This window comes from Phyllostomus hastatus, unplaced genomic scaffold, assembly GCF_019186645.2.
Source record: "Phyllostomus hastatus isolate PE091 unplaced genomic scaffold, TTU_PhHast_1.1 phas_scaffold_1674, whole genome shotgun sequence".
NCBI classification, from domain to species: domain Eukaryota; kingdom Metazoa; phylum Chordata; class Mammalia; order Chiroptera; family Phyllostomidae; genus Phyllostomus; species Phyllostomus hastatus.
In genome coordinates this window covers 4532324-4755733 of record NW_025334011.1, presented here as the reverse complement: position 1 = coordinate 4755733, position 223410 = coordinate 4532324, and the positions used below count along the sequence as shown (strand labels likewise).

At 39.6% G+C, this 223410-nt stretch overlaps 5 protein-coding genes and 1 pseudogene across 11 annotated transcripts; 5 read left to right on the top strand and 1 right to left on the bottom strand.

Moving 5' to 3' along the window:
- Nucleotides 1–254: 254 nt before the first annotated feature.
- On the top strand, nt 255–59442 carry SCARB2 (scavenger receptor class B member 2). Of its 2 annotated transcripts, none has more exons than XM_045857953.1 (12): nt 255–671; nt 19047–19204; nt 32090–32234; nt 33399–33587; nt 37967–38058; nt 40535–40654; nt 44912–45081; nt 50824–50942; nt 52257–52330; nt 53758–53809; nt 56663–56821; nt 58472–59442. In XM_045857953.1, exons 1-12 carry the CDS (start codon nt 555–557, stop codon nt 58514–58516), a joined length of 1440 nt encoding a protein of 479 aa, XP_045713909.1. In that variant the 5' UTR covers nt 255–554; the 3' UTR covers nt 58517–59442. The 2 variants fall into 2 exon arrangements, with proteins under 2 accessions (XP_045713909.1, XP_045713910.1); XM_045857954.1 differs by having other exon boundaries at nt 256–671; nt 58478–59442.
- Nucleotides 59443–62985: 3543 nt separating this feature from the next.
- NUP54 (nucleoporin 54) lies at nt 62986–87991 on the top strand. Its single transcript, XM_045857871.1, has 12 exons — nt 62986–63131; nt 66950–67033; nt 67130–67285; nt 69448–69674; nt 71093–71280; nt 72319–72515; nt 73133–73187; nt 73622–73715; nt 78891–78998; nt 83468–83587; nt 83854–83964; nt 87383–87991. Exons 1-12 carry the CDS (start codon nt 63065–63067, stop codon nt 87509–87511), a joined length of 1536 nt encoding a protein of 511 aa, XP_045713827.1. The 5' UTR covers nt 62986–63064; the 3' UTR covers nt 87512–87991.
- LOC123831152 lies at nt 86253–86987 on the top strand (annotated as a pseudogene).
- Nucleotides 87992–90269: 2278 nt separating the features above from the next.
- ART3 (ADP-ribosyltransferase 3 (inactive)) lies at nt 90270–122506 on the bottom strand. Of its 6 annotated transcripts, XM_045858233.1 has the most exons (11): nt 122354–122506; nt 121090–121167; nt 115997–116714; nt 106066–106098; nt 105120–105152; nt 104107–104136; nt 101342–101374; nt 100480–100512; nt 99832–99864; nt 94052–94084; nt 90270–90666 (listed from the first exon to the last, which is right to left on the bottom strand). In XM_045858233.1, the coding sequence occupies exons 2-11, from the start codon at nt 121156–121158 to the stop codon at nt 90515–90517; spliced, it is 1167 nt and encodes a 388-aa protein (XP_045714189.1). In that variant the 5' UTR covers nt 121159–121167; nt 122354–122506; the 3' UTR covers nt 90270–90514. The 6 variants fall into 6 exon arrangements, with proteins under 6 accessions (XP_045714189.1, XP_045714191.1, XP_045714190.1 ...); XM_045858235.1 differs by lacking the exon at nt 99832–99864; XM_045858234.1 differs by lacking the exon at nt 104107–104136.
- A 10825-nt stretch (nt 122507–133331) lies between these two features.
- On the top strand, nt 133332–167339 carry CXCL11 (C-X-C motif chemokine ligand 11). Its single transcript, XM_045858092.1, has 6 exons — nt 133332–133421; nt 163595–163746; nt 165447–165579; nt 166087–166213; nt 166324–166396; nt 166624–167339. Exons 2-6 carry the CDS (start codon nt 163678–163680, stop codon nt 166663–166665), a joined length of 444 nt encoding a protein of 147 aa, XP_045714048.1. The 5' UTR covers nt 133332–133421; nt 163595–163677; the 3' UTR covers nt 166666–167339.
- Nucleotides 167340–189248: 21909 nt separating this feature from the next.
- On the top strand, nt 189249–191638 carry CXCL10 (C-X-C motif chemokine ligand 10). The gene is made up of 4 exons (XM_045858022.1): nt 189249–189406; nt 189918–190044; nt 190279–190368; nt 190834–191638. Exons 1-4 carry the CDS (start codon nt 189346–189348, stop codon nt 190862–190864), a joined length of 309 nt encoding a protein of 102 aa, XP_045713978.1. The 5' UTR covers nt 189249–189345; the 3' UTR covers nt 190865–191638.
- Nucleotides 191639–223410: the final 31772 nt, after the last annotated feature.

Here is a 223410-nt window from a genome sequence, read left to right as displayed (position 1 = left end):
AATGAGCCACGGAAGACCAACGATTTGCGGGGCGACAGCGGGGCTCGCGGTGAGAGGGCGAGGTAGCGGCGGGGTTTGGCCGAGGTAGGGGAGCCACAGGCGCGGGGACCAGGCGGGGTGGGGGGGCGGGGTGGCAGTCGGGGACGGGTGCGGCTCTCACGGGCCGAATCGCCGCCTCCGCCTCGGGGCACATGACTGCCGGCTCGGCCTCCGCCCCGCCCGCCCGCCTCCCCGCGCAGCTGCTGGCGGTGGCCTCCGGAGTTTGCGGCGAGCGGGGTGGAGAACGTCACGGCCTGCGCGATCCGTTTCTGGCTCCGGAGCTGCGCCAGGCGGGCGCCGCGGGTGCCCTAGCGAGAGAAACCGAAACCAAAGCGTCTCGTACCAGTCCCCGGCCGGCCAGGTGTCCCGAGAGCCCTCGCGCCCCCCTGCGGATCACGGAGCTCAGCGCATCGACCGGCCCGCGGGCGTCCGAGGGTCGTGGCCGCACCGGCGGCCTCTCCCCCTTCCTGTTGGGTCGCCGGCGTTCGTCGCCTTGCCGGTGAGCCGCGCGCATAATGGCCAGGTGCTGCTTCTACGCGGTAGGGACCCTGTCCCTGCTCCTGCTGGTGACCAGCGTCACTCTGCTAGTGGCCAGGGTCTTCCAGAAGGCCGTGGACCAGACGATTGAGAAGGTGAGGCGGAGGGGGGTGTGTGTGTCCGCGCGCCCTGGGAGACCACGCGGGCGGCGGGGTGTGGGGTGTAGGTGGGGAGCACTTCCAGTCCCCCCTCCCACTGCTGAACCCTGTGCAGGGAAGACCTGCACCTCTGCAAACTCTCGATGTTAGAGCTCTCCTTTCTTCCCCGGGTTAGTAGGCAAGGGTTAAAGAAGGATGGAAAGGAATGGCAGGACTACGGTATGTTCCCTTTCTAACAATAAGACTGTGGATCTCGACTTTTTAAAAAGGCCTGCCCTTCTGTTCTATCATTTGTATCTCCACTCCCATCTCCACCCCATCCCTCCCGACACCCAGATCTCTGTTGGGCCCAAACTCATTTCCCTCCCACTTCATGAAAAAACAAAAGTAAATGAACACAACAAAAGAGGCAAGTTTGTTGGCTGCTGGCCGTGGCCTTTGAAGTGGTGTGTGTGGGGGTGGGGTGGGGGTGAGAAGCAGGTGTGTGGTTATTGTGTTCTGGCCTTCCTGGGTTGGGCAGGGCAGTGGGTAGCCAGGGCAGTGGGTAGCCAGGCCAGGCCTCAGGGCTGGGTGACATTTCAGTCCATTCAAGTCTGTGCCTATTCGCCTCCTTAGCAGCGTGCTATTCTTGTACCAACAGTGTGTGGCTTTGTCTCATCATCCATCCTTGCTCTTCTCAAACAGCTATAAGCTTCACACAAAGATGCATTATACTGATTCTTTGAAGAATAGGAATCTGTCACTTCTCCTTTAGTGAGAGGGCTGGAGAGCTAGCTAGTCCTTTTGGAAGGCTTCTCCATCATTTGACTTCATGGGTGATCATTTCTTCTGCTCTTTCTCCCAGAACCACCAATCTGTGTGGAAAGAGCAACAAGAGAGAGTTTTACTCGATCACTTTTTCCTTAAAACACACACATACACACACACACACACACACACACACACACACACAACACTGGAGCAGCCTGACTTCTCCCTCTGGTTTGCACTTGCTGCAGGCCAGATCAAACATCTCAGGGCTTGTCCAGTTTGATCACCGCACCCACTCCCTGCCAGTACAGTTGTCTCATTCTGGGTGGCAACAGACATATTCCTTTAATAGAGGTTTCCCAAACCTCTTGGGAATATTGAGCCATCAATTACTTCAAATCTGGCAGTTAAAGGCAACTTAAAAAAACAAACAAACACTGCCGAGGGAAGGCATAATTTAATTTTTTTAAGTTCACATTGCCAAGGGGAAATAAAGCCCATTGTCTGAGCTTCTTACCATTGTTTTCCCTGAACACCCATGTTCAAGGAAAAAACTGAACTGAATCTTCTTCACTCCCTCCCACCTGAAAATTCATGGCAAAATTGTTTAAGGATGTAAACTCTTGCTTGGGTGACTAGAGTTAACCCAATTATAGTCAATATATGAGTTTTCTTACCTGGCTTTGAAAGGCTGTTTCAGGAGAGCCCTGTGAGATGATGAGCTCCCCAGCGCCTAGGTATTACTGCCTCTCAGATGCTCTGCGGGTCCTAACTTCATAGGGGAGGGGTAGCTGTACAGCATCTAGGCTGGGGCTTGAGTTTGCACTGAGATTTGGTGATAAGCTTTTCAGGTGGTTTTCTCAATGGGGATTGGGCTTTGTGCCAAGTAATAAATTTTAGCACAGGACAAGTGGGCTTTCAGAATTGTCCAACCCCACCAGGAACACTACGTAATGTGGTGCGTGAAACCAAACAGCAGGGCTAGCTTCAGTGGAAAGATATGGGACTATCGTAAGTCAACCAGAGGTTATGTGTCCCCATCATTACCATTCTGCTCTCCTGGATCACCTGTAGCATTGTGGGATAGTGGGAAAGAGTGAGGGTTCGGCAGATCAACCCTCCTGGGCATGAAACCTGGCTCCACCAGTGCAGAAGCTGGCTGACCTTCTGCTAGATAGGTGCTTAACTTTTCCTGATCCTTGATTTCCCCATCTGTAAATAGAAGGGTTATAAGAATTCCTAAGGAAAATGGGTATTTTCAAGGGATATAGTTAGTGCTTTGTAAATGGTAACAGTTTCATATTTTGTGAGAAGTCACATAAGCAAAGAAAAAATACATGAGATTTCAAGTCAGACACCCGTGTTGAAATCCTAGCCTTGCGATCTATATGCTTTTTGATTTTCAGCAAGTTACTTAACTTCTCTGAGCCTTGATTTCACTACTTGGAAAAGCGAGGATGTTAGCTGTCTTGGGCACCATGCTGCATTTATGATAAGACTCACAAAGCTTAAGCTTCTGGCCCCTTACTTGCACAAGTCCTTCCAAAGCTCTGTACCTAATTCTGCATCCAGAATTTTCTTTTTCTTGGGGAGGGCCTCCTCACACTGTGTCAGCTATACACAAACCGTGGACCTGCCTCTGTGTGTGTGTGCTGTCGTGAGACTGAGTATAGCATCTGTGTAGAGCACTCAGCACAGCATCAGGCACTGAATAGGTGATGAATTGTGGCCACTGTCATTATTTCCAATAGTATTATGAACAATTCATTCGCAACTTGCCTTCAATATAGTTGTAATATAATCCACCCTTTTACTCCCTGTTCTTAGTTGTTTCATCTGAAGATTGCCCATGCCCTGGCTTGTCTACATCAAAAGTGGAAGAGAGAAAAGGGATGACATTCTGATGAACTGGTTTGACTAATTGCAAGAAACTTAGTAATATAATTCCTATCAGAAGAATTTGCCTCAAGTGATAATTGCCCTTGAGTCCTGCAACGACCAGAGGTGGTTGAAAGGAGATGTTAATTTGGGCCAGTGCACATAGTGGAAGGAACCAGGACTAGTTGGCCTCACCCTGGGCAAACCCTGTAGTTATTTCTGCTTCACTTTTCTCAAGTGCAATAGAGGCAAAGAGATGCCTCCCTCCTTTACGCCCCCACTCACTTCCTGGGGGATATTCTGAGCCGTGAGCAGGCCTTCTCTATCAAGTGTGTTGATCTCCTTGAAGACAGAGCTTTGCACAGACCCAGCAATCTCTTTTCTTCTGTAGAGCGCAGAAGGACAGGGTTTTATGTTACATTTCATTTCATTTGGCGAGCCCACCGATTGTCCCGGCACCAGTGCAGGGCCCGGTACGTGGCAGGGGCATAACGAATGCCCACGGCCTCTTTGTAGATCATTTTGGTTGAAAGAACAGTGTTCTGAGAATCAGCAGAATGTGTTTAAAATTCCTGTTGCTCTCACTAACAAAGACTTGTATTAAATGGAACAAAACACGTAACAAGTTACTGAACCCCTCAAAACCTGTTTCCTTATTTTGAAATTGGGGGTAGTAAGAAGAGCTTCTTTAGGGTTGCTGCAAGAAGGAAATAAAGTGATTGGTGTAAAGCATCTAGCAAAGTCTCTTGCACAACACCTGGACATTAACAATTGTGTTATTGTTTCTGCTTATTCTTTTCTCATCTAGAAACTGAAGCTTATATTGTCATTAGGGTTCCTTCTAGCTCCCAAATCCTGGGATTCTGTTAATGGTCACGTGACCTGTGCTTGAGAGCAACATTGCAGCCCAGAATATTAATTTTGGCCTTAGATTTGAATTTGAACATATCCCAGAAATGGGGATGCAGAGCTGGCCCAAGCCAGGGCTGGCCAGTAAGAGATGGGCTGGCAAGGGAACCAGTGAGAGGGAAAGAGATGGTTCCCATTCTGCTTCCTATCTGCTTCCCACAGGCCAAGGAAGAACAATAGCATTAGGTCTCAGGGATAAGATGAACAGGACAAACACACTTACCCTTTGCCAAGAACCCGAGCCTCCGGGCAAGGGAGTCCCTGCTGGCCTCTTCTGGGAACCATAGCAACTGTGGAGCTGTTGTGCTGATGCCTCGAGAAACATAATCACTGGTAATTTAACCAGATAGCGTTGATGGGTGAAGATGTACAGGTTTTGTTTTTAAAAGTCAAATTAGTAAAATATTCTTGTTGTTTATGTAAAGATGATCAACTCTATATAATCCTAAAGGGCTCCTTCTTACACATCTGCCTCCTCTCCCGAGTTGCCTTTTTTTCAGAGTTGTGAAGACTTAGATAGAATCTGAGAGTAGGGAAAAACTTTAGCCATCACTTAATCTGATATTTTATAGTCAAGGATACTGCAACTAGGTTCATTTTTAAGTGCATGATGGTAGGCATCAAATTGCCTTTATATTTATATGGCTCTAGGAACACAGATAGGTGACTTATGGAAGGCCGAATGGAAAGGAAGGGGTGGGCGTAGGTGTCAGCTGGGTCTCCTAACTCAGGTTTTCCTCCGAGGAGGACCGTACATCTGGTCGGCAGCGACAGTCCTGGTTTATTTACACTGTTGTCCTGGTGTAATTACCAGCACCCTCTTTCCTTTCAAAAGATTCCTGGTTTGGACAATACATTCTGTCCTCACACATCACACTGTCCTCTACCTCTTGGCATTAAAGGGGGACAATTCTCTCTAAGGAGCTGAGGCCCGCTCAAGCTGGCTCATGAAAGATAGGATTTTTTCTTTTTCTAAAGCTGCAAAAGGAAGCTCATAGAAACTGAAGCATGAGAACCACAGCACAGTAAGGCCTCCTAGAGTGCAGTGGAAACTGGAGAGTCAGTGGGCAGACTGTGCGTCTGCCTGTCTGGCCCCCGGTTCCCCGCCAGCCTGCTTCCTCTGTGTACTTGCCAGCCCGGGCGGCTTTCTCATCCGGGGCTCCCTCAGCCACGGCTCCTCATGACCTTCCAGCTGCTGAGCCTCCCTCAATGAACAGGTTCCATTTCTTAGTTTCTTTTTTCCAAATTTGTCACAGAGCAACATGGCTGGCTTAGCACAAGCAGGAATCATAGATTTATAAACAGTGGCAATAACCTTGCAAGATTCTTTAATACCTAAGCAAAAGTATGCACCTCCTCCCTGGCGTTCAGAAATGTGATCTTGTGATATCAAAATCATATTATGTTTCTTTCAACATCTTACTCATTTGTGGTGACCATGAGTGCATTCAATATTCATGATTAAGGTGAAGAGTAAGCCTATACTCCTCAGTATAGTTCCTTCACTCTAAGAACTGCATCCAAATCACTTAAGGAGGTTTTAAAAACACAGGCCCCACCAGCCCTGTGGAATCAGACTCCTGAGGAGCGGCACCCGGGGTGCAGAGCTGACCGTGAAGTCCACGGCTGGTCTGGGCGGTGATTGTCTTAGCCAACCATGTCTTCCCTCCTTACGATGGCAAGTCCTTTTTTGTACCTTTGTATTTTATTCTTTACGTTTGCTTATTTTTCTGGTAAGGAAAAAAGTGCATGCCATTATAAAAAGTCAGATACAACAAGAATTAATACAGCAGAGATGACTACTGTTAACATGTTGTTGATTATTCTACCTTTCTGTTGATCTGTGTATAGTAAACACATTATTCTACCTTTCTGTTGATCTGTATATAGTGAACACATTACTTCACAAAAGTGGGGTGCTTCTGTTCCCACTCTTTATTTATAATTTCAGCTTTGTTGAGGTATAACTGACATATAAAAGAAATGGCAATGCTAGTTGAGGATATTACTGCTAATACTTGCTATTATTCTGCAAGCTTAAAAGAAAGAAAGAGGGGGTGGGGGAGGGGAAGGCTCTTGCCTGTGGAAACTGTTTTTGCTCTCTTGTTTAATCCAGTGCAAGATTTCGTTCTGTCAGGCCATGGCAAAGAGGCCATCTGTTCTTCTAGCCGTCTGCTTGTTCCTAGGGAAGAATCAGCAGGTGGGATTACAAGATCATTAATGAAAACACAAGATGTTGCCAAGTGGCTGGTCATTTGTGGCCTATCTCACCAAGCTATATACAATATGTACACATCATATACCAGTGAAGGGACTCCTCTTCAGCAGAGCTGGTAGCTAGTCAAAAGCAACTGAGGGAAATAAAGACAATTGTCAGAGTTTTGCTCTCTGTATCTCAAAGCACCCTCAGATGTATAGTCATTCGTTTATTTAGCAAATATTCCCCGAGTGTGGACTCTGTGAGGCAGTGTGCTGAGAGCTGTGGATGCAATACTACACTGGACATGCTCCCTACGCTTACAGATGTCCTAATGTAATTCAGTTTTCTTGGCCTCAGGCCCCATTACACTCTTAAAAATTATTGAGGACCCCAAAGAACTTATGTCTCTCTGGGTTTTATCTCTTTATATTTACAATATTAGAAATTAAAACTGATAAATTTTTGAGACGCAAGACGAGACAAGTACATTTGTGATCAGGGCAATGACATCATTACATACAGGCCATACAGCCTCTGGAAAGCTCTGTTCTGCACTCATGAGAGGAAGGGAGCAAGGCCACTGATGGCTCAGTGTTGTTATGGAAACAGTTTTGACCTTGTGGAGCCCCTGAGAGGACCTTCAGGACCCCCAGGGATCCTCGGACCATACTTGGAGAACTGCTGATCTAGTTTTCATTTCATTAATTATGGTGGTTTTTAGAATAATTTTTAAAAAATAACAAAATATCCTTGTTATATTTCTGCAAGGCCAGTTTGGAGACTATTATTAATGTTTTCACATCAGCAGGATTTTGATTGGTGGGTTGAATATTAAATGTCAAAGGGAGTGGTTTGGGATATCCCTGATTTGGCTCCCTCTTCCAGCTCTCTGTCACACCCCAACGGCTTCCCACTCCCAGGCTCAGTGAAGTGTCCTTTGCCATTGTGTTTGTTCTGTGGCCTTTCTTAGAGCAGAGACATATCTGTTGTATCTGACCCTCTTTAGCAAACAAACCTCTCAGGCTATCACCTCAGGTGTTTTGTTAAGCACTTCAGGTGTTGAAAGCAAATGAGGTGTGTGGAAGTGAATACCATTGCTGTGGTTTCACATGCAAACACACCTACGAGCTCACACCCACTTGACTCATTTACACTGCCCACCCGGCCCCTCCAGCCTCTGAGCTTTATACCCTGTTGAGAGAGACAGACAGAGAGGCAGAATGCCATTGTCTGAGTAATGTACTCATTCTTGCCAGTCCCATTTAAGGCTTTTTGCTTTAAACACTGTACTTTTGGTAATCAAGAGTAATGGAAGGAAGGGGATGTGCAGATAAGCAATCAGTGAAAACATCACTTATTTCATCTTTGAGAGATGTAATTAATCACAATCACACAGGCTGGAAAACAAGACTGGCCCCACCCGTTACACACAGCACCCGGGCATTGCTTTCGTGGCCATGCTTCTTACTTGCTCACATCTTAAAATCCTCTTTCTCTTCCGCTCCTTCGGCCCCTATCCTCACACACACATGTGTTTCCCCAGTTTGCACCTGGTTCTTTTGGTTAAGGATCCAACTGGTAGCTGCTTTTTCCCCCTTCAGGCTGGCCATTCTCAGCCTTGATTTCACATTTGTAATTACCTAGAAGCTTTTCAAAAGTATCCTAGTGGGTGTTTTGTAGCAGGAGCTTTTTCCGGAATAGCTATTTCATCACATTGTCCTGTATATAATTTATAGAGTAGCAGATTACACATGAACTAACATTTGAACCTCGACTGTCAGATCAAATTAGCTGAGATTCTTACAGTTGCAATTAAAGCAAAATGAGTTCAACAACAGTGACATTTAAAAAAAAAGAATGCCAGTGCGTCTGTTCCCAAGTTAAAATAAGGTCAGAGAATAAGGGTAGACTGTTAATGGCAGTTTATTTCTTTTATTTCACTAGAGAATAAAAAATGGTAAGTAGTGCAAATTACTTATATTGCTACAAGAGTCTACATTGGGTTTGCTTAGTGTCAGGGAGAAATTTTTAAAAACAAAGCAAACCAACTGGTGTTGTGATACCTGGTGAGTTTCATTAACCTGGAGCCCAATGAGAATCATGCACTCACTCTGAGGCCAGGTTCTCGAGGTTGTTCTACATTCTCTCTGGGTGAATTTAGACCATGTAGATGGCAGCGTGGATACTGAAAGCGTATTTAATTATTAAGTAGCACTTTGCTGAACTAAAAGAACAATCAGCAGTACTCTTAAGTCCTGGAAGTTTTCCTAAAAGTCCAGAAAAGTCCAATGCAATCCCCTGAGTGCTTCTTTTATCATTTGGAAGTGGCTTTTACCGGGACAGCTGGTTCAACAACCTGCCTGATGTTGCCTTCCCGAACTAGTCAGCCCGGTTAACTTGGATGTTATTGTATCTTGTGACTGTATCAAATCCTGTCAGCTCTTGGCAGAAGCAGCAAATCCAGCCTGCACCTGGGGAACAGTGGTCGGCTGAGTGTTGCTAGTGCATAAAGTATCTACTGGAAGTGACAGATGATGACAGGTGACAGGCTGCATCAAGTCATGGCAGGGCTTAGCACTGCAGGCCAGGGGCCCCGGGTTTTATCCTGTGAACCTTGGAGAGTGTCTGTTCAGATAGGCACTTTTGATAGAACTCTCTGGAGGCTGAGATAGATAATGGATTTGAAAGGAACAAAGCTGGAGAGAAGGAGACCAGTTAGGGGGCCACTCACCATTTTGCCACAGTCCAAGCTGGTGATGCCGTGGACACAAGGATAGAAATGGAGGAGGGGAGGACGAATCAGTAGGACTTAGTGACCGATCAGAGGGGAAAATCATGAGTCCAGTTTTGTTCCCGCTGACTTTGAGTAGTCTGTGAGATGACCAGGTGGGGATTTTACAATGGATCCATACAGTTGAAATGATCTGAGTAATTTCAGACATAAACCTTTCTTGGGGCTGAATTACTGGGACTTGCACATAATTGTTCACTGTTACATGCATGTCCGTTTTGTGCGCTTGACTAAGTATCTTCTTGAGAACATGGCCTGTGCCTGGTGGGCATATAGAAAGAGTGCGCTCTCTCTCTATATATATACACATATATGGTCAGGCACAAATAATGCCCCTCTTTACTACAAAATCTTTTATTATAAAACCATAAGCATGTAATTCTGTAACATAACAATATCACACTCAAGCACACCATATGACATTTTAGGTGAAATGTTCAAATTAAAACTATAAATTATTACACCCCTATTATTACGCTAACAACCACACTCAAGCAGGTGTTACTTCTGCCGGACCCTGTATCTTGGCTAATTAACTGAAAAGTAAGTTTTTCAGTCCAAATGATTGTTTTGGCTGTTGACACTGCAGATTCGCCACATAACTTGATAATCTTTCCAATATTTCTTTTGGTGGTATTGCCCACAGTATTACACCTGGAAAGAACCATCTTGTTCTGCTTGGCTGAAATTAATAAGCAATATCCAAAATCACATTGTAAAACTGACTTAGGACCTTACGCTGATTTTCAATTTAGTGTAACTAGAAAACTCGGCGGATTACAGGGTTTGCGTGGTGGCTGTCCCCAGCGCAGTGGGGTCCTCAGTGAGGAGCATTGGTGGTTTGCAAGCCGCAGCCCTATGTCCTGACTGAGCAAAGGGCCCCTTGTGAACCAGGGGAACTGGCTCGTTCTGTCCTGTGGGATGAATGACTTCTGTGCCAAACATTCTTGGGCTTGGGGTTAGGTTATCACTTGTTGGTTTTCTGAGTCCTTCCTTTGCAGAGCAAGCCCCTGGGAGTATATATAATTGAAAGTCCTCAGGATCTGGGGGCAGGAATGAGAAGTTGAAGGTAAAATGCAGCCGTTTTCTGGACCATCCCACCACAGGATTTGGACAGCACCTCACAACAACAACATGGACAGGGCAGCCACCTGAAACCCTGAGAGCTCAGTTCTTCCTTTCTCACTACCCTGTGTCAGTTCCAGCAGGGAGTTGACCATGACCTCACACAGCTGCCCTAGTTTCTTTTCCTCTAGACGGAAGGGCTGACTCCCCCAGAAGGCCCCAGAGTCCAAGGTACGACTCCACAGCTACAGGGACTCTCTGAGGTAGGGTTGTCAGATAAAACACAGGATGCCTAGTTAAGTTTGAATTTCAGATAAATAATACTGTTTTAGTGAGTCTGTCTCATGCAGTGTTTTGATTCACTTCAGTGTATCAGTTTGTAACATCCTGCCACATTTATTCCATCTCTCACTGATGTATACTTTTTCTTGAATTGTTTGAATGCAAGTTGCAGAGATTGTAAACACTCTGCCCCATATCCTTCCACATGCATCTCCTAAGAAGGAAAGTATTTCTGACATAGCCAGAAGTTTGTGTTTGGGAGATACCTGGGCATCCCATACCTTTATTAGCTGAATCTGGCAGCTCTACCCTGTGGGTGCAGTGGACCAGAAGCTGTGGGAGTGGGCAGACATGGGCTTTGCAAGCCCACAGACCTGCACTTGGTCAGCTTCAACATGGCCTGCTGGCTCTGTGAGCTCAAGAAAGCCAGTGCCACCATTTCCTCGTCTGCAAAATGAGCCTTTGCAGGGCCAGTGTAAGGCTGTGAGGCCACAAAACCCCAGCACAGCACCTGACAACTGGAGACTCCCCGTGAGTAGCAGCTGGCCGTGGTAATAGTGACAGTTGTCCTTCTCTGAGCGAAACGGCAGGGGAAAGAGATAAAAATAAGAAGCAACCGTTTTAGAAATGTTAGCAGCTGTATTCATGCACTTCCCTCTGTCCTCTCCTTTCCTACATGTACACACACACATGCTGACTCCTCAGAAGGTTTGCAGTGGGTTCCATGACAGATGTCCAGCCTTAGGGAGTGGAGGAAAAGAGACGCATTAAAGGTGCAGGAAAAGCCAGCGCTCTTGAGGGCAAGATGCAAATGGAATAAAAAGTGGTGTGAGACTTGTGTGGGCCTCACCTCAGCTAAGGGCGGCCAGGGAAAGGCGAGTGACGGTGGTGGAAACAGACAGCATAGACAACCCCAGCTTGTAAGGACATCTGTCAGTGTGACTCTGGCAAGCTGTCAAACATCGTTTTTTTTGTTAGGATTTTCTTTTTTTTTTTTTCTTTAAGTTAAGGAATCAGGTCTACTTAATATTTATTTCCATCCTGAAACTTCCTGAATCAACTTAGAGGAGAAGGTTCGTGTTGGACTGTCCTAAGAACAGCCTCCCTCTGGACCAGATTTTGCCTTCCTCCTTCTTCCCAGAAACTCTGCCCTTTGTCTTTGGACTTTCTCGGTTGCCCAAGAGCTGGATACAGACCAGGCAAGGTACCCTCGGGCAGTTTACCATCTGTTCATTCACATTTACGGCTCTTTCGAGGTTTGTAATTCTGAGCTGCTTTTTTTTTTTTACTTTAATAAACAAATGAAACTGCAAATCTCTTCTCACTCTGGAATTCTCCACACACGATGATGCCTGTCAGGAAAAGCTGGTGAGGGATACAGAATGCTAAATCAATCATCCAGAGAATGATCGGAAATGAAATACCGTAGAGCCTGCTGTGGGGGATGGGGGCTCTTGGAGCTTTTGTGGGAGAGCTGACCACAGCTGAGGAGGCATCGCCCTCGCCTTTGTTTTGCAAAAACGGAGGGAAAGCTTAGATGACGTTGGTTCTCTTTGTCTCCACTCCTCCATTCCCTTAGGGACTATTAATAACATTTTCTAGAATCTGAGTTTTCTTCTTACATTTTCACTTAAAAAATTATAAGGGAACAATTATGTTTTCCCTGCTTATAGAAGTCACTTCTTTCTGTTATAAGACATCCAAACAATGTAGAAAAGCTTAATGGAGAGAATGGATGACTCCTCGTGATTCTGTCCCACAGAGATCAGTACTTTCAGTCATTTCGTGTGGAGGCTCAGAGATGCTGAGGGTAACTTACAGTATCTCACCTCCATGTTTTCATGTTTGCATTTCATTGTCTTGTCCACACACACACAGTTCACATTGTCAGCTTTTCCATTTGACACAGACCACAAGCATGTTTCTTATTTCTGTGCAGTGTTTATAACTGTGATTGCTTACATCCGCTCCAACCTGTGAATTACTGTAATTTACTAAGCCATTCTTTTCCTGTTCAACATTTTGCTTATTTCTAATTTAATGCTAATTCCTGGTTGTTTCAACGTAAACTGAATTATATATAGGGCTGGAAGAGAGGATCATGACTACAGACTTTCTGTTTGTTTTTTGTTTTTCTCTTATTGTTTAACATTTGCTGGGTTGTCTATATTTGAGAAGACTAATGAGAGTGACAAGATTCCTTCTGTAATTCAAGCCAAGTCCTAGAACCCTGTCTCTCTGATCCCCAACTTGAAGGTGGTAGTGATCGACACCGCCCTTTATTGAACACTTTTTTATAAAAAGATTTTATTTATTTATTTTTAGAGAAAGGGGAAGGAAGGGGGAAAGAGAGGAACATTAACAACAATGTGTGGTTGCCTCTCATATACCTGCTATTGGAGACCTGGCCCACAACCCGGGCATGTGCCCTGACTGGGAATAGAACCTGTTACCCTTTGATTCACAGGCCCGAGCTCAATCCACTGAGCCACATCAGCCAGGTTATTGAGCATTTTGGGTGCAGGCTGAGATAGGCTGTCTGCTGAGAGCTCATTTCCTCCTTACAGTAATTCTGGTCAGGCCCCCTTTTCCACTGTGTCCGTGGCACCTTCTTAACACTTCTCTCTTGTGTCAGTTCAAACAAGGCAGTGTTGCACAATAAAACAACATAGGCCAAGAGAGAGTAACTGAAAGGATTCTTGCACGAGGGAAAGGACTATTGCAGTGGGAGGAGGAGGGGAGAACCTCTGACTGTATGATGTGTGGGAGACTCCAGGGCTTTTCTTGTTCTGGGAGATGCAAACAGGTCTAGAAGGAGGGAAACTCAACCAAAGCCTGGCTAACAAGCATTTTTCCCCCAGCTTTTTTGTAGTGTGACTGACAAATAAAAATCGTAGATGTTTAAGGTGTGCAACAGGGTGTTTGATAAGCATATACATTGTGAGGTGATGATCACAATCAAGCTAGTGACCGTATCCACCCCCTCACAGAGTGTGGCGTTGTGATGCTCTCTCAGTAGCGTTCAGGTGTGCAGGACAGCACTGTCAGCTATAGTCACCGTGCTGCAGGTACCAGGCAGTTTGTTCCCACTGATTTGTGGGAGCAACTGCTGATCAGTTATGGGGCAAAGAACGGAGGGGGCGCCTGAAGGTGTGTTTAGGTAACAACGGGGGATGTCTGGGAACCTTACCTAAGGTGTATGGGAAACGGCGTTTCTTTGCAGTAAGCCATTTCCTCGAACACAAAAGGAGGGTCCCTGACCCAGGGTTGGTTCCCAGGACCATGGGCTCTGGTGAAATTCACCTCCTCCAGGTTTGCAGTGAGTCTGGGGCTGGGAGGCTAGCTCCACCCCCTGTTCGCAGACTTCAGGCATTCTCCTAACCCTTTTGAGCTTCACTCTTCTGAAGTGTAAAATTGGGAAGATGAGTGTCACCTTTTATACCATCAGGGCGTTTAGCTGAGATAAAGAGACAACAAACAAAGTGCCCAGCTCTTCATAATGTTCTGCAGCTCAAAAACCTTCCACAGCTCCCGGTGGTGACATCAGATAAAGTCTAGACTCCTGTCGCCTCCTCAGCCCATCTCTCTAAATGACTCTCCCTACTCCCTGTAAAACTCACAGTCACACCTAATACCATCCATCTCTGTATCTTTGATTGTCTCCTTTTCCACAGCCACTGTCTTTCTGATTTAGCAGAGGGCTCCAGGAAAGACGGCCATGGAGCAGGCGGGAGGAAGGGCTTGCTCTGTCCAGCCAGACGGAAGAGTTGATTCAACCCTGGTTGTCAGGCACCCACCCCGTGACCTCCTTTTACTTTCCAAATGTTTATTCCTTCTTCCTGGTTCACCTTAAGCACCACCTTTCTCCCCCTTGGTTCAGAAAGTCCATTGTCTGAACACTACAGAGACCACTAGAGTCCTTGGCCATTCACCACCTGCTGCTTTATATGGTTGACGATATGCATGTGTGTGTTGATATTCCCTTAAACAGAGGGCAAGCTCCGGGAACACAGAAGCCATACCTATGTTGCTGGGTGTCTCCTACAGTGTTTTCACGATTCACATCAGAGTTCTATACTTTGCCAGAAAACCATGGGTATAGCGCGCCTCTAAACAGCTGTTAGTAAAAGGGGTCATGAAGGGACACAGATTTTTCTTTCCACCCACAAAAGGACCTGGCTACTCTTAGCTCTTGAGGGTGCTGGATTACCGATAAGATGCACACGCTGATAGGCGTTAGAGCTGCGTGTTTCGGTGATTCTAATGAAGCTATTGCTTTCTCCGTGTCTGAGTGTGACTTCAATGGCCAGTGAACAGCCGCTTCCTCTGGGTGCACTTCCAAGGCTCCCGCAAAGGCGTGTAGCTGCCCCCCTGTGCTGCCAGGCCTGGGCCTGCAGCTTTGCGTTTGACCCTTCATGGCTTTCTCCTGCTTCTCTCTCTCTCAATGTCTCTGGCCGTTTTTCTCTCATAGCATCTTCTGAGCAAAGTCAGTGGAAGCTAGTGTGTAAATGTTCTAGTACTGTATTCTGTTGATTGAACAGATATTTCCCCGGCAACTGCATTGTTTTAGACACTGTGGGAAGGATTAAAGGGAAAAAAAGCCCTCTGTATTTGTAGGTCAACACCTTTTGGGCTTATAGGAAAAATCTTTTTTCTAATTTTAGGTAGAGAGAAGAAGGGAGAGAGAGAAACATCGACTGTGTTGTTGTACTTATTAATGCATTCATTGGTTGTTTCCTGTATGTGCCCCAGCTGGGGACTGAACCTATAACCCTGGTGTGTCAGGACGACGCTCCAGCCAACTGACCTACCTGGCCAGCACAGCGCCTTCTATTTTGAGAAGCCAACAGCTAACCTAATATGTTACCATATTGAGTCGCTGTCCTTTCCTTTTCCTTTTCCGTTGCTAGTGTCACCTGCTTCATGGTGATTACTGTTAACTTGTATTTTGAGAAGATATTTTCTATTTGACACTATTTCCCTAAGAAGTTCTCATAGATATAATGTGTTATGTGGTCGAAAAGAGCCATCCAGTTGAAGGGAACTACTGAAGGAGTTCATGGAAGAGGGACAATTATTTCCTTACCCTTTTCTGGAGATTTATAGACAAGAAAAAGAGGTTCTTATTTTAATGAAATCAGACATCTTTTAAAATATCTATGGGTCTTCAAAATCCTCTAGGAGACAAGTTATTATTTACATGTTATCTTTCTCAGAGTTAACATGTTAGTTTCAGGAAGGTCAAATTCACATTACTGAGTTGTTTCTAGGTCTTATACGTATGTACTTGTGGCAGAGAAACTCTACCATATAAATTCTATAATGAAAACGTGTGATGCATTTATACCCATTTTATTGCAACGTCCTGAGGTCGAGTAGGAGAGGAGAGGAAAGACGCGCTGGGTTCCAGACCCAGCTCCAACATGAAGTTGCTGTATGACCTTCCCCCAGGGGCCTCCGAATGACATCCAACCCGCCGAGGGCTTCCTCAGTTCCAGGTTCCCTCACTCTCTGCCTGACTTGCTCCCTTGCTCCTCCTCGGATAGCCCAGACTGTTTAGGAAATAAGATAAAAGACCATGAAGCTCTTAAAAAACAAACAAACAAAAAAAAAAGCACAACTGCCTAAAATGACTGACGAGGCTCCCGGGTGACTGGGGCAGGGAGAGTCAGTGAGTGAGGGGTCGGGGCAGGGAGGGCTCCCCAGGGGGAGAGTCGGAGCCTGGTCTGAGCCCCATCCTGAGGCTGGAGGAAACAGGTTTCAAGGCTTGTCTGGAAACTTTTCTGTTTCATCAGTCTGATCTCAAATCAGTAAATCAGCTCTGATAGTCAAGGCCAGGAATATTTTAATAGTGTGCTGTTTGGATAGAAATCTGATGAGCAGACATTCCGAACTGACGCCAAACCGCAAGTAATCCCCAAGGCTGGGACAGGGTCGGCGGGCCGGCCGGGCCTCGAGTTTGCCCCCGGCCCCTCCAGATGGCCGCGGGCTTTGCTTTGAAGAGCTTCAAGCTTCCGGTTTCTGCGTCCGCATTCCAGGGCCACTTTGTTTGTCCTGCAGAGATGCTTGGGATAGTTTCTGTTTAATAACAGAGCCGTGGCATTAAGGTTCCTGGCAGCATGGCTTCTATTAAATCGGAGGCCTGGCCTGCTAAAGTTTGACATCCTGTTGTGTGCTGCGTCACCGGACCTTTTAGCATGTGGTTCCCAACGGGGTTGGAAGCCAGTCTTTCTGTTGGTTGCCACTCAGACCCCCCTCCCCGCAGAGGAATGGCAGGCGACGTCAGGGGGCACTTCTCTGGGCGTCTCTGGTTTCACTGGCGGCCTTTCCTGGTCTGTGTTGGTCGATTCCATTTTCCTCTTTTCATTTTCTTTTTAATAATTTTCTCAGTGTTAATTTTTTTTACTCAGTGTACAAATTTGGGAAATACAAAAATCTCACCAAGGAGAAAATAACAATGATCTGGATTTCCAACATGGAGAATTAATCACTGTTCATATTCTGGTTTGTTTATTTGCAGTCTATGCTTCTCTCTTTCTTGTGTACTTCAATAATTTATACTATAAAAATGTAGTGTTCCTCCATGAACAATTGAGGACCATTAGGACTACTAGATATTAGGTTTCTGTCTATTAACCTTGGGCAAGGCATTAATTAGGCTTCTACTACAATGCTGGGTAAATAACAAACAACCCCCTAAACACAGTGGCTTGTAACAATGACATTTAGTTCATACTTGGATGTGTGGGCTGGCTGCAGTTGGAGCCTGGCTGGCTCTGCTGAACTGGCCTGGAGTTAGGCTTCATGTCTGGTTCCCATATCACCATTTTGGGGCCGTAGCTGAAGGCACAGTAGCCACCTGGGCATGCTCTTCTTTTGGCAGAGCGTGGCTGGTGGAAACGTGCTGTGCCACTGAAGACCTTAGCTTAAAATCGGGGCATCGCAGTTCGCCCACATTCTGTTAATTAAATCAAGTCACTTGGCCAAGCCTGACGTCAGTAAGGTGAAAAGGTGGGGGCAGGGTGTATTAGTTTGGGTTTGCTGGGCCTGCCTTGACAAATAGCACGGACTGGGCGGATTGAACAGCTGAAGTTTATTGGGTCATAGTTCTGGTTGCTAGAAGTCTAAGGTCAAGGTGTCAGCAAGGTTGATTCCTTCTGAGGCCTCTCTGTCTTTGGCTTGTAGACAGCTGTCTTCTCCCTGCGTCTTCGCATGCTCTTTCCTTTGTGTCTATTTGCTCTGTTATCCTTTACTTATAAGGACTTAATCATATTGGATTACAGCCCTGACCTCACTTAACCTCACATTTCTCTTTGAATGTTTCCAAATAGACTCACATTCTGAGGTTAGGACTTCAATAGATGAATTTTGGGGTGTGTGTGGGGGTGGGGCACACAGTTCAGTTTATAACACATGGTAAGAGTGGAAAACAAAGGCAGGATTGTAGACAAAGAGCACCCTGTGCACTTCACCTCAAGTGAGGCTCAGCTTCCTCATCTGTGAGACAGGGGTAAGCATCTCTGTGTTATGGGTTTGTTGGGGATTGAATGAAGAAATGCAATTCAGGACCCTGGTGGTGGATACATAGAGATGGGTGTGGTTCTTCCTTGAATGTAGGGATTAAAGCTAGCCTTCCTGGGCCTCTTTCACTGTTCTTGTCCTCCCAAACTGGGAGTGTGTGGTGCATCTCAGAATGGCCCCATCTTCCACAGCAACTTATGATAGTGGAATCTCTGTGACAAAGCCAGTGGAACCTTTTAGGTAGTTTCTTTTTGGTTGTTGTTATTTTATTTTTTAAAGATTTTTATTTATTCATTTTTAGAGAGAGGGGAAGAGAAGGAGAAAGACAGGGAGAGAACTATAAATGTGTGGTTGCCTCTTGCATGCCCTGTACCGGGGACCTGGCCTGCAACCCAGGCATGTGCCCTGACTGGGAATTGAACTGGCGATCCTTTGGTTTGCAGCTTGCACTCCATCCACTGAGCTACACCAGCCAGGGCTGGGTTCTTTCTTTAACAAAGTTTAAGCTAGTATTAATTAATTAAAAAGAGAAATTGTTTGTCTGTCCACTTCAGGTTTGTTTTAGCCCCATTTCATATTGTCTGTGTTGTAATTCATATTTTGATACCATTTCCAATGTATAAAATTGGTTGTCTTATAAATATCTTTCATGAAGAGTTCAATTATAAATAAACTACTATAGCTGTTGAAAACCCCCTATGGCCTTAATAACACCATGTTTCTGAGGACCCATGAGCTATGCCTCCAGCATCCTTCCTTTACCACAAGTATTTATGAAGACCTTTTATATTTTAACAGAGCTGTGAGCTTCATACTGGCAGAAGGCATGGCCCTCCTCTCCGGGGACTGCTCTGAATGTCAGTAAGAACAATAAGCAGGTCAGGAGGTCAGAGGAAGGAGTGCCTCTCACTCTGCCCCTGTGTTGAAAGCCAGTGGCCTTACACTTTGTCAATCTCCTTTTGGTCTTCTCCCCTAGAATATTGTGCTAAGGAACGGTTCCGAGACCTTTGACTCCTGGAAGAAGCCCCCTCTGCCCGTGTACTCCCAGTTCTATTTCTTCAATGTCACCAACCCAGAGGAGATCCTCAGAGGGGAGATCCCTCGGTTAGAAGAAGTGGGGCCATACACCTACAGGTGAGTCCTGACCGCGTCCGCCCCCCCCCACGCCCCCAGCCTTTCCCACCAGCATCCTCTGGGCACACTGGAAGCACAGCCTTGGTCGCGTCTGGGAGAGAATGGCTCTGCGGCCTGCAGCTGAGTCTCAGCCTGTTCTGTTTATTTCTTATCTTATTATTTTTGTAAAGATTTCATTTATCTATTTTTAGAGAGAGGGGAAGAGAGGGAGAAGGAGAGGAAGAGAAACATGGACTGGCCACCTCTCTCACGTGCCCCAGCCGGGGACCTCGCTGGGCCAGCGTGTTCTGTCTTGTTCAGAAATGCAGCTGCTGCTTCCCGAGTTGTTGGCAGCACATGGTTATTGAGCCATGAAGAGTGACTCCTCATCCCAACCCCTTTACTGTCACCCTGTGATTTTCTTTGGTGACTTCTGCAGCCTTCCTCAATTTTCCTCCCCCACTAATTTTAGACCAGTTCCTAAAATTCACCGTTGGTCCACAGAAAGGCCTTCTTGTCTCTTACTTGCGTCTCTCCCCGCCCTCCTGGGAACGGAAGACAACCGGTGGCAGTGTGGGTTGCTCTCTGGCCGTGATCCCCAAGTCCACATGCTGGGGAGTTAGAAGAATTGCTCTAGTGGTTTTTTCAAAGAAGAGTGGAGGGAGGCACTTGAGGAGCTCAGGGTCACAGTGTTCCCCCCACTCCGCCCCCAACAGTGTTCCCTCTCCCACTCTGCCAGCAGCCCCCCCCCCATCACCCACCCCGCAGTAATCTTTACTGTAAACTTGCTCCTTAACAAGTTAAAAAAAATGGTAGAGGCAAGCAGACGGCAAGATCTTCCTTCTCCTGCAATATGGTAACAGTTTCCCACAATTCTGTTGTAATTGATTGCTCAATAACTTGTTGCTGATGGACTCACCCAGTGTGTATGAGTCAATAGGGTTCTCAAGTGCTGGAGCTTAGAAATGAAAGTCCTGGTCCCTGCCACAGGTGGAATTGCCTGTTTTGACTCCGGACTTTGCCATTTACTAGTTCTTTGTGCCAGGGCTTCCTTATCTATAAAGTGGAGATAAAAATAGGACCGGCACCACAGGATGGTTGGGGTGCAATGAGACAATGAGTCAGAGTTATGAAGCGTTTAGACTAGTGTGAGCCCTTAATTAGTGTGATTGTTTGCTATTGTTATTAGTCTTAGTGGATTGCCTTAGTCTGTATAAATCAGTATACAGAATTGCAAAGATGAGCTCTGTTGTTATATAAAAGAATGTTTAAAAAACACTTAGGTCTTCATTCTAAAAAGTATTTTTTTTTGTATATGTTTTTTATGCATAAAGAAACTGTATGTGCAGGGTCAAGCAGGTCTGTTCCACTCAGGAATGAGAGGAGTTAAACTGGGATCTGAGTGTCCTATTTGCTTGGTTTGCAATTTTAACTATTCTTTATTGTGATAAAAATTCACAGCATGAAATGTACAACCTTCACCGTTCTGAAGTGCACAGTCCAGTGCTGTTGGTTATAGTGGCATCGTTGTGGGACAGCTCCAGGACTGCTTTACCTCGCAGATCTGAAATTCCACATTGTTAAATTGTTGCTAGTGGAAGTGGGGTTCTTGCCATTTTGCAAGAGAAAGCATTTTCAGGGACCCACAAAAGAGGATGAGGTCTATTGGTAAGGTTTACTCCGGAAGCAAAGTCAAAAGGATGCCCCTCCAATAAATGAATGAATGCATGAATGAATGAATGCCCCTCCAGTGTCCCATCTCTGTCCATCTTGTCATGGAAAATCAGGGCCAGAAATGGAGTTGGTATCCAGAGATCATTTGCCATATTAAGGCTTAATCCAGCTCAGCATCCTGCTGGTTTAGCTTGTGTTCCCAGCTGCAGTCTGATGCAGTGCTGAGGTATTCAGGCTCCCACCGGGACCTGGGTGTGGAGTCCGTGTGGCCATTGGCCCCATGGCTGCTAAGGCTGCCTGGCTATGGAGAGAAGATGTGTGAGTGCATGAGGCGATTGCAAGTTACAGCGAGAGAGGGGGAGAGCGCTTCTCTGTCCTCCTGGGGTTATAACCAAGAGGGGTTTTTTTTTGTTGTTTTGTTTTGTTTTGTTCCAAAATAATCAGTCAACTTCCCAAGCTTTCATGGGCTTTTTGATGGGTCCACCCCTAGTTAGGCTGACACGCCTCGATGGTCAAGCTGTGACCCCCAAAACCCTGGTACCAAGGGGGGAAGGGAGGAGTGTTAATCTCCTTGGAGGAGCAGTGCTGAGATTGCCCTGTGGTATGTGAAGCTACAGCTTCCTGGTGGAGCAGATAGGCTCATGCTCCCCACTTCATTGAGCTCACTGTCTGACTCCCTTTGTCCTCTTTCTTATTAATAACTATTTAACTAGCTACAGGAGCAAAATCACTCTCCCATTCCATCTTCCCCAGCTGCCAGGGACCACTGCTATAGACAGCTTGTGTAAGTGCCATCATATAATATAGGTCTTTTTGCTGTTTTCTGTGTGTTTTTTTAACTGAATTCCTTTGAGTGACTGAGAACTAAAGAGCAAACAACCCTTCACAGTCTTCCTCTGGGTCTCCTGGGCCTGTTCCTGTGGTCAGGACCCTCGTTTCCTGAGAAAAAGACATGGCTTCTAGTCAGACCTCAGAGAACCCTGCAGGCTTCCATAAAGCACAGGCCATTGTGCTCTCGGGCTGAGCTTGTCGTTGTGGATGTGGCCACGGGAGCAAAGGGATCCTAGAAGTAAACCGTCGTCCGACTCCTAGCACACACCCTGCATGTTCCCATTCTGGAGGGACTCCCGTTTACTGGTGCGGAGAGCCCAGGCATATCTGACAGGGGTTCCCGAGGATCCACTGACCCCTCAGGGGTCCACGGATAGAACTGAAGGTGCTCTGTGACTTGGGTGGGAAGACAATTACATTTCATTTTCACTAACCACTCGCTAAAATTTAGCATTTTCTTTGAGTGTGAAGGTAGGCAACCAGCCACAGGGGTGTCGGCAGTCCCCGCAGCTCCACCTCTCATGGAAGCACGGGCACTGCTGTGGATCGTGGTGGCTGTTGCTCGACACGCTCGTGTTCGTGGGCGCTTCGTCCTTACAGCGATCGTTGGACTCCTGCTCCATCTTGTTTAGAACGTCAGCAAAGATGCACCCATGTTGCTATGTCAGAGATTTCTAGGTGACGCCTGTGGTTCGGTCATTGCTCACCGTCGCAGCCCTAGGCACTTCATTTCCCGTGTGTGAGAACCGCCGTCTGAGTGAGGGCCCGTAGGCTTCACCACACCTGGGGACTGGGCGCCACCATCACAGGAGGGTTCAGGGCCACTGCAGGAGGCTGGAGGCAGGCCCGTCACTCTTGGCTGGTTCGCTTTTGCCTGCAAGGGTTCTCCTGCCTCTGCTTTCTCTCCTTGTTCTGGTCTCTCTTCCACTCCACTGCCAGAGCGACTCTCCAAAGGGAACACCCGACATTCCCTTCCCCGCCCTGCGCGGGGCGCTGGTGACCCCTGTGTGATGTCCAAGACCTGAACGACCTGGCTCCTGCTGTGCACTGAGCCCCTTTATTTTGTTATTTGTAGTAATAATTATAATTCATTTTTTGGCACTTGCAACCTAGAATTTTATGCTCTAACCAAAACTACTCAACAGAAATTTAATGTTCACCACATATATAAGTGAACACTTTCTAGTAGCCACACTTTAAAAAGTGAAAAGAAACAGAAGGAATTAATTTTAATGGTCTATTTACTCCAATACCATCCAAAATGGTATCATTTCAACATGTAATCAATATTCAGAATTATGAATACACTTTTACATGCTTTTTTCACACTAAGTCTTTGAAAGCCCATGTGCATTTTACATTTATAGCGCTCCTACCGGATTTCGGATTAGCTTCATTCCAGTTCACGGCAGCCGCCTGTGGCGTGGGGCTACTGTGCTGGACTCCACGGTTCCAACTGTACTCCGTTTACTGGTGGAGTTCTCGCCATCAAGAATGAGCTCATCACTGCCACCTCTCTCCGCTTAGCTGCTGCTTCCTCCTGAGACTTTCCCTGACTTTGGATGCACTCTCCCCAGGGTGTGGGTCTTTTATGACCCTGACTAGGTGCATTATAACCACCAGTTTGCATATCTCTTTCTTCCCAATGTGCTTGAAGCTCCGTGAGGGGTGGGAACCAAGTCCTTTCATCTCTGAACATCCAGCATTTAGTGAATATTCATGGAGCACTAAATGAAATATCCTCAGCCGTGGTTTAACTCCATAAGACATACAAGAGGAGAGATTGTTTAGATCCACGGGACACAGATAGTTCAGCTGGAACCACAGGACTTCAGCGGGGAGCCCAGGAGCCACGGGTAGGTCTGGGAAAGGGGGAGCGGGGTCCTGAAACTGAGTGGCTTGCTTTAGGAACAGACAGGCAGTCACAGGGACTGTTCCATAGGCTCCAGTGGGTTGTGAGATCTGGGGTTGGTAGGAAAAGGTGGCTTTTCAGGGAAACTTACAGCCCCTCTGGCAGGCCTCTTGCAGCCATGAAGTGGATCAGATCTCTGTCACTCATGACTTAATTATACTATTGCTCAGCTAGTTAACATGCAAAATATTGCAGGAGCTCGTGCCCCAGGGTTTGATGGTCCCGTGGCTTCCCTCCTACCCGAGGCAGCTGGTCTGTCCACTGTGCACAGAGTCCAGGGGTGCAAAAGAGGAGGCAAGGCATGCAGGCCCCTGGCCGGTTCACATGGACTGGCCGGGGGGTGGGGGGTCTCTGCAGGGGGAGGCGGTGGAGGGCCTGGTTCATGTGACACGCAACTTACAGTAGCACGTTTTCCAAACTTTTCCCATGTGGATGAGTTCAGGATATTAATGTTTCTGCAAAAAGGACAGTGGCACTTCCCCATGCAGGTAAAAACCAATCAATCTGGTTTAAGTAATGTAGTATGTAGCAATGCTTTTTAAAAAATGTTTTTGATTAAACTATAGTTGGCATATAATATTAACTTGTTCACATGTACAGCATAGTGATTTGACATTTATATACCTTATGATGCTATCGGATGAAGTCTAGATACCATCTGTCACGGCGCAGTTATTACAAATTATTAACCACGTTCCCTGTGGTGAGCATTATATCCCCGTGCCTTACTTATCTCATAACTGGAACTTTGTACCTCCCATTCTCCTTCGCCTTTCCCGCCATCCTCCCACCCCACCCCTCTGGCAACCATCAATTTATCCTCTGTTTCCGAGTCTGTTTTTGTTTTGTTTTGTTTATTTTTTACTTTATTTTTTTAGATTCCACATAACAAATGAAACCATGTGGTATTTGTTTTTCTCTGTCTGACTTATTTCACTTAGCAGGATGCCCTCTTGGTCCATCTGTGCTGACATGAATGACAGTGCTTCATTCTTTTCACAGCTGAGAGGTATTCCATTGTGCATGTGCATGTATCTCATTCTCCTTATCCACTCGTCTGTCAACGGACAGTTAGGCTGCTTCCTTATCTTGGCTATTGTAAATAATGCTGCAGTGAACATTAAGGGGCACCTGTCTTTTCAATTTAGTGTTTTTGTTTTCTTCAGAGAAATATGCAAAGGTGGAATTGCTGGGTTGGATGAAAGCTGTGGATTGAGCAGTCCTGAAACAGGCCTGTTGCATAGTGACATGTCTACCAAAAATGTGTATCCAGCGTATGATGTTACGTGGCTTCTGGTTTCTCTTCCTATTTTGCCCACTATTTAACATTTTAAGAATTTTTTAGAAATCAATCTAAGGGCTCTTTCAACACGCTTTCATATTTTTGAGACATATTTGCTGAATTCACAATGTCCCACTAAACCTCTCCTTTTTTTGAGTTTCTGAGTTTTGCTGTTTGGGTTGTTCATTTCTCTTGTAGGCTCCTTTTACTGCTTTGATAGAAAGGAAAAAGATATAAGGTATAACTATCTCATAAGTTTTTTTTTAATTATTCATGAGCATTAAGTAATACTGGATTATGAAATAATCAACATATACAATATCATATGTAGCATTATCTTAAAAGTATAAACTACATTTCTGTTATAAAGATGATATATATATGCAGTAAAACTAAGTTTGAAAATATAGTAAATAAGAAAAACTACTACAATCCATGATTTTACTGTCTCCAGGATAACCAATGCTAGTATTTTAGTGAATATCTTCTGAGCCATTTTTTTCATGGGTGAGTTTTGCTTTCCCATGGCTGTCATACTATCTGTATATATGCTATATACACATGTACACAATATGTATGTTCTGTTCCCTTAATATTATATTGTGGGGGGCTCCACCCACAGAGCTCCCCTGCTGCCTCAGATGAGAATAAGTCTACCAAGACATGATGTGCTTGGGGGGAAAGGTGACCCGTCCCTCAGAGGAGAAGGGTCCTGCACACCCTGTGTCTTTACTGAGTTCATCTCACACAGAGATACATAGTGTGCATGTAAAGCTCAGCAACCAATGCTCAAAAAGCCCCAGTCATGAGAAACTGACATTATTTACAGATAATAGTTGAAGAAACACAGGGATTGTCTCTGGTCAGTGTTGGATTTTAGCTTAAGTATCTGATTCATACCAACAGGGCAGGGCAAACCTCAAGGTAAACAATGTATATTCTTTCTCTGGCCAGATTCGCCCCTGGGAGCTGTCTGTTCAGTACAAGACATCAGCTGCCTCTGGCCTTGTTTTCAGGCTGAGTCAGGTGGGGAGAGCAAAGCAGTCACGAGACTAGGAAACTTTTACAGAAAGACTGAGGACTCAGACTATGACAAAGCTGAGGGGTGAGGGTCTTTCTGCCCCTTCTCTATAGACCCCTAAGTCCTTCCCTGATGGCCCTTCATGACTGTGCCTGTCTTAGGTTGTTCCTCCCTTGAGGAATCTCACCCATCATTGGCTGACCAGTCATCTGCCCCCGCCAAGCAGGGGGATATGAGGGAGGCAGGGGCTGCACTCCTGCCAGCAGGAAATGTTTTGTCTCCTTAGTGGCTCATGGCCCCAAGGCCTTCTCACTCAGCCCTGGCCCTGGGACTCTTCTGTTGATGAGGCTGCAGTCCCTGAAACCAGGCAGGATGGCTCCCAACATTATATTTTAGGAATTTTCCCATATATGTCTTGGTTTTATACTAATATATGTTAATGATGATAATATTTTAAGAGGTAGTGGGAATATTATTAATACATTTTATTTAACCATTCCCTTCTTGGACATGTAGACCAGTTCTCATTTCATCATTTGATTACCATGGGGATTGAATGTTCTCGTGTTTGCCAACCGATCATATTTCCACACTCTCAGTTCTTGTCCTTTGCCTGTGTGCCTGTCTGGGTGCTCATGCGACTCTGTAAACCTCTGTGTACAACAGCTAACCCTCTGTCACATTTGTGGCAATGGTTTTCCTGTTACTTGCCTTTTCTATTTTTAAAATTTACATATAGTCAAATCTGTTCTTTTATCAACTTTCCTATCTTTTCTGAGCTTGAAAAGTCCTATTTCCTTCAAAGGTTTGATATTCAAGTCTATTTTCTTAAAGTTCTATTGTTTTACATTAATTTCGTAAGGATCTAATTGCCTCCTTGCAGTTTAGCAAAGGTAGGAACTTTATTGAAACTTTCAAATTCTGTCCCTGTTAGCCCTTCGATCCTTCACTCATCTCTAAGCCAAGCCAAATAAAATTTCTTAATATTAAAGAGAGATAAAATTTAGAAATTCCATGGTTATTGTTTCCATTATTATATTCTCTTTTTTGGCCTTTTATGACTGGCTTCTTTTATTCAGTATGATGTTTCCGAGGTTCACCTATGTTGTAGTATACAACACTACTTCATTCCCTTTCTTTTATCTTCACCCAAGGACACTTTTTTTCTTTTCTTTAAGTATATTTTACTGATTATGCTATTACAGTTGTCCCATTTTTTCTCCCCCTTATCTCCCTCCACCCTGCATGCCCCCTCCTTCCAGCATTCCCCCCCACCCTTAGTTCATGTCCATGGGTTGTCCATATAAGGTCTTTGGCTTCTCCATTTCCCATACTATTCTTAACCTCCCCTGTCTGTTTTGTACCTACCATTTATGCTTCTTATTCCCTATACCATTCCCCTCCATTCTCCCTCTCCCCTCCACCACTGATAACCTTCCATGTGATCTCCATTTCTGTGATTCTGCTCCTGTTCTAGTTGTTTGTGGAATTCCCATAAAACTTATGAGCTGATTTCTCAAAAGAAATCTTACAGGCAAGAAGGGGCTGGAAAGAAGTATTTGAAGTCATGAAAGGCAAGGACCTACATCCAAGATTACTCTTACCTAGCAAAACTATCATTTAGAATAGAAGGACAAAGTGTTTCCCAGATAAGGTCAAGTTAAAGGAGTTCATCATCACCAAGCCCTTATTATATGAAATGTTAAAGGGACTTATCTAAGAAAAAGATGAAAACTATGAACAATAAAATGACAACAAACTCACAACTATCAACATCTGGACCTAAAAAACAAAAACAGCCCATTATTATATTATCTAAACCTGACTCACTCTTCTCTGATATCACTTTTTTCTCAAAATAGAAAGAGTGCCTTTAGATAAAAATTTTTTAAATCTTTGAACTACTCAAAAGTAAGAAAATAAATAAAGATCCCCCCCACCACTTCCCATTCTATACAAAAAGTGATGACCAGGTACTTGTGAGGTGCGAATGCACATGGTAGTCCTGAGTGACTTGCCTGTACTAGCCAGGTGGGCCAGGGTAATGCTTCAAGGACATGGGGACCATGTCCAGCTTCAGGAGTGAAGTTGTTTCTCAGGGTCCTGCTTTGGGCTCTCGGTGTTCAGTCCCTCATGTAGCTGGCCAGGCAGTGGTGATGGACAGCTAAAAACTGGTGCTCCTCCGCTCCCTCCCAGTGGCCTGCTTCCCTTGTGCTGACCTTTCATCTACCCTGTGAATTCACTTCTCTGTTGACCTGGTCAGCCCGCCTCCGCCTGGGCTGCAGGCTGCTCTTTCTAAACCACCTCTGCAGTGCGTCTCCTCACCCCTTTACTTCGGAAACACATCCTGTGCTCTCGTGCTGTGCTGCCTGCCCTGGGTGCTGTCCCCCCCCCCCGCCCCCGCCCCCCTCCTCAATCCGGGGAAACCTGCTCCATCTAGAACCAACCCAACTATGTTCCTAGGAGCCTTCCTCAGGGCTCCTGTTCCAGTGGCCACTCCTCTCTCTTCTGGAGTTCAGCCTTGGAGCACTTCCCAGTTGTGAGGCAGCCACTTAGATGCAAGTCTCCTTGCTGTACCTGGATGCTTTCAGGACAGGAACCAGGTGTTAACATCTCTCCATCGAGAGAGCGGAGCACATAATTTTAGTAGCTAAGTTCTTAGTATGTGCTGGGCAGAGTTTTAAATGGATGACAAGCTTATGCAAATTTAATTCTCACAACAACACTACAAGGACACTATGCTATTGTCTCCACTTTACAGATGAGGAAACTGAGGCACAGAAGCAATGAGTAACTTACCCTTAGTCACAGAGCTAGCAATGGATGAAGCTGAATTGAATGCAAAGCCTGGCAGTCAGATCTTACCCGCACTCTGCCCAGTGGGCTCGTCGCTTCTGATAGTGGTTCCAGCAAAGAGCATGAATGAAGAACTAAAAAGATCAAAGATAAGGATTATATGATAGTATTGTGCACATTTAATTTACCCAAAATCTCTGAGGTATTGCACAGATAGAGGTTAATTTTTCAACTATTTAAAATGATTCCTTTTGGCCTGGCTGATGTGGCTCAGTGGATTGAGTGCCAGCCTGTGGACCAAAAGGTTGCTGGTTTGATTGCCAGTCAGGGCACCTGCCTGGGTTGTGTTCTGGGTCCCCAGTTGGGGGCATGCAAGAGGCAACCAACAGATGTTTTTCTCCTTCTCTTTCTCCCTCCTTTCCCCTCTCTCTAAAAATAAATTAAAAAAATAAAAAAATATTTTTCCCCCTGGCTGGCATAGCTCAGTGGATTGAGCTCGGGCTGCGAACCAAAGTGTCGCAGGTTCGATTCCCAGTCAGGGTACATGCCTGGGTTGCAGGCCATGACCCCCAGCAACCACACATTGATGTTTCTCTCTCTTTCTCTATCTCCCTCTCTTCCCTCTCTAAAAATAAATAAATAAAATCTTTATAAAAATATTTTCCCCCTCTCTAAAATTAAATAAATAAAATCTTTAAAAAAAAAAAAAAAACACCCTGGCTGGTGTGGCTCAGTGTATTGAGTGTTGGCCTGAGAATCAAAGGGTTGTTGGTTCAGTTCCCAGAGCACATCCCTGGGTTTCCGGCCAGACAAGAGGCACCCACACATTGATGTTTATCTCCCTCTCTTTCTCCCTCCCTTCCCTTCTAAAAGTAAATAAATAAAATCTTTAAAATTATTCCTTTTGGTTTTTTTTTTCCCAGGCTATTGTTTGCTTTCTGTAAGGGTGAGATTTTATTTAAGCATTCAGGAGTTTAAATTTTTTTTCTTTTAAAAAGTAAGAACTTTGAAAATTACTTAAAATGAAACATCTCTAAAATCAACCAGGTATTTTCCTGCCTAATGAAATACTTCATGGATCATAACTCAATGCTTTCTCAATGACTAGGGCCACACTGTGAACAACAGATACTAAGCTGTAGTCTGAGCCTGTGGCGTCCTGGCGCCTTCAGCATCTGCAGGATTTATGAGCATCTCCCATGTACCAGGGAACATACCCGGCACTTTCAAATGCGGTTCCTGAATTGAGTATCTAGACCTAAGATTTGTTTTGCCTTTAAAAAAACCAAAAACAATAAAAAAAAAACTTTGTTTCTATTTCTAGAAACTTCTTTGGTCTCACCAGATACTGCAAAGCAGTGACTGATTACTTCTTGCTGTCAGTCTGCTGTTCTCCAGGCGGCCGCCCTGCTTCTGGTTGACTGTGGTTGACCAGCTGTGGGGGAGATTTGGGTACCAGACTCGCTGGTGTTGCAGCCTCCCTAGGGTTGCCAGGGGGACCGAAACGCTTGGAAGGAGAAACATTTTGGGTTTCCTCTGACTATAGGTTCCCCTGACTATATGACTCTATGCTGTTCTGAGAGGGAGGGCCCTCGCCACCTCTCTCCTTGGTTTTCTTGGCCTGTGTAGAGGGGGGACCATTTCTGACAGCCTAGTGGCACTGTCTTCCTTCAGTGACTGCTCTGCAAAGGCCAGGTGTCAGTCATGCCTCAGAGCAGCTGATGGCCAAGGGGAAGTCATGTGGTTAGCTCTGAGTGACCTATCATGGTCCCTTGGTACCTGCCAAGTGAGTTAATATTTTAGTGGTTTGGGAAGCCAGGGCTTTGACATACTGAGATTTATTGAGAAACCCAATCAAGTTACAAGGCTCAAAATGATCGGACCCCTCATGCTCAGTTTCCCTTTAAAACATCAAGCTCTTACCGGGTGAGCCATAAAGAAAGCATTTTAAAAGTCATCTCCAAAGTCAGTACACATAAATAAACGTAAATGATGCAGGCTCTAGGGTTGGAATTATTCAGGCCTCCAGGTTCATGCCCCAGGGCTCAGTGAAAAATAAATTTTAAAAAAGCCGTAACAAGGTCATCGGTTTTCGTCATGAATCAGAAAACTTGGCAGAGTCTCTCCCTGAGTTGCTGGACTGACGATGAATCCCAGCTGTTTGCTCCTTGGCCCGGCTTTCCTTGCGTGCAAGCTGGTATTCACCCTGGGGTTACTCTTCCTACTTCTAGTTCCTTAGTGGTCAGCTACGCCAGCGTGGGGTCCCCGCCCTGGTTCTAAATGGGTGCATCTAGAAAAGTCTTTCCCTCCTCAGCTTGGCTGCAGGGAGGCTCCGGGAATGGAAGTGAGGAGGAATGCCTCTCTATGCACCAGCCTTGGCAGAGGCAGGGATTTACCTTTGAAATTTACTCTTCCCCCAAGAGTTTCTAACCAATCAATCACTTTGCATTAACTTCTCTGTAGAGTCGAGGAAAACATTTAGCTTGAAATCAGGGGGCCAAGATTCCAAACCCTGCTCTGCCACCTCCTGGTTAGTCTTGGGCTAGCTACTTTACCTGAATGTGCCTTGCCTCATCTATAAAAAGACCAGGTCATGCTTTCTATATGAGGGGGCTTTCGTTGCAAGTGGGGGAAACTTCCTCTGTCCAATTTAAAGAAAAAGATAATTTATGTGAAGGCTATAAATTGGGTTACAGATCCCAAGTTGCGGCCCGGAAGAAAAAGGCAGGGTCCAGGGCAGCTTTAAGGACCCGCATCTCTGGAGCACTGGTATCCTCGCCTCGTGTGTGCCCCCTGGAGGAAACCGGTATTTCGACCGTGTTTTCTGTCCAGAGGCTCTGGGCTCAGGAGTCAGAAGCCCAGGTATAAAGTATTGGTGGAGCTGAGCCTGGGTCCCACACCGCTGCCTGGTGCAGGAGAGGAAAGGAAATCAGGGCTCTGACCGGGAAAAGAGGGGTAGTGGGGGGCGATGTCTAACAACCAAAAGTCTATCGCAGATACTCCCTAACTGCAAATTACACAGGCGTTTTAACAGGATGGCAATCAGATTTTGTATGTATTCCTCGTGACTATGTTTTGGGACCAAACCATAACCCATGAGAGAGTTCATTGACTTTGGTTTTCTGGTCAAGGAGACCTTGACCAATGCATTTTCCAAATTGTGGAGTAAAGAATGAAAACGACAGTTTCTTGAGAAGACTCTATCCTGGGGCTCGTTTCCTTCTCACATAGTTTTAACCTCCAGTTTTTACAGGTCAGCATCTGCAGTCTCTCTTTCTAGTGGTTAGATTGGCAATAGTATATTGAAAATAGCCTTGATACTGGAAGAAGGGGAAAATACTGCTATTTAAAGTAGGGACCATCCAAACAAAATCTATTTCTTTCTTTTAGGGAAATCAGAGACAAAGCAGAGATTCAGTTTGGAGACAATGGAACAATATCTGCTGTCAGCAACAAGGCCTATGTTTTCGTGCGAGACCAGTCTGTTGGGGACGCCAGAACGGACCTGATCAGAACAGTGAACATCCCTGCGGTGGTCAGTGCACATTTTATGTGCCATTACTGTGGGATTTAGAGGAAAGGGAAAAGCTGACTTAAGGTTGTTGTGGCTCTACATTTAGGACTAAGTTATGTTAAAAATATATATGTATATATATACATGTATATATGTATGCACATATATACATATATGTATATATGTATATATGTATATACATATACATATATACATATATATACAAATATATATGTATATATATATACATATATAAGAAGAAAATTATAATTTTTCCCTTCCCTTCTTTAAAGGTTATTTTACAGGTATTTCTGAGGCCTTTCAAACAAGGTCTTTTCAAATGGTGATAAATGCTAATTTTAAGATTATTTTTTCACAATTTCTTGCTGTGTGCTCAGGATCAGCACTTGTGCAAATAAATATATCTAGGATTTTTGAATAGCTAACAATTTTTAAAATATTTATTTGCCCCTTGTTTTGGTTCAGAAACTGTAGCAATAGAATTTACATACCACTTCTTAATTTAGATTTCTACTTTATATTTTTAGTTCTCAAAATATATGTTGACTGTTTGTCTCCATTCCAAATGATAAAAACTGGGCTGTTGATTACAGACGGCATAGAGTGATTCCATTGGGCTCTGATCATAATGGCAATTCCATCTAATAAGAACACATTTGTCGGTCAGGAACTTTCCTGTTCCCGTACACCAGCCCCCTCTGAGGCCTCCATTCTAAGTCCTAGTTGACCCCTCCATTTGCAGCTGGACACTCATGGTGGGTCCAGGACGTAGAAGACTTTAGATCCCAGATCTGGCCCTGGCCTACTCCCTAGTGGTGCAGGGTTTGTGAGGGCCCCAGCTGCTGGCCTTGATCAGGAGGGATTTGGGCGCCAGCTTCTGGCCAAAGATGCCAATGTAATTACAAGAGCTTTTTCCCTTCCTTCCTGCTTTGGGGGGCTAACGGGGCAAGTTGAGGATACTAAGCTCACAGTTAAAAATGTAATACTGAGAAAGGATAGTAATGGAGGAGCTTTATTCTTGTACATGCAGCCAGAGAGGAGCTTGCTGGCCATTTTTTCAGCTACTTAATCTCAACATTTAAGTTTGCAGCTCCTTTGGTCAAAGGCTCAGTGGGAGAGTGGGGTGGGTACACTGCCATCTGAATTTGCCTGTGCTTTTTCCAGACCGCCATGGAATGGGCCCACCAGGGCTTCATCCAGATGCTCATCCGGGCGCTGTTAAAGGCGTACCAGCAGAACTTCTTTGTGACACACACAGTCCACGACTTGCTCTGGGGCTACAAAGATGAGCTCCTGGCCCTCATCCACCCGTTCAAACCTGACGTCTCGCCCTCTTTTGGCTTGTACTATGGGGTAAGTAGGTTTTGTCCTTCAGAGCCTCTTTGTTCATCTCAGGGGGCACCCGAGCCAGATTCATGTTCACTTTGGCTTTCTTTTATGAGAAGACGAAAACTGCCTAGAATTCTAGGTGTCTTGTACAGTATGTGGAAAATAAGTGTTTTGGCATGTGGGGTGGGGGAGGGGACTTCTCCCTCAATAGGCTGCCAGCACTGACTGGGAATGAGTGTAGCTGTGAAAACGCATAGTGTGGCTATGCCATTAATCAGCACTGATCTTTCAAAGTATCACACATTTCAGTCAGTGTTCAGTGCCAAGTCTCATTTTGATGATTTGAGGACCACTCTGTCTCTACAAGGCCCCATTAGCGGAAAGGCCTGTACCATCGCTCAGTTAAATTAGTGCCTTCAGTGGATTTCCCACATCCAGGGGGAAAAAACATGAAACTTACTAGAATCAGAGAGCCTAGACTGACTTTTTACTTCTTCATTTAATAATATTAATAAATGAAGGTTCAGAGACTTTTTTGAGCCTCAGTTTCATGGTTTCTAATGTGAGACTAGAAGTACCTGCACTTCAAAGCCTGTTTTGAAGAGGCTAAGTAAGAAATCCATTAAAATGATTTTCAAACCATGAGTGAGTTGCAATACACATTTCAGGGACCATTATTCTTTTTCCCCTGTATGACTGGCTCAAAAACTGACCATGAATTAATATGAATGACTGGTATGTGTTTTCATCTTGGAGCCAAGTAAGTTCTCTGTAGTGTTGTTGGGGGCGTGGGGTGGCGAATGGCAATGTTTTTGTTCAGGTTTTCATCTGCTTTGGCCAAATACTCTTTAGCCAGTAGCGCAGCAGCTCACTCAGGGAGCAGGACAGGCTGTGAGGGTTGAGCATCGTGAGTGGTACCCACTGTTCTGCACCCACCCAATCCTGGCCTCAAATTTTTCCTTAGTCCTAGTGGGTTCTGCCAGGCTTCCCCAGGGGTACACTAGTCCTGTGTGCCTGTCCCACCAGCTCAGCCTTAGTGAACACCATCAAACACTTTTCCTTCAGAGACTTAAATGACAAAACAACCAAACAGTGGGGAGGACAGGGTGTGAGAATGAATAGGGTGAGGTGAATTCACATAGCTCTTGAGAAAAGGGGAACTTTTTCTGACACAGAGGTTAAGTGTCAGATACTATTATTTGCTTGTTTCGAGGCCAATCAGCATATCTGTACCTGCTGATTTTAGGGTACCTCTGTTCTCCTTGATATAAGAGAGTTCAAGCCCCTCCCACAGAGTGTGGGTTCTCTGATGTGTAAGATTCTAGTTGTTGGAAAGTGTCTTTGAGAAGTCAGCCAATGTAGCCAATTCTTCCCGGAGGATGGATGTTGTTTCTGTTTCGCCCGCCAGTGTGAATGTTGTAGTGACATCCTGAGAACATTTCCCGGCCTCCTGCAGCAATGTGTCCCCTGCAGCAACTCACAGCCCCACAGCAGTAACACAAAACCTGTTTATCACTGCTGGTCCTCAAGAAACAGAAGTGCTCTCAAGAGATGGAGAAGCATCACATCCAGTGTCTGATTCTAGGGCAGATAAGAGCTAGGGAGAACCCTTTTTGAGTTATTCTGAAACATTTAATTCTTAGCCACATCTGAGTGAAGGGAAGACTTCAAGAAGCAACACACATGCAACATGCATTTTTAAAATTGGCCATTCAGCAATTTTTCATGTGGGGCATTTGAATTTTCAACCAAGTTGTTATGTTCACATCGCTGCTCTTAGAGAAGAGTCCTATCTCATGACCCCTGTGTATGTGGACCATGTCGATATATTGATGTAGTTGGCAAAATAATGTTAAGTGACAAAAAGAAGAACCCAAATAATTTGGCAAAAAGCATGAAAAGAGAATTCACCAAGGGTGTCGTGTTTTTTTAAGGTATAGCTGAGTGATATGAAATAGTTCAACCTCAGTGAACACAGAAACACAAAAAGACACAAGAAACAGTTTTTTTGTTTCGCCAGTTAGCAAAGTTTCACAAAAGTCATCTGGGAAATGTAAACTGATTTGTGCTGCTATTTCCACCACTTTCCAGCTGGGTGACCTTGAGCAACTTGATATGTATCAAAAGGTTTAAAAATGTTCATTTCTTCTATCTAGTAATTTCACTTCTAGTGGTCTGTGTAGGAAACAAAAGTACCAGAAAGGTTTTTAGGAATAAAGCTATTCATACAACATTATTTATAGTAGCAAAACCCCTTCAAAACTAAATACCCAATAATAAGAGAATGGTTAAGTAAATTATTTTCATGTAATATCATGGAGTCATTAAATTAGACCTATGAAGAACTTCTCTGTTTTATGCTTAAGTAAAAAAATTGTATGTATATATATACATATATATAAACATATATATATGTTTACATGTATAAAATTGTGTGTATATATATATCTGTACCTATAACCTACATGTTCCATGTAAATATATCTTAGTTCTAAAACACATTTTAAAATGTACAGTTTAGTGGTTTTTAGTATGTTCACAAGGTTTTGCAACCACCTCCACTTTCTAATTATAGAGCATTTTCACCATCCTCTCCCCAAAACCACATACCCATGTGTAGTCACTTCTGTCCCTTCCTACCAGCCCCTGGCAACCACTTTCTGTCGTTAGGGATTTGCCTATGAATCTATACATTTTTAAAAAGATTTCATTTATTTATTTTTAGAGAGAGGGGAGGGGAGGGAGAAAGAGGAGAGAAACATCACTGTGTGGTTGCTTCTCTCCCACTCCCTACTAGGGACCTGGCCTGCAACCCAGGCATATGCCCTGACTGGGAATTGAACTGGCGACCTTTTGGTTTGCAGGCCACCACTCAGTCCACTGAGCCATACCAGTCAGGGCTATAGATTTTTTCCAATAAGTTCAAAGGAAAGTATCTTTTTTGGTTTCCTTTTTTGCTTTTGTAAAGACAAATAAGGTTGTTTTTTTTGGGAGGGGATGGGACAACTGTAATAGCATAAACAATAAAACATTTTTTAAAAAAGCAAAGCACAAAAAAAAGAAAAAATCTAAAGCTTATAAACATTTTATTTGTTCCCAAATAACATAAAGACTTTATCAAATGTAAATTCTATTTACACTTTCCTGAATTCTGTTATAATAGTGTGGTATTTCAATATTAAATTTTATGTTTGACCTGTCTAAAAGAATAAAAGGTTGGGTTTTTTGTTCGAAACAAAGAGTAAGGAAGCCCCCTCCCGCGCAGCCAGTCTCCTGCCCCTGTGGGGTGCTGGACGGGCTGGTCCTGGGCAGAAGAGGCCAGCCTGGCTTGGGCCACAAGATGAGAGGAGAGAAGCCAGGCCCCCTCTATGTGGGAGCTTCCCCAGTGCCACAGAGGAAGGACATTTGGGACTATAGTGTGGCTTTGTCAGGCAAAAAATAAACTTAAAAAACAACACAAATGCACACTCTACAAATGAGGGCCAAAAGGCACCACCCCTGAGCAGGAACCATTTTTGGCAGTTGGACATTCATATAAATGAAATCATACACTATATAATCTTTGCTCTGTTTTCTTTTATTTAGAATAAAGTTTACAAGGTCCATCTGTATTATAGCATGTATTAGCACTTCCTTTTTATGGCCAAGTAATATTCCATTGCATGGATATACCACCCTTTGTTCATCTATTCAGAAGTTGATAGATATTTAGGTTGCTTTTACTTTTTGGCTCATATGAATAATGCTGCTGTGAACATTTGTGTATAGACTTTTGTATGAACTTTAGATATGTACCTTGGAATGGAAATCTCTTGGGTAGACACACAGGAGTGGGATTTTCGGGTCACATGGTAATTCTGTGTTTGGCAGTTCTCACTGTGTTCTGGCTTAGTCCCAGGTAGCAGTTAGGCCCAGCTAGGACAGATTCACGAAGATTAAATCTGTCAGGTACTGTATAAGTTAGGGTTCTCCAGAGAAACAGAATCAATGGGAGATATGTGCCTATATCTCTATCTATCTGATGTCCAAGAGATTTGTATTAAGGAATTGGCTTAGGCGGTGGAGGGGGCTGGGGCGTGGCAAGTCTGAAATCCCAGGACCAACTGGCAGGCTGGAAACGCAGGCAGGATTTCTGTGTTGCAGTCTGAAGAATTCCTTTTTCCTGCAGGAAACCTCCGATTTTCTTTTTAAGCCTTCAGCTGATTGAATGAGTACACCCATATTATCCACAGTAATCTCTTTTACTTAAAATCAACTGATTGGATGTGTTAATCACATCTACGAAATGCAGCAAAACCCATACTGGTGTTTACCCAAGCAACTGGCACCATAGTCCTTCCAAGTTGACACATAAAATTAACCATCATGTTATTTTAAATGTTTGAATTCACTTTTTTTTTCAGAGAAATGGGACTAATGATGGAGACTATGTTTTTCTAACTGGAGAAGACAATTACCTTAACTTCTCGAAGATTGTGGAATGGAATGGAAAAACGTAAGTCTCATCACTCATCAGTGTAATTCCATGTCAATTTTCATTTAAACCTAAAGTCCACTTACATGTTACTTCAAAAAATTTTTTATCATTGTCATTTTTGGGTAAAACAATCTATAAATATGTAAAATATATTTAGAATTCCTATTTTATAATCAAAGTCGGGATAACGCACTTGGCGAAGTGAGTGTTAATGGTCTGTGGGTGTGTCACAGCTGGCTGTGAACTTGCTGCCAGTGAAAAGTCTCGCTCTCCCACTCGGAGGTCGTTGCAGGCCATGTGGCTGCTGCACTGGTCCCTTCTGAAGACACTGCTTGCTTTGAGGGAAGGAGGAGGTTCTCTTTTTAATTTAATTTGGTGATTGTGGATTGTTTGTGTTCTTTTTTTAAAGAATAGTATTTCAAAAATATTTTGTGTTTTATTATTTATAATGTAAACACATTACTTCCAAAAAGGCAGCTGAGTCAACTTTCAGTAAAGCTACCTATGAAACAAGATACTTTTTTAAAGTTAGAGAGATTAGAAACCTTGGGGAGAAAATGGGGATCATTCTTCAGGTACAGAAGTGGGTGGAGTTCTGTTCTTGAACATTAAATTTACTTCTAAGCTTACCAGGAAATGGGCCAAAGACTAGTGTGGAATATAGGGGAACTCTATGTTATCTTCACAACCTTTCTGTAAATGTCCTATTATCTTTAAATAAAACATTTATTTAACTTTTAAAAAGCATGTACATAAGCATATTTGTAAGCACGCACACACAAATATAAGATCCCTGAATGAATATATAATCAACTGGCAACGGTGTTACTTCTTGAGGGGGAACTAGATGCCTGGGGTACTGGGCTGGAAGAGAAATTTACCCGTAAATAGGATGTAGCTGGATATTTTTTTAAACCCATGCAATTATTTTTTTTTCAGTCTTTCAATAGGAATTTAATTCTTTAATATATGTGTTAAAATTTCTGATACATTTATGGTATAATGATATATTATTTAATATATTTAGACTTCTTTTTTTCTGGTTTATATCTATTCTATCTTAGTTTTTTATGATTTATATGTAATAATATTCTAAAAAAATCTATGACTATTGTCTCTGTTCTCCTGCCAATAATTTTATTCATTTTTAAAGTATATTTTATTGGTTATGCTATTACTGTTGTCCCCTTTTTCTCCCCTTTATTCTCCTCTGCCCTGCACCCCCTCTCACTAGCATCCCCCACTCCCTTAGTTCATGTTCATGGGTCATACATACGAATTTTTTTGCTTCTCTATTTCCTATGAATAGTATAGGAAATGGAGAAGCCATTTCCTATGTCTATTTTATGCCTACCAATTATGCTTCTTATTCCTTGTACCTTTCTCCTCCATTCTTCCCCCACCTCCTTCCCGCTGATAACTCTCCATGTGATCTCCATTTCTGTGATTCTGTTCCTATTCTAGTTGTTTGCTTATTTGGTTTTGGTTTTTGTTTTTTAGGTTCAGTTGTTGATAGTTGTGAGTTTCCTGTCATTTTGCTGTTAATAGTTTTTTCTTAGATAAGTCCCTTTAACATTTCATATAATAAGAGCTTGGTGATGATGAACTCCTTTAACTTTACCTTCTCTGGGAAGCACTTTATCTGCCCTTCCATTCTAAATGATAGCTTTGCCGGATAGAGTAATGTGGCGTTATTTTGCTGGAACTGAACCAGCAACCTTTTGGTTCTCAGGCCGTCACTTAATCCTCTGAACCACACCAGCCAGGGCTCTTTCCTTTTTATTTTTAAAATAATTTATCATTCATTTCTAAGGATGTTATTGTTTCATTCTTTCACTTATCTCTTTGAGACACTAAACATATTTATTTAAGATAATTGCCAAATTGTTTGATTATTTTAGTTTCTTCTAAAGTGTATTCATCTTTTCATTGTTAATTTTGTTACCTATCTCTTAGTGTAAGTTTCTTTCATTTAAAAATATGTTGATTTGCAGAATTAGCTTAGTTGGGAAGCCCACTAGCTCAACTGTGCTTTTAGTGAGTATGAAATCACTTCAGTATTAAGCTTTCTTGATATCCAAGAGAAGACTCTGTTAATTTTGAAACAGGGAGCTGTTCCAAGGGGAGACAGAATTAACACTCTGTCGTGAATATTGAAGAGATGAACGTATCTCTCCAGAACTTGTCCGTCAGGGAGTTATTAATGCTGAAGTGGGTAATTATTGTAAGTAAATGGGTATTTCTAAATTTCTGTGTAGGGCACACTTTTTCAAGGTAGGATAAAGGGATTTTTTACTATTGCCTGTATCAGAGGGGTCAGGAGCCTACTTTTCCCCATCTTAATTGAATCCCTAACTAATATCTCCCTTCTGTCTGCAAATGAATGAGATTCTGTGGGTAGACAGCTCCTAGTTAAGTCTTAAAAAGTCCTGACCATTTGAAAAAAATCTAAAGTTTTATCATCTCAACTCTTTCTTGTTGTTATCGATTACAGGTCCCTTGACTGGTGGGCAACAGACAAGTGCAACATGATTAATGGAACGGATGGCGACACTTTTCACCCGCTCATCACCAAGGATGAGACCCTGTATGTCTTTCCATCTGACTTTTGCAGGTAAGAACTCTAAAAATATCTCTGACTGCAGGACCACCAAAAGTGTGAGGAATACATGTAGCTTCACTAATTAGACTGGATATTCACATTGAATCAATGATAAATGATGGTGGTGTGTTGAGAGACAATGGAGGGCAGTGGTTTACCGCATGGACTCCAAAGCCTGACTGCATTGGTTGGAATACCGGCTCTACTACCGTGTTTTGCTGTGTATAATGTGCTCCCGTGTGTAATGTGCACCCACGTTTCTGGACCAAACTTTCAGGGAAAAAATCTTTCATTTTAATTTTTTAATCCAATTATTTATTTATTTATATTTAGAAACAAAGCCGATTCTCATATTCCAGGGTATTATTTTGCATACAGATATCATTATTGCTTTCTAGAGTTATATTTTTAATGCATAAGCATAAATAAAAGAATTAAAAACATTTATATAGATACAGAACTAGTACGACCCATGTATATGTGCATCCTTATTTTTCCCTCGAAAATCTGGGCAAAAAACATGTGCATTATACATGGCAAAATACGGTGCATACAGCTGTGTGATGTTGGGAAAGTTATTTAACCACTCATTTTCTTCATTTGTAAAATAAAGGTAAACATAGTTGCCTACCTTGATAGTTGTTCTGAGGACAAATGCATGACTGTTAGTGAAATATTTAGCTCAGGGCCTGTCACACAGTAAATAAAATTAAGTGTTGGCTGGTAGTTAATATGATGTGCTTCCCCAAGTGTGAAATTTGACCTGGCCTTTTTCCAGTGAACAGGTAGTGTCCACACAGAAGATAAGTACTGTTGCCCATAATTCAGAGTTTATAGGTATTTGCTCAGCTATAACCTTGCCATTGATCAGGTCTAGCCTCACTTGCCCTGTAATCTCTCCCTCTTTACTGCCCGCTCCTTCTACAAACGAACATGATTGTGTCTTTGTGGGAAGGAGGCAGCCTGCTCTACACGTTGGTTTCCACCTCCCCATCGTCCACTGCGCCTTTTCCTTCCCATCCCCCTTGAGCTGCTTGAATGAGTAGCTGACTCTTGCAGCCTGCACATCCTCTCCTATTCACTCTTTCAAGGCTTTCTATGAAACTACAAAATCAGAAATGATCTGGCCTTATTTGACACTGTGGATTTAACATTCTCAAGAATTGCTGTTCTTTGGGTGTTTCATGTCTCACATAATTGCACCACCTACTCAGTCAGCCTTGCCAGAAACATTGGTGACACTGTAAATGTCCCTCCTCTCTTGCATTTACGTGTTCACCGAGTACTATCTGTTTCTCCTCAGAACAGCTCTTGCATTCCTCCTCACCCTCCATGCCCGCTATCTGTGCCATGGTTTAGACAGCGATTTTCAACCTTTTTTCATCACATGGCACACTTAAACTAACTACTAAAATTCTGCGGCACACCAAAAAATATGTTTTTTGCTGATCTGATAAAACATAGGTATAATTTTGATTCATTCACACCAGATGGCTACTGTCATGTTGGCTGTTGTCATTTTATTTGGCAGTCTAAGGAGAAGAGGCCAGTGCCCCTCACTGAAGAGTCAGGTGCTACATGTTTTAAACATTCTTGTGGCACAGCGGTTGAAAACAGCTGGTTTAGACCCTTTAAACTCTCCTACAGAATAGCACAGTCACCTTTTAGCTGGCTGCTCCATTCAGTGAATATTTGTGGAAGGACTGCAGGACTGAAAATGCATTGGAGTGCAGTGAGTGAAACAAGGGGACCTAGAAGGGCAGTGGGAGGTTTCTTTGAAAAGGTGTGGCACAGGGGAAACACATTCTCATCTGGTACACACACTTTGAAGAGCCACTTGGCGACGTTCAGTAAGGCCAAAGACATGCTGACTCCAAGATTCTGCGCTTCTGGCCCAGAGTGCCGGCCTGAAGAACTCTTGCACATGCATGCAAGGAGACGGAGACAGAAATGTTCATTGCAACACTGTAGTAGTGAAAAATTGGAAACAATCTAAGTGCTTATAAAAATAAAAATATGAATAAATTCTAATATATATATTATATATATGATGGAATACCATATAGGATTTTAAATGTAATAACCAGAGCTATGTACATTAATGTAAAAAATCTTAAAAGTATAGTGTTGAATGAAGAAGCAAATTATAGAAAGAGAATGTGGTATACTGTACATAATATGTTAAACTAGCCAACAGTGCCACATACTGTTTGTGAACATGTGCACATGTAAAATATAAAGACCTGCATGGGAATAATAAACCGCCAGTTCAGGACAGTGGTTTCTTCTGGGGCCACAGAGAAGGACTAGAACCAGGAGTGTTATACGGAGAGCTACAATCATATCTATATTTTTATTTATCTGATTAATATTTGTTATAAGAGGTATTTATTGTAATATTTTCTCTATTTTTCTTTTTGCCTAAAACATTTCATTTAAAAAATGCTGTAGGGGTGGGATGTGAGTGGAAGGCCTCTCCATGTTATTCACAACCTTGCCAAAGAGGGATCTCACCTCCAGTTCAAAGATGCAGAAGTGAGGCCAGAGCGTCCTTCCTCTCAGCCCTCAAGCTAAAGGATAGGTTAGGACCAGGTGCTAACCTATCTGCTCCAGGTTTTCCCCAGCCATCCAAAAGTAGACAGTTCCTATGAGACCTTCTGTAAGCTGATTTGGTGTAAAGCACAGAAGGACCTATTAATCTATATGGAAAATTTTTTGAGCACTCCAAGACATAAAAAATAACCCACTAAATCATATCAAATATGTCCAGTTTTATACTAAGCATAACCCCCTTGCCAGCTCTCTTAGGCATTTCTGATACCTTAAGACACATCTGGCTAACAGATGCACGAAATGAGTTGCGATGAAGCACAGATGCTCTCAGACACAGTTCAAAGCTCTGGGGCTTGATGCTGAGCTGCCGAGAGCAGCTCCAGGGAAGGAGCTAGGTGGGGCCGCTCCTATTGCCCAGAGTGCTTGCTGCCTCTGAAATGTATGCCTTGTTGCAAAACAAACACTATTTTCGCTTCTCACCTTTTCCCATAAGAGCAAAAATCCTCTTCAAATTTCTTTGGGTTAGCAAAAACAGGTGCTAATGTAGGCCTTTAGTAGAAGGGTTATTGGGGAGACCCTGGACGGGGGGGCTTCCCCACATCATCAGTTCTTGCCTCACAAGAGAAGAATTCAAGTGAGAGACAGCATGTAGATTGAAAATGAAATAGCAGGTTTATTTATACAGTTGAGCAGAAAGGCTACAAGTGAGCACTCAGCCAGTCTGAGCGCCCTGACTATTTGGGGTTCAGGGGTTATACTTTAGCTAGCTTCTAGGTACACCTCCTCCTCACCTTTCTAGACCTTGGGATCAATATCCAGTTACAAAGGCCTTCCTTCTCTGCTAGTAAAGGCTTTCTGTCTTAGTGAAATTGCTACAGAGGCTCCCTTTCCCAGCACACAGTCTCAGAGGCTCCCCTCCTCCTGTGCTTCCTTTACCTGTGATGTTGGAACCCCCAGCAATCTTATCCAACCAGGCTCAGGACTGCTGAACTAGTGGGTGAGACGTGTCTCCCTCCCCCTTCCTGCCTTGGTTTACTATCTGTCCTGCCTAACAGAAGTAAAGTAGCATAAAGCAAACTTTTGAAAAGCAGGGGATACCTGTACTCAGGTGCTGTGCAAACATGAGGGAGGTCAGTATTTCAGCATACCACTGTTCGAAACGCCATTGGCAGTCAAAGGCAGAAATATGCCAGCCCCCACTGAAATCAAAGATGGGTGAAAGAGGGACACTTTTTGTTTTGGGGGAAGTGTGTATCAAAGCGTGTATCCTCATCAGGTACCTGTCCAGGGGGCACTATTCCAGGCCGAGGGTGGGCTTTGCCTTGGCCGCACCCTGGTTCCCTTTTCTTTGCTTCTGCTTCACCCACGCTGGCATGTGTCCCTTAGGGTCGAGGTGACTGTGTCTTTCAATGTGAGTCTCCATTTCAAATGTCATCTTCTTCATTTTTGACCACAGATTATATATTTTTTCTTGGCCTTGTTTGAATATTACCACAATTGCTACCTCTTAAGCATCTTTCATTACAGTTCACGTCCTATTTTATTACACACTGAGTAGGTGGAGTTCCTTTCGAGCTTTCTTTTGTGTCCTCATTTCTCACTCACCCTCTCAGCTCTTAGCTGTGTTGTACCTGAGCACTGTTGTTAACTTCCTGATTCAGGCCAGACTGTGCTGACTGGAGCCCACACTGATGTTTTGTTCCTACTTCCTAACAGGTCATTGTATATAACTTTCAGTAACTTTGAGAGCGTACAGGGACTGCCTGCCTTTCGGTTTAAGGTGCCCGAAGAAATATTAGCCAACACCTCAGACAACGCCGGCTTCTGTACACCTGCAGGAAACTGCCTGGGCTCGGGAGTCCTGAATGTCAGTGTCTGCAAGAATGGTAAGACATGACGTGATTCTGGGGGTCTGGGATGCAGGGCTGGTGTGCGACAGAGACGGCTGTCAGCCCAGCAGAAAGAATGATTCTGATCTTTTAAGAGCAAGGTTTTATAACATGGCTGTAGAATGGTAAAAGAAATAAAGAAAAATACTGGCTTTCCTATTATGGTTTTTATTGCTGGAATGCCGTGTTGTGTTTTTTGTGGGCAGTAGTTTTTTTAAAAATACATTTTATTGATTACAGTTGTCCCAATTTTCTCTCTTTGCCCCCCTCCACTCGGTACCCATAATTCCCTCCAGCAATCCCCCCCATTAGTTCATGTCCATGGATCATGCATGTAAGTTCTTCAGGTACTCCATTTCCTATACTGTTTTTAACATCTCCCTGTCTATTTCAAAACTACCAATTTGTGCATCTTAATCCCTGCACCTTTTCTCCGATTATCCCCCTCTCCCTCTCAACTGATAACCCTCCATGTGATTTCCGTATTTATAATTCTGTTTCTGTTCACCTTGTTTGCTTAATTTGTTTTGTAGATTCAATTATTGATAGTTGTGAATTTATTGCCATCTTAATGTTCATAGTTTTGATTTTCTTTTTCTTAAATAAGTCCCTTTAACATTTCATACAATAATGGCTTGGTGATGGTGAACTCCTTTAGCTTTACCTCGTCTGGGAAGCACTTTATCTGCCCTTGCATTCTAAATGACAGCTTTGCCGGATAGAGTAATCTAGGTGGTAGGTCCTCGCCTTTCATGACTTTGAATACTTCTTTCCAGTCCCTTCTTGCTTGTAAGGTTTATTTTGAGAAATCAGATGACAGTCTTGGGGGACTCCTTTGTAGGTAACTCTGCTTTTCTCTTGCTGCTTTTAAGATATTCTCTTTATCTTTAACCTTTGGCTTCTTAGTTATGATGTGCTTTGGTGTGGTCTTCTTTGGGTCCAACTTGTTTGGGATGCTCTGTGCTTCCTGGATTTGTATGTCTATTTCCTTCACTAAATTAGGGAAGTTTTCTTTCATTATTTTTTCAAATAAGTTTTAAACTTTTTGCTCTTTCTCTTCCCCACCTGGCACCCCTATGAATCGAATGTTGGTACATTTGATGTTGTCCCAGAGGCTCCTTACCCTATTTTCATTTTTTTGGATTCTTTTTTCCCTCTTGTTGTTGATTAAATGTTTTTTTTTCTTCCCTATGTTCCAAATCATTGATTTGAATCCCAGCTTCCTTTCCTTTACTGCTGGTTCCCTATAGATTTTTCTTTATTTCACTTAGTGCACAGGTGGCAAACACAAGGCCCACGGGCCGAATACACCCCTCTACCTTGTTTTATCTGGCCTGGCACCTTGTTTCTACCTGACGGCAGCACCAAGCTCCTTGCCCCTAGTTAAGGAGTAGTTACATTTATACACTTCTAAAATTACCTTCGGCCCTGTGAGGCTGATGTGGCTACTGGTGAAAATGAGTTCGACACCCCTGATTAGTGTAGCCTTCATTTTTGCCTGGCTCTTTTTTATGCTGTTGCAGGACCCAATGAGTTCCTTCAGCATCCTAATAACCAGTGTTTTGAACTCTGTATCTGATAGATTGCTTATCCCCATTTTTTTAGTTCTTTTTCTGGAGTTCTATTCTGTTCTTTCATTTGGGCCATATTTCTTTTTCTTCTTGTTTTGGCAGCCCCCCTGTGTTTGTTTCCATGTATTAGGTAGCTGCTTTGACTCCATCTTAGTAGCATGGCCTATTGTAGGAAAGCACACCGTAAGTTGGATGGGGTGAAGCCTTAGGTAATTGCCTGGGCAGGGCAACCCATGTGAACCAGGTTGATGGAGTCTCAGATGTGGTGTCGCCACTTTGTGGCTCTGTGTGGGGGAAGGCTCAGAAAAGGGGTAATGGTTGCAGCCTGGCCTCTGGAGTTTTTTTCTGGGAGGAAGCTGTCCACTGGTACTTGCCCTGATGCCAGATACTTTTTTCCCCCATATGCCCCTGGTTCCCCTCCAACTGCTGCTGCCCCAGTGCTGAAGCCCAGGGGGAGTGAGTCTCTGTAAGTCCTAAGACCATTGCAGGCCCTTTAAGAGAAGACATCTGACAATCCCAGTTTCTTCTGCCACCCCACTGGTTTTTACAGCCAGAAGTTAAGGGGACTTATCTTCCTGGCACTGGCATCCTGTGCTGGGTGGTCTGGTGTGGAGCTGAGATCTCTCACTCCTGAGGTATCCCTCCCAATTTTTATCCACCACATGGATGCGGGACAGCCTGTTCTGCATCTGTGCATCTCCACGTGTCTGACCCTCCTATCCGTCTGAATGAATGTGACTTCTGTACTCCTTGGTTGTCGGACTTCCATACAGCATGACTTTTTGACAATTCTGGGTGATAGTTGTATTGTAGTTTAGTTGTAATTTTTGCTGTGGTCATGTGAGGAAATAGGTCATGGTTACCTACGTCTCCATCTTGACTGGACCAGTTTAGAAGTGTTAACAGTAATAATTGCTGATGTTTACTACACTTACGTGTACCAGCCACGTAAGTGTTTTAAGTGCTTTACATATTTACACATAGTTAATGCATGTGAAGCATTATCTGATTTAGTGTTTGAAACAAAGCTGAAAGACAAAGTGCAGAACTTAGTCATGAGAATGTGCAGATCTTGGTAAAGAGTCTCACTGATTTCAAAGCTGTTGAAAACCCTAACTGTGAATTTCTCCATTTTCTTAATGTCTTACCTGCCTCACCTTTTTCTGTAAACGAGGCAGAATTATCAGTGGTACAACTGATAAAATAATGTTCTTCATCCTAAAGACTAGTTTTAACAATCATATGCTGCATAAGTATTCACAATACCTTTGCTAGAGAGATATCCAGTGGCCCCTTTTTACAAATGTGGAAATCAAGGATCAGAGAAAGAACATGAACATGATTTTTATCAAATCCTCATCTTTTAGCAAGTCCTTGTTACAACTAGGGTCTTATACTCATTCCATGACTCTTCTTAGGCTACAACTCCCCTTTACAGTTTCTCCTGAGACACGTTGTACCCCCTTTCTCCTGAATAAAATTGCCTTTTTCTGCCGAATAAAGTAAGTCCTAACTTTTGCCCTTCTGTCTGATTAGTTTGCAAATCTCATTTGGGGGTTAGTCTGAGGTCAGCAGTGTCCTCCCTGTCCTGGTCTGATGGGACAGTGCCTCCCAGACCTGGCCTTGCATCAGGGTTACCGGGAGAATCATTAAAAACATCTGGCCTAGGGCCCAAATACCAGGGCCCCAGAATCTATATTTTTAACATGAGCTCCAGGTGATTCTCACGAGGATGATGCCTACGTGTTTGGGGAGCACTGTGCCAGGGAGCGTGGCACCCCTTACCTGGAGATAAGACCGAAGGTGAATGGGAACAAGTTTCTGCTTCCGATCTCCCCTACTGTCTTTCTGGGTGAATGTTTCTGAAGCAGTGCCCTGCCCACTTGGCCCACGAGCCTCTGGCTCCAGGCATAAATGGGGGTACAGGTTTTGTTTTGTTAACATTCTGCTACCTCAAGACATTAATGTTAGAATCAACAGGAAGATTCTTCTTTGCAGCAGTCAAGCTTCTTGCTACGATTGTTTTCCTCTTGCCTCCTGTGTGTTCCCAAATGTGGACTGAAATGTGCGCTCTCCAGGATTATCCTCAGGGGTTATGAATCCCCCAGTGCAATATTTGGATGGTGGAACGAGGAAGTGTTCTGGACTCAAAGAGATGTGGGTTTGAGTCCTTCTCTATTTGTTAGCAAGCTGGCCAACTTGAAGAAGGAGTTTTCTCATTCATAAAAATGGGGGCGATTGTAACTTGGAAGCTTGTGAAGGTTAGAGATACTGAGTGTAAAATACTCAGGGCAGTGTCTGGCCCTTATTAAACCCTCAGTAGAGTTTTAAAATATATTTTAAAGGTGACTATAGGTCACAAAGAGGGAAACTACGGCTTTGTGAAACTATTTAGGAGTAAAGAGCAAAACACCCGTGTGTATAACAGGTGGTGTGTGCAGAGAGCCCTGGGACTGGCGGGAATGTGGCCAGAATGAAATTTCTCGCCAGTAAACTAATTTCTTCAAAAATATATTTTCCTGGCAGTGATTATTGGGTCCTTCTCTTTCAGTATCAAAATCTAGAATACATTTTCTTTTATAGTTTGTTTCCTTATTTGTTCCTTAATATGAATAGGAAAGGCAAAACAAAAACACAAACAAACAAATAAACAAAAACCCCAGTCTTCACATGGGCAAACCTTCATCTGGTCAGAGGCTAGGCAGATATCATAACCAGACACAGTCTTACAAAATTCTACATCAGCATGGACAGGAGAACAAAGCCTATCTTAGATAAAATAAAAACAGAAAAGCAAGCAAAAAAAAAAAAAAGGCCACTTCCTGGTAGAGAATTGAAGTTGAAACAAGTGCTTCAAGTTCTTTGAGATAAATCATCTATTCATTTAGCATTCTGCCTCTATCACCTGATAGCTGGATGTCCCTGGATAAATGTTGTTGCTTCTCCGAACCACACTTTACTCAAATGCAAAATGAAGATAATAGTTATAATGTCACAGGGCTGCTGGGAATGTTACCTGGGAGACCCAAGTTCGGGTGCTGCCCCTCCTCGGTTCTTGTCTTGCGAATTCAGGTGAGAGACAAACATGTATAGAGGAATAAGATAGCAAGTTTGTTTATGAAATAGACACTTGAGCACGAAATGACAGGCAGGCACCCAGCTAGTCTGCATGCCCCATGTGTAGAGGAAATAAAGTTGTTTGTAAGGTTATTAATACATTTGTTAGAAAGTTCTGTTCACTTGAGCAGAGGCTACGAGTGGGCTCAGCTAATGTGAGAACACCAACTTCTGAAACTCCAGGAGTCACATACTTGAGTCAGTTTCTTGGTTCCCCTTCTGCCCCCTTTCAGACCCTGGGATTAACATACAGTTATAAAGGCTTCCGTTTTCAGCTAGTGAAATTGCTCCAGAGGCTTCTTTGCCCAGCTGGGACACAGGTGGCAAACATGAGGCCTGAGGGCCAAATCCAGGGCTCCACCCTGTTTTATGCAGCCCAGCACCTTGTTTCTACCCGGTGGCAGCACTGAGCTCTCACTTAACTGCTAAGGAGTAGTTACATTTATACAGTCCTAAATTACATTCGGCCCTTTGAAGGCAACCAAGAGGCTGATGTGACCCCCGGTGAAAATGAGTTTGACACCCCTGAGCTCGGGAAATCATTACAAAGGCTTTCTTTTGCATGGAAGGGATACAAACAAAATTTCAAGGTCTCCCCTCCTCCAGTGCTACCTTAGGATAGCTCTGCTTGGGATTCTCAGAATGCCTGGCGATCTTGTCGGACCAGGCTCAGGACCGCTGAGTGCACAGGTGAGACGTGTCTCCCTCCTCCGCCCTGCCTCTCTGTCCTACCTAACGGGAATATTAATTAAAATAATGTGTGTAAAGTGTTTACTTTTATGCATTGAGTAAATGTTTGTTGAAGAATAAATAATTTTGCTAGAAATTCAGTATATATTGTGAAATAAAACAAAGAGATGCCAGAAAATGAAGTATAAATCCTGAACTAAGAGGTGTAGGATGGAAGTTTAGCCTGTCCTCTCCAGCCCAAGTTTACTTATGTATAGCTTTTTCTCGCCTTCTTAGGAACCAGATTTGTGGTCAGGAACTTTATATTTATTTTAGACTTTTCAGAACCAGACCATTAACTTCTGTTTTCCTTAAAACACAGGTGCACCTATTATTTTGTCTTTCCCACACTTCTACCAAGCAGATGAGAAGTTTGTTTCTGCCATAGAAGGCATGCATCCAAACAAGGAATATCATGAGACGTTTGTGGACATTAATCCTGTGAGTACCCACCTCCTTCTGGTAAAAGACATGCACTTCATTCTGTCTATTCAGTGTTTGTGGTTTAGTCCTTAGCTCTCTTAAATCTACTGTCTTCATTTCATATACAACCAAGTGCAGGAATCTCAGCTCAGGGAGATGTAATGCATAGTCCCCTAGTCTCCCACTTAGAAGGCTGAATTCTGTGGATCTAATCAACAGAAATACCAGCAAACCTGCTTTAACAAAAAGGCAACAGTGAAATTTCCATCACTGAAAACCACTGAGATTGGACCCAGGCAACCTGGTCAATCTTCTGTCACCAGCCTTGAACCTGAACATACATACATTTCTCCCACGAGGGCACGGACCAGCCAGGTTGAAGACATTCCTGTATACTGCCAGGAGTGTTTTGGTTAAAATGTAAATATATAGAGATTAGCTTCAGTCGCTTTTGGCAAACCTCTTTTTACAGGTGCTTTTGAGAGTTTATTATATATTACTCACTTAAAAGGCATCAGCTATACATATACTGTAATTCTATATTCATAGAGGAGAAAAACAAAAACCACATTAAAAGGATGTGAGTGTCATTTCAAAATGTGACAGCTTCTCACTGTAGGAACTGAACTCGAGGTCAGATATCTTCATTCTTGGGCTTTTGAACACGTGGCACAATAAGAGAAAAGCAAAACATGCTTTTCATACAACAGTTCAGGGAGACTTCACTCTTAGCTACATGCAGTGCACTTGTATCTGAGAAATCAGTGGTCTTATCTTTCTGTGAACAAGATCAGGTGTGGTTTCTCCCTTTTCTCTCTTAGCCACCAGTAAGTTCCTTTTCATCAGCCGAACGGTCAGCAGGTGCTTGTTACCAAGGGCTAGGCACAGTCCCGTAACCTTACATGACAGCAGCAGCCACTCCTTCTGGGTGGCCCTGACCGTACTTGGGCTCTGTTCCCTGGCAGTGACAGCCATCCTTCCGACAGGGTGTCTGCTGGAGCTCCCTTCGCCGGGGTCCCGAGGGCTTCGCTGTTCAAAGTGGCCGCATCCTGGAAGCTTGTTAGAAATGCCCAGTCTGAGGCCCCGCCCCAGACCTGCTCAATCAAACCTCACGGGCATATTAAAGCATGAGAAACACTGGTTTTCCAGGCACCTGAAAAGGACCCACATCTGTCATTTTGTTCTGAGGTCAGCGCTTTCCTGGTCCCACTGCACCTGTCAAACATGGTGGTGGTCACCGGGCTTACCAGAAGCACACGGAAATGCTGCTGCATTGGAAAGAATGGCGTTCATGGTTCTAATGTGTTTTCTTTCCACTTCTCTGATTTGCAGTTGACTGGAATTATCCTAAGAGCAGCCAAGAGGTTCCAAGTCAATGTTTACGTCCAAAAACTAGATGGCTTTATGTAAGTTTTCTTTCTTTCTACAGAGGCAAAGGGTAGTTTTCCTACATTGACTTTCTGTTGAGGTTGATGTTGGGAGAGATACAGCCCACTTCTAAGTCTACTGACTCTTATTCCCCACCTGGAATAAGGCATGGCCGGCATTGTCTTTGGCTGCCGTGCTCCTAGAATTTACTTATTTTATTTAACCAAATACATATAGAGCACCTTCCACGGATCACACATTGTTCTAAGTACTGTACATATGTTAACACATTTATTCCTCATAATAACCCTGTGTTATCTCATTTCATAGGTGAGGAAAACAAGGCATAGAGAAGTTAAATAACTTGCTAGAGCTCACACAGCTAGTGAGGCTGCAGAGTTGGTCCTTCCCCACTCCTAAGCAGTTCCCTCACCATGACTCTGGTTGCCTCCTTCCTTGCCCTCTGCTCCCACCCAGGGCCAGCCCCAGGCTGCATTTGGATAGTGACAGTTGTCCCCTGAGTCCAGCCTTTCCTCCCCACACTCCACCTAAAATCACTTTAATTAGCATTCCTAAGTAGAGTCTTCTACTCAGACTTTGCGGTGGGAATTTTTTGCATATGAGAAAATACTTACAATTTAATGTTGAATGGAAAAAAACAAGGTACAAAACTATACATAGTGTCATATATCTATCCTTTCCATCTATATCCTACGTATATATCTATCTGCCTGCCTATCTATCTATCTATCATTCAAACTTGGTTGGCTCCCCATCAGCTTTGCCAGGTTTACCCCTATAATCATGGCTCTTTCTAGGAAGCAGATGTGGGTTGCCACCTGTGTGTATTTCTGAGGCAGTATAATTTAATAGTTAAGGTGTTGCAGTGCTTTAGAATCAAAATGGAATTACCAACCTGGCTCTGCCATTTACTCTGGTGGTCCTAGAAAAATTACTCTGAGCCATAATTACCTTCTTAAACCTGTGACAGTAGTACCTACTGCGTGGGACTCCTGTGAGAATTAAATGGGCTCATGCCCCCAAAACACTGGGTCAGGGCTGGTGCATGGTAAGTGCTCAGTAAGGGACCACCCTGGGCTCTTGTGAACATACCTCGTAGCCAGGTTACAAAACATTCTGAGGACCAGCAGCATTGTTCTGCCTGCTGAAGCCTCCCCTCTGATTCTGGGGAGAATTGGAATCATTTTGATGAATTCATTTCAGCATCTTGTGTTTTGGTAAAAAGTTTACATACATCCACAACACTTGGAATTGCTAGACTAAGAGGTTGGACTCTAACTTCTGACTGATATGTGTTTCCTAAGATAACAAAGAAGTCTCTTTAAATTCTGAATAATTTAACGAAATAAGCATGCTGGAATTTTCATATAAATGCGTCTCTCTGGGCCAGTGTGCCATCACAGTGAGGATGTCTGTGTGATGACCTCATCTTCTGTCTTTGCAGTGAGACAGGAGACGTGAGAACCATGGTTTTCCCAGTGATGCATGTCAATGAGGTGAGTCCCGGGACAGCCGCGGTGCGTTTGACCTGGGGAAGCTCGGAAACCTTCCACTATGGTATCTACTGCTGTGGCTGTGTGTCATTTCAAACGTGGGGTGGGGGGGAGGCGATTTTTAAAAACCTGTTTGTCCTCAGAAAATTTGTTTATGTGTTAATATGAAGTCACTTATGTCTGTGATTTGAAAATGACAGAAAGAAGTTTCCTTTCTCAAGAACATTGTTTGGGGGAACCTTCCTTCTGGGAAGCTGGTTGTGTAAGAAACAAAATGCAGAGGTGGATGAAGCAACGTCAGACACTGTTGAAGTGGAGTAGCCAGCACTCAGGTGGCAAATTACACCTTCGAAACTCCGTCAGTTCGAAAGAATGTCATCTGTGTACTGTTCATTAGTTGAGGAGGAGGAAAAGAGTAAAATTAAAGTGATTAGCAACATTAATAAAAAGTTAGTATAAGGTGGTTAAGGAAATAGTTAAATGAAATGTGATACATGTGCCCTGGCCAGTGTGGCCCAGTTGGCTGGGGCGTCGCCCTGTGGACCAAAAGTTTGCAGGTTCGATTACCGGTCAGAGCACATATAGGAGGCAACCAGTTGATGTTTCTTTCTCACACCAATGTCCCCCCGCCCCCGGCCTCAATTCAATAAACATACATGCCCATTAATTTCCATGATACATGGTTTGCCTCAGCATAGAGTTGTTCCTACTTTCTGGTGAACAAACGTGTCAGGAATTATAGGAAACAGATCCTATCCTAGTTCAAACAAAAAAAGTTTCCCTGAAGAAATACTCATTTGTAGTGTACCCACAGAAATTTTATCTCTAAAGGTTAGGGATAAGTTGAACTTTTGTTAATATTCTGAAAGCTTAAAAAACACCTACTATTTAAGACACCTATGATAAATTTTTTTCTGAATCACACATCACATTCCTATAGTTCTTTCTTCCCAGTTTCTGGCTCCCTTCTACCCAGTTTCAAGGAGAAAATCGTAGGTTTTTTTCTCCTCAATAAATCTCAGTTGACTGGCTTTTGTTGTTAGCATCAACATTTTTAAAGTTTTTATTATTTTTCTCTCTTCCCTAAAAATACTTATTCTTTGTAGAAAATTTAGTAACACAGATTACCAAGAAAAGGGAAAAACATTAAAATTGCTTTTCACAAAACATGAGCCAGACTGACACACTGTTTTTAACTTGCTTTCTTTTCCTCATCAATGTATTGTAAATTGTTTTCCAATAACAACTTTGTAACAGATAACTTAGTGGTTTACATTTTGTAAAACTAATATGTGTTCTTTATACAACTCCAGGGAAATTTTTAAAAATATTTAAAAGATGGCCCTGGCTGGTGTGGCTCAGTAAATTGAGTGCCAGCCTGTGAACCAAAGGGTGGCCAGTTTGATTCCCAGTCAGGGCACATGCCTGGATTGCAGGCCCGGTCCCCAGTAGGGGGCTCTCAAGAGGCAACCACACATTAATATTTTTCTCCCTTTCCCTCTCTAAAAATAAAGAAATAAAATCTTTATATATATATATATATATATATTTTTTTTTAAGTGAACCACTGATAAGCCTGGCCCTCAGAGAAATGTGCAATTGGCATCAGTTCACATTGCCTCAGTATTGTTCTGACTTTGATATTACATAGTTGAGACCATACTGTAGACACAGTTTTACATCCTTTTTAAATTTAGTGTCATGTAGGAAGCCACATTTATAAACTTTTGATGGATTTTTGATTACAGTGCTAAGACAAGGCTTTTCTTTTCTTCATAGGGAAAATGCAGGCAATAGTTACCTGAGTATTTGTGAGGAAGAGCATGAAAGTGGGGATTTTGAAAAGGCGGAATGCTGCTATTCTACAAGCTTCTGTTTGTAGTTGCGGCACATTTGAAGTCTCCACCACTCAAACTTGTGCTTTGATTTTTCTTTTGTGCAAGACCAGATTGAATCCAGGGAGACTTGGAGGTGACTGTGGAGGCTGCACCCTCACTCCCCTTTCCAAAGGAGGAGGCTGACCCTGACAGGCCTTGGCCAGTTATTGAAAAACCAGCCCTAGATCCCCAGCCTCTGCTTCCATCTAAATTGAACCTAAATTAATCCCAAAGTCCTATTTGTTTCAAATAAATGTTATGAAATTAAGTGTTTCAGATACCTCACCATGGCAGTTTAAGGTGATTAATTCCTTTGCTCTCCATTCAGAAAGGGTTATCCTAGAACACTTCCTTAGAATACCCACTGGAGTTCTGGTTAGCTTCAGGACTTCCCTGGAACACTTTCTCTCGAGACCTCTGGTCCTGATTAGCACAGACCTAACCAAGGGAGAAATAATACTTTCCCTATACCACTGCTGTAATGTTTCATTCATTCTACCAACATTAAATGAACACCTACTGTATGCAGGGTGCTATGCCCATTTGCCTTTGGGACCTCACAGTCACAAAGAAACTGACAAGGAATACCACAGACAATTACAACACAGAGCGCAAAGACAGTGATGGAGGATTTTAGAGACTGAGCTGGAAATGCAGAAAAGGAGGCTTTAAGCAGGACTGAGGTGGCCAGAGAAAACCTCTGGAAGGAAGTTATGCTGAGATGGATTCTGAAGGATGAACTGGAGTTGTCTGACACAAAACAAAAGATGATATTATCTCAAATTTTTAAATACGTTTTCCCTCCTCCTTCCAACCTATTTTGAGAGTAAAACATGTCTTTAAAAGAAAAGGGGAGGTGTTAATAAATAAATGGTGGTTATTCCAGTTTATAATTGGATTTTCAGTATCATATAGCAAAAGAAGTTACACTCTGGTTACTTAGTAATCAAGGCAATATTATTTTTTTTTGCCCCCCTAGAGTGTTCTCATTGATAAGGAGACGGCAAGTCGACTGAAGTCTGTGGTTAACACTACTCTGATTGTCACCAACATACCCTACATTGTCATGGCGCTGGGCGTGTTCTTTGGTTTGATCTTCACCTGGCTTGTGTGCCGAGGCCAGGGATCCATGGACGAGGTGAGTGGTGGCTGGAGGAACTTCTTTCCTGCTGGGTAACTTTACCTGGCAAATTCTATTGGGCTTCTGTGAAGGGCTGTCAGCTGGCTCATTAGGGTGGATTTTGAGGTTTTATGCTGGGTATAGTGATTTCATGGTTATATTACTGCTGGGCAAAATGAGAAGCAAGAAGAGGGGTGATAGAATGGTATTTTCCCGTGTTTGGGGCTCTTGTAGCGGGAATGGAATTCCTGGGAGTAAGCTTTATGTCTTTAAAAATAACCTGAAAGAAAAGGAAGAATATTTATCAGCTAAGCACCTGGCATTTGGTGTCAGACTGCCTAAGTTCAAATCTCAGTGCTGCTACTTGATAGCTGTGTGACCCTAGAAACTGTGCCTCGGTTTCTTCTTCTGTAAAATAGGATAATACTCGAGCTTCCCTTAGCAGTTTTTCAAGAGGATTAGGTGATGTAGCAAAATAAAGCACATGGCCCAGTGTTAGCATTTAGTAAAAACCCAATATAACATTAGTTCTGTAAAACAGCTCCAAGATTAGGGGGCAAGGCAACCATGACCTGCTTGGAAAGAATCTGTGATATATCGTCAACATACCTACCACTGAGTCGTCAGTTCCTCATAAATGATTAGCACAGGGGTTGGAAACAACCCCAAACAGGTGGGATAGACAGAGTTGGGGGTCCTCCTAAGTGACCAGCCGGCCAGCCTAGGGGTCTAAATATCTTCAGTGAGTCTTCTCTGTAGGAGCCTTTCTTAAATTCTCAGCAGCTTCCGTTTTTGCAACAAAGGCTGCTTATTTTTTTCTTAGCTGCCTCAACTACTTGTCTGAGGCACAAGTGAAGCAGGAAATGAATGGGTTGAAACCACCTGAAAAATATTAGCCCGGGTTTCCCCATTTTCCACATTCTTTCATTGTTTCTCAACCCATGCCCATGATGCTACAGTGAATTAGGTGTGAGGCAACTATCTTGCCATTTCTTCTTTTACGTTTTTTAAAAATTTATTTTTCAATTATAGTTCATAATCAATATTATTTTATATTAGTTTCAGTTGTACAGCATATTGGTTAGACAATCATATGCAATGTGTTCTCCACAGTATTTCCAGTGCCCACCTGGCACCATACATAGTTATCACAATATTGACTGTATTCACTATGCTGTATTTTATTTACATCCCCATATTTTGCCATTTCCATTGATCTCACTTCCAGTCTGACATTGTACAGTCCCTGAGATTTTCATAAGCCCATATGAAAGCCCATGTAAATGTTATTACTGCTCCTACAATTAATTGTCTACATGTGTTCAACGAGCAAGCAATTACCAAGCACCCACCAGTACCCCCAAGACATTGTTCTTTGCTAGGTTTCCAACCGGGAAAGAGGCAAATTCAGTTGAGTGTGATGAGGGATATAGTCCAGGTCAGTGTAGGGGAGAGAACTGCTCTGGGATCAGAACAGGCCTCCCGCTGAGGGTTCGGGCTGAGTGTTAAAGGCAGAGCAAGAAGCAGCTGGCCCAGAGAAGAGAGAGGTGAGTGGGACAGCTGCCTTCCTGCCTCCTTACCACCCCCACCCCACTCCCAAGCTTTGCACACGGAGAGAAGTTTCTGACGTGTTCACCAACCTAACTTCGCTGTCCTGTCTCTCCTGAGTCACAGGGAACTGCAGATGAAAGAGCGCCCCTCATACGAACCTAGCTGTGGCCTGAGCATGATGAAGGCACCGTGCTGAGCTGTCCTGACACGGATCAGATGTGGGCAAACCGTTGCATCCTCACTGGCTCGATGTCTGTTGTGAGAGGAGGGAGGAGACCTAGAGCTAGCAAGTGATGATGAGAGCCTCCGGCCGGAGCCTAAAGAACAGGCTGATTCGTTGGCCATTAGGCTTTATCAGATCCTGTGGTCCCTGACCAAGTGTTTTGTTTTTCATGTGTCTAGCAAGTATTTAATAAACTCTTGTACAGTAATTTTTTTGCGGGTGGGTGCTGGTAGCTCCAGAATTTTGTGACCACTGTTGTGGTTATAATGTCTCTGCATCAGTCGTTAATGCTACTTGGTCTAACCTTATTCAGTACGCTTCATTCACCAAACTGTGTACTCAGAATACATAAATACCATTTGTTCGTTGTATTTCTCCATTCACATCACCCCCAAACCAGAAGTAAATAAAGGTTCGGAACCCAGGGTAAAATGGTAGCCTCGTTCAGTGCATCATTCAAGTGCATCTAATTTCCTTGTTTAAAAAGTTGTATATTGCATTTCATGCTAATTGTCAGTGCACAATTCCTCCAGGAACATGATGTGGTCCTCTGACCACTTTCATACTGGTAGGAATCAAGTGGTGAGAGGTTTGATGGAGTGAGGCACCTGTAAGTTGGTAGCTATAAACACCTGAGGATTTTTTACTTGCACTTTTGGGTGAAAGAAATGCATAGATAATGCTGGTGAGGACAGTGCAGATATTCCATACAGAGCAGAACTAAATGCTAGTTCTGAGATTTGTGGATAGTTTGTTATTTTTCTAATTGAAATGATCTTGATGTGGAAAGGTACTCCTGGGAGAATGTAATCAATAACTGATCCCCTGCCCAATCACCCTTACTAAATATACTATATTACCACAATACTATTGAGTGATTATTTGTGAAATTATTTATGCATATAGGAAATCCATGCATCCACAGCCTAAGTTGCTTAGAAGTTTCAGGAAGTCTCCCTACACTAAAGAGACATTTCTTTGGGGACAGTCTTTTTGGTAACTTTGAAATTGTTTTTATAAGTTTCCTTCTTTCCTCAGATTCAGTTCCTTTTGATGTTTTGTGGCTCACTGTCAGTTGTTCAACAGAGAAAAATGTGCCCTACGCTTCTGTGACAATCATCTTCCTGACAGAAAAACAGTGTCTTTAAAATATTGCTCAGAAAGGTGCTTCAAGGTCCCTTGGGACCAGAAGCAGAGTCATCTGTGCTCAGAAAACCTCTTGTTTTTCAGTGTAAGCTAAGTCAGGGGAATGAACCATCATATGTCACAGGATTCAAGCAGAGTGAAAGACACTTTAATTCTCAAGGGTCATAATTCAATTTTGATTGAGAAACCTATACAGTTGTCTGGCAAAGTGCACACAGAATATCTTAACTGAATGATTCTACAGGATTTTTTGTTTAAAACTGAATTTCAGCATAAGCAAATAAAGAAAAAATGCCATGGATTTTACAAATACAGCTTCTGATCCCTGTATGGGGATGATAAATTGCTTTAGTTTATTTGCCCCAATTTTCCCTCTCGCTCTACACTGCAGGTATATACTTAATAAAGGCAATTCATTAAAATCTCAACATCTCTGTAAATTAAGATAAAACCTATAGTTACCCCAAATCAACAAAATGTGAAAAACTAAATTTTGTCTTCAATAATGCCAGATATCTAGATTTTTTAATTTATCAATATTTAACTAGATAATTGGCATATATTATTTTTTATGCATCCACTCAGCCATACTACTAAAACCGATAAGCCAGTGCATACTCACTAGTTCATGCTATCATCAGGGTATAATCATCTGTGAGAAGGAAATTTTTAAGTACTATGAAGGATAATCGATGATATAGACCTCGAGACTAAATCCCACCCACACAGATGGGGAGACCAAAAACATACTCTTCCCATAGAATTCTTAATTAGTTACTGGGCTTAAAATCACATTTGGTATTTCCCTTCAGAGAAGTCTGTAGCAAACCTATACACTGCTGTCAAGATTGTAGACTGGTTAAGAAAGACTGTACTACCTATTTGATTTTAGATTGAAAATAACACACTATTCCTCATGTTCACTCTCTTGGAGCCATTTTCCTGGAAAGGCCCCCAAAGTCTTTGCAATTGTCACTAAATCACAGAACACCCATGTCCTGTAGTATGATACTCAACTTAGGGAGAAACCAGAGAGGTTACCTCACTTCTCAGGGAAAACAGAGTTGAACACGGGACAGGAAGTAGGTGTGGCCACTTTTGGCTCCAGGCTTTATTTCCTCACTAATGGTCAACTGGAGCAAGTACTGCATAACCCCTATTGTAATTTTTACTTAAGGGAGGCTAATTTTTTATTTACATTGCTGGAGATAAGGAGTTCTGCAACGTCGACCTTCATACTTGGCCGTCTGAGTGTTATTACTGGAGTTAATTGCGTGTGGCTATTAAAAGAGAATACTGACCTGAATGTTCTTAATGTAGCTTGTGTAGCTGGTTCATTTCATGTGACTCTTGACATGTTTATTTCTACCCTTAATTCAATGAAGTATTTCACTAATAAAAAAACATTTATATGAAATTGCACTGTAAATTATGTTATGTCATCAGACCTCCAGTTGTCTATGGATTTTATTTGAAAGAGGTTCTTTGCCCTCTTGTTGGGTGCAGGCCAGTCACACCCTTTGGGTCACCTCTGATTTCAGTTCAATTGTCGTGGGCAGCTATAGGCAGCCAGACAAGTCGTACTTCAAGCTGGTTCCATGTTGTGCTTTTCTGCCTCAGGACTTTCTCCAGAGTGCTGGAAGCCCCTCAGGAGCATGGGGAGCTAAAACCCCCAGGGACATGCTGAAACCAAAGGAGGCAGGAGTGAGTTGATAAATGTTCCAGTTCTCAGAGGGACAGTGCTCAGACTCATTCTACAGGGGTTCTCATTAGGATTGTCCATGGTGGGAATTGGTTCTTGTTATCATTTCTTCATTCCTGTCTCACATTCCTTACCCAGTCCCTGCTGTTTCCTCCCTAATAATCTACCTGCACTAACAGCCTTATGCAGGCCTGCTTCCAGGTAGTTTCTGTGATTCTATTCTCTGCTTCTTCTCTTATCTCTGGCCACTTCTTGTTGATAGTGATGTTCAGCTGCAACCTATTCAGACTTGATACTCCCTCCCTGACAACAGTACTGAATTGCTCTGTTCAACATCAACCTCACATACCCAGCCCACCTGAGGGATATCCTCAGCCCGGCTGTCCTCACATCCAGCAAGTGAAGAAAGGAATTCACTTTTTTCTTGTCTTCCCAAATTCCCATGACTGGGGAATGGCATGACAAGTTACCCAGCTGCACCAGCCAGAAACCAGGCACTCTTGCTAGCTCTTCCCTTCCCTTCCCTCCACATCCAGTCACTCTTCAAGGGCTTCATCTGCTTCCCAGTCTCTGCTCTTGCTGTCCTGACCCGACTGTCAGAGCTCACTGGGACTCCTGCAATCACACCACTATGAGCATTATTTAATTTTTTGAATAGCTAAACAATTTACATTTTCAAAAGGCATGAAAGGAGTTTACAATGAAAAGTCTTCCTCCATCTATCTCCTAGCCATTCAATTCATCTTCCCAGAGGCAAGAGTCAGTTTTCAAAATGAATATTTCCAAGAAATACATATTCAAGTATTGTATTATATATTCTAGCCCTCTTCTTTTTACCTAGATTGTAGCATACCATGAGATGTTCTAAATTGTTTTTCCTGTAATTTACAGTTCCTGTTTCATGTCTTAATAGTGTCCCTCTGCATACATTTAGGCAAACCCCTCTGTTTTCAATAATTTGTTTTTATAAACAATGCTGTGATGAATAGCCTTGTATTCCATAATCTTGCCAAGTCATTTACAAGATAGCGTTTTGAGGTCTAAGGACATTTGTAATTTTGACAGATACAATGGATTTTTTATATTAAAGTTATACAAGCACATAGATTTAAGAATCAAGTAATTCTACAAGGTTTGTTATATTAAAAAACATAGAGATACCATTTTCAGAGGCACCACTTCTGCCCCTCACTTTTTAAAAATTTTACTTCCATGACTACATAACACACTGCTTCCTGAATTTCCAGTTTTACCATTATCCATTGGCCCCCTACTATGGAAGATAAGAATTTGGTTCTTATCCTGTCTTCATTACACAGACTGATCTGCATATTTTTTCCAAGGGACATCCCTAAGGTAGTTTTTAAGGGCCCTCATGCGGCATCTCGTCTACATTTCCAGCATTTCACCTGGGTAGTGACGCTCTACGTCCCAATGAAGCCACAAAGCCGCCGGAACTAGTCGGACCGCGAGCGTCCGGTCTCCCTCCTCCACCTTCGTGTCTTTCCGGCATTCCGACCTCACAGGCTAGGCCAGAAAAGAGGCGGAACTGCGCAATCGGGCGGATTTTCCGCCGGACCAAAAAGCGGAGTGCACCGACTGTCGCGGGAGCAGCTTCTCCGTTTCTTGCTCCCGCGACATGGCTTTCAACTTCGGGGCTCCCTCGGGCACTTCGGGCACCGCTGCGGCCACTGCAGCCCCCGCGGGTGAGTGATCCCTCCGGACCTTCTCTCGGGGACGAGGGGAGGTCTCTGTTCCGACTCGGTTCAGAGTCTCCTGCTTGGGATTACTGGGGTTCCCTGCCGGCGCGGAGACTTTAGGGCTTAGGAAAAGGGCGGGCGGCAGCAGAACCGGCCGAGGCGGCTCCTGATGAGGCCGCGAGGGGACTCGGGCCCCACCCCGGAGCTCGCTCGCTGCGCTCGGGTTCCCGCCGGGCCCTGACCTCCTAGGGTTCGCTTCCCGCCGCCCGGGGGGTCGGAGAGACCACCTGTCTTCCTTTCCCGAGACCAGCCCTCCCCTCCGCACCTAAGCTTCCAGTAGTGGCGGGAACGCTCGCGTGGCCCCTGCTGCTGGCCCCGGAGAGGATAGGGCTGGGGGACCCCGGCTCTGCCCTGCGGCTCTTTCGTTCCCAGCCCCCAAGGCATTCCCCTAGGAAACTTCACGCTCCTGGCTCCTTCCTCCTGTCCCCACCTCCGCTTTCTTAACTTGTTTGGAACAAAGTCAAGGTTTGTCTTTTGTTCACGCCTGTAAAACTTCCTGCATACTCTTCTAATCCTATCTTGCTTTTTTCTTCCCCCTTTTATTTATTTATATTTTTTGCCTACATGCCTACCAGGATTTGGTGGGCTTGAGACTGCCAACTCCACCGCCAGTGGGTTTAATTTTGGGGGTTTCGGATTAACTGCTAATCCTGCAGTGAACTTTAATATTGGGAATTTCGGTGTTCCTACTACCTCGGCGACTCCGTTCAATTTTGGTAACAGTCTGGCAAGTGCAGGTAGATACTGCGGGTCTTATGTGTAACGAATGTTGGGAGCTGGAGTCCAAGAATATTTTGTGATTCCCAGAGTTTGGGAAAGAACAGCAACTTGTCTAATAAGGAAAGGATATTTATCTTTTAATAACACTTAAAGCATGTTATCTTTTAGTATCATGTTATTATCAATATCTTTTAATTATCTTTTAATAACATGTCAAATCAATAGCATTTTATCAAGTTTTGACTGCCATAAAAGATTTGGTTTTGGGAAATCTTGCAAGTTGTAATGTTCTTTTTTTAAAATTTGTTTTGAATTGAACAGGATATAACTTTTCAAGTGGTAAGAATTTGAAATGGATTACTGTTTTTAAGTAGAATATATCTTCCAAATTACTAGGTATCTCTTCCAAAGTAAAAACTCAGCAGTCAGGCCCATTTTCCTGGGATTCTTGGACTCCTGCAGTCACTTTTGTTTTTTCATTTTTCCTGCATCTTTCATTGGAATTTCATTTGATTGTCCTTGTGTTCCCCAAGAGAACAAGTCTTATACGAACAGCAGTAACCTGTCTTGTTTTTTTAACCCATATAATAATAATAATGCATTTCTTTTTCAACTCAGCAGATTAGTATACATTTTTATAGTATATGTACAGTAATTATAGAAAGAATCCCCAATTCTTTTCCTGGAAAAATTACAAAATGATCAGAGCGCAGTTTATTTTCAGCATTGACTTCTGAAAGATAGGCCAGACATCTTTGTAATCAAAACTATAATTATGAAGATTTTACTCTCTAGGTGGATTGTTTGAAGTTCATTGGAAAATTTGTGAAACAAACTATAATATGTGTATATGTTTAAATTTAAAATAGGTCTATGTATACTTTATATACAGCGACCCTATAGAAAAGTCTTGTCCCTCAGCTGCTCGTATATGAATTTATTGTCCATATTTTCTTACATTATGCCACTTATGCCCATGCCAATTATATGCATTTGGTAAATTTTATTCCCTAAAACTTATTTACTCTCTAAAACCTACTTGAGAAGTCTAGTATTTTGTGCAGTCATTTGTTACTATAATGTGAGTACCACTTTGGCATCTGATTGAAAACATTTTGAAGAATACTTGAAAATTCCAAAGATAAAATAATCCATTATAATTAAGATATGTTTAAAGAAATCACAATTACTGTCATTTGGTATGTTTACTTTTCCCTGTTTGCTTAAAATTGGCACTGGGTAAAACAGAAACATTATTTTCAAATTTGTGTTTCCAGATAAAGCCACCCAGTTGTAATTCACCAACAGTAAGTCTGTTGGTATTTCCTTGATTTCATGTTCATTTGGAATTATCACTGTTAAGTTTTGAATTGTGATAACATAATTTGCTCTACTTTTATATACATACATTCATTAACTTTGTCTTCAGCAGAGGGCTGATAGAAATTTTTGTCTGTTTTTTAATTTTATGCCCTTGCAGATGCACTATTAATAATGAACACTTTTGGTATTAAGGCGCATGATAAGATCCTGACTGATGTTTTTATCATGTAGCCAATTCAGAATATATCTGATGGTTTTTCTATGAAATTGAGGAGAAATGAAAATGATTAAGAACAGTATTCAGTACTTAGGTGATTTTTATCAAAAAATGTTTACAGTCTGCAGTGCTGCACTAGAACATACAAGTGAACACAGTCGTGGTGACTGCATGCAATGTGCAATCTGTTCTTGAGTAATTTTCCATATCAGACTTGTATATAAATATCAGAGGATTGGGTTTTTTTCTTCTTATATTTTTGATGTTACAGTGTTGAAGAATCTGTCTCTTATACCAGAAATATTTGGAATTAAAAGACTCCCAGGAAACCTGCGGCAGAGCTCAGAGAGCACTAATGGTTCAAACAAAAAAGTCTTTTTGACACCACATTGGTAATCAGGGAAAGACTGACAATAAGGAAAAGCATGAAATAATTTTAGATTGGCTGATGTTCCATTCTATTCATATGTCAAGTTAGATATAGTTAAGAGTAATTTTGTTTCTAGACTTACCCAAAAGTGGAATTTGTATATGTCAGAGTTGCCAAACAGTGATAAATATCACATAGAGGCTTGTGACAGGTCTGTCTACTTCCCTGGTCACTGCCTTCCACTTGGGTTTTCGTCTTTTATGCCTTCTTCAAGAAACACATTCTTGTTGTACAGAGGTCAGTGTATTAATATGTTTTCTTTGAAGAGTTGCCTAGTCTCTGTGGAGACTAAGTTGAAATAAAAACTAAAGTAGAATATAAATTAATTGATCAAAGCCAAGGTTGCAAACTAACAACACACTCTGCCAAGGTTGCAAACTAACAACACACTCTGCCATTATGATCTTTTGGCACACTACTTAAAAAATGTTAATTAGTTGGGGGGAAAAAACAGACAATTCAATTTAAGTTTAAATTTCTGTATTTTGTGAAGAAAATCTAGACCTATTTCTTTTGGAAAAGATTAGAATATGTAACACTGCTAAACTACCATTCTCCTATAGCAGTGGTCTGCTGGAATTTAGGAACTGCTGCCATTTAGAAAAACTGTTCACATCCAACAATTCCACCCCTCATTAGTGTTAGCAGCCTAAATCTTGTAGGCATTTCAGGTTGCAATCCCTACTCTAAAAGTACATGCATGGCCATTTTAGAGTTTGTTAAACATAATGGCAATAGACTTAACATGTTTTCTCAGCTGTAACTGTTAATCACTTCTTTAGTTGAAGGGTATATATTGCATTGTGGTATTCTAGTTTAAATACTTAGTCACTTATTTCTTGTAACATGTACATTTAGATTAGTACAATAGAATAGGTTTTTTTTTAATACTGATGTTGAAATTGAACAACAATAAAGTAATTTATGGAAAAAATAATGATGTTGAAAGTAGAGAAATTAAAATTAGATCAGTATATATTGATATGTAGCAATTATAAAATAATTTGGAAAAGAAATCACCTCATGTATACAAAAGATTCTTCCTTTCTATTTTATTTATCCGCTTATAATTAGGTGGGTTCGGAGGATTTGGGACAACAACTACAACAGCAGGTTCTGCATTCAGCTTTTCTGCTCCAACTAACACAGGCACTACAGGTAAAAGGACGATCTAAGTCATTTGTAGCAGTAAATGGGGTCAGCAGTAGAGGTCAGATTTTTTTTTCTTATGCAATTTCAATTTTTCATTTAAAGGACTCTTTGGTGGTACTCAGAACAAAGGTTTTGGATTTGGTACTGGTTTTGGCACAACAACTGGAACTAGTACTGGTTTAGGTACTGGTTTGGGAACTGGACTGGGATTTGGAGGATTTAATACGCAGCAGCAGCAGCAGCAGCAACAACAAACCAGTAAGTGTGAGGTTTTCATTTTACTTCCAATATAAAATTATAACAATGTAGTAACATTATTGAGTGCACTGTTCAGAACACTGTAGTAGATAACTAATTTATTTTCAATTTTTATTTTTTCATTTTTTAATTGATTTTAGAAAGAGAAACATTGATTTGTTGTTTCACTTATTTATGCATTCATTGGTTGCTTCTTGTATATGCCTTGACTAGGGATTGAACCCACAACCTTGGAGTATCAGGACAATGCTCTAATCAACTGAATTACCCAGCCAAGGCTGGATAACTTTTTAAAAAGAATTATAAATATTATATTCCACAGGATTCGAAAAGCTACTTCTCATGTATATGATGATAACAGCTGGGGAGAAGACTGATGACATGATCAGGATTAGTATTGTTCCATTTAAATTTGTTGTTGTTGCTAAAAAAAAAAAAAAAGAACTACACAAAAGTACAGCTTGATAAATTATGTATAAGGCGAACATCCCTGCCTAGTCAGGAGGTGGATCCTGGCCAGCCAGTTCCCAAGCCCTCCACATTGCCCTCCTAATCACTTCCTTTTATAATTTTGTCACTAAGAGTGTAAGTAGTATTGTTTTATTTGTCTTAAATCTCTCTAAGTTCCTCTTTTAGCTCTTTCTTTTCTATTCAATTTGTTGAAGAAATAAGCTTATTTGTCCAATAGAGTTTTTTATTCAAGGCTTGACTAATTGCATTCCTGTGGTATAATTTAACATATTCCTTTGTCTCCTGTATTTCTTGATATATGTGGAAAACCAGTATCATTTGCTTTGAAGTAAAAATAATTAAAACTGAAGTACAAAGAGCTCTGGCCAGGTGGCTCAGTTGGTTGGAGCATTATCCCATACACTCAAGGTTGCAGGTTCGATCCCCAGTCGGGGTACATATTGAAGACAACCAATTAATGTTTCCCTCTCCATTCCTTTCTTTAAAATCCATATTTAAAAAGTAAGTACAGAGAAAATATAATAGTGTTAATAAATTCTAGCCAGATGTTTTTGCCTAAAGCTCTGAGCCTTAGATTTGTTCAGCCCTTTGTTGAATAGTGAGGTGGGCAGGTGTCATGAAACAAGAGAGGCATACTGGCACCAAACTGAGACTTTTTAGAAAACATAGCTACATATTTAAAGGAATTTTTTGTTATGTGAATGGTTCATTTAGTAACTCAGCTATTGGTTGACAGCCATATCATATACCAGGGGTACTTACTTGTCTTACACTTAGGAAATATTGATCTGATATAACTTCACCCTTCCTTCTGTTGGAGAAATTGTAGCACAGAGAGGTTAAGCAGTTTGCCCAAAGTTACAAAGCCAGCTAAGGTTTTATCCTAGAATCCTGATGGTTAGTCCATTTGTTCTTTTCACTATATATTTCTTTGTAATAAGAGAAGGAAAAGCGTTTATTAAGCTGATACTGATAAACATTCATATAATTATTATTATGTATCCAATTTGTATTTATCATATAAATATAATAGCAATAGAAGTTGTTTAAAAGGTAATTTTGCAACTTCACAAAATTTACTTTTTCATATCCTTGTGCTTTTTAATTTTTTTGGTGTGGCTCTAATAGCATGCATCCTAATTTGAGTCCTGATAATGGAGTTAATTGTGTTAAGATAATATCATTAGAAAAGCAAGTTTAACATTATAAGGATTGTCCTATATATGCGTTTCTTAGTGTTGACAAAATAAAGTGTCACAAATTTAGTGGGTTAAAACAATGAAGATTGTATGAGTTTACGGTTCTGTAGATCTGAAATCCAGAAACAGGCTTCACAGGGTTAAAATCAGTGTCGGCAGGGCTGTGTGACTTCTGGAGGTTCTAGAGGAGACTCTATTCCTTTGCCTTGTCCAGCTTCTAGAGTCCGTGGATTTCTTGGTTTGTAGCTCCTTCTTCCATCTTCAGATTTCACTTTGATGCTGACTTCCCTATTAACGACCCTTATGGTTATGTTGAGTCCCCTGTGATAATCCAGGATAATCCCCACAATAGTCCCTTTTGCTGTGTATCATACCATTTACAGGTTCTGAGGATTAGGATGTGGACATCTTTTTCTGGGGGAATCAGTGTTCTGCCTACCATACCTAGGATCTGAATTGATTTTTTTATACTAATTTGGGCTATATTTTTAGCATTAGGTGGTCTCTTCAGTCAGCCTACACAAGCTCCTGCCCAGTCCAACCAACTCATAAACACTGCGAGTGCTCTTTCTGCTCCAACGCTGTTAGGAGACGAGAGAGATGCTATTTTAGCGAAATGGAATCAACTGCAGGCCTTTTGGGGAACAGGAAAAGGCTATTTCAACAATAATATTCCACCAGTGGAATTCACACAAGAAAATCCCTTTTGTCGATTTAAGGTACTTGTACTGCTTTTGATCTTCACTTGAAGAATGTGTATAAGAGAGAGTATGATATTTGGATTAAAGCAATAATAAGAAAATAATTGCTTGGTTATTCAGTATTCCTTGAACATGGTACAATATGCTTTTGTTTTAAAAATACAAAAATTATAAAATTGAAGTGATCGTACATATGTGAGATTGAAAGTGACCAGAATATGACTGAAAGAAGGTGTGACTAGAATGTAATTTATAACTGGGGAAAAAATGTTAACAAAAGGGGAAAATATGCTTGGCATCCAGGATTAATGGGAGACTTAAAACTAGAATTTAGTGGTATTTGTCTAACACTGTCCAGGAAAGTACACCCTAACCAGCATACGGGAGTGTGTGCTCTGCTCGGCGTGTAGATTCCTCCTGTCACTGTTACAGCTCAGCACCAGAGCTGTTAAAACAATGTAGTCCGTTTTCTTTGTTCGGATCGTGTGGCTACCAAACAACCTTCTCATTTGAATCTGACTTCTCAGATTCTGTTCCTCAGCCCATGAGAGTATTTAGGTCAACTTTTGGTATGTTTTTATAACAAATTAATTCATTGCAGTCCAGTTTGCTTCAGCCTCTTTTGAGTTTTGTTGGCCTATGTCAGTCTTTTAAACCTAATCAATGTGTACATAAGCCTGTGTTTGGAGCTACAAAGCCTAGAATCAGCCCTGTGAACATGGGTAAACAACAGAAGTTACCAGCTGATCTTGTTAAAGAACATCTCTTTATCTTATCGCTCTTGACAAAATGAAGGATTTTTTAAATGTGTGTTTGGAAATTTAAAACCTTTTTTTAGTGACTAAGACATATATAGTAGACATAGGTTGAATATAACAATATTTTCCTTTTTTTAAAGTTGATAAACAACATGCATATGGTAAAATGCATAATGAACTAACCTAGAATAAATTTAAATTATTTTTACAAACTTGAATTTTAAGTGGTGACTAAAGTAAAAAAGGCTTCTGTCTAAAAGTAATTCTCTAGAAGAATAATTTGTCATACCTAAAACTCAGATTCCATGAGTCTAATGTATAGTAAAATAACTTGCTTTGGTCTGTGACTTTCACATTCACTTTATGTGACAGTAGGAGTGGTTTGAACAGCGTGCAGGAGCTCCCAGCAACTGCAGGTATCAATGTTTTTCAGAGGCAAAAGCTGCTTAGTTACTCAGTTGAGGAATTTTTAATTTCACTCTTTATGTTATTCTGGGCTAAAAGAATTTCTCTTTATAATTAATTGCATAACCTCCTAGGATGTAAGAATCATTATTTCCCTCATTACCAGACATGAAACTGTTTTCCCCATTTTAGCAGATATGAAGCTATTGATATTAAATAGTTGATTTAAGATCTGTACATATTATTGATGTCATTTATTTTGTCATCCCACAGGCAGTAGGTTATAGTTGTATGCCCAATAATAAAGATGAAGATGGGCTAGTGGTGTTAGTTTTCAACAAAAAAGAAACAGATATTCGAAGCCAGCAACAGCAATTGGTAGAATCGTTGCATAAAGTTTTGGGAGGAAACCAGACCCTTACAGTAAATGTAGAGGGTATTAAAACATTGCCAGATGATCAGTAAGTATACAGTAAACATACTGTTTATTTCAGTGCGTTGTGGGCCCAAGAGTGATCAAGTGTTTTCGTTGCTAAAGCCCCAATTAAATTTCAGAGCAGAAAATTTGTTTCTTAGCTAGTGACTTTTCAGTATTTATGCAGAAACGTTTAAAAGCTTTTTTTTTTAATCTTGGATTTTATAACTTATTAGATGCTAATAATTTATATTTTTCTCTTAGAAATATGAAGAGATATTAGTCATGGCTATGTGCATATTGAGGGCCACAAAAACAGTAATGTAAAGTTTTGGGGTTTTTTTTTTTGTTTTTTTTTTTTGCCCCTTTAGGTGTTTATTCCAGAGATATGAAAACTTATATTTCTACAAAAACCTGTACAATGTTCACAACAGCCTTTTTAAAGTTTTTATTGTACTTTTTCTATTACTATTTAGCTCCCTTATAACACCCTGCCATCGCAGTCCCCACACTGTTGTTCGTGTGCCCTTTTTTCCCTTTTGCTCCGTCCCTCTACCTTCTAACTACCCCACCCCCAGCTATAACTGTTATCCTGTATCTGTCTGCAAGGGAAGGTTTTAACTGATTACTATTCATGTTTATTCATGGGTAAATATGATTGATTAACTTTCCTCGTCTATAATTTTCATATTTAGTGGCAAGACATTTACTTTAGGATACAACTGAAAGCAGACTTCTTAGTTTTAACTCATAGTAAAGCAGCTCATGAGCTTCAAGAGAATCTCCAAAGTACTTCTCAAATCTAGAATAAATAATAAATGATGTTTACTTAGAACTTTGTAGCTAAGCAAACCTTTTACAAATAACTTGTCTCTTTAACTTTATCATTTAGGTTGATTTTTAAGTGAACAGAACATTAAGTAAGAGTTTATTTTTCAAGATTAAAGAAAAAAATTGTAATTCCCTTCTAAACCAGCCATTTTTTAGTTCAGCTAATGTGCTTTTAAAATCATGTGCTGTGCTGATAATTGTGACTATAAGTTATATGCTCCATATTTTATAACTTGGTTATTTTTTTCCCCAGGACAGAAGTTGTCATTTATGTTATTGAGCGTTCTCCAAATGGTACTTCAAGAAGAGTTCCAGCTACCACACTGTATACCCATTTTGAACAAACCAATATAAAAACCCAGCTGCAGCAACTTGGTGTAACCCTCTCGATGACTAGAACAGAACTTTCTCCTGCACAGATCAAACAGCTTTTACAGAATCCTCCTGCTGGTATGCTTCTATACTCACAGGGCTGAGGAAATGAAAGACTTGGAGGTGTTTATTGATGTTAATAAAACCAGTGTCGGCTTATCACATGTCTGCTTATTTGGGACATAGTTTTAATTTTTTTAATTCATCTATTTTTTATTATTATTACATAGCTAATATGTCACTAGAAATTTTGGGAAATGACAAACTAAAGAAAAATAGTCTATAATTCACCTACCCAAAGGTAATTTACTCTTCATATATTTTGATTTTTTCTTCTAGTTTATCTCTTGTTTTAACTGAGTCTTCAAGTAAAACTTGAATGTGTTCTCATCATGAAAGATTTTTTCGTGTCCTTTCCCTGTTTTCTTTCTGTTGTGTTTTTGTCTTCCTTTCTGATTTATAGGAGCTCTTTCTATATTTTGAAGGTTAATCTATTTTATAGGTTATATTAATTTCTTACCTATTTACACCTTTTTTAGCTTTATCTTACAAAACTTTTTATTTTTGTAGTGATCATATTTGACAGTCATTTTTCATTACAGCTTATGAGTTTTGCATCTTACTTTGGGAATGCCCTTCATACAGATATAAAATTGGAAAATAGTTCAGAAAAAAATATTTCTTCTTTGTGGTAGGTGTTGATCCTATTATCTGGGAGCAAGCCAAGGTGGATAACCCTGATCCTGAAAAGTAAGTATATCTTCATCTTGTTTTCATATAAGAACTTATATTTGCTGCTAGGAAAGCAAGCAAATGCAAGCTGTTAATTAGAATTCTTACATTTTAGGTGAGTTCATTTTTATTTCTGTTGCTTTTTTTAAAATGTTGACTATGGTAAGGCAGCATAATGTGAAAACATTGAAATCTGACTACTAGTATCCTAATTATATTTGCATTTAATAATGTAGCTTTTTACTAAACTATATTTCCTCATTTGTAAAATAGGGAGGTTGAATAAAATCTTCATGGTGAGACATTGTTGATTTTATAGTCACAGATCTACCATTAAACTCTACAAATTTAATGTGAAGTTATATGAATGTTATTATAAAAACTTTATTAACTTCTTACATTTTATTATATTAGATGTAAGGTCTGAAAATTGACCACTTGAATTTCTTCAGGTTAATTCCTGTACCAATGGTGGGTTTCAAAGAACTTCTTCGAAGACTAAAGGTTCAAGATCAGATGACTAAGCAGCATCAGACCAGATTAGATGTAAGCATTTACTTTTCCTTCTCTGGCCCTGGGAGGAGCAAAAGGGACCACAGACATTTTTTTTTACCATGTGTGTTATTATTTTGTCCTAGAGGGAACAATATAGTGTGTGCTGTGAATTAACAATTACAGTATTATACAACTGCCTTTAATGTAAAGTTTCCAAAATCATGTAAATCTGATTTGTTATATTTCATTGATGAATTTTAAAATGTTGGCTTACCAAGTTAGACTTTCATTTCTAATTCCAGCCAGAGAATGTATATTATTTGTTTAATAAAAAAGTTGTGGGACCTTATAAATATAAAGGCTATAATTGTGATTATATTATTATAATTATAGGTTAATGGAGCAGATTTAAATTACTGAATGCATAAATCTAGGTAATATTTTATAAAGTAGACTTTTGTAATCAAATATCTGAAGGTTCTTAAAGGTCACCTCCAAATTCTTTACATTGAATTCCTGCTGAGGTCGATCATGTGGCTTCTGTTTGAGTAATGAAAAGCTTCCTGTTTATGAAGCAGCCCATTTCACTGTCAGCTAACTCTAGTTGATTCAAGTTCCCTTTCTTACATTGATCCTGTATCTGCCTTGTTGTACTTCGCAGGCATTTGCTCTGGCGTTTCTTTGTAGGTGATCGCTGTGCTTCCTATGACAGCTCTGCAGATAATTGAACATCATAGTCACTCATCCTTTTTATTAGTATTCCCATTACTGGCTGGAAATTCCAGCATGGTTTTGCATGTGACGTTATTTCTGGACCTTTCATTGTCTTACGTTTTCATTGAGTTCTCTAGTTTTGTTTAAAATTTTATTAATTTCTGCCCTTAACCATTTCCTTTATTCTGCTTGCTTTTGGCTTTTTTTCTCTATTTTAAAAATTCTTGAGATAGCAACAAGTTATTAGTTTGAGGTCTTTTGTCTTTTCTAATATAAGCATTTTATGCTTTTCATTTCCTTCCAAGCACTTGCTTTACCTGTGTCCCACAAATTTTGATGATGTTATACTTTCATTGTGATCCTGTCAAACTGTTTTCTAATTTTCCCTGAGAGTTCTATATGATTGTTGGGTTTTTGGACTAATAGATTATTTAAAAGTATTTTCATTTCAGAGTGTTTGGAAAATTTCCTGTTATTCTGTTGTGGATTTCTAGTCTAATTCTGGTATGGTCAGAAAACTTTGTATGATTTTAATTCTTTGAACTTTGTTAAGGTTTTTAACGCACATGCCTTTGAAAAAGATGTGTGTTCTGCTGTTCATGGGTGGTGTTTTCTGTTAACATGAGTGAAATCCAGTTGGTAGGCAATTCAGTTCTTCTGTATTCGTGTTGATTTTTCTGTTTAGTCGTTCTGTCATGATCGGAGAGTTGAAGTTTCTAACTGTAACTGTTGATTTGCTTTTTTCTCCTTTTCATTTTATCAGTTTTTGATTCATGTATTTTGAAGGTCTGTTGTTAGGTACATATGTACATAGGATTGTTACATTCACTTGGCATATCTACCTTTAATTATTATGTAATGTCCCTTTTTGTCCCTGGTAATTGTCTTTGCTCTGAAGTCTGCTTTCTCTGATATTAACATAAGGCCACTCTAGCTTTGTTTTGTATGGTGTCTCTTTTGCCTTCCTTTTATTTTTAACCTACCTAGCCATGTGCCACTGAGAAATGTGTCCACAGGCAATTTCAGCTTTATGTGAATGCCATAGAGTGTACTTACACAAACATAGGTAGTATAGTATAACCTGCTACACACCTAGTCTACATTTGTCTGGTGCAGCCTATTGCTTCTAGGCTACAAGCCTGTATAGTAGTTACTGTGCAGGAGGGATGTGAGATTAAATCAAGCACAGGAGAAAAAGGTGGTCAGCAAATGATGTGGTAAGCATGAGACATGAGGCTGCTTCCAGTGTAATGCAGCATATTGTTGTGTTTTTTCCAATTACATTTTACATTCAGTATTATTTTGTATTACTTCCAGTCAGAAACTTTAGAAAGTGGTTCTCCCAATGTTTCAAGTACCCACCTTGCACCATACATAGTTAATACAATATTATTGACTGTATTCCCTATGCTGTACTTTACATCCCTGTGACAATTTTGTGACTGCAAATTTGTATTTGTTAATTCCCTCACCTTTTTCACCCAGTCCCCAAACCCCCTACTCTCTGGCAACCATCAGTCCTACCTCTGTATGAGTTTGTTTCTTTTTCTTTCTTTCTTTTTTTTTTTTTGTTCATTTATTTTGCTCTTTAGATTCCACATATAAGTGACTCACATGGCATTTGTCTTTTTCTAACTTGCTCCACTTATGATACCTTTTGGGTCCATCCAAGCTGTCACAAATGGTGATTTCATTTTTTTTTTATTATGGCTGAGTAATATTCCATTGTATATATGTATCACTGCTTTTTTATCCACTTATTAATTGATGGGCCCTTGGGCTGCTTTTCTTTCTCAGCTGTTGTAAATAGCACTGCAGTAAACATAGGGATGCATATATGTTTTCTAACTGGTGGTGTCAGTTTCTAAATATATATACCCAAAAGTGGAATTACTGGGTCATAAGCCAGTTGCATTTTTAATTTCTTGAGGAACCTCCATACTATTTTCCGCAGTGGCTGCACTAATCAGTATTCCCACCGCCAGCACACAAGGGTTCTCTTTTCTCCACACCTTTGCCCACACTTGTTTGTTGATTTATTGATGATAGCCATCCTGACAAGTGTGATGTGATATCTCATTGTTTTAATTCGCACTTCTCTGGTTATTAGTGATATGGAACATCTTTTCATATATCTATGGGCCATCCATATGTTCTTTTTGGAGAAGTGTCTATTCAGGTCCTCTGCCCATTTTTTAAAATATTGTTGTTCAAGTATAGTTGTCTGCATTTTCCTACCCCCCCCCATTTTTTAATTTGTATGTTTTGAGTAGTATTGTGTTCTTTATAAATTTTAGAAATTAGCCCCTTATCAGATGTATCATTTGGTGAATATGTTCTCCCTTTCAGTGGGTTGTCTTTTTGTTGATGGTTTCCTTTGCTGTGCAAAACTTTTTAGTTTGTTGTAGTCCCATTTGTTTATTTTTTTTCTTTTTTCCCCCTTGCCTGGGAAGATATATCCAATAAAAAATTGCTACAAGCAATGTCTGAGATTTTTCTGCCTGTGTTTTCTTCTAGGATTTTTATGGTTTGGGGTCTAACATTTAAGTCTTTGATCCATTTTGAATTTATTCTTGTGTGTGGTATAAGAAGGTGGTCTAGTTTCATTTTTCTGCACGTATCTATCCACTTTTCCCAACACCATTTATTTATTGAATAAACTACCTTTAGCCCATTGTATGTGCTTGCTTCCTTTGTCGGATATTAATTGACTGTAACGGTGTGGGTTTATTTCTGGGCTCTCTATGCTGTTCCATTGATCTATATGTCTGTTTTTATGCCAGTACCATGCTATTTTGATTACTGTGGCCTTATAGTATAGTTTGATATTAGGTAGTGTGATTCCTGCAACTTTGTTCTTTCTCAAGATTGCTGTTGTTATGCAGAGCTTTTTGTGGTTCCATATACATTTTTGAAATCTTTGTTCTAATTCTGTGAAATACGTCTTTGGAATCTTGATAGGAGTTGCATTGAATCTATAGATTGCTTTAAGTAGTATAGATATTTTAATGATGTTAACTCTTCCTACCTGTAAACAAGGTATGTGCTTCCACTTACTTATTTCTTCTTCATTTTCTTCCTCTCAGTGTCTTATAATTTTCTGAGCACAGGTCTTTAATATCCTTGATTAGGTTTATTCCTAGGTACTTTATTCTTTTTGAAGCAATTATGAATGGGGTTTTCTTAATTTCCCTTTCTGTTAGTTCATTATTGGCATATAAAAATGCAACTGATTTCTGGATATTAATTTTGTATCCTGCTACTTTGCTGAATTCATGTATCAGTTCTAGTAGTATTTTGGTGGAATCTTTGGGATTCTCTGTATACAGTATCATGTCATCTGCAAATAAAGACAGTTTTATTCTTCCTTTCCAATATGGATGCCTTTTATTTCTTCTTGTCTGATTGCTATGGCTAGGACTTCAAGTTTTTGAAACAGTTTTAAAACATTCTCTTTAAAAATCCCATGCATTCTTTCTTGGGTTAATTCCTAGGTTGTTTTGGTGTTTGTCAGTAAATACTGGGAATGGTAACATTTCTGTTTCTTCTTAGGTATTGCTAGTATAGAAGGATGCTATACTCTTGTGTCGGAAGCCTTCATAACTTTTTTAACTGGGAGGGTGCATAGGTTACATAATACAAAATATGACCACCTAATTTTATCCCTTCATTATGGCCTACCATGGAAAAGTTTCCTTAAAAGGTGACATGCAGGTGAACATGCTAAAATAGATCTTGCACAATCTACTAAATCTTCTTTTAATGTTTCAGTGTAAGTCAATAACATAGAATGATTAATTATGATAGAAGGAATTATGGGATTAATTCTGATTGGGGAGCTTTAAGGAAATAGGATTTTAACTCATTTCATAAAGTTAATACTTCATCAGGCAGAGGGGTGGAATTTTAACCAAGCAAATAGCAAATCAGATACATGGAGGCATAAAAATGTATTTGGTTATCTGATTTATATTCTTCATTTCTGAAGAATATGTTCTGTTTTTCTACATACTTTACCTCATCAATAAATTTCCTGGAGCTCCAAAGAAATTTTTGAATGGTGCTTTCTATTTATTTTATTTTTTAAATTGTATTATTATTTTTAATCCTCACCTAAGGACATGCCTATTGATTTTAGAGATGGGGGAGGGAGGTAGAGAGGGTGGGAGAGAAACATTGATATGAGAGAGACAGACTGGTTGCCTCTCACCCTGACTAGGGATCAAACCCACAGCCTAGGTGTGTGCTCTGACAGGGAATCGAACCCATGACCTTTTGGTTTACAGACAACATCCAACCAACTGAGCTACACTAGAAAGGGCAGATGGTACTTTTTTTTAAGTTTCAGATGTCCAAAGGAGAAGTAGAAAGACAGATATAAACAGAAAGAGTTTGTATTTTGAGAGATGAATCTCAGGCTTATCTTACAAATTAGACTTTGTATATAGGTGAACCTGATAAATAGTTGTGATATTTATACTTGACTTACCTTAAAAAAGTTTTTTAACACAGATTATATCTGAAGATATTGGTGAATTACAGAAGAATCAAACTACAACTATGGCCAAAATTGCACAGTACAAGAGGAAACTCATGGACCTTTCCCATAGAACCTTACAGGTAGTAATCTGGATGTTTTTTTCAACATTTATAAGACTATATATGTGATAGAAGTGCTGAATATGGATTTCTTGCAATAGAAAAAAACAGACTAAAAGGTAATAATAATAGACCAAAACTGAAAGTAGCAAACTTTCTCAGTAAAACCTGGAAGTTTGAGGAACGGTCTCACAGGATTGGGTAAAGAAAGTCAAAAATAATTCTAAAATTTATCTTATTAGAGACAGTGGGGAAAGCAGTAAAGAAGTAAATCATGCTTGCTATAAGTAAATTATGCTTGCTATAAGCATGCATCAGAGCCTTAATACTTGTTTTTCATAAAAATAGAAAAATACATTTTTTATTTCAAGTGCTAGAAAAGGGAGTGCAATCATTAATAGATGGAAGAAAGCAATAGAATATCCAGATTAACAAGACAAAATGAAAGAATGAATACCAACAAAAACGGAAATTATGAACTATTGTGAAAACAGGAACATACCAGGATCATTGGGATACAGCAAAAGCTATACCCAGAGGAAAATTTATAGCCTTAAAAAGTCTTCATTTTTAAAATACAAAAACAAAAGGTAAGGAACTTAGTACCCATCTTAAGCCAAAAGAAAGCAGTGAGAAATAAATATGTAAAGTGAGTGAAAGAAAAAATTTAATCATAAAAGAAGGAATAAATTGAAAGGCTATTTATTTGAAAAGACCATTAAAATGGCTAAACATTTTATGAGTATGAAAAACATGAAAAAATTATCTCGTGAATCTGAAGAAGGGAAAAAATTAGCGAGAAAGGAGACGTTATCACAGATATACAGAACAGTAATAATTGTGTTAAGTTCAGGGCAACAAATTTGGACAGCAGAGGAAACAGATGAGTTTCAGCAAAATTGAAATTACCAAAATTAATCTACAGAGAGGTGACAAACACCATAGAAGCAATTGAGAAAGTTATTAATTGGGAAAAAACACCAGGGCCTGATAGTTTTCATTGCTGATTTTTGTCTAGTCCCTGAAGAGGGAATTCCAAAGTTATTTTAATTATTCTAGACAAAAGGAAAAATATAGACAGCTTCTCCGTTTTCTTAAACAGCTTTATTGAAATATAATTTACATACTATACAACATATCCACTTAAAGTATACAGCTCAGTGGTTTTTAGTATATTCGCAGTCTTATGTAACCATTACCACAATTTTAGAACATTTTCATCACCCTAATAAGAAACCCCACACTCATTAGCAGTCAGTCCCCATTCTAAGCTGAACCCTGCCCCCCCAACACACACATACACCAGTTCCTTGTCTCTCTGGATTTGCCTATTCAGGACACTTCATGTAAATGGAATCATGTAATATGTGGGGGGAAGTTGTGATTGGTTTCTTTTACATGGCATGTTTTCAAGGTTTATCTGTGTTATATATATAAGAGGGCTTTGTTCCTTTTTTATTGATAAGTAATATTCCATTGTATGATTTTTTTTTTTTTTTTTACCACATTTTATGTATGTTTGTCAATTGATGAACATTTTGGTTGTTTCCACTTTGTGCCTGTTACAAATGTTATTTTTAACAACTTGTGTACAAGCGTTTGCATGGACATAGGCTTTCATTTCTTGTGGGCACACAAACCTAGGATTGGAATTGATTGTACGGTAACCCTCCCTTTAACTTTTTGAAGAACTGCCAAAGGGTTTTCCAAATCAACTGCATCTTGTTATATCTGTTTTTAGTGCTCCATAATAAAAAGCTAATAACAGTTCTCTAGAGATGCAAATTATGCTAAGTGAAAGAAGCCAGACGTAAAGGCTACAGTGGTATGATTCTATTCACAGTGACATAGGAGCTAAAGGCACAACTAGAGACTGACAACAGGTCAGCAGTTGCTGGGGGCAGGAGGTGTGGGTGGAGTGGTGGCTGTCAGGGCAGAAGGGGACTTTCTGGGGTGATGGGAGTTCCCTTCTGTATCTTTGTTGTGGTGATGGCAGCGTGTTGTCAAAATTCACAGAACTGCACATTTAAAAAGGGAGAATTTGTTGTATGTGTTATACCTCAATAAATCTGACCAAGAAAAATGCAGAAGTTCTGAATGAAATATAAGCAAAAAGAATCAGCTATTTATCAAATTCTAAAGACACATACTGTAGCTAAGTTAGGATTGCTTCAGGAATGCAGGATTGGTTCCGTAACAGGAAATCTATCTGTATAATTCATATCAAAACATTAAAGGAAAAATATGTAATACCATAAGTGAGCAGTAAATATTCTAAGAAACAAAGCATTAAATCACATTCGGAAACTAAACATTGATATCCAGAATTATTAGTGTTTTCTTGGATGTTTCCATTAATATAATGAAAAGGGCAATTAAGTAACTAATATAAACATTGGAAAAGAGAGCAGATTAATCTCTTTGCTGATGACCTGATTGTATATCTAGAATAAATGATAGAATGTCTAGAATCATATACAAGATAAATATACAAAATCAATGTTTTTTTAATAACATTAATAGGAACAGGAAACTACTCTTCATTAGGATGAAAAAAAACTAAAATACTTACGAATAAATTCATGAGGAAAGTATAAAATCTGAATTAATGTCTGCCAGTAGGAAGACAGGTAAAATGTGACACAAGTGGGAGTTTAGTTCGGTGGGTGGATGGATCGATGGATCGATGAAGATTTTATTTACTTTTAGAAGCAGGGGGAGGGAGAAAACAGAAACATTGACTGGTTGCCTCCTGCACTCCCCCAGCCAGAATCTGGCCCGTAACCCAGGCACATGCTCTGACTGGCTTCACACTGGTGACCCTTTGGTTCACAGGCCAAGGCTCAATCCACTGAGTCTCACCAGCAAAGGGGATGGTGGGTCTATTTAATAAATAATGGAGTAGCTGGCCGTTTATCTGGAAAAAAACAAAATTGGACCACTGTATCACACCATTACACAAAAATAAGGTGGATTAAAGACTTAATTCTAAGAAATGTATAAGGCTAGGAATTGGAGAGACTTTTGGTCAGAGCGCCAGAAAAGATAAAACAAAATTTACTATATGAGAATTATAAAATTTTGTATAGCAAAAGGTACCAGAAAGGAGCCATTTGTCAGTGAGTAAGTGATAGATTTCCGAAAAACCAAATTTGAATTTAGAAACAGCATAGACTTTAGCTGTAGTGTAAATAGTCACATTATACAAAGACCTCCTATAATTTGACAAAAGTAACAGTTGAAATATAGGTAAAGAATGTTGTAAAGGCAGTTCATAATGTGGAAATGAGGATTAAAGAAAAATATGAGCCCCCTTTACACTCATCAGGTTGGGAAAAATTTAACCACTACTACCGATTGGTGACAGGAGTGTGGGGAAAAGTGTGCTCATGTGGCTTGTGAATTTAAATTTTTAGGACCTTTTGAGAAAGCAATCAAGCAGCTCCTGTTAGAGTGAAAACACATACTTTTAAACCCAGCAGTCTCATTCTTGGGGTCTATATCAGTAAATAAAAATGAACAAGGTTTGTCCAGACGGTATCCAGCCATATAGTATGAAAAATAGAGACATTTACTGAAGAAGGTACAAGAAACATTGTATGTAGGACAGTAACACCTCAGTCCCCTTCAAAGTAGGCACCTTGGGCCTCACACAGTTCTCCCAATCGCCATCACCTGCCCCATTATATTTTCCTGAATCTTACTGATGGTCTGAAATCTCTTCCCTTTCAAAGGTGATTTTAGTTTTGGAAAAAAACAGAAGTTGCAGGGCGCTCAATCTGGGCTATAACGGGGCTGAGTCACCTAAGTGATTTGATGTTTTGCCAAAAAACTGCATGGATGCGATGCATTAGTGCACATGTTGTCATGATGAAGCTGCCAATCACTAGTTGCCCATAGCTGCAGCCTTCTGGATCATCTGAATAGTTTCCACAGAGGAATGTTTAAGCTTGATGCAAAATTTGATGCAGATTCATTGTTGTACTTAGTCATTTTGAAATCAGTGGCTGCATAGTACACCTGCTCACTCAACAGTGTCTACCACCCCGACTGACTAGTACAGTGAAGTCATCATCATTCACACATGTGCATTCCAGTCCACTCTCCTTGGCTGCCAGGTTACATTGATGTCTTGCAAACTGTTCTCATTATGTTAACAATGGCTGAACTTTTTCCAAACAGACCTCATATGTACAAAAATGTTTAGTACAGCATTGTTGGTAGTGTCAAAACTAGAAACAAAATATATGCCCCTCAATGGGGAATTGACTAGATTATTGGTTAATCATGAAAAATTATGACCACTGAAAATATCAGTGTACTAATATAACTTGCCTAATAAAAACAGACAAACATAATTCAAATCTTAAGATTCACAATGTATTGTGAGTGTACCATTCATTTGATTTCTTTCAACAACTGATTATAAAATTACTTGCCTAACTAAAAAGAGATGATTCTATGGTTACTGGTGGGTATTTTTTGTATAGGTCCTCATCAAACAGGAAATTCAGAGGAAGAGTGGGTATGCCATCCAAGCTGATGAAGAGCAGTTGCGAGTTCAGCTAGATACAATTCAGTGTGAACTAAATGCACCTACTCAGTTTAAGGTAAGCACTTAAGCGACCATAAATGTAGAATTTGTTTCAGGTGGGTCTGCAGAAAAATGTCACTTGGTCTCCAAAATGAAGAATTTTGTACACTTTGGTTTTTTAAGTATTCTCTTTAATAAAAACTTCCTTTCTAAAGTAGACTCTTAATCATGATGTGAATTAGACACCTTTAACAGAGTAATAAGTGTCCTTTTAAAAGAAGACATTCTCTTTGTAAAGTGGCTGCTGTTAGCAGTTGTAATTTGACTCAGTCTTATTTTTAGGGCCGACTTAATGAACTGATGTCCCAAATCAGGATGCAGAATCATTTTGGAGCAGTCAAATCTGAAGAAAGATACTACATAGATGCAGATCTGTTACGAGAAATTAAGCAGGTAGGTCTTGCACTAGGGGGCACTTTTTAAAAAGGTGAACTCATCACTTCACAATCCATTGTGGTGGCTATTATTATAAAAAAAAAAAAAGGTCCCATAAAATAGTAAGTGCTGACAAGGATGCGAAGAAAATGGAACACTTGTGGATTGCTGGAAGAAGTGTAAAATGATGAAAAGGATGCAGTCAGTGTGGAAAGGAGTTCCTTTAAAAAGTAAACAAGGTGCCCTGCCTGGTGTGGTTTAGTGATTAACCACTGGACTGCGAACCAAAGAGCACATGCCTGGGTTGCGGGCTAGGTTCCCTGGTGTGTGAGAGGGAACCACACATGGATGTTTCTCTCCCTCTCTTCCCCTCTGTTTAAAAATAAATAAATAAAATCTTTTTAAAAATTAAACCAGAAATTACCATATGATGCAGCAATTCAACTTCTGGGCATATACCTAAAAGAACTGAAACCAGGAACTCAAAATATTTGCACACCCACATTCATAGCACCAGCATTCTCTATAGCCAGAAGGTGGAAGCAATCTGAGAGTCCGTAGATGGATAAATAGGTCAGTAAAGTGCGGTATGTCAGTCACAGTGGGATAGTCAACCTTTAAAAAGGAAGGACATTCTGGCACACTATAACATGGATGAACCTTGAAGACATTATGCCAAGTGAAATAGCCAGTTTAAAAGGATAAATATGTTTTGTTTCTGCCTCTGTGAGGTATCTAGAGTAGTTCAATTCATAGAGAGTAGAATGGTGGTTCAGTATTTTATAGGTATGGAATTTCAGTTTGGAAAAAAGGAAAACGTTCTAGAGGTAGATGGTAGTGATTGTTTCATATGTAAATGTAAATGCTACTGAATTGTATATGTAAAATGGTTTTTACAGTGGGTATTTTTGTTGCATATATTTTACCATAATAAAAAAATAAGTAAATAATTCTTTCTCCCCCCCAAAAATGAATGAAGAGGTAATAGAGGCACCAGAGTTTTCCCGAGACCCTGTTACTCAATGAATAGGTGGCAGCAGCACCTGGAAGGTCATTAGAAAAACAGAATCTGTCCTTAATGACTTAATGACCTGTCAGAATGACTTAATTTTATCCAAGTCATGGAGTGATTTGTATGCACATTGAAGTTTAAGAAGTAACTGCTCTATATCATATTTTCCCAACCTGCATGCCACATATAAATTACAAATATGTGGAGTTATTGATCCCCTCAGCCCTCGGGGGTCCTGGATAAAGGTTGGGGTGGCCAAGAACCTCCAGCTACTTGTCTAAGGCTCACATTGCATGAACAAAGTGAGAAGTACTGCTCTAGCTCATTTTCCTTAGTGTAAACACAGATTGGTTTAATGAAAGCTGTCCAACCATTGACTGAGTCTAAAGAAAATGTAGTAAATCCCATGGAATGTATTAGGTAAGACTGGTAGCATGACTCTGAGGATTTTAGATGCTTTTAAATGTCATCAACAGTTCTGATTTTATTGTGTGCTTTAGAATGGATATTTCCATTTTACGTAATTAAAATTGCATAGGTTTATTGCATAGTTTGGCTCCTAGGTTCTTGGAAACTATACATACAATCAATTATATTCCATTGTAAATATTTGCAATAAAATTAACTGAGAAAATTCCAGCATATTGGAATAAAGAACTACAGGGTTCAGCAGGAGTAACGTCTGCTTGAGTGTGGTTGATAGGGTAATAATAAGGATGTAATTAATTTGAGCATTTCACCTAAAATAGCATATGGTGTGCTTGAGTATGATGTATTACAGAATTACGTGCTTTTATAATTAAAAAAAGGGGCATTATTTGTGCTGGACCCTGTATATTAAAGAGTGTGTGACTGCAGTGAAGTGGGGAGTAATATGAACACCTACCTAAAATGATGGAAAGCAGTATATTGTTTTGGGATTGAATCATGACTAATCACCTAGTTTATGACCTTGAGCAGGTTATTTCCTGCATCTCAGGTTATATGTAGAGAAGAAATAATAATGGTTCCCAGAAAAGCTGTTCAAAAGGATTTCAAATGAGTTAAAACCTATGAAGCTCTTCAAATTGCCATAACACCTGAGGACGACACTACCAATGTTAGCAACTGGACAGTCTTCCCTGAGAGATGCCATGGTTTCCTGCTTCAGCAGCACTTGAACGGAACCCGGCGCTCAACCTGTCCCAGCCGGCCACTCAGATCCATCCTTCTGCCACCTCTTCACAGCACCTTCACCCCAAGGTCCCGGACAACGCTCCAGTGCCTCAAAGCCACCTGTCCTCCGCCGCCTGTCATGATGATCACGTCCACCTCACAGGTGCACCAGAACTACCACGAGGACTCAGAGGCCGCCATCAACCACCAGATCAATCTGGAGCTGTACACTTCCTACATCTACCTGTCCTTGTCTTACTACTTTGACCACGATAATGTGGCTTGGAAGAACTTCGCCAAGTATTTTCTCACCAGTCTCATGAGGAGAAGGAACATGCTGAGAAACTGATGAAGGTGCAGAACCAGCGAGGTGGCCAAATCTTCCTCCAGGATATCAAAACACCAGAACACGATGACTGGGAAAGTGGGCTGAATGCAATGGAGTGTGCATCGCACTTGGAAAAAACGTGAACCAGTCAATACTGGACTTGCACAAACTGGCCACTGAAAAAAATGACCCTTATTTGTGAGACTTCATTGAGACTCATTTCTTAGATGATCAAGTGAAATCCATCAAAGAATTAGGTGACCATGTAACCAACTTGGGCAGGTTGGCAGCCCCCAAAACTTGCATGGCAGAGTGTCTTTTTGACAAGCACATCTTGGGAGACAGTGGAGAGACCTAAGCCTTAGGCTGGCTTCCCACAGCCATGGGGGACTCCCTGGTCACCAAAGCAGTGTGTGCATGTTGAGTTACCTTTACCTTTTCTATAACTTGTACCAAATCATCCACTCATGTCTACTTGTACCGTTCCTTTAAGTAATTTGGTACCCCTCTCCCCAAAAATGTTAGCGATTGTAGTTATCACCATTATCATCACTATATACTTTGTACTCCAAAACATGAAAATTTTACGTTTTCAGAATGGTTATTTTACTAGTCATCTATATTTGAGTACCTTGTTGCATTGTTTTAATGGACCTTTTGGTTATCAAAGATTGTTGATAAAAAGACTCTAAAAAACATGCATCCTCTGTAAAATTTCTGTTGAAGATATTGTTCATTTGATTTTAGTGCTTTTTACAGTATGTATTTTACTGTAGATTGTATAAAAAGTATTAGCAAAAGAAAAATGTGCATGCCCACTATATTTAGGGCATCTACTGAGCTGTATTGCTAGTAAAATAGTGAAAAAAGTGCTTTTTCCAGGGGGTATGCTTACAGTTATTAGAGTAATATATTAATATATATTTTTTAATTCCTTCCAGCATTTGAAACAACAACAGGAAGGCCTCAGCCATTTGATCAGCATCATAAAAGATGACCTAGAAGATATAAAATTGGTAGAGCATGGATTGAATGAAACCATCCACATCAGAGGTGGTGTCTTTAGTTGACAGATCATAAACTTGTGTTCAAGGTTTGTGAAATGTATCTTCTTGCTACATGGGACCTTCTGTAAGAACGAAACTGACCACATGGAGAAAAAAAGAAAATCCTTTCCTGGCTTGGTTTTTGAGAAGGTAACTGACAAACTGTTTTGCAGATTTTAAATGTCACTTCACAGCTCTTCAAAGTTAGCCTTTGAAAGATTTCTACCTAAAAGCTGTTATTTACTTGAGAAGTATATAATTACCAACAATGTACTATGGTACATTTTTGAAAAGCATTTTTCTGAAAAATAATCAGTGTTTAATGATTATTCTCCACTGAGCCCGTATTCTGCTTTCCATAGCAAGTTAATATGCAATATCTACTTTGCACATAAAATGTATTACTACTTGGCTGTTGGAGATTTGTACTTTAGAATATGAATGTACATCGGTTTTTATATTTGTGAATTCATCTGTGGGAGGAGTAAAGAGAATCCAAGAGTATTTAATGATTAATGTGGTTTTCTTTTCATTCTATAAAGATTTGAGATTATATTTTTATATTATTTTACTTATTTGGAATTTACAGAACACACCTAAGCAATTAGGATATAACAAAATTACATTTTATCATTTTGCCAACTTTTGTTTTTTAAACCTTTTTATTTCTAAAAAAAAGATGAAAACAAATAAATTCTTGAGTGTAATTACTTTTATAAAATTCTGTCTGGTGCTTTATTTGGCTCTGGGAGAATGACCTTTCATGCCTACCACAATTCAAGAATTTTATTCTTCCCTGGTTTTAAAGTCTAATTTTTCCCTCCTAAGGAAAATATATCAGTGCTGTTTATTTGACTTGGCAAAAAAACCCCTCAGATATCATTTAGGATGGAGAACTTCCTAATATATCATTAGTATCTAAAAACACTAGAAAACCTGAATTAGACATTGTAATGTGAAATAGTCTTTCACAAACAGATAATTGTAAACAATTTTTTTTTTTACTACAAATTCCATACCTGGGCTGCATCATGTTTGTCCCTTTTGGAAATGCTTTAACGTTGCATTTCTATGTGATATGTGATGCTTTGGAGACTGTCTTCTGAGATCCCTCTGAAGGAATTCCTGTCCAGCTGCAGACGAGGTAACAGTTATGTAGGAGACTAGGACTTTAAAACTGATTGTTTTATTTTCAAAATAGCTGCTAGAAGTCTGCAGCCACTTTTGCCAAGTTTATGGCATGCAAACTTGTTACACTATTCTATATACTATCCTTTTTCGCCGTACTTTGCTACCCATTGTTACAATTCCAACAGTGCTAGGAGATAAATTTCTTTTTCTCCTTGGGCCAGAAAAAAGCACTTCCATCTTCCTCATCCACATAGCCAGCAGTGGAAGGTGTCTGTCCCTCTGAACCCCCTCTTACTGTAGGGAGAGTTGTTGATCTAGCTGGTAAGAATTGTTATTCACTGAGCCACGTTCCCTGAGGAATAAATCACTACTCACACACACTGTGGTCACTCTAACCTTTCATTTTTTGTGTTCTGATATTGTTAGGTTCCTAATTTCACAAGATAAATACCCCCCCCGATAGAGCCCAGTTGGCCTCCCAAGTTTTGACCCCACTGGTGACTTACTGCACATGGAAGGCAGACCTGTGGTCTTGTTCATATAGCTGGTTAGCAGGACTGATCTCTGCTACAAATGTGGTCCCAGCAAGTGATAACCAGGTTCTAGGTTTGGGTGAGTAGGAAGGGACAAGACCCACTTCAGCCTCAGCATGAAGTTGTTTTCTCCAGCACAACTTACTGAAGTTCTGTGTTTACTCTTCAACTGGCTAATGGTTCTTGTGGATAGTCCACTCAAATAAAGAGAAGTAAATGGTGGAATGAAAGCACCCTGAACCCCTAATACTTAGATGTAGATTTTCTGTAGCTTTGAAAGTGACCTTAAATCCTTTTTAAAACATTGGCGAAGTGTAAACAACTGTCAGTTTACCAAAGTCCCAGGGATATATCAGTCTCTATTCAACCACCACATTACAGTACCTTGGGGAAAATGGTACTATACTGTATAACCTCATTTTCCATTGCTTACTTAGCCTATGTGTACTCTACCTTCCTGGATTAACATGAAATTCGAGTTAGAAATTAAGTGTGTCAAACACTTGATAAACTTGTGTTTACAAAAATATAAAGTGTTCATATATTGTGAGATAACTATTTGAAGTCAAAGTCTATTCCTTCAAAGATGAGCAGAACAACTTTAAAATTCTAATTCAGTCTTGCAACAGCATGGTATACCTAGAGGGTATTATGTCAAGTGAAATAAGTCAGACAGAAAGATATACCATGTGATTTCACTTATATGTGGAATCTGAAGAACAAAATAAAAACAGACTTATAGCTACAGAGAACAGACTACTGATTACCAGAGGAGAGGGGGTTTGGGGGAGTGGGTAGAAAAGGTGATAGGATTAAGAAGTAACTAGTTGGTGGGTACAGAATAGTCACAGGGATGTAAATTACAGCATAGAGAATATAGTCAATAATTTATTAACCAGGGGGGTACTTGAAACATGAGAGGGGCCACAAGTATACAAGTGTTTAACCATTATGCTGTACAGTTGTACACCGGAAACTAATATACAGAATAATATTGAATGTACTTGTAAACTGTAATTGAAAAAAAAATCCCCTCAAAAATTGCAATTCAGGAATTCAATTCATGTTAACTACTAACACTGGATATTTTAGTGTTGGTATTCTACTGAAACATCTAATAATCTTAAAGTCTTTTATTGAATTCAATCAGAAATAGAGTTTTTGCAGTTGTAAGATTAATACACAAATAAGTGAAAATGATTCTGTAACATAACTGGATAGACTTTCTGAATTTTCAAAGTAAATAACATACACAGTTCTCATTTTATCAACTGACTTTAGCCAACAAGTGAAAAATATAACAGTTCTTTTGATTATTTCCTGTGGGATCCATGTAATGTACTTCAACTGTCAAGGTATCAGACTACAGAGCAACGAAGAGATTTATAGTAGAAGCACTGATTAAAATAACAAATGTCTCAAACAGTGGAAGGAGCATTTTGCCAGAGGATGCAGAGGGATGAGTTTTGGGACTAGGAACTGGAACTGCAGCCGGAGCTGGAGCTGGAGCTGGAGCTGTTAATGAGAACACATAGTCATTGACATGTGTCGTTTTTAACATCAAGTTCATCTACCTATATACCATATACACTGACTATGTAAACATTCAAGTTGAGTTAGAACTTACCTGAAATACTTCTAACCAGGAACAATTTTCAAATAAACATCACTCATTATGGATCTCGGCCATATTTTCATATACAGGATGGAGCAAAAGTGGGTTTACAGTTGTACATATGGAAAACAATACAGTAATTAGCAATATAAGAATAAACTGTTGTGTACTCAGCTGTAAACCTACTTCTGCCCCATCCTGTATATCATTAGAGCGTGCTGATCCAGGTTTTTATCTAGGGTTCCACAGGCTTTTTAATACCCATGTAGACAAGATAGTTTTTTTGTTCTTCAAGTTCTCTAAAATTCTAGGCAATTTTCTATTTTCATGTTTTGCATATATATATGCAAGCTAGGGTAAATTTTGTATCTGTTCTATTTTAAGTAAAGTATATTTCATATACGTATACTCACAGCTAACTATACAAGTGAATATAGCTGCATTTTTAAACACTTAAACCCTGCAAGCTTATTAAAAGTTTTAATTTTTTCAAGTTCCAGCCAAGAAGAAGGTATAGGTAGATATACTTCACAACCAAAAAAAGGATAACCAAGTTAAAAACAAAAACTAGAACTGCCAGAAAATTGAACTGTATGGAAGTCCAACAACCAAGGAGTTAAAGAAGAAACATTCATTCAGACCAACAGGAGGAGGGCAGATTGGCACCCAAGCAGAGAGAACATGCTTTGAAGTGGCGGCTGGCGGACTGGGTAGTCCCACAATCACATGCGGATAAAAGCTGGGAGGAATAAGTGGGAAGCGAGATAGACCACACAACCCAGAGTTCCAGCGCCAGGTAAATGAAGTCTCAGAAACCCTGGTGGTGGTAACCTGTGGGAGTTGCGACAGCAGAAGAAACTGCCAGCCCCACAGGAGAGTCCATTGGAGCAGCCAATGGGATCCTAGACCATACATGAGCCCACCCATGCAGGAACCAGCACCAGGGCAGCACCTGGAAGGGTGCCAATCATTTGTGGGAAATGGGGAAAGTGAAAGTGGGTAAGAGCCGAGCAAGTGGCATTGTTCCCTCTCTGACACCTCATAACCTTTGGCTGTAACAACCTGTAGTGGTTGCAGTGGTGGAAGAAACTGCTGGTCTCTCAGGAAAGTCCACTTGAGGGGTCCCCGGGGTCCTAGAACATACATAAGCCCACCCACTCGGGGAATCAGCACCAGGACATCAACTGGAAGGGCACCAGTTACTTGCAGGAAGTGGGAGAAGTGACTGAAAGCAGGACAAGTGCTGAGCAAGGGGCATTTTTCCCTCTCTGACACACCCCCACCTCACATACAGTGCCACAATGCAATGAAGTGGGTTGCCCTGCTATGGCAAATACCTAAGGCTCTGCCCCTTACAGTGTAAGAGGTATACCAAAGCAAAGAAATATGGCCCAAATGAAAAAAAAAAAGATCAAAACCCTAGACAAAGAACTAAGTGATGAGGAGATAGCCAACCTATCAGATGCAGAGTTCAAAACACTAGTAACTAGGGTGGCTCACAGAAATGACTGAGTATATACACAATAAAAGGAGCAGTGAAGGCTATGCAAAGTGAAATAAAAAATATCCAGGGAACCAACAGGAAGGGAAGGAAATGGACTCAAATAAATGATTTGGAACAAAAGGAAGGCATAAACATTCAACCAGAACAGAATGAAGAAACAAGAATTTTTAAAAAATGAGAAGCTTAGGAACCTCTGGGACAACTTTAAACATTCAGCATCTGAATTATAGTGGTGCCAGTAGGAGAAGAGGAAGATCAAGAAATTGAAACTTACTAGGAAAAAATAATGAAAGATGATTTCCCCAATCTACAAAGGAAATAGATATACAAGTCTTAGAAGCTCAGAGAGTCCCAAAGAAGTTGGACCTGAAGAGGACTACACCAAGACACATCATAATTAAAATCCCAAAGGTTAAAGATAAGGAGAGAATCTTAAAAGCAGCAAGAGAAAAGCGGAGTTACCTACAAAGGTGTTCCCATAAGACCCAGCTGATTTCTCAAACTTTACAAACAAGAAGGGGCTGGAAAGAAGTATTCAAAGTCATGAAAAGCAAGGACCTACATCCAAGATTACTCTATCCAGCAAAGCTACCATTTAGAATGGAAGGGCAACGTGCTTCCCAGACAAGGTCAAATTAAAGGAATTCATCATCACCAAGCCATTATTACATGAAATGTTAAAGGGACTTATCTAAGAGAACGATCAAAACTTTGAACAGTAAAATGACAACAAACTCACAACTATCAAAACTGAACCTAAAAATAAAAAATAGAAACAAAGTAAGCAAACAACTAGAACAGGAACAGAATCACAGAAATGTAGATCACATGGAGGGTTATCAGCTAGGTGGGGGAGGGAGGAGGAGGGAGGAGAATGAGGGAAAAGGTACAAGGAATAAGAAGCATAATTGGTAAATACAAAATAAAGGGAGGTTAAGAATAGTATAGGAAATGGAGAAGCCAAAGCACTTATGTGTATGACCCATGGACATGAACTGAGGGAGAAGAATGCTAGAGGGAATGAGAGTACTGTGCAGAGGAGGATAAAGGGGAGAAAACAATGGGACAACTCTAATAGCATATTCAATAAAATATACTTAAAAAAAAATTTTAGGGTGATTTGTGACATGGGTGGGGTGGAAGTAGAGGACTAGTTTAGCACCATGAAAAATCAACCGGCTTCCACACAAATTTCAAATGCACTGCAAGACATAAACATAAAAACCTATTTATAATGTGCAATCTAGAACTTAAATCAGTTTTATATATATACAAAATATTTTTGGATAGTTCTAATAAACATTAGTACTATCTGGTACCCACTGTATTCACTCCCATTTTCTTATACTCACATAGAGTAGCTTCCAGTCTTAAGTCTTTGCATAAGTAAATGCAATCACTGTCTACTACATTGTCTTCTAGTATAATCTAGACATTTATATATTAGAATGTATGTAATTTTGTTATAATTAGGATATTATATTTTTTTAAGGGTACAGGAAGTCTCCTTATCTAAGAATCTTATTTCAGGATAGTATACAGGCTTTATAAAATAATTGCTGTAAACATAATCTCTACACACAGTAGAAGAAAACTATGCAGGAACAGTCAAGTTGCCCCCACCATATACATACATACAAACATTTGGATATGATATTATATTCTGTTAGGATGCCTTAAATACTTGCACCTTTGTTCCTTTAAGAAAAAATAAATTTCTCACTTTTTCTGTATTGCAGATCAAGCACTTATCAGCTAAAAGAAAATGAGATATTTCTTACTCAGACTGTTGATATCTTCTTGACTTTTATATTCTAGAATATAAATAGATTTTGAGTTAGTTGCATTATACACCTATTTATCCAGAAGAGAAAAATATTAGATGATTAAACAAACTTGGTTATTTCTGGGAGTGGGCCTGAGGGTAGGGTATTAGGTTTAGAGGTATGTGTTAGGTTGGGGGAAGGGCTTAATTGTTACTCAATTGCACTCCTTGGATTTTTGTTTTTAATTTTCTTTAATCCTCACCTGAGGACGTGCTTATTGATTTTAGAGAGAGAGAGAAAAGGAGGTGGGAAACACACAGAGAGAGAAACATCAATCAGTTGCTCCTGTATGTGCCCCTACCAGGGAGCAAGCCCACAACGTAGGTATGTGCCCTGACCATGTGCCCTGACCAGGGATCGAACTTGCAATCATTTGGTGTACTGGATGACACTCCAACCAACTGAGCTACCCAGCCAGGGCTTCACTCTTTGGATTTATTTTTTTATAATGTATATTTCCATTAAAAGAATGATTAAAATTTTGATTACAAAAAAGTGTTCTTTTTACATGTTGAATTTAGATTCCCAAATACAATATTAATACTTACCATTTATTGAGTGCTTACTATGTGCCACTCATTATGCAAATGTTTTATGCACATTGTAACCTTTATTTCTTACAGACCTAGAAGGTAGGTATAGTTACCCATATTATACAGATGCTCCTCAAAACTCACATAAAGATCAGAGGTGATCAGTGATAGCAATGTCTGATTTCAAGGCCTCTGTTCCCATTTACTATGCTATACTACCTCCAAGTGTGTGCCTAGCATTGAAATATTAATATTTCCATATTTTGATGGCTTTGAAGCCAAATGCCAATTCTAGTAGCACAGGATAGATGAATATTTTTTTAACTAAATCTGGGTGAAAAGCAAATATGTGACAAAGAGTGAACAAAACTTGAAAAATTTGAGTCCTGGCTGTCTCTTTCTAGCCTTTTACAGGTTCCTTAACCTTCCCATGTTCCGTGTCCTCATTGCCAAAATGGCAAAAAGCAGTTATTTATCTTGTATTAAATGAGATTTAGTTAATGGTTTTGAGGGAAAAAAAAAAAAAAAGAAAAGAAAAAGAGCATGCACTACACACAACTTTCCAGGAGAGGGCACAATACAAAATAGTCCTCACAAAACCTATTTGTTGGAGGACCAGGACAGCTAGTGAGAAGCATGGAATGGCTAGTCCCATGCTGTGCAGTTCTCATATGCGCCTCTTTGATGATGCTATTTCTGTGACTGCAGATTCCCTCACAGTAGCCAGCTCAGCCTGGGAAGCCTCCTGCCCTGTTCTGAAATAGGCGCAGCTGGAAGCCAACTGTTCCAGTTTAGGCCAAGCATCTTTTCCTCTGCTTGGCCCAGACAGCCATGATAGCAGCTCACATGGAAAGCTCTCAACATTCCCCCCTGCCGGCTTGCAGACTGGGATGTCAAAAACTTTGCAGCCCAGGTGTCCTCCCCAGACTCCTTAAGACTGAGCTGACTGGTTACGGTAAAGGACTCAGAACCCCATGCCTCCACCCCAGATAAAAAATTTATCACCAGGTTTTTCATCCAGTTGTACCACTTTTATTCCTAAATGAGAAAAGATTTTCAGATGATAATAAAGACAGCTACCACTTACTACTATTTTAAACTATTCTTCATTTGTCAGAACTTTATCTCATTAGGACTTTAACATTCCTGAGAGACAGAAGTTTTTGTCATTGTACAGATGTCGGAGAAGAGGTGCAGAAAAGTGAAATAACTTATAAAAAGTTACCCAGAAGAGATTTCTGGTCAAGGTGGTGGCATAGGTTAAATGTGGTACTCAAAATTCTCCCACAACCACATCAGAATTGCAGCTAAACTACAGAATAACCATCATTCATAACCACCTGAAATCTAGCTGCCTAGAAGTCCCACAACTAGAGATTTAAAGAAGGCACATCAAGACTGGTAGAAAGGGCAGAGACATGGAATGGGCTGGTACCACACCCGCGTGTGGCAGTTTAAAATCGGGAGGGATATCTTGGCTGCTCATGTCCCTCCATAAGGAGCAAAGGATCCCAACCTTACTCCTGGCCTCCCAGGCCAGGGTTTCAGAGCCAGGAAGAGAGGTCACCGTAAGGTCAATCTGTAAAAACCAGCAGAATTATGGCTGAGTGAGAAGGAGGGCTTCTGGAGTCTCAGGTGTTCCTCTTAAAGGGCCCATGCCCTTTAAGGTACTTACTCTGACTCACTCCCTCTGAGCCTCACTGCTGGAGCAGCAGTTTGAAAGGAACCAGGGACATAGGGGAAGGACCTGAATTGTCTGGCATCAAGGTAAAAGCTGGGGAGGGAGCTTTCTGTAAGAGAGTAGTGCTGGTAGACGCCATTGTTCCTCTTCTGAGACCATCTACCCTACAGAGCCAATAGGCAGGCACCATATCTAAGTCTCCATCAACCTGGCTATCACTGTCCACCCTACCCTGGTGATTTCCTGAGACCCTACCCCACCCCACCCCACCCAAGCCATTTTCACTGGCTTTTCCATACAACTGGCCTCTCTTGTCTCATGCTTTGAGCTTTTCTAAAACCTCTCAAACAAGCAGCAGCTGCCTCTCCATACCCCTTACCTCTTTCTAAGTAGCCCCAGGCCCAGCAGTAGCAGCAGCTGACCTTGGTTCACAGCATGGCCTCCCCTGGCACCTCCAAGCGCAGCACAATTAGCAGCCATCTACAGATCACTTGGTAGCTCATGTTGCGTAGCCCAGGCCAGGGCACAGGTGGTGGCTGACCTTGCAACTTTTGGGAGGCCCCAGAACCAGTGCACCCAATGGACAGCTCCAGACCATGCCAGATTACAACCCTACTACCTCCATGAGTGACACACTCAAGTGGTGGACTTGGTAAACACCAGAGCCCCACTGAACTAAGTCCTAATCTGTAGGGTTGACTCCTGCACAGCAGCTCCTCCACTGTAGTTACAGCCTGTCCTTGGAGCTGGATTGGCCTGCAGGTCAATCCCTCCCAACAGCAATCAAGGCTCAACTACAACAGGACAGTGGCACACCTACAGCACCCAGCTTGGGACACTGGGGAGGCTGTACCACAGGCCCTATGGGATACCTACTAAACAGGCCTACTCTACTAAGTCTGGGAAACATAGCAGCTCTACCTAATACATAGAAAGAAGCATAGAGAAGCAGTCAAAATGCTAAGACAAAGAAACAGGTCCCAAATGAAAGAGGAGAAACCTCCAGAAAAACAAAATGTAGGCAAACATACTACCAGATACAGAGTTCAAAACAATGGTAATAAGGATGCTCAAGGAACTTAGAACTTCAACAACATGAAAAAGAACATAGAAACAGTAAAAAAGGACCAGTTGGAAATAAAAGATACACTAACTGAAATGAAGAATAATTACAGGGAATCAACAGTAGAGTAGGTGATGACAAGAATCGAATCAGCTATTTGGAATTTAAGGAAGCAAAAAGCACCCAATTAGAACAGCAAAAAGAAAAAAAAAAAAGAATCCCCCAAAATGAGGACAGTGTAAGGAGCCTCTGGAACAACTTAAGTGTACCAACATTCACATCATGGTGGGGTCAGAAGGAGAAGAGAGAGAACAAGAAATTGAAAACCTATTTGAAAAAATAATGACAGAAAACTTTCTTACCTTGGTGAAGGAAATACACATATAAGTCTGAGAAGCACAGAGTCCCAAATGAGATGAACCCAAAGAGACCCTTACTAAGACACTATCCTAATTAAAATGCCAAAGGTTAAAGACAAAGAGAGAATAATGAAAGCAGCAAGGAAAACATAGTTACCTATAAGGGAGCCCCCATAAGACTGTCAGCTGATATATCAACAGAAATTTTACAGGCCAGAAAAGTGTGGCAAGAAGTATTCAAAGTGATGAAAAGCAAGGACATACAACCAAGATTACTTTACCCAGCAAAGCCATCATTTAGAATGGAAGGACATATAAAGATCTGCCCAGATAAGAAAAGATAACGGAGTTCATCACCAGTAAACCAGTGTTATATAAACTATGCAAGGGTCTTTAAGAAGAAGAAAAAAGATTAAAAAAGTATGAACAATAAGATGGCAATAAATACATTTCTATCAAAAACTGAACCTAAAAATCAAAATAAACAAACAAGCAGAACAGAAACAGACTCATAGATACAGAGAACATTTTGACAGTTGCCAGAATTGGGAGGTGGGTTTGGGGAAGCTAGGCGAAAAAGGTAAAGGGGTTAAGAAGCACAAAGTGGCCCTGGCTAGCATGGCTCAGTGGATTGAGCACTGGCCTACGAACCAAAGAGTCACTGGTTCAATTCCCAGTCAGAGCATATGCCTGGCTTGTGGGGCAGGTTCCCAGTAGGGGGTGTGTGAGAGGCAACCACACATTGATGTTTCTCTCCCTCTTTTTCTCTCCCTTCCCCTCTCTCTAAAAATAAAATAAATAAAATTGGGGAAAAAAGTACAAATTGGTTGTTACAAAATAGCCATAGGGTTGTAAAGTACAGCATAGGGAATTTATAGTCAATAATATTTTAATAACTGGATGGTGCCAGGTGGGTATGAGATTTATGGGGATGATCACCTTGTAAGTTATATCTAAACATTGGGGTGTAATATAACATTGTATATTAACTATGATTGAAAAATAAAAAGTGATTTAAATAAGCAAACAAACACCACAAAGTTACCCAAAAGGAAATGACAGAGGAGAGACTTCATGAAGCTGGGTCTCTGTCTACACAGTTCATGTCCATCCCCACACCTGCTTGGAAGCTGTGCCTCTGAGAGTACTGTGCTCCTCGGGTCCAGTGAGCTAAGGATGTGTGTACACACACAAGGTGCTTCATCAGTGTCATTAGAGATTCACTTTTGAATTGTGGCCACATTAGTCCGACAGGGTAACGAGCAGCTGGACGCTCTCTCAGGGCCTCTGTTTGTGCTTTGGGTAATTAACTGTGAATGTGCTGCTTCTGTACACAGCAGGAAGTGTCCACAGACAGCAGTGTTAGGAAAGGCAGAGCACTATGTGGACGGACGCAGTTTAGTGAATGCCAAAAATCTATTTTTTCAACATATAATCATGCCTAAATAATAAAACCTACCAAAAATTATTTTCAAACACTATATGAACTCAGGAGAAAAAGTTTAAGTGCTGGATAGCGGCTTGTACCCTGAGAGTTTGTGTTTTTACAGTCCTTACTGACGTCCCCAGAGCCAGACATGACAAGCGTTAGCCACGTTTGAAAGATGACGACTCTGAGTCATAGAGAAGTGTTATTACTGTCCACAGCTCTCTGGCTGTGTTGTGCCCACTTAGTTTATTTACCTCTTGTCTCAAGAAAAATTAAGTTTGAGAGCTTTTATTCTTCCCTCCACTGTGAGCCTAAGTTCTGAGGAACTTGACAGGAGTCACTGTTCCTTTTCTTTGGCCACAGACGCTCAAGGCCCCTGATGGCCTTGCCCTCAGAGACAGCCTCATACTTGTTAAATAACCATGGAATAGCTCTGTTGTAAAGGTAGGTTAAATCTGCCACAGTAAATCTACTGAAAAAATACACCTGAGGAACTGCAACTCCTAAGGAATGGGCACTTGGATGCAAGCTAAGAGACTTGGGTCCTCACTCACTTATGTGATCTTTTGCGAAGTACCTGGGCTCCCCTGCATGTCTGATGCTGAGAGGTATGTCCATGCCCTGTCCCCAAACTGGCACCTTCCTCTCTGGCATGCCTACCACTGCTTACCAGGTAATGGGAAAGGTTCTGGAATTTTCATTCCTAAATGAGAAAGACGTTTTCAATGACTAGCAGTTTGCTCCAGCGAATACAATTTCCAAACTCCTGTTTGATGAGATCAAGTGATACAAGTGCCAAAGTTTCCACTAATTGTAGTTCCTGGCTTTTTATTTAAAAATTCTGGCTACATGAACCCTCACAGTGCAAAGCCACTGCAAATGTAGAGGAGGCTTCTACCACGGAACCTCACTAAGTGTATCTCTATGCCAGAAGAATATTACGTTTTGTTACCTAGAGATCCTAGATACTGTGATGTTAGCCAAAAGCTAACAGACAGCTTTTGCATGAAGCTGAAGTTTCTACTGGAGTACCTTTAGCTATAGAGCCTGAAAGGTGCTAGACTGCATGCAGTCAGGTCCCAGCAGCCTGGCCCTCCAGCAATGCCCCCCAACAGCTAACTTCCCTGCTCCAGAAACAGGAGTAAAGGCACTTTCTCTACTCTCTTCCCCAGCTAAATCTTTGTGAATGATGGGCAGGCAGTTGTAGAGGAAATATTAATAAACAACAATTATCTCATGACAATACTGTTTTTAATGCCAAGGGGAATCCTTCTCACCTCATACTTGGGCCCAAAGAGTGAACAGAAATCTGTCTTACCAGGTATTTGGATGGGCTCATGGCTCTTCATACCTAAAGACAGAAATGACTATTGGTTAGTATTAATGATCTTGCATTGTTAATGCTTCCATTTGTCTGTACCTCCCCCATCACCAACCCTTAAAAAAAGGGAAAAGAAAAGAGTAACAACAGCCTGGCCAGTGTGGCTCAGTTGGTTGGGCATCGTACTGCAAACCAAGAGGTTGAGAATTCAATTACCAGTCAGGTCACATGCTTTGGTTGCTGGTTAGGTCCCCAGTCAAGGTGTGTACAAGAGGCAACTGATTGATCAATTAGGTTTCTCTCTCAAATCAATGTTTCTTTCCCTCTCTTTCTCCCTCCCTTCCCCTTTCTCTGGAGTCAATGAAAGAAAAAAAATTAAAAAGCAGTAACAACAAAAACACTTTTTGATGGCTCTTCATTCTCTAGCTGGACAAACCCAAACTCCTTAGCCTGGACTTCAAGAACTTCCATGATCTGGCCAGTATATCACCAAGTTCACTCACTGGCTTTTAAATGAAATTGTACTGGGTATGAGACTCTGCTTGGTTTGGTTCTATTATCATTATAGTAATTAGCTCTATGATTACACAGTCGTCTTAATCCCTCTGACTTTCACTTCCTTATTTATGCAGAAGAAATACCTTGCAGGTTGGTAGGAAGTGATGATTAAAGGAGATACATCCTAGAAGTGCTTAGTATACTGCATGAAACATAATAAGCACTCAAAAATGAAATCCGTCTGTTCTGGCTTAACCCATTCCTCAAACTCTCCACATCCACCAATGCCCTTAGTCCAAGGAGTCCTCATGTCTCCCAACCGTGCAGCTAGTCTCAAGGAGTAAGTAAAAAGATTACTTACCAGGTAAGACTGGGGACTCCTGGCTTTTCACTCCTAAAGGTGAGAACAGGAATTACTTAGTGAAAAATGCACTTGGCTTGAAAATTAATTTAACCTCACATTTATGTGGCTATTTATACAGTGGAAAACTCTAAAAGCTTTGAGAGACCACAGTGGACAGAGTGAGAGAGAGATCTAAGCCATTGGAGCCTGCCTGATTTCTGGTGAGAACACTGGCCAGTGGCTCAGGATCTCTCCTAGGTTAAGCAGAACAGCTCCATTGATTTTTTTTAAATATTCAGTCCAAGGACTCTGATCTACATTTGTCATCTGTCATGATGTATTTTTTTAAATAAAATGTCTTGATTATATAAGTTATATATTATAATTACAGATAATTTGGAAAAACACAGGAAATTATTAAAAATTACTCTTAATCCCAAATCTCAGTTACTCTTTCTTAACAATTTTGCTATATTTCCTACCAATCTCTTTATTATGTATAATACATGTGCATATACATTTTTAGCATATTTTCCAGTGTTACTGAGATGTAATTGACATGTAGCATCAGATTAGGTTTAAGGTGTACAGCATAATGACTTAACTTACATAGATTTTTCAATGATTACCACAATAAGTTTATTTAAAATCTGTCATCTCATATCAATACAAAAAAAAAAGGAAGGGAAAGAAAACTCTTTTCTCCTTGTGATGAGAACTTAGGATCTACTCTTAGGGACTTTCAAATACATCATACAGCAGTGTTAACTACAGTCGCCATGTTGTACATCAAATCCCCAGTACTTATTTCTCTTCTATCTAGAAGTTTGGACTTTTTACATTTTGAAATAAAATTGGTATTATATTCTACATGTTATTTTTTATCCTATTTTATTTGCCACTGTATATACGAGGTCTGTCCGGAAAAAGTCCAACCATTGTTAATATAACGAGAATGGTTTGCACAACAGTGATGTAACCTGGCACCCAAGGAGAGTGGACTGGAATGCACATGTGTGAACAATGACGACTTCACTGTACTAGTCAGTGGGGACAGTAGATGCCATTGAGTGAGCATGTGTACTGTGTGGCTGTTGCATTCAAAATGACTGAGCAAGTAGAGCAATGAATCTACATCAAATTTTGCATTAAGTTTGAACATTTCTCTGCAGAAGCTATTAGGATGAGTTCAGAAGGCTATGGGCAACTAGTGATTGGCAGCCTCATCACAAAAACACACCCTTTCGTGTATTACATCTCATGCAGTATTTTGGCAAAACATCGAATCACCCAGGTAACTCAGCCTTCCAACAGCCCAGATTTGGCACCCTGAGACTTCTGGCTTTTCCTAAAATCACCTTTATAAGGGAAGAGATTTCAGACCATCAGTGAAATTCAGGAAAATATGACAGGGCAGCTGATGGTGACTGGGAGAACTGTGTGAGGTTCCAAGGTGCCTGCTTGAAGGGGACTGAAGCATCATTGTCTTATGTACAATGTTTCTTGTATCTTGTATCTTCTTCAAGAAATGTCTTTTTTTAAATATTACATGGCTAGATCTCTTCTAGACAGACCTCATAAGTACTTTCTCATATGCTTAAATATTTTTCAAAAATGATTTTTAAGTGTATTGTTTCATACTATGGAATAATTTTATTTAATACCCACCTGTTGAACACTAAGGTTATTTATAAATTTTGGCTACCACAGCACTATGTAGATATTTTTTGTACACATTTTATACACAAATCTTTACCATTACTTCCTTAGGACAAATATCTAAAAGTGTTATAACTAGGTTAAAAGGTATGAACAATTTTAAAAGCTAGTAATACATATTAGCAAAATGTCTTCCAGAAAGGTTCCAGTTTATAATCTCATGGTAATTTAAGGGAGTGTTCCTATCCTAGCACCCTTGAGGACATCTGAATAACATTATTTAAAAAAAAGACAAAAACTTGGGAATATACTAAATAATCAAATGGGTATAGCTAACAGCATCTGTTAGATGGCTGGAAGCAGAAATAAATATAAAAAATCCTAATTTTTAATTTAGAAGAAATCATGCTGATATTTAATGCCCCTGCCCAACACCCGAGGTCACAACATTGTGTGGAATAATTAGCCACACCTTTCTCCATCCACATAACTGCTAGTGTAGAGCAGAAAGTACTATATTCTCTACAACTAGTTCCTCAACTTCCCTCCGGGGTGACCTGAAGATTGCTAGATAATAAACACAGAGACAGCTGCTGTGTCATCTTTATAAAGAAGTCTATCCAACAAAAACATACTAAGCAAACACCTAGAACAGGAACAGAACCACAGAAATGGAGATCACATGGAGAGTTAGCAACAGGGGGGTGGGAGGAGGAGAGAGGGGGAAAAGGTACAGAGAATAAGTAGCATAGATGGTAGGTAGCAAATAGACAGGGGGAGGGCAAGATAGTATGGGAAATGTAGAAGCTAAAGAACTTGTAAGTATGACACATGGACATGACTAAAGGGGGGATATGGATGGGAAAGGGTGTGCAGGGAAGAGGGGAATGAAGGGGGTGTAATGGGACAACTGTAGTAGCATAATCAAGAAAATATATTTTTAAAAAAAGAGAGAAAAAAAGAAGTCTATCCAAAACTCAGGAGGGTCTCTGCTATACCAAACTAGTAAGCTAAAGTAGTTCTTCCCTCTTCCCACTGTTCCTTACCATGCCACGCCCACCTGGTCCCACCCTAAAGGAACTGTCTTGCAAATATAAGGCCCAGAGTTTATGAAAACGTCTTACCAGGGTCTTCAAGCTTCTGGTTTTTATCACCTAAGTTACAAAAAGAAACTTTCCATTTTAACAATAGAATAAAATCATGGGAAGTTACTATAGTTACAGCAAAACTCTTTTCAGGTAATAGGACCATAAAGAACCACTTGGTACATCCAGTAAAGTCATGCCACTAAATTTAAATGTCGGCCAGAGTCTAAATGCACCTTGGCTAATTAGGCTGGAAACTTCCTTGGGCAGCTCAAGAAAAACCATCCCACATAACAAGTTTGGGGGATCTCAGTGAGCTAGAAAAATGTCTGTCTTAAAGAGTTAGCTGAGATCCCTGGGAAGTAACCAGTAAAACTTCTGCCTGCAATGAGCCAATAAGAAGTGTTGCCAAGCAAGTCCCCCGCAGTATGAAATGCTTCACATAAGGACAGGAAATTATCTTTCAAACATCAAGTAAATTACATACTTAGGGAAAGGCCAAATACCTCTGTCTTTAACAAAGTAAATCTTGCTGTAGCGACATGGGCCAAATACGTAATGAGGAACTGAAATGCACAGAAGTGATTTCGGCCATATCACCATAATTGGAAGCAGGCAGGGGGCAGGGCATCTAATCACCCAGGTATTCTAGTTGAATGATACCAAACTTTAGCATATTTGAGAGGTGCAAGTGACTAATGCAAATGACTAACTTCTACTTTCATCTGAATGGTGTCACACAGGTTCATCTCGATGACTGGATGTAGAGCCCTCAGACCTCTCAAGAGAGACTAGCTTTTCAGGTCCCACCAACCTTATTCCCTAGAATGTTTCCACCTTGTTCAGCTCTCCAGAGTGCTAACCCTCTCATTTATAAAGAAGCAAATTTCCCCAGAATAGATTCTATCTTCTCCCTGCCTCATATCTGCCAAGTTATTCCTTCATATCTGCAAGATCCTCTTTTTCTTCAGCTAAGAAATGAACTTGTTAAATAAGAAAAAACTACTAAACATCCATATAAGGATTACTTTTAAATATGAGAGCATACTTACCAGGGCTGGAGACATGGATGGGTTGGAAATAGTCTGAAATACAAAAATGTTTTCATTATGTAGTACTATGCTCAGACGTGAATATCAGGTTGAGTCTATTTTTAAACATTCATTAATGACAAAAACTCGAGTTGGCTTACGTTTAAGATACACATGAAATATGGTGAGATGAGAGATACAAAAATTTCAATCTCAAAAACGAATGGATATGGATTCATTTTAATTACATGAAGAATTCACAGAACACTAGCCAGGAAGACAGCTAAAAATGGACGCTTATTTTCAAACTTTTAAATAAGGAATTCTTTAAAAAATCCACCCAAAGCATTCATCAGCCCAAGGTATTTCCTGACAACTTTGGTCCAAATCTGTTGGGCCTACAAGTAATGCTATTCTTGAATACTCTTAGAATTCCTGCTTATCTACCCAAAGCTTTCTCATGAATCCTCTAAGGAAGATGATCTCTGTCACATCCCCCTGTGCTTCCTACGGAAGTGGAGATGGACTGTATTACCATTCTGTCCCTCCAGGCTGCCCTTGAGGCACATTCGCTTTAGTCCTTCATTAGTTTCCCACATGGTATCTCCTGAAACGTCAAACACAGGGGTATGAGTCTGGCTCTGTGTACGGGAATCATGTGGGGACACTCAGGAGTACTGACACTCCTGTAAGGATGGGCTAGGGAGAGTGGAATGGTACTACATGCCCAAGATAAATGCAGTGTCTGAGAGAACCAGCAGGGCTGGGGTGAGCATGGGGGAGGCGTGCAACAGCGGATGCTCCTGGGCCCTCCCCCTGAGAAGGGGCAGCAGAGGCACAACCCTGCCTGGAGAAAATGGTGGCGGACAGTACGACAGTACAGTTGGATGGCTGCCACCCCAACCTGTGAGAAATCACATGGAAGAATTCCCATTACAGAGAATTCTAAATTTAAAGCATATCTTACCCATGTTCTCAACACAGTTTGCAGTTTTTAGTCCTGAAACATAAAGATAAAGCTTTATTAGTTAGATACAATCTACCCTAGGAAAGATTTCAGGCCTGTCTGTGGCTATTAGTAATTGATCTATCAGCTTCTAGTCTATCAGGCCCATAACTTAGTGGGATGCAAATGGCAGAAGAACTACATGTTTGTATCCATATTACAGTCATCAAACAGCAGTCCCATCTTTGATAATACATCTAACATTTCTAGAATTCAGCTTCCTTATCTGTATCTTTTAGTGGTGGATTGCTTCAAATGACCTCCAGAGGCCCATCCAAAGCTAAAGTTAGAAGATTTACCTATCCAACAATCCTCTCTTCAGACACTAAATGTCATCAACAGCAAACCTATTCCTTTACTGTGACAATTCCTATCCACTGGAGAAAAAGAATCTCTAACAGAGCTTCAAGATCCTTGAATATTGGAACAAAGATCCTTCACATGCATATGGAGAAACTGACCTGTGTGTAAGGAGACCCCACAGTTTTTGGGGAACAGGAACATAGCATCTAATAGCATACTTTTATGGGGTCCTAGGGCCTTCTTGCTGGTGAAAAAAATCATCAGTGCAGCAGCGATTGCCCTGAGACTTGACATAGAGGGGAATCTGCTAGCCTGCCCAACTGCAGTTAAGGCAAGAAGGTCGGTGAGAGGGTATTTAGGTCTGGTGCCACCTTAAGCCATGGAGGGCTTCCCAGAATGCTCTAGAAGATCTAGGTGCCCTACGATCTCTTCTCCATGGCTGGATAACTCACTGATCTAATCAAGTTCAGTTACCTGCAGATAAACTTATCCATCAAAGATGGGAGCATTCCTGAGGGGCCTGTGGAGTATGAACCAAGAATCCAGGTGACTTGGTCCAGTTTCTACAGGTCCAGGAACTGGTACAGATCTGTGAGAGTCTGGTGGTGCCCTGAGGCTAACCTCAGGTGTTTGGCTAGACCTCACATTTAACAAACAGTTCTAGAGACAATTACAAAATGTTGCCCTGGCAGAAGATGAGGGGCAGGTGCAAGCCTTACCCAGAGGGCTTGGTTGAGGGGAAGGGGACGGTGAGGGGAGGTGGGAATGAGAAAGCCAAGGATGTAACAGATTCAACCTGTGGACTAGACACTGGGGAATTTAAAAAGCCTTTATCTTTGGTCTGTAACACAAATTAGAACATTTTTCTCAAAGTGTAGTCTTTCAATCACGTATTTCAGAATGACCTGGATGCTTATTAAAATGGAAAACGCCAGGACTCTAGCCAGGACTACTGACATAGAACTCCTGGGGGTGAAACCTTGTAATTTGCACTTTAAACAAGCACTCCCAAGTGATTTTTATGAACAAAATTTTTGACAGCCTCCTCAGTAGTAAAGGATGGGTAGCTTTTTTAATGCTTATGTATTTTGTTGAAATTTCTGATAACTGATTTTTTAAAAGTTTGAGGCATACAGCATGGTGGCTGGGTTCACACATCCCGTGGAACGACCGCCACGTGGGCCTGGCTGACACCTGCAGAGGCGCCTTTTAACGTTCAACACAGTTCCGCCCTCCAGCGCGGCGCATGTCCTCCTGTTTGACTCCGGGCTTAATTTTTCACTAGGGTTTTCACCACAGGAAAGTAATCAAACTATTCCAGGTTTCTAAAGAACTAACAGGGTTAAAAATGGATAAGAGATTGATCCAGAAGTAAACATGAAAAGGCACAAATATTTTTATAAGGAATAATAAAGAGAATATAACCACAGACTCAACAGGTGTGAAAAAAACATGAGATACTGTGAATAAATTTGAAATACAAGACAAATGGACAAATTTCTAGAAAATATATCAAAAATAATTCAAGAATAAATAGAGAAATCAAGTCCTATTATAACTATTAAGTGTTTAAATTTTTTCCACAAAGAAAATGCAAAAAAATGCAAAGAAAAACTTGGTTATTACACAGTACTGAAGAGAAGGGAAGCACACAGGCAGAGAGCCCTGAGATCATCAAAGTGCGGCAGGAGACAGCAGAGGTCAAGCTCAGAGACTGCACTGCCGTTGCTGGCCAGCACCTGGCATCCCGGTTGCCAGGATTTAGCATTTAGGTAGAATGAATAGCAAACCAAGGCTGGGAGGAGGAGGAGACATCTCACCCACTAACTCAGCAGTCCTGAGCCGGGTCTGATAAAATTGCCAGGTGTTCCAACATCACATGAAATGCAATGTTAGCATGGGAGAAGTCCTTGAACTCTGGGAATCGTCTCCACTATCTGGAAAAGAAAGCCTTGAAACTGTGCTTTCATCCCAAGGCCTGGAAGGTGGGAGAGGGTCCCCAATGCCCAAAGAAGAAGCCCATAAACCAACTTAGGTTCATTGCCTACCTCTGGTCACTATCTATTTTATGAGGGAGTCCCTAATGCTTAAAGAAAGAGCCCATAAATAACTTTGGGAAACTGCCCCAACTTTAATGAACTGCCTCCTGTCACATATCTGTTTTATAAGATGAAAAAAAATGGAGTTTAGGACAAGATAAGGACTTGGGCTAACAGACTCCCACACCTACCTAAGTTTGGGTAGTCACATCCCCCTGGGAAAGCTGGTACCACCTTTACCTGTCAATCAAAATATAACTTCTTCACCCTCATCCTGCCCACTATGTAAGTCCTCAGAACAAAGGACTCCCGCTCTTGCTGCTCTTGGTTCTCTAGCCACCCCAGCCTTCAGCCACCCTTACTTTTGCTGCCCTGAACCTGAACCTTTTACACTGCCTCTCCTCCATCCCCTTAGCTAGGCCTGTTCTCTTCCATGGGAACGGATCACTAATAAATCCGGACTGCATGCTGAGAGATTTGCTGATCTGTAATTCTTTACATGCATCAGCAAGAAGAACCAGGTTTCTCCCGTTAACAAAAGGATTTCCCTTGAGTATTCAGCAAAGTACTGATCAGCTCATATGTGTGAGGAGACTAGCAGAGGCCAGGGAAAGAACCCACAGGATCAGGAATAGTGCCTATTTCCATAAAACACACTGGAACACGTGAGTTGTCATTTTACCAGGGAACGCTATAGTAAGAGGCCTGAAGAGCACTCCAGACAATGGTAAGTTAAGCCCTCCCAGGGGTTCCCTATTTCCTTCAGATCCCAAGACATCACAGACATCTGTGGCCTAACTCATGGCTGACTGGAATCTCTGGTAACAAGACTGCAGCAGCGTTTGTCGGCCACTGGGCTTTTGGACACAAGGACTTCCTCCCTTTGTAGAGCTGCTACTGCCAGCCTGTTATGGGCCTATCTGAGACAGAATTTCTCACTAAATAAAAGGCATAACTCTCCAACCCAATGTCCTAACACACAATGGATTCTCTCTGAACTAGAGCCCCATAAGAGAGGAAAAACTCCCAAAAGGTTCACTGTCACACAAAAATTTCACCTCCAGTTAAGGGGCAAACCTGGCTCCTAAAGGCCTGAGCCCCTTTCACACACAGGCAGCTGCCCATCCCTCAGACCTGCAGTTTCCCAGTGTTAGCAAAGGTGTGCTGAATCCTACAGCAAATTCACAGGGGTACCAAGGGACACTTAAAGTTTCAAGATAAACAACAGCCATAGTTGATATCTGTCAGACACCGCCTGAACTGCTAGCTCAAGGTAGAATGCAGTTGCAAAGCTATGTTATGTTCTGTTTGGTGATATCATACGGTGGCAAAGCCGAGTTTTCAGCAATTGTGATAAAAACCAAATATATGTGAAAATCAACGTGGATCGGGAAATAAGGTGGTGTCTAATTTAACTCCAAAGTTTAAGAAGCTGTGCACTGTCCAATAGGCATATACATAGTACTTTTTAAAAAGTTTCTGTGTATTATTTTTTCAAGTAGCTACTAAGGTGTTAGGAAATAAATGCTTACCCGGTTGTTTGACTTGACCTAATAAGTAGGATTTGGGGCTATTTCTTTAAGCCTAGGAACAGTGAAAATAATTACGATAACACTAAGGAAAGGACCATAAACTGAGAGAGTCTAAAAACCTCTGTATTAGACATTACAAAAGCCTTACCTACTATTTTACCCAAACTACTGGCTCAGTGGGGGCCTTCCCTACAAGACTTCACACCTGAACAGAAATCCAGTTCTCCAGCAAAACAGCCTGCCCCCAGGTTGGGCAAACCCAATAGAAGGCTGCATCCATTCACTGTAATGATGATAACATGTTCGTTGCCTCGGATGCTATATATGAAGAGCTGAACTTCAAAAGGATGATCCTGGCAAGGAGCATGCACATCTATGTTTCTGTACTCTCGTGTGCCAACACTACTGCCCTAGCAGTATGATCAGGTCACTGAGACACCAGAACTGGATTACTAAAGAAAAACTCAGTGCAGTCCCTCTCGATGGAAATAAATGCAGCAAATGCAACTCATGAAATCAATCTTTATGTTAAAGATTCACATGCCTGCTCATATGAAGCGACTGTGTCTGAAGAAAAGCCTCTGGAGACTGACAAAGTAAATCGTGTATGTGCAGCTATGGTCTGCAGTACAGCTCCTGACTCCATAGTCTACCACAGCAAGGAAATCATTATGAAGCTCTGGCCCCTCAAATGAACATTCTACCAGCCTCCCCACTGAAGATCTCTACAGGACTGTCTGGTCTGGCTGTCTTCAACTACCTACACGTTGCCCATAATCATGCTGACTTCTGCTTTGACTGAGCTCCCAAGCACCAAGGAATTAGCAGTTGGAGAGCGAGGGGAACTGGAGGAAGAATATATTCCTCCCCTTTTTGTGTGGGTGTGCTCGCCCTGGCCTCTGTGGGTGGGTGGACAATCCTGTAACACCTGCTTTCACTTCAGTAAATGAATATAAATTCCATACGACCTCGGTAAACAGATAAAAAATACCAGTATACGAAACTGGTTGCTGACTTTGCTCCCCATGGTTCTGTGGCTGCTCTCCTCTGCCTGCAGAAGTTGCAATGGAGCTCATCATTACGGAAAATGGGCAGCCAATGTGGATCATCCCCAAGGGGAGGCAACAGACTATAATGGATTAGGATTATGGTAAGCAGACACTAATGTGGCTCCCAAAGATCCTGCCTCCTGGTATTCACACCCTTGGTAATCCTCTCCTCTTCAGTGTGGACTGGACCTAGTGACTTGCTTCTAGCAAATGGAATACAGCCAAAAGGATGAGATGTCACTGCCGTGATTAGGGTGCAAAAGACTGACATGCTGGCACTGCTTCTTGCTCTCTCTCTCACTCGGTCTGGCTGCATCTTGTTTAACAATAAGCAGTGTAGCCTATTGTACAGCTGACATTGCACCTTTATCAGTTTGTCTGGGAAAACAGTATAGCAGATTAACCTGTGGTGATTCTCCCATGAGAAGGAATAAAGAGTTTCCTTACCATTTATGCACAGTTCACTCCCATAGTTTTGAATTAATACTAAGTTTACACCTTGACCACCGGGAATTACATTATCAAATGGGACGCTGGAACTCTCTCCATGCCCTAACAAGCAGAATTACTTTATTTTTTTTTTAGCTAACTAGTTTTTGTAAGGCCCACAACACTTTTTTATTTTGGAAATTTTAAGTGCAAAACAATAACACAGGACTGTGTTAGTACTAAATTTAGGTGCAGTGTAACTTTTAAAAAATTTTTATTTTATTTTTTCCATTGCCATTTATCCCCCTTATACCTCATTCCCCCAGTCACCACACATGAGCCCTTTTTCCTTTTTGCTCAATCCTTCCACCCCTCACCTCCACCACCCCCTCTTAGCTGTCAGCCTGCTCTCCATCTGTCAGTCTCTCTATTTTGCTTCTTGGTTCACTTCGTTCATTAGACTCTACATATGAGTGAAATCATATGGTATTTGTCTTTCTCTGACTGGCTTACTTAACGTAGCATGATGTTCTCCAGGTCCATCCATTCTGCTGCAAAGGGTAAAATTTTCTTTTTTCACAGCTGAGTCTTTTTTCATCCAAAATTATCATTAGTCACAATAGAACAAGGTTCTAATTGTATCCTCCTAGCTTTTATTTATTTAATCCTCACCTGAGGACACTTTTTCATTGGTGTTGGAGAGAGAGGAAGGCATTGGGTGGGCGAGGAGGGTGATAGACAGAGAGACAGAGAGAAATCAATTTGTTGCCTTTTGCATGCACCCCGACCAGAGATCAAATCTACAGTCTGGGTATGTGCCCTGGCCAAGAATCAAACCCACAACCTACCGTTCCTTATATAGGATGATGCTCCAACCAACTTAACCACACCGGTCAAGCCCTGGTTTGCTTTGAAAAGCTCTGGCTGTTGTCCTTCATAGCATTTCAAACAACCCAGCTTTAATGATCCAGTTTTTGACCCTAGGTTCCCTTTAGTTGTCGCTAGATGGCAGCAGAGGACGTTGGTTAGACCAGTTTGGCGGTAAATCAACACAAGTGCAGGGGACTGACTTTGTCAGAGCTCTCCAAATAGTACATGCGAGCCTCCACAGCAGTCTCCCCTAGTGGCTGGTTTGAACATTAACCTGCCGTGCAGCCTCTGCCTGACCTTGTGGGCAGGCCCACAGGGTGTGCTCATTCCCCTTTCCCCTCCCTCACAATGGGCTCATAACGCACTTGTCTATGCAGGTCTAAGCCACCCTCGCCAACATGCCGCCCCCCCCAATGGCCCCCACCCCCGCATTCTGAATCAACCCAATGTCCACCCCTTTTTGTTCACCACAATTCTACTCACAAACATGAATCTGCGGGCTTCATTGCATGCCTCTGTCTGCCAACCGGCCTGATGCCAGTGACTGATGTGGCCAGTAGCTACTGCAGCCAGGGTTTGTGTATAACCACAGCCTCCACAAATGGCATTTGGCTAAATGCATCAGAAGTGTCATTTTGTCAATCCAGATGCAAATGGGTTTCTGGCTGTAATGTGCTGGTAAAGTTGAACAAGTCCTATGGTGGGAGTTGGGGGTCCTGATGTGTACTGTTTGCTGGTTCCTGTGGTATAACTCTCAACCATGGCCAATTTCAAGCCACTGTGATGTACGAGGAGCTGGGAAGAGATACATGCCCACAGTCAGTTCCCATAAGCTGGTATGAGCTGGCTCCAACTGGCCTGGGTTTTGGTTAAGTCTGATGTATTGTTGGTGAGGGGCATGGGCACCTTTCCTCTCTACACAAGTTTACTCTCTGTAGCCATCTCCCCTCAAGGTGAACAGTTATTCTCACTTCCTTGCAATTTAGGACCAGGACTAGGGTAAGGTAAATGAAGTGCTGAATGCAAACTTTAAGGAGACACTCTTAGGATCAGGCAAGAGCAACCTTATGCACCCAAGCACCTCAAAGGTTACATAGCTTCTGCCATTAATTCATAAGTGGATCAGCTCCCACACAGCTGTGATGTCTCATCAGCACTTCCACACCTATTCTTTTTTATCTCATAGGGCCTTGGCCACACTGAGTCAAGGTCTAAACGTCCACCCTGCTCCCGAGGCCCCACTGCAATACCCACTCTTCCTGACCAGCAGCCATGGTTTGGGGTTCAGCTAGATAATCACACTCATAAGACCCCTAAAGGCCATCATCTCACCACCTTTGCAGAAGAATGCAAGGCAAGAAACACAGTATACTACTCAGCAACAGGACAGTGTGAGAGTCATCCCTTTAATGCAAGTCCTTACAGCAGTCCAGGGCTTTTAGCCCCAGAATGATGCTCAGTTACAAGGAAACAAGGTTACACGGATGGGTGCAGGAACCATCCTAACTTGATAGCCTCACACCACATCGTCTATTTGTCACAGAAGACAATATCTCTTATACCAGTATACTAGGGCTGTACTGCCAGGACTCAGCAAAAGGAACACCTGGGTAGGCCACAGTACATGTAGGAATGCCCAATACTATGGCTTCCCCCCAACTATTTACAGTTCATCTGCAATCCTCCCAGATCAGATGCACATTAGTAATGAAGCATTAAGTTTACCATTAGGAATTCCACCTTTGGTAGATTTCAGAGAAAAAGTGCTAAAAGAAGATCAACAGGAGGCCATTTTCATAGGAGGAAGTAGAAAGAGTTTTGTTAACCCATTACTCACATACACCAAGGCACAACATCATAAAATTTCAGAATGTTGAGGATAAAGAAAAATCTTAAAACCTTCCTGGGAGAAAAGGAAAAACAGGTCTCATTCAAAGTTTTAGTAATAAGAATGGCTTCACACTTTTCAACAGCAATACCAGAAACTAGAAGACAGTGGAGGAATCTCCAAAATTCCTAGGAAAATAACTTCTGAAACAGAAATACAAATCTACACAAATTATTATTCAAGCCTAAAGACAGGTGTTTTTTCAGACACGCAGTCTTAGAAAATTTGCCTCAACGTCTCTTCTCTCAAAAAACTTCCAGAGAACCCTTACTCCACCAAACAAAGGAGTAATTCAAGGAAGAGCAAGAAATTTAAGACACAGGGGATTCCTCACGGGAGAAGCAGAAGAAAGTCTCAGAATAGTAGTGCGGAGAGATTTCAGGATATTCAACAGGTCTAGAGAGCATGTCATACAGCAGGAGGACGGGGGAATACAGGAGGAGTATATCCAGAAAAAGAAAAGACAGTATCTGAATGTATTAAGAGGAGAGTTATATTTCTAAGGATTTGGGAGTACATTATAGATGGGATATAAAAAGCTAAAGAAATAAAAAAAATCATACAATTAATAATCCTGGGGTAAAAGAGGTTCTTAAAGAGTACCGCCTTTACCACACTGGGAGAATGGGAAGAGGGAAATGCATGGATGTGGAGGGGGAGGGTGACAGTTATTAGAAGCTTTTAGTTTACTCACCTAACAACTGTTTCTAATTCCCTTCTCCCTTGCCTCCCTGCACTGTAGAGGTTGGAAATGCTAATTACATCCTTTCCAAGCTTTCTTGTAGTTATGAATGACCATGTGGCTGCTCCAGTGAATAATATGTAATCAGAAATCTACTAACAGTTTCTGGGAAAAGGTTTACTTTCCTGATTAAACAGGCAGATTTGGCTGCCATCCCTCTTCCCCTTGTTTTTGTCTTAAACAGGGATTGATGTCTATAGTTACAACAGTCATACTGCAAACATGAATTAAGAAACCAACACGCGCAGGCTGGGAGAACAGAAAGAGCTTGAGTTACTGATGACATAGCGGAGCCACTGTACCAACTCTGGACAGCCTACCCCTAGACTTCTTATTAAGTGAGAGTTCTCAGGTAGGTTTTCTATTACAGCTCAATGCAATAAAGAATGCCTAATTAATGCATAGTATATGAGAGCTAAATACTCATTCTCTGTACTGTGAAGTCAGCAGATAAAAATCCAGAAATATTATTACTTAGAAACATGACAATAAGTGCCTGAAAAAAAAAAAGGCTAAAAAAAAAAGGAGGCCACTGAGGAGTGGCAAATGGGAATGGAATTGGTGGGAAGAGGGTGCTATTTCTCATTGTAATCCTTATATTACAGGCACTTGTGGCCAGGCACTTGTGGGCCAGTTACTGGGCCAGGTACTTTGCTGTGGGGGGCTGTTCTGTGCACCATTTAGTAGTGTCCTTGGCCTCTACCCAGTAGATGCTAGTAGCAACTAGGGATAGCTGTGACAACTAAAAATGTTTCCAGCCATTGCCAAATGATCCTGAGGGGCAAACTGCCACTGGATGGGAATGACTGCCTTATAGTACTATTTTATGTTTTTAACTTTCTATAAAACCATAAATGTATTACTTTGATAAAACTATATTTTGGAAAAAGAAACTAACGGGATGAAAGGAGCTAGGCTAGAGACCACCACTGTCATTTCTTCTTTCAAACACCTCTCACTTTCCTTCCTGACCTCTCCCTGGACCTGAGAATCCCACTCCCTCCCCCTCAGACAAGCACAGACAGAACAGAGACATTTACCTCCGAGAAACGCACACTCGTAGTGGCTGCAGGTCTTGTTTGTGCTGAGAAGGATAAGGTTGTTGCCAGCCCCATCCTGTGACACATGAAAAACCTCATTCAGGGGTATTAAAACAATTCTTTCACTTGTACTTTCTTTATCAAAAAATTTTTCAATGGCAACTCCAAAGCAGGAGCGAATGGTTAGCAGAACGTGCTGGTCATCTGCAGCCTGAGGTTTGGCTGAATATGCCAAGGTGAAGTGGCCAAACCTGGCTTGGTTTAGCCCTCCACCGGTAAACGAAGGGGCCTGGCTCGTGCTGTACACCACATTCTTGTAGCTGTCCTCGCAAGGTCTTCTCAGCAACTGCAGGGCTTTCGTCAGGTAAAAATGCAAAGCTTTGAACTGGAAGCCGTAGATGTAATCTTTTCGAGACTGGCCGGCCACCTTCACAGCTTCGTTGAACAGCTGGTAAAAGGGAGTTTGCTCTTGAGCTTCATTAATAAAAGCCGTCAAGGCTATTCCATGGTTATCCTTAAAACTCATGGGGAGAAACAGCTGAGTCTTCCGAGCTTCCCATTTGGCTTTTGCATTTTCCCACACATCTTCCAAAAGCTGATGGCTTGCTTTCTCTTCCTTGAGCAGTTGCGGAATATACTTGATTTCCATCCTATCAGAACATTTCTGGTATTCATCATCAAATGCATTATCTGCCATGTCTAATGTATTAGCCTTCACCTTCAAAGGAAAAGGAAATACTCTTGAAATAAGATATTTAGTGTGTCATTTTCTCTCATATTACTTCCTCCACACTGTCATGTCCTGCCAAGAATCTCTCCCTTGCTTACAATCAACTTTGGATATATAGTTTTTTAATGTAGGAAGTGTATTCCATTGCTATTGATAACTTTTTTCAGCAAGGACCTATTTGTGTGAAAGAGTAAATGTTAGCAGGTGAGATATGGGTATGATTATGCCTGTAACTCATTCATTAAACCTTGAGGTACTGAGGAAAAGTCAATGAATATAAAACTTAAGAAGTGAAAAAAAAATGAGGAATAAAAAACAGAAGGAACAAACAGTAAGAAAACAGTAGGCATAATCCAGAAATATCAATAACTACATGGAATGCAGATGGTTTCAACATGCCATTTAAGGACAGATTTTCAGGAAGGAAAAAAAAAAAAAAACTAAAGAAGGGGGTGGCAATCCTGGCTTTGAAAATATTCTTAGCCAGATTTCTTCAACCCCTCAAAACTGTTGAGTGAATATGAAATACCATGCATGGAATATCATACATGATAAAGACATAATGGCAAATATCACCCTTTTTCTTGAGAGGAGACTCCCTTCCTTGTCCATGTGGTTTGGGTAGGATGGATTGCACCTTCAGCCCCAGTAGTAAGCAATGAATCAGGCTTAAAAACCAGAACATTCTTTCCTTCTGTACAACCATAAGCTCTAAGGATAATAATGGCTTGGGGAAGCCAATAGTTATCCTTTTAGTTCCACGGAGAGTCCTGCCCACAAATATAGTTAATGAATGAAAGGCTTGTAGAGGTGATAAGTGGAGAGAGAGATGAAGCCCTGATAACATTACTTAAGGCCATGGGTCTAGCTGTTCCTGAAGACTGTATTTTAACTTAGTCATAAGAAGCAACCAATGTGCTATTTGCTTGAGCATGTTTACACTGTTTCTGCTGTATACAACTGAAAAAGGCCTAATCCATCTTTCAGTGACGCATGGTAGAAGCAGGATGGTGTAATGTAACTAACCCCAGGGTGGAGTCAGACTTGTGTGAGTTCATTCCATTCCTGTTACTAAGTACTAATTAGTTACGGGAAAATTACTTGACATTTCTGAACTTCAATTTTTTCATCTAAAAATGGGAATAAAGTAAGGAAATAATGTTTCTTTATAAAGATTTTATGCATTTATCTTTAGAGAGGGGGAAAGGAGGGAGGAAGAGAGGGAGAGAGAAACATTAATGTGTGAGGGAAACATCAATCATCAATCAGTTGCCTCTTGCACGCCCCCAACTGGGGACCTGGCTGGAAATCTGGGCATGGGTCCTGACTGGGAATCAAATGAATAACCTTTCAGTTCACAGGCTGTTGCTCAAGCCTCTGAGCCACACTAGCCAGGGCAGGAAGTAATGTTTTAACTGTAGAGTTGTCGTGGGGATAAATGGTGTAATGAATATAAGCAAAGTCTTAGCTCCATGTCTGGTACATATCAGGCCTTCAACAAACTGTGGTTATTTTTAATTGTTTCATGATGGAAATATATTAATTATACTGTACCTTCCTCAAGGGCAGAATCTGCATTATATTTATACTTCAAAGGCCAAGCATCTAAATAAGTGAACTAAATAAGAACCCTGTACTCTAACCTATTGATCAAAAAACAGGATGAGCAAATCTGCCCAGAACACCATTTAAGGGTTTCTACAAAGCAAAGAATAATTAATGCCTTCCACATCATTCTCTCTTTCTACTCTGCTGTATTACTTTCAGGGCACATCGGTTGCATCACCTATGCTCTCAGTTGGAGACCTTAAGCTGAATAACTTGTCTGGAATTGAGATTTGAACCCAGGCAATCTAGCTCCTGAGTCTGTCCCCTTAATCAAAATGTTGTTTCCAACAATGCATATCATTGAAACTTATGTGGCACTTTGTGAAGGGTTTACTTTTGTTCTCATAACAACCCTTATGAAAGGTTGGGCAGACAATTCATACCACCATTTTACAAACAAAGCAATTATGCTGGTGTCAGACACTATCTTTCTTGGTTACCAGCCACAGAATATTCTGCTGGGAAAGACCCCTGTACTCCGAGTCTGTAGGTCAGTTTCTTGACGTGGGAATTTGAACTTCAGGAGATTGAATCATTGCTGTCTCCTAGCCAAAAAATTTGCTTTCCTCTGTAGCACAGAATGTACCCCAGGGTATGCTGGGCACCAATGCCTGATTTATCTTTAAGACTTCAACATATTACAAGATTGTGCCCTGAAGTCACCACCTCTCACATTCCTCATATCGCATCAGAGTTGATCTAATATGTTCCTGTCTGTTCTATGCCCTAACCGGTCTCCACATGCCTAATTTTAGACATCAAGTCTTTCTGGCCCAAGGCCACAGTTGATTACATGTTCTGCACAGTGAGTGCCTTGAACAGTGAAAAAGTTCACAAATGCCACCACCATTCAGGGACCACTGGGTGAACATTAAGGGACAGGTATAAAAGGTTAGATGAACACACTGATTATATATTTTCTTTTCTGATTTATCCATTCAAACAAAGATGAATATGGATGAAATTCAATTACCAAAAATTTATTACAAAAATGTGGAAATGGTCCCCGCTGGTGTGGCTCAGTGGATCAAGTACTGGCCTACAAACCAAAGAGTCACCCATTCAATTCCCAGTTGGGGCACAGCCTGTGTTGCAGGCAGGGTCCCTGGTGGTAGGCACACAAGAGGGAACCACACAATGATGTTTCTCTCCCTCTTTCTCCCTTCCTTCCCCTATCTCTAAAAATAAAGAAATAAAATCTTTTTTAAAATGTGGAAATGACTTAAATGCTCAAGGAAAGAAATTATCAAAATCCATAGAATATGTTAAAATTATGTTGGAAAGGAATATTAAAAATGCAAATCAAAACATAGTGAGATACTACTTCATATCCAGTAGAGTGACTATATTAATAAAGAAATTAAGTGTTGGCAAGTATGTAGAGAAGGTGAACCCCCACACACTGCTGGTAGGAATGTAAGATGGTATTGCCACTGTGGAGAGCAGTGTGGCAGTTTCTCAAAATGTTATACATAGAGTTGCTGTACGACCCAGTGAGTCCACTCCTATGTATATACCTAAGAGAATTGAAAATGTATGTTCACACAAAAATATGTACATGTCAGCTCATAGCAGCACTACTCATTCACAAGAGCCCAAAAGGGAGAACAACCCAAATGTCCACAAATTAATGCATGGGTCAACAAGATGTGGCTTGACCACATAATAGAATATTATTCAGCTGTAAAAAAGAATGAAGTATTGAATACTAATACATGCTACAATGCAAATGAACCTTAAAAATGTTACACTAAATGAAAGAAATCACGGATGAAATATCCAGAATGTCCACAATAGGCAAATCCATAGAGACGAGGCACAGGTGGGATGGCCAGGGGATGCAGGGAAGAGGGAATTAGGTCTAACTGCTGACTAGCTACAGGGTTTCTTTTGAGGTTGATGGGAATGTACTATGAGACAGTGGTGAAATTATGCACAATGGGTGAATCTATAAACACCATTGAATTGTGCACTTTAAAATGGAGAATCTTTATATGTGAATTATCTCAATTAAAATCACACTACAGTACAAGCAACATAATATATAATGATTCTATAGACAATGTATTAGAATATTAAATTCAAAAATGGATAAGATTTCAAGAATTCAAGAAATTACCTCAGATCAGTGGACAAATAATCTGAAGTAATTTCTTGAATTTGGGGGGAACATTGTGGAGGGGGAGTTAAGTGAGATACCTAGCTCATATTTTACATAAAAATGTTATAGAATATTAACAAAAATAAAATAACAAAAATTCTATAAAAAAATAGTGAATGTGAGAAAGTGATCATTATATAGCAGTTTAATAAAAAACATGTAGCCAAACACTGCAGTGTCATCTTATTTGGAAAAAAATACATATTTTCATAATATTTAATGACATACACATTTGCAACAAGAATTAACTTAAAAAGATAAAAAATATATGTATTGTATGCACCCACTTTGTAAATTAAATACACACACAGAAAAAAGCCAAGGAGACTAAACACCAACGGATTAAGAGTCTTTCCCGCTGAGTAGAAAGACTGTGGATGATTTTTACTCTCCTGTTTTTGTTTGATTTTAATTTTTCAACTTTTTATAATTGACATGTATCAAATACATAAATGAAAGATGAAAGCTACTTGAAAAAACTGGTTAGTCTACTTTATCTGCTCGTTTGCTTTAAAACCCACACAGACGCCTCAGGTAACATTACATTGAGAGCGCCTCGTTCAGTGACCATGGACTTCCCACTCCCAACATTACCTGGAAAATATCCATTAAAATCATAGCTGACAGCAGCATGGTGATCATTTCAAAATGTCCTGTCTTCATTTTTCTCTTCTAAATTAAAACGAAGAAATCCCAATTTAGTAGACTAAAAAAAAAAGCGGCTTAGGGAAGCAGAGCTGGATGATACAGTCTATTTTCCTTCTGGGTGAGACTGGTTCCCGGGATGGGCAGGAAGTGAGTATTAGTACACTCCAGTGGCTGAAAAGGCCTAGATTTTGCCTGTTGGTCTAACACCCTCATTATACAGGTGAGGAAACAAAAACTCAGAGAACTTTAGCAATTTGCTCAACATTAAATCTATCCTTTTCTGTTCTCCTCTAGATAAGTTGTCTCTCCCACCAGAGTCACTGGTGCTTGTGCTTTCTTGCTGTCACTAAAGCTCCCCTCAGCATGCACGTGAAATTAACATCAACTAGAAAAAAAACAAAAACATTTCAAAGTTGCTCTCCCAGCTCCCAGTTTCCAAGAATTCTCCAAGAGTTAGAGCCCATGTACATCATCCACTCTTCTAAGCTTGCTGTAAACCAAGTTAAGCTCATTTGAGCAGGATGAAGGAGATGATGAAGCTAGCAGTGGTACAAAGCAGAAGGCTAGCTAAAGGGATCTCCTTCCCCCAAATGTTCACAATCAAGAAAAGCCCAAGGATGAAACAAGTGTCTTGCATAACTTCCTGACGTCGGGAATGAGAGTAAGAAGGAACTGGGTAGGCAGTAATTCCAATAAGATTATATAACTCTGCTCTGGTTAAATGCGCAATATTCATCCCAATGTTTATGAGACTGAAAGGGCTACTAAGTAGGAGGGCAAGAGGCCCTACAAGCTGAAGCTGTCCCAGAGTCATGAAAAGATTCCGTTAGTGCTGGTCTACAGTTCCTTCCACACACTTAAAACACAGTGGAAATGACTCAACTGGACTACAATGTCTATTTTACTGTTCCAATCACCACATTCTGGCATCTGAATGCAGGAATGAAAGCACAGAAGAAAGGAGATAGTCTTCCCTTTGGCCCTAAATTCTCACCTTTATTTAGGAGCCATTTGTTTCACTAAAGATACTAAAATATAGTACCAAAAATGCCACTTTTGTGTGTTCAACTTCTCTTTCCAAAAAAGATTCGGCCTATACAACTGGCAGATGACTGTCACAAGGTAGTATATGCTAAGAAAGCTTAGAAAGCTGGAGTTTTAAAAATTCTTCCCTTCTGTAGTCTGGACATAAATAAGTAAAAATGTTTACCTTCTTTCCCTGTGTAGGAGGTTTAAATGATGCTAGGTCTCAAACTGCTTCCCCACTCTCTCAGTTGTGCTGAGTGTGTCTTCGGCATGGGAGGTTGTTGACAGTGAGAGCCGGGAAGGGAATGCTTTTCTTTTTATAAACACCCCCAGCAGCAGCTTGGCAGTGGCACATTACCCCATTTGTGTTCTGCTATTTATATCTGGCCCCCGCACCATCCCTTGGAATCATTACTGTTAACACATGAAATCTCTAAGAGGCTTGTAAAGCCACAGCAATTCCCTCTGACCACATGGCATATTCAGTTCCGAGTCCTTAGTTCTGGGCTTCTCAGAGAGGGATCACTTCCCATTCCTAACCCTTTGACTCTGACATGTCAACCATCTAGCCAGGCTAAAGCCAGACTTTACCCTGGCTAGATGGTTCACATAACTAAGGGGACCTGCTGTGTTGATTGCTGGCAAGGATGATGGCTATCACCATTCACTCAACCAGCTTACTATATTCAGGCACTGTGCCGGATGCTGGGATACGCAAGCAAGTTAAAACGAGGTACCGAAAAGCATTCACAATCTAATAAAAGATATGAATATCCCTTAACAAGAATACATGTTAAGATTCTTAAGTATAAAGTCTAGTGACAACACTAAGAAGGAAAGGATTTGGTATTACCTGCAACTACAATTCTCATCTGAGTGAGGTACACATAGTAAATATATTGATTGTAATGTTGAATATATTAGAGTTGAACACTTAAGAGTTCACTGACTAGATAAGAAACCATTGAGTGTCCTAAGAAATTCATGCATATGTACATCAAAATGCATTAATCAATTGTATTGGATAGTAGCACTATTCATAATAGCCCAAAACTATAAATCACCCAAATGCCTACCAATAGTAGAATGGGTAAACGTGGTATATTCATACAATGGATTTTGTATAACATTAAAAATGAATAATCTCTAACCACATATACAAATGTAGACAAATCTCACAAACAAAATTATGAATAAAAGAGATACACTCTGTAGCTTTTCCAAGCAAGGAAAAGATTGACTTGAATGACTGGTGTGAGCAAAAGATCTGAATTGACACTTCACCAAGGAAAATGTATGAATGACAAACAAGCAGGAAAAAGATATTCAACATCAATAGGCATCAGTAAATGTAAATTAAAACCACAACATTGCCCTGGCCAGCATGGCTCAGTTGGTTGGAACATCGTTCCATAATCTGAAAGGTCATAGGTTCAATTTCCAGGCAGGGCACATGCCTGGGTTATGGGTTCGGTACCTGGTGAGGGTGTGTTTGAGAGAAAATCAACGGATATTTCTCTCCCTCTCCCTCCCTCTATTCCTCTCTCTCTAAAATCAATAAGCATGTCCTTGGATGAGAATTAAAATAAAATAAAATAAAACCTCTACATATCCACTAGAATGACTCCAATGTAAACAACTAGCAACATCAAATGCTGATGAGGATGTGGATAGAGCAACTGAAATTCTCACATGTTGCTAGCAGTAACAATATGGGTACTTTTGAAAACAATTTGACAGTTTTTATCAAGTTAAAATGTATATTTACAATAAGACCCAGTAACCTTAATCCTAGATATTTACCCAAGAGAAATTAAAGCATACATATGTTCACACAGACTTGTACTCAAATGTTCATAACAGCTTGATTCATAATAGTCAAAAGATAGAAACAACACAAGTTTCCATCAACTGCTCAATGGGAAAACAAAAAAAACCACCCTACTTTAGGAATAAAAAGAAACAAAATTCCTTCTTTAGATTAGTAGTTCTAAAAACTGACTGTAGTAGTTGTTGCGTAATTCTAGGAATATACTAAAAATCTTGTACACTTTAAATGGGTGAATTGTATAGTATCTGAATTATATCTCAATAATGCTGTTGTTTTTTTGTTTGTTTATTTCTTAAATCCTTACACAAGGACATGTTTCCATTGACTTCAGAAAAAGAGGAAAGGAGAAAGAGAGAGAGAGGGAGGAATGGACAGGGGGAGAGAAAGAAACACTGAAACATCAGTTGGTTGCCTCTCACACGTGCCCCAACTGGGGAGCAAACCCACAACCAAGGCATGTGCCCTGAAAGGGAATCAAATCTGCAAACTTTTGGTGCATGGAATGACATTCCAACCAACTGAGCCATGTGGCCAGCAGCACTCAATGATGCTGCTTCTTAAAAAGGAATGAACTACTGATACATGTAACATCACAGATAAATCTCAAAAGTACTATGCTAAAAAGGCAGTCACAACAGGCTACATACTGTATGATAATATTTAGGTGATATTCTAGAAAAGGCAAAACTCCAGCGATAGAAAGCAGATCAGTGATTGCCAGGGCCTTGGGTTGAGAGAGGAGAGGGACTACAAAGAGCATGAAGGAACTTTTTGGAGGTGATGAAACGGTTTAGATCATGATTGTATGGTGGTTAAATGATGATAAATGTCAAAAGTTACAGAACTGTACACTTAAAATGGATGAATTTTATTTATATAAATAATATATAAATACATCTGATTTTTTAAAAAGTTTTTATTTATTTATTTTTAGAGAGGGAAGGGAGGGAGAAAGAGAGAGAGAGAGAAACATCAATGTGCAGTTGCTGGGGGTCATGGCCTGCAACCCAGGCATGTACCCTGACTGGGAATTGAACCTGTGACACTTTGGTTCGAAGCCCACGCTCAATTCACTGAGCTACACCAGCCAGGGCAATATATCTGATTTTTAAATGATAAAAGACAACAACCTTGTCCACATACTCCTTGTAATGTCTTCGTGCACCCCCAGAGTTACTTGCATCTCGATTTAAAAGACCACCACCGTGAAGCATCTGAAATGTTGCAATGGCTCATGGAAGAGGCTGAAAGAGACCTGAAAGATCCAAAGGTGCTTATAGTTGTGATAAAGTAATGCAAAGTACATGTATCGTGTATCACAGAGACTGGAGACTAAGGGAAAGACATTATTGCAGTGAATATAAATTACTGTCATCCAAAGACCAGGCGAAATCAGACATCTCACTGAAGGCCAGTGACCACTAGAGGTCAGCACTAGAACAGTATACCTCTTCTCCAATGGCAGGTCAGATTGCACTTTGGAAGGACCTAAGGGGAAAAACTAACAAGCAAAATAGAGACAGACTCATAGATAGAGAGCAGGCTGACAGCTCTGGGGGGTTAGAGTGGAGGAAGGAGAGTTGTGGGTGGAAGGATCGAACAAAAAGGAAAAAGGACTCATGGGCATGGACAACAGTGTGGTGATTGCAGGTATGGGGGGAAGGGTATAACAGGGATACATAGTAATGGAAAAAAAAACAATAAACATTGACACCAATAATAAAAAAATTAAAAATTAGACAAAAAATAATAAGAAAAATGGATAAAACAATTTTATACTTAAATATTTACTTAAAGAAGGCTGTTTCTACTTATAAGTGACTAAATTTTAATTGGCAAGATCAATGTTTTTACCATCAGTGGACATAAGGGTTTGTGAATTAAGTTGATTTCCAATACAGAGAAATACAGTTTCCTTTTTGCATGTGGTTCTTCATCTACACTGTGGTCTTCTGCTAGCCCCCTGGGTATTCTAAAGAACAATCTCTATGTCATTCTCACCTTATTAGGTGGTCCTCCCACAAATCCTAGATGAGCTTCCTTGGCCCGCCTTGCTGAATGTCTTATAGGTCACAACTGGTTTGTGTCCCAGTTACCTTCATTAGGCCCAAAGCAAAACCTAGGAATTTCATCTTAACAACCTTGATTTTAGAGAAAGGTGGAGAGGAACTTATGTCTACTCCCAGCTCTTTCTGCTATTTTGCTATTTCCAACTTAATTGCTTGGGTGGTCCCACATTAGACATGTTGTTCTAAGAGACCTTGAAAATGATCCAAGGAGAGGCAAGAAAATAATTTCCACTGCTCAAAGATTTCCTGAAACATACCCAGTTGTTTCTAAACTGCTACATCAAACCCTTTCCCAGGGTTTCAGTCCAGAGGAGCCAGGATGTAGGAGTCTAATCTTTTCCCCTTCTCCTTTTCTTTCTGTTCTACAATCAATTCTTCTACTTCCATTTCCTGTTTGGGTACTTCATTTATGCTGTTTCCTTTTCCTCTGTCCTATGAATCCACTTGTGGTATTATATAACTTTTCCTGCCCATTGACTTAATCTTAAAGGTGATCAGCATACAGAACGAACAGATTTTATAGAAGGAATGAAAAGCCTATCTATTTAGTATTTTCAAAATAATTCAGAATGTTATTCCTATAACATTCAATATATAATATAATGATTATAATGTAATATATTATCATATTCGTGAACACATTTCTGTTGCTAGATTTTTAAGCCTCTGGGCTTTAATTCTCAGCTTCTTTTTCCATTGTAGTGAGACACATTCTTATCAAGGACAGTGGGTCCCGATGGCAATGATGTCAGAGCACGGGTGTGTTTGTGGAGTGGGTTATATTAAAAGTGTGGGTGGTATGGTATTTCAAAAGATACTCCTTCAGAAATTTCTCATATGTTACGCATGACATATGTTAAAATATCCTCAGATCTCCTGGACTGTTTAGTGTGTCTTCCACACTATAGGCACTTCATAAATGTTTATGAGATAAGGAAAGAAAGGGATAGAGAGAGGGAGGAAAGTAAGTCAGTACCCTCACTAGGTTTCAGATTTCCAGGATAAACACTAGCAGAAAACAGTATCAGCATACTTAATAACTAAGAGTAAAAAAAAAAAAGAGAAAGAAAAAAAGAAAAAAGATCTAAGAGTAACAATTTAGCTTTTGCAACTAGTACATCCACTTGGGAAGCAGCTTGCTCAGAGGGACTTTCCAGTGAAAGGATAAGGTATCCTGTTTCAGGTCACTGGAACTTACCACTTTGGCCTCCGTGAACACTGAGATGAACTATTACTTGAAATTATATACCTCTATGATTTAGCAGTCTTGTACAACTAGACCCTGTTATAAACAGAGACACAGTCACAAGTTTATATACGACACTGTGACAGACCACAGGATTCGATGTCAATGCTTTAATATTTGTAAATTTTTATTTTCATCACTATTGTATTAGGAGCACCTGCAAGTGGGAAGCACTAGGTGTCCAGTGACTATTTTCCTGTGTGCTGGATGAAATCTAAAGCCAAGTGAATTGAGACTTGTTACGTGGTCTTACGAATCTCTTTTGCAACTCTAGATTTCACCCCAGACATTTTTCATTACATTGAAATCTATAGTCATCCTTTATGTTATTTAAATCGGATAACTGATTGTTTCTCAAGAAATCTAGACCAAAGCTTCAGAGTCCAACCCACAAATATTCACTGTAGAAATAAAGTAACTAAGACTACTATGGTACAATTTTTCCAAACTAGAGAATCATTTTGTTGAGCATCTAAAATACCCTAAGCCAGGGATTTTCAACCTTTTTAATCTCATGGAACACGTAAACTAAAATTCTGCAGCACACCAAAAAATATATTTTTGTTGAGTTGACAAAAATAGGTATAATTTTACTTCATTCACATTGGACAGCTGTTGTGTTGGCTGTTATCATTTTTAAAAAGATTTTATTTATTTATGTTTAGAGAGAGGGAAGGAGAAAGAGAGGGAGAGAAACATCAATCAGTTGCCTCCCACATGCCCTTAACCTGGAACCTGGCCCACAACACAGGCACGTGCTCCAACTAGGAATTGAACCACCAACCCTTAGGTTGGCAGGCTGGTGCTCAATCCACTGAGACACACTGGTCAGGGCTGTTGTCATTTTTTTTTGACAATCTAAAGGAAAAGAAGTCACTGCCCCCAACTAAATAGTCAGGTGTTACATGTTTTAAAAATGGTTGCGGCATATTGGTTGAAAAGTGCTGCCCTGGGCAGATGTCATTGAATCAAGTATGAATGACTTGTGGTAATTGTTGAAGATTTGGTTACTCAGGCTAATTCATTGATTTTGGATAATAAACCACCTCTGAGGAAAAGCAATAAGGGCACATGACAACCCCCACCCCACCCCCTTGCATTCTATCCTTTCAGAAGGAGGCTTCCAAAACATGCAAAGCAAGATTCTGGGGCAATGGATGATAAATGGGACTTCTGACTGAGAACAATGTTGACACTAATTAAGGTAGAAAACCAAGAATTGAAATATAGCATTAGTAAAATTAGAGGTTCCCTTGTGCTCATAAAGTACTTTAGAAGAAAGAAGTTATTAATCTAAGAACAGATACTTAAAAGATATTCTCTAGAAACAGGAGATGCAAGAACACAGCACACAGGACTCAACAACAGCAGAACTCTCCAGGCCAGGGCCCATTCTCCAGTGACTGATTCTACAGGCCACTCGAGAGATTAGATTTTGGTGGGATTCTCAGTATCCATATGATTCTGCAAAGATAGTCATTCACTCAAATATTTACTCAAAAAATAAAAAACCAAAAAGTTGAGTAGTCCACTATATGCCAAACCACAGAGTTCAATGCCAATGCTCTGATATTATAAATCAACTTTATTCCTTCACAATTGTGAGAGGAGCACGGCAAGTGGGAAACAGAGTTTTCGGTGTTTTCCTAGGCGCTGAACAGAAACTAAAGCCAAGTGAATGTGATACCTCTATATTTCACCCTGCCTCTGAATAGGATAACCTGAACCTTAAGTGCACACAAGGCTTACACAAACAAATAACTCACAAATAGTTACTGAGTGCTATGTGTCTGGTCAGGTGAGAGACATAAAATTTTAAGACAGAGTCCTTGGTCTCAAGATATTGTCTGGTGATGGTGACAAATTTAAGAGGAGGAAGTTTGGGAATCACAACATTGCTAGGAAAAGGAGAAGTCTTTAAAACAGGCACATTCTTTCTTACAAATATATAATTTGCTTTTACTCCAAAGAATATTGGCTTATAACTATCCTTTTTTCCAAATACATCAGTTTCAAAGTATCTAATGCCTCATGAAGTTAACTTTTTCAATTAAAAAATTTTATACAATACTTACAAATAGTTTAGCATCAAATATCTCAGAGCTTATATACAACAACCCCTGCTCCATTTGTTCCCAGAAATAATCACTTTTAACTATTTTAAGTTATTTTGTTTATACTGTTAGTGTTTACTTACACTGCTACTGCACTATTCGCACATGTCAACTTGAGAACAAATCTACTTTTTACTCATACATACATTGTACTCACATTATTCTAAATCCCTTCTTCCTTCCTATGTTAATCATTGCAATGGTACTTTTAGTGGATTTAAAAGCACCAGCTTTCAACATTCTCCTTCTGGTCTCCTTCTGTAATAGGAGGACATTAGCTACTCATAACCCACCTTTCATCTCTTTTCTGCCTTGTATCTTCCAACTTGTCAGTTCTTTTATTCACATTGCTATAACTTAATAACACTTTCCTTCTGTTCTACAGCTATAATAAAATCTCCCATACTTTGATTATAGGTCTATTATAAAATTAAAGATGAAAAACATCATTTATAACATTGCAACCATGTAAATACTCTTCAGTAAAAGCCAAGAAACAGAATTGTTGCCATCCCTGCTGTTCCAATGTCCTGATCACGACGACATTCAAATTAAGGTGTTCTTGTGTCACAATCAAATGCATAACCCTTCCTGTGGAATATACTCCACTAATCAGTTAAAACCATGTCTTATTTTTGTCTGCTTCATATTTGTATCATTATAATTTCTTATTTTTCTTTGAGTTTCTGAGTGCCTTGGTTGTTGTGGTGGTTAGGAGAAAAATGTTTGTCTCTGTCATTGCCCTAAACTTCTATTTCTATTGCTTGGAAGCCATGTCCTGCTTGTTCTTCAAGCCCAGTTTTAATCTGGACCAGCTGCTTTCCAGGCTCACGACTGCCACACCAGAAAATCATTTGTATGTATTCCTGGGTAATTCTTCCATTTCTTGTATTATACAGTTTCTCTCTTCAAATGTATCTTTGATTTGTGGGAATATATTCTAAAATAATTCAGAAAGGATGCATGGAAGATAAACATTTTTATTGCTTTCACTTCTGAAATATGAATATGATTAACAATTCCACTGGTATGTAATTCTTGGTTCTAAATGATTCCCCCCCCAATTTTATATAACAAATGAACCTCTGAAAGATTTGTGTAAATTCCAACATTTAAAAAGACTACTTTTGGGGAGCAGTTTTAGGCTCACAGAAAAATTAGGAGGAAGGTAGAGAAATTTCCCATGCATCTCCTGCCCTCACACATGCACAGCCTCTCCCATTATCAACACCCCCTCCCAGAGTGGTACATTTGTTATCACTGGTGAACCTACACAGACTGATCACAATTATCCACAGTCCACAGTTCACAGTAGGGTTCACTCCTGGTGTTTTACATTCTATGTACTTGGACAAATGTATAATGACACATATCTACCATTTCACCATGGCATAGAGTTGGAATCATACAATATGTAGCCTTTTCAGATTGATTTCTTTCACTCAGTAATACACATTTGATTAATGTGTATTAATCAAATGTCTTTTCCTCCCCCCCATGTATTTTCATGGCTTCATAGCTCATTTCTTTTTAGTGCTGAATAATATCCCACATTCTGGATGTAACAGTTTATCCATTCACCTACAGAAGGACATCTTGGTTGCTTCCAAGTTTTGGCAATTATGAATAAAGCTGCTATAAACATCCATGTGCAGGTTTTTGTGGGAACATAAGCTTTCAACTCCATTAAGTAAATACCAGGAAGGAGGACTAGTGGACCATAAAGTAAGACTATACTTAGTTTTATAAGCAACCCCCAAATTGTCTTCCAAAGTGGTTGTACCATATTGCGTTCCCACCAGCAACGAATAAAAGTTCCTGTTGCTCGACATTTTCACACGAGCATTTGGTGTCATCAGTGTTCTGAGTCTGGCCATTCTAAGAGGTGTATAGTGGCATTTCATTTTTGTTTAAATTGGCATTTTCCTGATGACATATGATATGGGGCATTTTTTCATATACTTTATTTGCCATCCATATGTCTTCTTCAGTAAGGTGTCTGTTAAGATCTATGGCACATTTTTAATCAGGTTTTCTTAAGGTTGAATTTTAAGAGTTTTTTTGCATGTTTTGGGTAACAGTCCATTGTCAGATGTGTATTTGCAAATATTTTCTCCCAGTCTGTCGCTTGTTTTCTCATTCTCTTAATATTATTTTTTGCAGAGTAGAAATTTTTAATTTTAGTGAAGTACAGCTTATCAATTATTTCTTTCATGGATTATATACATTATATATGTAATACTTTTAGTATTATACCTAAAAAAAAATCATTACCATACCCAAGATCATCTAGGTTTTGTCTTACCTTATCTTTTAAAAGTTTTATAGTTTTGCATTTTACACTTAGGTCTATGATCAGTTTGAGGTAATTTTTGTGAAGAGCATAAGGTCTATGACTAGATTCATGCTTTTGCACGTGGATGTCAACTTGTTCCAACACCATTTCTTAAAAAGACTGCCTTAGCTAAATTTAATTTTTAGAACTAAAATTATCCTTTCATTGTCATTGTTTTCAATGATAGGTTTTGTAATACTTTTAGTTTTCCTGTTTGTCATGTTCCTCAAATCTCTGTCAAATAGCTAATGATATATAAACATGTAAGTACTTAAATGCTTACTGGGAAATTCTTGAGGGAATATACTATATGCAGTGCAAACTGAGGCACCATACTTTAAGCCAATTCTCCAGTGTTTGCAACAGGATGCAGCAGTTTTCATATTTTATTTTTGTGAGTCTTGCCTTCCTACCTAGATTACAAGCTTCTTTTTTACTCCTCATTTCTTTCCCCACCACTTCCAGCCTAAAACAGCATAAGGTACAGAAAATGCATTCAAGATGCATTTAAGAAGGTCAAACATATATGGGTTAGTCAAACATATATGCATGACCCATGGACATGGACAACAGTGTGGGGATTGACTGTGAGGCTGGGGGGCTGGGTGTGAGAGGGGAAGGGGGAAATTAGGACAACTGTAATAACACAAACAATAAAATATTTAAAAGAGAAAGAGGATTGGTCAATGGTGCTTTTAACTCTGATTTATACCAGAATCTAGTATGTATGTATATATACACATATATCAATATTTTCAACAAGGTTTAATAATGATTCATTCATTTAATAAATTTAATCTAAATGTTTACTGAGTACCTGCTATAGGCCAAGAACTATTGTAGGTGCTGGGATAAATTAGTGAACAAAACCAAAATCTCTGCCCTCAGGAACTTACATCTATGGAGTAGCAGAGGAAAGGGAGGGAGGCAATTGGCAATGAAAATAGTAAATGAACAATTAGGTGAAGAGAGATGAAGCAGAGTGGAGTGGGGCAGATTAGAAGTGTGGAATGTGGAGAACCAGGGGGAGGTTGTAGAAATAAATAGAGTGGTCAAGATAGGCCTCACTAAGAGTGAGATTTGTGCAAAAACTTGGAGGTGAGGCAGTTAGCCAAGTGGTTATCTGTAGAAAAGTGTGCAGGGTGTGGTGGGGGGGACAAAGAAATGGAATTATTTTTTGGAGAAGAGGCCCCTTGTAGTACAGGCTTCTGCCTGCTAGGTGAGTATTCTGGGAATCCATCTGTAACAATGTATCAGCTGACATCTTGGTGAGAGGCTGCATTCAGCTTCAGTGCATTTTTTTTTAAGACTCTTTCAACACTTTTGCCCATTTCATGGTGGGTAATTTATGAGCACACCTGCCTACATTGGACTGAGTGTTTAGCAATTTTTGACCAAAAATGGTATGACACCCATGCCCCACCCTCCTATTCACCTGAGCTCAACCAGAGCATCTTTTTTTTATTTCCCTGGATGAAAAAAGTCCTTAAAGGGAAACATTTTGCATATGTGGAAGAGGTGAAACAAAAAACAGCAGAAGCACTAAAAAGCCTAAAAATCGACAAGTTCAAAAACTGTTTAGAGCAGTGGAAAAACGTCTCAGTAGGTGTACTGCACCAAATGGAGAGTACTTTGAAGGTGACTGAAGTTTAAACAGGTAAGAATAAATATACAATTTGTTTATAAATAAATTCTGGGTTTTGGGGTCCCCCCTTGTACATTACAGACAATAGCTAGAATAGCACTGTCCAATAACACCTATGGCTACTGAGCACTTGAAATATGACTTGGTAACTAAGGAACTTAATTTTTAATTGTATTTCACTTAATTTTATTTAAATTTAAAAACTGTTACCTTGATTTATTAAAAAAATTTAAGTATGTTTGGATCAACTCATGAATGTGGATCTGTTACAACAATAAATTTTATAAACTCTAAATACAGATCAAGTTATCTCTGAAAAAAATTCAGTGTCCAAAAGTGATGTGCTGCCAGTATAATACAGGTTTCAAACACGTAGTAAGGAGAAAAAAGAAAGTAAAACTTATTTAAATATATTGGGTTGAACATAGTATATTAATAAAATTAACTTCACTTGCTTTTTTCTTTTTAAATGTGGATACTAGAAATTTAAAAATTGCACGTGTGGCTTACTTTTGGCCAACACTGAGCTAGACAGAAGTGGGAGCCTTCCTGCCACGTCTGAGGAAAACTGGGGTGACTCAGAAGTGAATGTAGCTGAGTTAAGTGTAGAGATGATGATGAGGTCAGAGAGGTAAAGAGTCCATGTCATGTAGGTCCTCAAATACCTTTTAAGGTTTTCTCTGAAAGCCCTGGACGGGTGGCTTGGTTGGAGCATCATCCCATGTACACCAAAAGGTTGCAGGTTTGACTCCCGGTCAGGGCACATACATGAATTGCAGGTTCAATCCCCAGTCGGTTGCATATAGGAGGCAACCACTCAATGTGAGATCGATGTTTCTCTCTCACATCAATGTTTTCCTATCTCTCTCTCTTAAATTAAAAAAAAAGCGTATCTGCAGGTAAGGATTTAAAAAATTTTTAAAAACTTTTCCACAACAATGACAATGACTGAAATTGCAAGATTGGAGGTGGAAATAACAACCAAAACCTCTATCTCCTTTGTCAGAAACTTCTAGAAAACCATTTGGCTATACATTCGTGTCTTTACCATGCTGATGTACTAAAACTTGCCACAACGTATGATGGAGGTAAGAAAAGGATTACAGTTAAACCTCATTAAAATCTTGGCAGGAAGCAGGACTGGACAACCTTTAGAGAGCAGGCTAATCCAACTGCCATGCTGCCCGACCCAGTGATAGAGACTCTATTAATGTCAAGCCAGATCCAGTCCATCATTCCTTCATTTATTTATTCTCCACATGCCCTAATTCATTACTTCCTTCCATCCAAACGTGCTTCTCCTCAAGTAGTAAAACACCACCTCTATGTAGTTCCCTTTTTATATACCGTGGAAATGTAATTATCATCATTATTATCTATGTAATGGCCATATATTTTTAAAACATTTTATTTGTTAAAAGCAGTTGAAGCAATAGCTATATTTTGAGCTGCAATTTTTTTTCTCCAAATAACCAGAATTGATTAACATAGATTTAGGGAGAAAAAAAGAGCCTCTACTTATTTATTTAATTTTTTTAAAGATTTTACTTTTATTTATTTTTAGAGGGGAAGGGAGGGAGAAAGAGGAACAGAAACAATAATGTGTGAGAGAAACATCAATTAGTTGCCTCTCACACACCTGCCAACTGGGGACCTGGCCTGCAACCCAGGCATCAAACCATGTGCCCTGACCAGGCATCAAACCATGTGCCCTGACCAGGCATCAAACCAGCACCCTTTCAATTCACAGGTCAGTGCTCAATCCACTGAGCCATACCAACCAGGGCCAAAAAAAGGGGGAGGGACTCTTAAATGGGATGGAAAATAAGCTATTCTTATTTATTTATCAGCTATAAGATGTCCAAAATTGCATAGGATCTTGTGGATTAAGGACACTAAACAAGGACAAGCAGGATATGATTCACTGATTAGAAAGGCCCTGTGGAAGTAAGAGGAGAATAAAAGGAAGAATGAGTTTTACTTGTAGCCCTGTACATTTCCTTTTAAATGCATAGAAGAGCACTATGAATAAGGTGAGAATTTTGTATAATGTGAAGAACAGAGCAGAACTCTCTCCCTGGGCATAGCTAAAGTTGTAATAAAGAGTTTAATTATTGACTCATTTCTCAAAGCTGGAAACCCCCATGAAATAACTATTGTTGGAACATCATTCAAACTTAAAAGGAAACTGAAGATAATGTGATGCTTTTTAATTTAAATTCTACTCCCTTCTGGAACAGGAAATCCTAGCTCTTTTTAAAAAAGGAAGCAAAACTAAAAAGGGATAGTCCCTCTTGTAGATGAGAAGAGTTGATGATTACATAAATGGGTCTGGTACCTTTCCTTTTCTTATTTTTTTAAAAATTATTTTATTGTTGTTCAAGTACAGTTGTCTGCATTTACCTCCCACCCAAGGCACATCATAATTACATTACCCAAGATTAAAATGAAGGAGAGAATCTTGAAAGTAGCAAGAAATAAGGAGGCAGTTATCTACAAAGGAGTTCCCATCAGACTGTCAGCTGATTTCTGAAAAGAGACCTTACAGGCAAGAAGTGGCTGGAAAGAAATATTCCAAGTCATGAAAGGCAACGACCTACATCCAAGATTGCTCTATCTAGCAAAGCCTTTATTTAGCATGGAAGGGCAGATAAAGTGCTTCTCAGATAAGGTCAAGTTAAAGGAGTTCATCATCACCAAGCCCTTATTATATGAAATGTTAAAGGGACTTATCTAAGAAAAAGAAAATAAGAAACATGAACAGTAAAATGACAGCAAACTCACAATTATTAACAACCACACCTAAAACAAAAAGGAAAGCAAACTCAGCAAACAACTAGAACAGGAACAGAATCACAGAAATGGAGATCACACAGAGGGTTAGCAACAGGGGAGTGGGAGGAGGAGAGAGGGGGAAAAAGTACAGAGAATAAGTAGCATAGATGATAGGTAGCAAATAGACAGGGGGAGGGTAAGAATAGTATGGGAAATGTAGAAGCTAAAGAACTTATGACACATGGACATGAACTAAAGGGGGGATGTGGGTGGGAGAGTGTATGCAGGGTGGAGGGGAATAAAGGGGGCAAATGGGACAACTGTAATAGCATAATCAATAAACTATATTTTAAAAAATTATTTTATTGTTCAAGTACAGTTGTCTGCATTTACCCCCTACCCCTCTACCCCAGCTGTCCTCAACTCCTTCCCCTGATTCCACCCTCCCCCCTTGGTTTTGTCCATGTATCCATTATAGTTGTTCCTGAAGACCCTTCTCCCCTTTCCCCCTATTATCCCCTCCCACCTCCCCTCTGGTTACTGTCAGATTTTTCTTTATTTCAATATCTCTGGTTATATTTTGCTTGCTTGTTTGTTTGTTTTGTTGACTAGGTTCCACTTATAGGTGAGATCACATGGTATTTGTCTTTCACTGCCTGGCTTATTTCACTTAGCATAATGCTATCCAGATCCATCCATGCTGTCACAAAGGATAGGAGCTCCCTCTTTCTTTCTGCTGTGTAGTATTCCATTGTGTAAATGTGCCACAGTTTTTCGATCCACTCATTTACTGATGGGCACTTAGGTTGCTTCCAACATTTGGCTATTGTAAATTGTGCTACGAACATTGGGGTGCATAGGTTCTTTTGAATTGGTGTTTCAGGATTCTTAGGATATAATCCCAAGCAATGGAATTGCTGGATCAAAAGGCAGTTCCATTTTTAGTTTTCTGAGGAAATTCCATACTGTTTTCCACAGTGGCTGCACCAGTCTGCATTCCCACAAACAGTGCACTAGGGTTCCCTTTTCTCCATATCCTCCCCAACACTTGTTGTTTGTTGATTTGTTCATGATGGTCATTCTCACCGGCATGAAGTGGTATCTCATTGGGGTTTTAATTTGCATCTCTCTGATGGCTGGTGATGCTGAGCATTTTTTCATGTGTCTCTGGGTTCTCTGTACGTCCTCCTTGGAGAAGTGTCTGTTCAGGTCTTTTGCCCATTTTTTAATTGGGTTATGAGTGGAGTCATATGAGTTCTTTATATATTTTGGAGATCAAACCCTTGTCTGAGGTATCATTGGCAAATATGTTTTCCCATACAGTTGGCTCCCTTTTCATTTTGCTGATGTTTTCTTTAACTGTGCAGAAGCTTTTTAATTTGATGAGGTCCCATTTATTTATTCTTTCCTTTATGTCCCTTGCTCCAGGGTACATTATCAATGAAAATATTGCTGCATGGAATATCTGAGATTTTCCTGCCTATGTTTCCCTCTAGGACTTTTACGGTGTCACAACTTATATTCCTTTTCTTTTTAATGCTTTGGTTTGCTATCTTGTTTTCTTTTAATTGAGGTAAAATTGTCATGTAACATTAGTTTCAGGTATATAACATAATAATTTGATATTTGTATACAAAGTGATCACCTCAACCAGTCTAATTAACTTCTGTCACCATACAATAAACCCCCTTCACCCATTTTGCTCACCCCCAATCACCTTCCTTTTTGGTAACTACTAATTTGTTCTCAGTATCTGTGTGTTTGGTTTTGTTTTTCTCCATTTGTTTTTGGGGGGTTTTTTTTAGATTTCACCTATAAGTGAAATCATACAGTATTCATTTTTCTTTGAGTTATTTCACTTAGCACAATACCATCAAGGTCCATCCATATTGTCACAGTATCAAGATTTCCTTCCTTTTATGGCTGAATAGTATATACAACACATTTTCTTTATCCATTTAATCCATCAGTGGACACTTACCTTTTTTCTGTATCTTGCCTATTATAAATAATGCTGCAATGGAATAGAGTACATATATCTTTTCAAAGTAGTGTTTCTATTTTCTTCAGATAATTACCCAAAATGAAATACCTAGATCATATGGTAGTTCTATTTTTAATTTTTTGAAAAACCTCAATACTGTTTTCCATAGTGGCTATGCCAGTTTACATTCCCACCAACAGACAATGTACAATGGCTCCCCTTTCTCCATATCCTCTCCAACACTTGTTATTTCTTTTCTTTTTGATTATAGCCATTCTAACAAATGTGAGGTGATATCTCATTGTGGTTTTGATTTTCATTTCACTGATAATTAGTGATGTTGAATACCTTTTTATGTGCCTATTGACCATCTATATGTCTTTGGAAAGAAGTCTATTCAGGTCCTCTGCCTATTTTTTAAATTGGACTGTGTGGGTTCATTTTTTTTTTCTTTTTTGCTATTGAGTTGCCTGTGTTCTTCATATATTTTCTATATTAACTTTTTATTAGATATAAAATTTGCAACTTTTTTCTCCTGTTCAGTGGGCTGCCTTTTCATTTTATTGACAGTTTGCTTTGCTGTAAAACTTTTTAATCTGATATAGTTCCACTTGTTTATTTTTGCTTTTGTTGCCTTTGCTTTTAGAGTTAGATCCAAAAATTCATCACCAAGACAAATGTTAAGGAGATGACCCCCTATCTTTCTTTCTGGGAGTTTTATGGTTTTAAGTCTTAAATTCAAGCCTTTAATAATTTTGAGTTAATTTTTATGTGTGGTGTAAGATGATGGTCTAGTTTCATTCTTTTTTTTAAAGATTTTATTTATTTATTTTTAGAGAGAGGGGGAGGGAGAGAGAGAGGGAGAAGATCATCAATGTGTGACAGAAACATGGATCAGTTGTCTCTTACACACCCCCAATCAGGAACCTGGCCTGCAATCCAGGCATGTGCACTGACTTGGAATTGAACCAGTGACCTTTCAGTTTGCAAGATGATACCCAACACACTCAGCCACACCCATCAGGGCTAGTTTCATTCTTTTACATGTGGCTGTCCAGTTTGCCTAATACCACCTATTGAAGAGACTATCCTTTCCCCATTGTATATTCTTGCCTTCTCTATCATAAATTAATTGACCATACATGTGTGGGTTTATTTCTGGGCTCTCTATTCTGTTCTATTAATCTATGTGTCTCTTTTTATGCCAATATCATACTGTTTCAATTACTATAGTTTTGTAATGTAGACTGAAATCAAGGAGCATAGTACCTCCAGCTTTGTTCTTCTTTCTCAAGACTGCTTTGGCTTTGGGGGTCTTTTGTGGTTCCATACAAATTTTTGAATCTGTCTAGTTTTGTAAAAATGACATTAGAATATTGATAGGGATTGCACTGAATCTGTAGATTGCTTTGGGCAGCACAAACATTTTAACAATATTAATTCTCCCAATCCATGAGCACAGAATATCTTTTAATTTTTTTCTTGCCTCCTTCAATTTCTTTCATGAACCTTTTCTAGTTTTCAGTGTACTGGTCTTTCACTGCCTTGATTAAATTTATTCCTAGGTGATTTTTTAAAAAAGATTTTACTTATCTTTTAGTGAGGGGGGAAGGGAGGGGGAAAAAGAGGAAGAAACCTCAATAAGTTGTCTCTCTTGTGCCCCCAACTAGGACCTAGCCCATAACCCAGGCATGTGCCCTAACTGGGAATTGAACCAGCAACCTTTCAGTTCACAGGCTGGCACTAATCCACTGAGCCACACCAGCCAAGGCCCTAGGTAATTTTTTGATGCAATTGTAAATAGAGATTATTTTTCTTAATTTCTCCTTTTTTAAACTTTATTATTACTGTATAGAACAGCAACAGATTTCTGTATATTGATTTTGTATCCTGCAGCTTAAGTAAATTCATTTATTAGTTCTGTTAGTTTTTGGTGGAGTCTTTAGGGTTTCCTATGTATATACAGTATCATGTCACATGCAGATAGTGCCAATTTTATTTCTTCCTTTCCAACATGGATGATTTTAATTTTTCTTTCCTGACTGCTGTGGTTAGAAATTCCAATACCATGTTGAATGAAAATGACGAAAGTGGGCATCCTCATCTTGTTCATGATCTTAGAGTAAAAACGTTCAGCTTTTCACCATTAAGTATGATGCTAGCTGTTGTTTTGTATATATATCCTTTATTATGTTGAGGTATGTTCCCTCTATCTATACATAATTTGTTGAGAGTTTTCATCATAAATGATACTGAATTTTGTCAAATCTTTTTTCACGCATCTGTTTATATGATCATATAATTTTTATCCTTTATCTTTGTGTTAGTGTGGTATATCATATTGATTTATTTGTGGGTGCTGAACCCTCCTTGCATCCTTGGAATTCATTCTGCTTGATGGTGGTATATAATCTTTTGTGTTTAGTCTTGAATTCAGTATGCTAACTGTTGAAGACAAAAGTAGGAAAAATTGTGACAACTATAATAGCATAATCAATAAAATATATTTTAAAAACTAAAAAAAAAAAAAAGACTGCCTAGGTCTGAAGCCTGAAAATATAATTAACAGGGAAGGGGAGGTGGACCTGCAAAGAAGAAACAGCCACAGGCAGGAGGAAAACCATGAGTACAATATAACAGAAACCAAAGGAAGAGAAGCTCAAGAAAAAGGGGCTTAACAGTCTGAAAGACTACCGATAGACTCCAATGCACAGATTATAGAATTTAAAGGGAAATTACAAATCACCTAATCCAATGCCCTCTTATTTCCCAAAGTATAAAATTAAGATTCAGGGAATACTTTAATTAGCTAGTAGAGACTAGATTAGATCCATAATTTCTAATGCAGAGACCAATAAATACTCTTTTCATACACTCATTTGCCTGATGACTAGTACTTAGCTTGGCTTTTCCTCCTTAAATTAAATCACCTCTACTCCTTTAGTCTTTCACAGAATTTCACCAAACCTCTGGCTATTTTAATGTCATACTTCTGACTTCTCCATGTTTGGGTCATAATCCAACCTAAGTGAAGCTTTCAACAAACTCTATATCAAAGTGCTGATTGATCTGGAGCTGCAGGAAATAAGTTGCCACCCACTTCATAAATGACCCCCTCACTCTCTCACCACCCTAACCAAACCTGTTACACATCAGGGTCTCAGAATAGCACCCTACACTCTTTATAATCAAAGGAAAGACTGCTTAACTGGGAAAGAATTGGAAAAGAGGCCTGAAACTTGCTGTCAGGTTCTCATATTCAGCCAACATTTCTTGCCAGGGTAAAATGAAAAGTTCAGCCTCAGGGAGAGAGATAAAGGGAAGGGAAAATGAAGGAAAGGAAATAAATGGTAGGTAGGAAAGGAAGAACATGTGACACAATTTCTTTTCTTCAGTGATTTTACATGGCAGAGTTAATTAAGGTAATTATTATGAGTACCCTAAAGTCAATTCTAAATTATCTTTTGAATGGAGGCAAACATATACCATAGATAATCAATCCAATGGTGGATAATTCAAAACACATTTGTTTTTAGAATGTATTTTAATTGTTAGGGTGGCACTTCTGGTCAAGATGGTGACATAGGCAGACATGGCTTATCTCTTTACACAACCACATCAACATTACAACTAAAATACAGAACCACCATCACTCAGAACTGTCAGAAATTGAGTTGAATGGAAGTCTGACAACTACAGAATTAAAGAAACCACATCCATCCAGACTGGTTGGGAGTGCAGACGTGGAACAGGCTGGTCACACACCCACGTATGATGGATAAAAATTCAGGAGGGTATCTTGGCAGTGAGGAGTCCCAGCCCCACACCAAGCCCACCAGCCCAGGGTTCCAGTGACGGAAAGATAAGTCCCCACAATTTCTGGCTGCAAAAACCTGTGGGAATTAAGTTGGTGGAAGAAAGTGCAGGAGCTCCAAGTAGTTCCTCTTAAAGAACTCACACACAGATTCACCTACTCAGACTCACTCACCTTGGCCAGCACCACCCGGCAAGCCCCAGGGCCAGTGCATCCAGTGGACAGCTACAGACCACATCTGAGCATCACCAACCTGCCACAGCACAGCTGATCCTCCACAGATGGTGGAAGTTGGTAATAAGTGTTCACAGCCAGTCCACACAGCTGACTGGCCTAGATAAATCCCTCCCATTGATCTGCCAACAGCAACCAAGGCTCAACTACAAAGAAGAGGATGTACTCAACCCACACAAATGGTGCACCTCGAGTACCCAGCTGGTGTGATATGGGAGGCTGTGCCACTGGACCCTACGGGACATCTACTACATTAGGCCACACTACCAAGACACAGAGTCAAAGCAGCCTTGACAAACACAGGGAGGCTGCCAAAATGAAGAGACAAAGAAACACAGCCCAAATGAAAGAACAGAACAAAACTCCAGAAAAAGAGCTAAATGAAATGGAAATAAGCAATCTATCAGATGCAGAGTTCAAAACACTGGTTATAAGGATGCTCAAGGAACTTAGGGCCTCAAAAGCATTTAAAAAATCCTGTTGAAATGAAGGATACACTAATTGAAATAACTGTTAATGTAGTAGTGCTGTTTTGAAAACAATCTTAACATCTGAATTTGGTTTATGACTGATAATCTTGAAACCCATAATACTTTAAAAATAAGAACTATCTTGTTAAGACATAGTCTGGAAAGGTCTCTCTAGTCTCCATCCCAAACCCTGCTGCTCCTCCCAATGAAAACCATCACCTTTCAAACGGATGTACTGTCTCACCACAGCTGCTGGGTATTTGGGGGGTTTTTGTTGTTGTTTTGTTATTACAGTTATAGACATTCCAGTCGTTTCATACTGTTTGTACCAGTCTCTGGGGTAGTTAATCAAGATTTTTTTTAAAGGGCTTCCTTCCTAAACTTCTGTAGGATTAGAATGAATGAATGAAAACTTCTCATTTATCAATGAAAGATTTAAGTAGACTATATGACAATGCTAATAAAATTTGGAAATAGATATTTGACTTTATAACTCAAGATTCCTTCATAATTAATCCTAATCCACCCTTTAGCACACTGATGATTACATATCCTTTACATACCATCTCAGCATCAGCAGACTGGTTCCCTAGCCAGGAAGACTCCCTTTTTCAATCCAGCAGCACTGCATGGGATATGGAAGTCTCCCATTTCTTTGTCTCCCCCTCACTGTCCTTTGCAATTACCAGGTTTTCCTGAAATCACAACTGTCCCAATTTACCCTTCCTTGCCCTAGAATAGATTGAAGGACAGATCTGCAGTGCCTCATGACCAGAAATAAAAAGGAAGGAGAGAAGAAAGTTAAGGCAACAACTTTGAAACATTCTATTATTAATATAATGGTTAAGTGCTATAGTACTCTTGGGCTTGAATTTTAGTAACTTTAAAAGTTAATTTTATTTCATAAGTTAAGAATTACATACATATATTAAGACTCTACTTGATCTTATTTACATGTGGAATATTAAAAAATAAGTAATAAACCACCAAACTCATAGCTACAGAACAGACCAGTGGCTGTCACAGACCTGGGGTTGAGGAGCAAAATGAGTAAAGGAAGTCAAAAGGTACATATTTCCAATTATAAAGTAAGTCATGGGGATGTAATATACAGCATAGTGACTATAGTTAATACAGTACTGCATATTTGGAAGTTGCTAAGAGAGCAGCTCTTAAAGTTCTCACATGAAAAAAATCTGTAACTATGTATGGTGTCAAATATTAAGTAGACTTATTGTGGTAATCATTTTGTAATATACTTAAATATTGAATTATGTTGTACACCTGACACTAATATAATGTCATATGTTAATTATACCTCAATAAAAATATATATGTTTGAAGGGGAAAAAAAGACTTTATCTTATGCAAGGCGAGGAGAGAAGATAGATCCGACAAGGCTTCTGCCCTGAAGAGACCTCTCAAGTTTAACAATTTCCGTCATCATTTTAACATGTACAGGAAAGTAGTTCTGATTTTCTAACCAATAATTCACAGATTCTTGACTTTCACTGCATCAATTCATGAATGTTTCCACTAAGATCATGCCCATGGTGAAGGCCTTCTAAAAATCAGCAAATTCTGTTTAAAAGGAGGCTAAGTCATAAGATGTTGACTTCCAAAGAGCAAAACACTGTTTATAGGAGAAAAAAATTTAAGATAGCTAAAACAAATGATTTTAAAAATTTTAATAAATAAAGCTTGAAAATTTCTTATAGAAAAATCAGAATCTTAAAATCTGCTTTGCATTGATATTTTAAACAAGGTTGTTCTTGAATATGCATTTCTGAAAGTTGAATAATGTACATTCTCATTGGAACTATTGATAACGAACACTCTGGTTGCTTGTCTCCAATTTATTACCATCAACACTTGTGTTTATAATTATGGAAATTATGTAGTTATTCACACACCAGTTATCATGTATCAAAGTCATTAGGACTACCAAGACACCACTGAAAATGATCATGGACTGCACATCCAAGGCAACTGTATTCATTTTCCTCAGACTTCAAGGCATCTCCAGAGTGAACACCGAGCCAAGTTTTAGTGTACGGTGTTACAGACGGCTGCAATGCTCCTTGCCATGCTTGAGCTAGTAAGAGTCACTGTGGTGTGACAAGGAGAGGTGCTGTGTGCTGGGAAATCAAAGAATCTGAGTTTAAGTTCTAACGACATTGGTTTCTATTTGTGCCACCCTCAGCAAGTGACTCGTGTCTGAGCTTCAGTGTCTTCATTTGTAAAAGGATATCTGCCCTGCCTACCACACAAAAACTGTATTTGTACATTAGATTGTATGGTACATTGTAATTCATAAAGTCAAAGTGCTAAACAAATGTCAGGGGCTGTTAATAAGTCACTTCATTTCTTTTTATATGTGTCCTCTCTGTTTTCAAATTAGGATAATTTCTCAAATAATCACTTCTGGCCTGTAGCAAGACCTGCAAAATAACTGAATTTGCTTCCAGCTTGCGAGTAGGATGATTTCTGAAAAGTCTTGCCCTCTAAAATTTTAGAAGTACCTGAGAAGTTATTACAGAGAATAGAGAGCTTGGATTGGGGGGAATAACATGATTTGAATCACAGTATTTCCAGAAAGGAAAAGCATTTGCTAGAGTAGTTTTAGGAATAACTAACAACTCTGAAGAAATCTTCAGGGTAATCTGAGATAATTATGCTCCTGTTTGCCACGCCCAGAGTCAGGAGTCAGGAGAAGCAGGCTCAGAATGGGTCATAACAATGTACCCATCCTCCTCCAGGGTGAAGGTAAGTGCTAAGCATGATGACAGTAAGTGAAGTAAAAGGAACATATTGCATTTATAAATGCTGAAAATTTCCTGATGAATCAAACTATTATTTGGCATTAATTTTTCTTTGATAAATGACTATATAATGGAAGAATATGGTAATCATAAAATTTAGTTGTTTGTAGCTGTAGGTTTGTTTCAAACTACATACTTAATTGAGAATAAGTCCATCAACATTTGGTTAAAATATTTTAAAGTAGTTTGTTTTTATTTACAGTTGTATTTATTAGTGAAAATTATGATATGTAGTGTTTTATATCTCTATGCAACATTAATAAAACATCAATAAAAGGAATGAAAAAGTAAGAATGAAGAAAGAAAGAAAAGGATTGGGGATGTGAATAAATATTGAAGGAAAAAAAGAGAAAGGGAAGGGAAGACAGTGAGAAAACTAAAAAAACTTGGGCCTTTGGACTTTCCAAAGCAAATATCTGCCTTTAGATTCTTCCACTGCACCGTGAACCCAAAGGCAACAGAAAAAAAAGCCAGTATTGCTGTTTACAAATCTGAATTCAAAATGTAGTGGGAAATGCCCTAACTATGGAAAAAGACAAACGTAAGTTGCTTCTGCACAAGACTACATGCTTGCTGTGCCTGTAGTGTGTGTATGTATATAAATAGGTAGGAAATTCCTGCTCTTTTTCTCACCTTTTAAATAACTAGTTTCTTTTCTTTCTTTTTTTCCTCAAGATGACAGAAAGATAGAAATGAATTTCTCTATCCAGATGCATCAGCAATGATTGATTCCCAGAGTTTTAAAGCTTACTGAGTTAATAACTGTTAATATATGCAATTTATCAACTTTCTATATCACTCAAAGATGGAATCTTTCTTTAGAGCACAGATGTCCAACCTTTTGGCATGTCTGGGCCACACTGGAAGAAAACGTTGTCTTGGGCCACACATTAAATACACAAGCACTAATGAAAACTAATGAACAGAAAAAAAGGTTTTAAGTAAATTTACTACTTGGGCCTCATTCGTAGCCTTCCTGGGCTGTGGGCTGGACACCCCTGCTTACAGCAATATATACCCTGTGGAACCCTCTGCTTCTAGCCGTTATAGAAAGCTCAGGTGCAGTGTCTGCACTATCTGGTAACTCATTCAGACTCCCAAAGCTCCTATCTACAGTATTCCACACACCATAATCTTTCTTTGATTTTAAAGAACAGAAACCCAAATACAATTTAAAAATACAAAGGCATTGTTACAATGGCTACCAGTTTGAGTTTTTAAAAAATAAATAAATAGGTAATCTCGATACTAAGGTGGAAAAGGTATTCGCACTAATCAAAACATTCATGAGAGCTACAACAGAAGTTCTTGGCTAAATTCTAAATGAAGTCTGATTCTACTTAATCTTATTGTACAGACTGTACCTAGTAGTTATGAGCAATTAGCACTTTATTAATAATGGTTTCCCCTCTGACCAACTCAGATGGGATTCCCTAGTTTCCAACACAGCTATCTACAACAGTCAGAATGCCATGAGAAACTTCTGAAGAGAACAAAACATTGCCACAGCAGAGCTTTGAATATTGTGGATAAAAACCAAACTGGGCTGCTATCAATGCTCAAGAATAAATTCTTCCCTGAAGGATTAAAAGAAAAAATGAATAACAGAGACTGCCTCATTGAAGGATAGATATTTTTTTGGCACGTCTGAATTATTTTTAAACAATGTGTATCTATAGCACACTGAAAGTCAGTCTGATACAATGGATTTCTGGATTCACAATGCTTCAGTTCAATTCCAACTTAACCACTTTCTAGCTATGTGACCACTCAATAACCATGTGATGTTAGACATGTTTCTTACTTTTCTGGATCTAGTTTTATCATCTGTCAGCTGGGGATAATAACAGCAGTCCCCTCACAGAGCTGTTGAGAGGGATCAAAGAGTTAAGAGACACAGTCTGGTGCACAGTAAGTACTATGTAAGTGTTAGATATTATTTTTAATTTTTATTTTGAGTTAATTTTAGACTTATAGAAAGCTGCTAAAATAGTACAGAATATCCTTATCTTCTTCCTCTTCTAATGTTAACATCTTAAGAACAGAAAATGAATGCTGATACAATATTGTTAATTAAAATACAGGCTTTATTTAAATATCACCAACTTTTCACTAACATCCTTTTTCTAGAATCCTATCCAGAACACATATTGCATTTAGTTATTTTTCCTTATTCTTCTCACTCTGCGATAATTTTTCCTGGCAGACACAAACTTAACCCAATGATTAAATAACACTAATAATAAGACACATCAACATTACAAATTCTTTGATATGATACACTGAAAAGAACATACTTTGTAGTTTTCTTGCCCAAAATGCATAGCTTCATTCCAATTATGAGGAAACGTAAGGTAAGTTAAAATTGAAGGACATTCTGTTATAAAATAACTGATCAGTTCTCTCCAAAAGTGTCACTATTATTTTTTAAGTTTTTAAAAATTAAGACTAAATTATCTTTTTATGAAAATCTGTAAGCCATGATAAGATCCACAAATTTGGATAACTTTTCTTTAATTCTAATTTACAGTTATTTCTCTGCCTATCAATGAAACCTAATTTAAAAGTTCATTTAAAGACCCATTATTTGTACAAAGATAATTTTTTTTCATGACAGAGCCTATATTACAAGTTCCATGTGAGTTCCTATAACTCCATTTTAGTAGGCTAGCTTAGACATCTAACTAATCTAATATGTATTATTTTTTCTTTTTTATATCTTTATTTTCTTATTATAAAATTTGCTATTTTTATAATAATGTTATTTTTATTATACTATTACAGTTGTCCCATTTCCTCCCTTTACTCCCCTCTACCCTGTACACCCTCTCCCACCCATATCCCCCCCTTAGTTTATGTCCATGTGTCATACTTATAAGTTCTTTAGCTTCTATATTTCCCATACTATTCTTACCCTCCCCCTATCTATTTTCAACCTACATTCTATGCTACTTATTCTCTGTACCTTTTCCCCCTCTGTCCTCCTCCCACTCCCCTGCTGCTAACCCTCCATGTGATCTCCATTTCTGTGGTTCTGTTCCTGTTGTAGTTATTTGCTTAGTTTCTTTTGGTTTTGCTTTAGGTATGGTTGTTAATAATTGTGAGTTTGCTGTCCTTTTACTATACATGTTTTGGGTTTTTCTTTATCTTCTTTTCTTAGATAAGTCCCTTTAACATTTCATAAAATAAGGGCTTGGTGGTGATGAACTCCTTTAACTTGACCTTATCTGAGAAGCACTTTATCTGCCCTTCCATTCTAAATGAGAGCTTTGCTGGATAGAGCAATCTGGCATGTAGGTCCTTGTCTTTCATGACTTGGAATACTTCTTTCCAGCCCCTTCTTGCCTGCAAGGTCTCTTTTGAGAAATCAGCTGACAGTCTGATGGGAACTCCTTTGTAGGTGACTGTCCCCTTATCTCTTGCTGCTTCTAGGATTCTCTCCTTCATTTTAATCTTGGGTAATGTAACTGATGTGCTTTGATATGTTCCTCCTTGGGTCCAACTTCTTTAGGACCCTCTGAGCTTCCTGGACTTCCTGGAAGTCGATTTCCTTTGCCAGAATGGGGAAGTTCTCCTTTATTATTTGTTCAAATATGTTTTTAATCTGGTGCTCTTCCTCTTCCCCTTCTGATACCCCTATAATTCACATGTTGGAACATTTAAAGATGTCCTGGAGGTTCCTAAGCTTCTCCTCGTTTTTTGAATCCTTATTTCTCTATTCTTTCCTGCTTGGTTGTTTCTTTCTTCTTTCTGGTCCACTCCATTGACTTGAGTCCCAGTTTCCTTCCCATCACTATTGGTTCCCTGTGCATTTTCCTTCATTTCTTTTATGGTAACCTGCATTTTTTCATCTAATTTGCACCCAAAATCAATCAATTCTGTGAGCTTCCTGATCACAGTGTTTTGAACTGTGCATCTGATAGGTTAGCTATCTCTTGGTTGCCCAAAAGGATGAGTTCTGGGGCACTGATTTGTTCTTCTGTTTGAGCCATCTCTCTCTCTCTCTCTCTCTCTCTCTCTCTCTCTCTCTCTCTCTCTTTTTCTGGTCACTCCTGTTACAATGAGGGGCGGAGCCTTAGGTGTTCACCATGGCTGGGCACCCCAGTCCCTAGATTGTGATGTTGTATGTGAGGGCAGGATTGAGAGGGAACAATGGCTGTAGCTCTGTTCTCCGTGGGACCTCAGTTCCTTCCCTGGGATCCTGGGTTGCTCGCTCTGCCCTGCTCCACAATCACCGCCTCACTGGGTCTGCCAGCTGCCGCTTGCACACTCAGGTTCCACCCGTTGCCATCTTGTGTGCCCCAGATGCCTTACGCACCCCCAGTTGCCTTATGCGCACAACTGTCTCTGCTCTCTGCACTGTGACCCGAGCCTGGCTGCTCATCTCTGCCCCTCCTACCAGTCTGGATGAATGAGTCTACTTCAACTTCTTGGCTGTCCGACTTCCATTCAGAAAAATTTTCTGTCAGTTCTGGGTGTTATTCTGCCTCTAACTTGTTGTTGTTCGAATCTTGGTTGTGCGTGGAGGTACGGTGCATCCACTTACACCTCCATCTTGGCCCATATGTATTATTTTTCTATGGAGAAATGTATTATGGGTCTCAACTTGAGATGTCAAAAATATGTCTCTTTCTCTTATTTACTCTGTCCCCACCCTGATGGACAACAGGAGCTTTGCCTCCTGCCTGGTCTATCTAAAGATATGCAACATCCCATTACTCTGTTGCTGTTAAATAATAATGCTGATTCTTGGCCCACTCCCCTTTTATTCTAAAACTGCTTCTCTTTTCTCTTTCCCTAACCCTTGAATCCTTGACAATTTGAGACCTATTTCTGGAGCCCTCAGTTTTGGCAATATGTTTACATACCTCTCTGGCTTTCCTTACTCATCTCTGGACTCTGCATATTCTTCAGAATTTGAAGACTCCTCAGGTATAAGTAAAAGTCTCCCTCCACTGATTTAACTCTTACCAAACTAGACCTACTAGCTGGGCTGATCCCTGATATCCTTCCAAATATGTCAATTCAAGCTTGAAGGGTTCTGCAAGGGAAGGGGCCTGGGATGAGGAGAGAAGTAGCAACTAGGGCTACTGTTCAGAATGTGGAATGTGCTGATTTACAATATAGGCTAGAGAAAGGAGAGGGACAGTGAGATGGAGGGATGGGAATAAGGGAGCAGCACTGTCACTGATGTCCTCCAGTGGTTTCCTGTCCTCCCCCTCTAGCCTTCCCTGCTTCCCCTGGGAGGATCTAAGGCACTTATCTGGTATAAATTCCCAGGGAAAGGGGTTGACCTGATGGCTGCCTACTGTTGCTTCAGACTCAAGTTTCTGTCCACCTCATCAAATGGCAGAAAGAACAGAGGCTTCTTCCCTTTTCCTCCCATCACTGGAATAAGCATCAATTGTTCTTACATTTTCTAAAGGTTACTACTACTAGTCATGATGGGAAATAAAGGAAAAACATTACTAAAAGAGAATAAGTTTTAAGAAGTTTTACAGTAATCATTCTCCTGACATTTAATGAAATATAAATTAAATGGGGCTCTAGGCTTTCTCGAGCTTTCCTAATTGCTTCCTCACCAGAAGCCTCAGATTCCATTTATCCCAAGTTATTCCATACATAGTCTTCTACTCCCAATATTTTGTTGAGGTTTCTATTTTGTTGAGCCTTGGGCCTGGGAGTTATACAATCAGACCCATCAAGAAAAAAGAGAGAGGATATAAATAAATAAAATCAAAAATAAAAGAGGGGAAATTACAACTGATACCATAAAGACACAAAGGATTGTAAGAAATTACTACAAATAACTATATGCCAAGAAGTTTGAAAACCTGGGTGAAATGGACAAATTTCTGGAAAAATACACTCTTCCAAAACTGAATCAAGGAAAAGCAGAAGCCTGAGTGGACTGATAACAGCTAGTGAAATTGAAGAAATAATAAAAAGAATCCTGGCACACAAAAGCCCTGGACTAAACAGTTTCAAAGGAGAATTTTACAAAATATTTAAGGAAGAGTTAACCCCTATCCTTCTCAGACTATTCCAAAGAATCAGAGAAGAGGGAAGACTCCCAAACTCTTTTTATGAGGCCAGCATCATCCTAATCCCAAAACCAAATAAAGACACAACAAAGAAAGAAAACTAGAGGCCAATGTTGCTAATGAACATAGACGCTAAAATCCTCAACAAAATATTGGCAAACTGCATCCAGCAATACCTTAAAAAGATCATACACCATGATCAACTGGGATTAATCCCAGGTATGCAAGGATGGTACAATGTTTGCAAATCACATAATACATCATATAAACAGAAGGAAAGGCAAAAATCACATGATCATATCAGTAGATGCAGAAAAAGCATTTGATAAGGTGTAGCACCCATTTATGATAAAAACACTCAGCAAAGTGGGCATAGAGGAAGCATATCTCAACATAATAAAGGCCATATATAAAAAACCTACAGCCAACATCATACTCAATGGGCAAAAACTAAAAGCTTTCCCACTAAGATCAGGAACAAAACAAGGATATCCAATTTCACCACTGCTATTCAACATAGTATTAGAAGTCCTAGCCACAGTGATCAGACAAGAAAAAGAAATAAATGGCATCCAAATTGGAATGGAGGAAGTAAAACTGTCATTGTTTGCAGATAACATGATAGTATACATAGAATACCCTATAGACTCCACCAAAAAAAATTCAACCTAATAAGTGAATTTGGCAAAGCAGCAGGATACAAAATCAATATTCAGAAATCAAAGACATTTTTATATACCAACAACAAAATATCAGAAACAGAAATTGGGAAAAAAATCCCATTTGCTATAGCAATAAGACAAATAAAGTACCTAGGAATAAACCTAACCAAGGAGGTAAAAGACCTATATTCAGAAAACTATACAACACTAAAGAAAGAAATTAGAGAAGACACAAATAAATAGAAGCATATAGAAGAAGACCCAAAGCAATGTCCAAAATGTCACCACAATGTCCATACTACCCAAAGCAATCTATAGATTCAATGCAATCCCTATTAAAATACCAATGATGTATTTCACAAATACAGAACAAACATTTCAAAAATTTATATGGAACCATAAATGACCCTGAATAGCCTCAGCCATTTTGAGAAAGAAGAACAAAGTAGAAGGGATCACAATACATGATATCAAACTCTATTACAAGGCCACTGTAATCAAAACAGTCTGGTCCTGGCATAAGAACAGACACATATATCAATGGAACAGAATAGAGAGCCCAGAAATAAACCCATGTCTCTATGGTCAATTAATATTTGACAAAGGGGACAGAAGATAATATAGAGTAAAAATAGCCCCTTCAACAAATGGTATTGGGAGATCTGGATGGCTACATACAAAAAGAATGAAACTCAATTCCCAACTTACACCATACACAAAAATAAACTCAAGATGGACAAAACACTTAAATATAAGTTGTGATACCATAAAAGCCCTAGAGGAAAATATAGACACAAAAATCTCAGATATTCCACACAGTGATATTTTCATCAATATGTCCCCTAGAGCAAGGGACATAAAGGAAAGAATAAACAAATGGGACTTCATCAAAATAAAAAAAACTCCTGCATGGCTACAGAAAACATCAGCAAAACAAAAAGGGAACCAACCATATGGAAAAACATATTTGCCAATGATACCTCAGACAAGGGTTTGATCTCCAAAATATATACAGAATCCACATGACTCCACTCCAGGAAGACAAACAATTCAATTAAAAAAATGGGCAGAGGACCTGAACAGACACTTCCCCAAGGAGGACATACAGAGGGCCTAGAGATATATGGAAGGATGCTCAGCATCACTAGCCATCAGAGAGATGCAAATTAATACCACGATGAGATACCAATTCACATTGGCCAGCATGGCCATCACAAACAAATCAATAAACAACAATGTTAGCAATGTTGTAGAGAAAAAGGAACCCTAGTGCACTGTCAGTGGGAATGCAGACTGGTGCAGCCACTGTGGAAAACAGTATGAAATTTCCTCAGAAAACTAAAAATGGAACTGCCTTTTGACCCAGCAATGGAATTATACCCTAAGAATCCTGAAACACCAAACCAAAAGAACCTATGCACCCCAATGTTCATAGCAGCACAATTTACAATAGCCAAATGCTGGAAGCAACCTAAGTGCCCATCAGTAAATAAGTGGATCGAAAAACTGTGGCACATTTACACAATGGAATACTACACAGGAGAAAGAAAAGGGAGCTCCTACCCTTCAGGACAGAATGGATAGATCTGGATAGCATTATGTTAAGTGAAATAAGCCAGTTGGTAAAAGACAAATAGCATATGATCTCACCTTTAACAGGAACCTAATCAACAAAACAAACAAGCAAACAAAATATAATCAGAGACATTGAAATAAAGAACAACTGACAGTAACCAGAGGGGAGGGGGAAGAGAGGTAACAGGGGAAAGAAGGGTAAGGGTCATCAAAGAATGTGTATAAAGGACCCATGGACAAAGCCCAAGTGGGGGAAGGATTGAGGGGAGGAGGTGTAAGTGGGTGTGGCAGGGGCAAGTGGTGGTGGGAAAATGGAGACAACTGTACTTGAACAACAATGAAAACAAACAAACAAACAAACAAACATTACATTTAATGTGACCTTTGGTTCATACTGGCAAGCCATGTATACCGAAATGTTCCATATAAATAGATATTTTACTTACCCTATTAAAAAGCATACAAAAAAATTCAATGCAGCTTCATACCTTACATACATAGCTCCTCTAATATTCACATGTAGGACATATCTTTCCAGGCAAGATCCTTTTATACATTACTCTATTTCTAACTAGCCCTGAAATAATATCAGCCAGATCTATTTTCTCCTGTCTTCCAGCTTCTGAGTAGTAGAGGTAATAAACTAATGATAAGTGACGCTACCACACAATTCTCCCTCTCCTTATTGAACCAAGTTTCTGTCAATTAGTGCATAAAGTTCCTCATTGCTAACCACTTACATGTTTGTATCTCCTAACAATAGGCATGTTGTTTCCCAACTGGGAAAATTAACATTAACATCCACATTGACTTGGCAGTTGTCGATGGCAGTCATTTTCCAGGCGGACAACTTAAGGCCATGCACAGAGCTGCCTTTGTTGTTAGTAAAAAGATTTCTCTGAAGTTTATGGTGATGTTGAAATTGCTTTGTACAACCCACTGCTCTGGCTCAAATACATGCAAATGGCAGCAAATGCTCTGTGAAGAGTAGTATAGAGGGCATTAAAAACAGGGTTAAAGTATTCAGCGAGGTAACAGACTTGATAGTTTCTTTTTCTGTGTTCTAAATTTTAACATATGAAGTTTTAAAATTTTACCAAAAATTCTACCATTCTTACCCATGCATATAGATTTGTTTCTTATTGTTCTTTGAGTCATACAAAACATTCGTAAGATGTTTTGTATGACTCAAAGATACAGACTACAGTCTTGAAACAGAAAGCAAAGCTGAGAAGAAGAAAGGCTGCAGCCGTTTCCTGTTCCCCCGCAGCACAGGCCAGACGAGACAGTGCTCTTTCCCTCTCTTTGCTTCCTCAGCAATAAGTAGAAGCCTTGAGTCCTCAAGTCAGCACTCTCCCATGGGCTGCAGGGAGAGGTGTGGTGGGAAAAGCCACAGCTATGATGCCCAGGCATGGGACCACTTAAAGCACCATGGATGGGAACCCCTGGTTCCTCTCCCTGAGACAAGGATAAATGTCATCTTACATTCAAGTCCCAGAATCAGATCACGTATATACTCAGAAACATCCTTATTCAAAATTCAGTTTCTTTTTGGAATGTTTTTGTATAGTAATGAAATATGCATATTAATTAATGCCTTAATGATTTTAAAATTATTTTTACAACCTTTTCCGAGTATTTGGAAAAAACACAGCCTTGCCTAGTGCCTAATGGCCATCTTGGATATTTCCTGCAGGATTTGTCTGATTTGGTGAAACAGTATTTAAATAATGTTGTGAGAAAAACACAGAGGCAGTATTCCATTAAGGGTTCATGATTTTTCATTGGCAGCTCCCGAAATGTCTTAATCCCTTTATGAAAGAGCATCAAGTACTAGATTACTGTACTTTTAAGAGTTAAGGATTCTATCTCAATCTGTTCAGAGTATTCACATTATTTTAGGTTCCTATCACATGTAATACAACCTCTTCCCCAGATGTGAGTCATCTGCGTTCTACAAATACAAAAACAACAGGATTCTGTTACATAATTCTTTTTTGAAAATATATTTTATTGATTATGCTATTACAGTTGTCCCAATTTTTCTTCTTTTGCCCCCATTCCCTCTGGAAATCCCTCCCCTTAGTTCATGTTCATGGGTCAGGCATAAAAGTTCTTTGGCTTCTCCATTTCCTACACTATTTTTAACTTCCCCCTGTCTATTTTGTACCTAACATTTATGCTTCTTATTCTCTGTACCTTTTCCCTCCCTTCCTCCTCCCAAATGATTACCCTCCAAATGATCTTCGTATCTATGATTCTGGTTCTGTTCTGCTTCTTTGCTTAATAAACTTGTTTGGATTCAATTGTTGGTAGTTGTGACTTTATTGCCATTGTAATGTTAATAGTTTTTTCTTCTTTTTCTTAGATAAGTCCCTTTAACCTTTCATATAATAAGGGCTTAGTGATGATGAACTTGTTTAGCTTTACCTTGTCTGGGAAGCACTTTATCTGCCCTTCAATTCTAAATGATAGCTTTGCTGGGTAGAATAATTTAGGTTGTAGGGCCTTGCTTATCATCACTTTGAAGACTTCTTACCAGTCCCTTCTAGCCTGCAAAGTTTCTTTTGAAAAATCAGCTGACAGTCTTATGGGAACACCCTTTTAGGTTACTCTCTTACTGCTTTTAAGATTCTCTCATCTTTAACCTTTGGCATTTTATGATGTGTCTGGTGCGGTCCTCTTTGTGTCCATCTTGTTTGGGAGTCTCTGTACCTCTTGGACTTGCATGTCTATTTCCTTCACCAAATTAGGGAAGTTTTCTTTCATTACTTTTTCAAATAAGGTTTCGATTTCTTACTATTTCTTTTCTCCTTCCAGCACCCCTATGATTTCAATGTTGGTACACTTGAAGTTGTCCCAGAGGCTCCTTAGCCATCCTTGTTTTTTGAATTCTTGCCATTCTGCTTGAATGCTTATTTCTTCCTTATGTTCTAAATCATTGATATGATTCTGAGCTTCATCCACTCTGCTGCTGGTTCCCTGTAGATTTTTCTTTTTTTTAAATATATTTTATTGATTATGCTATTACAGTTGTCCCATTTTCCCCCCTTCACTCCCCTCCACCCTGTACACCCTCTCCCACCCATATCCCCCCTTAGTTTATGTCCATGTGTCATACTTATAAGTTCTTTAGCTTCTATATTTCCCATACTATTCTTACCCTCCCCCTATCTATTTTCAACCTACATTCTATGCTACTTATTCTCTGTACCTTTTCCCCCTCTCTCCTCCTCCCACTCCCCTGATGCTAACCCTCCATGTGATCTCCATTTCTGTGGTTCTGTTCCTGTTGTAGTTATTTGCTTAGTTTCCTTTGGTTTTGTTTTAGGTGTGGTTGTTAATAATTGTGAGTTTGCTGTCCTTTTACTATACATGTCTTTTCTTTACCTTCTTTTCTTAGATAAGTCCCTTTAACGTTTCATAAAATAAGGGCTTGGTGGTGATGAACTCCTTCAACTTGACCTTATCTGAGAAGCACTTTATCTGCCCTTCCATTCTAAATGAGAGCTTTGCTGGATAGAGCAATCTGGCATGTAGGTCCTTTTCTTTCATGACTTGGAATATTTCTTTCCAGCCCCTTCTTGCCTGCAAGGTCTCTTTTGAGAAATCAGCTGACAGTCTGATGGGAACTCCTTTGTAGGTGACTGTCCCCTTATCTCTTGCTGCTTCTAGGATTCTCTCCTTCATTTTAATCTTGGGTAATGTAACTGTGATGTGCTTTGATATGTTCCTCTTTGGGTCCAACTTCTTTGGGGCTCTCTGAGCTTCCTGGATTTCTTGGAAGTCTATTTCCTTTGCCAGAATGGGGAAGTTCTCTTTTATTATTTGTTCAAATATGTTTTTAATCTGGTGCTCTTCCTCTTCCCCTTCTGATACCCCTATAATTCGGATGTTGGAATGTTTAAAGATGTCCTGGAGGTTCCTAAGTTTCTCCTTGTTTTTTTGAATTCTTATTTCTTCATGCTTTCCTGCTTGGTTGTTTCTTGCTTCCTTCTGGTCCACTCCATTGACTTGAGTCCCAGTTTCCTTCCCTTCACTATTGGTTCTCCGTGCATCTTCCTTCATCTCTTTTATGGTAATCTCCATTTTTTCATGTAATTTGCACCCAAAATCAATCAATTCTGTGAGCTTCCTGATCACCAGTGTTTTGACCTGTGCATCTGATAGATCGGCTATTTCTTGGTCACTCAAAAGGATGAGTCCTGCGGGACTCATCTGTTCATCTGTTCATCTGTTGGAGACATGTCTCTCTCTCCTTTTTTTTTTTCCCCAGTCTGGTTGCTCTTGTTACAGTGAGAGGTGCAGCCTTAGGTGTTCACCTGGGCTGGGCACCCCAGTCGCTAGATTGTGACGTTGTATATGGGAGCGGGGGCGGGAGGGAACAATGGTGGTAGTTCCGTTCTCCTGGGATCACAGTCCCTTCTCTGGGATCCTGGGTTTCGCGCTCTGCCCTGGTCTACAATGCCACCTCACTGGGTCTGCCAGCCGCTGCTTGCATACTCAGGGTCCACTGCTGCAATCTTGCGCATCCCAGAAGGCTTACTCGCTCCCAGTGCCTTATGCACCTACTTCTCCCCATCTCCATGCGTGCCGCGACCCACACCCGCTCCTCCTCTCAGCCCCTCCTACCGGTCTCGATTACCGGGTCTACTTCAACTTTTTGGCTGTCCAACTTCCATTCAGATAAATTCTCTATCAGTTCTGGGTGTTATTCTAGCTCTAAATTGTTGTTGTCCTAATCTTGGTTGTGCGTGGAGGTACGGTGCGTCCACCTATGCCTCCATCTTGCTGGAAGTCGATTTTTCTTTATTTCACTTAGCATAACCTTCTTTTCTGCCTGCATCTTTTTTATGTTGTTGAAGTACCCAATGAGTTCCTTGAGCATCCTAATAACCACTGTTTTGAACTCTGCACCTGATAGATTGCCAAAGTCCACTTTGTTTAGTTCTTTTCCTGGAGTTTTGTTCTGTTCTTTCTTTGAGCCATATTTCTTTGTCTCCTCATTTTGATAGCCTCCTTGTGTTTGTTTCTATATACTAGGTAGAGCTTCCTTGACTCCATTTTAGTAGTGTGGCCTATTGTAGAAGAGCACAGCAGTATGCTGGATGGGGCAGAGCCTTAAGTAATCACCAGGGCAGGACAACCCATGTGAACCAGGTTGATGGAGTCTCAGCTTCGGCGTTGCCACTCTGTGGCTCTGTGTGTGGGAGATTTCAGAGCAGGGACAATGCCACTGCCTAGCCTCTAGAGTTTTGTCCAGGAGGAAGCTGTCCCCCAGCACTTACCCTGATGCCAGACACTTAAATTTCTCCCTGTATGCCACTGGTTCCCTTCCAGCTGCTCCCCTGATGCTGGAGCCCAGAGGGAGTGAGTCTGTGTGAGTCCTAACCTTGTTGCAAGTCCCTTTAAGAGGAGGCTCCTGAGAATCCTGTTTCTTCTATCACCCCGGCTGGGGTTTTTACAGCCAGAAGTTATGTGGACTTATCTTCTTGGCACTGGAACCCTGTGTTGGGTGGTCTGGTGTAAGGCTATGATCCCTCACTCCCAAGGTATCCCTCTAATTTTTATCTAGCACATCTAGGTGTGGGACCACTGGTCCCATGTCTCCCCATCTCTGCCCCTTCTACCCATCTGGATGAATGTGGCTTCTTTAATTCCTTGGTTGTCAGGCTTCCATTCAGCTCAATTTGTTGACAATTCTGGATTACATTTGTTTTTTAGTTTAGTTGCAATTTTTGATGTGGTTGTGTGAGGAGGCAAGCCGTATTTACCTACACCTCCATCTTGAGCAGAAGTCCAAAAAGTCACATAATTCTAACTGATAATAAATAGGTACATTATTGGGCTAGCAAAAAATCTGTTTATTTTACTTTTTTCTGTAAAATAAAAGACATTGTTTCATTTTCACCAATGACATTGTTAAGTTGGGTATTTTGAGTATGTTGGCTGTCTCCTGAATGGTGTAATGTTGATTATTCTCAGTTAATGTCTCAGTTTGATTGCTATCAACTTCAACTGGTCTACCCAACTGTAAAGCATCATCCAGTGAGAAATCTCCAGCATGAAACTTTGCAAACCATTTTTGACACATTTGATCACTTACAGTACCTTCTCCAAACACTGCAAATCTTTTTTTGCATTTCAGCTGCATTTTTATTTTTCTTGAAATAAAGAATAATGTGATGAAAATGTGTATTTTCTTTCATCTTCAATATTAAAATGGCTACACAAAAATTCACCAATTTTGATAAGTTTTTTTAAAAAATGCACACTGTTACAGCTGTCACAATACAATCTAACAAAATTGTTCAGAATGAAGTTAAAGGCAACTAAGTGCTTCTAGAAGAAATTTTTGACCAACCCAATTGTTTCCATTTCTCACCCACTTTTCACTAATTTGCCTGGACAAAACATTCTTGATATTACTTTTCATTTTTGCAGTCAGTATATTTTTTCAAAGACTTAGTGAATGGTAGGTTGAGAATTAGAATTTTAAATGTTTTGCTTTAATCTCTTCCTACTGGAAAACATTTTTAAACAGCTAAAAACATTTGAAAAATCTACATTAATTGGATAATTTGAGATCATAACTAAGACTTCAGATGAATCAGAGATTAAATGGCGTTTTCTAAGCTGGAAGGGTCTTTGGTGATTAATTACAAAAACAAGATTAGTTTCCTGGCGTTCTCGTTCAACTTCAAGGGGAAGCTTGTTTGAGTGGGGGAACCTAAAACAATCCAATTCCAGAAACAACAAGAAAACAGGCATACTGTACTAAAAAGACAGAGAATGCAATTTACTCTTTTTCCTGGTTTATCAAAGAAAGAGCAATGAGATAAAGTGATTTAGTGAACAGAGAAAGAACAAAAGGAATAGGGAGATTTAGAAAAGTTTCTAAAACAAAACAAAACAAAAAGTATAGTATCTCTCCTCTCCATCTCCATCTCCATCTTTATTTAAAATTAAGTATTAAAGCAGTATAATATGTTCAATGTCAAATGAATAAGTAGACCTACACTATCCACTATGGTAGCCATGACCACATGGCTACTGAGCATTTGAAGTGTTGCTTGTGCGATTTGAAGACAGTACTGAAAAAAATCTCCTATAATAGTCTTCTTGTATTGATTACATACTGAAATAATTTTTTTCATGTTTTGGATTAAGTTAAATAATTTATTAAATTCTTTTTGCCTTTTAAATATGGCTACCAGAATATTTAAAATTAAACATGTGGGGTTTCCAACCAAGATGGAGGCATAGGTAGATATGCTTCACTTCCCTGCACAACCAAAAAAAGGATAACAACCAATTTAAAAACAAAAAACAACCAAAATTGCCAGAAAATTAAACTGTATGAAAGTCTGACAACCAAGGAGTTAATGAAGAAACATTCATCCAGACTGGTAGGAGGGGTGAAGATGAGCAGCTGGGAAGGAGAGGACATGAGGCAAGTGGCTGGAGGACCGAAGTGGGTGAGGCAGCAGCTGGTGGAGCAGGTGTTCCCACGTTCACATGCGGATAAACTGGCAGGAACAACGAGGGAGCAAGACAGACTGTGCAACCCAGTGTTCCAGTGCTGGGAAGGGAAGCTTCAAAACCTCTGGCTGTAAAGACCTGTGGGGTTGCAGTGGCAGAAGGAACTGCCAGTCTCACAGGAGAGTCCCATTGGAGGAGCCCACAGGGTCCTAAAACATACACAAGCCCACCCACTCAGGAATTAGCACCAGAAGGGTACGAATCACTTGTGGGTAGCAGGGGAAGTGACAGGAAGTGGGATGAGAGCAGAGCCAAGTAGCATTGTTCCCTCTCTGGCCCCTTCCCCACATACAGTACCACAATGCAGCAAAGTAGGTTGGCCCATCCTGGAGAATACTGAAGGCTCTGCCCCTTACAATGTAACAGGTATGCTGAGACAAAGAAATGTGACCCAAATGAAAGAACAGATCAAAACTCCAGAAAAAGAACTAAGCGATGAGGAGATAGTCAACCCATCAGATGTGGAGTTGAAAACACTGGTAATCAGGATGCTCACAGAAATGATAAAGTATGGCTACAAAATAAAGGAAGAAGTAAAGGCTATACAAAGTGATATAAAGCAAAATATACAGGGAACCAACAGTGAAGGAAAGGAAACAGGGACTCAAATAAAAGATTTGGAACAGAAGGCAGAAATAAACATTCAACCAGAACAGAAAGAAGAAACAAGAATTCAAAAAAAAACAAGGAGAGACTTAGGAACCTCTGCGACAACTTTAAATGTTCCAACATCCAAATCATAGGGGTGCCAGAAGGAAAAGAGGAAGAGCAGATATTGAAAACTTGTTTGAAAAAATAATAAAGGAAAAGTTCCTCAATCTGGTGAAGGAAATAGACATGCAAGTCCAGGAAGCTCAGAGTTCCAAAGAAGTTGGACCCAAAGAGGGCCACACCAACATACATCATAATTAAATTATCCAAGATTAAAGATAAGGAGAGAACCTTAAAAGCAGCAAGAGAAAAGCAGAGAGTTACATATAAAGGTGTTCCCATATACTATCAGCTGATTTCTCAAAAGAAACCTTACAGGCAAGAAGGGACTGGAAAGAAGTATTCAAAGTCATGAAAAGCAAGGACCTACATCCAAGATTACTCTATCCAGCAAAGCTACCATTTAGAATGGAAGGGCAGATAAAGTGTCCCTGATAAGTTCATCATCACCAAGCCCTTATTATATATAAGGTTAAAGGGACTTATCTAAGAAAAAGAAGGAAGATCAAAATTCTGAACAGTAAAATGGCAAAACACTCACAATCAAAACTGAACCTAAAAAGCAAAATAGAAACAAACTAAGCCAACAACTAGAACAAGAACAGAAAGAATTATAGAAAGAGAGATCACATAGAGGGTTATCAGCAGGTAGGGAGTCGGGGGAGAATGCAGGGAAAGGTACAGGGAATAAGAAGTGTAATTGGTAGGTACAAAATAGACAAGGGGAGATTAACAATAGTACAGGAAATGGAGAAGCCGAAGAACTTTTATGCACGATCCACGGACATGAACTAAGAGGAGAGGGAATGCCGGGGGTCGGGGGGTGTGTTGCAGGGTAAAGGGAAATAAAGGGGAGAAAAATGGAACAACTTTAATAGCATAATCAATCAAATATACTTAAAAATAAAATTAAATATATGGCTGACATTACATTTTCTACAGGATATAGCTAGATAAGACAGTAAGTGTTGTAAAGCTAGGATGAGAAGAAATCACTATGTATTGAAGAAGGCTTCATGAAGATATCACAACTTAAAGAAAGAAAAGGATTCAAGGAAGGAGAGAAAACTAGAGGTCCCATATTACATGAATAGAAAGAAGAGAGAGCTCTCAAGCTCACCAGATAAGGGAATATTCTGAAAGAAATTAATTCTCCTCATGTGATATTAGAAGTATTTAGTCCAGAACAAGTCATAGTTCTGAAAACACACATCTACTGAAACAGCAGAAATCAAGCAGACTACTGACTACAATGAGCTAGTTAGGAAGCTGTAAAATTTGTGAGATAGAAAAAGGAACTTGGATGGTTTTGTTCACTGCTCTATCTATACTGAAAAATGCCAGGCATGTAAGAGACACCTAAAATAAATATCTGTTAAGTGAATGAGTGAGCAAATTAACTACTGCGGGAAAGGGTGGTGCTTTCCAATAAATTTTAAGGCAGGGACATTGGGAGAGGCAGTAAAAAAGGGAGAATGTTAGGAAGGAGAGACTAAACATCCATACTAGCACCTGCCAGGGCCTAATTACTCTCACTTTTTGTATCATTCAGGAAAATGAGGTACAAAACCAATCCCTCTCCCAGCTCTGCATAATTTTGGATCTACTACCTGAGGACTTGAAGTGAAGAACTAAATGAGCCTTCCCCAGAAACCCAACTGCAATTCAGCTATAAGGAAAAGCAGAAAGAATGCGTCCACATGGGTAGGAATACCCCTGTCTTCTGGGGTCAGACACAAGCAGCAGGGGCAGCACCCGCACTACAGACTACTGGGTGGTCTTCCTCACAGGAAGAGGAAGGTTTTTTCCCTTCTCCCTGTCTTCTCCCCTCTTTCCTCCTAGAATATTTAGAAATACACCCTGACATACAGAAAAATTAGAAACCTGACACAGACTGATACGGAAATGGTTAGGTGAAAAATGTGTGTGTATATCCAAAGGGGCAAGAGTGGAAGGGGACTAATTTCTGACGTTTTTACAATATTATGTACTACAATTGCACGACAGTAAAACAATATACACAGAATTCTGAAGGAGTAAATTGTGCACTACAAGTTTGTTACTGAGCTAAATAGTAATTTACACATGAAGGCAAAAGGAAGAGAGTTAGTTCATGTTTTATGAAAATTTGAATTATGACTATTTACAACAGTATGACATAGAATATCAATCAAGTCCTAGTTTATGCATAAAATTTTTTAAATATTATTACCAAAATGTAAAACTGTATTTCTTTCAGATCACACAAGAAAAATGTTAAAGAAAACATATTTGAAGTTGGGAAGAAACCAAGGAAAACATAAAGACAGAAAAGAAATAGCAAAAAAGCATTTTAAAATAGTTCAGATTGCCAATTATACAGTAAATACATTTTAGCCATTAAAAAAATCCCTTGGATATGGCTGATGCCCTGGCTGGTGTGGCTCAGTGGATTGAGCATGGGCCTGCGAACCAAGGGGTTGCAGGTTCGATTTCCAGTCAGGGCACATGCCTGGGTTGCAGGCCAGGTCCCCGGTAGGGGGTGTGTGAGAAGCAACCACACATTGATATTTCTCTCCCTCTCTTTCTCCCTTCCTTCTCCTCTCTCTAAAAATCAATAAATAAAAGCTTTTAAAAAAACATTTAAAAAATCCCTTGGATATGATTTTTTAAGTGTCTACAAGTGACACATTTAAAATAAATAGATTCAGAAAGCTTAAGAGAAAAAGGTAAAGATAAAACAAAACGGGTTACAGCAAAATACAACTCAAGACATAAAACATTTTATGAGAAAATAGGTTTGTTTTTTAAAAATCCACAACTCATACAACTTTATATGCTAAATGACAGTACCACTATATATATATATATATATATATATATATATATATATATATATATATATATATATAAGAAACTGCTAAATATGCAAAGAGAAATGGATATAAATTCAGAAGTACATAGGAAGACTTTTTTAGATATCCAAGTATAGTTGACAAAAATATAAATAAGATTAAATAAAAGTAATTTGATGTCAAATAATGAAGGATTTATATAAATGATATGAAATCAGATTTAAAGCAGAAATAAAATGATAAAAATTGGGTTTCTTAAGAATGCTCTTTTGTTATGTGAAAGATAGCGGGTGAAAGGACTGAAAATAGGGAGATAGTCTTCCTGAACGAAATAATGGTGATCAGAATTCTACTGCCCAGAAATACATTTCTAAGAAATGCTATCTTAAGAAAGGTTGGTTCCTATCTGGCTGTTTACTCTTTATAGTAAAAAGGGCTTTCACATTAGTATCACTTTTGACACTGTAATAAATAGGAAGGGACAAAAGAGAAACTCTTGGAAGCAAGAAAGAAGCATGACTCAAGGAGGGAAATTCCTGGTGTATAAAATGCCCTATATATGCCAAATAGGAATTTGCTACCATGCTCAGCACTTCTACTCCCTCCCAGAAGAGTATCGAAGCTGAAGCAGAAGCAACAATCATGAATGTGAATGGCATGGCTATCGTCTTGGCTCTGATACTCTGTGCTACGGCTGTTCAAGGTACATGGTACTTTTCACTTCTCAACCTATAAATTGCTTTTCTCATTCTGCAAATGTCTTATTAGAAGTTATTACAGGTTTGACAGAGAATGTAAGAAATGTCTGAGGCACTAGAGATAACTGTGGAATTTTTGTTTGTTTTAATTTGGCTACAAAGTCTGGCAAGAGCCTAGTAATAGTTTTAAATGTCTGTTAAAAAGATTTTTGTGAGATAACGTTACTAGCTTCCTGAAACAAGTCTTGAGCATAAAAGCAAGAGGCAAATAAGCTTGATCTGCAACAACTTCTTTCATGGTGTCCACTATTCTTTAATGGTTTGCTTACAAATTTAAAGAGAAAACCATTAACATCTTAAGCTTTCCCAACAACAGCAGTGTCAGGTGCTATTTGGCAAATTACCATTTTTGTCCTTAATAAAGACTTGGCTCACTTCACCACCAGGACTATAAACCATAGTCACCTGTTGCAGTCACATCCATCAGTAACTGCTGCTGTGATCTGTTTTAGGTTTCCCAATGTTCAAAGGAGGACGTTGTCTTTGCATAGGCCCTGGAGTAAAGGCAGTGAAAGCGGCAAATATTCAGACAATCTCTGTAATTTTCCCAAGTAACTACTGTAACAAAACAGAATTGATGTAAGTAATGGACTTGCTAACGATGACAATGGTGGAGGCATTTGGGGTTTTTTTGTTTGTTTATGCTTTTCCATCCAAAATTTAAGACTATTTGCATCTTCCCTTAATAGTATCACCCTGAAAGCACGAAAAGGACAGAGATGCCTAAATCCCCAATCGAAGCAAGGCAGTATTATCATAAAGGTAGGTTACCGGATCACTTCCATTTTATAACGTTTAATCCAAGACAGATCTTTTGAAAACAACAGACGACTGCAGAAAGATCCTGTGATCTTGTGTGAATTGTTTTTATAAGGGATCTTTGGTTACAATTAGTTTTTCTTTCTTGCTTAATGTTTTACATGTCAACTCTTAATCACTGGGAAACAAGAATAGCCCAGGTTTATAAAACTCTCATTTTCTCATTACAGAAAGTTGAAGAGATGAAGTCTTTAAAACATCAAAACATCTGAAGTCCTGGAAAAAAAGGATATGAAAATTCAGAACAAATTTAACTGTTATGATGAAATGATAAGAATTCTGTAATAGGGAAATGACTTTCTGTTGTCTACTGCAATGTACCTTCATGCATTTGTAGGTTAGGGAAACTTGTAGAAGATTTGATATTTATAACTATTCTGCTGTGACAATGAAAACATTTTTAAGTTATCTGTTTGTACTTGATCTATATTATACTTTAAAACCTGCAGTTATAATGGAGACATTAACATTATTCTGAAGTCAATATTTTATGAGTCAAAAGCATCTATGTATATAATGAACACTCCCCCCAGTTTTTTAATGGGAATCTTATAGCACATATATATCCAGGAAAAAAGTTCTTATATGTCATCTTGTTTTATAAAAAGGCTGTAATTCATGAAATGAACTATGAAAAAACTGTAAGCTAAAGGAAACTTGTCAAAATGCAAATACTTCATAACTGAATCAGCAGCTCTGGTCTCAATTTGATTTTAACAACTCTGTTTCTCAATGAGATGTTTTGAAGCAATTTCAGATATGTGTGTTTACTGTGTATTTTGGTTTCATCTATTCTTATAAATTATAGCAATATTTTGGACATATTTTAAATATAAAATGTTTCTGTCTACCAAAGAATATGTTGAAAAAGAAATGTATGTACATATCTGGCAATCATCTTTACTTTCTGTGAGTTTTTTTCTTAGGAAAATACATAATCTTATCTTTTTAAGTCATGCCCCTCTATACAATGTAGGAATATCTAAGATAATTTTATTTTAAAAAGAATCAAAATCATTTTCCTCTAAAAAAGTACTACAACCCTTTTGTCAATGTAAGGAATATCCAAGCCTATAGAGAATTTTTATGAGTTTACTTAAGCAAAACTGATGACAACTGCCAGGAAGCAAAATCTCAATGACTGAGAAAATGCTCCAGAGAATGGCCATTTTGCAGCTTATTTTATACATTACAATGAAAAGAGGAGAAGTAAGGAGGGTTATGTGACATCCGCTGGTGGTAGATTAGGGAGGTGAGAGAAAACAAAGAGGGGAAACCTCTGAGACTGGATACAGAGTAAAATGAAGTGTCTGTAAGTGCCCATCAGCAAATGAGTGGATCAAAAAACTATGTACATTTACACAATGGAATTCTATGCAGTAGAAAGGAGTTTATACCCTTTGTGATGGCATGGATGGAGCTGGAAAGCATTATGCTAAGTGAAATAAGCCAGGCGGTAAGGGACAAATACCATATAATCTCACCTTTAACTGGAACATAATCAACAAAAGAAAAAAGCAAACAAAATATAACCAGAGATACTGAAATTAAGAACAATCTAACAATAGCCAGAGAAGAGAGGGGAGGGGAAAGTTGAGAGGAGGGTTATAGGAACTACTATAAAGGACACATGGACAAAACCAAGGGGGAAGGTAGAAGGGAGGGAGGGAGGTGGGCTTGATTGGGGTGGGGGGGGAGGAGTGGGGAGAAAATGAAGACAATTATAAGTGAACAACAATAAAGTAATTTTGTTTTAGATTTTATTTATTTATTTTTAGAGAGGGAAGAGAGGAAGATAGAGAGGCAGAGAGAAACATCAATGTGCGGTTGCTGGGGGTTATGGCCTGCAACCCAGGCATGTACCCTGGCTGGGAATCGAACCTGGGACACTTTGGTTCCCAGCCCGCGCTCAATCCACTGAGCTACACCAGCCAGGGCAACAATAAAGTAATTTAAAAAATAAATAAAATCAAATACTGAGGTAGAGCTTTAAAAAATAAGTTATTAATCCACCAATACTTAATAACTCTAACAACAAAAGAAATAACAAAGGTGCTCTTTGTAACTATAAAAAAGGGTAAAATGAAGAGATAAATACTTCTTTTATATTTGCGGGTATAGGATAGTTAGCAATTAATATTTAGGGCACACAGAGATGATATCTGGATGACAAGATAGCAAGACCAGTCCCATGGTCTGTGCTCTGGTGGGAGATGGTGCTCTGAGGGATTTGGAAAAGGAAATTACTCTGACATTTCAAAGGTATGTTGTCTGAGATGCAAAAAGACAATAGACAGGCTTAATTAGTTAAGATAAAAATTGACCTTTGTCAAGGAAGACACAGGCCTAGGACATGACCACCCACCATGACTCACTTTTAATTAGGAAGTTTTAATTTCAGACCATCCTATGTGGTTACTTCAGTCTCTGAGTTTGTAAGGCCCACTGTGCAGACCTCCTCTGAGAGCTGATCAGGTTTAGTATGTGGTCCCTTCCTTTTTTGTCCACACTTTGAAAAACAGAAACAATCATGTCTTTCAAAATGTTGGTACATCTTCGACAAGTTCACCTTATATTTCAAGAAGCACGCAGCTACCTGTCATGGCCCAGAATTGCTTAGAAATATATCTTAATGAGTAATTGTGAAAGAAAAACTGTCTTTCTTTTTAAGGGGTCTTCCTAAGTCCAAAACCCCTTCTTATTTGGGGAAAATCCCTTATTATGTGAGTCTTGGTGAGAGACCAAAAATGGAAGCCAAAGGAAGATCCCTTCTGGCAGCCAGAACAAGGCCTCAGCCAGGCCACTCTTACCCTCGACTTTGAACTCCAGCTGGCACCTCAAATATACTATCAGTAAGAAAATCATTTAAACTGGCAGTAGTTGCAGTGTAAGCCCTAACACGTGTTTGCAAAGCACGACTAGCTTTTCTTTCTTGCCACCTAGCTCCCTTTGGTTTTTGTCCATTTCCCAAGCCTAATTCTTCAGTCTTCCTTTGGATTCTTTAACTACCATTTAAATTCCTTTTCTTCTGAAACTAACCACAGTTGATTTCTCTGCTGAACCCAAAATCTTAGCTGATACAGCACTCTTCATATAGACACCCATATATTTGAAAAATAAAAATATTACAGAATTACCAAAAAAGGATACTGTTTGAAAAAATAATTTTTTATCCTCACCTAAGGACATTTTTTGTCATTGCTTTTAGAGAAAGGAAGGGAGAAAGGGGGAGAGACAAACACTGATATGAGAGAGAAGCATCAATCGTATGCTCCCAGACTGGGGGTTGAGCCCACAACCTAGGAACGTGCCCTGACTGGGAATCAAACCTGCCATCTTTCAGTTACAGGACAACGGTCCAACCAATTGAGCCACACTAGCCAAGGGCTGAAAAAGAAAGATTGATTTTAATGTATCTTGTGCATATCTTTCCCACTGATATCAAAGAGCTAACATAACACAGACCAGAGAACTGACAGAAAAGTAGAGCAGAGGAGGAAGCCTGGAACCTAACAGGCCCTCTTACTAATGGGTTCCTACAAGCAATAATGAGAAGACAAATGTTATTCAAGGAATTTGTATATAAAGCTATATAACCTGTATCATATATTTATACTATGACATATAATCTAGATACATAGTATAAACACATGATATATAATAAACAATATACATTTTTAATATATCACATAAATCTATAAATATATATTAAATATAGATATGTGGTATAAATGCATAATATATATTATATATCATAAAATGACATAAATTTCTATATAGGAATGGGACTTCTATATAAATCCCCACCTAATTTGAAGATTTGGATCTAATATTTGACTACTTACAATTATTTTTTTAGAGTAGTTTTGAAAATAAAAATTCAGTCAGGGCTGTATGGTAAATTTCTTGGGGGGGGACATGAATTTTACTTATTTTATTTTATATATTTTTCACCCTTTAGAGTAGCACACAGTTTATTTTTTATTGTATTTTTTCCATTACCATTTAGTCCCCTTACACCCTTCTCCCCCACCACAATCACCACACTGTTGTCCATGTCTCTGAGTCCTTTTTCCTTTTTCCTCAATCCCTCCATCCCCTACTCTCCCCCATTAGCTGTCATCCTGCTCTCTATACTAATTTGAAAGAACATAAACACCCCTATGTTCATTGCAGTGTTATTTACAATAGCCAAGAAAAGGAAGCAGCCCAAGCATCCATCAGTAGATGAGTGGATAAAACAACCATCGGACACTTACAGAATGGAATACTACTCAGTCGTAAAAAGAAGAAAACTTTACCCTTTGCAACAGTGTGGATGTACTTGGAGAACATTATGCTAAGTGAAATAAGCCAGTCAGAGAAAGACAAATACCATATGATTTCATTCATATGTGGAATTTAATGAACAAACCGAACTAACAAGCAGAATAGAGATGGACTCATAGGTAAAGAGCAGGATAAATTTTTTTAAGTAATGTAATATAGATCATATTACATCATTATTGAAAGACACCATATACTTAAATTTCTTCATGGCAAAGTAAACATACAAAAGAACACGCTACTTGAACTGTGATCCTTCTTATCTCAGTACCTTTGCACAAACTACTCCCTCTGTCCACTTCTTCACTAAGCTAATGCCTACTAGTCACTCAGTATATGTACTGCTGAAGCGAGCACTGCCTACAAGTCACTTAGATCTCAGCTTACATCACATTTCAACAGAGGCTGTCTTTGAAAGCACCCCTTAAATCTCAGCTATATTAGTCATCCTATTTGTTTCTACAACACTCTCTATTTTGCTATCACACTATTTACTGCAATTGTCACTAAAGAATTATTCCTGTGCTTAATATCTGCTCTTCCATAAGTGTAAGCTCAATAGGAAACCCACTGTTGTCCTAGCCCAGAGTACAGTTCCTGTCATGTATTTGAAAATGGAATGACTAAATGACAATATAAACTAAGGAGAAAGGAACTTACAGCAATGACATGAGAATACACAGTGGTGGGAAATATAAAGTGAGATAAAAATAATAATTTGATGATTGGTTTTGTTGGAGTAAAAGATGAAGGACATCAAATATCTAGCTGAACAGCCTTGAATTTTATTCTAGAATATGAGAATTAAATGTTCACAAATAGGAGGAAGGATGACTGTATCCAAGCTACTCTAAATCATTCTGGGAACAGCATAGAGAACTGATTGGAAATGGGAAAGACTGAGAAGAGATATGTTGTCATGGCTCAGGCCTCTATTTCCCAAACTTCAAGTCATTTTCATATCATCTTTACAAACTTGACCATATTTCTAATCAATCTTCATTAAATTTTGCAAATTCTGTGTAGCACTTATACTTTCACTATTATACATGTGAAATAATTATCACTTGCTATAGAAATAAAATGTAAAAACAAAAGGAAAATTAAAATGATAAATTTCAGCTAGACATTGTTGTATGCTAAAGGTTTGAAGCATAAGGTCTTCTCTATATTCTTTAGAAGGGAAATTAACAGAGAGAAAGAGATGTTTGAAAGCCATACTGATGCCAAATTGAGATTCTCTGTGATGTGATCAGGGGCACTAGGAGGTAAACAGAAAATAACTGACATTCAGTGTTGTTATCAGGGAGCCTAGCATTGTTGTACACTTTGGGAAACGCTGGTCTGAAACATAGTGAGTACAGTATGTTAAAAGAATTACCATATGACCCAGCAATTCCACTCCTAAATATATGTACTCCAAAGAATTGTAAACAGTTGTCCAAACAAAAATTTGTACACAAATGTTCATGCAGCACAATTCACAACAGCCAAAATGCGGAAACACTGAAATGTCCACCAACAGATGAATAGATAGAGAAAATGTGGCATATACACACAATGGAATATTATTCAGCCTTAAAAAGGAAGGAAATACCAAAACATGTTACAACATGAGTAAGTCCTGAAAACATCATGCTAGGTAAAAGAAGCCAGACACAAAACTCAACATATTGTTATGATTCCATTTATATGAAATATCTAAAATAGGAAAACCCATAGAAACAGAAAGCAGATTAGCAGTTGTCAGGGCCTCTGCGGAGTAGGTAAAGAGGAGTGACTGCTTAATGGTTACAAAGTTTCTTTTGGGATAAGGAACAAGTTCTAGAACTAGATAATGGTGATGATTATACAGTACTCCACTGAATTGTAGACTTTTACATGGCTAAAATACTAACTTTAATGTAATGCTAAATAAAATACTATTATGTAATACTAAAATACATAACTTTCTGTTACGTGTATTTTATCACAATATAAAAGTAATAAGGGATGCCCTGGCTGGTGTGACTCAGTGGATTCAGTGCTGGCCTGTGAACCGAAAAGTCACTGGTTCGATTCCCAGTCAGGACACATGCCTGAGTTGCAGGCCAGGTCTCCAGTTAGAGGCATGTGAGAGGCAACCATTCAATGTATCTCTCGCACATCAGCGTTTCTCTCCCTCACTTTCTCCCTCCCTTCCGCTCTCTCTAAAATGAAATACATAAAATCTTTTAAAAAAAAGGTAATAAGGGCTAAACAGAAATGGTGAAAACAGAAATATAACAAGATTACACTGCAAAAAGAGAATCAATAATGCTCAGTGGCAGATTGTATGGGAAGGTTGAAACTAAGGAAAGGAATCAAGGGAACTGCTAAGGATTTCAATCTGAAGTGGAGGCCAAGAAAGGAATCAAAAAAAGAAGCTGAAATTCTGAGGTTTACAAGAATAGTACTGCCACTAAGAAGAATAGGGAGATAGGGAAGATGTGGTTTGACAGAAAATAAAAGGCAGGTTCGGTTTTAAACATACGGAATCTAAGATGCCAAATATTCTCAGCAATTTTGAAATCCAGAACTGTTTGCTGTAATTAACCAAGGGAAGCTTTCAAACAGATGAGTAGTTTGGGCTAATACTGCTAGAAAAGAATAGATCAAAATACTGAATTACTTTTGGCTATTGAGTATGGTAATTTAATATACCCGTATATAATTAACATACCTCTTTAGTATGTTTCTTAAAGATTTCTAAAACCGCCCTGGCTGGCGTAGCTCAGTGGATTGAGCTCTCGCGGTCTGTGAACCAGGCATCGCAGGTTCGATTCCCAGTCAGGGCACATGCCTAGGTTGCAGGTCATGGCCCCCAGCAACCGCACATTGATGTTTTTCTCTCTCTCTCCCCCTCTCCCTTCCCTCTCTAAAATAAATAAATAAAATCTTAAAAAAAAAAGAAAAAAGAAATCCATTGTTTAAAAAAAAGATTTCTAAAACCAACAAACATGCATCTTTATCATGCAGTCAACTCATTCTGTGGATTATAAATGGTACAGTCTCACACACAACTGTTTGGATTACTGGGAGGTAGAGTGGGGGCAAGGATGCCAAGGCAATGTTTGTGGCTTCTGGCCTGGTCTGCAGATTTTATCAGAGACTGAGATCATTGTGTACACTGGAACTATAGTTTCACTTAAGTACCTAATAAGGGTAATTGCACTTCCTGGAAATCCTGGCACCATAAATGCAGATGCAGTTGTTTGGTACAGCTCAATAAACTGGTAGCGCATAGAAAAATACCTTGAGGTGAACTACTACAGACTTTACATAATTTCCCATAAATCCTAATTCAGATTCTTCCTTAAATTGTTCACAAAGACAAACTGTCATTAAGAGCTTGAAGGAAAATAAATAATGATCTAAAATATGGGATAACATACACTACTGAACTACATCATACTGAACTACACACTGAAGATTCGTCCTCAGGAACCTTAGTGCACTGTCGGTGAGACCGCAGACTGGTGCAGCCACTGTGGAAAACAGTATGGAATTTTTCTCAGAAAAACTAAAAATGAAATTGCCTTTTGACCTGGCAATTCCACTGCTGGGATTATACCCTAAGAACCCTGAAACACCAATCCAAAAGAACCTATGCACCCCAATGTTCATAGCAGAACAATTTATAATAGCCAAGTGCTGGAAGCAACCTAAGTGCCCATCAGTAAATGAATGGATCAAAACACTATGGTGCATTTACACAATGGAATTCTATGCAGCAGGAAGGAAGAAGGAGCTCCTACCCTTCAGGACAGCATGGATAGAACTGGAGAGCATTATGCTAAGTGAAATAAGCCAGGCAGTCAAAGACAAATAGCAGATGATCTCACCTTTAACAGGAACCTAATCAACAAAACAAACAAGCAAGTAAAATATAACCAAAGACACTGAAATAGAGAACAGGCTGACAGTGACCAGAGGGGACAGGGGAGGGGTTAACTGGGGGGTAGGGGGAAGGGTCACCAAGGAACAATTATAAAGGACACATGGACAAAGTCAAAGGGGGCTAGGATAGAGGGTGAGAGGTGGGGGGAAAAAAGACATCATAGCTCAATATCCCTTGTTGGTTCCTTTCATCTTGTCCACACTCCTGTAAGTAAAACTGTCATTAAAGTCTTTTCAGACCTGGCCAGTATGTATCAGTTGGTTGGAGTGCTGTCTTATAAACTGAACAGTTATGGGTTTGATTCCTGGCGAGAGCACGTGCCTGAGTTGTGGGTTCAGTTCCCAGTACAGGGGGTGTACAAGAAGCAACTGATCAATGTTTCTCTCTCTCTCCCTCCTTCCCCCTCTCTCTAAAGTTAATAAATATGTCCTGGGGTTAGGATAAAAAAAGACTCTTTTCAAAATGTCAGCTAAATATACCCTCTGTTTCCTTCCAAGTCCCTGTCTGATACACACTACTCCTGATCCTGATCAGAAAGATTCAGCAGGAGGATCTGCTTCTTTCTGAGGGTCAATTGATGCTACAAACTTAAGACGACCAGGTGCCCTGATTTGTCGATCGATGCCATAGATTTTGTCAATTGAGACTGACAACAAAAGCAATTCAGAGAAATAGTAGAGTGATTAAGAGGCTCTGAATTTAGACTACCTGAATTTGAAGCTTGCTACGGAATATCATTTTAGCTCATTAAAAAAACAGGTACACCTTATAGAGTGGTTGTTAAGATTAAATATGATTTTTAAAAAGCATAGCCTAGCATAAGAAGCATATAGTAATTTTAATATATTATTTTTAATAAAATAAATTCTAATACTAAGCAGTTTATGCAGACAGTTAATATGGAAAGTACCTATCCTCCAAACTCTTTGTATCAAGAACCATGCATAACTTGACACCCCCTATATTGGGATTTGTCAATATATCTTAATCCATAGTCATCCTGCCCTACTGGTGACATGAAGAGACAGAAAAGAGAAAGAGAGAGAGAGAGAGAGGGAGGGAGGGAGAGAGAGAAAAAGTAAAAAAGAGAATAAGGAAGGAAGGAAGGGAAAAAGGAAGGGAGGGAGGAACATGGTGACTGGGGGAAGAAAAGGAAAAGGACACCAGTTACCACCTCCTTCTCCCTTCTCTGTTTTATCCCTTACCACACACCTAATCTATTCAATTTAATTCACTGACCATAATCTTTCCATCTCTCTCCTTTCAGTTCTTTGATCTCTGGATTAACAATTCAGTGACCCTCTCTGATAGCAGATTGATTTAAATTTATCCATCACTCTGTTAAGCCAAAATATTGCTATAATTTAATAGATTCTTGGAAACATCCAATATTTCTTATTAAAATAAGAAGTGACTCAGAAAAGGAATGGCATAATTATGCCACATTTCTTTGGCACCTCTCCAGAGGAGGAACCAGGAAGTTAAAACTCACTTGTACTATTTCTCTGAAATGAAGATTTTATAGTAAATTAATTTTAATGAATCTCTGGTGCACCAATTTGGATTAGCCATCATTTTAGTTGATGATACACATACACTGCCATCTCTGATCCATGCATGCATATATTTATGTATTTATAATACAGCATAATGAAGACCTATCAACTTACCACCCCAAAATCAAGAACTAGAACATTACAATAACTTAAAACATAGCTGTGTTCCTTCCTTATCCCATATCCTTGCTCCTCCAACCCCAAGATAATCATTGTAATATATTCTGTGTTTATTATTCCTTTACTTACATAAAATACACATAACCTAACATTTTACTATTTTTTTAAAATATTTTATTTATTTATTTTTAGAGAGGGAAGGGAGGGAGATAGAGAGAAAGATCAATGTGCGGTTGCTGGGGGTTATGGCCTGCAACCCAGGAATGTACCCTGGCTGGGAATCGAACCTGGGACACTTTGGTTCCCAGCCTGCGCTCAATCCACTGAGCTACGCCAGCCAGGGCTACATTTTACTATCATAACCACATTTTAATTGATTGATTTTAGAGAGAGAAAGGAAGGGGGAGATGGGGAGAGAAAGGGAAAGAGAAGGAAAGAAACACTGATTCTTTGTTCAACTTACTCGTGCATTAATTGCCTGATTGTTGCATGTGCTCTGACCAGGGATTGAACCTGCAACCTTGGCATATTGGGATAACACTCTGTTACCACACAGCAAGTGGGGTCCTGCTGCCTCCCACAACCCTCTTTGCAAAATTGTGGAAACTAATGTTTGCTGATAAAGGAAAGGAGTCTTTATTCAAAAGTTACATGATTTTGGAATAATAGCTTTCCACATACATTAGTCATTTAAGCCTATTGATTAAGGCTAAAATCTTTAACTCTTTAGTTATAGTTTTAATTACTTAAGCCTATCAATTAAGTCTAAACTCTTTAACTACTGAGTTCCCCTATCATTCCCTGTTGGTTTTTAATTATCTTATTTCTATAGGGTTGTTTACAAACTAAAACAACATAAAATACAAAAGGTATACAATTTTGGAAGGATGGTAGGGTTCTGTTTCAGAGGCCTGTCTCCTCAGGAACACCCAAAGAAGAATAAACCTGCCACCCCCTGCCAGGCCAGCCTGATCCTAGGCTGCACCTGTAGATTCTTCTCCCATCAAAAAAACCATCATTTGGGAAATGCAGGCAGTTGCAGCATGATCATCCAGGCATCCTCTAGGAAGAGACAGCCCAAAGGCCAGTCTCTGCCCTCCTTTTATTTTAAATCATCTGGACCATAATTCCATGCATTCCAGAGGTGTTCAGTTTCTCATCCAATCCCATCCTAGACTGTTTATCATTGCCTGACCTCTCCCTACTCCTCCCCAGTGATCTGATCAGATCTCCCTGTAGCATAATCAACTGAGCTACTTGACCAGGGCCCATCTTAACCATTTTTAAGTGTATAGTTCGGTGGCATTAAGTACATTCACATTGTTGTACAAACATCACTACCTTGCTTTTTAAAAACAACTTTATTTATATCCACATACCTAAACAAAATATTTAGTTTTGCTGAGCTTTATCTAATGGGTAATCATTCTATAGTTATCTCAACATTATTGTACTTGTTATTATTTTAGAAAAATTCATCTACATTTTCTGCAAAGAAGTCTGGTTTACTTTTGTTGTTTTTACTGCTAAGTATTTTGTTTTTTAAGTATTTATTGTTGCTACTGTAAAAATAATTTATGTCTAAAAGATCATTTATATTTGTTACTGATATAGGAAGTATAATACATTGACCTTCTATCCAACCACTTTTATAAATTCTGCTATTATTTATAAAACTTGGTAAATTCTTTTGGGTTTTCTATGCAAACTTTTCTGCAAAATTTTATTTCTTCCTTTCCAATTTGTATGACTTTAATTTTCTCTTTTTGCTTTATTTTTCAGACTAGGACCTACAGTACAATGAAAAGAAGTAAAAAATGAGTATTCTTATTTTGTAAATTCACATACTTCTGTTTATCATAGATAAGCTAGACTACCTAAATAAATCCTATCCTAAGAGTAAGTGCTGCTTTTAATATTATTTTGTATTCATTTCAGGTGTATAGCATAGTAGTTATAGACAATCACATACTTTACAAAGTATCCCCCCATATATTTCAACTACCCACCTGGCACCATCCATAGTTATTACAATATTACTATGTTGTACTTTACATCCCTGTGACTGTTTCATAACTACCAATATGTGCTTAATCCTTCTACCTTTTTCAACCAGTCTCTCAACCCCCTCTTCTGGCAACCATCAGTCTGTTTTCTGTACCTATGAGTGTTCCTGTTTTGTTCGTTTATTTTGTTCTTTAGACTCCACTGTAATTGAAAATTAATTTTCAAAAAAAATTTTAAAGATTTTTTAAAAAGTAAATGCTGCATATTTCCATCCTCAGTTCTACCAGGAAAGTCACACCTTAGCTAGTGACTACTCTAAACTAACAATATATCCTACCATGTGAATAACTGCATCATCTAGAAAGAAAATATTATTTGTTGCACCTAGGAGATAAGCTAAAACTTGGCCAGAGAGCTGGCTATGTTTGTGAAACATTAGCTGGTGAAAAATTAACTTAGACTTGTTAAAATACATTTGTAACCTCCTGTCATCTTTAGAGCAAAGAGGAAGGTAGATGGGTTAGGTATAACGCTCATTTGAAGATAAGAAAACTGAAGAAAAAACAGGCCAAAGAATTTGCCCAAGATCACAGAGTAATTGAAAAACAGATCTACATACTATATCTCTAGATTCCCTGCCCACCTTATCATCCCATCAAGTGTGAGGAAAACAAAGCACTGCATAATCTAAAATGCCTCCAAACAGAAACTAGTCTCAGCTCTCCCAAGAATTATGACTGTTAAGTATCTTCCACCCACTTTGGCCTTTGCTCAGACTGGCTATGAAGGGTTAATTCAAAAGTATGTAACCAGTATTATTACCAGGCACTGTGCACAGCTAAGTGGATCTTGTGGAAGCTCACTCTAAACTATGAAAGGGAAAACTCTGTCTTTCTCCCATCCTTTCCAAGGAGTATTATTATGTAACAGCTTAGAAGATTCCCTGTCTACAGAAATCACTGAACTCCTGTCACTTTTTAGAAAATTTCTTCTAAGCACATTAGTTTCTCGGAAAGCATGTCCCCCCCCCCCACCCCCCCCCGCCCCGGGTCTATAACAAGTCTGTCAGGGCAGATTCTTTTGACCTGATACCATATTTAGAGGCTTAAAGATTAACCAATAGCATTGGAAACTGAAACTAAACATGGGATACTTCCTTATCTCCTGTTTCTTTTCAAAACTAGACTCAGATCAGTTAATACTAAGATAGTGAATATGTCAAAAGCCTTGCAAAAATGGAAAGAAATATAAATTTGAAAAGAGTTATAATTTAGACTGGGGTGTCCAACTCATTTTCCCTGGGGGGCACATCAGCCTCGCTGGTGCCTTCAAAGGGCTGAATGTACTTTCAACTCCTTAACAGTTAAGGTAGTTACATTTATACAGCCCTAAAATTATTTTGGCCTTTTGAAGGCAACCAAGAGGCTGATGTGCGCCCCCGCAGGGAAAATGAGTTTGACACCCCTGATTTAGACTTTTATTTAAATGACTCGTGTAGGGTTGGCTGTGGATGTAACATGTAATAGTTGGCTTGCTACTGTCTCTAAAAAATTTGATTTTTTTTTCTGAATTCTTCTCCACATTGATCACATTTATAAAGTTTCTCCCAAAGCAGATTCCCACAAGAAGAGAAGGGTCTTTTGTTTTAATTCTACACTCACCAGGCAATATTCTAATTACTAATCCAACTTCCCAGGTACTCTGATTGAATACCACAGTGGTCCCCAACATTTTTGGCACCAGTGACTGGTTTCATGGAAGACAATTTGTCCATAGATAGAAGCAGGGGTGGAGACCGGAGGCGGAGCTCAGGTTGCAAGCTGTGCTTGCTGGCCAGCTGGGCTGCTCATCTCCTGCTGTGCACCAGGTTCCTAACAGGCCACAGACTGGTACTGGTCTGTGGCCAGTGGTTGGGACCCCTGGGATACCTGATCTAATCATCCCAGTCACTGAGAGGTGCTCATTATAAATAAATAAATTATCTTTTCAATTTGCATCTTTGTTCCTTGTAGATTGGTTAGCAGAATTAACTCTTTGAGAACATGTTTACTCTGGATTAGGAAAAAATGGGAGTTTTTCTGGACCTGTAAAACTGAGGACCAGATCCTATAAAATCCTAGCAAGATATTACCCATCCACATGAGACTCTGCCAACCTGCCTGATTGGTTTGCTGGCATCCCTTTACACTACTTTTTTGTGATATTTTTCTAATTGTTTTCCCTTCCTATCTACTTGTCTAAGTACAATTCACACTTTGAAGTTCACTCCTGGTTTTAATGAGTACACTCTCCTATGAAGCCAATATTATTCATTGTCTATATGTGTCACTTGTATAGCACTGACCACACAGTTTATCTTATTGATGTTTATTATTTCATCTTTTTGGTCTTTACAATTAGAATGCAAGTCTATCAAGGACAGACATGGTATCTTATGTCTCCTAGTATCCCGTGAAATTAGCTTGGTTCCATGCACAAAGTACACAGACAATAATGAGAATAAGTATAACTCTCCTACTCTCCTCATTCCTCTTCATACAACACCATCCATGGCCATATACGTAATGTGCACTGAGAAGATCTGCATTCCTTCATTCATTCAATGCATAATTACAGAGAACCTCCAATGAGTAATTAAGAAGCTTTGTATATTTATCCCTATAGTCCTTAGAATGAAGGCTGTGGCCCATACCTAGCTGAGGATGTCTGTATTGATTCCACCTACCTGACTCTGCTAACTTCTGGGGAAATTATAGTCTTTTTAAGTTAAACTTGGTTCCTAAAGCTAGAGAAAAAATAGTATCCATGTCCTAATGTACAAATCTGATAAGCCAATGAAAACTCTGTTTGAAGACATGCAATTCTTATTCTGGTGTTTCTTAAAGTCTGTAGAAATTCATCTATTCATCTATCCATCCAATATCTACTGAATGCCTTACATATGCAAGGTGATGGTGCTCTAGCTGCTGGGAATACAGCTGTGAACAGGACTGATACGGTCCCTGCTCTTCTGGGGCTTATGGTCTTTTGCAGAGAAATAGACATTAAATTAATAAAAATAAACTAATCAAATATCAGTGAGAAATGCCATACAGAGAATTAAAACAAGGTCATAACTGCTTTAGATTGTATACTAACAAAAGGTACTAGTTAGCTAAAATCCAAATGTGCAGAAGGAACTACCTATGTAAAGAAGAAGGAGAAAACATTCTAGATAAAGAAGACAGGTGATGTAACAGCCACTGTGACCAGAATGTAGTAGCTAAGAGGGAAAAATGTGAAATGAGGTTGGAGATACAGGTAGCAGCCAGATCATGGAGGACTTAGTAAAACTAAATTTAATTCTAAGTATAACTGCAAATTACTGGAGAGTCTTCACGAGAGTATTTACATGGTATAACATGTTTTAAAAATATCACTCTGTTCTACTACAGAAATGAAAGAAAAATAAAAGCATATGCCCAGAAAAAATTATACAAAAATGTTCATAGCAGCTTTATACATAATAACTAAGTCTGGAAACAATCCAGATATCCATCAACAAAAGAAGGGATAAACCAACTGGTGTATGTATAATGGAATGGAATACCATGTGGCAATAAAAAGGAACAAATTACTGATTCATGTAACTACGGAGACATCTCTAAAAAACATTATACTGAGAGAAAGAAATCTTGCACACAAAAATACGCATCAAAATGGTTCCATTTACATAAAGTTCTAGAATAAGCAAAAGCAATCTACAGTGAAAAGTCAGAAGAATGCTTGTGTCAGGAGTAGAAGACGTGGAGTGAAGACAGACTGGCAGGTGTCATGAAAAAACTTTCTGGAGTGGTGGTAGTGTTCTATAACTTGATAGGGGTTTGGATAACTTAAGGACATGTATTTGTTAAATTCATCTAATGGTACAATTAAGAACTAAACGTTTCAATAAATGGAAATTTTACCTAAAAACATTACAAAAACTATATAGAAAACACTTCTAGTATGGTAGAGTAAGGAAGGACCTCTGAAAGTATGCTCATGTGTAAAAGGAAAAAAAAACACACTGGAAACATAGTCATAATCCACTTTTTCAAAACTCTAGAAATTAGCCAAAGGTCTACAGCAATCCAGAGAGTATCTAAGCTGAATCTCAATAAGGACAGAAAACTTCGTGGCATTTTTCACTGCCATATCCCCTATCCCCTGGCTCTACAGTAACCTTGAAAAATAGCCTCACAACTACATAGCTCTGAAAAGCTGCCTAGAAACAAATGGAGGGAAGAATGGGTTTGGAGCTTCCCAAAAGCCCCATTCTCTGATGATTAACATCATTGACTTATCTGAAAGCTTTCTTTTAAAAAAAATATTTTATTTATTTATTTTTAGAGAGAGGAGAAAGGAGGGAGAGAGAGAGAGAGAAACATCAGTGCATGGTTGCCTCTTGAGCGCCTCTTCCTGGGGACCTGGCCCACAACCCATATGTGCCCTGACTGGGAAATGAACCAGCAACCCTTTAGTTGGCAAGCCAGCACTCAATCCACTGAGCCACACCAGCCAGGGCTGAAAGCTTTCTTAAAAGTTTACAGGACTTGTCTTCATTTGACCTGATCCTGGGCTCACTTGGTGCAAACAGCCCTTAGGACTTGAAAACATCAGAAGCAATCATTTCACAATTCTTAGTTACCTGAGGTGACTATACCAGTATGGTCTAAAAAAAAAGGCTAAAAATTTTAAAGGAGAAACTGGAGAATGAGATATCTATAGGGTGCTTTTAATAGCTCCTACATATTCCTAGGAATCTAGAAGGCCACATGTACGTACAGGACTGTGCACATACTCAGAAAAGATCTGGAAAGGCTCTAATCTCTCACCTTACGCTGATCTTAATGTTTTGCACAAATAGGAAGTAAAGGCTAAGGCATAATTGTAAACTGCTTGCCAGAGCATTGAAGACATACCCTAACACATTTACAGAGATACTCATAAAGGCTAAGAGGCTTACTGGTTCAAAACATTTAAGGAAATCTTAGTCCAATCATTAACTGAGAATTAGCTAACTCAACAAAGATTTCAGTGGCTACACAAAATAAATTATAATAAATAATATATAATAATATTTAAATAAATATAATGAATAACAATAATTACAGAATTAGCTCAGGAAAGTCACTAAACAAATAACAACAATAGCAAATCCTGAGGAAGAAAACCTGATTTCCAGAGCTGCAACATTGTATTATTTTAAAATATCCAGTTTTAACAAAAAAATTACGACATGCAAAGAAACAGCAAAGTATGGTTCATACATATTAAAAAACAATTAATGAAAGTATCCCTGAGGAAGCTCAGGGATTTCTTCACTGGACTTACTAGACAAAGTCGTTATATTGGCTGTTATAAATATATTCAAAGAACAAGGAAACCATTTCCAAAGAATTAAAAGAAAGTATGAGAAAACATCTCACCACATAGAGAGTATCAATAAAAAGAAATAATTTTTAAAAAACCTCTCTGACTTTGAAAAGTACAATAACCAAAATGAAAACTTCACTAGAGGGATTCAAGAGCAGATTTGAACTAGTAAAAGAATCAGAAAATCTGAAAATAAGTTCATTGATATATTATCCATTCTGAGACAAGGGGCGGGGAAGAAAAATGAACAGACCCTTAGAGCTACATGGAACACCATCAAGTATACCAACAAGTATTTAACAGGAGGAGAGAGGAACAGGGAGAATAGGAAAGAAGGAATATTTGAAGAAGTACTTGGCCAAAATCTTACTAAACTTCATTAAAAACATTATTACACACATCCAAGAAACTCAACAAACTCCACTGACTAGACACATCATAGTCACTGTCAAAAGCCAAAGACAAAGAAAATTCTAAAAGCAGCAAGAGAATAGTGGCTAATCACTTACAAAGGAACCTCAATAAAATTAACACCTAAGATCTAGCCAGAAGGCAGTGGAATGAGTACTAAAATACTGCCAGCAAGAATTCTGTATCATGCAAAATGATACTTCAAAATGAAGATCACTGTTGCACAACTCTATGAACATACTAAAAACCATTGAACTGTATATTTTAAAGGCTGAATTACATAGTATGTACATTATATCTCAATAAAACTGTTATATTTTTAAAATGAAGGAGAAATCAAAATTTTCCAGATAAAAAACAATCTCACTGAGAGAGAATGTCACTAGACCTGCAGTAGAAGAAATACTAAAGGGAAGTCCTGCAGGCTTAAATGAAAGGACACTAGGCAGTAACTCAAATCCACAAGAAGAAGCCAAGAGCATCAGTAAAGAGAACTACATGGGTAAATATAAAAGATGGTACAATTGTATCTTTTCTATCTGATTTAAAAGACAACTATATAAAGCAATAATTATAAAAATGTACTGATGGGTTTATAATGCATAAAAAGTTAACTTGTATAACAGCACAAATGAAGCAAGGAAGAGAGCTATACTAGAACAAAGTTTTTGTATACTATTGAAATTAAATTGGTGTTAAACTGTATTGTTTAAAGTTAAGATGCTAATTATAATCTCCAGGTAATCACTAAGAAAGTAACCCCAAAAATATATAGTGAAAGAAATGACAAAGATAGCCCTGACCAGGTGACTCAGTTGGTTGGAGCATCGTCAAAAGGTTGCAGATTTGATTCCTGACCGGGGCACATACCTAGGTTGTGGGTTCCATCCCCAGTTGGAGTGTGTAAGGGAGGCAACGATCGACGTTTCTCTCTCACATCGATGTCTGGCTGTCTGTCTCCCTCCCTCCCTTCCTTGTCCCTCCCTCTATCAATAAACATATCCTTGGGTAAGGGTTAAAAAAAAAGAATAGAAAAAGATATATCATACTAATACTAGCTAAAAGAGAGCTGGAATAAGTATGTTAACAAAAATAGTGGAAATAAAGGATACTTTCTAATGATTCAGCAAGCCATAGCAGTTAAAAATAAGAATATCCAAAAAATTTGGAAGGCATATATATTTCTGATAAAAAAAAAACAGGTTAGGCTACATATAAAGATCATTTATTTATAAATAAAACCTAGGAGTTATTTAGTTGTAGAAGATGCAATACCTTAAAAATTACAATAAAACTATCTCTTAAAATAAGGACCCACAAGTTTAGGTATTTTCACACATAACAATACAAACTTCAGAATTTAGGTAGAAATATATAAATGTCTTTCCCCCAGGCACAAAAATTCTAGAATACACGATGCTCAGTAAATTATAAAATGAACCCAACTGACCATGGTCTTAGACTAGAAAACTACCTTTTAAAAATACTCTATGTGGCCCTGGCTGGTGTGGCTTCGTGGATGGAGTATGGGCCTGTGAACCAAAAGGTCACTGGTTTGATTCTCAGCTGGGGCACATGCCTGGTTTGTGGGCCAGGTTCCCAGTTGTGGGTGTGTGAGAGGCAACCGATCAATATATCTCTCAAACATCTATGTTTCTCTCCTTCTCTTTCTCCCTCCCTTCCTTTCTCTCTAAAAAGAAATAAATAAAATCTTTAAAAAAAATACTGTAAGTGGGGGAAAGAAAGGGAAGGGTCATTGGGAAACATATATAAAGGGTCCATGGACAAAGACCTTGTGGGGACGGGGGGAGGACTAAGTGTGGGAGGTGGGGGTGGGTAGGGCAAGGGAGAGAAATGCAATAAAGAAGAAAAAAAACTTTCTCCCAAAATACTGTAAGTGCATAAATGTGTATCTATGTGATTGTTTACTGGCTAACACATATATATCTGTATACACATCTGTATAACATATATATGCCACAACATTTTTGTTTTAATATGAAATTCAGTGTAGGATCCATTTTAAACCCCTTTTTGGGGATTTATTACTGGTGCACCAAAATAACCTCAAAGATGGTTTCAGCCAATTAAGACAAATAGAATGGAAATCAGAAATCCAATCAAGGTGTTTTCTCTGAAGAGACTGCATCACAAAGTTGTTGAGAACATGGACTCTAGAGTTACTGGGATAAATGAATCATTATTTAAGGTTTAAATAAGTCAATATTCATAAAGCACTTCAAATAATGCCTAGCACACAGTTAACACTATGTAATGTTTAATAAAAATCAACTAAATGAATAAAAAATGTTCTCAATAATAGATATTTAGTCCACTTAGCAGGTATTTGCCTCAACTCTCCTTTGTACTTTGCTTATACAGAGAACATCTTAGATGGGAATTTAGATACTAACAAAAGCAAAATTATCACCATGTATCTTTTTTATCATTTAATTTTGAACTCTTCAGAGCCTCTTCCATCCATGATGTCAGACATTCCTCTGAAAATATTTGGCACTTTTACTCATAGTCCAATTTTTTAAATGATATATTTTTAAAGATTTTATTTATTTATTTTTAGAGAGAAGGGAAAGGAGGGGTGAAACAGGGGGAGAGAAACATGAATGTGAGAGAGAAACATCAATTGGTTGCCTTTCATACGTGCCCCAACTGGTGACCAAACCCACAACCTGAGCACGTGCCCTGATCAGAAATTGAACAAGAGACCTTTCTCTTTGTGGAACAACATCCAATTAAGTGAGCCACACTGGTCAGAGCTCACAGTCCAGTCTTTATGCTGCAGTAACAGCTACTGGGGCTGGGGGGGCGGGGGGGGGGCTCCTCCATGTCACTTGCTCATAAGCCTTTCCCTCATCAGAAGAAAGCCTCTTTGCTGGTGATAGTCTTCTGGGTTCTCTCAATCCCTGACTCATTTCCCTTCCTTTTGTCTTTCCAGTTTCCCACAGCTAAGTCCACTGACTTCCCTATTTGAAAATTTAGCTCTGTTCCAGTCCCTGGGCCAAAATGACCTGGATGGAATTCAGCACTCCAGCAATTTCTGCCTGCCCCAAGCAATAATCCATTCACTATTCTGATGACCAAGTTCCTGCATTTGAGGTTCCCAGTATTATGTGTGCCCCGTTTGTAGATATGGGCTTTTATGTTGGCCTCTTTGCTGAGCTTTGGACCAGAACCTGAGGGATACAATAGTCTAATCCTACACTAGCCTAAATCTTGCCTTTCCCTCCTGGCCTATCTCTACACTGTTATGTGTAGAGATACACATATGAAAAGACCTCCCAGATATTTCCTTAGGTTCCAAGTATCACCTACATCAGATTTCCCATTGCAGGGTGATACCTGCATTTAGAACAGTATTTCATCTTAGATCCCCTATTACCAATTCCTTGCAAAGAACACAATCAAACTTAGATACTGGTGAAAGTCACTATTAGGCCCAACACGTTATATTATATGGGTAGCACCTCCTTCCTGATGTTATCTGCTGTGAATCATCAGCCAAGTATCAATGCTAAGATATCAAGTTCTGCTGCTGTCATCCAGTTGCAATTGTGCTAATTTCAGTTATTTCTCTTATCAGTTCAATGGCTAACACTTTTTTCCTTCTGCTTTGCCCTTGACAGTTTTCTTGGAGCTGTACCCACCTTAAACCAACCTGTTTCCATCCTGTCCTCCCAGGGTCTGTCTCTACTCATGCCTTGTTTTTAAATTTATTTCTTCAAAAAACATCCTTTGTGTTTGCAATAATCCTATTATAGCTATGAATTCTTCTCACTTCATTCTTGATGTTATGTTTTTGTTCAAGGATTGACTGTAATACATAAACTCTTTTACTAACACACCAGAAATTAAATATCCAAATGAGCATTGTGTTCCCTGAAAATGGTTATGTTGGAGGCTATTCACTTATTCTAATGATATTATGAGTGGCTGAAACATTTCTGGGACTCTTTTGAAACTTGCCAATCCCATATCTTTCACCTTCCCCAAGAAGACAAAACCTATCAGTCTAGAGTATTCGATTAAAGGGCAAGGCCTGGCTAAAGTGCTGTTTCCAAAAATTAGATTTACCTACAAAAGATTTTTTAAAATGCTACAGAGGAATTTTTAAAAACTCTTTAGAGAAATTTTTAAAAATTACTTGGTGATTGCTGGGGAGAGGGGTATTAAGGGGACTAAATGATAATGGGGAAAAATAAAATACAGATTAAATTTTAAAAAGTTAGTAAAAAAAATTATTTAGCCTCTGACAATAATTACAAAAGTTTAAAGTAAATGTTGAGAAAAAAACATCACAGGTAGGATAAATGGATGGCAACCTCTGTATGACCTGTATGACCTAACACAATTACCTAACCTCTAAGATTATTTTTCCATATATGAAATGAAGATAGCTTCTCACAGCATTATTAGGGATAAAATGAGAAAGTAAATGACAACTCTGAAACCCATGAAATGAATAAATGTTAAGGTATTCCTAGTAATGCCTTACTGCTCCTGCAAATTAAGATGAATTCAAAACAATATTAAAACATATTCATTTAAAAACTCTATGTAGGGCTTTGACTTGAGGAGTAAGTTGATATTTTTATTTTGCAGGAGGTTACAGATGAGAATAAAAGATCAATTTTTAAAAATTATTTCTATATTCAATGAAGTTCTTTTTATATCAGTAACATAATTTTATTTATTTTTCAAACACTTTCTATTGTTCAAATACAGTTTTCTGCCTTATCCCCCTACTCCTCCCCACCACCCCAGGCCTTTCTACCTCCTTCGCCTGCAATGAAGTTCTGATTTTCAAGAAACAGTTGATGATTTGGAAAGTGAAACTTAACTCCCTCTTATAAAAAAAAAAAAAAAAAAGGGAGGGGGGAAATTCCAAAACTCACTCACAATAAAAATAAATAATACCTTCAATTCTACACAGCACGGGACTTCCCCAAAGAACAGAGAGCAGGTTTTGCTGAGTCCACTGTAATGTTATCCAATCAGAGGGAAAGAGGAAGTGTCCTTACAAATAAATGCTGCATCCTAGCTCCACGTTTTCTCAGGCATTCCTCAACTGCTTTCTGAACCTACTGAACAACTGTACATTCTGAACCTACTGCAGAGGAAACTCCAGTCACAGCACCATGAACCAAAGTGCTCTTCTTATTTTCTGCCTTATCCTTCTGACTCTGAATGGAGCTCAAGGTAAGGAGCATCAAGGGATATTTAATTTGCAAGTTCAGAAATTGGACTGGGTATAAATTCTACAAATACAGAAATAGGGTATTTGCAAAAGTGTTGCAGCCTGCCTATGAATGAATGGTAAGTGAGCAGAGACTCCCTCTCGTCGCAGAGTTTATAGTAAAAGAAGCAAGTGGAATAAATGAGAGAAGGAGGAGGAGGAGCAGAAGGGGAAAGGGAAAAGGGAGGATAGATAGAAAATGAGAAGAAGAAGAAAGAAGATGACAGAGATACCCCCTTAGCTTAATTAATCATATGAGCTGTGCCCAAGGATATGATCTTAAAATCAACAAGTTGCAATTACATTCTTTTAGGTAGTCAACTAAATAATCACTAAGAACTGTTTTATAATGGAATCATCAGATTATGTGATAATGGGGATGTACATTCTGCTAAGTACCATCTAATCCATATTAAATACCTAAAATGAAAGCTGAGCTAACTCTCCCTACTGTACCTGTCTCTTTTTCTGCAGGAATACTTCTCTCTAGAACTACACGCTGTACCTGCATCAGTATTAGTAATAAATCTGTAAATCCACATTCCTTAGAAAAACTTGAAGTGATTCCTGCAAGTCAATCTTGTCCACGTGTTGAGATCATGTGAGTGGAATACCATCTGCTGATTATCTCCCTGGCTGTAATCATATAAAAATATGTATTGATCATAAAAGATCACAAAGTATTTGTAATGATTCTAAGACTTCTGTATAGCAAATATAGCAAAGGGAAACACATTAGAGTGAAACTTAAGTGTCTGGCTTAAAAGTTGTATATTCCATCAGTTTATGGGCCCAACATTATTTTAAATGTTTTCATTCCTATTTTCTTCTATAGAGCCACAATGAAAAAGAACGGGGAAAAAAGATGTCTGAATCCAGAGTCCAAGATGGTTAACAACATACTGAAAGCACTTAGCAAGAATAGGTAGGTTTGCTACTGCCTGCAGAAAAACTGTTCTTTAAGAAATGTAAATCTTGGGAAATTAGAAATATTCCATTGAGCTGTCCTGCGAGATCCTTGGCTTAAAAGAGTGTTACCACCATGCCCCTTCCTCTATCTCTAATTACTTATGAACAAGGGTGGCATCTCTGTGATATTGAAAGTTACTCTGACTACAGGTCTAAAAGTGTCAATAAGTCACTTCATCCTTGAGGTAGAACTACAACTATTCAAGCAAAGCTGCCAAACTTGCCCTGAGCCTTCCCTGGCTCCCTGGCGGTAAATGCAGCACCTGTAATCCACAGAGATTGGGTAGCAGCAGGAATGCTCACCCCACACTTCATCTGAGGATTTGGGGTTATCTATGAAATCAGTAAATTTCAAGTAGAACCCAGACTGAAGCCCGAGTTGAATGTTTCACACTTTTACACCTTCTTTCTCTTCTTACAGGACAAAATCTTCAACCCAGAGCAAAGCATAATCACTGCACTACTGATGCGGATGGACCATCACATCCTTACATACAGTATTTGTCAACTCAAATGGTCTCTCTGAATTGCAGTTCTCCTAAAGGGTGACCAACCACAGTCACCAGATTAGCTGCTATTACTCCTGCAGGGAAGTGGATGGCTCACCATCCTGAGAGGTTCAGTAGTAACTCGGTCCTGGTACTATAGTTACTATAAGCTATGCTCAGGCGCTACGGTCTTAGCAAACGTGCCAAGACCTAGCCCTGCTTTCCTCACCTTCTGTACCTTCTAAAGCTTATTAAGAGATCTTTTCACTTCTGCGCTTACCAGAGTTCTTAAAAATCTCAAATAACTAAATGGAATGCATTCAAAATAATACAATCTGCTTTTTAAAGACAGATCTTTACTCCATGGGTTTCTAGGGCCATCCTCCCAAGGGGCTCAGATTTTTCTAGTGGTCATGTTATATATATTGAAAATACACAGAAGCTAGAAATGTGTGCCAATAGTATTATTTAATGAAAGACTATACAAAGTAGAATTCTTAGATGCCTATGTTTCTTACATTGTTTTCAGTGTTTATGAAATAACTTGTGTAATTAAGTACTACCCATGAATGAGCATTGGAAGAAACTTTAAAATCTAGATATTTTGTTTTCATGTTGTGTAAGACAAATATGCTGGATGTTTTTCAAAATAAAAATGCTGTTCTTTTCTGGAAATATTAAAAAAGATTATTTAACTGTTGAGAAGCCAAGAAGGTAATAAAGTCATTACAACCATGATGAAGTTTCCAGTGGCTCATTTGACTGGGATATTTATTTCATAAGAAGCTTAAATTGGAGAATTCATAGCCTAGAGAAGCTGGGGTGGGTGAAGGACAAATGAGTTCAAAAATCACATTCCTTTTAACTGTACTCTCCTGAAAGGCCCATCATACAAGATTCCTTCAGGACCAATGTGGCATGACTGACATGCCCTGAGCTTCAGACCCTTATAGCCAACTTTCTATGAGACACCTCCACCTGGATATCCCATAGGAATATCAAACTCCAAACTATCTTAAACTAATCCCCCTCTCTCCCAGATCTATTTCTCCCCCTCTATTGTATGTCCTATTTAGTGGCACTATTATCCAGTCTTGCCCAAGCCAGACACCTGGGAATAATTTTCTATATTCCTTCTTCTCCCTCACCTCACCTATCCAATTAGTCACTAGGAAGATATTTAAAATGCATTTAGTTGGCAAATTCCTAGTATCAAGAATATATTTTTAAAACTCCTAGCCCTGGCTGGCGTAGCTCAGTGGATTAAGCACGAGCTGTGAACCAAAGTGTTGCAGGCTCGATTCCCAGTCAGGGCACATGCCTGGGTTGCAGGCCATGGCCCCCAGCAACCGTACATTGATGTTTCTCTCTCTCTCTCTCTTTCCCCCTCCCTTCCCTCTCTAAAAATAAATAAATAAAATCTTAAAAAAAACTCCTATGAATAAAAAGGAAAATGTAGACAACTACTCAACAAAAGAAAAACAAATGAATAGGAATTTCACAGAAGGGAAAAAGCACACAACCTTAACATATGAAAAGATCCAACCTCATTAGAAATTAGAGACATATCCATTCAAATCAATAGGGGATATCACTTCACACCACCAGACTGGCAAAATTTTTTAAGTTGAATAATACTAAGTGTGAGGAAGGACTCAGAGCAATGAGGAATGCCTCTCACTGCAGGTGAAAGAGAAAATATCTATGACTACTTTGGAAAACAGTTTGGTATCACCTTATAAAATTTAACATGAACACACCCTATGTCCTAGCAATTCTACTACTACATAGATACCACAGATAAATTCTTATATAGGACATATATGACAGAGTATTATAGCAGCACTGTTTATAACAGCAAAACTCTTGACACAAGCCAAATGTCCATAAATATAACAAGTAAATTAGGGTATGTTAATTCAATACAATATTATACAGCAGTGGAAATAAATGAAGTACAACTATATACATCAATGTGGATGAATCTCAAAAATCATCTTATACAAGAAAAAGTATGTCACGGAGGAGTACATGTGGTATGACTTCATTTACTATGAAGTTTTAAAACCAGCAAACTTAACATTGCATTGTGGAGTTAAGATTTATACGACAAAAACAAACAAAGCAAAAAAATTATTTCCATAAAATTCAGTATGGTGATTACTTCAAGTGGGAAGGAAATTCAGTCAAGGAGAGGCACATAAGAGGCTTCTGGACTACAATAAAGTTCTAATTTTTACCTAGGTAATGGCTACATGAGAATTTGTTCTTTAATCTGTACCTACACATTTTAATTTTTAACTCGTGCTCTATTTTACATTGAAAAGCCAAACAAAGAAAGAAACAAAAAACTCTTGAATATTACCAACTGTGAAGTATATTCACAATATCAAGCAACGCTGTATAGCAAAATGGAGGAATAAGAGAGCTATTGTTAGAGGTGTAACATATAGCACGGTAACTAAATAATGCCGAATTGCATATTTAAAAGTTCCTAAGAAAGTAGATCTTAAAAGTTTTCATCACAAGGAAAAAAACTTGTAACTATACATGGTGACAGAAGTTAACTAGACTTAACTGTGCTAATTGTTTCACAATATATAAAAATATCGAATCATTATATTGTATAACTAAAACTAATACAATGTTGTATATTAATTATATCTCAGGGGAGGGGGGAACCAGAAGAAAATCTAATGTAATATCAGAAAAAGAAAAAAGAAGACAGAGAGTGCAATCACCTTCTGGTATATGACCAATGAGTGCAGAGTACAACCATTACTATGGGAGCCTTGACCGGAACTTTTATTTAACGACAGAACTAATAAGTGACAGAACTTCTTCTTCCTGCCCTCTCATTTTCTCTTTCTTCCTAACCCCCAAATATATACAAAAGGTCACCTGACTTATTCTCAACTATCAACTAATTTTCAGGGTAGTATTAACCAATAAAGATTTAAACTGCTCTCTGCTTAAAAGTAGGGTATTTATTTAACAAGTATTTATTTATGCTCCCTATATACCAGGTTATAAGAAATGACTATATTGCAAGTTTACAATTTACTGTTAATGATGAAGGTAAATAAATTTGAACTGAAAAACTCCAAACATACAAAGAAAATGGAGAAAATCAGGGAAGCCCTTCCTGTAAAAGGTATAGCGATGTGGAGTGTGACAGACACACATGTATCTGATAAGTAGAAGGGAAAAGTCAATTCTAGTAGAGGAAACAGCATGTGCAAGGACATAGGTGTGAGGCAGTGTGTTGTGCTCCATCTGGAAAAATGTAAGCATAAAGTTAGAGGTATGGACATTGTGGGAAATAATGTCGGAGAGATAGATAGGAGTTACATCATGAAAGACTTTCTATGCTATGCTAAGTATGCTAGCACCACCATTATATAGTTATAAGCTATCTACATGTTATCAAACATACATTAAAAATAATGTAGAAGATTGCTAGGCCATGTGTAGTAACAAAGCTCTCAAAATACTGATGACCTAACACAATAAAAGTTCACTTCTGCCCTGGCTGGCGTAGCTCAGTGGATTGAACGCGGGCTGGGAACCAAAGTGTCCCAGGTTCGATTCCCAGCCAGGGTGCATTCCTGGGTTGCAGGCCATAACCCCCAGCAACCGCACATTGATGTTTCTCTCTCTCTCTCTCTATCTCCCTTCCTTCCCTCTCTAAAAATAATTATAAATAAATAAAATCTTTAAAAAAATAAAATAAAATAAAATAAAAGTTCACTTCTTGCTTACACAAAGCTCTACATAAGTTGGCAGGGCCCTGTGCTAACTCAGGAATATAGTCTCTCTGCATCTCAACCAATGGGTGCCATGACAGGGAAGAGAAGGATAGAAGTGGTGTTCTGGCTCTTAAATGCTTCTGTCCACATTACCTTGTCCAGAACAAAGTATTGCCTTATTTAATTGTAATGAGGGATACACACTGTAAAGGAAAATGTAATTCTCTCTGCCACAAATATAAAAATTTTTAAATATTTTATTATGCTATTACAGTTGTCCCATTTTCCCCCCTTCACTCCCCTCCACCCTGTACACCCTCTCCCACCCATATCCCCCCTTTAGTTCATGTCCATGTGTCATACTTATGAGTTCTTTAGCTTCTATATTTCCCATACTATTCTTGCTCTCCCCCTATCTATTTTCAGCCTACATTCTATGCTACTTATTCTCTGTACCTTTTCCCCCCCTCTCTTCCTCCTACTCCCCTGTTGCTAACCCTCCATGTGATCTCCATTTCTGTGGATCTGTTCCTGTTGTAGTTGTTTGCTTAGTTTCTTTTGGTTTTGCTTTAGGTGTGGTTGTTAATAATTGTGAGTTTGCTGTCTTTTTACTATACATGTTTTTTCCTTATCTTCTTTTCTTAGATAAGTCCCTTTAACATTTCATAAAATAAGGGCTTGGTGATGATGAACTCCTTTAACTTGACCTTATCTGAGAAGCACTTTATCTGCCCTTCCATTCTAAATGAAAGCTTTGCTGGATAGAGCAATCTGGGGCGTAGGTCCTTGACTTTCATGACTTGGAATATTTCTTTCCATCTCCTTCTTGCCTCTCAGGTCTCTTTTGAGAAATCAGCTGACAGTCTGATGGGAACTCCTTTGTAGGTTACTGTCCCCTTATCTCTTGCTGCTTCTAGGATTCTCTCCTTCGTTTTTACCTTGGCTAATGTAATTATGATGTGCCTTGGTGTGTTTCTTCTTGGGTCCAATTTCTTTGGGGCTCTCTGAGCTTCCTGGATTTCTTGGAAGACTATTTCCTTTGCCAGAATGGGGAAGTTCTCCTTTATTATTTGTTCAAATATGTGCTCAATCTGTTGCTTTTCCCCTTCCCCTTCTGGTACCCCTATAATTCGGATGTTGGAACGTTTAAAGATGTCCTGGAGGTTCCTACGCTTCTCCTCATTTTTTTGAATTCTTATTTCTTCATGCTTTGCTGCCTGGTTGTTTCTATTTTCCTTCTGGTTCACTGTATTGTTTTGAGACCCAGTTTCCTTCCCTTCAGTATTGGCTCTCCTCCGTGTATCTTCCTTCATCTCTTTTATGGTGACCTGCATCTTTTCATCTAATTTGCGCCCCAAATCAACCAATTCTGTGAGCTTTCTGATCACCAGTGTTTTGAACTGTGCATCTGATAGATTGGCTATTTCTTGGTCACTCAAAAGGATGAGTCCTGGGGGACTGATCTGTTCTTCTGTTGGAAACATGTCTCTCCCTGTCTTTCCATTTTTTTTTCTTTTTTTCTCCAGTCTGGTTGCTCTTGTTACGGTGAGGGGCCGAGCCTTAGGTGTTTACCTGGGCTGGGCACCCCAGTCGCTAGATTGTGATGTTGTGTGTGGGGATGGGAGCGGGGGCAGGAGGGAACAATGGTGGTAGTTCCGTTCTCCTGGGAACACAGTCCCTTCTCTGGGATCCTGGGTTGCGTGTTCTACCCTGGTCCACAATCGCTGCTTCACTGGGTCCGCCAGCCTCCGCTTGCGTACTCACACCGCTGCGATCTTGCGTGCCCCAGATGGCTCACGCGCCGAGTTCGTGTCAAGTTCCGGCCCAGTTCTTCCTGATCACCGCGCGCCACTGCTGACCCGCGCCTGCCTGGCTCTGCCCTGCCTACCTGTCTGGGTGAGCAGGTCTACTTCAACTTCTTGGCTGTCCGACTTCCATTCAGATAAATTACTGTCAGTTCTGTGTGTTATTCTAGCTCTAAATTGTTGTTGTTCTAATCTTGGTTGTGTATGGAGGTACGGTGTGTCCACCTATGCCTCCATCTTGCCAGAAGTCCCCAAATATAAAAATTATAAAATGAGATTTTAAAAAGTTAAAATAAAGCCAGAAAACAAAACTCATGCAGAAATCTAGCTCAGAAAGAGAAGTCTAGACAGATATTTAAAACAACAAAAGATTATCTTATTAGGGAAGTTAGATAAGAGGTGAAGAATTATTTCTCTTCTGGTAGAAAGTTCACCATGTTCTATGCAAGTGAAATTTGATGCATACAGTGAACAAATGGACACATCTACTGTAGTAAGGTTTGTCATAAATCTCAGAGGAAGAGTCTCTTTTCTTATGGAAGTATATGGCCCACAATGATCAAATGTTGCAATCTGATCTGAGAACATTGGTCTACAAAGAATGGAAAGGGGAAAATGATTGTATTTTTTTCTATTAATTTTCCTTATCAGGCCATACTTAGTTAATTCACTGTTCCATATCTAAAGCTTGATAATTGGCTAACACTGTTCTCTCTCTGTTCAGGGGCTGGCTGAGAACCTCAACAGAGCAGTAAGAATATGACAATAACTACTTTGGTGATTCTGAACAAGTCATCAAAGTCTGCTTGGGCTTCTGTGTTCTAATTTATAAAAGAGAAGAAGAAATAGTAATCTTCCAGAAATATTGTAAAGATAAATAACTATCGAAGTTAATTTTAAAAGTATTTCTAGGTCATGATTATAAATGATTTTTTTTTGCTTTTCTTTATTTTCCCAAATGTCTGCACAGAACATTTTTACCATTTCTAATCAGAAGGACAATTTTTAAGTAAATGGAAACCAATTTTCAAAGACATTAAATTATGTTAATCTTAAAGGGCTAGGATTTATGTTCTCAGTGCTCTTCATTAAATTACTCATCCCTGAGAAAAACGGAACTGAAAACAGAGTCATATACATACCAGAACATACATACCATGTATATACATATACATTCTTCATTCTAGGCTTAAAATTAGTGACCTGTGTTAAAAAATTATTAAACTATTACTGGCTATATTTCAGGTAACCAGATGATAGTGTTTGTCATTATTAATCTTCCTGCTTACCCTCTTGCCCACTACCATTTATTCTGTACAAAACAGCCAAGATAATACTTCTAAAGCATAAATGAGATTATGGCTCCCCCCTGGTCTCATCCTTCCAATAGCATAGCATCACACTCTAAATGAAATCCAAAATCCTTCCTCAAAGTCTGCATAACTCTCTCACTTCATTCCTTTTCTCTCCCCCTCCACCTTTCTACTCCAGCCACATTGGCCTCCTATTGCTTCTCAAGCACAGCAAAAAATATTCTCATCATTTCCATAGCTCACTCCACTTTATTCAGGTCTCTGCTCAATATTACCTTCTCAGAGAAGGCTTTTCTCACCCATCTATTGAAAATAGTGCCATTTCTATTACTCTCAATCTCTTTACCCTTCTTTAATTTTATTTATAGCCTTTATCATTATCTGTAAATATATCTTCTATAGTTACTCCTTTATCCATGTATTTTCTATCCCCACAAAGTTCTATGAGAGCAGGGACTACCTATCTTATTCATCACTTTGTCCTTGGTCCCTACAAGAATACTGGGTGTACAGTAATGCTCAGTAAATACTTGTTGTCTGAATGAAAAAACAAGTTACTGACATGTGCCATAATCGAAATCCTTCAGAAATCAGCGTTCCCTCCAAGGATAGACCTTAGGTAAGTTCTTATATCTTAAAAGAACATAAACTTGGAAATAAAGAGAAGTTTACTAGTTTAGCTAGTTTTGTTGAATCACCAAATAGGCAAGAGAGGGAGCGGTGACCTTCTCCCATTACAATATCCAATCTGTGTATCTGCAGTTGACTAGATAATGAGAACCCCTATGCAGGAAGGGAATTAAGGTTTTAGGCAGGGGCTTATATGATTTTCAAAAATAAAACCATTTTAAAGCAAAATTTAATGCAATAATAGCAGCAGCTGTTAAGAGGAGGGGAAATCCATAACCCTCCAGGTTTTATCCTAAGAGAGACTTCATTAAAAAAAACCTGTTTTACTTTCACTTGTGATAGACACAGGAATATTGTTTATATGTTACGCAACATTTTCCCAGGACACACAAATCTAATTCAGGACAGAATAATTTGGCCATTTCATTTCCCAGGCTCAGATGTGAGAAAGAAACTCCCTAGTTAACTTCAGAATGGAAAAGGGGGGAAAGGAGAATTGAAAAAAGTTAAAAATCAATTTAAACTTGAGAGTTAAAGAGTCTCTGTAATGCCATCATCACTAGAGAGGAAGATTTTTATCTTGGGATCTGTGGTTTTTAGGGTTCAATAACTTCCCTAAAATTACTATAAGTAAATGTATAAATGTACATATATCAGCTTTTACTAGATTCTCATCAAGTTCTATAACCTCCAATGGTTAAAAATTATGAATGACTCTTCCCTCATTCATTGACCTTGAAAAGACATATCAGTTTGTAGAGCATTTACTTCAGACTATGAGGACACCAACATGCTTGCCTGATGACTGGGTGATCTTTCATGCAAATGAGACTGGAAAGAAATACCTGGCTAGTCTGGGGATATATTTAAGAAACCTGACTCCTGGCCAAGATGGAGGCGTAGGTGGACACACTGTGCCTTCTCACACAACCAAAATTAAGGACAACAAAAATTTAGAAACAAAAAAACAACTAGAACAGACAGAAAATTGAACTGTATAGAAGTCCCGACAACCATTCATCCAGACTGGTAAGAGAGGCAGAGTTGGCAGCCAGCAGAGAGGGGCTGTGGCAGGAAAAAGCAGTGGCTGGCAGACCTGGGAGCTCAGGGCACAGGCGGTGGCTAACAGATCCCAGTGGCAGACCCTGGGTGTGGGTGCAGGGAGGCAATGAGCAGACCCAGTGAGGAGCACAAGGAAGCTGGCTGTCCACAGTCACACATTTGCGCACAGATAAACCAGGTGAAAACGGGCAGCGAGACAGACCGCACGACCATGGGCCCCAGTGCCAGGAAATAAAGTCTAAGAGCACTGATTGAAAACACTTGTCGGGGTTGAGGTGCTGGGAGAAACTCCCAGCCTCACAGGACAGTTCATTGGAAAGACTCACAGGGTCCTAGAACGTGCACAAACCCACCCACCTGAGAACCAGCACCAGAAGGGCCCAATTTGCTTATAGGAAGTGGCAGAGGGGACTGAAATCCTAGAAAGAGTGGAGCAAAAATCATTGTTCCCTCTCTGACCCCGTGCCCACATACAGCATCACATCTCAGCTACTGGGTTGCCCCGCCCTGGTGAAGACCTAAGGCTCTGCCCCTCACTACTTAACAGGCTCGACCAGACCGCAACCCCCCCCCCAAAAATGGCTTAAACAGAAGAACAAATCAAAGCCCCAGAGCCAATACTTTTAAGTGACCAAGAGATAGCCAACCTATCAGATGCACAGTTCAAAGCACTAATGATCAGGATGCTCACAGAATTGGCTGATTTTGGTCGCAAATTAGATGAAAAAATGAAGGCTACACTAAGTGAAATGAAAAATGCACAGGGAACCAATAGTGATGGAAAGGAAACTGGGTCTCAAATCAATGGAGTGGACCCAAAGGAAGAAAAAAACATACAATCAGAAAAGAATGAAGAAACAAGAATTTAAAAAAATGAGGAGAGGCTTAGGAACCTCCAGGACATCTTGAAACATTCCAACATCCAAATTGTAGGGGTACCAGAAGGAGAAGAGGAAGAGCAACAAGTGGAAAACTTATTCAAACAAATAATAAAGGACAACTTCCCCATTCTGGCAAAGGAAATAAACTTCCAGGAAGTCCAGGAAGCTCAGAGGGTCCCAAAGAAGTTGGACCCAAGGAGGAACACATCAAGGCACATCACAGTTACATTACCCAAGATTAAAATGAAGGAGAGAGTCCTAGAAGCAGCAAGAGATAAGGGGAAAGTCACCTACAAAGGAGTTCCCATCAGACTGTCAGCTGATTTCTCAAAAGAGACCTGAGAGGCAAGAAGGAGATGGAAAGAAATATTCCAAGTCATGAAAGTCAAGGACCTACATCCAAGATTGCTCTATCTAGCAAAGCTTTCATTTAGAATGGAAGGGCAGATAAAGTGCTTCTCAGATAAGGTCAAGTTAAAGTTCATCATCACCAAGCCCTTACTATATGAAATGTTAAAGGACTTATCTAAGAAAAAGAAAATAAAAAATATGAACAGTAAAAAGACAGCAAACTCACAATTATTAACAACCACACCTAAAACAAAAGCAAACTAAGTAAACAACTAGAACAGAAACAGAACCACAGAAATGGAGATCACATGGAGGGATAGCAACAGGGGAATGGGAGGAGGAGAGAGGGGGAAAAGGTGCAGAGAATAAGTAGCATAAATGGTAGTGAGAAAACAGACAGGGGGAGGGCAAGAATAGTATGGGAAATGTAGAAGCTAAAGAACTTATGACACATGGACATGAACTAAAGGGAGGAACGTGGGTGGGAGAGGGTGCGCAGAGGGAAAGGGAGTGAAGGGGGAAATGGGACATTGTAATAGCATAATCAACAAAATATATTTAAAAAAAAAGAAACCTAGGCTGACCTCAACAATCAGGACCTTCAAGGAGATCTTACTTATTCTCATTTCCAAGGTAGCCCCATAATTTCAAAGACTGCCTGGACTATTTTATTGACCATGGTAACATGCTTTTTTTTTTAAACCTCTAGAACCACTGAGGTACAAACTTGCTCTGTTGTTAGAAATTAAAGACCTCCTTCAAATTATTGTATGAGATGAAAGAGAAAGATTCCTGAAGCATTCTCAATTCAATCAAATTCAACTTAATAAATATTTACTGTACATCTGCTATCTTTAAGATCCAATAGGGCAAACAAAGAGAATCAAGAATGATACTCAACCTCAAAATTATAATAATCTAGCTGAGGAAACAAAGCATATATATAAAGCAAATGTCACCAACAACAAAAGTAGGGAATACTGATATTCAGATAAGTGGTATTTGTAAGTAATCTGATAAAAAAAAGAAATCTATTATTTTGGAAGTGATAGATGTCTTAGATACATTTAGTAGAAATATAACATGTTAAATCAAAGGAACATGTAAATATCACTAACATGCTGTAGAGATACAAACAGTAAAGGTAAAATTTTTAAATACAAAATTAAAGAATCTTATATTCTTGCAATCACAAGAGTGAGAAGAACAGGGAACAAAGTTATAATTTGTCTAAATGGAATAAGGGATAAATTGGGTCTAAACCTGGCCTGGCTGGCGTAGCTCAGTGGATTGAGCGTGGGCTGCGAACCAAAGTGTTGCAGGTTCGATTCCCAGTCAGGGTACATTCCTGGGTTGCAGGCCATGACCCCCAGCAGCCACACATTGATGTTTCTCTCTCTCTATCTCCCTCCCTTCTCTCTCTAAAAATAAAAAAATAAAAATTGAGTCTAAACCATGAATGTGCCATTCTAAATTGTGTGGTAATAGGTCTTTTCATCTTAACGATGCTTTATTAAGAAAACTCCATACAGCCACAGCCTGGGACGGTGTGGCTCAGTTGGTTGGAGCATTAATTGGAGCACTGTCCCAAAACAAAAAAGTGGCAGGCTGGATTCCCAGAGTACATACCTAGGATGTGGGTTCAGTCTTCCCATTGGGTGCATACAATCCTCGGTCTAGCCATATACGGGAAGCAACCAATCAATGCTTCTCTTTTGCATCGATGTCCCTCTCTCTCTTCCCTGCCCTCTCTCTCTCTAAAAAGCGATGAAAAAAAAAAAACGTTTTCAGGTAAGGATGAAAAAAAAAAAAGAAAAGCCCATGTAGTAATGAAGTCAACCATAAATAGGTGCAGAACAGTACGTGGTCTAGCTAGCTCCACCTTAGAAGTAGCTCTGGGGAGCAGTTGGGAAGACTTCTATGAAATGAACAAGTGCAATCCTGTTAAAACGTGGAAAGCTTCTGTGCATTAAACAGGATAATCCAGTTAAAAGGCAAACTGAAAATTTTTTCCCTCAAGAGTTTATTTGAGCATAAATGAATTCAGAACAGGCAGTGCCAAACCAAAGGTGGTTAGGAATACTCCACTGGCAGGAGCTAGGGCAGAAGTTTTTATAGAGAAGACATGAAAGTAAAGCAAGGAAATTATTTGATGGCTATAGCTTAAGCCATTTCCTTATTTGGGAAAGCCCAGTTGGCTGTTCATTATTAGTTGTTTTGTTTCATTTTCTCAGATTTAAGTGCTCTGACTCTGCCTTAGGTTTTGGTTGGCTTATATAGGCTGCCAAGGCATACAGCCACCTCAATCTAATAATATCCCTGTTTAATTACACTCCACAAGAATCTTTGATTATAGTCATAAGGAATTATACTAAGCATATATACCAATGATGAGGTACTGCAAATCAGTTATATTTCCTGATGACTGGTACTGATGAGTATAAATAATATGCATATAGATCCATGTTGTCTCATCATTACTTTTTCTTGTCAATGTTCATATTACTCAGAAGGAATGCTAATGGGGGTAGGATAAAAGACTCAACATTACAAATACTAAAATAAGTGTAAGAGTTATTCAGGTAAGGGAGAGATGACTTAAGGCTGTGGTGAGTTCAGGAAAAATTTGACAAAGGAAGCAGAATTGGAAGTAGTTCTCTGCTCAAAGTAACATAACTAAATGAAACTCTCATTAAACATATAGAAGTTCATCTTGGCCAGGGAACAAGAATCACAGAATCGGTACTGTAGACATACACCATCCATATGCACATACAGATCTCTGTAAATAGCTCAACATGCCTCTGGGACTAAGTTAAAAAAAAAAACCTTTATTTATTTCAGGGATGAATTAAGTATATATTGCAAAGGATGAGATCTAACTTTCTCATATTGAGAGGATATCCAAAAATAATTTTTGGAATTCCAATTTGATTCAAGTCTCAAAGATAACTTCCAGAAATTTACTTTTAATAAATTTTACCCTCACACACAAGAACAGGCTTTGTGTGCCATTCTATTCCTAATGACTTATATTTATAGAAATAGTCTGGTCACTGGCTGACCACAGAGATAATGTAACAGAAACTTCAGTGACCACACACAACAGGGAATACCCACTTTGCAATATCTTTGGAAAAATAACAAATAGATGGCTCCAGACATCAAAAAACAAAATCAATAATCCCTGAAGAGTGAGAGAATCAGATTTCCAGAGTTAAAATATTCAGAATGTCTAGTTGTCAACAACCAATCACAAAGCATACAAAAATACCAGGAATATATGGCCAATTCAAAGGGAAAGAATAAATTGAACCATTCATGGGGAAACCTAGACATTCAGTGGACTTACTTGACAAAGATATAACATCAAATGTCATATATATGCTCAATGATCGAAAGGAAACTGCCACGCCCTCTTCCAACCATGTTTTTTGACAAGGTCTGAACATGGAAAGAGGGCATTCAAGGAATCCATCTTCCTGGAAGAGAGCGTGGCATACAAATGGGGGCGGTAATTTTTCTGGGGATTGCTTTTAATAATTTCCTTGCTAATATTAATCATGGTCTTACTTTGTACCCTGATTCCCATAAGAACAGGCCATGAGAAGAAAGAGGCTCGAAAAGAGTCAATGATTGATTTTGAGGGAAATTCTGAAGGGACAACTAGTTCTCCCTAGACTATTGAATCATGCCCAGATTGTTTTAAATAAGGTGTTTATAAACCTGAGTAAGAAATTATCCCCGATTGTTCCCATAAAAGAATTCATGAATCAGTTACAATAGGTTGAATTATTGGCAGACTTTCCCACGCCTGTTCCTTACCCATAGATACAGAGTCTTTCTAGAAAACAAGAAAAAAAATTATATAGACCCTTACCCACAGCCCAGGGATACCCCTGGGTAGCATATTAGATTATTGGCAAATTATGGTATCCCACAAAAGGAGCTAATAGTCTCTAGAGGGCTCTAGATCTCCCATTGCCTTATACAGGAGCATATAATGAGGGTGACATTAGAATGGTCAATAAGGATGAAGTTCAAGTGTTTTATAATAGTCTAAATTTCATGGAAAGGCTAGCTCAAAGCAGACCTCCTTGGTGTTTATTAACTAAGGAATAAAAAAGGTTTATTGTAGCTGAATTTCCTGTTTATCTCTCCTTACCTGTTTGTTTTGGAGAATAAAAGGTGGTGGGATTGTTAGATATCTGTATCTCAGGTTTATTGATTTGCATAATTCCAATGAAGTTGTATAAAATAATTTCTTGACCAAAGGATAAAATCCCCTCTAATGAAATAGCCGCTGAGTGTCTAAAAGTTGTTGGAGTAACAGCCCCGCCTTTACCTTGAATAGGAATATATATCAAGTAGAATTAGACAGGCAAAGAAATAAGAAAAGCTGGTTAACTATTATAAATTAAGCACGTAGAAACAGTTACCAGGGAGTCAGAGTCCATGGTACATAGAGAAATATTTTAGACAGAAAAGGCAAATAGGTAAGTTAGACATCACAGAGGCCTTATAATAAACTTCCTATAACCTCTATTCAATTTAGCGTATCCTTTTGCCCCATGACAAATTCTGAGAACTTTAATAAACAATAAGACATTCAAACTTTGTACGTACAGCTATTTCTAATTGTCTGATTTATGGCTCTCCTGGTTAAAATAATCTTTGTTTAATATAACTGAATCTATGGGAATTTTTGTACTTTTCCTGGTTAACTTTGTATTAATTTTTTTCTGCTTTACCTAATGGCAAATGTCAATCACTGCTAAAAATGAAAGTATAAAAATCTGCTTGTACTTGCAATAAACGGAACAGAGCATCACTGTCCTCTGAGACGTGTTGTCGTCTGTCTCCCATCACCGACGCCTTACCCACCTTTCAGGAACCCCTGGACCTAGCTGCGGCTGGACCGCGGCAGGAAACCATGTACAAAGAATAAAAGGAAGAAGAAAGAAAAAATAGAGAGAGGAACTTAGGTATAAAGAATAAAATGGCAAAAAATAAGTACCTATCAATAATATTTTTAAATGTAAGTGGATTAAGGGCTCCAATCAAAAGACATAGAGTAGCTGAATGGATAAAAGAAGACCCATATATATGCTGACTCCAACAGACCCATTTTAGAACAAAATATGCACACAGGATAAAGCGGATGAAAAAAAGGTATTTCACACAAATGGAAGTGAAAAAAGTTGGGGTAGCAATACTTTTATCAGACAAAATAGACTTCAAAACAAAGGCCATACAAGTGACAAAGAAGGACATTAATTACATAATGCTAAAGCGATCATCCCAACAAGAAGATATAACCCTTGTAAATACATATGTACCGAACATAAGAGTACCTAAACATATAAAATATTGATGAATGCAAAGGGAGAGACTGACAGTAATACAGTCATAATAGGGGATTTTAATACCCCATTGACATTAATGGATAGATCTTCCAGACAAGAAAATCAATAAGGAAACAGCAGCTTTAAATGACACATTAGACCAGATGGATTTAATCAATATTTACAGAACACTTCATCCCAAAACAGCAGAATACATATTCTTTTCAAGTGCACATGGATCATTCTCTAGGACAGAATACATGTTATAGGATATAAAACAAGTCTCAATAAATTCAAGAAACTTGGAATCATATCAAGCATCATCTCTGACTACAATGGTATGAAACTAGAAATCAATGACAATGAAAAAAAACTGCAAAACAAACAAACACACAGAGGCTAAATAACATGTTACTAAACAATGAAAGGGCAAATAATGAGATCAAGGAAGAAATCAAAAGTTACCTTGAGACAAATAAAACTGAACATACAACAATCCAAGACCTTTGGGACACAGAGAAAGCAGTCCTAAGAGAGAAATTCATAGCAGTACAGGCCTATCTCAAAATACAAGAAAAATCTCAAATAAAAAATCTAAATTGCCACCTGAAGAGAGAGAAAAGAAACAACAAGCCCAGAGAAAGTAGAAGGAAACATAAGATCAGACCAACAATAAACGAAAGAGTTTATTGTTAACTCTTATAACTCTTATAAAAAACAATACAAAACATCAATGAATCCAAAACAAGATCAACAAGATGATAAGCAGACTCATCAGGAAAAAAAGAGAGAAGACCCAAATGAATAAAATCAGAAATGAAAGAGGAGAAGTAACAACTCATACTAAAGAAACACAAAGGATTGTAAGAAAAGATAAAGAACAGCTATATGCCAACAAATGGGACAAACTGAATGGAATGGATAAATTCCTAGAAACATACAATCTTCCAAACATTAACCAGGAAGGATCAGAGAATCTGAATAGACAGATTCAGCTAGTGAACTTGAAGCAGTAATGAAAAAACTCCCAACAAACAAAAAGCCCTGGACTAGATGGCTTCACCGGTAAATTTTACCAACATTAAAAGGAGAACTAACACCTCTTCTTCTCAAACTATTCCAAAAAATTCAAGAGGAGGGAAGACTCCCAAGCTCACTTTACAAGGCCAGCATGATCCTACCTCCAGAACTAGATAAAGACACTAAAAAAAGAGACAGTTATAGGCCAATATCCTTGATGAAAATAGATGCTAAAATCCTCAACAAAATATTAGCAAACCAAAATACAGCAATGAATCAAAAAGATCATACACCATGATTAAGTAGGATATTTTTTTCAGGGATGAAATTTTGGTACAATGTTCATAAATCAATAAATGTGATACACCACATAAACAAAATGAAGGATAAAAACCACATGATCATATCAATAGATGCAGGAAAAGCATTTGACAAAATCCAGTAGTGATTTATAATTTTAAAAAGCTCTCAGCAAAGCAGGAAGAGTGGGAACATGCCTAAACATTATAAAGGTTATATATGACAAACCCGCTGCGAGCATCACACTCAATGGGCAAAAACTACAAGTGTTCCCTTTAGATCAGGAACAAGACAGGGATGTCCACTGTTACCTCTCTTATTCAACACAGTAGTGGAAGTCCTATCCACAGCAATCAGACAACAAGAAGAATAAAAGGCATCCAAATTGGAAAGGAAGAAGTAAAACTGTCATTATTCACAGATGGCATGATACTCTACATAGAGAACCCTAAAGATTACATCAGAAAACTACCAGAACTGATCAATGAATTCAGTAAAGTAGCAAGATGCAAATAATATCTAGAAATCAGTTGCATTTTTATACCAATAATGAACTATCAGAAAGGGAAATTAAGAAAGCAATCTCATTCACAATTGCTTCAAGAGAAGCAATAAAATATCTAGGAATAAATTTAACCAAGAATGTATAAGACCTATACTTGAAAAATTATAAAACACTGAAGAAAGAAACTGAAGAAGATACAAGTAAGTGGAAATATATACCACACTCATGGATAGCAAGAAATTAAACATCTTTAAAATGTCCATACTGCCCATAGCAATCTACAGATTCAACTCAATGCCTACCAAGATTCCAATAATGTATTTCAAAGAACTAGAATAAATGTTCCAAAATTTATAAGGAACCAGAAAAGGCCCTCCAAGAAACAGAGAAAGAAGAATAAAGTTGGAGGAATAATGCTACCTAACATCAAACTATACTATAAGGCCTTAGCAATCAAAACAGCATGGTACTGGCATAAAATCAGATACATAGACCAATGGAACAGAATAGAGAGCCCAGAAATAAACCAACACCTTTATAACCAATTAACATTTGACAGAGGCGGCAAAAACATACAATGGGCTAAAGATAATTTATGCAATAAATGGTGTGGGGGAAATTGGACAGATATATGCAGAAAAATGAAACTAGACTACCTTCTTACATCATACACAAGAATAAATTCAAAATAAAAGACTTAAATGTTGTACTCAAAAACAAGAAAATCCTAGAAGAAAATATAGGCAGCAAAATCTCAGACACTGTTCATAGCAATACTTTTTCTGATATATCTCCTTAGGCAATGAAACAAAACAAAAATAAGCAAATGGGACTATATCAAACTAAAAAGATTTTGCACAGCAAAGGAAACCATCAACAAAAATGAAAAGAAAACCCACTGAAGGGAAGGACATATTTGTCAATACCTCTGATAAGGGGTTAATATCCAAATTTATGAAGTGTTGGGAACTGCCCTGACTGGCTCAGAAGCTGTAAATCTCCCATGGCTAAGGCTGAGGGAGCAACCTTCAGACCATAAGACACTAAGGAAACAAAGCTTATCTTCCTGGCAGGAGCACCGCTTCTGCTCCTTTTACTTCATCCATAACTTGCCCCCAATGCTTGGTAGGTTAGCCAATGATGGGTAAGATTCCCCAAGTGGGGAACAACCTAAGCTAGGCATGATCACGTGGGAGGCCCCCAAGACTTAGGAGGCTATAGCAAAAGGGGGTGATGGACCCTCGCCCCTCGGCTTTGACAAAGCCTGAGTCCTCATTCTGTCTGCAGGAAGTCTCCTAATCTCTTGGCCGCCTTATTTCCCTTGCTCCACCTAAGCCTGAAACAATGACAGAGGGCAGTGTAGCCCTGTGCTGGAAAGGGCAGGTTCCCTGGGCAATCAGGCCTAAGAAAATATGTAAAATCTTGTGAAACCTGCTTTGTTTAGAATGCTCTCAATTAAATGATAAGGGTCCAAGCAAGAAGTGAGTTTGTTCCTCAAAGTTTTATAGCTTTTTAGCTATCTGACCCTGACTCAAAATAGGCCCTCAGCATTCTTTGTTATCTATTGTTTAATCCTTACTGCCTGACAATGATTAATGAGCTTTACCTGTATTTTTGTGCAAACAAACCCAATAAAAGCCCATTGAGGAAAAGGCTCTTGGCCCTTCTCCTCTGAGAGATCGGCCATCTTTAATCCCCAAGCAGATCATGTCTTGGTAGACTTATTTTCATCCATAGAGGCCAGGGGGAGGGGAGGCCCTGCAGGTGGAGCCCCCCCCCACAATAAAAAACTTATAAACACAACACCAAAAATGCAATCCAGTTAAAAATGGACAAAGGATCTGAATAGACACTTCTCCAAAGAGAACATACAGATGGCCAATAGACTAAAAAAAGATGCTCGATGTCAGTAGTCATCAGAGAGATGCAAATTAAAACTGCAATGAGATATCACCTGACATCTGTCAGAATGCCTATTACCAATACATCAATAAACAACAAGTGCTAGCAAGGATGTGAAGAAAGCGGAACCCTTCTGCACTGTTGGGGAGAATGCAGATTAGTGCAGTGAATGTGGAAAGCAGTATGGAGTTACCTCAGAAAATTAAAGATAGAGCCCTGACCAGTGTAGCTCAGTTGGTTGGGCATCATCCTACTGAGCGAAAGGTGGCCAGTTCAATTGCCAGTCAAGGCACATGCCTGGGTTGTGGGCCAGTTCCCAGTTGGGGGCATGCAGAGACAACTAATCAGTGTTCTCTCACACATCAATGTTTCTCTCCCTCTTTCTCCCTCCTTTCCCTCTCTCAAAAAATAAATAAAATATTTAAAAATGTATATAGAACTGTCTTATGACTCAGCAATTCCACATCTGGTAATTTAGCCAAAACACTGATCTGAAAGAATATATGCACTCCTAGGTTCACTGCAGCATTATTTATAATAGCCAAGATTTGGAAGCAGCCCAAGTGTCCATCAGGAGATGAATGGATACAACAGCTATGGTACATTGACACTATGGAATGCTACTTGCCTGTAAAAAAGAAGAAAACTTGTGTCTCATCACATACAAGGGATTATCAATAACATTAATAGCCTATTTCTCATCAGAAACCATTGAGACAGGAATGCAGTAGGATGACACATTTAAGATGCTAAGACAAAAAAGACCTATCAACCCAAAATTCTAATATCTGGCAAAACTATCCTTTAAGAATAAAGGACAAATTAAGACATTTCCAGGTAAACAGAAGCAAAGGGAGTACATTACCATTACAACTGCCCTACAAGAAATGTTAGAGTCCTTCAGACTAAAATGATAGAATGCTAGGCAGTAAAAACTAGAGAAGCTAAAATGAAAGACACTAGAAGCAGTATAAAAAAAATAGAGAACACTGGTAAAGATAACTACATAGTAAAAGAGGAGCTGGGGAGAAAAGGAAGAAGAGAAAGAATGATGTGGGGAGAAGGAAGTGAAAGAAGTGAAGGAAGAGGAGGAACAGAAGCAGCAGCTGTGGCCACAGCTACAGGCTATATTGCTAAAGAAAAAGGCCACATGGAGTAGTATGCAGAGGCCATTTAATAACCTGGGCCATAATACTGGAGAAAGAAACCACAGGAGGGGACCTGTGATGCCATTTTGGGCATCAAGATGATTCCAGCCCCAGCCACTATCTGATGGTAAATGGAGAAAAATCACTATTTAACAAACTTTGGTTGGGACAGTTAGATACTAATTGGGAGTTCAAATAACTAAAATCCACATGTTATACCATACTGGGCAACAGGTCATAGTTTAAAATAATTGTGGAATTATCTACATGATATAGAAGGAAATAGAAATAAGTACCACATTTTTTGGACCATAAGACACACCTAGGTTTTAGAGGAGGAAAATAAGAAAAAAAATTTTGAAGCAAAAAATGTGGTAAAATATTTAATAACATAACTAACAATATTTCACCAATGTAATGTAAAGCTACATTCGGACTACAAGATGCACCCACATTTTCCTCCCAAATTTGGGGGAAAAGTACATCTTATGGTCTGAAAAATATGATATTATGTATAGAAATAAACAGAAGTCAGTATTATGTAAAAATGAAAAACTTCTAAGCAATTACAATCTAAATATTAAGATAAAAAGAAGGTAATAAGCCTAATGATATTAAATATAAGTGAGGATGTAGGGTCAATAAAATTTTTATTGACTCCTGATCCTGGTGGAATCATAAAAGGCACACGTTCTTAAGCTGAGTATACACATCCTCTATGAACCAGTAACTCCACTCCTAGTAATACACTCAACAGAAATGCATATGTGTATAGAAAATGACATGCATAAGAATATTCATAACAGCAATATTCATTTTAGCCCAAAATGAGAAACAATAAAAATGTCCATCAGTTGGATATATACCTTCTGGTAGAGTCATATAGTGGAATTCTACAGAGCAATTAAAATAAACAGATCACTTCTCTAGGCATGACATGGATGAATTTCACAAATAAAATATTTAATGAAAGAAATGAGACACTAAATTAGACATACTGTATAATGACATTTATATAGTTCAAAAACAGGTAAAACTCATCTATGACACAAGTTGCCTTTGGGGAAGAAGGGAAAGGTACTATTGTGCCACCGACACCTGGTGAAAATTCAGTGAGCCATACTGGTGCATGTTTCTATATACAAACATTTTTTTCTGTATGTAGATTTTATTAATTAGTTAGGGCTGTCATAACAAAATACCACAGACTAGGTGGCTTAAGCAACAGAAATTATTATCTCATAATTTGGGAGACTGGATGTTAAAGGTCAAGGAGTTGGCAGTTTTGGTTTCTTCTGAGGTATCTCTTCTTGCCTACTGATGGCCATCTTCTCCCTGTGTCTTCACATGGTCTTCTCTATACCTGTCTGTGTCCTCATCTTTTCTTATAAGAAGGGTGGGTACCATCATAACAGATTTGGACCCACCCCAATGACCTCATTTTAACTTAAACACCTCTTTAAAGACACTATTTCTAAATACAATCACAATCTGAAAGTAATGGCAGTTAGAACTTCATGCAAATTGTGGGGAGACACAATTCAGTCTATAACATGTGTAAGAAATTAAGGCAACAAAATAGAAACAGCAGATACTTACACTGAAAATAGATTAAAAATTCCTATTCAAAACATGTAAAGATTTGACATACACTTATAAGATCAATACTCTGACTCTACTTGACAAATGATCTTGAAAAAGTAGAAGATGCAGATATCAAGCAAACAGGAATAAAAATGTCAATAAGAAATTGAAATAACAACTGATCTCAGGTGCTATGTTTCACATATTAAATAAAAAAAGTAAAATACAAATGACAAGAGAATTGGGAAACTGGCATATCTACATAATGATGAGGGCATTACAAAATTAGTCTAATCTTCCTAGTGAGTAATCTGTTAAAATATTACAAAAGTTATACAAATGTTTTTAATGTTTGTCTTTATACTCCCAAAAAGAGGAAACTATCCCAAGAAAGTAAAATCTTTGAAAAAACAGTGAGAGCATTTGCTATATTCCTAAAATTATAAAAACAACTCAATGCCTACCACTCAAAATAAGCAAAGTAAAAATGTAAAGAACCATATTTAAAATATATAAACTATGTGGATACAAAGAAATGTTTATATACAATATAATTGATTAAAAGATACTATTCAGTGACAAAGGTCAGATATACATGTGTGTTCATGATTCTTCTCACATCACCCCCTTAATTAAAATCCTTCAATGTCTCCTCACCAAGTAGGGATTTACAACCATTGTCTGGTTCTTGCTCCATTGCTGTGTACCCTTCAGCTCTGCCAAAGGTCTTGTCTGAAATTGGGCATACTTTCTCATGCCTCCTCGTCAGAATGCCTCCTCCACAGCCTTCTTCTAGTAATAAACTCCTGCCACCCCTTCCTTTCAGACCTAGTTCAAACACCTGTGTTTGAGGCCGTCAGCCAGAGTTTTGTGGCCTTCTCTGCACTTCCAATAACTGCACAATCCTTTATATTATACCATTTTAACTGCTAATGCACATGCAGCTTTCCCCCACTAAACTGTGGGGGCAAAGACTGTTGTTCATATTTGTGTCTTTGGAGGCTGGAATTACAATAAAAGCTTAATTAATGAAATAAAATGAGAAACAGTAAATGAAGGGTTTCAGGGACATGAATTTTTTCTTTGTAAAGTTGCTTAGATACGTGATTTTAATTGAAATCACTTTAAATAAATACAGATATTTAAACAAAAGTATTTTCTCCTTTTTCAGAATAATTTTTTTCAGTTTAGGCAGCAGCTTTTTAATGGCTATGTTTATATGTCGTCAGACCACAAGCTGACTTGCCAAAAGTCACAGAGCAAAAATATTCTTACTGCCAGCATTTAGCCACAGCTGCCCTCTAAATGATGTCCCGACATTCCCTTCCAGGACAGTTTATTCACATTTTTAATCCAGTGCTTAAACTTTGGATAAAAAGCATAAACCAGCCAGGCCAGATACTAAGATCAGTGAAGGAAGAACTTGTTCCCTTCCCTTTGCTACCTGCGATGCACACAGGACAGGAAACCCCACAACTACAGCTTGTCTACCATACTATAGTATTTTGAAAGAAAGGAATAACTCCCTGAACTGGGAGAAAGAGGAAAAAAGAAAAACAAGAATGCTAAGCAGGGGCTTCAGACACTTTCAAGAAATAGCCCCTTTTCAAATCAGCCTCCCTCAGGACCAGCAGCAGCTGCTGAGAGGAGGGGGAAGTCCACACTGGGAGAAATCCCGATCGCCCTGGGGATTTCACTCTGAGAAAAGCTTCTCCTTTCACAAGTAAAAGGAAGACTCTGGCTTTCAGGGTGACAGTGCGTCGCGCTGAGTCCAGTACAGGACTAAACCAGCCCGCTGGCGGCAAACCAAAGAGAGAGCATGCGGAGGCGGGGAGGCACTCAGGGAAAACAGAAGCCGGCTCTGCCAGGCGTTTGCGGTTACATCAGCACTCGTTTTTATTCCGGAGCAGGAACTGGAACTGTTCCAAGCCAAACAGTTAAGACTCTGTCCAAAGACAAATTGGTGATTATCTGATTTCGACAGCACTGATAATCCCTGGCTCCTTTCCCGGGCCTGTGAGAAATGCCTGCAAGATCTTTTCACTGGGTTTCTGTTTCTCCTAAAAGCCCTGTCTTGCCATAAATGCCACTTTTGTGGGATTTTCTCTGCCCTTCTGCCCTCTCGGAAACGTGTTTTCTCTCAGAGTTTTCAAGGATGACTTCCAAAAGGAGGCCTGGTAAAGGAGGGACACAGCAGGCCGCCGTGAAGGCCGGGCCGAGCCGGGCCTCGAGGAGCTGCACCGAGAACAGCTCCACCCCTCGGCCGCGCACCCAGAAGCGCCCTCCGGGTCGGCAGGTCGCCACAGAACACCAGCCCCTCCTGCTTGCACCTAACTGACCCCAACACCTTTTTCCTCTTGTCCGAAACGTCTCTGTCGCATTCGCCAGAGCCTGTGACCACAGGACCCCCTAGGCCTCGCCTAGCGGCCTCCGCCCCAGGGAACAGGCCCTTCAGCCTCAGCCCAAGGGTGGCGTGGAAACTGCCCATGCGCCCCGCTCCCAGCGTTCCCCAAGGAGGCGAGGCCTCCCCGGTCTGGGGGGCTGTGGGACCGGCGGGAGACAGGGCGGAGGGGTCCCCAGGGGTACAACCACTACCAGTTAGACGACGACGTGCTTCTGCGGCAACCAGGTACTAGAGCGGAGCGAGGTGCGCAAGCTGTGGCTGTCGCCTCCCCACCGAAGGTTCTGGAAGTTGGCTGTCCGGGCATGCGCAGTGCGCCCCTTAGCCCCTCAGGGAGTTTGTCAGCACTTCGAAAGCACAGGGTGAAGCCAGGCTGGGACCCTTTGTTCGTAGGCTATTTCTCTCATCTCTTTGTGCACGTCTACCGAGCGCCTACTGTGTGCCAGGCTCAGTGCTCAGCCCTGGGCTCGGGTGCAGATTCTCACACACCTCCCTTGTGGCAGAAAGAGATGTTAACCATTAGAATTGCAGGTAACATTGCTTTGGAAATGAGCTGAATGAGGACAAGCGCGAGGTGTCCTGAGAGTCTATGGAGGAGGACCCAACCAATTCTGGGCATCAAGGAAGTCTTTCCAGGGGACATGCCAGCCTAGATATCTAACTAAGGTGGTAAGATTACTAGGCGGTAGGGTAGGGAGGCACAGCAAGCACAGCATTTCAGGAAGAGAAACAGCGGGAGCAGAACAATGCGATGGGAAGGAGCATTGTCCATTTAAGGAACTAAGCAAAGAGAAGGTGATGGAGCAGTTATGCAAGAAGAGGCTGGAAAGATGGGCAAGGACAGACCACGCTGGGCCTTAGTCTCAATTCTAAGACCTTTTCATCTTTCTTTCTTTGCTGGAAAGAATGGTCATAAGTCACTACGACATGCATGGTCACAGTCACTACCACAATTAAGCAAACCAAGTGAATAAGCTATATCACCACAAGTTTTCTTCAAAAAGATTTCTGTGATGTTGTATTAAGGCATTAATACTCAATCCATCTAGAAACCAGTCCAAAAATGTGCAGCATGTAACAAAAAATGCTAATACTGTTTCTCCCTTAATTTACAGCATGCATTCTCAATTGTGGAGATGGGGAGTGTTGTCCTCCAGGGGAAAAATTGGTTCTTAGGGAGACTAAAAAAATTTTTAGATATTAACAATGACTAGTGGCACACCAAAGTTCAATCCTACACAGCAAAATCTTACTTCTTTCCTAATACTATCATTTATTGCCTAACAATGTGTTATTAGGCGATTTCATCACCATGCGAACATCAAAGTGCCCTTACACAAACTAGATGGTGTAGCCTAGTATACACGCAGGCTACAGGAGTACTTGGCAGATATTGCAGTGTGATTGCAGACCACTATAATGAAGCAAGTAATTCAATTAAGCAGGTCATAATCTCTTTGTTAGTGAGAGACTATGAAGCACAATAAAACAAAGCACAATAAAATGAAGTATGCCTGTCTATGGTATAGCCGGTTGCTCCTAGGCTACAAACCTGTACAGCATGTTACTATACTGAGTACTGTAGGCAGTTATAATGCAACAGTAAGCACTTGTGTATCTAAACATATCTAAACATAGAAAAGGTACAGTAAAAGTAAAAGATACACAAATAAAAGTATTGTGTTTCTCAACATATCTGAACATAGAAAAGGTACAGTAGAAATACAATATAAAAGATTAAAATAGTGGATTGGTATAGGACACTTATGAATGGAGCTTGCAGGACTGGAGTTTTTCTGGGAGAGTGAGTGGTTGGCGAATGTGAAGGCCTGGGACACTACTGTATACTGCTGTAGATGTTGTAAACACCCTACATTTAGACTACACTAAATTAATTTGTAAAACTTCTTTAATAATAAATTGACCTTGACTTTTAACTATCTAATTTTATAAGCCTTTTAATTTTTTTAACTTTTGACTCTTTTATAACACATTAAAACACAATACACTGTATGGCTGTACAAAGATATTTTCTTCTTTATATCACTATTCCATAAGCTTTTTTCTACTAAAGAAATTTTTAACCTTTTTGTTAAAAATGAAGATACAAACATACCCATTAGCCTAGGTCTGCACAGGGTCAGGATTATGGATATCATTGTCTTTCACCTTCACATCTTGTGCCAGTGGAAGGGAGGTCTTCAGGGGCAATAACATGCATGGTGCTGTTGTCTCCTATGATAACAATGCCTTTTTCTAGAACACCTCCTGAAGGGCCTGCCTGTGACTCTTGAGCAGTGTCACTCTCTTCAGAAATATGTCCATGGTGGTTTGCTTTGTTTGTTTCTTTTTTTTTAAATCATAAATTTGCTTGTAAACAGATACTGCACCATGAGTACTCCTCTTGACAACAAAGAGTTGAACCTTTGTAGATTTTTTAAAGAGTTGTTTTGTTTTCTTTTTTTTTTTTAATTTGGGCTCCTTTGAGGACATGCCTAAGAGCAGAGTTCCAAGAAGCCACGAGACAGTGCTCCAACTTTAGGCAAGTGAGGGGCTGCTTATATAAGCAGGAGAACAAAAAGAAATATAGCTATGCATCAGCAGTTTTAGTTACATACATTCAAGGATTAGCAGTTTTATATCAGGTGAAGAGGATATACAATAACGTAGAGTCATCAAGCACCTGGAGTAGGGAGTCATGGGAAAAAATGTGGAAGCAATTATTTCTATATTTTTTTATCAGGATGTAGAAAGAATAGCCCCTGCTGTCTGTCATCATTAGTTTTTTCAATTGGAACTGTTGGAAAGTGTACATGGATGGTCCTCGGATGGCCCTGGTTAGGAATTTACTGTATTCCCTTGGTTACTGATCAAGTTGGAGCAGCAGCTTAGACACCTCTCCCTTTCCTTCCTCACTCTCTATTAATGAAAACCTTTTGGTCTCGAAGTCCACATTTTCAAACTTTTTAAGGAGCTTGCTAAGGTCTGCAAAAGCTTCTGCTAAACCCTTCACTGTGAATTTTCTTGAGGTTTCTTCTTTTCCTTGTCCTGCAGTTTCCTTTTGTCTTGTGCCTTCTTCAGCTATGCATTCCTGCTCCAGTCCCAACAACTCCTTATCAGTCAGTTCCTCAGTGTCATACTCATCCACACCCAGGTTAAGGTTGTTTACCATCTCAACCACAGCTTTGCTGATTTTTGCAACTTTATGCTATGCTGCTACAACAGCTACAACATCACTAGATTATAGGAATTTTTCAGCTCCGTTATAATCTTATGGGACTGCTGTCATACATGCAATTCATTGTTGACCAAAACATCATTATGCGGCGCATCACTATTTTCTTGAGGGATAAATTTAATTTAATTTAAATTTAAGTTAAATTAATTCATCTCAGGAGAGGCACTAATAAAAAAAATTTTGAGAAACATTGTTCTACAGTAATGAAACCTACAAATTTTAGTGGATCAACCAGAATAAAGGTCACATTTTTTTTAACTTCTCTTGCAGCTAGGTGTGATCATATGAATAAGTTCTGGCTCATGGGAGGTAATGGAAAGTGTTGAGTGCAACTTCTTGGATGGGTCTAAAAATGAGGGACAGCCCTGGCCGGGTGGCTCAGTTGGCTGGAGCATCGTCCCACACACCAAAATGTTGTGGTTTCGATTCCTGGTCAGGGCATATACCTAGGTTGTGGGTTCCATCCCCTGTCAGGATGCATATGGGAGGCAACAGATCGATGTTTCTCTCTCTCTCTCAATCTCTCTCCCATTTGCCCTTCTCTCTCCCCCTTCCCCCCTCTCCCTCTTCCTCTCTCCTTCTCTCTCTCAAAATCAATAAACATAACCTCAGTGAGGGTTTTTTAAATTATAAAAATAAATAAATAAAAATGAAGGACAGCCCTTTTCTGTCTTCCCATCATCCTGTACTTCAAAAGCAGACATGGTAGCAAAGTCCTTTTCAGCCATGTGCAGGAGGGCCACAACCTAGAGATGTCAGTAAAGCAATGAGACAGAAAGAGCCTAGGAAGCTCATGGAGCAGAACCACCCTATGCACTCTAATCTACCTGCCTCTGTCAGGGAGAAATGTACTTTTATCTTAATTAGCCACTATTAATTTGGGACTCCATTACATATAACTAATCCCTTACTCTTTATTATTATAATTGTAGTAAAAAATAACATCATATCTACCACCTTACCCATTTACTTTTTTAATTATATTTTATTGATTATGCTATTACAGTTTTTCTGGTTTTTCCCCCTTAGTCCCCCTCCACTCAGCATGCCTCACCCCCTCAGGCAATCTTTACACCCTTGTTCACATCCACGAGTCACGTGTGTAGGTTCTTTGGCTACTGCCTTTCCTATACTGTACTTTACATTCCCGTGGCTATTCTGCAACTACCTATTTATACTTCTTAATCCCCTTACCTCTCACCCATTCTCCCACACCCACCCTCCCACCTTTTTATCTTTAACCTTTGGCATTTTAATTATGATGTGTATTAGGGTGGGCCTTTTTGTGTCCACCTTGTTTGGGACTGTCTGTGCTTCAGGACTTGCAAATCTATTTCCTTCACCAAGTTAGGGAAGATTTCTTTCATGATTTTTTCAAATAGATTTCCTATTTCTTGCTCTTTCTCTTCTTCTTCTGGTGTCCCTATGAAGCAAATGTTGGATTGCTTAAAGTTGTCCCACAGGCTACTTACAATATCTTCATTTTTTATGGATTCTCTTTTCTTCTTATTGTTTTGATTAGATGTTTTCCCTTCCTGATGTTCCAAATCATTGATTTGATTCTCAGCTTCATTCACTCTACTGTTGTTTCCCTATAAATTGTTCTTTATTTCAATTACTGTATCCTTCATTTCTGACTGATTTTTTTTTTATGCTGCTGAGGTACTCACAAAGTTCCTTGAGCATCCTTAAAACCAGTGTTTTGAACTCTGAATCTAATAGATTGTTTATCTTCATTTCATTTAGCTCTTTTTCTGGATTTTTTGATCCGTTCCTTTATTAGGGGCATGTTTCTTTGTCTCCTTGTTTTGGCGGCCTCCCTGTGTTTGTTTCTATGTATTAGGCAAAGCTGCTTTGACTCCGTGTCGTGGTAGTGTGGCCTAATATAGTGGGTGTCCTATAGAGTCCAGCGGCATAACCTCCCCTATCACCCAAGCTGGGTACTTGAGGCAAGCCCTTTTTGTAGGATGAGTACACTCTCCTTTTGTAGTTGAGCCTTGATTGCTCAACTATGTAGGTCAGTGGGAGGGGTTTACCAAGGCCAGTCAGCTGCAAGGATTGGCTGTGACCACTTACCACCAACCTCCATCCTCCATGGAGAATCAGCTCTGTAGGGGCAGGGTAGTGCTGCTCCTGCGTGGGCTGTAGCTGTCCACTGGGTTAACTGGCCCTGGGGTTTCCCAGGTGGTACAGGCAAAGATCATCCCACACCTGTGTTTTGCCCTGGGTCACCCTGCCTGAGCTATAAAGCAATCTGAGATGGCTGCTACTTGGGCTGGGATTGGACATTTCCAGGTGAAGCCAACCTGTGAATCTAGACTGCTAGTTCCAGGCTTGGGGCTCACTGAGGCCAGCTGCTGCTTGTTTGAGAGGATTTAGGAAGTTGTGAAGCTTGAGCCAAGACCATTCATGTGGAGAACCATCTTGGGTGGACCCGTAAATTGGGTGGGGCTGAGTCTCTGGGGATCTCCAAGGTCGGTCAAACAGTGCTAGCCAGGTTGACGGAATCTCAGATATGGCACCAGTTTGCCGGCTCTGTGAGGGAAGGGCCCAGAAAAGGGACAATGGCCTCTGCTTGCCTTGATGCCTGACGCTTCAGCCTCCCCCTGTATACCAATGGTGCCCCTCAAGCCACCACACCGTCACTGGAGCCCAAAGGTAGTGAGTCTTAGTAGGTGAATCCATGTGTGGGTTCTTTAAAAGGAACTGCTAGGGGCTCCAGCAGTTTCCTCCACTGACTCAATCCCCATTGGTTTTTGCAACCAGCAATTGTGAGGACTTATCTTCCTGGTGCTGGAATCCTTGGCTGGGCAGCCTGGTGTGGGGCTGGGACTCCTTGTTCCTGAGATATCCCTCTTGAATTTTCATCCACCACATGTTCCACATCTGCACCCCTCCTACCAGTGTGGATGGATGTGGTTTCTTTAATTCCATATTTCTCAGACTTCCATTCAACTCAATTTCTGTTGGTTCTGAGTTATGGCCACTCTACATTTCAGCTTCAATTTGGTTGTGGTTGTGTAAAGAGGTGAGCCATGTCTGCCCATACCACCATCTTGACCAGAAGTTAACCATTTCTAAGTATACAGTTCAGTCATCTTAAGTATCTTCACATTGTTGTACAACAGACCTCTAAAACTTTTTCATTTTGCAGCACTATAACTCTATACCCACTAGAGACTAATTTTGCCTCACCCTTTCCCCCTACCCTAGGCGACCACCTTTCTACTTTCTGTTTCCAAAATTTGATTTTATATATTTCAGATGAATATTTGTCCTTTTGTGACTAGCTTATTTCACTTAGCATAACCTCCTCGAGGTTCATCCATGTTGTAGCATGGAACAAAATTTCCTTCTTTTTAAAAGTTGCATAAAATTCCATTGCATGTATATACCACATCTTCTTCATCCATTCATCTGTCAGTGGACATTTGAATCACTTCACCTTTTCAAACAAGGCTCTTGCAAATAATATGCTACCATGAACATGGGTGTGCAAATATCTGAGATCCTTCTTTGAATTATTGTGGACCTATTCCCAGAAGTGGAATTGCTGGATCATACGGTTGTTCTATTTTTAATGTTTTGAGGAGCCTCTATATTCTTTTCCATAATGGTTGCACTATTTTATGTTCCCACTAATAGTGCACAAAGGTTCCAATTTCTCCACATATTCACCAACAATTCTTATTTTCTATTTTTTTTGAGAGTGGCATCCTAATGAGCATGAGGTGATGTATCATTGTGGATTTGATTTAAATTTCTTACTCTTTCATGATTGTAATATTGAGCATTTTTTCATGTGCCTATTGTCCATTTGTATATCTTCTATAGAGAAGTGTCTATTCAAGTCTTTGCCCAACTTGTAATTGTTTTTTTGTTGTTGTTGCTGTGTTGTAGAATTTCATTTTATATTCTGGATATTAACTCCTTATCAGATATATGTTTTGCAGGTATTTTCTCCCATTCCATAGGTTGTTTTTTCAACCTGTTGATTGTTTTCTTCATTGCAAAGAAGTTTTTAAGTTTGATGTAGTCCCATTTGTCTGTTTTTCAACTAGTCCCTTGTTCTAACTAATCATTAAAAATAATAATAAACTAGGCTTCCAGTCAAAATGTAGCCATAGGTAGATATGCTTTGCTTCCTCACACAACCAAAAGAAGGACAACAAACCATTTGAAAAGAAGAAACAGCCCTGGCTGGTGTGGCTCAGTGCATTGAGTGTTGGCCTGCAAACCAAAGGATTGCTGGTTTGATTCCTAGTCAGGGCACATGCCTGGGTTGTGGACCAGGTCCCCAGTAGGGGGTGTGTGAGCGGTAACCACGCACTGATGTTGTTTTACCTCTCTTTCTCTCTCCTTTTCCCTCTCTCCAAAAATAAATTAAAAATATATATTTAAAAATAATAATAATAAAAAAACCAGAACTACCACAAAATTGAACTGTATGGGAGTCTGACAAACAAAGAGTTAAAGAAGAACCATTCATCCAGACTGGTAGGAGGGGAGGAGATGGCAGCCACAGTGGAAAGAATGTGTGGCAAGGCAGCGGATGGTGGACCAGGAGCACCCAAATTCACGTGTGGATAAACCAGGAAGAACAACTGGGGAGTGAGACAAACCACATAACCCAGGGTTCCAGTGTGAGGAAACAAAGCCTCAAAACCTCTGGCTGTAAAAACCTGTGGGGGTTGTGGTGGCAGGAGAAACTGCCAGTCTCACAGGAAAGTCCATTGGAAGGACCCATGGGGTCCTACACAAACCCACCTACCCAGGGAATCATCACCAGAAGGGCCCAATTCAGTTGTGAGTGGTAGGGGAAGTGACTGAAAGCAGCTGAGAGCCATGCAAGCATCATCTCTGATCTCTCCCTCACATTCAGTGTTACCATGCAGTGAAGTGGGTTGCCCCACCCTGGTGAATACCTAAGACTCCACACATTACAACATAACAAGTGCACTGAGACAAAAAAAAAAAATATGGCTCAAATGAAAGAGCAGATCAAAAATCCAGAAAAAGAATGAAGCAAAAAGGAGATAACCAACCTATCAGATGCAGTGTTCAAAACACTGGTAATCAGGATACTCACAGAAATGACTGAGTACAGACACAAAATAAAGGAAGAAGTGAAGGCTATGCAAAGTGAAATAAAGAAAAATATACAGGAAGTCAGCTGTTAAGGAAAGGAAACCAGGACTCAAATCAACAATTTCGAGCAGAAGGAAGAAATAAACATTCAACCAAGACAGTGAAGAAACAAGAATTAAAAAAAAAGT

Coding starts and splice junctions, on each gene's coding strand:
- CXCL10 (XM_045858022.1), top strand. CDS start 189,346: ATGAACCAAAGTGCTCTTCTTATTTTCTGCCTTATCCTTCTGACTCTG. Junction 189,407..189,917: donor GACTCTGAATGGAGCTCAAG/GTAAGGAGCATC, acceptor CTTTTTCTGCAG/GAATACTTCTCTCTAGAACT. Junction 190,369..190,833: donor AAAGCACTTAGCAAGAATAG/GTAGGTTTGCTA, acceptor CTCTTCTTACAG/GACAAAATCTTCAACCCAGA.
- NUP54 (XM_045857871.1), top strand. CDS start 63,065: ATGGCTTTCAACTTCGGGGCTCCCTCGGGCACTTCGGGCACCGCTGCG. Junction 73,188..73,621: donor GATAACCCTGATCCTGAAAA/GTAAGTATATCT, acceptor GAATTTCTTCAG/GTTAATTCCTGTACCAATGG. Junction 83,588..83,853: donor ATGCACCTACTCAGTTTAAG/GTAAGCACTTAA, acceptor TCTTATTTTTAG/GGCCGACTTAATGAACTGAT.
- ART3 (XM_045858233.1), bottom strand. CDS start 121,158: ATGAAGACAGGACATTTTGAAATGATCACCATGCTGCTGTCAGCTATG. Junction 116,715..121,089: donor TTTTAATGGATATTTTCCAG/GTAATGTTGGGA, acceptor TTTCCTTTGAAG/GTGAAGGCTAATACATTAGA. Junction 100,513..101,341: donor GGAGTCCCCAGTCTTACCTG/GTAAGTAATCTT, acceptor TTCTGTCTTTAG/GTATGAAGAGCCATGAGCCC.
- CXCL11 (XM_045858092.1), top strand. CDS start 163,678: ATGAGCCTTCCCCAGAAACCCAACTGCAATTCAGCTATAAGGAAAAGC. Junction 163,747..165,446: donor GAAAGAATGCGTCCACATGG/GTAGGAATACCC, acceptor TATGCCAAATAG/GAATTTGCTACCATGCTCAG. Junction 165,580..166,086: donor CTGTGCTACGGCTGTTCAAG/GTACATGGTACT, acceptor GATCTGTTTTAG/GTTTCCCAATGTTCAAAGGA.
- SCARB2 (XM_045857953.1), top strand. CDS start 555: ATGGCCAGGTGCTGCTTCTACGCGGTAGGGACCCTGTCCCTGCTCCTG. Junction 33,588..37,966: donor CTTTTGGCTTGTACTATGGG/GTAAGTAGGTTT, acceptor TTTTTTTTTCAG/AGAAATGGGACTAATGATGG. Junction 52,331..53,757: donor CAAAAACTAGATGGCTTTAT/GTAAGTTTTCTT, acceptor CTGTCTTTGCAG/TGAGACAGGAGACGTGAGAA.